We start from the raw sequence: 286962 nt of genomic DNA, 5'->3' as shown, positions 1-286962 counted from the left end.
GACCGGGGTGGAGTCTTGCTGGGGACTTCTGAGACAGAGCAGAGAACATGCATTCAGGATTGTCCCACCCCAGGGGCAAAATGTTGAGCTATTTCTCCTCCACATTCTTTTCATGGACCGAGGGCAGTCCTGGGGCATCAGCTCTCTGCACTTCTGCTTTCCTCCCACAGGGGCCCTCAGAGGAAGCCCTTGAGTGCAACACCGCAGGTGCCTGCTGGGGGGAGACAGCTTCATGCCCCGGAATTGTGAGTGCCAATGGGACATGGAGAGGGGGCCCCGACAGCCCCTGCCATTGCTTTCCTAGCAAAACATTTCACTTCTTCCTACCCTCTTAGAATAAGTCTCAACACTACGAGGCAATACTATTCGACCATATTTGGGAAATCAGTGACTCTATGGTGGGCAATAGAGCGGCAATAAAGAATTTGTAAACCAGCTCCCTGCTTCATTCAATGAGAAAGTCTGGCTATACAAAAAGTCAGTTGAGGAACACCTGGGTGGCTCAGTTGGTTAAGCATCTGCCTTCGGCTCAGGTCATGATCCCAGGGTCCTGGGATCAAGCCCTGCATTGTCAGGCTCTCTGCTCTGCCGGAAGCCTGCTTCTTCCTGCTCCCCTGTCCCTCCCTCCCCTTGTGAGCTCTCTCTCTCTCTCAAATAAATAAAATAAAATCTTTAAAAAAATCGAAAAGTCCGTTGATCAAGATGGTGTCCCTAATGAAGGTACAAGCTCCTTGCCTTCCTGCCGCCCCGCATTTTGAGAGGCATTGTGTTGGACCGTGCGATCCTTAAGGACAGACACCATGACATGTTCATCTATGTGTCCCCAGGGCCTGACGCAGTGTCCAGTCAGTAGGGGCACTTGGTGGATCAGAATTGTGCCATTGCGCAGATGCGGAAATGGGGATGTGGTGAGAGGGCCCCTCAGTTCTGCTGCTTCACCCCTGTAAACCTCAGTGCTCCCTCCTGGCACAACAGATCTATCTGGGATGAGCTCTCTCCTGGGAGAGTGACACCAGTTAGAATCAGGCCCAGTGTCATTTCCCTTGAAGGGATTGCAGATGGGGCTGTGACTATCCCTAGGGGGCTGCCACACAGCCAAAGCTCCCTGCCATCCTTGCCTCTGCCCTGCAACAGGCTGCTTTCTGTTCCGAGGGCCAGGAGTCTCTAGGCAGCCATCATGGAATGCCTTCTTGATGAGGCTGATGAGGATTGTGTGATTTCTTAACAAAATGAGAATGCTCAGGCACAGGGGTGGTACCTTTTCGTGGTTTTCTTTGAGCTCCATAGGGCTGACGGGGACTCAGAAACCCTTTGATTATGGTCACAGAGCCTCATCCCAGAGTGAGGGCTCCATGGCTAGGCCAGTGAGGTCACTGCAGCAGTGGCAAACCCCCACATTTCGTGGTTTAACACAATTAGAGTTTTTCACGCTGCATGTCCAAGGATGGGTCAGCAAAGGGTTCTGCTCACATGGCCACATGGGGACTCGGGCTGGTGGAAGCATGTTCTGGACATATGCACTGTAGCAGGGAAGAAAGTGAGCAGCTTGCTGGTCCTTAAAGCTTCCTCCCGGAAGGACACATGCCCTTTGGGTTTTACTGGTCAGAGCAACTCTTACGACTTTCCTAACTTCAGATGAAGTAGGGACATGAGATCCTGGAAATCAGGGCCAGCGCTAATGGGGAACGGCACCCATGGCACCCACAGGGATGGCCTCTGCCGCTGGCAGGAGTCCCACCTCTCGCTAGGACATTTATGTTAGCGGCCTGTGCCAAGGACATCGAAGTTTGCTGTCCACCGAGCGGGACAACTTGAAGCATTCCATGCTGGACTCTGTGAAACTCCCATTTAAAAACTCAACCTCTATCCTTAGGTGCCATCGGTAGGATTGTGGTCCTTGAAACTTGCCCAGTAGACCACCTGCCCTCCTGGACCTGGATTCTTCATTAATATTGTCCTGGGTCCTCTCTTTACCTGGACTATTGGTTGTCTGTTCCCTTCAGTACCATGGTCTTTACGGAATCTTTGCTACTGAGTCCTTTCCCTGGCTTAACCACCAAAGGCAGGTCTAGAATCCAGCCCCACACCTCCTAGTCCATTCATCCAATTAAACTAGACCATGAACATCTCTCTTGAGATGTCTGCATTTTAGATGACACTAAATCTACCTCCAGACACACCATACACCCACCCATTCCCCCCGCCCCCACTCTTCAACCTCAGGAAGTATAGCTAAACTTTATAGAACACCTGCCTCAGTTTCCCCCTTTGGCTAGAGCCAAGTTGCTAAATTTAAGGACATTTTCTGTTTTTACTGGTGGTGCCCAGCCTGGGCCTCACCCACAGCAGGTGAGGCGTGAGGTGGGCGTGAGGGACACTTCTGGAACAACGGGCTGTCAAGACCACGTTGAACTGGGAGGAGCATCTGCTAAAGATAGCCAAACCAGGCCGTGTTGAGTGTAAGTCAGAAAATTGTTGAGGGGAAGCCAAGGGCAAGGCCAGAAAGGCAGTGCCGAGTATAACAGGCAAAGAGGATAGGGACCCAGGTCCCAAACCATAGGGTCTTAGCCAGGAGGATCAAGAGTAAGACTAGTGGGGTGGGTGGACAGAGCGCAGGCCAAGGCTATAAACAGCCTGAGAGCTCTGAGAGCTCTTCTCCCTGCCCCCCACACCCTGCAGGCACTCCTAATCCAGTGTCAAAGCATTGGCTTAAGAGACCAAGAGACGAACAGAAGCTGAAAATCTGTGTGCCCGTGGCTGTGATTTAGCTATACCTCTCAGCAAGTGTGAACCGGAACCAAGAATGACTAATATGGAGCTTGCGGGCTGTGGGAGTTCTGCACGGGCCCCCGAGAGGGCAAGGACATGGGGCTGGAGCGGTTCTCAGTTGCCCCTTGTCCTGGGCCTGCCCGGCTGAGAATTCTTGGAGGAGCAGGCAGAGCAGGAAGGCATGGGCATGCTACTTGGATGCCCAGTGTGAGGTCAGCCCCCTGCTGGTAGATCTCAGAGGGCTCTGCTCAGGGAAGATGCCCGGGGCAGGCACAGCACCCGTGGGGCATCACCCCTGGCATCCCCATCCTCCCCCTTCTGGAATGTGCGAGCAAGAATGTCTTCACAGGCAGCAGGCCCCCAAGGGACCACGCACGAGTGTGCAGGAGCCACCTCTGGGGTGTCCTGAGCTGCTGGAGAGGGCCTCGTGCAGGCAGGTGATATAGTATGGTGGCGAGGAGCCTCGAAGGACACTGTGTTCTGATTGGCTGAGAAAATCTCAGGTGCCAGTGATGTCAAACCTGGAGTCTGCCACTTTCCCAAGGAAATGACACCCCCACAAGGCAAACCTCAGTCTCTCAAGGGTTCTTCTGCAAAACTGTGTGGTCTTTGGAGCTGGGGAGGCAGTGGGGGAGATTTCTATCTAAAGGATCAAAAGGGTTGCATTGCACCCAGCATAGGGGGCTGCATGCTGGGACTTCCTCCAGGCTCTGCTTTGTGCTCTCCGAGGTCTTGTTGGGGAACATCACCAGCACCGGGGCATCTCAGGCTCTCTGGACCACAAGAGCAACAGGCAGCATAACACCCCCCACCAGGTTTTAGGGGCAGGAGGGCTCCCCCATTTGCACTCCATGGGCCCTCATGTCTCCTCATGTCTCCTCCTCCCCAAAGTCTCTTCTTTCCTTTGTCTTCTTACCTCAAGCAAACAGGACCCAAAATCATGTGCCAACCTAAGCAGTGTCTTTCAGCGGTAGACTCAGTCAGTGAACACGCCAAGCTAGCCTTCTTCCCTCTGTTTCTCGCAACCACGGACAAGTGAGGAGGTAATATTTAGAGCATCCTGGCCCACCTACGGAAGGCGCCAGAAGCACCAGCACCCGCCATATTGACAGCTGTGCCGCACTGACCCACTGAATTTCCAACTCACTCCAGAGAGGCTTCCCAGGAGTCCCTGAACCTGTCATCTCAGTCCCCGCTGGCAGAATTTGCTGCCTTCAGGGCTTCAGCGAGGACGGATCCTGATCTCCTTCGGCAGAAGAGACGTGCTTGCTAAAACAAGGTTGTTCAGCATGTATAGATTTTGCTCTTTCTTTCTTTCTGTCTTTCTTACTGTCTTTCTTTCTTTTTCTGCTTATGTTTAGCTACATTTCCAGAACCCTGAGAAAAAGTTGCAAAAGAATCTCTGGTCAACTCCATAAACATGATGCCTGAGAGCTAACACAGAGAAACCCTCCGACCTCCGACACGGGCTTGTCAACATTCTGATGAAGCGAGTTCTGAGTTCTGAAGGTGAGGTCCTGCCAAGCTTGCGCTGCCCTGGAAGAGGTTGACTGGGAAGCCGATTTATCAGAGAACTGGAAGGGAGCCAGCCGGAGCGGTTGCCTAGGGCTCTGGGGCAGAAGTGCTGAATGTGTGAACCGTATCATTGTTTAAAAATGAGCCAACCCAGAAACTTTGGCTTCGAACAGCTCAGCCTCCAAAAGCAGTGGGAAGCAGTCAGGAGAGGCTCGCCTGTGATCATGCCACACAGAAGGGGATCGTGCGTCCCCTCTGTCAGTCCAGCCTGGGGACACAGCAGATGGTGGGCAGAGCTCCTGCTGGGGGTTTCTGGAAGCCGGGCACTCTGGGAGGGCCACACAGGGGGAATGCCTGCCAGGGGGCGTGGGCAGCAGGGAGCCAGAGGCAGGTGAGGAGTGACAAGCCAGGCCAGGGATGAGGGATGAAGACTGTGCTTGCAGGCCTAGACAGAGCCTGATGGGCTGTAACCCACGGTTAGGCATCTGAATGAATGCATCCTGCCTCATACTTGCCAGGGACCGGTCTAGGCCCCAGGAAGACATCCCTGAACAAACAAAGCCATCAGACACAGTGGGCAGCGCTGCGGTCCTAGCAGGATGGCCAGGACTGGGCTCCCTTCCCATGTTCTTGCTGAGAAAAGACTTGAGAGGCGTGAGGGATGAGACAGGAGCCATGGGGGCCGCAGGCAGAGGGGAGACGTGCTCCGACTTCCATTATGAACCAGCAGGCGGGTGTTGTCAAGAAACGGCAGGTGCTAAGCTCCATGCCCAGAATGGCGACTGGGAGCCGAAGGAAGAGCTTGAGTCCCGAAAGCCAGTGGAGAGGAAGATTCAGGAACTCGGTAGTAGTGGTCTGTTCATTCTGAGGGAAACAGGCCAGGCCCTGGGGATGGCACAGAGCAGCCAGTGCCTCTGCACCAGGGCAGCTGGGATCTGTTGGCACTGCCTTCATCCTCCTTGCCCTGAGAGAAGGGTCCAGGTCAGCGGTTTCCTCGAAGATTCCACCCTGAGTCTGGCAGGGATGGCCTGGGCCCTGTGGGACTGCCCCAGAGAGCATGCTTGTGGCCCCGAGTCATGTTTCTGGGACACCGTCAAGCCCCAGGGGCCAGTCTGCCCTACTTTTGGGTGGTGGGCTGATCTGTGTCCCCCTCCAGATATATGTCCTAGTCCTAAAGTCCTGTACATCAGAATGTGACCTTATTTGGAAATGGGGTTGTGGCAGTGATGAGAGGGAGCAAGGGTGAGCCTGTCATCCAGTATAAGTGCTGACCTTGAAGACATAAAGAGGAGAGGGTCACGTGACGGCAGAGGCTGAGATTGGAAAGACACAGCTGCGAGCCACGAACACCATGAGGCCCCGGCCACCACCAGAAGCTGGGAGGGAGTGGGAAGGATGTTATCCAGAGCCTCAGAGACAACATGGCTTCCAGACACCCCAATTCCCAATATTAGCTGGAGAGAGAACACATCTGGGTTGTTCCAGTCATCTGAGTGTGGCTGTTCCTGCAGCCCCAGTGAATGTGTCCCCCCTGCCCCCCAAGCTCAGGGGCCCGAGTAGGTGTTTTCAGGCTGCTCTGTGGTCCGCACTGAGCTGGCTTCCTGAAGGAGGTGCTTTTCGTGGGGAACCTGGCACTCCCTGGCTTGCTGGGCACAACTGCCACCGGCTGTCCAGCCAGGCGTCGGCTGAGTTAAAGGTGGAGCGCTCGTCTGAACTCCCACCAGGCCTGGGGTGGGGGGTTGCAGAGCAGGCCCAGCCCCCAGGAACGGCAGACAGTGGGCACTGAGTAAGCACCTCACGGGGTGCCTGGGGAGCATCGTCGCTGAAGTATCTGACTTGATTTTGGCTCAGGAGACACAGATGCACCGAAGAGAAGACCGCATGAACACGGAGGCAGAGATGGGAGGGGTGTGACCATGTGCCAGCGAGGCAGGGAACGCCAACAGCTGCCTGAAGCTGGAAGAGCTGGGAAACGGGCTTCTTTAGGGCCTTTGGAGGGAGTGCAACCCTGCTGACATCTTGGACTTCCAGCCTCCGGAAATGTGACGGAATAAATTCTTGTCCCATCAGGCCACTGGTTTTTTGGTCAGTTGCTACAGCCGTCCCAGGAAACGAACAGAGCTGGTGACCTTGACCAAAGGTAGAGCCAGCTCTGACGGTGACGGAGGCCACTAAGGAGTGAGGAAAGGTTCTGAGCCGCACTGAGTCACTGGCTGGACTCCATCCTAAGAAGCTCCAAAATCTACTGAGCCCAGAGAGAGAACTCAAGACAGAGAAAGTTGTTAGTTGGGTGTTAGTGTTCCTTGGGGTCTGGCTCTCATTTGTTTTTTTCCTGTTTTGTTCTTTGCCCAATACCAGTTCGTGTCCCTGGTGAAAACTTCCTCTCTGATAAAGAGGTCCCTGTTGAGAGACATGGCCTACTTACGGGCCCATCTCAGGAAGATGTTCTCTTGGCAAAACCAGTTCCTTTGCCCTCCTGAGTTCCCATTGGCAGCGGCACTGCCCCCCCAGCCACCAGTAGGATGGTTTACTTCAGTTTCCTGGACAGCTGGCTTGGCGTGGGTGGCCAAGAGCAGGTTCCTCACCTCTCCGCCCAGCGACTCTTCCTGGAGACAGCGGAGCGCAGCACCATCTGGCTTCTGAGATGGTTGGAACCAGACAGTTCAGACCAAGGCCAGGCCTCCTGCCTATGTGTTCCCTTCCAGCTGGCCTTGCCAGCCATCCTGCCTCCTCATGGCCCAAGTCAGAACACGAGCAGGGTGAGCTGCCCGCCTCTTTCTTCCTCATTCACAGCTGTTTGTTTGGACTGATGGTTCTTCTGACCAAATGAAAATACAAACAGCTACCAAGAAGAGCTGAAGAAATTAAGGATGTAGATTCAGCCAAGAAAGGAGGAGACATGCAGCTGGTGAGCACACCCCAGACGTGGAGAAGGAGCTCCATTGACTTACTGCACCTGGCCTGGGAGGCTCCTGACCCAGAAAGGGCACATTCACAAGACAGGTTCTTCTTTCATCTGTAGCACAGACCTGACTAACTCTCAGAATGAGGTGGTTGGACATGGAGGGCTTTCCCAGGCTTCTGCCCATTTCTGGGTTGACCACCCAGCCCATGCCTCTGCTGAAGGAACCGGTCACGGTTATTATTAAAAATATCATGGTCTTGGGGCAGCTGGGTGGCTCAGTGGGTTAAAGCCTCTGCCTCTGGCTCAGGTCATGATTCCAGGGTCCTGGGATCGAGCCCCGCATCAGGCTCTCTGCTCAGTAGGGGGCCTGCTTCCCCCACTCTCTCTGCCTGCCTCTCTGCCTACTTGTGATCTCTCTGAGTCAAATAAATAAATTCTTTTTTTTTTTTTTTAAAGATTTTATTTATTTATTTGACAGAGAGAAATCACAAGTAGGCAGAGAGGCAGGCAGAGAGAGAGAGAGAAGGAAGCAGGCTCCCTGCTGAGCAGAGAGCCCGATGCGGGACTTGATCCCAGGACCCTGAGATCATGACCCGAGCCGAAGGCAGCGGCTTAACCCACTGAGCCACCCAGGCGCCCCCAAATAAATAAATTCTTAAAGTAAAAAGTCATGGTCTTTAGAGGCTTCTTCCGAAGGTATCAACAGTTTCAAATTTATTAACAAGTAAATGCAACTTTGAAGACAATTTTGGGCCGTGTTATGAAAATCTAAAAATAATGAGTCCAAACTGGAGAAAATAAAATGAAACAAAGCATATCCATCAGAAGAATGGGATACACTATTGGATATAGCCACAAGACGGATTCAAGAACTTGACTGTGTACTCACAGTAATTATTCTTCTAATGTTTTTTAAATCTTCACATAATTAGTATAAATACTTATAAAATTTCACTCAAACATATGCAGGTACAAATATATGTTATTTTTATTTTGAGAAATTTTTTGTTTAAAAAAAATTTTTTTTTTTTTTTTGAGAAAGAGAGGCACATGAGTGGGGGTGGAGGGGGCAGAGGGAGAGGGTGAGAGAGAATCTCAAGCAGGATCCACGCCCAGCACAGAGCCTGATGGGGGGCTTGATCTCATGATCCTAAGATCTCCACTTGAACCAAAACCAAGAGTTGGACAGTCAACCAACTGTGCCAGCCAGGTGCCCTGAGAATTTTATTTCTAAGTATAATTTCGAATAGGACTAGTTTACAGTTCTATAGTTTTACAGGTCCACAAATGTAATAAAGCCCATTGTAGAGCAATAGCTAAATATTTCTATGTGATTTCAATTATTTTTGGTAGGCCCAACCTCATGGGAGAGAGACCAGTTGGGGAGTTTTCAATGCTGCTCGGAAGACCATTTGAAAAGGCCATGGGGCACCACAGTGACCATGTGCAGTGCTTGGAACACAGGAAAAACACAATGTATTGCCCACACCAAGGTGTCTGCAATTGCAGAACCTGGCCAGAAGCCTCTGAAGGGCCCAGAGAAAGGTTCGTTCAAGAAAGGTGTGCGATAGAATGAGACTCAGAGCTCGTTTTCCTCCCTTGCCAGTTAACTGGCAAATCTGCTCCCCGCACCCTTTCCCGGCTTTTCCTCCATGCTCTCCAACCTATCAGGGCCAGAAACCAGGAGCTGGAGTTAGCAAACTGAGAAAGAGGAGGGAGGAAGAGAAGAAAGACCATGGCCTGCCTTCTTCAAGGGAGGTGGTGGCATTGGAGCAGGAAGGACCACGGCAGGAGGTGGCACAGAAGTCTTTATCTTAAAAAGACATAACTGTTGAATGGCCCTGAGAGTTGAATTTCTGACTGAGACCAGGTTTGCAAAGAAATTTGCTGTAGGACTTTTTTGAAAATAAAAGGATGGGCAAAAATCGGGGGGCTGAGGAAAAGAACAAAGCTCGAGCATGTTTATCCTCAGTGAAAGAAGCCAGACACAAAGGTCACATTTTGTGAGATTCCATTTAAATGAAATATACAGAGCAAGTAAACCCATAGAGACAGAAAGTGGACTGGTGTTGCCAGGGCCTGGGATGCGGTACCAGCAGGGGGACGGGGAGTGACTGCTGATGGGTAGGGGGTTTTCTTTTGGGGTGCTGGAAATGTCTTGGAACTAGATAGAGCCAGTGGTTGCCCAACAGAGTGAAGGTACGAAATGCCCCTGAATGGTTCACTTTAAATGGTTATTGAGTAATTCTATGTTATGTGAATTTTATCTTAATTAAAAATGAAGGGACTGCCCAAATGTCCATCCGGGGACAGGAGAAGGACACCCCCTGCAGGGAAGGTTTAAAAGACAGTGCCAGAGAAAGAAAAATTCAGCCAGGATTGTACCCCATATACCTGCATGTAACTGAATGGGGCCACGAGCATCACATACCAGCTGATCTCTCCAGGAGACTTCAAGAATTTTTAAGGGCACATTTTGACTCTATTGGGATTTCACTTCATGCGCTGACTTCATTACTCCACACCCTCTGAGCAGCACTAAAGCATCAGGCAGGCGAAGGCAAGAGAGAGAGAAACAGCCTGAGTTGTCTGCCTGAAAGCAGAGTCTCATTAATCGGAAGGTTCTAGACCGGCTCGAAGTTCTGTAGACTTCTGCTGCTACAGGCCACGAGCCACTTCAGACCCAGGACGACCCAGCACTCCATGAAATTCCTGAGGTCTGGCTCTTTGCTGGGTCCTGAGTTCCTCTTTCTGTGAATTCAGACCCTGAGTCCCCCAGTTGCTGAAATGGATTCTGCACAGAGCAACCAAAGAAGTGGCCAGCATGGAGCCTAAGAAGCTTGCTGACTCAGAACGAAAAGGCTCTTGCCCCACCAGAGAAGTGACTGTAGCCAGCAGGCATCCTTGGTGTTTGTCCCAGGCATGGTGAGCAAAGTATTTTATTTTATTTTTTATTTTTTTTTTTAAAGATTTTATTTATTTGACAGACAGAGATCACAAGTAGGCAGAGAGGCAGGCAGATAGAGAGTGAGAGAAGGAAGCAGGCTCCCTGCCGAGCAGAGAGCCTGATGCGGGACTCGATCCCAGGAACCTGAGATCCTGACCCGAGCCGAAGGCAGTGGCTTAACCCACTGAGCCACCTAGGCGCCCGAGCAAAGTATTTTAAAAACTGGCTGGGCTCTACTGTTTTAAGCTTACAAAGGTGACTTAAAATCAGAAATGATGCAGTGGGAGAAGGAGGGAAGGAATTAGGATCCCAACCATGCTCTTAATTCAAGTGAGCAGATGACATGATCTCCTCATGCCTCCGTCTTCTCTGCAAAATGGGGATCCTTTTGATTTCACTAGGTGGTTGTGAGAATAAAGTGGTACAGATACAAATCATAATGCTTTGGAAAGTAGCATTATGGTGTAATACAAAATGCAAGGATTTTACCCAGGCTGATGAACAGAGGAGCTCGTTCAGAAACATACCTAGAGGGAGATCTAGGGCTTTCAATATTTAGGGATAAGGAGGACCGGTGGGTGAACCCACAGCCTGGCCTCCCTGTCTCATGTGGGGTTGGCAAGTCTGTTGGGGCTGCTAGAGATCCCCTGCTCTGAATCTGTCATTTGTGAGAGAGGAAATGAGCCAAAGGGGGTAAACAAAAATGAAGAAAGTGAATCATCAGCCACTCGTTATAATTGCCTTTGTATTTTAGGATTGATAATCCTAGGTCAAAAATAATACAGCGACTTTAGGGTTTAAAGTTTGGTATTAATTAGCACAAGGAATCAGCTTGGAGCACTTCTTCTTTGTGTACTTAGACAACACAAAGATTTGTGTGTCAAATGGCTTATTTGGAATTAATGTTTTGACCTATAGGCTCCATTCTCTACCACCCAAGATGACATTCAATTAAACTCAGTAGATAAGTACTGAGCTTCTGGTTTGCTCCCAAGCTAGGGATACTGTGGTGAACAAGACAGGTATCCTCACCCTGGGGTGGTACAGAGGCTTTTGGACATCAGCCCAGCCTTGGCCCTGGGATTTAAAGGAGATGGGGAGGGAGCGGTGAGGGCCATGGGCTCGACCCTGCAGACATCATGCCTGACCTTCTTCAGATGTATCCTGGCAGGGATTTCCATGGAATTACCAACAGCAGAGGGGGGCATCCAGGTTTGAAATCATTCCTTTGGATTGCTGCAAAGCCCTCTGGTCCTTTAAGGCTACCGTGAATCAAAAGTCTGGTATTTAAACTGACAGCCACGGCTCACATTTGAAGGGCAGACATCTGAAATTAGAATGTCCAAAGATCAGGAAAGCAAAAGATGATATTTGGTGTGTTTTCACAGGGCAGTGTGTTTGAAGCTACTATACTCATCTCCAAGGTGGCTAAAGGATTTTGTTTCTGGAGACAACCGCCAAAACCCCAAACCAATTTTCAGCCTGAGTACTTCCCATGATTTTGCTTCAAACACTGAACAGATGGGCTCCAAGTCGGGTTTTCCTGAATCTATGCACCAGCAGCCTTGCCCAGCTCAGAAATAAAATAGGCAGGACTCACCCAAAAGGACAAGAACCCTGATTTTTAAGAATTTTTAAAGAATTTTATCCATCCAAGGATCACAAAACACTTGCTCCAAGCTGCCTGTTTCTCCAGGGGCTTCCACTCACCCCCACGTCCCTCTAAGAAGAAAAAAGACTGGTTAAACCCAGAGTTTCTCATAGGTGTTTCTTCCCTATGCAGGTCTGGGGAGCACAGGCTGGAAAGAGGCTGAGGGTTTGATTTTGCCATTTGGTGAAGGAAAAGAGGAACCTCTTATAGTTTGTTATCACTAAGTTTGTTATCACTAAGAGGCAGAGAATTTCAGAGCTACATGACCCCCCTAGACTTAGACCCATGACCTCTCTTTATTTTCCATCTCCAGAGTGTTCTCATCTTTCCCAAACTGGAATTCTGTTCCCGTTAAACACCAAGTTCCCATTCTACCTTCCTCCCAGCCTCTAGCAACCACCGTTCTTCTGTCTCTATGAAGTTGCCTCCTCTAGGGACCGCATAGACGTGGAAGCATACAGTATTTCTTCGTTTGTGACTGGCTTATTTCACTTAGCATAACATCCTCAAGGTTTATCCAAGTTGTAGCGTATGACAGAATTCCTTCTGTTTTAAGGCTGCATAATATTCCATTGTCTGTGTATACCACATTCTGTTTACACATTCATCTGTCAATAAACATTTGGGTTGTTTCCACTTTTTTTGCAATGCTGTTATGCACATTCATGTACAAATATCTGAGTCCCTGCTTTCACTTCTTTTGGGTAGATACCCAGAAATGGGATTGCTGGTAATTCTATATTTAACTTTTTGGAAGAATTTCCAGGCTGTTGTCCACACTAGCTGTGCCATTTTGCATTTCTACCAACACTGCACAAGGGCTTCAACTTCTCCACATCCTTGTCAACACTTGTCATTTGCTGGGTTCTTCTTCTTCTTCTTCTTTTTTTTAAAGATCTACTTATTTATTTGAGACAGAGATAGCATGAGTGGTAGAGGGAGAGAGTCTTAAGCAGACTCCATTGTGAGTGTGGAGCCTGATACAGGGCTTGATCCCAGGACCCTGAGATCGTACCTGAGCTGAAACCAAGAGTCAGACGCTTAACCAACTAAGCCACCCAGGCGTCCAGCTGTTTTTTTGATAGTAGCCTAATGGGCATGATGTGGTATCTCCTTGTGGTTTTGATTTGCATTTCCCTAATGATTGGTGATATTGGGCATCTTTTCATGTACTTATTGGCCAGCTGTATATTTTTTTTTGTAGAAATATCTATTCAAGTCCTTTTCCCATTTTATTTTTTAAAAAAGGTTTATTTATTTGACAGAGATTAAAAGTAGACAGAGAGGCAGACAGAGAGAGAGAATTTTATCCCTCCAAGGGATGGGAGAGAGCTGAGCAGAGAGCCTGATTCAGGGCTTGATCCCAGGACCCTGGGATCATGACCTGAGCCAAAGGCAGAAACTTTAACCCACTGAACCACCCAGGCACCCCCTTTTCCCATTTTAAAATTGGGTCATGGGGGTTTTATGTTTGTTTTTGAGTTGACACCTCTTCTTATATGGAAAAAATGGGGTCAGAAGAAAGCCGTGCTTATCCAAGGACACTCAGTTGGACGGTAGCAGAGCCAGAATCAGTATCTAGGGGTCCTAGTACAACAGGGCCTTGTTCCACTTCATTTCTTACCAAGGAGGAAACTGAGGTCCAGAGGTGAGGACCCTCATCTCTAGCCTTTAGGGACCAACCCACCAATACCAGCTGTCCTCCATTGCCGCATCTTGTAGACTGATTGGGACCTAGCTTCTCAACCCTAGTGTTAGGGACTGAATTGTGTCTCCCTTCCCCAGACCCATATGATGAAGCCTTAATTCCTAATGTGACTATATTTGGAGATAGGGCCTTTATGGAGGTAATAAAGGTAAAAGAAGGTGACGTGGGTGGGCCCAAATTCAGTAGGACTGTTGTCCTTATAAGAGGAAGAGAACAAGAGCTGTCTCTTTTTCTCTCAATGCCCACACAGAGGAAGAGATGCACAGCAAGAGGCTGGCTGACAGGAAGCAAGACTTCACAGGAAACCAACCCCGCCAGCACCTTGACCTTGGACTTCCAGTCTCCAGAACTGTGACAAAATGGAGCTCTGCTGTTCAAGCCACCCAGTCTGCGGTATCCTGTTATGATGCCAGTCCGAGCTGACTAACACGCCCGGATTCAAAAAGGAAACAGATCAAGAAAAACCCAGAGAGAAGTGCCAGGCTGGGTACTGGTGGGTCCCACAATGGGTTGGGCCACATTAGAATTTTTCTGGAATCTTAGAGGCTTTAACCTGATGTCCAAGTAATCTCTTCTTGGCAGAACACAATTTCCTGATGTTGAAAATAAAGGGCTTAACGAAGACTACTAAAATAGAACCAAAGGCTTCCTGGATATCCAATGGCTGCCACCAAAAGGTATTCCGGTGATTTAAAAGTCCCAGGTATGTGCGGATTACATTTCCCCCAAAGCACATATGGTTTTTCTCCCAGTATTGAGCTTCTCTCATTCCATTCTCTTCTCTGTGATCTCTTGGGAGGTTTTTCTCAGCTATTTCGGAAATCTGTGTCAGCTTTCCCCCCCAACCCCCCATCTGCCAGATTAACTGCCAGATCCCTTCTCCAGCCTTCTTGTTTCTGTAAGATCTCGTTATACTTCAGATGGTCTTGGCCCTAAGGGAAATGGGATCTAGTGAACGACGGGAAGCAGGGGGAGCTAAGGGCAGCTGTGGATGGCCATGGGTGGGGTAGGGAGCAGACTGGCCATCAGCCTTACGGACGGGCCTCGGGCAGGGGGCTGGAGGGCCAAGTGGGAAACTGAGGCAGAACCCTTACCAAGGCAAAGGAATGGGCTCAGCCCCATAGAAGTTTCCCAGCCTGATGTATGTCCTGGTATGTGCAGACAGAATCGTCTTAGCCACTGACTTCCTCCTCTCTGCCCCTCACCCTTGCTCTGTTGTCTCAGACTCTAGCCCCCGACTCCTGTCCTCACCTTGCTCCACCCATGCAGTCTCTGCTTCAGGTGATGTAATCTTTCCTTGCTCTTCCTTGGATTTGTCTGTTCACAGAAAACTCTCAGGGTGATTTCACAGTCCCAGGACATCGCTCAGGGTAAAGGGGAGGGTCCCAACATGAATTAGAGGCTGGCTGCGACTCACCTGTGTCAGCTTCCCCGGAGGGAACTCTGGTACATATCCCGGAGGTTTTGAAGATTTTCCCTGTTGAGTTAGGAACAGAGAGGGCCGGGGAGTCCAAGAGAGTGGTGAAGTCGGAATTCACACTCAGGAATGAAGATTCTCCACCTAGCGCTCCCTCCACTACAACATTTCTCAGCCTCTAACCTCTGTCTGAATCTTTTCAACATGCGGGTGCTGATGTAAGAGGTCTGTGGTAGATTCTGATGTGTGGCCTTGAATTCTGCATTTTTAACAAGCTCCCAGGTGATATCGGGGGGGTTTCCAGTTTCTGCCCTTCGAGTGTCAAGGTCCCACAGCATCATGTTACGGGAGGGACACCTGTGCTGGAACTTCAGCTAGCATGGAAGGTCAGAATGGTTTTAAGTGCCATGGGCTTCTACCACCACCCCCTCCTCTCCTGCATCTCATCAGGTTTGGGTCTGCAGCACAGAGGTTTGCAAGCTTGCATGTGTATTAGAATCACCTGGAAAGCTCAGGCCGCTGCTAGCTGGGCTCCATTCCCAGATTGCCTGATTCACTAGATCTGGGGTGGGGCCCCAGAACTTGCATTTTGAATAAGTTTCCAGGTGCTGCTGCTGCTGCTGCAGGTCTGGGGACTAGACTTTGAACCCACAGTTGCAGAGTGACTGACAAGGGGGTAGCAGAAGGGCCAATCAGCGTTGGGTTTGAGTCTGGTTCTGCCCCTTACAGTGGCCCGTTGGGTAAGTCACTCCCCTTCCCTGGAATCCAGCCTTCCCAGGTAAAAAACAGTGATAATACACCTCACGGTGCCGTGTTGCTGAGCAGATGAAAGAGAATGTTTGCAAGTCCCTTCACATGTGTTTGTCCTTAAGAAAGAGTTCCCAGGGGCAACTGGGTCGCTCAGTCCATTAAGGGTCTGCCTTCAGCTCAGGTCATGATCCCAGGGTCCTAGGATCAAACCCTGCATCGAGTTCCCTTCTCAGCGGGGAGTCTGCTTCTCCCTCTTCCTCTCCGCTTCCTCTGCTTGTGCTCTCTCTGTCTCTGACAAATAAATTAAAAAAAAAAAAAAAGAAATTGGGGGAGCTTGTTTAAATGCAGATTTTTTATACAGGACACCTGGGATGGTTCTTGAGAATTTGCATTTCGAACAAGCTCCCCAGTGATGCTGATGTTGCTGGGCTCAGGACCACACTTTGAGTAATAAGAATTCTAGAACAATTTAACATGTATCTTCCTCGATCCTGGCCAGACTTAATGCCTACAGTTTCCTCAGGTGATCCTTTGGCAAACTGAAGTGTAACAGCTGCTGTCTCCATGATCACCTTAATCTTCTGTCTTTAAAATTTTAGCTATAGCCCAAACAGTGGAAAATGTCAACATCACACCCCCAACCCTGCCCCTTCTATTGGGGACCAAAAGAGAAGCAGACGTGTCTCCACTTCCATTTGTAGTGCATCCCAGCTGGGTGATGCTGGGAAAATCATTTCACATTCAGCTCTTTCTTTTGAAGTCATCTGCTCATCCGTAATACGGGAAAAATAATAGAGTCCTCACAACAGATCACTGTGAGTCTGGATGACCCACTGGGTCCAAAAGCGCTTTGGAAATGGTAGATCTGCAAATGCAAAGGACTCTCTGAAAAAAATGGAAAAGCTTGGAGCCAAACTTCCTGTATCAACTTCTAAAAAAGTGAATTGTATGTGGGTCTTGACCATATGCACACTGGGAGGAATGTGCAGAACAGTGAAAACAGTAGAATATTTTGGTGTTGGTCCTAATTTAATCTAACTATCGATTTATAAAACCTTTGCATCTTGGCCCCCTCCAAAGAGGTGTTCGTCTGGAGCCTGAAGAGGGTCCCTTGGACACTGGTAAGCTAAGTTTCACAGATTCTTGGTGACAGGAGAACCCCACTGTCTCCTCCTTCACGTGTTTGGGAAGCCAATTAGGGGATGCCCTGCACATGGGCTCACCAAGAAGTCAGCTACCCCTGTGCACTGGGGCTGCCTTGCCGGGCACCTTGACCACTGTCTCTCACTGAGTCCTTTCAAAGCTGAGCTATAATTTGGGGAAAGCTCTCTTTTCCTCTCAAATGTTACTCTCCAGTGGGAGGGATCCCGATTTAGCATTCATTAGGTCCCTATCTCTCAGAGTTTCCTTGCAGCCTCCTACTTTCCTGAGACTGGATCATGCCGCCACAAGGCAGAGCTGGAGGCAGAGCCGAGGTCCATCTCTTCCTCTCTCCTGGGGAAGTAAACACTGATTTCCAGCTGGGCCTCTTGCCACCTGAATTAAAGGACAAGATTTCTTGGCCTCCCTTAGAACTCAATATATCCATATGACAGTTCTGGCCAACAGGTTTTAAGCAGAAGTTCTGCGGTTAGGGAAGGTTGCTTAGAGAACTGATGCAGCTGGAAGCATGTCCCTTGTTAGCCTCTTTCCTCTTTCTTTCAGCCAACCAGTGTGAATTGCGATGGCTGGAGCTGCGGCAGCTGTCTTGGACCAGGAGGACAGGTGGAGGATGGAAGCTATGTCCCTGCATGGTGGAACAGAAAAACTGAAGTCTGGGTCCCTGATTACACCACAGAATCTCCATGCCAGTATTGAACCATTGGTTATGGATCCTTTTGTATGAAAGGAAAATAAACTTGAATCTTTTTTGAGCTATAATCATTTTAAGGTTTTTTTTTTTCTTGCTATATTCAGCCAAAACTAGTCCTAATGGGTGTTGCCACACACATGCTTGGTACCTTCCCTTTGTCTGTTGGAGTAAATTCTCTCCTAGGAGGTCTGTTAGTTCTCAGTGCAAAGAGACTTTTTAAAAAAATAATTTCTAATTTTTAAAATAAACATATAATGTATTATTAGCCCCAGGGTACAGGTCTGTGAATTGCCAGGTTTACACACTTCATAGCACTCACCATAGCACATACCCTCCCCAATGTCCATAACCCCACCACCTTCTCCTCCCCTCCACCACGGACAACCCTCAGTTTGTTTTGTGAGATTAAGATTCTTTTATAGTTTGTCTCCCTCCCAATCCCATCTTGTTTCATTTATTCTTTTCCTACCCCTCAAACCCCCCATGTAGCATCTCTCTACTTCCTCATATCAGGGAGATCATATGATAGTTGTCTTTCTCTGATTGACTTATTTTGCTAAGCATTATACCCTCTAGTTCCAACCACGTTGTTGCAAATGGCGAAAGTTCATTTCTTTTGATGGCTGCATAGTATTCCATTGTATATATATACACCACATCTTCTTTATCCATTTATCTGTTGATGGACATCTAGGTTCTTTCCATAGTTTGGCTATAGTGGACATTGCTGCTATAAACATTCGGGTGCACGTGCCCCTTTGGATTGCTTCATTTGTATCCTTACGGTAAATATCCAGTAGTGCAATTGCTGGGTCATAGGGTAGCTCTATTTTCAACTCTTTGAGGAAACTCCATGCTGTTTTCCAGAGTGACTGCAACATCTTGCATCCCCACCAACACTGTAGGAGGGTTCCTCTTTCTCCGCATCCTCGCTAGCATCTGTCATTTCCTGACTTGTTAATTTTAGCCATTTTGATTGGTGTGAGGTGATATCTCATTATGGTTTTGATTTGTATTTCTCTGATGCCAAGTGATGTGGAGCACTTTTTCATGCGTCTGTTGGCCTTCTGGATGACTTCTTTGCAGAAATGTCTGTTCATGTCCTCTGCCCATTTCTTGATTGGATTATTTATTCTTTGGGTGTTGAGTTTGGTATGCTTTTTATAAATTTTGGATACTAGCCCTTTATCTGATATGTTGAGTGCAAAGAGATTTCTGATGGGGTCTTCCCCACTGATATTCCTGACTTGTCCAGGCACATCTGAATCTGCTTTGAATCAAACTGGAAGTCTCCCCACAAGGAAAGGGCTTGGTACATGGACTGTATTCATCATGTTGGAGCTATTTTTGGTATGGCATGGTTCCAGGCAGGGTTCAATAAAAATCAGTCAGCGTTCTCTCCTTCCTTTACATGCACAGGCGGTCAACTCCTTCCACCTGTTAGGTCTGGACTGAAACACAAATTCTACATAAGTAGTTAAGAACAGATTTGCACATAGAGGTCAATTTCTGGAATGCTGATGAGAAGAAGGGACAAAAATTGCATTTCCCAGGTGAGTTAGTGCCTTTAAACCTGAGTGCATTGCTATATCCAATAAACCCCACGTTTCGTTTCTAAGAAAGAACAGAGAGGAGGCACTGGCCTCTGCTTTGTTAGGTTCTAGGTGGGCCATGAACTGAACAGGGCGCAGGGCTGATCAGAACATCTCAGGAACCCAGAGAACGTCTTGTTAGGGAGGTATTGTGGAATCACTCCCCTCTGCTTTAATTCCTGTGGATGTCCACGGAAGATTTGAATTCCCAGGAAAAAAAGAGCCTTTCTCAAAGGGAAAGACAACTAGCTCAGAAGCATTTTCCTTCGGAATGGTGGCTTGGGGAACTTCCCTGAGCCTCCTCTAGGCCTTACTGTCCATACATCGGCTTCCCTCTTCTGCTGTCTCAGGGCCTCTCCAGAGCAATGACCCTCCAGGGCCTTGACCTGAGATTCCAGGAAGGAAGGAGGGCTGTAGACTCTGGCCAACCCATCACTCACTGGTTTACCTGTCTGGGCCTGACCCCAAGATGCCTCAGGCCTCTTTGGTGGCTAATAAAATCCAGACTCCTCAGCCCAGCCTGAAGTGGGGAGGGAAGAGGGAGCGGGGAGCAGGGATGATGGCAACCCCCCAGTCCCTCAATCTCAAGCCAGAAGAAGCCCACTTCTCACATTTTGCAGAACTGTGGATGGAAGCCATCTCTTCACTTGGCCTGTTCATTTCATTTGTTTGGGAATGTTTTATATTCTCCTTTCCCTCCATTTAATTCATTTAGTGAGCTGAATTCCTACAATTGGCTGAGATCTGATTTCCTGCTTAAAAAAAAAACAAAAACCAAAACAACAAAAGTCATTCTGACTACCCATGAGTCTAATAATAATGAGAACCTTTGCATCAGCTGTTGCCCGGATTCAGGTCAGCATGGGATGGAGGTGGGGCGTAGGTAACCCAGGAGACCCGGGGACTATTTGGGACAAGTCAGACCTCAGAGAGCCATAATGGATTGTTGGAACAGAAGGTTCGAGCTGGCATGGTATCCCTGAGATTTCCCAGTCTCAACCCTGATCACGGGGCATATTTGGTCCCCATGGAGTAGAGGCATTTACTGCCTCATCTTCCTTTGGGGACCACCCCCAAGGCAAGGCAGGATAGATCGATGGCAGCTGATCCTCTGAGCTCGGGGTCATGCCCAGCAGGGTCCTAAGGAAGACCCAATTTCTTATTCGACCTTACTTTCTCTTCTCTTCTATTTTAGCTCTAAAGCCAATTTCCTTTGTGCTTGCTTCCATGTCACGGCTCACTCTTCGAGGCATGCGGCACTGTGGTTGTGAGGGGAAGCTGTGGAGCTAGATGGTCTCGGCTCTACCACCTGCTGGATGTATGACTTCAAGACAGTCACTTGCCCTCTCTGACTTCAGTTTCTGTATCTGTAAAGTTGGGCTTATTATGGTTCCTCCTCATAGGGCTGTTGTGAGGATTACATGGGATAGTCCATTTGAAACTCTTAAGAGAGGGTCTGGAACATAGTAGGTGTTCAGTAAATGTTAGCTGTGATGATCACTGGTGATGGGAGGGAGAGACAGTGACAAGACCTTTCTCGAGGGAGATCCTGGCCATTGGTAGGTGTACTGGGTGTCCACATCCCCTTGTCCAAATTCTTGTCCCAACTAAAGGACAAACGAACATGCTTTCAACCTTCAGGGTTGCTCATGAGTAGAGTGGACATGACTGGCCTCCCCTACTGACTTCCTTCTACTGTTGTTCAGGGAGAACCAAGAGCCTGGAACCCCCCTCCCTCCACACTTCTCTTGGGATTCAGATTCCTCATCAGGAACCAGGACTGACATGTGGGTGTGTGTTTGGGGGCTGTTAGCCCTTGAACAACCTGGCCCTGGACATGACCATGTTTTGAATGTGTAGGTTTGCATTTTTGGTCTTCAGCCTCTTTTTATTTTTTTTTCCCTAAGCACCCATCACTTCCTGTTGTTGCCAATGTGTTTGCTTCCAGCAGCTCCATGCCTTCCCCTTCTAACATCCTACTTCCATGAGCAGGGAAAACGGAGAGTAAAGTTCATTAGAATTTTCTGCAAGAGACAATTTTTTGAGCACAGGCCTGGGGGCTGTGCCCTGAGCAAAGCCGTGAGCTGATCCAAGTTGTGTGTTATGATAGAGACAGCAGTGGACAAGGAGTTGAAGTGGTCTACAAGCCACTGACTCTTTACAAAGTTTTATTTAAAAAAACAATCATAGGGCGCCTGGGTGGCTCAGTGGGTTAAGCCTCTGCCTTCGGCTCGGGTCATGATCTCAGGGTCCTGGGATGGAGCCCCGCATCAGGCTCTCTGCTCAGCAGGGAGCCTGCTTCCCCCTCTCTCTCTGCCTCTCTGCCAACTTGTGGTCTCTGTCTGTCAAATAAATAAATAAAATCTTAAAAGAAAAAAAGATCATACAGTAACATTTGGCTCTTTTTCCTTCCAGTGTACAGTGCTCTAAATGTCAACACCTGAATACATTTCTAGGTTTGCCACCATAATTGGGGGACAGAACAGATCCAGTGCCCCCAGAAAACCCCTCTTCATGGCCGTCCTTCTCCCCCACCCAGAGGCCTGGCAGATGTGGACCAGATCGCCATGCACTACAGTTTTGCCTATTTGAGAACATCAGGTTCATGAAATCGTACAGGCAATAAATTTTTCGAGACTGGCTTCCCCATTCAGCACACTGTTTTCGAGGTTCGTCATTAACAGTTCATTCTTTTTTTATGGCTAAGTAATATTCCACAGCCTTGAGCTCTACCCCATGAGGGCCATCTGAGTGTCTCTGGATTGGGGCTTTCACAAATAAAACTGCTATCTGTGTACAGGTTTTTGTGTGAGCCTAAGTTTTCACTTCTCTAGACATAAATATCCCTGAGTGAGATTGCTGGGTCCTATGGGAGGCACACATCTAGCTTTATAAGAAAGTGCTAAACCATTTTCCAAAGCGGCTGTACTATTTTCACATCCCCACTGAAAGTCTCTCAGTCCCCTGCATCCTTGAGCTCTCAGTATTTTCTGTCTTTCTTGTTGTAGCCGTTCTAGCCGGTGTGCGTTGGTATCTGTGGTTTTGATTTGTGTTTTCCTCATGGCTAATGATGTTGAACCATCTTTTCACGTATTTATTTGCCATTATTATGGCCTCTTTGATAAAGTGTTCATTCAAGTTCTCTGTCATTCTTATAAGTTGGTTGTTGCTTTTCATACCTTGAACTTTAAGAGTTCCTTTTGTATTTTTGGGTGCAAGTTAGATCGGAGGTCCACCAGTGCTGAAGCATATTACTTAAGCTCCGAAGCCTCATCCCTTATTAAATGGGGATAATACAGTTTTCTCTACCTGCTTCCCAGTGTTCCTCCGAGGCTCATATGATAAAGGCAAGCGAAACATTGGAAACTGTGCAGGGACCGCCATTGCTATTTTAATTGCCCAGGTTCTCTTATGAACGCTCTGTGGCTAGTGAGTGTTTATTTACATAATACTATACTCCTTCCACGCAGGTACTTCACAGATAAAAAGGTTCAAGACAAAGGGGACTTGAGTGGAGAGATGTTCTCCACTCTGCCGTCGTTGTGGGAACTTCTCTGTCCACAATCTGCCCGGATTTCAGAGAGCAGCCCCTGTGGGCCACCAGCAGAGCGCGGCACTTCTGCTGAGAGTCACACGTCACAACTGAGGATTAAAGAATGAAGCACTAGAGAGGTTGTACCTCATTCCCAGGTGGAACAAGGGTTGCCAGACCCCAGCCTCCAGTTCCCATTGCCTTTCGAGGTAGGTCTCTGGTGACCGAGCCCAAGCTTGAGGGCAGTTAAAATGAGACCGTGATAGCAGAATGTATAGTCTTCCCCTTCTAGCAGTGCTTGCCCATGTCCTAGTAGCGCTAACTCATAGGCTAGGGGTGTAGTAGGGGTGTAGTAGTAGGTGTAGTAGGCTAGCAGTACTCCACACTGTTGTAATAGCGGACATAGTGGTGGTGCCCCCCCCTGTCCATCCACCCTCCCCACAGAGCAGAGTAAAACTTCAATTTGAAAAATTAACTTCATCTCACAGGGTGATCCTGAGGCATCTGGGAATAATCCCATGTACCCTGCTATTTCCTGGGTCTGGAACGGACATGACCCGATTCTGCCAACGAGACACAAGACATGATTTGCTGAAGGTCTCTGGGACAAGGCTCTACCTTTTGTGGAAGGCTGAGAAGCCAGATCCATTCTCTCTGTCTCTCTGTGTGTCTATCTCTCTGTCACTCTTCTTCTCCCCCTTGAGTGCTAGTAGCCACGACCACAGGGGTACAGACTTAGAAGGAGTTTCAGGGCTTGGGATGGGCAAACAGAGATCTGGAGAGAACCTGAGTCCTTGACTCTATCGTTGAGCACAAAATGGAGCAACCCGAAGCCCACCCTGCCCCGCCGTCTTTGCGTGCCCTCGCCAATCTTCTCTCCGGTTTAATTCGCTTTGCCTCGGCTCCTCTGTTATTTGCGGCCCCAAACACAGTAACTGTTCAAAGCTGTCCCTCTCGCCGGGCTTCTTAGCAGCCGCCCTCAGTTGGTTAGTTAGACTTCGGAGGTGCGGGGAGGTTCTGGGGGTGGAGAACAAAGGAAGATAGGAAAGACAATGACCTCGTTTCTCCTTGATGCCCCGACGTCAAGAAGAGCTTGTGGACTGAGTCTCAGTGTGTATTCTGTTTTAGCACAGAAGCATGAAAACGCACCCAAACCTTATGAACTTGGGTTAAACGGGTGTGTGTGTGTGTGTGTGTGTGAAAAAGGAGGGTCTGGAATATGGCTTGCATTCCAAGGAATGCAGTTTTACTCTCTCCTGAAGCGCACAGTAACCAGACCCACACGGGGAGAGGTCCCGCTGGCCTGCTTTTAGGGAAGATGCAATTAGCATATTGTTGCTATGCCAACACTAATAATTTCTTCAGGGACTTTTCTTTACACATATAGGCATTGTGGCTGAGTCACTAGAGTAAGCGAGGTAACAGAGGCGGTAGGGGGGGCTTTAACCTATTTCAGGGAACAGATTGTTTTCAAGGACTTGAACCCTGGCCATGGGCAGAACAACGTGGTGCTAATTACGCATTCATTAAGCAGCCTCGGCCACACCAACCCTGGCGCTGCCCAAATGCTCACAGAGTTTCAGTCTGAGGAACCCTGACCGATGATGGTCCCAGACTCCTCCCCCCCACCCGCCCCCAGGCTTGGAGTCTGCGCACCCCTGGACTCAGCGTGCTCCCCAGGCGGTTCGGAGTAAGGCACACGAAATGCTTCGGAGGAAACTTGTTCATGCCCCCGGTATTACCAGAGGATTTCTCATTGTGGGGAATGTGGCTGCACTGGGGCTTTTTTTAGTAACTGTTGGTTACCAAGGCTGTGTGTGTATGTGTGTGTGTGTGCATGGAGCGATCCAAAGCCAGCTGGCAAGAACACTGCTTCTTTGTAGAGATTTCTCACAAGCCCTCAGACCCTTGAAAGGAGGCTGGGGAGTCCTTAGCCTTGACTCTAGTTTTCACTGACCTCTCAGATTGTCACCTGAAACCGTGAAGACTGGAGCAAATTCAGCTGTTTTCCACAGCAGATAAAGACTCACACATTTTCAGAGAAGCGTCCGTCCAATATGGGTGCATATTTAAGATGTGGGTTAGCAGGGGGATGCCCCATTTAATAAATAGGAAATGAGCATGGGGGATGGGTGATCCCTCAGCTTATGCCAAGTGTTAGAAGCATTTCCTTGAGCTACTCAAGAGCGGGGGTACTGTATTTCTTCCTTCATCAAGTCTGACTTGAGTACCTGCTACTTGCTAGGCACTGAGTGTGATGAATGATGAATGAAACACAGAATCTGTCCCTGAGGGGCTCACAGTGTAACGGGACACACACACACACACATGCACACGCACACACATGACCCTAATGTGTGTTGAGATGTACAAGGAGCACGGAGCAAGGAGGAAGAGCGTTCAAGCTGGAACTTGAAGGTCAAGGAGGTGTCCCAAGCAAAGGACAGCTAGCAGGCAGCAGGTGCCGAGGTGTGGCTGTGGGAGTGGAGGAGCTTTATTTGGGAACCGGGGACAACCCAGCCTAGTCCTGTAGTCGGTGGTGAAGAGTATAGCTCTGCGGGTTACGTCTAGCGGGACCACGGACGCTTACCCTCCCGAGTCGGTTTTCTTGTCTATAAAACAGGAATAATGATCATACTTGCCGAGGGTTGGGATGTCTGAGTGAGATCCTGCAGGGGGAGCGCTCAGAGCAGTGCCTGGCACTCCTAAGCATGTCCTTGGGTCATGATGTTTCAAGGCTTGGCTTCTGATTCAGTCTTTTCTGAAGCCAACACTCCCCTGCCACTTCCTCAAGGCACTTTGGTCCAACTGGACACATGAGAAATCTTGGTCATGGGGGCACCTGGGTGGCTCACTCGGTTAAGCATCTGCCTTTGGCTCAGGTCATGATCCCATGGTCCTGGTATCGAGCCCCGAGTCAGGTTCCCTGCTCAGTGGGGAGCCTGCTTCTCCTGGACTGTGCTTTCTCTCTCACTGTCTCTGTTTCTCTCTCAAATAAATAAATAAAATCTTTTAAAAATATATAAAATAATTTAAAAGAAGAAATCTTGGTCATGGACAACAATATGCTATTTTTAAAAGGTGAGGTTCCACAAGACATTGTGTTGAGTTGAACTATCAAGATAAACTCCTGATAGAAAGAAATGTTCCCAGGTTGGTCACTATCAAGGATCAACTCATTGTAGCCAGGTTTTGATCTTTGATGCTTGGTCTTTGTTCATGGAGTGGGGTTTTTTGGGAAGGTGGCTGATTCCATGGCCGGGGGTAGGAGTAAGGGGGGATTAGGATAGAAAGTTTTGGATCATCTTGCTGCCAGAAAGGAAGAATGCTTTCAAGGATGCCAAGGGCATCCTAGAAGTGCTCACATGGACAGGGTGACAATTTGACCATTTAATAAGGCAATTAATTGGAGCATTCATGAGAGGCCATGAATTCGTAATGATATGCAAATGAGAAAATTCGTCTAACATACAAAAGGGTAGTTGAGTGATTTGAGGAGGATCACCAGTAGGATACAGTTGCTTTTTCTTTTAGTCAATAAGGGAGTGTTAATGCACAGAATACTTTGTTTCTTCCGTAAGGTGGGTGGCCGGTTCCAATGACAGGAGACAGGCATGTGAGTCTTAGATTCACTCCTGACGCAGGGACCACCTCCTACAGGCTGCATTTCTGGGCTTCTGGCAGGGGCTGGCCAGTGGGAAGGAGGCTGAGAAAAAGAGGAAAGGAGCTGGGGGATCTCTCCCTACTCTTCTGTGTCTCCTGCAGTGACTGTCAGCTGTTATATCCCCCCTGCACTTTCTCTTTTTTTGTCCCACTGGGCCCCAAGAACTGCCAGCAGATCTTTCTCGCTGCTAATCTCAGTTACCTCACGCAACCTCTGTGGGCTTCTTAACTCTAGAACCAATTCCCTTTGATAAATTCCCTCCGTGGAAACTATTGAAATGACCTCTGCTTTCCTGGTTGGTATCCGACAGATTATGTCATTGTTTCTATCTGCATAAGCAGTGAAGAACAAACACCAGGAACTGCGAGTAAATCAAATAATCTGAGAATCAACAGACACAGTAGCAAGGGCAGGAAGGGTCGATGAGCACAGCCGTCACATAAAACCCAGGCAGAGGGGACCCAAAGCTGACTGGCATGGGCGGGCACATGCAAGAAGCAGGGAGAAAGAGAGCTCAACAGAATGTTCCCCAGCGACAACTCATCAGAAACTCTCAGGAGAGGAGCTCACTTTGCTGATTCAATCCCTCATCAAGCAGGAGATGAAAGTTTTAGGTGGCCTTATGTTAATTATAATAACATTTGAATAAAGAATACCGCATAAATTACAAATCATATTGTACCAGCTTGACACATCCTAGTAGGGTAATGGGTAAGACGTCTTAGCCCAGAAACATTTAAAGGTAGAAGCAGTTCTGGGAAAGAAGCCGAGCATGGCAGGTGCCATCTGTGTCCTGTCTGTCTCCCCCATGGGGGACGTGTCATCCCTCAGTCACCTGACTCGAAGCCCTGCAGCTCTTTACCCAGGAGCTGTCTGTGGCCAAGGGAGCCTGCTTGGCCCCACACAAGGCAGAAGTGTCCAGCTCCAGGACGGTGCTCTACCAATATCTGCATGGAATGCTGGTAGATATTCTGGCTCCCCTCCTTCCCACATGGAGTAACGCTGGGCTATGATCTACACCATCTCCTGTATTTCTGGGCAGGACTGTCCCGGTTGGCCCACACTGGTACCCTGCTTGCCAGCAGGCCTTCTCTAGATCGTTCCCTTTCCAGTCTCACGTCCTCACTTCCTGCCTGCCAGGCGGTTCCTAGAATCACCTCCTTAAGAAACTACTTCCGCTCATATCCTTATCTCTGAGTCTGCTTCTCGGGGAGCCCTGGCTAAGGCACTCATTTTAAAAATAAACTCATCTAGGATAAGTTTAGATTTTGAGAAAGGTCACAAAGATAATCTGTCAGATACTGAGGCTCTAAGATCCCACTAGTCACAGAGACTTCTCGTTCTCAGTTTTTCTAATGTTGACTTTTTTTTCAAGGCTTTAATTAAGGTATAATTGATACACAAAGTACAGTATGTATTTCGTGTGTACAGTTTGGTGGGTTTAGAAGTATGCCAACAGTTGTGACACCAGTACCACGGTCAAGATAACAGACATATCCAACATCTCCCAGAGTGTCTTTATATCCCCTGTGTTTTGTTTGTTTCGTAAAACATTTAACATGAGATCTACCCTCTTAACACATTCTGAAGAGCACAATACATATTGTTGACTCTGGGCACAATCTCCAGAACTTAGTGGACATCATCCACAATGGAAACTTCATGTCCAAACATACCTGATCACTTATCATATGTCAAAACTGAGAGATTGACATTGGTATATTACTAGAAAGTAGACTCCAGACTTTATTCAGGTTATATCAATTTTTCTACTAATATCTTTGTTGTGTTCTTGAACCCATCCTGGCGGCCACGTTCTAGGCAGACGTCCTGTCTCCTTAGCCTCCCCTGGTCTGCAGCAGCTTCTCTGACTTTCCCTGTTTTGGATCACCTGACCTCTTGAGGAGTGCCGATCAGGTATTTTGTGAAATGTCCCTGGGTTTGGATTTGTCAAATGTTTTTCTCGTGGTCAGATGGCAATGATGGGTTTGGGGAAAGACTGTCTCTCAGGGGAAGTATTCTCATTACGTCATCTCCGGGAAGTCACCACATTTGGAAACTTAAAAAAAAAAAAAAATCCATAAGAAGACATACACTTAAAATTCCCAAGTCATCACAAGTGAAAGTTTTGTTGTTGTTGTTGTTTATTTTTTATTGTTGTTGTTGTTTTCTTAATAAAAAGAGACCCAACCTGGGGGCCTGGGACTCATGTTGAATCACTTTAAATTGTGCATGCGGGTGCATGTCCCGACCAAGAACCAATGAGCCCAGTTCTGTGTCCTCAGCTTGTCTGAGAAAGTGTCCTCTGTTTTTTGGCAAGTCTTTGGTAAGATGAATGACTTCCCGGGAAGGGATAAAATATTACTAAAACCCTAGGATGATACAAAAATGCAACGAAGAATAAATAAATGTAGCAATAATCCTGACAAGGTAATATATCAAGTATAAAATAACGAGTTAGGGCTACGGTTTCTCTGTTTGAGATGAGTGTCAGGTATGAGTATCATAGTGAGTTGTACAACCATTGTGATTCTGAAAGTTTTGTCTGCTATGTGAGGGCTTCAAAGTACCCAAAAGATTCAGATGCACTGTCTGCCACTGCATTTTAACTTGTTTATAGACATTGAATTCATCTTATTTATAATGGAGAAAAATGGATTTTCTGCATTCTGTTGATTAGATGGAAGTGAACAAATCAAGCATTAAGGAAAGTCCACACCATTGTGGGGGTTTCTTCTGCGCCACAGAAAAGCCCCTTGGGTGTTGAATCTTCCATCAGTGGGTTACAGGGGAACCGACAACACTCCCCTTCCCTGCACACACACCTTTTAAAGTGTTAGCTTCTGGGCCACTGTAGTAGGAAGGCACTCTCGGAGGCTTTCGGCATTTTCACATCTTTCATCTTATTTTATCCTCCCAAGAACCTGGTGGTATTATCTTCATTTGACAAATGAGAACACTAACTGTGTAATTTAGAACACATTTGACTGCAGGAAAGAGAGTGCTGGACCAAAAGGGACTTCAACAACAATAGGTTCATTATGTCTTTGAAAGGTAGTCCTGCTAGCAGCAGGGCTGGTTAATCCACAGGCTCCCTAACACCAGGTCCCGGCTGCTCTGAGACCCTTGCCACTACTCCTCATGGTCACAAAGTGGCCACAGTAGCTCCTGGCATCCATACAGTCCTCTTGGAAGGCAGGCTCACCTTTGGGGCTGGACTATGAGGGAGGAATCCTCTCTCCGCAGCACCTTGGTGGCTCCCCATCATTGGCCAGGATTGAGACCAAGACTCAGGTAGCAGCCAATCACCAATGGGGGGTGGAGTTATGTGACTGACTAGACCAGTTAACCTTCACCCCTGGGGCTGGGAGGGGGAATGCCCAGCCAGAGCGGTAGAGAGGGTGGGCACAAGAAGCCTGACTGTGAGGCCGCACAGGGAAGGGCATGGTTTGCCTAAGCTGACTCTGCCAAGTCAGGGCTGGGATCCTAAGTCTGGCCTTACTCTCTTGGCATTTCCCACTAGACCCTTCTGAGTGCCTGGGGTGAGGTCATCCTTTAAATGGTCTACGACCTAGAAGGATCCTCTAGGGACTTCCCATCTCCCTCTGAATACCAGGCAAAGATGGGTTTAAATTATTCAGAGCAAAAAGTTGGGTTGCTTCTGCCTGAAGACTTTCATGGCTCCTGAGGCTCTGAGAGCCAACTAGTCCACACTTTTTATTGCACAGATGAGAACACTGAAGGTGGGAAGAACTGGGATCCCGGTCACAAAGTAAGGAGACTGGAATTAGGACCTCTAGCTCCTGGTTCTTGATATGCTATCCTGTTTCCTATATCCCGTCGTTTTGCACGTGGACACTAACAAAAGTGAGTGTATACAGAGGCACTTGATTTATTTTTTTTTAAAGATCTATTTATTTTAGCAAGTGAATGAGAGAGATCGATCCTGACAAGGGGCTTGATCTCATGACCTTGAGATCAGGACCTGACCCAGAACCAAGAGTCAGAAGCTTAACCTACTGGGCCACCCAGTCATCTCTAGGGAGGCACTTTACAAAAGCTTTTGGAAACATGGACTGTGGAGCTAGTTGCTGGGTTTGTATCTTGGCTCAGCTACCCACCGGGTAGGTGACCTTGGGTAAGTATCAGGACTGTTTCCTTGGGTTGTTGTAAGGAGTAAATGAGTGAGGATGAGTAAAGGCTTTAGAGCACTTAGCAAGCTTTTAAATGATAACTGTGCTCCTGTTACGTGCCCAGCACTATGCTATAGGTTTGCATCTATGTAGTCTTTAGGAGATCTCTGTTGTTACTGGACTTAGTTTACAGGTGAGGAAATTAAAGCATGGGAATATTCAGTGCCTTACATGGGGTCCTGCTGAGGCCATGCTGAGTGAGCATCACACCTGTATCTGGCTGGTTCCAGAAGACTGAATTCATAATCACCGTGCTGTTCTGTCCCATCAAACTGGCATTCTGCCTCTTGGTTCTTCTATTTCTTTCTTTCTTTTTTCAAAGATTTTATTTATTTATTTGGCAGACAGAGATCACAAGTAGGCAGAGAGGCAGGCAGAGAAAGAGAGGGGGAAGCAGGCTTCCTGCCAAGCAGAGAGTCTGATGCGGGGCTCAATCCCAGGACCCTGGGATCATGACCTGAGTTGAAGGCAGAGGCTTTAACCCACTGAGCCACCCAGGCACCCGCGGTTCCTTTATTTCTGATAAAAGAGGCCAGTAAGGTCAAGGCTCGAGGTCAGGGTCAGTTAGCTAGTCAATGAAACAGGAGCCAGGATGCAGGGACGCTCTCTCCACCCCACGCTTCCCCTGCAGGGCAGAGGCTCCCAGATTCCGACAGCAAGACTTGTCTCAGATACCCTATCAAGCCGTCCTTCCTGGGTCAGACCAGAATCTGTCCTGCTGTAATTCATGCCTGTCTTCTTTTGCTGACATCTCCTCTTTTTCTAGTCTACGTGAATCATTAGCTTATGAGTCAGTGAGCCCTCTGAGCTGCCACCCACCACTGCCCTGTTTGTCCCCATCTGTCTATTTCAGCCCTTCTCCTTGAGGATGTGGCCAGTGCCTACCCATGCCACCTTTGTGGACACACAGACCAGGGTTTCTAGGAAATGTCCATTCCTGCATGGTCTCTACTGAGCTTCAGCAGGACCTGGCTTCTCCCTGGGCCCGGCAATGAAGCATCTCCTTTCTGAAATCTTCTTTCCTTGTGCCTTTCAGACAACCCACCTGCTACCTGGCTGGGGAATCCTGTGACCATTTCCAATATGTGAACTGTGGAGTGGGGAGACTGTCCTCTGGACCTGCGCTGTCCATTGAGGCAGCCAATGGCCATGTGTGGCTATTTAAGTTGATTAAAAGTAAATAAAACTTAAAATCCAGTTCCTCAGCTACCAAGTTTCCCAGGCTTGGTACCCAGATGCGGCTAGTGCCTTTTATATCCAACAGTACAAATAGGGAACATTTTCAACATCGCACAAAGTTGTATTGGACAACACTATCTGCAGTTCTCATGCTCAGAATCGTCTGGGGGGCTTGTTAAAACACATAAAGCTGGCCTCCCTCCCCCAGTCTCTGCCTCATAGCTCTGGGGCGGCTTGGAGGGTTTTCATTTCTAACAATTTCCTAGGGGATGCCACAGTGACACCCACACTTTGGTCTGGGGCACAAACTTTGAGAACCGCTGTATTCACCCGTCACTGGGAGAGCCTGCTTCAAAGACTCCATGTGCTGCAAGAGTGATGGGTAGACAAAGCTTCCTCAGCCGAGCTTCCAGAAGGAGCCTGAGACCTGCTTTTTTAAAAAAGTCAATGTTAGAGGGGCAGTATGTGCATTGCTGTAATTGCCCCCAAACCCCCAGATGCAAGAGTGATCCTGAGCCCCCTTGATTGCCTGGGCTCCATTTCCACTTGTCTGTAACTTCTAAGAAGGAGCGAGCTCGATTCCAAACATGATCACCATCCTTCTCCAACGAGGAATACAAAGTGAGGAGCCAGTCCAACATGAGCGAAGATGCTGTTCCCTGGTTGCCCCTTTCCCTCCACCTTGAACCTTCCAAGACCTACCCGCACCCGGTGCCTTCTCTTTCAAAGAAACGATGTTGGGTACAGGAAAGAACACTGAATTTGGAGTTAAATGATTTGGATTAGAATCTTGCACCTGGATGGCTCAGTCGGTTAAGCGACTGACTCTTGATTTTGGCTCAGGTCGTGGGATCGATCCCCACATCAGACTCCATGCTGGGTGCGGAGTCTGGTTGAGACTCTCTCTCTCCCGCTGCCCCGACCTTGCTCGCATGCATATGCTCTCTCTCTCTCTCTTTCTGTCTAAAATAAATAAATAAAATTTTTTTTTCTAAAAAGATTTGGATTTGAGTCCCTGTGTGACCTTGGGTATTGCCCCGTCTGAGCGCAATTACAGGGAAATAATGGCCATGGTGGTTTATAAAGCAGCTTCATGCTCAAGTAATGTACTATATGGATTTTGTTTGTAAATCACAGGGTACTGTCCAAATCTCAGGTCCCACAGTTTGGTGTGTAACCATTAGAGCACGGGCTATATTCAATCAGTTATTGGTTTATATGTACATCTCATGACAGCCGGAGAGCACCTTGAGGCAGGGCTCCTGTTCATCTATTAATCTTAGGGCCCCCTAGTGCTTGACTTGAGGTCTAGCAAATAGTTACACTCATAGTGATTATTACACTCAAACACATGGCATTTATTATGTGTCAAGCACTATTCCGATGTATAATTCATTTAATTCTTACTGTGTTCCTGCAGGTATCACTGTTAGGAAATCACACACAATCGCTGCCTACTAAATATTTACCGAAGCATCTAAGGGCAGGACTTCTTCAACTTGAAGGCATCGAGGAATTCTCAGGGAACCTTGACCTTGTTAAAATGCTCTGATTCAACATGACTGGGTTGAGCCCTAGGAGTTCGCCTTCCCAACAGGCTCTCGGATGACGCTGCCAGTCAGCAGACCACACTGTGGGTATGAAAGATCTAGAACATTTAATAGTCTATCAAACAGAAAACATCCAGTCCCTAGCTGGAGTGGAGGCAGGGGCAGGAAACGCTCTAGAAAAAAAAAAATAACACGTCTAGCTCGGGTAGTGAGAGGATTATAGATCCTTGGGATAGATATTCTTTGAGAGGACGATGAAGTGAATCAACCAGAGTAGCTTTTAAAGTCTCGTTGGAACAGTCTGTTCTTGCAGTTTCCAGGAAAGGAGCAGGGCAAACACTTTCCAGCATGAACAGTGGAGTGTTCAGGGGCTGGGGCCACACGTCTGACTGGCCCCAGCAGCCACTGTCAGATCTCCTGGAGTCTGCCGTCCAGGGAGGGCCATGAGACCTGCCCAAGAGAGCCACAGGACAGCGTTCCCAGCGGGTGGAGGGATGTTCAAGGGCAGTGGAAGGAAGTGAGTGAATGAAACGTGGCCTCAGAGTCAAAACTGGGTTCAGACCCAGTGTCTTCACTCAAAGCCACTCAACCCCTCTTATCCTGTGGTTCTGTTTTCTCACTAGGGCACAGAGGTCATACTGGGTTTGGCTCGGGGAGCTGAGGTTCCTGGAGGATTTAAGAAACAGAGTGACTTTAGGGCAGCACATTTGTTACACAGGAGATGGGAGCACTGGGACGCCAAAGGGGTGTGGTGAGGCTGTGCAGAGATGAGCAGGAAGGCAACCAGGGGCTGGCAGTCCCCAGGGAGGGGTCAGTGTTACTGCTGCCCAGGGCCCGGGTCACTGGGCTGAGGCTGAAGCCACAGGAGAATCCAGCCAGCCCTTGCCAGGGTGCTACCCGAACAAGGAGAGAGGAGGAGAAATAACGCTTGCTTCTCCCTTCCGCCCCACCTTCCAGTCCTCCACCATTGTCTCTCTTGGCCCAACCTAGCCAGAAGCTCACTGGGAAATGCAGCCCAGAGGGGTCACCCCACAGGGCAATCTGGAACAGAGCAGGACAGGGGAGGTGTCAGGGCTCAGGACCCCAGGACACAGGTTCGAGGACTCAGTGAGAAAGCCTGCGTGGACACCCAGAACACAGTGCCATGGCATTAATAAAGCACAGGCCCTTCCCCTCCCTGGAAACAGCCAGCTTCCATGGGGCTAGCCACGTTTTCTGGGATGACATTTTGGCTATCAGTAACCTCTCTCTTCCCACCCCTATGTGCGTGGGATCTCCAGGCTCTGCAGTTTAAGCAAATTCTCTGCTGGCCTCCTGGGATCCTGAGACATGGAAGAAGGAGTTTCTTGGACCCGAGGACCACGTGGCGTGCGGGAAGTGGGCCGAAGCTGGATGCAGGGACATTAACAAGGCAGGGGCAGGGAGGAGGGCCTGGACAGGCCTGTCTCTGAGTGCTCTACTCACACGTTCACTCCCGCACAAGCAGGTTACTGAGCCCTGCTAGGTGCTAGAAATCCGGGGGGTGTCCTGGTCTGGTGGGTGAAACAGGCCTGCAAATTAAGGTTTCAGTCAGGGCCACCTCGGTTGTAAGAAACAGAAACCCATGTAAAAAAACTCAAGTGTAAAGGGGTTTTACTGTAAGGGGTGAGGGAACCCGATGGAGTGGAAGTTGGGGAAGTGTTGGCGGGACCTCAGGGGGTCTCTCCCCATCTATTGACTCTGCCTCTCCCCTCTGTTCTCCCTGAGCCCCCACAAACCAGACCCCACATTGCCCCCACTCTCCCATAACTTCTGCTTCTGGGTGACTTCTGGCTTCCCAGGATGTCAGTGGACCAGGCCTTGAGCCCTGGTGACAATACAAACCCAGCCCACTCTTACCGACAGACCGAGCTCACCAGTCTCTGGGTCACGTTACTGAGAGAGGCCCTGGCTCCCCGGGCCTGGGGGAGTTGGAGGATGGTAAGGGCCCTGCAGGCTGCCTTGGGAAGGGCAACTTCCCTGCACCAAAGTTGCTGGTGTTTCCTGCAAGAAATAATTACAGATCCGGCCTTACAGATGAGAAAACCAAGGTGTCGGAGGTTGGATCCATGGCTGAGGTCAGATAGGTTGGAGTTGGCAGCAGTGCCATCTCTGGGCCCTATGCCCATGGCCTGTGTTTCACTGTTTCCACCTAGACTAGGAGCCTTTTGCTAAGGTTCATGACCAACCCTCAACCTCTAGGAATGCTCTCTACAAACAAAACCTTCCTGTGTTAAAGGTTTTGGGGGCCTCTACCATTCATCTTTACAATGTTTTCATCTTCCCAAATAGAAATTTTGTGCCCGCGAAACAATTGCCTTCTCTTATTAAAAAAAAAAAAAAAATGAAATGAAATGAAAAAAGGCTTTATTTTCCAAGAGCAGTTTTAGGTTCACAGCAAAATTGAGGAGAAGGTCCTGAAGTTTTGACCCCCTTCCCCCACCCACACATAAGTCCCCCCATTATCAACGTCTTCTCCAGAGTACTACCTTTGTTACAATTAAATGGGCCAAAGACCTTAATAGGTACTTTACCAAAGAAGATATGCAGGGCGCCTGGGCGGCTCAGTGGGTTAAGCCTCTGCCTTCAGCTCAGGTCATGATCCCAGGGTCTGGGATCAAGGCCCGCATCAGGCTCTCTGCTCAGTGGGGAGCCTGTTTCCCCCTCTCTCTCTCCCTGCCTCTCTGCCTACCTGTGACCTCTCTCTCTCTCAAATAAATAAATAAAATCTTAAAAAAAAAAAAAAAAAAGAAGATATGCAGCTGGCAAATCAGCACACGAAAAGACGCTCCACACCATATGTCATCAGGGAACTGCAAATAAAAATGACATCACAACCAAAATCTGAACTTGCTGGTGAGGATGTGGGGCCACAGGGCCTCTCATTCATGACTGGTGGGAATGCAAAATGGCACAGCCACTTTGAAGGAGAGGGCGGTAGTTTCTTACAAAACAAAACATATTCTCATCATATAAGCTGGCAGTCATGTTCCTACCCAAAAGAGTTGAAAAATTGCGTCCACACCAAAACCTGCATACAGATGTTTATAGCAGCTTTATTCATAATTCCAAGACTTGGAAGCAAACAAGAACTCCTCCAGCAGGTGGACAGATAAAGAAACTGGTCCATCCAGACAAGAGAATATTATTCAGCACTAAAAAGAAATGAGCTATCAAGCCATGCAAAGACACAGAGGAAACTTAGATAGATACAACTAAGTGACCAAAGCCGGTCTGAAAAGGCTATATACGTATAGTCTGACTCCAACTACATGACGTTCTGGAAAAGACAAAACTATGGGGACAGAAACAAGATCAGTGGTTGTCGGGTGGAGGACAGGGGAGGAGAATAAGAAAAGGACAGAGGATTTTTAGGGCAGTGAGACTTCTCTGTACGACACTATAACAACTATGTTGTTGTCAGAGATTGGTCTGTAGTTTCATTGTAATGTTTTTTTCTGATTTGGGGTAACACTGGCCTCACCAAGTGAATTGGGAAGTATTCCCTCTGCTTCTGTCTTCTGGAAGAAGCTATAGAAATTTGGTATAATTTCTTCCCTAAATATTTGGTGGAATTCACCAGTGAACCCATCTGGGCCTGGTGCTTTCTGTTGTGGAAGGTCATTAATTATTGATTTGATATTGTTAATAGATATAGGCCAATTCAGATTGTCTATTTCTTCTTCTTCTTTTTTTTTTAAATTTATTTTCAGCATAACAGTATTCATTATTTTTTCACCACACCCAGTGCTCCTTGCAATCTGTGCCCTCTATAATACCCACCACCTGTTACCCCAACCTCCCACCCCCCCGCCACTTCAAACCCCTCAGATTTTTTTTATTTTTAAAATTTTTTCAGTGTTCCAAGAGTCATTGTTTATGCACCACACCTAGTGCTATTTCTTCTCTTGTGAGTTTTAGCAGATTCTGTCTTCCAAGGAACTGGTCTGTTTCATCTGGGTTTTATCAAATTTGTGGGCATAGAGTTGTTTTGTATTTACTTATTATCATTTTAATGTTCGTGGGACATGCAGTGGTGTCTTTTCAGTTCTGACATCAGTAATTTGTGACTTCTCTCTTTATTTCTTTGTTAACCTGGATATAATTTATTGATTTTATTGATCTTTTCAAAGAAGCAGCTTTCGGTTTTATTGATTTTTTTCTCTACTGACTTCCTATTTTCAATTTCATTTATTTCTGCTTTAGTATTTATTATTTCTCTTCTGCTTACTTTGAATTTAATTTGTTCTCTTTATCTTAGTTCTCTTTATCTAACCTCGAAGCTTAGCTAATTGATTTTAGATATTTCTTCTTTTTCTACTGTATTCATTCAATGCTATAAATTTCCATCAAAACCCCACTTTTGTTGTAATCCACAGATTTTTTAAGTTGTATTTCCACTTTATGTAGTTAAAATATTCAGTTCAAAATATTTTAAAATTTCTCTTTGATATTTTTTTCTTTGACACATGTGTTATTTAGAAGTATGTTGTTTGATCTCCAAAATACCTAGTTATCTTACCTGGAATTAATTTAATTCCATTGTGGTCTGACACTAGACATTGTATGACTTCTATTCTTTTAGATTTGTTAGTATGTGTTTTATGGCCCAAAATGTGGTTTACCTTGGTCAGTGTTCCATGTGTATTCTGCTGTTGTTGGATGAAGTAGTCCATAGATGTCCATTATATTCTGTTGATTGATGGTGTTACTGAGTTCAACAATGTCCTTACCGATTTTCTGCCTGCTGAATCTGTCCATTTCTGGCAGAGCAGTATTGAAGACTCCAACTATGATAGTTCATTCATTGATTTTCCCTTGTAGTTATATCAGTTTTCATCCTATGCATTTTGATACTCTGTTGTTCTGCACATATACATTAAAGATCAAAATGTCTTTTTCTAGAATTGACTCCTTTATCATCACATAATGTCCTTCTTCATCCCTGATAACTTTCTTTGATCTGAAGTTTTCTCTGAAATTAATATAGATATTTCTGCTTTCTTTTGATTCATGTTAACATTATGTATCTTTCACCACATTTACCCTTTTGTTTTGTTTTTATTGTTATTGTATTATATTAGCTTTACACTTTGTCATGCATTTACTTTTAATATATATGTGTCTTTATATTTAAAGTGAGTTTCTTATAGACAGCTCTAATTGGGTTTGCTTTTTAATCCAATCTGATAATGTCTGTCTTTTAATTGAAGTATTTAGACTGTAGATGTTCAAAGAGATTGTAAATATAGTTGTATTAATATCTACCATATTTGTTACTATTTTCTGTTTGTTGTTCTTATTCTTTGTTCATGTTTTTGTCTTCCACTCTTTTTCTGCCATTTGTGGTTTTAATTGAGCATTTCTTATGATTATTCCTATGATATTGTTTCCTCTCCTTTTTAAGCCTATCAGTTGTATTTTATTTTTACTTTTAATAGTGGGTTGCCCTATACATGTACAACTAATCTTTCTGCTCCTCAGTCTCCATATCACCCCATGATTCTCCCTGCCATACCCCAGTTATAGCAGGAGGGTCCTGAAGCAGATTCAAATTAAAAATTCTTAAAATGTATTCACAAAGACAAAACAAAAAGGTCTACCAACGCTAACTAAACTAAGTAAGAAAGCCCCATTAGTTTACCATTTGCTGACTTGACTTTTTTTGAAATTGGACAATGTTCACATTCCAAGTGCATTCAAAGTGATTATAGATATATTAATCCAGGTTCACATTCCTACTGCTTCATGGATGGAGCAAATATATTATAATAACAAAATGATCCTAAATTCTCCCTCTTGTCTTTTGTATCATTGCTGCCATTTGTGGTTTTAATTGAGCATTTCTTATGATTATTCCTATGATTTTGTTTCTTCTCCTTTTTAAGCCTATCAGTTGTATTTTTTTTTTTTTTACTTTTAATAGTGGGTTGCCCTATACATGTACAACTATGTCAACAACAAATGTCATTCATTTCACTTATATATAAACATGCATAAACATATAAATAGATTCACATGCATATATAATTGAATACATTGTTGCCATCTAATAACAATCACTAATAATATTTTGAATACCGTCATCTGTTAGATCAATTAGGAATATGAAAAATACAAGGTTTCATTTTACCTTTGATTATTCTTTCTGCAAGGACTTCCTTTCTTTAGGTAGATAGGAATTTCTGACTTTTACCATTTTCCTTCTTTCTAAATAACTTCTTTTGACATTTCTGGCAAGGCAAGTCTACTGGCAACAAATTCTCTCAAGTTTTGTTTGTCTGAGAAAGTATTTATTTCTCCTTCACTTTTGGAGGATAATTTCTCAGGATACAGAATTCTAGGTTGGTGGTTTTTTCTTAATACTAAATATTTCACTCCACTCTCTTCTTAGTCAGGTGTAACTCTCATCTCTTTTCTGCTATCTGGCTTCTTCCAGGACTTTTTATTTTTCTTTGATTTTCTGTAGGTTGATGATGATTTGCCTTGGTGTAGTTTTTTGGGTGTTTATTCTGCTCGGTGCCTTCTGAGCTGTGGCTTTGTGTGTTTGGGGGAAATTTTCATTAATTTGGGTAAATTTTCAGTCATTATTGTTTCAAATATTTCTTCTACTCCCTTCTTTGTTCTCCTTCTGGTCTTCCCATCACGTGTGTGTTACACCTTTTGTAATTGTCCCACAGTCCTTGAGTATTCTTTTCTGTTTTATTCTGTCTTTGTTCTCTTTGCTTTTTAGTTTGGGAGTTTGTATCACATTTTCAAGCTAAGCCATGTTCTTTCTTTCCTCAGCCATGTCCAGGCTACAAATTCTCCCATCCAGAACATTCTTCATTTCTGTTACAGTGTTTTTGACCTCTAGCACTTCTTTTTTGTTCTTTCTTAGAAATCCCTTCTCTTTGCTCACATGGCCAGCTGGCTAGATCTACTTAATCCTTTGGAGTCTTGGCATATTAATGATAGATGTTTTGTATTCCTCCTCTGGCAATTCCAGCATCCTTGCCATATCTGAATCTGGTTTTAGTGCTTGCTTGCTCTCTTCAAACTGTGCTTTTTGCCATTTAGCATGTCTTGTAATTTTTCTTGATAACTGCACATGATATATAGGGTAAAAGGAACAGCTGTAAATAGGCTGTTGGTAATGTGGTGATGAGGGGTGTGTGTGTGTGTGTGTGTGTGTGTGTGTGTGTGTAAGCATTCCATAGTCCTGTGGTTAGTAATCAGTCTTAGCAAGTCCCTATCTCTGAACTGTCAACTTCACACATGATTCTCAGGCTTTTCCCCCACTCCTTCAATGGGACAGAATGGCTAGAAGGAGCTGGAGTTGGGTGTTTCCCTTCTCCCACATAAAGTCTAGCACTACACAGGAGTGTAGGGGTGCCCCTGTGACTGGGTGGCCCTGGAGTTTTGAGCTCTCAGACTTGTCTGCACTGAGCCTCTAGTTAATTACAGTTCAGGTTTTCCTACCTCAGCATGGGCTCCCTCCCAGGTTGCTGCTTATGGGCTTCTATTTTGATTAAGTTATGGTTCTCTGTATTTATTTAACCGTTGGTCTGTCCAATTTGGGGGGCTGTGGTTTGCTCTATGACTTCACTTTTCTTTTGGATCTTAAGGAGAGTTGCTTTGTCATTTTGCTTAGCTTTTCTGCTTGTTAGAATAAAGTGGGTGATGTCCACACTTCCTACAGGCCAGGACAGAAACCTAAAGTCTCCCTTCTCTCATTTTACATGAGCCATTTTTATATATACCACTTTATCTCTGCTCTTAGCATATCAGTCACAACTCTTAATTTGTTTTAGTGGTTACCCTAGTGGTTACAAAATACATTTTAAAAATGTAAGTCTACTTTCCAATAATTCTATACCACTTCACATGTAGCATAAGTACTTTTACCCCTAATCACTCCTTCCATTCTTTACGACATTGTCCTCCTTCATTGCCCTTCACCCTTCTGCTGTAATCATGTATTACACTGTTACTGCTGTTGCTTTCAACAGTGATCTTTTATATCACTTAAGAACGAGAAAAAATAAAAAGATTTCACGTTACCTTCATTTATCCCTTCTCTGACACTCTCCCTTTCTTTATGTAAATTAAGTTTGACCTTTATCATATTCTTTCTGTGTGTAGAAACTTTTTTATCATCTTTTTTTTTTTTTCAGGGCAAGTCTGCTGGTGATGAATTCCCTCCATTTTTGTTTATTTGAGAAAAGCTTTCTTTTTCACCTGTGAAGAAAAATTTCACTGGATATAGAATTCAGGGTTGCTGAGTTTTTTCTTTGAACATTTAAAATATTTCACTGTGTTCTCTTCCTGCTTGTTTGCTATCTGTTGAGAATTCTGCTATAACTCTGAACTTTGTTCCTCTATAGGTAAGGTATGTTCCTACTCTGGCTTCTTTCAGTATTTTTCTTCTACTTGGGTTTTCTGTAGTCTGAATGTGATGAGCCCAGGTGTGAGGTTATTTTGTTATTTTGGTATTTATTCTGTGTGGTGTTCTCTGAGCTTCCTAAATCTGTGCTGTGGAAGCTTTTAGCTGTTGATACTTCAAATGTTCCTTCTCCGTTTTCTGTTTCTTGTCCTTTGGTGTTCCCGTGATGCATATGCTACACCTTTCCATGTGGTCCCATAGTGCTTGTTGGTTATGTTTTTGTCAGGCTTTTTCCCTCTGTGCATTTCAGCTGGGATATTTCTTTTGACCTATCTCCATGCTCACTGATTCTCTCCTTGGGCATGGTTAGTCTTCTGATAAGCTCATCAAAAACAGTCATTCTGTTGTAATGTTTCTGATTTCCCACTTTTCCTTTTTGTTTGTTTTTAGAGTTTTCATTTCTCTGCTCACATTATCCATATGTTCTTGTGTGTTATTTACTCTTTCCACTAGAGTCCTCAACCTATCAATCATATGAATTTTAATTCTCTGCCTGATTCCCAATATGGGTGTCGTATTGGAGTCTGGTTCTAATGACCACTTTGTCTCTTTGATTTTCTTTTGCCTTTTGTCGTGCTTTGTAATTTCCTGTTGAAAGTCAGATACGTGTTGAGTAAAAGGAACCCCTTAATGCAAATACTGAGCACCATGCCTGATCTAGACTAGAGTCTTGGTTGAATCAATGGGCCTATTTGGCTCTAAATCATTAACTGTTACTGGTTTAGTTGGGGGGTGACCCAGTCTGGCTTTGCTTCTCTCAACCATAGAGTTAGAATCACAGTTTAGCTCTCCTTACCCCAGCAGCTCAGCTGTATGAAAGTTGCAACAGGCAAATTTCTTAAAAATAAATGCAGGGTATCTTTCAGGTACCCAAGGTGTTTTAAGCAGCACCTAACGACATATTTAAGTATAGGGCCTGCCGGAACCACCACACTCTCTTGAGAAAATAACCTCCCTAATTGCACGTTGACCCAAGATACATTCTCCCAAGTAAATAATACTCTGTTCAGAAGCATCCTAATTAGGTATTTACCTCAGAGATTGCAATGGCTTCACACTTCTCTCCAGGGAAGTATTAAGCATATCAGAGCCGACAGGACTGAAAAACAAACCAGCATCAAGAAAATAAACCCTATCTATGATTTTCCATGAGACGGCAGAGAGCCGGGGCTCTGGGGAAGAGGAGCTGCTGGCCAACCGTGGAGTCAGGCATCCTTCCTGCCTGAATACAGGCAGCCCCCTTGGATACAGCTTGGATAGGGCTGAAAGGCAGCCTGTCCTCATCCTGCCTCCCCCGAGTCAGGAGTTGGGGATGTGCAGGGGAAGGTCTTTTGTCCACTCACAGATTGCTGAAACAACAGCTGGCATGTGAGCTTGGACTCAATCATTAGGAATCACGTGTTTGGTGAGATGTGACGGGGTCCTCTTCTCTGGGCCCTTTTCTTGCTTCTCATGTTCCTGAGTTACTGGCAGCCCCTGGAGAGGCCAGGGTTCCTAAGACAGTTTTGTCTGCCCACTCTCCTTCTCTCTTCTTCCTCCTCTTCCCTCTCTCCCTGTCTTTCACTTCTCCTGAACTCATCTCGTGCTCCCTGCTTCTTTCTCTTTCCCTTTACTTTCTTCCTTTCCATCTGAACAACTCTCTTCTCTGATTTCCTTTTCTCTTCCTTCTTCCCTCTTCCTCCCCCCTCTCTTCCACCTCCCTGAGCCTCCTCTGGAACTCTAAGAAGTCTGGACCTTCCTCACCAACCCCCCAGCAAATGTGCACTGGCTGGGGGCTGTAGTACTCCCTGGGCAGGTCCTCTGGTGCTGGGAACATCAACCTCAGCCTCCCACCAGGACCTGACAGGAGATACCCCTCCAACCTGTTCTCTTCTTGCAGACACCATTCACTGGGCCTTGGGGTCATAAAGCTTCATGGGATAAAGTGCTGACACTGTGAGGAGCACAGGGGCTGCCCTAGAGAGCTCTGGGGGGATTTCTTAGCACGTTGGATACACCCACAATCGGTGAAGAGGGCCCAGAGCACTCGGGCCCCTTTTCGTCCTGGATTCTTCTCAGTGGCCCAAAGATTATGGCCTTTTGTGTACATCAGAGCCCTTGTCTTCCAGCACAGAGGGGTTTCACCAGCCTGGGCAGATTCAGAGGTGCCTTAGAGATTGTCCATTCTGGAATTCTTAGCTTGGGGTCTGCGACCTGGAGGCTAGCATTAGTCAGCAGGGGCTGCCACAGCAAAACATTGAAGGTGAAGGGGCTCAGTCAACAGGCATTTATTTTCTCACAGTCCTGGAGGCTGGAAGTCCAAGTTGAGGTGTCACCAGGGTTGATTTCCTCTGAGGCCCCTCTCCTTGGCTTGTAGATGGGTGCCTTCTTTCTCCCTGTGTCTTTACACCACCTGCCCTCTGTATGTGTCTGTGTCCTCATCTCTTCTCACAGGGACAGCAGCCATATTGGATTAGGATCACCCCCTCCCCAATAACCTTATTTTAACGTCCTCTTTAAAGACCCTGCCTCCAAATACAATCACATTCTGAGGTACCAGGAGTTAGGACTTAAACATACGAATCTGGGGGGACACAATTCAGCCTGTAATAAAGTTTATGGATAAAATCAGGGGGAAATAGAAAGGGAAAACTGCATTTTAATTTTTGCTAACTTACTGAAAGGTAGCATTTCCTTCCTCCATCACAAATGTGTGCAATAAACCACACGTGCATTGGCAGCATCTTTGACGTCATTGCTGATAAAAATCACAAATATCTTCACATCAAATTGCGGTTATCACAGATATCCTGAAATACTGTCTGTGCTCATAATTACTTTGAAATTGCAGTTGTCATACCCACTGCTGGGACTTATTCTTTACTGCACCTATTAAGATGTACATATGTTACTACATAACAAAATTGGTTTTCTCAATATGTTGATAATTTTATGACAATATAATTGGTTTTCCTTGTAAATTTGATTCCGTTTTATACACTTCAAACATTATTCTTACAGAATGTCTATAAGCCTCATCAAACTGCCAAAGGGACCTATTTCAGATCTTCACTTTTATGTGAGAGGAAAATGGAGCTCAGAGAGGACAACTCACTTGTCTGTGATCACACAGCTAGTTAGCAAAAGGGCCAGGGCTAGAGCACAGCTCTCATGATTCCTAGTGCATTGCTTGGTCTGCTCTGCCCCATTGGCTAGTTGTTCTCCCCTGATGAAGACCGGTATAAAATCATTAGCCACGATAAGAATTTTCCAAACACCTGCAGATTATGTGTATATCCCATATATTCCTCAGCTGTGCGACCTTCAGGGGCACCCTTCCTTTTAATAGGCAATGAGCCTCGTCCCCTTTCTGAGGGATGGAAGGGAGGCCAGTTTTTTTTGTTTGTTTGTTTTTGTTTTTTAAAGACCCCATTTATTTATCAGAGAGAGAGAGGGAGAGAGCGAGCACAGGCAGACAGAATGGCAGACAGAGGCAGAGGGAGAAGCAGGCTCCCCGCTGAGCAAGGAGCCCGATGCTGGACCCGACCCCAGGACGCCGGGACCATGACCCGAGCCGAAGGCAGCCGCCCAACCAACTGAGCCACCCAGGCGTCCTGGGAGGCCAGTTTTAACTGCTTCCCCTACCAATGTATTAGGGAGGTCTCAGAGGGATGCTTATGGTGTTCACAAATGGGTACTTGTTTATTCTGATCGTCACACCTTCTGGGAGGGCACCCAAGTCACCCTGGTTTGTCTGGAACTTTCCCAGTGCTAGCACTGAAAGTCCCATGACCTGGGATGCCCCCCATTCCAGGCTAGCAGGGACATTTGCCGCCCCCCTCAAGCCAATTACTCCATCTCTTGGGGCATCTCTCTCCATCTCATTATTGGCCGGTCCAGGCTGCTCCCTCTTCGCCCTCCCTGTGGTTCTCTGAAATCCAGCAAAAACTGGGTTGTCTCCCACTCTTCTGTTTCTCTGAAAGACTTAGGAATTAGATTGTAGGAAAGAGAGCAACCTAATAATATCTGAGAATGGATCTCAGGACCCAGCCCACAGGCTCATTTTCTCTCTTTGACTCCCAACCTGCTGCTGCTTGATGTGGGTCAATGTAGGACCTGTGGTGCTGAAGGTTACCCCACTTTCCCGACCAGGAGCCCCTGACCGTGACCCTCTGCCCTCTGCTCTCGTGGGGACCAGACTGCTAACATCCTTCCCTCTTCCCAGACAATATCCCGATCTGTCTCAAGGGTGATTCTCTGCAGGGAGGACCAGCTCCAACCTTATCACATGGCACAGCTCCACTTCTAATTCTCATGCTCCCCAGCTTGGCTTCACCTCTGCACAGTGAGAAGATTCATTGATGTGGTTTTCTCAAAATGATCAGAGCTTCCTTCTCTCCATCCTGGAGCAAGGCAGCCTTAAAACAGCTGTTTATCCTGGTCCAGAGCCCTGGGTCAATAGAAGGTATATTTGCCTTATCACAGCAGGCAATCATTTATTCACTCAAGATGGATTTACTGAGACCTACAATGTGCCGGGCACCGAGCTACGATGTGTGGACAAAAGAAGAACAAGATCTCTACACTGGTTCTTTAATGGTTCTCTGCTCATAAGGGAGGTAGACCATTACTAGCCACCATCATAGGACATGGCCACGGTTATATGGTGCCATCTAGCAGGTGCTGGGTGAACCAAGTGAGGATAAGGCAGTTTATGTCCTGGTGACTGGGTGGAGGGTGGGGAAGAGAAGTTTTAGTGTCCTGACTCTCTAAAGGTGGATCTACCAGGTCCGCTGGCAGCATCACCTGGGAACTTGCTGGAAATGCAAACTGGCCACCCAACTCCCATCCCCTGAGTCAGAATCTCTGGGCCTGGGGCTCAGCAGCTTCCATGCTAAGTAGCCTTGCAGAGAAATTTAGAACCACTGAAGTTTACCAGCCAGTGGCACAGTGGATGCTGGGGTGCCCTCCTTCAATACCCTTTACAGGTCAGGGCAAGCCTCCCCTCACTGCTGCCCCCTTCTCTGGAGAACTGCCCTCTGCCAAGAAGCTGCCTCAGCTGGGAGGTGACCTCCATCCCCACCCCCACTGACTGCAGCCAAAGACCCATGGAGCCACAGAGAGCTGCTGTCTTTGCCTCAAGTCTGTGTGTGTGTGCGGCGAGCTCCGGGGTGTAGGGTGTGATCCACAGCTTGGCATATGTTCGGACTGAAACTTGTCCCTAGCTAAATTCACACTCTTGCTCAGCATGGACCCTCCCCCTGCTTTCCTCATGCCCTCCCCCATAAATCACTTGAACAAGAGACCCGGTCTCAGGGTCTGCATCTAGTCACCAAAGTCCAAGACTTCACTGAGGAAGAAAGCTTGAAGGAAGAATATCCACATAGAGGGAACAGAATGTGCAAAGGCATGGAGATGCAACCCAGCTCCACGGGGTTGTCTACTGGTTATTTCGTATGGCTGGAATGCGGGGTATCTGGAGATTGGAATCTCCAAGCCCTGCAAAGGAGAATCTGTATCCCGGGGTAGTGAGTTGCCACTGAGAGGTAAGGTCAGAAGGGGAGTGATTTGATTTGCATTTTGGACAGACCACTCTGGCAACAGTGGAGAGATGAGTTGGAGACCAGAAAGACCATCTAGGTGGAGATTCCTACAGCCTGACATCAGTGGTGAGGGCCACACCTAAGGAGCTGAGGGAGGAGGGTCAAGAGGAGATCCACTGGTGAGAGGTACAGAAGGTCGAGTCACTATCTGCTGGGTGTGTTCCTTTCAGTGGCATGGACAGAAAGGCACACGGGACACCAGTGGCTGCTAAGTGGGGGATGAGGTGAGGAAGGGTAGAAGGGAGTGTAGGTACAGCTCTGTGAAGCCTGGCTGAGATGGGGCCAAGACAGGAAGGCACAGGAACCACTGAGGAGCATGTCATGGTCATATAGGACAGCTGGTCACAGCTGGCTTTGGACTGTGAATCCAAGTGAAGCAGAAGCACCTGGAAGCAGGAGATTCTATAGGTGACCTTAACCTCAAGCACCTGGCTTTAGCTGTCTGAGTTCCCTGCTGGAGCAGAAGGTGAAGATGTAGAGAAGCATGTGCACCAATATGTGTATTATAACACATTCTCAGCCTCACACCTCAGCCAGGCATCAGCAGATCAGTTTGTATATACCTGGACAGAAGGGTGATAATTTAATACAGGTGACATTATTTGAACACGCATTTTTCACAGTGGAGATGCAAGCACGTTCTCCAAGGCAGTTTTTGGCAACGCTTTAAAGAGATGATCTAATCAATCACTTCTGATTCCCCTGCTGTTGGTTGGAGCCATCAATTGTGATGAATGTTCTCGGTGTTAAGGGACATCATCAGTGCTTCTATAGGGTTCTCCCTGTACCTCAGCTTTAAATAACAAGATTTTTATTTTGGACATGTTATTCAGGCTTGGATTTCCCCCTCACCCACCCTACCGCTTCATATCAGGAGACTCTCACCTTGAAAGCACTTCTCCCTCTGATTCACCCAAGGAAAGCCAATTTGCCTCCGATGTGGGGAATGGAACTAAGCAAAGATGCGTTTACGCAGATGAATTAGGGGTTAGACTTAATTGTAGGTGTTCTAAAGTCTTTGCAAAGGTTGCAACATGTCCCTCCTGACGTTAAATATTTATCTTCTTCCTAAGGCTGGATGTGGCTGTGTGCCTGGGCTTCCCTGGGGGTCTGGCAAGTTGCTGGGACTCCCAAAGAGCTTTCTGTGGCTATAGGGCTGGGGAGCCCAGCGATCTGTGAGATGGTCCTCCTTCAGTCATGAAGATGATGTAAAATAGTGACCAGCTGTTACCTCCCAGTGATTATTCCCTTTGACCAAGAAAATCTGTGAATTGGAAGAGGATGTCTCTCAAACCAGTCCCCTAAAGCAAGCGTTCCCTGAGGACCAGTAAGACTAACAGGCGCAAGAGAATGGCAAGGACCGAATGAGTGAATAAATGAGTGGAGGAGAGCACATGGGCCACAGGCTGGGGTGCAGGACGCACCCTCTCAGCCTGGGAGAGTCTAGTTTCAGCCTCCAGCGCCATAGTTTTGTCTAGCCAATCTTGACTCTGATCTTGGGTTCAAACTCTTCTCCCTAATGACCCTCCCTGTCAGCCCATCTCTGTTGCTAGCCTGGTCTCTGTTGTTTCTGTTTTTGGCTCATCCCCCACCCCCACTGCCCTGGGAGTATTGGGGTGCAGAATGCCTGTGAAGGAGGCAAGGGGATCAGATTCGGGGGCTCAAACGGACCCCCTGCGTCGTCTTTGGATCAAGAGACCGAAGAAGCCATAGGTGGACCAGAGGGCTCTGGGATGACAGGATTCGCTGAGTTCCCTCATTTGTGCCACCCCCCACCATCACAGCCACTATCAAGGCAAGAGTGTGGGCTGAGTGAGTGAGCGAGTGAGGGACTGAATGGACCTTCACTGCACCTTTATTCTTCTCCCTGTCATTGGACCATCATTCTCGGCTTGGGATGCCATCCACGAGCCTCCAGCTCCTCCCTCACCATCTTGGAGACTAGCTCCAGTGCCATGTGTACACGTTTCTCTTCTGATCTTTCTGAAAGACAAACATGATCCTGTCACCTCCGCATTTAGGACCTTTAAATGCCTCCTTGAATCCATTCAACAAATACTGAACTGTGCCAACATTGTAATGCACCTCCCAGTGCTTGGGATGTAGCCGGCTGTCAAGCAAGACTGCAGTTGAAGTCGGTCTCCTCATGGAATGTACATTCTTGTAGTGGAGGAGAGAGCCCCTGGACAAGGAAAAGTCAACCAGAAGGTTCCAGATGATAGTCCCTGGAGCAGGTAATCTTGGGATGGCGGATGGAAGGCCCATCACATTCAGGGTTCTTCATAGGCCACACTCATCCTCTTCACCTTTGCTGCCTTTTTCTGTCTTTGAATCTCTCTCTCTCTCTGACAGACACAGGTCCAGCTTTCTCAGGTCACAGGAAGCTAGAGCAAGCTTCTGGGTCATTGATTTATGACAACATGAAATAGAACTGCCATGGGGCATGCCAGAAAGGTTGGTTTAGGGGAGAGGAAAGGCCTTGATCAAGGAACCCAGGAAGGGAATATTTGTCCAGAGTCTGCTGAAGAAAGGCAACAGGGCTCAGGGCTTCCCTCCCCTCCCCTTCATCCTCTGTCTTTCCTTCCATTCCTTTCAGATCAGAGTCTGTGCAGAGGTGGCAGTTGGTGAGCCATGGGGAAACATTTTTTTTTCCAGTTCTATGAGCCAGGAGAGTTGGGCTCTAGACCTACCCCTGCCCAGGCAACCTCACAGAAACTTCTTTGTGGGCCTCAATTTCCTGAACCCTGAGATGACAGGGCCGCTCCTTCCAACTCCAAGTTCAAGCCGGCCTCTCAGTTCCTTTAAGCTCAGTCCCTGCTCCTCAGCATCTCCCTTATGGGAGTCTGTGCTGAAAAGTAGCTTGTGATTTGAAAAAACCTTGGCAGGAGGCATTTGTTTGGTTAAGACTTTCAGGCGATCTGTTCCATCCTGTGACACCTGCCTACTCCACCAACTTACTGTTCCTGGAAATCCAGAGGAGCAAAGAATTCCAAAATAAGAAAAGCAGAGAAACAGAACAAAACTGCAGGTCTCAGCATGGATGGTCATTAGGGCAAACACTCGGGATTTCCACCAGGATTGTATTTCCTGACCTCCAGGGGGTAGTTGGATGGGGCCACATTGCCACGTGATCAGTAAGTTGCCAAAGGAAGTGAAGCACCTCGCTTCCTGCCCAGAGCATTTACGTCAGAGTGGAAACCCCTCAGAGCTCTTGACAGTCAGAGAAGGGATCTGCTATGTCAGTCCGAGTCTCTGATGACCACATGAAACAGAGCCTCTACCTGACCCCAGATCAATGGGCCACATGAGAGAGAAACAGCCATCATTATCGTAGGTCACTGAGATTTGGGGTTGTTTGTTACTGCGGCATAACCTGCTATGTCCTGCCTATTACAAAACCAGATTCTGTCAAGATCAGTGGAGAACATGGTTGTTTTCCCCAGAGCAACGTTCATTTCCCTTCCCTACTCAACACTTTCTGAGTCAGCTGGACATGAAAGCAGCCAAGGAAGGAACAACAAGAGCTTGATCTCTCAGGGTTGAGTGTGAAGGCTTTTCCCAACTTGTTATTTTACCTGCCAGGAAAAAAAAAAAGAAAATACCCATTAAGAAATTATCCTTAAGAGCCCCATGTGAAGGCAGAGAACTCTCTTCAGTGTTTGTGGTAATATTTGTGGATGACATGCTTTACTATGAATAATATCAAGAGGGGTTATTACTGTGGTCCAACTCGCTGTTTGCCTCAGACTTTTATTACTGGGGAAAGCTAAGTACATGCATAGGAATTTTAATATCTAAGACCCCACAGCAGTTGATTAAAAAGCAAAAAACAAAAAAACAACCAATTGTATGGACTTAGGAAGAAATTTTTGCAGAAAATTTCCTAATAAGAAAACTCTACTACTAGAAAATTCTCATATACCAGTGTCATGGCTCATTCTCCCTAAAGCAGAATTTGGGGTGGCTTCAGTTATAGCACCCACTGGTACTTCACTTGGCAAGCGGTGTCAAGACAGTCATAATTGTCAATGATAGAATTTATATAGATCACCTGGACATGCCCCAGGGGCATCAGCGTCTTTGGCTGGCTCCCAGGTTTGGTGCTAGAAGGACTTGGATTCAAGACCCTCCTCAGCTCCTTACCAGCTCTGAAACCTTCAACAAGTCAGTTTACTTCTCTGAGACTTGATTTCCTCATCAACAAAATGGGCATAAATTTATCTACTTCTTAAGGCAGTCATAAGACTCTCCGGCTTCCAAGGCACAGTTGTAGTTATGTCCCACTTAAACATTTCCATTGGCTTCTTGTCACCTAGATGCATTGTTTAGTATGGCAGCCACTGGCCACATATGGCTATTTCAATTTCAATTTATATTAATTAAGATTAAATATAATGAAAAATTCAGTTGCTCAGTTGCACTAGCCACATTTCAAATGCATTGTGGCTACTGCTCAGATATAGAACATTTCCCTAGCAGCAGAAAATTCTACTGGACAGCACTAGATAGCACTAGTTTTCAAATTCCTTGCTAAAAGGAAATCTTCTGAGAAGATCCCCTATGCGAAACAGGTTCAGAGAGATGTTCTGAGTCACACCTGTCCTCCGTCTCTCCTGACAAGCTCTCAGGAAGCCCGCAGGGCAGTTTGAGAACCACTCGGTCTATATGTGTTCTCATTCACTCCCACATGGCCTCCCCCTCCCCCAACACAGTAGTTTCCTCTCCCTAACATGGCCTTCCCTCTGCTCTGCCTGTTAATCATGTTAACCATCCTCTAGGACCCAGTTGGTATGCCATGAAGCAGATCCCACTCACAATTGGGGTTAGTCACTCTCTGCATCCTTTACTGGGGCATCAGCTGCCTTGGATTGGACCTGTCTCCCCAGCTAGGAGGGCAGGGATCAGATCCTGTTATCATTGTGTGTGTGGCTCACAAGCAGTATTTGGGGAATATTGGTGGAGTGGGGCGGGACCTTGCAATGGGCCTGTCACCCCAAGTGGACTATGGGGCTGGGGTGTTATCCTGTTTTCTCAAGAGAGCAAACTCATACTGACCCACTGTGTAAGCACAATTGGATTTTGTTTCTGGGCAATGTGGCTGCCCACAGTTCTCAGATTTGGCTCCAGTGCTGGTGGGGAAGAACACTGTGACTGGGCAGAACCTGGAGCTCAGCAGGAGCTCAGCTCGTTCTTTCCTCCTACATACACTTATCAGGCCCCTACTGCATGCATGGGAGGGGCGAGAACTGGGGACAGAGCCCTGGCAAAGCCATAAAATCCCTTGTCCTCATAAAGTTCAAGCCCTCACTCTCAGCATGACTATATGTAGAAATGGGACCTTTAGGAAATAGTGAGGTCATAGAGGTGAGGTCCTCACTTGGTAAGACTGGTGGTCTTATAAGAAGAAGGAGAGAGAGACCGTACAGATGAGCACACAGCAAGAAGACGGCCATCTGCAAGCCAAGAAGGTTCTCACCAGAACCCAACCAGGCGGGCACCCTGAACTCAGACATCCAGCCTCTGGAGCTGTGAGAAATAAATGTCTGTTCTTTTTTATTTATTTATTTAGATTTTTATTTATTTATTTGATAGAGAGAGATCACAAGTAGGCAGAGAGGCAGGCAGAGAGAGAGGGGGAAGCAGGCTCCCCGCTGAGCAGAAAGCCCGATGTGGGGCGCGATCCCAGGACCCTGAGATCATGACCTGAGCTGAAGGCAGAGGCTTAAACCACTGAGCCACCCAGGCGCCCCCAATAAATGTCTGTTCTTTGAGCCCCCATCTGTGGCATTTATTATGGCGGCCTGAACAGACTGAGCCACTTCTGTAGGGACTTCGGCTTTTACTCTGAGATGGGGGCCATGGAAGTTTTCAGTTTGTGGCGTGGACTGACCTCTGCTCTAGAGGGATTTGTCTGGTTTCTGTGCTCAGAACAGAGGGGATGAGGGCACAGGTAGAAAGAGGCAGACCCGAGGGAAAGCTATTGCAAACATCAGGCAAAATCCATATGGCAGGATACCATTCAGCAGTAAAAAAGAAACAAACTGATACCTTCCGTGACATGGAAGGACATCAAAATCATTCTTCCCTCCCACAAATATTCATGAGCTCCTACTGCATGCATGGCCACAGTGAGTCCTCTGGATGGAGTCCCGGTAAGAGGAAGGAAGACCAGACACAAAGACCACTGTTGTATGATTCTGTTTATATGAAATGTCCAGAAAAGACATGATGAAAATGTCTCCAAACAAAATTATGGTTATGGTTGCATAACTATAAATTCACTGAAAATCATTGCCTTGGACCAGGGCAGTAGTTGGCGGGGGTGGGTGAGAAACAATCAGATGCTATTTTGTGCGTGCAGCAAATGGGATTTGCTGACGTATTGAACATGAGATGCAAGAGAAAGGGGAGCCCAAGACTGATCTCGGCGCTAACACTCAGAGCACTTACCCTGCTACAGACATGGGTCCAAATCTGTTGCAGATATTAACTCCTTCAATTCTCATAGAAATCCTATGAGTTAAAAACCATTTCCTCATATATTTTTTTTTTCCTTCAAGATTTTATTTATTTGGGAGAGAGAGAGCTAGAGAGAGCAGGAGCATGAGCAGGGGGGAGGGGCAGAGGGAGAGGGAGAAGCAGACTCTCCCGCTGAGCAGGGAGCCTGACTCGGGGCTCCATCCCAGGACTCCAACCTCATGACCTGAGCTGAAGGCAGATGCTTACCTGACTGAGCCACCCTGGAGTGCCCCTATAATCCCCACCTTACAAATGCAAAGACTGAGTCACGGGAACGGGAAACACTTTGTCCCCAGTCACATATCTGGGGTGACTGCAAGGATCAAGATGAATGGAGCTGACAGGTACTAAGATGAGACAAGGCTGTGAGAGCAGCTGATTTGTGGGACGAAAGATCGGAAGGGCGGCGGACACGTCAAGGCGGAGAGGCCCCCGGCTGTGTGCAGTGAGCCACAGCACGATTAGCTCCAGAGTTTACAGGAGGGGTCTGGTGCAGACATAAATTTAGAGTCCTCAGGACATCCATGGTATTTAAAACCCTGAGTCTCAGCCGAGGAGTGTGTGTAGAGAGAGAGGAGAAGGGGTCCTGGAGCCCCCTACCATTTAGAGGTTGTGAGATGAGGAACGAACAAGAGGTTGGGGGACCGAGCTTCTGGTGAAGTGGGAGGAAACCCAGCAGAGGGCGGAGCTTGGGCAGCAGCGGGTGAGTGTCTAGGGGGACCGGGAGGTGGTTGTGGTAAAGGCTGCTGACAGATCATACTCAGCTGCAGCACCAGGAGGCTGAGGGCCTGGCCGCTGGCACAGAGCTGTGCAGAGCCCCTCCTCCGGGGCTCCCAGTCATCTCATGAGCTTACACAGGGAGGCCAGGGGGCTTCAGGGACAGAGGGACCCGAGTACTCTGAACCCTTTAGGCATGGGCAAACGTGAAGTATGTTGGGGTGGCCCCTCTCCGAGGTCAGATTTAGGGGACACCACCTGTCCCAGGAGCACTCTTCCCTCCTCCAAAACCAACGCAGGAGATCAAGGACATCAGACTTGCCCGTGACCTTGGCACCAAGGTGACAGGGTCGGAGAGGAGGGTCAGTGAAGCAGCTGGTCAAGGAGCCAGATGGGAGCCATCTCATGAACTTCCGTGGGCTTTGGGAGAAAGTGTCTGTGGGTAGGTGTGGATGAAAGGGGCTGGAATATTGGGGCTCAGCTCACTCCGCCGCAGGACTCCCTTGCTTAAGCAAAAAACAAAAGGCATTTTCTCTTAGAAAGGCAATTCTGAGTCATTCCAGCCCAATGAGATCCCATGGGTTGGGTCAGAGCCCTACCCGGCGAGGAACAGAATGCCAGGGGTGGTTGGGGGTTCTATCTGGGGAGTCTGCCCATCACTGGGCATTGGGCTTTCTGCCCCACCCTTTGGACAAACAACGGATGAGGACAGAAACCCCAGTTTCCAGACGTGAGTCAGCACACCTGGTGACTGTAAGAACTCTAGGTGATGACTAAGTCTCCCGTTAGCCAGGCAGATGGAGCCTCAGCACAGAGATTGGGTTAATTAATGTAATTTGGGTAATTAATTGGCCTGATTTCGTCTCGTCTGGAGCCCACAGTTCTCCCTAACATTGGAGATACAATTAGAGGTTGTACCTGTTTCCCTATTGACCCGCTTGAGGGAGACTCCTTCTGAGTTTCCCTGGCAGAGTGTGAATGACTTCATCCGGCTGATAGAGTGAAAGGCAGTGTCTGTCCTTTCCACCCTGTGGTTGGTGTGTGGAGGAGAGCAGACAGGAGACGGGCTCCTGGCAATCCCAAGGCAATTTACATGGGGGCAGGCAGTCAGGCTAGACAGTCTTCAAGATGCCATCTGCATGAGTGGGCCAGAGCCGCCATGACAAAGAGCCACAGACTGGGTGGCTCACACAACAGAGATGTATTGTGTCACAGTCCTGGATGCCAGAAATCTGAGCTTAAGGCGTTGGCAGGGCGGGTTTCTTCTGGGGCCTCTCTTCTTGGCTTGTAGGTGGCCTCTTTCCCCCTGTGTCCTCACAAGGTCATCCGTCTGCATCTGTGCCCTCATCTCTTTTTAGGATTATATGACACCAGTCCTGTTAGATTAGAGCCTACCCTAATGATCTCATTTAACTTAATTCCCATCTGTGGGAACTTCTGACTCCCAGTGTCTCAGAAAGTTTGGCTGTGTTGGGAGAGAGGGAGTACCTGTCACTGGGAGTCAGAAGTTCCTCCAAGCCCAAGATTCAGAGATCCTGGGTCTTTGGCTAAATCTTCGTGAACCGAGGCATGACATTCCTCTCCGGGCCTGTTTTCGACTCCGCTCAGCTTCCCTCCATTGGGAGGCACAGATCAGTTCATGTACAAGAAGCTGCTTTGTCAAGTCCACAGCACTGGTCCTCGGGGGGACAGCTCCAAGCCCTAGAGAGCACTTTGGAAATCTGTGGCTCTATGCTTTGGGTTGTCACAATAGTTAGGGGACCTCATTGCATCTAATGGATAGGAGCCAGGGAGAAGTCCCACTTCATGAGGGATGGTCCCACACCATGAACTGTCTGTCCTCTGTTGCTCATGCCTATTTCATGTCCTCGGTGCCTTTATGTACATAAAAGCAACAACCCATCACCACCCGAGCATAACCCACATTCCATTGTACATATAAATACAAAGTATTGCCTTTTTTCCCCCCCAAAGTTTAAATGTATGGTGTTTAGGGGAATGCAATGCCAGGCAAAGTGAGGGAGGGTGGCACCTTATTTGGTTCAAACTTTATCAAAAATTATTCTCCGCTTCAGAAAACTCACATTTTCTACAGCACGCTGTTAGCCAACGGATCTCTAACGTGGCTCTATTTGTGCCGCTTGAGACATGGATACAATGTCCCGATGCCAGGTTTCGCATATGTGTCGCTGTCTCATCCGTTCTAGTTAGTGATGCAGGTGGCTACCTCATTATGTCTCCTAGGGTGGCCGTGAAATATACTATCCTAATTTACTGTTCTTCCAGCCTGTCTATCACGGACAGGATATTATATGGTTTCTGGAAATTATGAGTTGAGTGGTTATCTTATCTCTGAAATTCACTTAAAGGTCTTAAAGACAATGCAAAATATTCTTAAATGGGGCTATCACACTGGGGTTGAGAAATTCTGCTTTAAGGTACCACGTGAGTGCTAACTTTAGCTGGACTGGTCAGGAGTGGCTGCCTTGGGGTTTTTGCATTTCTTTTTTAAGATTTTATTAATTTCTTTGAGAGAGAGAGCGAGTGAACAAGCAAGCAAGAGAGAGCAGGAGCGGGGGTGGGGTGGTGCAGGGAGAGGCAGAGGGAGAGAGAGCAGGGACCCCGATGCTGGGCTAGATCCCAGGAACTGGAGAACATGACCTGAGCTGAAATTAAGAGTCAGATGCTTAACCCACTGAGCCCCCAGGTGCCCCCAGGGGGGAGGGGTTGCAATTCTTCAGCCTCCTGGCTTAACTGCACCTGATGTGGCCTGGAGTGATCTCATGTCAGGGGAGAGCCCTCAGAAGGAAGGAAACTTCTTTGCTTTTGTCATTTCTCCTGCCTCCAATGCCAGCAAGGCACTGGCACCTGCACTGGCCACCACTCCTTACTTTGGACAACAGGGCTATTCACCACCAAGGCCTCTGGACATCTGTCACCCTGCTGCCTGGCACGGGGAGCCTGTGAGAAGAGGGCCTGGCCGGAAGAGCAGCTCCTCTGATCTGGTTCCCTGTGCGGAGCAGCTGGCAGCAGTCTGAGAAGCCGGGTCACCTGGAGGCCTTGGGCTGGGGCTGAACCGTGGGACTGTGTCGTCACTGGCCACGTCACTGGGCAGAGTGGGGCATCAGCGTGGCTGGCACCCTGGGGCAGGCCCATGGCTGCCTTTGCCACTTGTTTGTGTTCCCCGCTTTGCTCCCAGCCTAGGGGCCAGCACCTCCCCAGGCTTGGGGCCTCTGGCTTCATTAGTGGCACAGTGCATAAATGAGGTCTGGCTCCCGTGGGACAGCCACCCTCCCCTGGGCACTGCCAAGGAGCAGGCAGGTTCTGCTCCAGCCTCTCCCCCTGGCCCTGTGCACTCTTCCTGGTCTTGCTGCTGCAGGTGGCATGACAAAGGCCACCAAAGAGAGGCCCCCTGGGTGCCACGCCACACCAACGGCGGTCCTGCTGGTCCCCCCTCCCCAACAACCCTCAGGAGGGCCCACTCTGAATTTCTTATACCTCTGTGACAATCCATTCTCCACTCCCTCCTCTTTCAGGTCATTTCCCGCCGGCTGCCAGCTGAGAATCACCCAGCAGAAGGCGTGCCCTTTCCTCGACATGCACCCCGGGCCTCTCAGCCGTGTCTCAGCTGTCACCTGTGTGTGCCACCTGTGTCGGCCCTCATCAAAATGCAGGTTTCTGGGCCACTTTGGACCTGGAAAAAGCACAATACTTGGAATCTGGATTTTAATATGAGCTCCCTAGAAGATTCTGTGTCCCTTAAATTTGGGAAACCCTGACTTATAGAATAAAGCCTATATGTGTTCGTGGCATGGGTGGCCTCTGGCCTGCCTATGTAACCTCATTTTCCACAGCTGGACTCACACTGAATGGTGAGTGTGCGATAAATATTTATTGGATGGTTACAAGGATGGACAGATAAATTGTTGGGTGGATAGGTGAATAGGTGAAATAAATAGGTAAGAATGAATGAATGACTCAGTAAGTGGAGGGAACCAACTTAGAATTATTTAGATCAATCAATCAATCAATATCTATGGAACCTCTTCCAAACCAGTGTTGTGCTGCATAGAGGAGAGAGGAGTGCTAGGGGAAAACTGAGCTGCTTATAGGGAAGTAGATACAATCTTTGTCTTAATGTTTCATACATGCTGGAGCTAAACCCATGAAAACAGATGCCTCCTTCTCCAGATCTGATATTTGCTGACACCTGTCACACCCCGCATTGTGGACTCTGTCCCCTCTCAGTTCCTCTACTTACACGTGCTTTCCTTCTGCCTGGAAGAGCTCTCCCTCCTTTTCCTCCTTGCAAACTCCTACGTATCTTTCAAGACAAGATAAACAGCACCTCTTCTGGAAGCCTTCCCTGATTTCCTCCTGGTGAGATATGTCCACAGCATGGGGTCAGACCACAATGACAACACCTCTCACCCTGTCCTGTCCTCTCCTCTTTAACCCCACCTGGTAACCCCACTTGCACCCCACATCACCAAACCCCAGGGAGGGCAGGAAGAGTGTCTTACTTATCTTTAAAACCCCAGCAACCAAAACTATTCCTGGTAACTTCGCACAGGAAATATTTATGTAACCTTAAGTGGTCTCTTGGACACTAATTTCCCATCTCTTCTTAATTGGGGTTCTGCCTTCGGCTGCTGGGCTTCATTTAAACCTTGGTCATTAAAAAGCAGTTCCTTTGTTTCCTATGCATGGTTAATATTTAGCCAAAGAGATTTATTTCTCCAATAAACCCCGCTCTCCAGACAGCTGCATTTGTTTGCTCCTCCTACTGAGCAATGAAAGGAAGTCACCTAGAACTCTGGCACTGCTGAAAGCAGAAAAAAGGACCAGAGAAACTTGATTAAACGTCACTGCCAGTTGTTGGTCAAGGTTGCTTCCCTGGCATTTGCCTCCTGTGTTTCTAGGGTTCAGTGAAATTCTTTGTGGGGGGAGGGGGGAACCTCAGAATTCTTTTCCTTGTTCTAGTAACTGCTTCAATTTTTTACTATGAAAAAAAAGGAATGTTCCTGTGTATGTTCCAAGAGGGTGGCTAACCCATCGGGGACCGTAGAGATGACAGGTATGGTTGTTAGCAAAGCCAATAGGCTCTGAACCCCAAGCTTCAGAATGCGGGTCAGGGATGTGTCCCAGTTCTTGGTGACCCAAGACCACTGGAGAATTTCTGCCCGACACTGTAAATTCAGGTACAAATTCCGTCTTACAAAGTGGGATTGTGACCTATCTGATTTTTCTGTTTTCCTGGTTAAGAATTTTCTATTTCTGAGGATTCCTGTTCTCAAACTTCTTTCAGTAGACCAACTGATCTGATAGAGAGGCTACTGTATTCTCTGCCAATTTAGCTCCAGTAGGATTAAAGGGTTTGGGGGGCAGTGGGGGAGGAAGCCAAATGCTAAGTGGGCTGTCCCGGCACTGAGTGGGACACAAACAATGTAGTTTTGCTCCTAGGATTCTGAAATTCAAGGTGAGAAGGAACTTTGGAGGTCACCTCGTCCGTCCAATCCCTCCTTTCCATGCTTGAATTCCCTTTGTGACATCCCCAGCAAATGATGATTCTCTGGCCTTCTTACAATCGCTTCCAGTGCAAGAGAACTCATTACGTCTCTGGCAGCCTGTTCCGTTTTCTGATAGCTGTGCTAGCCAGCTTGTTCATAGGTTAAGCAGACATTCGTGTCTCTGTAACTTCTCGGGGATGATGGCCTTGCTTGTGCCTGCTTGTAGAAAAAGTGTTCAAAGTTTCAAGGTTCTCCTTGTTCAAGCGAATCATCCCTGGTTCCCTTATACTACTTCTGTGGGGGCTGAGGACCTACATTATTTTAACCTGTTTCCCACCCAGTGGAGGTGTTCTGACAACTAGCTGTTTGGGAAGAGCTCCCCAGTGGCATAGTTCCCTTACTTCTCCCTGGAATGGGCACGGAACTTTGAGTGATGGCAGTCACTACCTTAGTACAGCTGGGCACATAGGAGTATGCAACAAACATTTATTGGATGGATACAAGGATGGATGGATAAATGGATGGATGAGTGAGTGCTTGAATAAGTAAATAGGTAAGTGGATGAATGAATGAATGACTCAGTTACATGGAGGGAGCCAACTTAGAAATATTTAGATCAATCAGTTTATATCTGTGGAACCACTTCTATGCCAGTATTGTGCTGGGTAGAGGAGAGGAATGCTAGGGGGAGAATGAGCCATTTACAGAGAAGTAGATACAGCCTGTGTCTTCATGCTTGAAACAAACTGGACTCAAAACCCATGAAAACAGCCTCCTCCTTCTCTAGATCTGATATTTATTGAACCTGTCATATAGCAGGTCACCAGCAGTGTAACTTGATTCTCAGAAATTCTATCCTATGATTTAGGATTGAGAAAGTTAAGAGGTAGAGGGGATACTGGTGACCAATTGGTTGATCCCTGTCTTTTATAAGGAACATGGTAATGGAAGGGTCTTACCCAAAGTCACTACAGGAGGTTAGTGCCGGAGCCAACTCTGGATCTCCCAGACGAGCACCTCTTTCCAGTATTTATTCTTTGTTCAGAGATTGACTTTTTCTACATTTCACATGCATTTGTTCCAAAATGTCTGCTTTGCATTGACCTTGCAGACCTGGCTGGTTTTGGGTTCCATAGACAACATCTGTTCACTCACTCATTCATTCATTTATTCATCATTCACTCTCCATCCAGCCATGCTTGTGGAATATTTATTATGTATCAAGCACTGTGCTAGGCTTTGAGGGTAGATGAATGATACAGGGTCCCTATCTTGGGAGACTCCAGCCAGGGAGAAAGACCCATAAATAAACAAAAGGCAATGTACTCAAGCTATAAATTGGGAGTGAATGCCAAGAAGAAGAAACAGCTATTTCCACTTGGGACCCAGAGACAGCACCCCCAGGCTTGATAACAACAAACGGGTCTTAAAAGATCAGGAGGAGTCCGCTGATGGATAGGTAGGGGTAAGCCTTTGAAGCAGAGAAAAGCCATTTGCTAAGGCAAGAAGCTTGGAAAGACCCAGCATCAGCTATAGCCCAGGGTAGGAGAAGCATTGTGGAAAACAACAAGGCAAGTAGACTAAAACCAGTATGGCAAAGGATCTCTCAGGGCCCAAGGAGTGCCATAGGATGACCTTAGCCAATCCATGATGATTTGTTCTTTTGTCCTGATGAAATGTGGATCAGCAAAAGCTTGAAAAATGAGTTCATTAGGGGGAGAATTCTTTCAAAAACTTCATTATAACTTTGCAGTAAGGGAGTGAACTACAAGTCTTCTAACTAGTTGTGGGAAGTGCAATGCTTTTGCAGAAATTATTTAGATTTTTTTGGCTTTCACTTTGACTACTAGTATTAAGGATCAACAATGCTTTGTGTGTATATTATAAATAACTTTGAAGTTAGTGTCCTTAGTTTTTATGCAAGGCTCACAGCAACCTCTGTTGGAAGCCTTTACAGAGTTGAAGAAAGATACATGTGATTTAAATTTAAAGATGAGCCAGATATGACCTATGATCAATTTTCAGTGGCTGTTGTGCACTTGGGTTGCAGAGACATTAAGGAAAGCTTGTCAACTACCTAACAGAGCACTTAAAAATCTAATAAATAAGAAATACAATGCCACTGTCAGAAGCCTTGATGGAGGTCAGAGGGAGCCCGGGAAGTAATTTGTGCAATAAATCCTGTGAATTCCCATTACCTTTTTTTTCCCTTCAGACAGGCTAAAAATAGAAGCCCCAAATAAATATATATCAGAGGTAGAAAAGAGAAAATGGTGATTCAGAATGGGCTGCTGGATAGCCCAAGCTGACAATACAGAAATTAGAATCAGAGATGACAAGCATGAGGGATACCACCATGTTTTCTAGGGAGCCATATTGGATTTGATGAAATTTCCAAAGAGTCAGTTGGGGGGAAAATGTCACTGTGTCCCCCAGTAACAAATCAAAGTGACCAAGGTAAAGACCCAGAGAAGTATAAATTTAGTCCCTTCTTGGCTGAAGTCTTCTGGACATTCCATGGTGTGACTTCTTTATGAGCATTCATGACCGTGACTGAAGGTGTCTCAGTTCAGCTGTCCCAAACCATTTGGCCTCTCCTCCCATCAGGCAACTATTCTTTTGATGACTCCCAATGACCTTTTTATTGATGAGGCCAATGGCTACTTGTTTTATTGTATCCCCTGCTATATGTGGCTCTGTTATTGACCCCTCCTTTCTGGAAATGTGCGCCCTTAGCTTTCAGGATCCTCATATCTTTTGCTTTCCTTCCTACTTCTCATTCCCACATTCTCAGCATCCTTTGCTAGTTCCTTTTTCCTACTTGTACTCGGACGTTGATATGCGCTGTCCCTCACTCTCTTCTCTTTCCACACCCTCTGTCTTTGCCCAACACATGTCTTAACTTCATGTTTTCAAAGTCTTTCTAGGTCTGTGCAATGCAAGAGAGTCGCTGCTAGACACATGTGAAAAGAAAAGAAAATTTAACATTTGTTTCTTCATTCCAATAAGCCACACTTTAAGGTCTTAGTAGTCGCATGTGGCTACTGAGTGGGGCGGCATGGCTACAGAACATTGCCATTACCGCAGAAAGTTCTATTGGACAGCACTGTGCTGCTAATCGTCACCTGAACTTTCCACAAACACCTCAAACTCATCATGCCTCAAACATGTTATCAGAAGACTATTGGTGTGTATGGAAAAGGGTATCAGAGAAATGCGGGAGGGGGAGAAAGATTCTTTCACTTTTAAGTATTATAAAATGCATCTCAAGAGGCTTACATAATAAAAGGAATTTATTGAGCCATGTAACTAAATGGTACAAAAGAAGGATAAGTTTTGTATGAGGCTTGATCCAGCCTAAGGACCATCTCTCTGCTCTACCACCCATAGCTCTGACTTCATCCAAAGTTAGCACCCCTAGTGGGCACAAGATGGCTGCCAGCAGCTCCCAAAGTCAAAACCTCCCTCTCTCCTGTCCAAAGGGGGATGGCAGATCTTCATCTTAGCATTTTCAGTATAAGTCTTAAGATCCACTCTGCTTGAACTAGCCTAGGCCATAGGTCCTGTCCGCATCTGAACCAGTCACTATGGCCAGGGCCACAGAAAGGATTAACTGGTCCATGCCATGGTCCATCCTTGGAGGCCGAATCATTTGGGATGATTGTCTCACAAGGGTCCTCAGACAGAGATGGGAAGCTGTAGGGAAGAGAGAAAGGGAACACGGATGCCGAGGAGACATTTACAGTCTGATAGAAGGGGGAAAGCATGATTTTAGAAGGAGATTGAAAAGTGGTGTTTACATTGAATTACCATTCTTTTCAAGTTTTACAACAGGGATGCAGGTATTTGGGGTTGACTGGGAGGAAGGAGGAGGACCGTGCTTCTTTCATGTGACTCGCTTTGACTCGGGGCTGGACAGCATTCCTTCTATCCTGTGTTTCTTTTCTTTCCTCCTCCTTCCTTCCCTTTCTTTCTTTTTTAAAAGATATTATTGATTCGAGGGAGAGAGCGAGCACAAGCAGGGAGGGGCAGAGGGTAGAGGGAGAAGCAGAGTCCCTGGTAAGCAGGGAGCCTGAAGCAGGGTTTGATCCCAGGACCCTGAGATTCTGACTTAAGCTGAAAGCAGATATTTAACCCACTGCACCGCCCAGGTGCCCCTTTCCTGTGTGTTTCTTAAGGAAAGGTTTTTTTTGTTTTGTTTTGTTTTTGTTTGTTTGGGGTTTTTTGCAGCTGCAGAAATGATAAAGTTCTCTGGGAGGGGTCAGAGGACTAGGAAATGGGGTTGTTCTTTCAATCCCCAGAGCACAGTGGGGAGAATGGAATATTGTCCATTTCCTGCGATATATATATATATTTTTTTTTCTCGAGAAGGGAGAAAAATACAAAGAATCAGGGGAGGGCCTGAAAGCAGACAGAGATAACGCAAGTGAATACAGTACCATACATCTCCTTGCAGACTGCAAAGATAAAACTGCTTCTCTAATGGCACAAGAAATTAATAGGTGTCCAAACTAGAGCAGACAGCTTTTCTAGAATTTTTACGTTGCATTATTTGTTTGCCAGTGACCCATATCACCCGGAAGGAAGGCAATATGTTCTTGAAAGTTCGGGCAGAAATCTACTTCATTTCATGAAACAGAAGTTAATAAAGCCATGCCTTTCCAGCAAGAGTGAAGTGTGAAGTGTGAAGCAAGCTCCAAACTGCTTTCTTTCATAACTATGTACAATGAACATCTTAAGTGCAGAGTAACAGCAGTCCCACAAACTCCATTAACACTTTATTCAGGGAGCCTTATAAACCCCATTTAACTTGAAGTATATTGTCCTTCCTGGAGGGTCTCTTACGAAAAGTTTCAGTTTTGTTTACGTAACATGGTACTGGGGAAAAAAATGCGACCAGAGCACGTTGAAATTCTCTTCTTGCACAAGTGCCGAAAAATACTTTTTTCCTGACTTCAGGCTTTTTTTTATCCCTTGCTTAAGGGCTTTTTTTTTTTTTTTTTTCCTTCAAAGCCAAAGCACTGGAAATGTGTCCATTGTGGGAAGCCCTCCTGATAATTATTTATGAAACTCAGAAGTGGTAAATGAGAGGGCAGCCAACTGCTGCGGGTTATATTAAGTCCCCCCGCCAAAGGATATGTTGAAGCTGAAATCCCCAGTACCTGCAAGTGAGACCTTATTTGTAAATAAGGTCTTTGCAGAGGGCAAGTGGAGATGAGGTCATACGAACTTGTGGTCAGCCGTAATCCAATGACGGGCGTCTTTATGAAGAAGAGATCATTTAGGCACAGAGACAAAGAAAGAGAGAAAAACATGATGGCAGAGGGAGAGATGGGGGTGGTGCAGGGCAAGCCAAGGAAGGCCAAGCACTGTCTGCAACTCCCTGAAAGCTACTAGAAGGCAAGGCAAGATTCTTTCCTACACCCTTCAGATGGCACACGGCCCTGCCAACGCTTAGACCTTAGACTTGTGGTCTCCAAACCACAAGCGAAAGAACACACTTCTGTTGTTTTCAGCTATCCACTTTGTGGTACTTCGTTGTGGCTGTCCACGCAAACTCATTCAGCCACCATGACCTCAGCGCAACATCCAGATCCTTTCCCTCCCTGGTTATTCAGAGAGACACAGGTCCTAAGTTGCCAGACTGACTTAAAGCAACTCACGAATTTCCCTGACTCCTGCCTGCTAAGACACCTGCCAGAGTCACCGTGACCCACTGTGACACTAAGACACCTGCCAGAGACACCATGACCCTTTTCTGATCCTCAAACTTGAAAACCCCCTAACCTTCCGAGTTATGTCTCCTCGACTCCACAGTACAACTTGGTTAGAAAAAGGAATTACTCTAAATGGAAGAGCAATACAGGGTCTGGTTTTCTGGGCATGAATTAGCTCCTGAGCCCAAGGAATTCTGCACGTTCCGGCCGAAGAGCCCCCAGACCTGCTTCTGAACTCTAATTACTAGTGCACTGGATGAGGCATGGAAGCCCGGTGAACCTCAGTCCCCTCATCTGTAAAATGGGTCTGTAACTCCCACCCTGCCCATTTCCTAGGGTTTTTTGGGACTGGGGTGAGAGAGAATGTGAGTGAACCAGTCTGATATGGAAATTGCAGGCATATCTAAGACACTGATATACCCGTGGCCGGTGGGGGCGGGGCACAAAACCCTCTCTTAGTGAGAGACGAAGTGGGTGTGGGACGCCCCTGAGATTTAATTCCAGGGGGGGTTCTAGAACGAAGCTCAAATCCAAGGGATCTGCTCAAGGACAAGCAGCAAAGCCAGAGGGCTGCAACCAGAATTCAGGTCTCTAAAACCAGTGCTCTGTCTTCTCACTGAAACACCTCTCCCCACCCCAACGGGTCCGGTGTATTGTCTTCTCTAAATTATTTTTATAATTTAGGAAATTTCTCTCTCACTTCTCCCCCTCTTCATTCTGGTCCCTCTCTCTGTCTTCCCCCCTTTTCTCTTCCTCTTTCTCTCCCTCTCAAAGCACATCTTTCTTTTGAAAAGTTTCAAGTAGAGTGAATACAGTGTTCTCAGCCATCTGGGCATAAAGAGCTCACTATGCACTTCAGCAGAAATTATCTCCTTTGAAGAATCCCTTCTTTAATCTCCTCCAAGACAGGTTTTTGTGGTGTTAGAACAAAATGACACAATACTCTTCAAACTAAAAGCCTTATTAAGTAGCATTCAGAAAATCTTGCAACTTCCTCATCTTACTTTCCTTATAATTGGAGACCTAATTAACTGGGTGAGCTTAAATGGTTTTTTGATAGCATTTGGTTATTAGGACTAATAAAATATTCCAGAATAACTGTCTCGGCATTGGGGAGGGGCAGTTATTATCTTTAACATTATGATGATGAAAAAAATACATCTTGGTTGAGTTAAAACATTGGTCTATGGAATGCAGGTCTCAGTGGAGTTGGAACCGATAGGCACCTGAGCCAAGAACCTTTCATGGGAGAGAAGGTCACAGCAGGTGACCCCAATCTGGGAGAGCATCTCTTTCCTCCGAGGCCTCTTGTAATGCAATGAAAAGCTTGATTGTTTTGGGGGGACCCGTTTTGAGACCTGATTACAGGCGTGGAGGGGAGACAACTGGATTCGATCACGTCGTGTCATCTCACCATGGAGATAATAACCACCATCCCGAACCAGAAACCCCTCCACCCCTCACTAACTGTGGGACTTTAGAAAAGTGTGGGGGTGTTCTCAGCTGGGGAAGTAAGCACAGGAATTCCTGCCTTCACCTGCATCAGCCCCATGAGAAAATGAGTGTGAACCTTGGAATCCTGTTGTGAAACTCCACACAAACGGGAAATGCTATTCTCAGTGCAGAAGATGCTCCCAGAGAGACCCAAATGGGGTGGGGGCAGGCAGGTACTATTGCTCTCTTTGAAGTGAACTTCAAATGAGGCCCCAGCTCAGCCCCTGCTTGGAGGTGGCCTTGACATTTCAACCCAACGGGACCCTTCAATCCTCTTGATATTTTCTCTCCCACTCTTCACACCACTTTTAAAGGCAGTGGACCCAAGTGGACCCTCAGTGAACCTAGTCCTTGAACCATCTCCCCGCTCTGACCTTGCTCACGAAGGTAGAGTCCTAGAGGACCAGGTAAGAGGATAGACTGCCCTTACCCCTGGCACTCCCAAGCACCTATGGCACCTGTTGGACTCTGCTACCCTTCCAGCTGTGAATGAACTCTCACCTGCTGTCCGGGCGACAGCTGCCTACTGTGCTGTGATTTCTTAGACCAGAAAGGTGAGAACAAAACAAAGCTGGGTCTCCCAAGCACACACCTTACTCCTGTCCAAATGCACTCCTTTTCCAAGGGCAGAGGAAACAGGGAGCCCTGTGCCTGGCTCTGGAAGATTCCAGGGCATTTGTCCCCTGCAACCGTGAGATTCCTGCTCGGGAATTCAACTTGACCTTCCCTGCAGGGGTGGGAGGAGCATTCCTCCAAGGTGCTCCTGCCCCCCTCCCTGCAGCCATCGCTCTCCTTCATGGGCACCCAGATCCGTGGAGCTGGTGGGGGCGGAAACAGCGGGGATGCAGTGACCCTGGGAAGACTTAGGGTGAGTATTCCGTAGGCAGCCTTCAGAAGGAGAATGAGGCGTCTTCTCCTCTGCCAACTCCTGCCTCCACCCGAACCCCTGAGGGCAAACTTCCAGCAAAAGGGAAAACCTTTTCCCTCTCTGGAAAGCTCTGGTCCAGCCTGGTGGGGCATATGACAATCACCTGTGTCCATCCCCTTCCGCAGGTGGTTCTAGACCGTAGGTTCCATTGTGAAATTCATACCATCAAGACAAGGCATATCTCCCAGTCACAGTGGAACCTGTTCAAGGGGCAAGAACTGAGCCTGGGTTTTGGCAACCAGAAGGTTTCCTGAGAGCTCCTAGAGCACGGAGCTGGCTTTTTCAGATGCTCAAGACAGGAGCCTGGAAGTCATCCCAACACCACTCACCTCTCCCTCTGCCCTGAGCCCCTCAATCAGTCAGCAGCTCCGCTCACCTCATCTCTGAAATTTCTTCCAAGTCCACGCCCCTGTGTCCAGCCCCCTTGTCAGGCCTTCGTCCATACCCGCCTCCTTGGTCAGACTTACCTTCCTGGAATCTGCTCCTCTTCAGTGCCTCTCTCCCCACAGGCCTCCCAGTGGTCCCTTTATTTCTTCCAGATTGTCAAATTTGCTGGCGTAGAGTTGTTCATAATATCTTCTCATAATTGTTTGTATTTCTTTGGTGTTGGTTGTGATCTCTCCTCTTTCATTCATGATTTTTATTTGGGTCCTTTCTTTTTTCTTCTTGATAAGTCTGGCCGGGGGTTTATCCATCTTATTAATTCTTTCAAAGAACCAGCTCCTACCAGTGGTCCCTTTAAAGGCCGGATCTGACCATGTCACCGGCCTTAGGCAGAGTCCCCCAGGCACCTGTTATTGTCTCCAGGACAATAGTCAGATATCAGTGGCCTAACTCCCAAAGCCTTGAGGCCCTGGCTGCCGCTGGCTTCTCCAGGAACAAGGTAGCCACTATCCCTCATCTTAACATTCTCTCTCTCTCTCCCTCCTCCTCTGCTCCTCCCTCCCCTCCTAGTGCACGTGCATGCTCAAAAAAAAAAAAAAAAAAAAAAAAGAGGTAGAACTCTCTAAAAGCCATTTTGCAGGAGGATGTTAAAGTCATTGCCTTTGGATGTACAGTAGTGCAAAGCAAGGGGAGGGGGCAGACTTTTTCTGTAAAGGGCCAGATGTAAATGTTTCAGGCCACGCAGGCCATTCTGTTGGTCACAGCCACGCAATTCTGCCAGTGCAGTGGTGTGGAGGCAACAATGGACAATCTGTAAATGAATGGTTGCGGCTCTATTCCAATAAAACTTTATTTATAAAAACCAGTGGCATTCCAATAACTTAAAAAGTGTTTTAATAGGGGTGCCTGGGTGGCTCAGTTGTTAAGCATCTGCCTTCAGCTCAGGTCATGATACTGGGGTCCTGAGATCAAGTCCCGCATTGGGCTCCCCGCTCAGCAGGGAGCCCTCTTCTCCCTCGCCCGCCCTCCCTGTTTGTGTTGCCTCTCTGTGTCTCTCTCTGCCAAATAAATAAACAAAATCTTTTTTTTTAAAGTGTTTTGATACTTTGTTTATAAAAGATACGGCCTCTGGGTTATAGATTGCTGGTCCCTGGGTATGGCAGAGTGATACCCAACATTTTTGTAACCGGGATTCTGGAGAAGCTAGAATCGTAGAGTTGTACGGTGGATATCACTTAAAGTTTTCAACTGAAGTTTTGAAGCCAAAAGGCCCAATCAGGAAAGAATGAGTGAGATGAGGGAACTAACAGGAGACGTTGAGCCCCCCCGCCCCCCACAGGGGGATACACAATACTTGGAAGCCATCACTACCCCAGCGCCTGAAGGGACAAGGGGAGAGAACAGTGTTCCTGGAACCCAGATGGGAGCTGTGGCCTTGGGGTGGGAACTGTCTGGCAGCATCGGTGGCCATGGGAGGTCAAGAAGGGTGTGTGTGTGGGGGGGATACCCTTACCTGTAGTTTGTTTTTTCCAGAGTTGATATTTACCCAATAGCCCATCCTGACCGCCATTTTGCTTTTGGTTGTTCTTCTGCCTCCAAGCACTTTTGTATCTCTAACTAATAAATATCTTTAAGCTACCCCTGAAAAGTTGTTCCAAAATCCTCCCTTAATAATCAAGTGTAATGTCCAGTCTCTTCTACCTAGCTAGCAGTACTCCCCAAACTAAACCTCACATTTAATTGGTATTTATATCCTCTTGCTTTAACATTCATGGATGCCAGACACACTTTTGGATACACAGTGGATCACTGGAAAGTAATTAAGACCCAAGGAACTCAAAGTCTAGACGAGATAGACCACTAACTAGCCAGAAGAGGGATTCAAACATGCTGTTTGTGCGGTCTGAGCCAAGGGCCCTGAGAATACAGAGGAAGGAAGGCTTAGTTTCATCTGATCCAAGGGAAGGCTTTACCTCAGGGGTCACATTTGAATTGGATCTTGAAGGATGGAGTAGGGGTTTTCTAGGAAGGGGAAACAGCTTGAGCAGAGGCACAGAACAGAAAGTGGTATGTTCTGGAAGACAGGGGACTGGGGCAGGGGGATGGAGCAGAGCTGATGGAGTGAGCTCAGTGCCTGGTGAGATTAACAGGGCAGGTGGTCCTGGGTCCTGAAGGGCCCCCACATACACTGCTGAGACAATTGAGTCTGAGACCTAAGGCACAGTGGACTGAATGCAGACAAGTGACAATTGGTCCCCAGACCTTGAATACTCAAATTTCACCCTAAAATTTAAAAAAAAAAAAGTTTTTTTCTCTAGAACACAGTTCTCCTTCCTTCTCTGCTGACATTTATCTCACCGTCCGCTTCAGCTACGTCTCAGAGACAAACCCTGCCCTCACCAGCCCCCGTTCTGTTCAGCTGCTTTTTTTTTTTTTTAACGAAAACTGTTCTTCCAAACAGTTAAATGTGAATTTTGGATCCCGTTTATCAATTTCCATTTATTACCAACTGTGGTTGAAAGATTTGCATGATGAGAAGTGGGAAGACGAAATTGTCTTCTCCTTGGAGAAATAATTTGTGCACCTGCCATTTAGAAATTATTCCAAGTTTATGCTTCACAAGAAAAGTTACAGATTGCTCCCTGGAATGGAGCTAATGTACCCATCCACAAGCGACCTCACTTGGGTCTGGGTGTGTTATTAGCTGGAATACCTTCTCAGTGTGGCCTCGGGGAAGCCAATGAAGAGTCATGGATCAGGGCCACTGTTAGGGCATTTATTCACTCACTTATTAAATACTTATTCTCAACTGATTAGGTATGCAGCCATGGGCAAGATGTGCTAGGAGGCACACTCACCTGCATCAGAAACTCCAGTCTTCCCATTGTGGGAGGTAGGTTCCCTGGAGAAGGAATTCGCTCACCTCATTCACTGGTCCATGGCCAACCCAAAGTGATGGGTCTTTACTGAGTGAACGAATAAAGGAACAGAAGCATTTCTGTTGTCGTGGAAAGAATATTAGACGCCTAGGTCTGAATCCTAGAACCTGATTATGAGCAAGCTGGTTTCTTTATCCATAAAAATGACTTGCTTGACCTCTGAAAAGTGACAGCGTTGATCTTAATGCTATTGAACACACATCACATCCCCATCTAGCTTTATCCTTCTGAATGGGAGAAACTGATCTAAGAAAATATTACAAACATCACTGTTTCTAAAAAGCCATCATCCATTCTACGGACCCCAGAAAATACTAACTGGGCCTGGAAACAGGGAAAACTGAGAATCCAGCAGAAGAGAGACAGTAATCTAGAGAATGAGTAACTGCTTTTTTTTTTTTTTTTCCTTTGTTGGTATGGTTTTCAAGAGCCAGTGGAAGAACGGAAGCCCTACCCCTTCCCGCTCTGTCACAGAGGTACGATGCCAGTGGATGGAACTTTCTCTAGCCCCCTCGTTTATACAATCAGCAAAGTGGGGTGATCAGCAGAGAGCTGGCCTCACTACCCCCATGCCCCTTTGCTTTTTGGCCAAGTGAACCCTGATGGTCAGCAAACCTGCTCTTCCCGGGCACATCTGACAGTTCAGATAATAGGCCCACAGACGTCAGCCCCACATTTATCCATTTACAATGGCCCAGTTCTGCACCACAGCATTATTCAGGGCCCACTTTGAAACAAATGTGCCTTGAAACACGGGCGACGGTTCCCCTCCACCCCCACGTCTGCTGGGAACTTCAAAGGACCCCTCAGCGAAACCAAGCTGGGCTGTAATGAGAAGGGGGTTTTCCTAAGCACGAGCTGGAGTCCGGCAGAATCTCAATCGCTGAACTTAAATGTTCAGATCCTCTTCCTGACCATCTTCCTTCATGCCTGAAGGGTCCCATTCTCAGGAGGCACTGGGTTCCTGCACCTTCAATCCAAGTAATAGAAATAGTACTTGTGCCGGGGCATCTGGGTGGCTCAGTGGGTTAAGTCTCTGCCTTCGGCTCAGGTCATGATCTCAGGGTCCTGGGATCAAGCCTTGCATTGGGCTCTTTGCTCAGAGGGAGCCTGCTTCCTCCTCTCTCTCTGCCTGCCTCTCTGCCTACTTGTGATCTCTGTCTATCAAATAAATAAATAAAATCTTAAACAAAAAAAAAGAAATAGTACTTGTGCCTGCCATCCTGTCACTGTCGCCGTCAGCTGTGCCTTTGACTAGCATGTGCAGTTCCAAGGGGCGCCTGGGTGTCTCCGTTAACTGAGCAGCTGACTTTGGATTTCATCTAGGGTTGTGAGATCAAGCCCGGCGTCAAGCTTGGTGCTTGAGGAATCTGCTTGGGATTCTCTCCTTCTGCCCCTTCCCCCCAGTCCAAAAATAAATAAATAAATTAATAAAATCTTAAAACACAAACAAGGGGCTTCCGCTTTTCGCTATTTGACCCTGGTGATACCCAAGAACTGAATTTCTAGGGCATGATTTCTCACGGGTATGGCTGCTCAGATCCACACCTGAAGAATGGAGGCAGCAAGTTGAACCCAGGTCTCTGATGACTTTGCGGAGCAGCCCTCTCCCATCAGCCTAGACCAGTCAGACGACGAAGGAAGAGAGAAATAAATCTCTTGTCTTACGGTTGCCAGATTTAGCAAATTAAAATATAGAATGCTCCATTAAAATTTGAATTTCAGAGAAGCAACAAATAATTTCAAATACGGCATGAGATCTATTTACATGAAAAAATTATTTATTGTTTATCTGAAATCCAATTTAACTGGGTGTCCTGTATTTCATCAGGCAACCTGACTCTTTGCTCTACATGCTAGCCCAGTGTAGTGTGGAGGTTTCTTTGACCCACAGAGAAGACTTCCCCTTCCCTCACACAGTACCACGGACAGGGGCTGAGGGCTGGCTTTCATGGGGGTCTCGAGCATCGCAGCTGTTCCGGGGTCCCCATAGGGCTTGTGCTTCTAGTCCTTGTCCATCCTGGGTCCCACTTCTTATCACTGGGTTTCCTCTCCGAACCCACATCTTGCTCCAGGAATTGCCTGGAAGTCCAATCTCTGATAGAACTGGGCCATGATCATCCCTTAGCACCATTGCTAGGGTGTTGAGAACCTGGCCCAAGTTCGATTCTTTTTTCCCTGTTATTGTTTAGACCGTGTCTCCCTTCTTAGGCAGTGAGCACCCTGAGGGCAAAAACTGTCTTTTTGGTCTCTGGCTCTGCAGGGCCAGCCAAGGCCTAGAATAGAATGAGTAGACAGTATTTGTTTAAGTCCAAAAGACTGGATTTCGTGCCTCCCACACACGCAAATTTGTACATTGAAAACTAATCCCCAAAGTGAGAGGCCTGGCAGGTGATCAGGTTATGAGGGAGGCGGCTTCGTGAATGGGATTAGTGCCCTTATAAAACGGACCCAAGAGAGCTCCGTTGCCCCATCCACTCTGTGAGGACACAGTGATTAAATGGACATCTTGCCGGACACCACATCTGCTGGCACCTTGACCTTGCACATTCTGGCCTCCAAATATGACAAATAAATTTCTCTTGTTTAGAAACTGCTCAGTGTATGGTCATTTTTATGTTTTATTTATTTGTTTTTTTAGTAATCTCGAAACCCAACATGGGGTTCAAAGCCACGACCCCGAGATCAAGAGTTCCTGGCTCTTCCATCTGAGCCACCAGGCACCCCAGTGTAGGGTGTTCTTGTTAGAGCAGCTCAAATGGACCAAGCCATTAAGTCAGCAGATGTTACCTGGGGCCAAATAGGTCTCCTGCGGGCACGCGGAGCTCCAGGGTTACAGACTCACATTCTGACTCATGTTGGGACTCCAGGAGCAGGTGGAATTACTCTGCCATGCCCCCTGACACCGCCATCTCATGCCGACCTGGGAGTTTGCCGGGGGTAGCAGGGCAAGGAACAGAGGCACCCCCTTCGAGGAAAAGGGCCCAAATCCTGAACCCTCTCCTTGGGGGGGTGACTCTGCTTGGGTGGTACTTTAGCCTCTGCCATCGAATTCTCCAGGAGGGTGGGTGAGGATGGTATCAACAGGTTGACCCTTGGTGAGGGCCAGAGGCCAAAGGTTAATAGAGGTTCAAGCCCAATGGGCCCATCGTCCCAGTCAGACTGTAGAAGGTTGGTGTCCCAGACAAGTGGCTGTCAAGGTGGCTTTGCAGGACCAGACTGCAGGGAGCTGAGGCCCAATTTGCAGTCACCCTGCAGGGAGAATGTCCCTACCTGACTCCCTGAGGAGCTACAGTAGGCTGAGTGGAACCTGTCACAGTGCGGCTTCTGGAAGCCCTCGGTGGCCCCAGCAGCGCCCTGGGCTCTGCCTGCCTTGAGGGGCTGCCTGGATGTACGGCCATCTGATGAGCACAGCTAGGGCTGGGACTCGGGCTTGGGCACAGAGAGTCACCTCTGAGGGAGTCCTGAGCCTAGCAGGGCAGGGGCGAGGACAAAAGCCTGGGCCTGCTGTCAAGTTGGCCTGTTGGCACGTCGTCCTGTGTTGGCATGGAGAAGTGTGAGCTGTGCTCTGGCCCTTGCTGTGTGGGGACACTTTCCTGCAGCCCAGAGCCTGTGAGGCGGGACCTGCCCCCAACCCACAATTTGGTTCTTTTCAGTTCTCTGAAACTGAGTTCTGCTCGTCTGATGGGACCTCCGGGAGTCTCCCCCTGGACATGGGGGTGCCGGCCACGCTGACCTTGGTGGGGGAGCTGCTGTTCCTTTTCTGTCCAGCAGAACGTCAGCTGTCAGTTCCTCTTCTGTCCCCCCCGGAGCATCTGTGGCTTGCCTGAGCACAAGTTCCCCATGCCGGCTTGCTGGGGCACCTGTCAAGACCAGCCAGGAAAGGGGTCTCTGTGGCACGCCCCTTCTGCCCCCCAGGCATTATGCTAATGTTCCCTGTCCTGCCTCCCCTTTCGATCCTGCTGTTTATTCTCTTCATATAGTTCTACGGATTTTTCTCAAAAAGATTTTAAGGTAAACGTGTTTTCCAGCCTTCACAAAAACCCTGGGCGGTAACGAGTATTATTTCTATTTTAAAGACGGTGAATGGCAGCTGAGAGAGGGGACCTCGCGGCTAGTGGGCACAGCTCATGGCAGGATAGGTGACAACACAGGTCATTTTGACTCCAAATCGAAACTTCTCCCATCCTCTTACAGACTGAATATCGAGGAAGCATTTGGTACATATAAAAGAACATATACAATGTATATGTAGGTTGTAAAGCATAACAATAGTGTCCCTCTGTCCCTCTGTGAAGGCTCCCTGGGGCTCTCTGTGGGTCACACTGCTTCTAGATGAACACGGTGGGATCCCCTAGGAGCCATGCTGAGCCCAGAGCTTTCCAGTCTTCTGTCCTGTGACCTCTGGCGGACGGGGTTGGGCCCTTCATCCTCAGGGTATAGACAGAGAAACTGAGGTGTTGGGGCTTTTCCAACCAGCCCCAGGCCCCTGCCAGGACAGATCCTAGGCTCTCACGTCTGGCTGCATTTTTGCAGCAAAAATGTCTAGCGACATTTTTGAAAACGTAGATCCCTGAGCTTTATCCCTGACCTTGTAGATCTGAATTTCCAGAGCTGTGGCCCCGGAAGGCATTTTTTTCCCCCAGTCTCCTGGCAACCCTGATGTAGCTGGCCCCACAGCCCGGGCTGGGGGACTCTCGTTCTGTGGTCGGGAGTGGGGGACAGAGCCATGGAGTGGCAAACACACCTGCTTGGCTTGGTCAGCTAGTGAGTCTCAGGACGTCTCGGGGGCCCTCCTGAAACAAACATGCAAACCCTTGCCCCAGGCAAAGGGCACTCCTTCTGGAAGCCTTTCCTTGTTACAGACCATCTAGGTGACCTAATAAACAAACACGGAGGATTCCTAATACTTAGTGTTCATAAGGTAAAAGGAGCCTATCACTAGCATTTACTGAGGAATCTAATTCTGCATTCTACTAAGGAGTCTGGCTGCCACCCAGCTCTTGGCAACAGAAATGGCTGGGATTCCTGCAACTTCGGGGAAGGATACCGGCTGCCGGCGTCCCGTCGGCGCTGCCTCGTGTTGGCTGTGCTTTCCGGCCTCACCAGTATCCATGGAGCTGGTGGCAGTCTGTGTGGTTAGCCCGGCAATGTGCAGCGATGCCCATTTGCAGGACCCGTTTGGGGAGTCTATAATTTTCCAATAACTGGATGCTAACATTTCAACTGTTATCATTCATTTACAAATCGTGTACATCCCCAGCACAAAGGCAGGTGGGTACAAGCCCCTCTGGCTCTCCCCCAGTTTGCTGGGATGGTGGTGGAGCAAGTTAGCCCACAGTTCCTTTCCCACTGGAAATCAGGACGGGTCGTGGCAGGCAGACCTCGGGATCTTTTATCCAACCAGGTCCCCAGTCGACAGTTTGAGAGCCACTGGCCTGGGGGCACCAGCTCTTTGAGCTGGGAGGAATCTTGGCCCCAAATCAGGGAGCCTCAGAATTTGCTACGGTTTCTTTAACAAGCTAGACCCATGAGGTAGTTTCTTCCAATTTTGGAGACCAAGGCTGGGCACACGGACAGTGGCTGCCCGCCCGCTAACATGATATTTAATTTACAGCAGCCCGAGAGCGTAGCTTGTGCGTGTTAATATTGGATTATTTCTCTTCATAGTTAGCTGCCTCCTCACTTCACCGTTTCCATGGCAACCCTTCTCAAACACCACTTCGTACTCTGAATACACAATGTAAACAATCTGCAGTTGAACATTTCCCAATTTAGGGGTTTGGAGCTAGAGCCAGCAGGCCTGCCATTAGGGATAAAGGTGAGCACCGACCCCAGGAAGGTGCCAGGAGCTGGCTGGGACTCTTCCCTCACTTAGAGTTGAGGGACTGGAGGCTCAGAGAAGAGAAGCGACTTTCTTCGTGCCACGCGGTTTGTGAGAGAACCTGAGCCAGAGCAAGGGCATGTCTGGGAACCGCAAATGCTCTCCCCCGCGTGCTCTTGGCAGACACTGTTGGTCCGTCCTGGTCTTCTTCCACCTCAAGCCTACTCTTGCTCTGCTCCATTGTAGCATGGCGCACTGGGAAGTCACTGCCAGCTGGTCGGAAATGGCGTGTCAGATGAAGTTCTGTTGCCTTTCCCACGGAACCAGTGCTAGATCCAGTCCTGCACAAGGAATGGCCTGAGCGTGGGTCACTGTAGGTTCCAAAAGCCAGAGGATCCAAGAACTAGGAAGACCGAGCAGGAGGAAGGCGACTCAGGGAGCATCGTCTGCGTGCCAGACACGACGGAGGTTAGTGCTTCCATATGCATGACCTCATCTCCCCCTTTGAAACTCACCAGATCCCCATTCAGGGGGAGTCAGGAGCGGACTCAGGTCCAGACAAAAAACCAGACCGAGGGGCAGAGCTGGGTGGAGAATGTTTGAGAGATACTAAGTGTGGACAGAGCCAGAAGCATCCGTCAGAAAAAGTCCTTAAGGTACTCCAGGGAGTGGGCGTGGTGGGGGGGGAGGCAAGGTCCACTGATGAACCTGAAGGATGGCAGAGGGCACCCAAGCCCTGTGTTGAGAGCTGAGCGCGGCGGGAGAGGGAGTGCAAGTTTGGGATCAGTCGGCGCACTCTGGGGCTACATCGTGAGCGCGGGTGGCAGTGTGCGTAGCTCATTCTCACAGGCTTTGGGGTGCGTCCGTAAGACGGAGGCTCCTACAGGATGTTCACAGCTCAGTGGATGGCGACAAAGCTTTAAGGAAAGACCCGCCCCATTGTTCACAGATAGGAGACTGAGGCATGAAAAGATGAATTGACACTTTCAGAAGCCACCCAACCTGTGAGGCCCACGTGTGACCGGGGCACCGGGCTGCAGATCCCAGACCCTGTTCATTGTCTTATGAATCACTGCCTCTTCCACTTCAAAGTCATAAAAAAACAAACAAACTAGGAGGGAGGGGACAGCATGGACAGTACCTGGGATATAGGGTCTGGGGAGAAGTACAGAGGGCAAGCAAAAGTGGGGAGGGGTGCGGTGGAGTGGAGGGACCCTGCGGAGGCCAGAGCCTGGCCAGGGAGCCCTCTTTTCTCCAGGGATTCATGCCAGGGCCATAGCGATTGTTCAGGGCTGCCTGATGTGGGACTTCTTCTGCAGTTGGCAGCGACAGTCTCTGTGTCTTTCATTTTGAGAATTGCCTCCTCTTGCCTTGCTGGTTGTAGGGCTGGTCACTGAGGCAGCCCAGACTGGTACATCTGCCTCAGTGAAAGGCACTGATCCATCCAGGAGGGCTGCCTGGAGAAAAGGGACACCTCCAGCGCCCCTACCCCCTGTGTGTCCTGCCAGCCCAGAGGGCCACCATCGACAGGTGCTTCTAGGGCCTCCATGGGTTCCATCAGACAAGTTGTCTCTACTCAAGAAAACTGGGGCGCAGCCTGCTGTCCAACAAATAGCACAGAACCCCAGGGAAGTTTTTGATCTTTTCTTTTTATCAAAGGAGGTATTTTTATTTCCAGTGTCTGCCCACACATATTAATGCACACATTTCCTACATAGGTATAAGCATGACAAGGAGGATTATTGGTTTGTTCTTGTTTTTTTTAATAGAAAAATCTCAGACCCTTTCCTGTCAACTTTGTAGCAACCCTTAGCATCTTTTGACATCAGAGCCAATGATCACATGATTGCTGTGTTTTTAGCAATGAACCAGAGGACACTCTTGGCATCAGGAGGACGAAGAGAGACTCAGAGGGCATGTTTGGGAAAATGTCACCTGTGGGTGCCCTATGGAGGGTAGGCTGCTGTTCTAAGGGTTAAGATTTTGGGAAGTGATAGGGGAGGGCTCTCTGTTTAGCTGCCAAGCAGGCTTTGGAGATTTTGGGGGTGGGGGGTGTTGGTAAGCAGTTCATCATTTGTAGGTTTTAAACAAGCAAACAGAAAGGGAGGCTCATTCCTAGCACAGTCGGTGTAGTGTTTCTGCCTTTCCATCCACATCCCAGGGGGCCCAAAGCACCTCCACTCAGCCCTCGGAGCCCTGGCTGCTCCTTTGATTTTGCTTTCACCGGTTACCAAGGTGTGCTGCGGAGGTGGGGCTTTGTCTGCTGTATGTACTCCTAGGGTGGCCCATCAGGTTCCCCTGGTGATGCCAACAGGGTCACCAGATCTGTAAGAGTGCCCTGAGAGCCAGGGCTGGCCTCCAGGTCCCGTTTTGCAGCCTGAGCTGGTCTGGCTTGGGGCCCTTGTGGGGAGCACTCTGGGCTCTCAGAGTATTGCCATGAAGCAAATCCACACACACTTTCGGGCTCTGGGCTATAAACCTGGGACCCGGACAATGACTTTCTCTCTGACCCCTGCCCCCTCTTCACCCTCAGCGACTTGGATATAGTTGTTCTGCCTTCTGGGGCAGTCTCCTCAGAGGAAAGGAACTGTACTGTGCCTCCAGTCCTCGGAAGAGACCTCTTGACTACAGCAGTTTGCCACACAGAGACAGCCACAAGCCAGGAGACCAAGGCCTGGCTCCACCACTGTCTCACTGTGACCCTGGGAAGGTCTTTCCCCTTTTCTGGGCCTCAGTCTCCCCATCCATAAAATGTAAGGATTAGTCTACATCAGTATTCCTCAAAACACCAGTTCTATGGGAACCTAACTGTGGATAGGAACAAAAAGGGCTCCAGGGCCAGATAAGTTTGGGAAATGCTGGATTCGGCAAAATGAAAGATGCCCCATCATTGCAGATCTTCTCAGAACCTTTAATAAACCTCATAGATTTCCAAATAGGGATGGTAGCATAAGGAATTTTAGAAATTTCGAACATCTCAGTCTTTTCAGCATGAACATTAGAATTCTCCTTCTGTCCTTGGAGAGGCAAGGAGAAATTGATCATCACTTCTTCGAGCATTTACAGATGTTTGGTCTTTCAGTTTTTTCCTAAACTACGAATATTCCTGGTAAGGTCTCGGGAGTAGGAAGAGGGGCACCTTAAGGGTTTTGACAGTCCTTAAAAGAAGGGTTTGGGGGAAGGGTTCCAGTCCTTCAGAATTTGCATTCAAATTCCCATGTGTATAGTTAGTATACTTTCTGGGCTGGCAGGGGGCATAGTGTCTAGAGCATTCTGTGAATTTTTGAAGGTATTTGTACCCCAAAGATGGTGACGCACTGCCTTTAGACTCTTACCTTGGTAGAAAGGAAGCTTGACTACGTAGGAGTCTGTATGTGAAACAAACCAGGAGGGACTTTGCTATCTTACTGGGAGTCAGGGCAGTGGGAACAGGAAACAGAAATGACAGGGAGGTGGGCAGAGGTTGGGGACAAGGAGAGACATAAGCAGCCCCTCCATCCTGAGCAGGTCTTGGCACCCCCCCCCCCCACATCTTCCCTGGTCCCTCTATGAGGGCTCCTGAAACTCATCTCCTGGTTCTTAGGTATGCAACATAGCTCCTGAATATTCATCTTTGTGGCAGGGGCTGTCTCAGAAAGGCTTCATCTCTCACAGGTCAACAGGGCTCCATTTATGAAATTGTTGCTTCAGGGCACCGATGTCCTGAAAGTATGGGTCTCTTCAAGGCCAGACACTTTCTCTCACTTCCTCAGAGACATCAGGGCTTCTGTCCTGGACTCTTTCCACACAAACCAGAGAAGGATGTTGGGAAGCTGAGAAATGGTTGCAAGAAACCACCTCCTCGTGACAGAAGCGTAGTCTGTACACTCGGCTGTGTCCGGAGGCCATGGGGGCATTCTTGAGGTGACCGAGAGAAGGTTCTGGTGGAACCAGGACCTGGAGGTGTGAAGAGGGAGCCTGTGGAGTTCACTCAGAAGCTGAATTCTAAAGTTCGCCATTCTGGCCGGCTGCTGTCCTTTGATCACTGGCCTTTGAAACAGAATACTAATCATAAGTCTATACATTATTATTTACTGGCCGTCTGAGGGATTAGAATTCTTTGGGCTGGTAGGGCCTCCTGACCGCTCACACGTATGACCCCGAGGAGGGCGGTTTCGGCGGTTGTCAGAGGGGAGAGCAGAACTGGGTGCTGGTCACAAAAGCTCTTTTCTTTCCTTTCTCGGATAGCTTCTGAAGTATATGCGTGTCTCCACCCTGCAGGTAAGAATTTGCCGGGGAGTTTGCTTTCAGAACCTGGTTAAAAGGGGGAGAGAGAAAGGAGAGGCCCCAAAGCCAGCTAACAACATTCATCAGGAATCCTTTAAATTAATTTAAAACGCTGAGTCATACAGGCCCATCAACATTGCATAACAGCCATTAAAGTATTAGTATTACTTTGGGGGGCACTTTATTATGCAACGCTGGGGTAAATCTCCTCTGGGCCTTTTTTTTTTTTTTTTTTTTTTTAATTCCCCAAAAGGCTTGCCGTTTGCAAATTTATTTTCAAATGGGTTGAGTCTGTTGTTCCGGCCTCCTATTCAGCCTTTCCCCTCATGAAAGTTAGTATCTAACATTAAAACCCTGCTTGATATTTTAAAAACACTTTGAATCATGTCCGAAAACAGAACCACCAATCCATTCATTTAACAAGGGTTTACTGAGAGTAAGCTCTGTATTGTCTTTTCTGGGTAAAAAAGTGGGGGGTGGATATAAATTTTCCTCGTGTGTAAAATAGGAAGGCTTATCCTTTTTTTTTTTTTTTTTTCTTGAGATTTTATTTATTTGACAGAGAGATCCCAAGTAGGCAGAGAGGCAGGCAGACTGAGCAGAGAGCCTGACGCCGGGCTTGATCCAAGACCCTGAGATCATGACCTGAGCTCACCCACTGAGCCACCCAAGTGCCCCAGGAAGGCTCATTCTTGAGGCAGGTGCAGGGAATCCTGGACCCAGACTGCCTGGTTCTGAGTCCCAGCTTGGTCACTTAGTAGCTGTGTGACTTCTGGCAAGTCACTAACCACTCAGAACCCTTGGGCTCCTTCACCTGAAAACGGAAGAGGATAATGGTATTTACCTCCCAGAGCTGTTGGCAGGATTAAATGACTCAGTAGATACAATGTACTTGGAAGACTGCCTGGCCCTGACCAAGGGTAGGTGAAGACGATACATGGTTAGGGTTGTGTTTGTTGATGACTGCTTGCTTGTGCATGGCCCAGACTATTTACCGCCACTTTCCAGCCTCCCTTGTGGCCCTGGCCACCTGGCTGAGTTCTAACCCATTAGGATATGGGGCAGTTGGAGTTGCCAGTTCCAAGTCTGACCTAGGAAAACCTTCCACTTGGAACTCTCCACCTCTCCCCACTGGCCCCGGGCTATCTCAGTGCAGATCAGCTTGCCCCACTGCGCCACCCCCCCCGGAAGCCACATGTGAAGAGTGCATGGCCACGAGGTGGAGGGGACCATGATGCCCGGCCAACCACATGGAGAAGGGCTGCCTGCCCCCACACCCAATTTAGACGTTGTCTGAGCAAAAAATAAACTTCAGAAGTGCTAAGCAGTGCCTTCTGAGGGCAGCTGAGTTCCTAGTGCAAGGCCCTGGGCTAGGTTTGGAATGTGGTGAAGACCTAGATGTCTCTCCTGAGGGACTGAGCCTTGTTGTGAGTATTTAGTTGTTTGACTCTGAGTTTCTGATGTTATCGGGGTAACCGAACCAAAGGACGTCCAGTTCTCTGGCTGGGGACAAGAGCTTGCATGTCCAGCAGGGGTTGGCCCGGTATCTGGCAAGTTCCCTGCAGACAGCTGCCCTGGCTGGCCGCCTGGGCTCACTACTCTTGCTTTCTAGACCATGCGTTTCTGCCCAGACACCGCAGGGATCTCTTCCCATTCGCCAGGATGTACACCATTTCGGTCCTTAGATCTTGGTGTCTTCTCCCGTCTTTCCAAGCCATGGGAATTAGCAGGAATGTTTGTACAGGAGACTCCAAAGTGTGCAAAGTGAAACTTTTCCCTCATTAAAACCCCTAAGCACAGGCTAGAAGGATGCTTATCATGTGGAATTGACTTCTGGTCTGGGGCGGGGGGTACTTTCGGGAACACGCCTGGGTGGGAGATGCACCTGTCCCTGCAGGTGGTCCCAGCAGCATTTAGTTGTTCCCCTTGAGGCAAAGCCACACTGCCTTTGACGACAATCTCTGGCACTCTATCTGTCCTTCTCTCTCTCGGCACTTGTCATCTTACTTCTGGCATAATTGTCATTTCTTCCCATGTATTCAAGCCCTTCAAGAGATGCAGAGAGGCTGGGGCTTCTGAGGCTTGAGCCATTAGAGAGAAATAAAAAATATGAAAATAGGGCACATTCCCAGGAAAACAAAAACCCACGCTGCTCTCGCCTTTGGCTGTGCAGTCCGCTGATTGTAAAGGAAAATCTGGCTTTTGTGCAATGTCATGGCTCCTACTGAGCACAGAGAGGGCCAATCCAACAGCAGACAATTAGCAAGGGTCTAAACCAGAGGCACTTTTGAGCCATGTCGCTTGCCAAATAGCCCTTCCTCCTGTCCCTGGTGGCAAGCTCTCTCTGCCTTACCTCTGCTCTCAGACCGACAAGAGCTGAGTGACCAGAGGGGTGACGAGTAGAGGGTACTCGGTAATCCGTGCCCTGGAGAGGAGGCGTGGATCTGTGAGTTACTACGGGGGGCATCTTGGACAACTCTCTTATTTTCCCCATTGGTGGTGGGGGCCTGCAGCTGTCCACTGAAACCTCCTCCTCTGCTCCCACCATCGCAGAATTGTCCCGGGGGTCTGCTGCCCACCTGAGCATTTTCTAGTCTTCCTGGGTTAGATATGGTCCTGCGACGAAGCCTCCACCCACAGAATCTGAGAAGTGAGTGATACAGCCTGGGGCTTACGACACCAGGCGCTCCTCCTCCTTCTTGTTGGCTGTATCCAGGAGCGATGGTCAATAGCTTCAACTGTGTAGCAGAGGATCATGCCCTAGGGGATGGCAGAGCCACAAAGTGGCAAGAGGCTGGGTCCCTGCGTGGTGATGAGGTGCCAAGCCACCTTACCAACCTGGACAGCTCTATGCGGACTCTTGTATAAAAGAAACTGCTCGTCCTTTAAGTCATGCTAGTGATGGACTTCCTGGACACAGTAGCTTCCTCTGCACTCTCACTGATGTATGCTTCAGACGCTTGTGGCGTGGGAAAACATTGAAGCTTAAAGCGATATGCAGATAGGTGCTCAGTAAACGTTTTCTGAGTGGTGAACAAAGCAATTTGGTTATTTTCATATTTCAATCCAAGGACACTGAGAATCAGGCTTGCAAAGCATGGAGCAGCTGTATGGGTTGCATTAGGAGACCCCAGGTCTGGTCTAGGTAAGTATCTCTCCTCCTCTGACCAGCCTGCACTGGGAGTCCCCACCATTAGCCAGTCACCAGGAGATGGCCCAGGCAGGACATAGCGCCATGACGTGTAGTCTTCTGTCTCCAGTTAAAACTAATTTATTCAACAAGCTAGTTGGCACGCCCTTCAGGGTGAGTCTCTGTGAAATGCTGTCATGGGAGAATGGTCTGGCTAATGGGCAGAAGACCCGGTTTAGATTCCAGCTGTTTCTCTAACTCCTTGTGCGAGCTTGAGCAGGCCACTCCAGTATGAGGGACCTTGTAAAGGGGGGACTCTAGTTCTTGTTCTGTCTCCTCCTCGAGGCTATTATGGGAATCAAAAGATGCAGCGAGGGTGAAAACCCCGTATATGACGGATGCTGGTAGGAGCAACATGATGGGTCGAGTCACATGTGCTGAGTGAGGGCTGGGTATGCTTTCCCTTCCTTCCATGAGCATTTATTGAACACCCACTATATTCAGGTCATGAACATGGTATATGTGGTTCCTGTCTCCACAGAGCTTAGAGTCTGGGAAAACTATACATAAAGAAAGAGGTCATTACAATATGGTCTGATGAACTACTGGATAGAAATACAAGACACCATAAAAGCACAGAAGGTGGAGGGTCTTAACTCAGACTTCAGTGGTCCTGCAAGGTTTCTCGGAGGTCATGATACCCTCCTCAAGATTGGAAGCAGAAGAGTTAGCCAGGTGTCTTAGTTCAGGTTGTTCTAACAATAATACCATAGAACAAGTGGCTTATCAACAGACATTTATTTCTCACAGTTCTAGAACCTGGAATGTCCAGGATCCTGGGGCCAGCAGATTTTGTGTCTGAAGAGGTCCATTTCCCAGTTCCTAGACAGCCATCTTTTTGCTGTGTCCCCATGTGGCAAAAGGGGAGAGGGACCTCTCTGAGCCCCTTTTATAAGGGCACTGATCCTATTAATAAGGCCCCGCCTCCAAATGCCATCACATATGCATTTAGGGGGGAACACAAACATTCAATCCATAGTGCCAGGTGAAGGGGGCTTTGGAGGTAGGAAGGCATGTTCCAGAAAGATAGGACAAGGGTTACCCCTGAAGAACAAGAAAGGGATAATGAATAGCTAGAGCCTGGAGTGAAAGGAAAGGAGTAATGAAGGATGGGGTTCAAGGGGCCATGAGAGTCTGGAGCAGGGTTCACCACCCTGGTTGTGGCCCAGCACCCGCTCCCCAGGGCCAAAAAGCTTCCCAGGTGAATTGAATGTGCAGCCAATGTGGAAAACCCCAATTAGATCATGCAGGATCCTATACCAGGCTAAAGAGCTGGAAGTCTATGCTGAGAGCAACGGGGAGTCTCTGAGGGTTTCATGGAAGAAAGGGACATAATCGGATTTTCCTTCTTTGGCAAGAATACTTTAGTTGCTGAGTGGAGACAAGAATGGATGATGGATAGGCTAGCCTTTGAGATACTGGTTAAGATCAGGAGAGACACAGAGCCCATGGCGTCCACGGCGATGGCAAGAAGTGGACCCATTTGAGGTCCTAGTGGGGAGAGCCTGAGGCAGGAGAGAAAGAGCTGGGAGGATCAGGATGAAGCCCAGGTTTTTGATGTGGGCAATCCCCTGAACACGCAGGTCTACATTCCTGGGAAGGCTCCAGCTCTGGACTTCTGAATCAGCAGCAGAGAGCAAATCTTGCCATCCAGGGAACTGACGAGCTCTCCCGGGCAAGAGAGAAAAGAGTGAGGAAGACAAGCCCAGGACAGAAGCCCAGAGGGCTGAGGAAAGAGCTAGTCAGAGAAGGAAGAGAAAACCCAGAAGCACGCACCGTCCAGAAAGTTATGGATGTGACTATCAATAGAAAGGTGCATTCAAGCATGTCAAATTCTACTGAGATATGGTCACAGGTCACTGGTGACCTTGGCAGTGAAGATAAATGGAAACTTAGGGTGGCATGAAAGGGATCTTGAGAGCAGGCGCCACCCAACAGAGGCAACAACTATACTTTATCTTCTTCACATTGTAGCCAAAATGTGTTTATTCATTCCCTAAATATTTATTAAGCACCTAATGTGCTGGGCAGTGTGTTCAGAGCTGTGGATAAGACAAGTCCTTGAGGTTCTTGCTCGCCAGCAGGAGACAGATATTCTCACTCATATCATAGGCTATGTCATGGCAATATACAGCAGCAGCTTTGCAACACGCAGGACCAGGGAACGGGGAAGGGCAGGCAGGAAAGGTCCTAACAAACAGGGGAGAGGGATGTGAGGTCTGTACGGTGGTTCTCACTGGGGCTATCCACTGCAGAAGCTCAGATCTCAGCCAGCAGAGGAAAAATGGAGCTATAGGACATCCTGGGGGTTTGGTGGGACCCTGGGACTGGCTTTGGCCAATGAGTGATGGGTAACGGTGAGCATGTGGGTAGTGGTGGCCAGCATGCATATTCCCTTGCCAGTGCAAGATCCTCCAGAAGGCTCCCTCTGGTTTGGCGAACTGCCAGGTTTCAGACTGTGGTTGCTCCCAGGTACCTGTGTAGCTGCCCCATGACAGCATACAGGTAAGAAAAACTGTTTAACCTTTATGCATCTTAGGTTCCTTGGCCGGAGTTTTATAAATTAGGTCAACGAAAGACAGCTTAACAAGAGGAAAAGAAGCAGAAGTTTATGAACACATGCGTCGTGAGTATACACAGGAGCCCTCGGTCATGGGTAACTCAAAGGGGTGATGAGAACTCGGGCTATCGCATCTGAACAAAAGAACAATACTTTTTTTTAGCGAAGTGACAAGACAAAGGAGAAAAGACGGGGCTTCTAGGGGTGGCAAATTGTGAAAAGGCAGATACATAGTGGTAGATAAGGGCTAGTTTTAGCCAGATTTGTTAGAGAGATCCCTCTGCGCCTGTCTCTGGGCTGATAAGGATCTAGAGTTGTCATCATGATTAACCAGGAAGGCCTGGTAGGGGGTCGGGTGAGGGGGCACCTTTGCAAATTTATGTCCTGCTTTTACATAAATAGGGGAAGGGCAGAGGGTTTTTCATGTATCTGCTTCTTCTCATTTGCCTTCAGCTCAAAATAATCTTTACGCCAAAGTGGCATATTTGGAGCTTGCATATTTTGCCACCCAGAAGCAAACTTTTGTTGTTTGCTACAGTCACCATTGCATAACCTAGTCCAGTGGTTCTCAAAGTGGGTTCCCTGGACCTGAGTTTCTCCTGGCAACTTGTTAGAAATACAAATTATGGGGCACCACCTTGAACTTATTGAACCTGACTCCCTGGGATGAGGCTCAGCCAGGTGAGTTTTAATATGCCTTCCAGGAGATTCTGAGGCACGGTCAGGATTGAGAACCGCTGCCTTGGCTGGTGCTGACTGCCTCCAGCCATCTGAAAGGCAGAGCAACAGGAATTAGAATCTATAGAGAAGGTCATTCTAGTAAACTTGGACAAAACAAAACAAAACTAAGTAAGAAGAATTAAATGGTGAAGTTCTCCCCACCACAGGAAAGAATTTTTAAGAAAGAAAATATTGTATCTACCCCCAAAGACTGAGCCTTCCTATCAAAAGCCACAACCATTTGGCATTATGAAGAGTCTCCCAACTAGGTCCCATCAGAGGAAAGCAGCGTCGCAGAGGGGATACTCTGAATCTGGCGGCATTGAAGGCAGACCAAGGGCCTGAGATAAACCCAGAGGTGCATTTCCCATTCGTTCCCGTGGCCCTGCTGACTTAGAAAATGCTCCTGAATGCTTTGAATCTGAAAGGTACATAAAACCCAATTCTCTTTTCTGAGGGGTGAGTCATTAGGGCTGGAGTGGAGGCTATTTGGTAATGGGGACTATTTAAATGAAGCAAAAAGTACAATTCAAATGAATTGCTTTTTAAACTGTCAAAGAAGAAGAATCCATTTGTGCATGTGGAATTATTCCAAGTATTCTAACTATTAACTGAAAGCAGGTGGAAGCTGTCAAAGAAAACAAATGTTCTAGAAAAGAGCCCACTAAACGTTTAAAGGCAGACACCTGATGACTCCTTAGGCCAGTTTCAGATCCAGACACTTGTTTTAAACCGCCCTAGGTGGGCTCCACAGAGGGAAGTTTTAGGAAAACATTAAATCCTAGTAAGCAGATGCCATTTTGTTTCTTGGAGTTGTTTTTAATCAATGTGACCCTGTCTTATGGATAGAACAATAGCATATTAACATTTTAACTTTTTCCTTCAGCTTCCATGTGATCGAAGGCTCTTGGCTAGCTTTCTAAAGGATGCATTTCACACATTCTAGGGTTTTCTATTTGCTATTGAAATGCATCTGTGTACAGTCAAATCAATGAAAGGAAAATTCTTTTTATCCCTGGCAGGCAAGTTTAGTAACAGTCACCCATATGGAGCAGAGGCCTTAATGGCAGGTAAAACATCTCTATGGACCACATGGAGGGAGCCCTGTGCTGTTCAATAGGAGACCAACACAGGCCTTTTCCATTTCATTTCCTCAAGGGGTTTCCACTGCAATTAGTCTTATGTTCATGCCTTCACTATCTTTGTAGGCACTGAAATGGGCTGCTGAAAAAATAATTAGTGCAATTTCTCCCTTTCCTGGCCCTCTAGGTACCTCTTACTTGTGTGCTACTACACTAGACTAACACGCACACAGTTATCCCTGCTTAGACCAAGATGAATCATGCCGATGGTGGCCAGCTCGAGGCACCGAGGTACTGGGACAGGCTCAAAAGGGCCACACTTCTCACACTGGAACGTGCACACAAATCTGCAGGAGGTCTTGTGAAAAAATGCACATTCTGACTCAGTAGGTCTGGGCTGGAACCTCAGAGCCTGCGTTTCTTGCAAATTCCCAGGCACCACTCATGCCCTGATGGGCCACATATTGAGTAGTGAGGGAATAACTCACATTCTGCAGAACAGTGACTTTTAGAACTGATCTATTAAATAGAGGTTTAGTGGAGGGCCTGGCTCTCCTTTGATTTAAGGTTCCTTGAAAGCAAGGACTGGATCTTACCTTTTTTTTTTTTTTTTTTTTTTTTGCTTGTTTTGTTTTGTTCTCTGGATGGCACTTGGCACGAGTCCCTGCTCACGGTGGGTGTGTATTTATTTAATTAAACAGATCTGGCCTTATTCCAAAAAGGATTTTCGGTGGACTTAACCCCTAGCAGATCCTAACTAGGTGCGTGCTGAATTGGCCTGGGAGGGGAAGGCAGTCCTAGGGTGCAGTCACAGATAGTCTGGGCTGAGGCCCCTCCTTGCACCTGGATTCCTCTCCAGCTGCTCCTCTTCTGTAATTCTCCCTCCTGCCCCATTTTAAAAGCAGTTTACATCAGAGAGTCGATCAGAGAGACAAGGAGGAAAAACCAAACAAAGCCAAAACAAATCAGAGTGCCCTGCGAAGCAGTAAGGCTTCAGAACACCGAAAGCTCAACTCTGGGCGACGGGGCCGCGGAACTCTGGGGTTTCTCCCTCTGCCAGATCTGGAGCGTTTCGCATTTCGGCGTTGCGCCCCAACCGCCGGCTCCCCCGCCCCACCCGCCCCGAGAGCCCTGCAGGAGCGGGTCCCGGCGGGCGCGGGCGCCTGTTGGCTTGGTACAAGCCTGTTTGTTAGCTCTGCTCGAGCAATTAATCTTCTAGTGCATCGCCCGCCCCGGGTGGAGGGGAGGCGGGGCGGGGGGTGCTCGGGTCGCCTCGGGGGTCGTGGGGAGCCCGTACAGGAGCGGCCGCGCGACAGAGACCCTTGTTCCGAGAGTCCCTGCGTTGCCAGAACCCGTTCCTCGCTGCAGCGGCCTCGGAGGGAAGAGAAGGAATTGTTTGGCTCCATAGGGGAGGGAGGAGGGCGATTATATTGGTCAGTAGTTGAGCCTCACGGGGGGAAGGGAGGAGCGCACGGGCGAGTGCGCCCTCGGGGAGGAGTACACGTGCTGAGGAGGGGGGTGAGAGGCGGGCGAGAGGGGAGGAAAAGGGAGGCGAGAGCAGCGGGCGGGAGGCGCCACGGCCTCGCAGACGCAGGCGCCGGCAGCCGGAGAGAAAGTTCCCGGGGAGAGCTCGCCCCCGGGAGGGCTGACGTCGAGGCCCTTGGAGCCGCGAGGGTCGCAGGTCCCGTGGGGGCCAGCCTGCCTTCTCCCCGCGCGCGCCGGGCCGCCCGGGCTTGGGTCGCCGGGAAGCAGGGGAGCGGTGCTGTTGGGCGGCCGCCGCCAAACTTGGAGGGGGAGAATGCAGCGAGTGGGAGCGGTGGCTCGGGGCGTGGGGGCGCACTGAGTGCTCCCCGCGGGCGCCCCCGGAAACTGCTGCCAGGGCTGCGGACGGACGAGCGCGCAGAGGCTGAGCGGGCAGGTAGCGGCTCCGGCGCCGGGACTGCGCCAGCCCTCCGAGCCAGGGCCGCCAGCGCCGCCAGCGCCACCGTGCCGGCGTTGCCTCCTCACCCCGGAGCCATGGTGCGCGGAGCGCGCGCATCGCGCGCGGGACTCTGAGCTCCGGCTGTGCCGTACGCCCCCACGTCCCTTCCCCGGGCCTTTCCCTGCCGACCTTGCCCGCGGGCCATGAAGCTTTGGCCGGGAGCCTCTCGCCTCTGAGCGTCGCGTCGCCCGCTCCAGTCCCAGCGCCCCTCCGCCGCAGCTAGCACTCCGGCCGCCGAAGCTCCCCATCCTCTCCCAGGGACAGCGCCCAGGCGCTCCAGGATGGCCCTCCGCGGGGCGCTCCGGCCGCGCAAAGTTCGCAGGAGGCGAGAGATGCTGCCGCAGCAAGTTGGCTTCGTGTGCGCGGTGCTGGCCCTGGTGTGCTGTGCGTCCGGCCTCCTTGGCAGCTTGGGTAGGTGTCAGTGAGGGCCCGCCCCGGGAGTTGAGGGGCTTGGGCTGGGAAGCCGCCGGGTAGCTCCGAGATGTCTCCCCTTCCTTCCCCGTCAGACTGGTCCCAAGGGTTCATCCAGCCAGGTCCCCTCCCCAGCGGGCAGGTAGAGCGCACCCGGGAGGGACGACATCGACGCTTTGAGCTGTGGCGCTCGTTTCCCTGAGCTGCGCGCGGCCCCTGGGGGCTCAGGACGCGGCTGCAGGTCTGTGTTACCAAGATGAAAGCCTGAACATCGGGCCCCTCCATGCCAGAGTTCTGTCCCCAGAGTGTGTGGGGGAACGGGCGGCGCAGAGGCGGGGTGCAGGTGTGAATTCTCGTAGCCTGGGTCGGATCGAACTGAGTGGTCCGCTTTCCAATTTTGCGGAGTCGAGACTTGGTGCGCCGCGTTTCTAGAAAACCCAGATACCGAGGCTGGGAACTGGTCTCAGTCTTCCCCTCGCCCCTGCTAAAGCAGTGTCCTGGGTGTCCGGATGCATCCTCTCCAAACCCTAAAAACGCCCGGGGGGCAGACCCCTCGGGAGGTTGCTGCCAGGTTTCAGCATCGCTGAACTGCTCTTAATCTCCAATGTAGGAGAGCTCTGGTGTCTGGAACCACAATTCACACTCCTTCATCCAAGACCCAGGGATTTGGGAGTCCCTTAGGATATGCAGATTTGAGATGGAGAAAGAAAGAAACTTAGGGGAAAAATCTGTTTGGGGGTGGAGTGGGGGATGTGAGCCCATGTAGAATGTGCAGAAAACCTTCACTTGGCTAACACTCCCATTTTTAGCTGGACACTGTGGACCTTTTACTTCTTCACATTTAAAAAAATGAAAGAAATCCAGGCGACTTAGCAATCTGGACATGGAGATAAAGCAGGGGGTGACTTTCTGAGCATTTAGGGACAATCTGAAGATTTTTTTTGTGTGTGTTGTTAAAATCAGGTGGAACTTGATTCAACTCTTAAAAATAAAACTAACTGCATTTTAAGACCCCAACTTGTGATTTGAGGCTAGAAGGTCAAAGCATGGCTCTTTACAACAGAAACCCAGAAAGGTTATTTGAACATCTTAACCTGGAGCTTTGCAACTGGGCAAGCCAGGGTATTTTTTCCCCTCAGTTACACACCAGAAATAACAAAATACTTAGAGGCTCTTCAGTGTCAGCATTACAGAAGAGGTATTATTACCCAGCAGAAGCTGTGTGCACATCAAGAGGGGTAAATGAATACTGTGAAGCTCTTAAAGGGAGACTCGTTCGTATTGGCTGGATCAGGAGTTATTAGGAGTTGAACTGTGTGCGGTCATTGGCATCCACATCTCTGCTCTCCCTCGTTCCTCTGTGGCCCTTGGACCAGTAGAATTAGCATTGTCTGGGAGCATGTGAGGACGGAATCCCAGGCCCCAGCCCAGACCTACTGAAACAGAATCTGCGTTTTGACAAGGTCCCCAGGTGATTTCTGTGCACATTCAAGGGTGAGAAGCTCTATCCGCTTTCTCCAACTATTCGCTGAGCTGATAGCCTTCTATATGCAGTGCCCCTGGGGGCAGGGGCATCAGAGCATGTTTACTGGTCAAGAACTTCATGGTGACTTATCTAAACCCTTGTTGCACCTGTGAGGGGCTGAGCGCACTTGGCCAAGGTCATGGGCTGATGCATCTGGGACTAGAAACAATGGACCAGATCGAGGAAATCAATCACTGTGTGTGAAGCAGGTGACACTGTGCTTCCAATCGTTGCATCGCTCCCAACAGGTGGCTCTGAATCGTCACACAGGGCTGTTGCTGGGGTAGCCAGATACAGAAGTGTAAGGTCATTAGGAGAATGCAGGCACTGTATGGCCCTAATGGTATTTGTGACTTATTTCCCAATACAGGGCATAAAACAGCTTCTGCTAGCCAACGGGTTCTACCAGACACATGGAGAAGTAGAAAGCTGATGGCACCTGTGAATGGGACTCAGACAGCAAAGAATTGCACAGATCCTGGTAAGAAATCGATCCCCCCTACTCCTTGCCTCAAGGCATTTGGCCTAGAGATGCTGTGTCTGTGGACATTACAGCCAGAGCTGAGAAAGGTGGTTTGATGAACCTGACTGGGGAAGGATAGCTGTAAGGCGTAGACCGGTAACTCACAGGCATTAATCAGTTGTGCTGCTAAGCAACTCAAGTACTTTCTTTACCCAGCAACGGAAAAGGTCACATTGGTGAGTTTTAAAATTTCATCTTTTTGTTCTCACAATGCTCCTTAAGGCTCCATCTTTCCTCCTGCTGTCTTGATTTTGCTCGCCTGGGTGTCTGTTTTCTTTCCCTGTTGGTCACGGTCTCCATCTGATGGAACTTGAGGGACAGTAAGCCCAGCTGCTCCCACAGATGGCCCTTTGGGATGACCCACCTACCAGGGTCACAACAGGTCAGGGTACCTGCAGGAGTAGGATGCTGGGGAGTTCGAGGGTCCTCTCTCTGCCATGGGAGTTCCCAGGATGGATTCTGCTTGCCATGGGAGGCGACCTTGCTCTTCCCCTTCAGAATTCGCTAAAGGATTGGAGGCTGTAGGGACCCAGAGATGACCTCTTATCTGTAGAAGATTCTCAGGAGTGTGTCAGGGAGCGGCGAGGCAAATGGAAGCTGCCCAGGCCTTAGGGCAGTCCTAGGCTGGAGCTCTGATCCCAGCACCTGGAGGTCTTTGTGGGAAGGATCCAGTGGGAGGAAGCATTCAGAAGCCCCCTGAGAACTTTGAGGTTTTACTGTAGATGGGTACCACTTGGCTCTTCTAATGCATTGCCTAGCAAGTCACAGCATCTTTCTGGGTCTGTTTTCCCACCTGTGGAATGGGCAGAATAGTACTTCCTCTTCTGGGGTTTTTGGGGGATGTCTGCTAAGGCCCTGTATGGGGCTGGGTGTGAATGGGTTTGGAAACCCCAGTTTCGATGGCCTTCTTCACTTGTGTTCATAGGCGGGTCTTCTCAGCATTCTGTAGGTCAGAAGACCTCCAGGGGAAGACATGAGCTGCTCAAAGTCATTGTCTTGTAAGTGGTGAAGCACTGGAACCAGAGCCTGTGTGATTAAATGGTTGGTTCTGCAGGCGTAAGGAGGACAGGGCTCTCTCTCAAAGCTTGTCTACCACACCATCAATTCCCCCTGCCCTCAGGATGCCTTCTGAGAAGGCCTTGTGGGACATGGAGGGTAGGTGAGTCCAGGCTGGCAAAGAAGCTGCCGGATTCCCTTTGAACTTGAACCATCTGTTCCCGAGAGACTCCTGGTGAGTGACCCGATAGGCAGTGTGCTCACCCGGTCCTTTAACCTCCCTCGGACACCTTTTGTTACTGGAAGTGGTGGAGGCATGGCTGGACTGATAGGGGACCTGTGCAAGGCCAGAGGCTGACATTGGGTTCCATGTCCTCCAGGGACCCCAGATGTGAGGATCAGCACCATCTGGGGTGGGGGTTCTGGGGACGCTTTGCTACCCTGGGTCAAGAATCTGGGGGTAGTGTAGCTTTGGTTTCTGGCTCACTGGTGCCCTCACCTTGGGCAGGCCCTGCCCTCCTCCTGTAACTTCTCTCACCTGTAGTCTGGCCGCATTGGCTTAGGGCCCTGTTTCTTGGGATAAATTCTTGTGTGCTCCCTTGTTGCCCCATATTGTCAGTGCATTTTCTCATCAAAAATTATCCCACTGACCATGGAGCAGTCAGTCCTATTGGGCAGAAAGACCTGGCCTTGTCCCCTTTCAGAGAGGGAAACAGAGGGAGATTTGCACTATCTTTAGCAATAGTGAACACTTAAATTATGCTTTTTTTTTTTTTTGAAGATTATTCATTAGAGAGCATGCGTGAGAGAGCATGCTCAGGGGGGAGGGGAGTGGGAGAGGGAGAAGCAGACTCCCCACTGAGCAGGGAACCAGATGAAAGGGCTCCATCCCAGGTCCTTGAGGTCATGACCTGAGCCGAAGGCAGGCCCATCACGGACTGAGCCACCTGGGTGCCCCTGGGTTAGGGTTTCTGTCAACTGTTTCGGGATAGGGCCCTGCCTATAGAAGGAACTCCCTAAAGTTGGGTCGAGTGATGGAATGAAAGTGCATTTTGAATATGAAGCACTTTTATCCTTTCAGTGTTTTTGCAAAGATGAGGCATGTGGGGCTCAGAAGTTCAGTGACTCCCCAGGACCTCTGGGCAGGCAGGTTCATCCCTGGTTCACCCGGGTCCAGCTCCCACAGCCTCCCCACTTTGTTGCACCTGCCCTAGCCTTCCTTCCCGCCCAGGCGGGGCTAAGACCCGACTCCCTTCCAACCACCTGGTCCCCGGGCCCTCTTTCCAGTTTACAAGCATGTACACAGTGCACACTTGCTGTTGTGCCTCCTGCCCTGTGGTGGGCACCTGGTGGCAGCAGCGGGTAAGGTGGGGGAGATATAAACAAGCATGAGAGACAGTCCTTGTCCTCAAGTAGCTTACAGTTCTGGAGAAGCCTAGCTCCTGATGCAGGGAAACCTCGATGAGGAAGGAGATGGCAGAGGTCCCGTAGTCAACAGCCCCCTGGGGGGCCACCTCAGGGGCTCAGAGGAGGGTGACTGGGTCTGATGCGCTCTGTGGGGTCTTGGGGTTTAGGAGAGGCAGGCCTCAATGGCAAAGATGGAAAACTTCCCCAGAGTGGGTTTAGTGAAAAGGGGAAATTTATGGGGTCAGTCACCAAACGCGTGAGACCAAAGTTAAGTGTCACGACTCAGTTTCCCTCTGTCTCTGGACTCCGAAGTCCCCCAGTGTTGGAAGGTTACCACGCTCTCCACAGCTCCAGCTTTCTGGCCTCCCAGACCTCAGAATGTGTGCCAATGGCTGAGAAGCTTCTGGAGGAATTCCAAAGTCCTGTTGGCTTGGGGCCCATGCCCGCCGCCTCTCAGCCACTTGCTGGTGCTGGGGGAGGGCTGGGTGTGGGCCGGCTGAGACCTGAGTCTCAGGTTTTACCTCTGGATGGTGCTGGCACTTGGTTCTTTCTCACTGTTCACCTAGAGAGTCCCGTCCTAGGGCTGCTGCTTCAGTAAATGTGGACCAGAGCTTCCTCCCACTTAGAGTTTCGGGCTGGGACCGAGGGTGACCCCCACTGGCTGTCCTTTTCTCTAAGGGGTCAAGGAGTTGCCCATGAAGAACTGTAGGGGGTTTCTTATGTCCTTTCAGGGTTCTGCTCTGTATCCGTCCCACCTGAGGGTCCCCGGTCCTGGTCTAGTATATGAGGTCTTCAAGGGACGTAAGAAGATGGAGCTTTAAGAATTTCCTGGGGTGGGGGGCACCTGGGTGGCTCAGTGGGTTAAGCCGCTGCCTTCGGCTCAGGTCATGATCTCGGGGTCCTGGGATCGAGTCCTGCATCGGGCTCTCTGCTTAGCAGGGAGCCTGCTTCCCTCTCTCTCTCTCTCTCTCTGCCTGCCTCTCTGCCTACTTGTGATCTCTGTCTGTCAAATAAATAAATAAAATCTTTAAAAAAAAAAAAAAAGAATTTCCTGGGGTGGGGGTGCCTGGGTGGCTCAGTGGGTTAAAGCTTCCACCTTCGGCTCAGGTCATAATCCCAGGGTCCTGGGATTGAGCCCCCCCCATTGGGCTCTCTGCTCAGCAGGGAGCCTGCCTCCTCCTCTCTCTCTGCCTGCTTCTCTGCCTACTTGTGATCTCTGTCTGTCAAATAAATAAATAAAATCTTTAAAAAAAAAAAAAAAAAGAATTTCCTGGGGTGTCAGAGCACTGCGGCCTGAAGTGCCCCCATCCCCTGCCGCAGTCAGCATTCAAGTCCATTCATGTTTCTATAAGAACATCTGGGGTGGAGACTGTGTCTTATTTTCTGTAGCCTCTGACTGTTCCTCCTCTCCTGTGAGAGGAATGGTTTCTCCTGTGGAAACCTGCAGGACACCTTGTGCTCCTCATCCCGGAAGGCTCAGTGTGGAAAATGGGCTCTCTGCTCCGTCTGGGGTCCCATCCCCAGGTCTTGCTGGTTGGTGTTCCCATCCTGTGCTCTGTGTTGTAGCTTAAGGGCCTCCCCCATCAGTTGTCCTCTGTGTTTATGGCCTGTATCGCCATCTAAAGTCACTCGCTTGTCATCTGTTCCCCTTGAAGGCTCCCTCGCTCACTGCCTAGAAGAGTGATTCCCTAACCCTGCCCACAGCTTTCAGTCAGGGAGGAGCTTCCAAAATGCCCAGACCCCAGCCCTAGAGTGGCTGATGTCATTGGTCTGGGCTGGGGCCCAGGAATCTGTATTTCTTAAGAGCTCCCAGGTGAGTCCAGATGAAGCCAGGGGTGATGCTCGCTGGGCAAGAGTCCTGCTGTCCGGGGTGGCTGGCGTCACCTGGCAGCTTGCTAGGAATGCAGAGTGTCAGGCCCACCCCAGGCCTTCTGCCTCAGAATCACCTTAAAGAGATCCCAGGGCGATGCACATGCAACCACACGCAGAGAAGCTCTGGGCTGCCAGGCTGCCTGACCCTTCGAAGGACCCCGGTAGGGATCTGGGTGTCGAACAAAGGCTAAGACTTTGTGTGACACAGAGATTTTCTTGAAAACCAGTTTGGGGGCATTTTTGAATGTAGAGAAACTTTAAAAAAAATCTCCGTTTTTGACTAGTGGGGTCTGTGGGAAAGTCATTAATTTATTGTCCCATCCCAGAGATCTAGGTCTCTAGGATTTCGATTTTTATTTCCTGGTCTGTGAGGAGCAAGCATTACAGGGCAGAAGTGGGTCTCTCCACATGAAATGCATGAAACGGTGAGAGGCTGCACCCTTGAGTCTTCAGGATATGTCTCTGCTGAGGCCACCGTAACAAAATACTGGAGACGGGGGGTCTTAAATGACAGACCTGTATTTCTCACAGTTCTGGAGACTGGGGGGCCTGGGGGGTGGTTCCGGGTTGGCAGATGTCTCCCTGCCTCATTGTGTGCTCACCGGGTAGAGAGAGCAAGAGACTCTGAGCTCTGGTTTCTCTTCCCCTTCTCACGAGGGCACGATTCCCATCATGGGGACACCCCACCCTCATGACCCCCTTCCAAACCTAATTACCTCTCCAAGGCCGCACCTCCAGGTCCCACCACCTTAGGAGAGGAAGGCTTCCACACAGGAATTTGGGGGAGACACAAACCTTCAGGAACCAAAGAGTTTCTGTGCACCTCTGGTGTTGGCCCCTAGGATGTAGGGAGGCCACCGGGGGAGGAACAGGGGAATCTGCAGGTGACAAATCACTGGAGGCTCTGAAAAATGCAGATGCTGGGGCCCAGCTCTGAGCTGTGAGATCAGAGCTGGTGGTGAGCACGTTGTGGGGCCAACTTTGGGGGCTTCTGGGAACCAAGCTGTTTCCCTGTGCCTACCCACCCCCCCAAGTTCTTCCAAGATGCTTGTCATTGGCACATCCCACAGGGCCTTCTCTGATCACCCAATGCACAGTAGCCTTCCGGTCACTGGTTCTCTCCTTCTAGCTCTTGGCAGGCACAGTTGTGCATGGTTCTAGTGTTGGTTTGCATCTCAACTAGAAGGTAAAAGGTGAGCGGTGTTTGCTTCTTAAACCAGAGTCTGCTTCACTTTCTCCTTCTAGGGCAGTGAAGGGGGCAGTGATTGCCTGAACCTCAGAGGGTTGTTAGAAATAAATGAGTCAATACCCGTGAAGCCCTTACACATGTGCTCAGACGTGAGCTCTGTTTTCACTTTTTTTTTTTCTTATCTGCTTACCCCAGACATGATACAAGGCCTCTGAATTGTAGGTGCTGGAAAACTATTTGTTACTTGAATTTTATGAGGACAAGGTAAGAAGTAAGCATCTTGCCAAACGTGGGTTTTTTTTTTTTCTCTCTTCTGGAAACAAATTTTTTGTTTTTTAATATTTTGAGGATTTGGATGTTGGAGGATGGCCCACCTTGCAGAACATGCCGCTACATGGAAAAACTGTTAGTTGTTTTGGTTTGTATTTTTCCCTCTTGACAATGAGGCATTACTTTACAGGTTGGCTGTGAAGCTGGGTGGCTATGCTTCCCCCTTCTCATGCTGCCTTTCCCCCCCACTGAATCGGTGATCTGTCCTCCACGAAGCCACATCTCTTCATTTGGGTTCTCAAGCTCCTGTGCTCCTATTTGGAAAAAGAGAGGGGAGCTTGGCCCCCTCCCCCCACCCCCCATCGATGTTGGAGGGATTTGCTTTGTCACGTTTTGTTTTCTACTTTTCACATATGCCTTTGGAAATGCCTGCTGGCCATGTGTCTGCCTTTGCCCAGACGGCTTAAACAGCAGAAATGTCGCCGCTCACGGTTCCGGAGGCTGGTAGTCTAAGGTCATGGTCCCTGCATGATCAGGTTCTGATGGGAACTCTTACTGGCCTGGGGACTCTGCCCTCATTTTGCTGTGTCCTCCTGTGGCCAGAAGGGAGGGCTCGTGAGAGTCAGCTTTCAGGGGTCCCTTCCTGTAAGGCCTCTGATCCCATTAGACCACAGCCCCATCTTCATGCCCTGGTCTAGCCCAGATGCCCTCCCAAAGACTTCATCTTCAAATAGCATTTCGGTGGGGCTTAGGACTTCAGCGTAGGCATTCAGGGAGTCCACAGAAGGAAGGCTGTGAAGAGAAGGCTTCAGGAAGAGCGGGCGCTTCAGAGTGATCTGCGGATGGAGGTGGTTCCTAGTCTTTCAGGAGAGCAGAGGAGTGGATGTGGGCGCTAGATGGAGCCTCTTCTGTGGTCAGCCTGGGTCTGATCTCCCGTCACCTTTTGTTCTGCACCAAGGCTGATGCGTGGCCACAGTGGGAGGAGAGGGGGGAGGTGGAGGCGGCGGGACGGGCCGCCGCACAGGAGTTGGCGGGGAGGCTGGGTCCAGAGGAGATGAGGTTACTGAGCAGGTGGGTGCCTCAGTGGGTCTCTGTAGGTGCCCCTGTGTGGGGAGCAGAGGTGCAGAAAGCCTGAGAAAGCAGGGGTAGGAGGAGCGGACCTAGAGCTGCGAAAAGTACATCAGGAGGTGGGTGTGGAGGGGCGGTGCTCCCAGGGACACGATGCAGTGTCTCCGAACGGGTGTCTGTTTGCTGCTTCAGCAGGCTCAGGCTCCGGAGATAAATGGCACATCGGAAGTTTTCAAGTCGTTATGTAAAAGCAAACCACAACTGGGAGAAGCGAGAATTGAACTTGCTACTGTGGGCAGCGAGCTCACTGTCTAGTTACGGTCCAGGAGTGTGTGTGTGTTGGGGGGTGGGGCAGTGCGTGGGGAGAGGAGTTTCAGCCCTAGGAGGGTGTTTTCTGGATGGGGCAACCTCCAGAATGCCAGGTGGCTTCTTGGGGAAAGTGCCACCAACCACCTTGGGATAGTGAGAGATAGGCCTGCATGAGCCCCAAGCTGGATCCCAGAGGGAGGCCAAGGAAGATGGCAGCCTGTCATCTGTGGGATCGCTCTTCGCTTTTGGGTGGCTTTGCGGGGGTGAGGGGCAGGGGTGTTCTACAGGGGAGTGCATAGCTTAGTGACCAAAGGTCTGGGTTCTAGTATTGGCTCTACCTGTAGCAGCCAGCAAGGGCTCCTCTCCCAGCAAGCACCAGCACTTTCTTGGAGAAGAGAATTCGACGTGGTGAAGGCAGGTGCGTGGGTGTGAGTCCCAACTCACCCTGCCGGCTGGCTGTGTGACCTTGGGCCTGTTATATAAGCTCTCTAAGCTGCAGGTTTTCTCTTTTGTAAATTGAGGATAGCAACAGTCCTTACCTGCCTCACCAGGCTGCTGCAGGACTGAAACCACATGATGCGTGGAGGTATTGAGTACCCAAGGTATACCTAGTACAGGAGCCCTGGCGTCGTTGCCATGGCAATCCCAAGCATACCCCATGCTGGGTGCTGGGCTAAGTGCTTTATAACAGCCCTTTAGGTGTGTGCTCTTAGTATCCTCATTTGGCAGATGAGGACAGAGACCCAGAGAGATTAAGTAATAGCCCAAGGTCACATGGGCAACAAGAAGAAATGCCAGGGGTGTGTGTGTGTGGGTGTGTGTGTGTACGTACCTTTCATTAACAGACTACATTTTGGAGCAGTGTTAGGTTTACAGAAAAATTGAGTGGAAAATACAGTTCCTACATGAATCCCTCCCGCCCCAGCTTCCCCTATCTTACATTAATATGGTACAATTATTGCAATTGATGAGCCAGTATTGATATTGTTATTAATTAACATCCATAATTTACATCAGAATTCGCTTTGTGTTGTACTCTGAATGAGTTTTGATAAATGTACAATGACCTGTGTCTACCATTACAGTATGGTTTCACTGCCCTAACTGTTCCCTGGGGAGCCTTTGAACTTGAATGGCCCGAATTATGAGCCTATGGTTATCAGTGGATGGGTGGAAAGAGACAACTTGGAGATGAGGCCTCCCATTGTAACTTCGAGTCTCTGTCTGGGTACTCTACCATCTGGGTACCCCTCTGAGAAATGGGAACTCCTGTTCATTGCAATAGCAAGCATCAGGGTGGGCCCTACTTCTTGGTCTGATTCTAATACTGATTTGTTTGCAATCAAAGCTCCCCCCGGCCTTTTATTGAGAAATAATTGATGTATATCACTGTAAAAGTTTAAGGCTTCCGCTGATCTGCATACGTTGTGAAATGACAACCGTAGTACGTTCAGCTCACACCCATCTTCTACAGATAAATGAAAAGAAAATTTTTTTGTCTTGGGATGAGCACACGTAGGATTGACTCTCTTTCCCAGCCTTCTTGTAGGTCATGCAGCAGCATTTGCTATATAGTCCTCTTGTTGTACACTCCATCTCTAGGACTCAATTCTCTAATAACTGGAAGTTTGTACCTTTTGACCACCTGTCTCTGCTAGCTGCAGCCCCCACCACCCTCCACTTCTGGTAACCACAAGTCTGGTCTCTTTTTCTGTGAGTTGGGCTGTCTCCTCCCCCCCTCCTCTAAGTGGGATCCTGTGCTATTTGAATATTTGACTTATTTCATTTAGCACTGTGCCTTCAAGGTCCATCCACGTTATCTCAAGTGGTAGGATCGCCTCCCTTTTTTGTGGCCGAATTATTTTCTGCCGGATATATTCCACATATATACCTATATGTGCGACTCTTTATCCGTCCCGCTGTGGACAGATGCCTAGGTTGTTTCCATGTCTAGGCTATCGTGAATGGGCTGCTGTGAACATGGGGGCACAGATACCTTTTCGAGTTAATGTTTTCATTTCCTGTGGATCTATTCCCAGAGTGGGATTGCTGGATCATATGGGAGTACCATGTTGAATTTTCCGAAGATTCTCTGTACTGTTTTCCACGGTGGCTGCACCAGTTGCCTGGGTCCCCTTTCTCCACACCCTTGCAGACACCTGTTACCTCTTGTCTTTTGGCTACTAGCCATTCTAACAGGTGTGAAATGGTCTCTCACTGTGGTTTTAATTTGCGTTTCCCCAGTGACTAGTGATGTTGAGCGTCTTGTCATATACTTGCTGGGCTTTCAGTTACTTTCCTTGTAGAAATGTCATGTCTATTCAGGTCCTTTGTCCATTTTTCTCATTGGATTATTTTTTTTTTACTGTTGAGTTGTATGAGTTCTTTAGGTATTTTTTTTCTTTATATATTTTTAAAATGTATTTTGGGTAGTAAACCCTTATGAGCGGTATAGTTTGCAAATATATATATATTTTTTCCATTCTGTAGATTGTCTTTTGACTTTGTTCCTGGTTTCTTTGGCTGTGCTGAAGCTGTTTAGTTTGCTGTAGTCCCTCTCCTTTGTTTGCTTTTGTTGCTTGTGCTTTAGGTGTCCTATCCAAAAATGTCATTGCCAAGACCCATGTCTAGGAGCTTTACTCCTGTGTTTCCTTGGAACTTCATGGTTTCGGGTCATACCTTTAAAGTTTTTAATCCATTTTGATTTAATTTTTTGTGAGTGGTGTAAGATTCAGGTCCAGTTTTATCTGTTTACATATGAATATCCAATTATTCCCACACTTACTGAAGTGCTTTTTTTTTAAAAGACACTCTTCCCCATCGAGTATTTTTTTGTCACAACAGTATTTTATTTATATATTAGAGCTCTGAGAGAGAGTGTGTGAGAGAGAGAATAGGGGGAGATGGAGAAGCAGATTCCTTGCTGAGCAGGAAACCTGACCATGTGGGACCCGATCCCAGGACCCTGAGATCATGCCCTGAGCCAAAGGCAGATGTTTAACCAACTGAGCTGCCCAGGCATCCCCACCCCCCGCCATTGGGTGTTCTTGGCTCCCTTGTCAAGGACTAGTCGACTGTCTAGTGTGATTTACTTCTGCACTCTTGATTCTCCTCTATTGGTCTATCTGTCTGTTTCTACGCCCAGACCATACTGTTTTGATGACTACGGCTTTACAGTTTAGCTTGAAATCGGAAAGAATGTTGCCTCCTGCTTCATCCTTCTTTCTCAGGGATTCTTTGGCTATTAAAAGTCTTTTTCCCCCCTTTATCCAAACTATTGGGGCCATCTGCTAGCAATCTCTCCTCCCTACTGAGCCATCTGCTACCCCTGACTTCCAGATTCTCCGCTCTTGACGCCACGCGGGCCTCCCGCAATCCAGAGCGCGCCCACTCGGCTTCCTCTTGAACTCTGAGAAACGTTCCTCTCTGAGCTAAAAATGGAAATCATTAAGCATTGCCATGTGTTGCCTTGGGTGGAAGAGAGACAGTCCTTCCACTCAACAGAAAAGGTTTAAAAACTTTTTTTTTTTTTAATTAAACATTGTCCACAGTTGAAGAGGACATTGGAGCATAGCATTTTACTGAAAAAAAAAAAAAAAAAAAGAGAGAGAGAGAGAGAATGTGCTGGAAGAATTTACCAAAGTTTCTGTTGAAAGGACAATGGATGTACCCCTTGGGAGAGGAACAGGAGTCCCTATGTGGCTGAGAAGCCAAGGTGCTCCCTGCTCAGTGGGTCGTCCCCACCTGCACGGGGCACACAGCCACTCTGTCTGTGGGCCTGCCGTGTCCTTTGCAGGCGCAGCAGCACAATGCAGGGCTCCAGCCCTGGGTCTCCTGGTAATCGCCTGAGGAATCCAGGCAACATGCCTTTCTGAGTATCTACACTCTCTGTACCCCGCTGGGCTCTGGAGCTGGGAAGGCCCCAGGGCCCTGTTGTCAGGGAGTGTGCAGCAGAATGGGGGAGGGGGGTCAGGCTGGGGGACTCAGATAACACAGAGCCACCTGCAGCAGTTAGGGAGGTAGGGAAGCTGGGAAAGAGTGCCCTGGTTCAGGGGCACGGAGTCCTCCCGGGAGATGACCTCTGATCCCAGCCTTGAAGGGGAGGAGGCGGCAGTGGAAGGACATTCTAAGCAGAAGGCAGGGTGTATTTGAAAAATGCTGCCTCGGAGATGGCCGCATCCTGTCTGTACCTGGAGCCGTGCTTGCTAGCAACGGCGGTGTCTTGCTCACTGGCTATCCGAGGGGAGAGCGAGAAGGAACATCTCCTAAGATCACCATGCAGAATAGTAAGTAATTAGGCTTTGGGGATTTAGCAGGAATCAGTGCTCAGGCAGGGCTAGGGCTGAATCAGATTACTTTTTTTTTTTTTTTAAAGTGGAAGGAGGGGGGCTGGGAAATATACTGGGGCCCCTGGTGAAGTTGGCAGACTGGTTCACAGTGGCCCCGCTGAGCTGCAGATAGGACAGTCACCCAGTTCCCAGGCGCCGGGCTCTGTGATGACTCAGGACAGATGGCAGTCCTACTAATGGAGATATCTGCTGGTCTTTTCCCACTAGCCTGTGAGCTGCTGGAGGGCAGGGCTGTGTCCCTGGCATTGTTGGCTCTTGGGATGAGACCGGAGTTTGGTGTCCATTCAGCTTGCAGGAAACGGTGTCTAGAGGGACAGACCCTCTCCATCTACCTGTCAAGGAGCTGTGCCCCCAAAATGTGGCTTCTGTCTCCCTGGCTGTCCCTTCTAGCCCAATGTCTTGGGACAGATCAGAACATGCAGCCAAGAGGGTTTAAGGGTTAAGAACGCGGACTCTGGAGCCAAACTGCCTGGTTTCCAGTCCTGTATGTGTCCTTCCTAGTTAGGTGACCTTGAACTAGTGACTTTGCCTTCGTGTTCTAACTTTAGGGAAGCAGCAGGCTTTGTTTTGTCCACGGATGTAGCCTACGCTCTAGAACAGTCCTGTGTGTGTGTGTGCTTGTGTGTGTGTGTGCGCGCGTGTGAGACCATACAGTGCCCTAAATGTGTTGTTAGTTTACGTAAACTGCCCAATAGATTGCCTGGCACAGAGCAAGTGCTATACTAAGTTTTGTTATTGAACTTATCTCTGAAAAATAACTTGCACTGAACTATAGCTTTACAGGATAAATTTTTAGAACTGACCTCTGACGATGGAATGAGGGTGAATTTTAAATGCAGTACTTGTATTATTTCTTTTTTTATTATTATTAAAGATTTTATTGTCAGAGAAAGAGAGAGCACAAACAGGGGGAGTGGCTGGCAGAGCAAGAAGCAGGATCCCCACCGAGCAGGGAGCCCAGTGTGGGACTTGATCCTGGGACCCTGGGATCATGACCTGAGCCGAAGGCAGATGCTTCATGAACTGAGCCACCCAGGCGCCCCAGCATTTTATTTCACGTTCAAGTTAAAAATGGGCATCTGGGCTTATGTTTGCTTGTTGTTAATTCTTTGAAGTCAAGAAGTTACTGACTTTTTTGCAGCTGATGCTGAGAGACTGCCCAGCCATGCATGGCCACGACGGGCCTCCCCGAGTGTATTCTAAATCTGGTCCACACCGTTGGTGATGGGGGATGTGATGGATGAGGCATTTGGAGACCAGCTCCAACCTGTGCGTGTTTTGCATAAGCCACTTTGCTGTGGGAGCCTTTGTGTCCTGCCTGTGAGATGGGCAGAAGGGTGATGCTCTTGCTCTTGGTTACTTGAGCTTTTTAGGATTCACGGCAAAGTGCTGTGCAAGTATCATTACCACCGTTGGCACAACTGTGGGTGCGTGACCGTTTGAAGAATGTTCCTTCCTTGTGGAATGGAGAAAATCACTTATTCAGGGTTTTTCAGTGTGGATCTGTAAAACCACACATAGGATTCGGCGAAAGCGTTGGTTGGTCTTGGGTATGGTGAAGGGCCTGTTGGGGGAGGTTCTGGCTGGAATGGGAAGGTAGAGGTTGTTTTGTTCCTTCCAATACGTGGCAGCTTGCAGGACTCCACTGTCGCTTTCTCTCATTTTACACTAGAAATGTCTCACTGGATCCTATTACACACGCCAACTTCAGGGGCCACCTTCTTAGCTGGGTCGACCTCAGCCAGAGCTTTTGCTAAGGCATGTTAAAATAATCACACGTATGGAAAAATGGAGTAGGCCTCCTGAGGGCGCTTGCTTGGAGCTCAGGTAGGAAGCCATCCTTGGCTTTGATACCTGGTGGCTGAGTGAGTGCTCACTGAGTATCCCTGTGCACTGGACCCGTGGGGATAAAACCCAACCTAGATGTGGAGTCTGCCTTCAGGGAGCTTCCGTTCTCATTGAGAGGATCAAAATTGGGAATGCTAACCCAGAATAAGAGGAAGAAGGTTAAGTGCTTGTATCCCTAAGATCAGAGGAGGGATAGTAAGTCCCGAGTGCCAGGATCAAGAACCACCACATCAAGGGGTCACTGAAGATGGGCAAGTTGGCTTTTGAAGGATGATCATGGCCTTGACACATGAGTGGCACTGGTTTCCGTGCCTTCTGCGCAACCCCCTTGCCCTTGTAACAGGCCTGGGAGGGTAGGTACCCGTTTTACAAAAGATGTGAATAGCAGGGATTTGAACTTGGGCAGCCTGGTCCCAGAGCCTGTGCTCTTTGGGGGAAGAAGATGAAGGGTCAGGTAGGTGCTAGGTAAGCTTGTGCACAAGGCATGTGGACAGCTATGGGAGGCAAGTCTTCCTGTAGTGAGCACATATGGGGCCACGAGCCTTAACCACTGGAAGGCCCTTCCTTGTGCTTCTGGAAGCAGTGGGGGCTGGTGTTTCTGAGCAGCTCTGTGTTCTAGGAAGATGACTCTGATGGCAACATGGGGGGCACATAGCTTCAACGAGCTATGTGTGAACGTTGTTGGCTTATGCTTGATAAGATTTTGGGGCCCCCCCGAAAGTGAAAGCCGAGAGAACCATTGGAGGTATTGCTTCAATATTTAGGCAAGATGTAGGCAAAACTACTAGTCTTCTTGGGGAGGTTGAGGACTAGGCTAGGAGGCACAGTCTACAGATCTCAGTAGCTGTTGGCTTTGCAAGCTGGAAAGTGGGAGTCAACGCTGGTCCCAGGTGCAGATGGACAGACCCCAGTACAGGGGGGAAGATGGGGGGATGGGAAGCACTCCTTCCTTCTTTAGATTCGGACCCCTCTCTGGGGACCCTCATCCAGGAAGAGCCTTTTACCAAGCACAATGACTGGTTTGTGTCCTGTATTTCATTATTCCCAAGTACACCTCGGACGCTCCTGGGACATGTGTGCGTGGAGCACTGCTTGGATGTTGGCACTGGGGAGAGCGCTCCTGTCCTTGGGGAGCCCCCAGGTTGGGAGGAGAAGGTGGACTTGTAATCGGCACCTGTGACCTGGAGTGACCCCCTGGAGTGCCCTGTGTGGCTGGAAGGCCTCCCAAAGCCTGCAGCGTTTGAGCCGGGCTTTGAAGCAAGTTGGTATTTGCTAGAAAGATGGGAGCGTGCGATGCTCCTGGTGATGGATATGGTGACTGCAGAAATAGGGTGGTAGGACAGAGCCCGGCCAGAGCATGGACGGGGCAGACATTTTTCAGCTGGCCTTAGGTTTGGGTCCTCAAGGGGACATGGTGGGTCCTGGGGCAGCATCGTGCCAAGGCTGAGGGGCACGGCTCCGGTGTCTGGACCCCCTCTGGCTCACATAGGGTTTGAGAAGTAGCAAGGCTGTACTCTTCCCTCTCTAGTAGCTGCTCATTCTTCTTCCATCCAGGCTTGAGGACACGGGGCACCTGCTGGGCTGGGTCCTGAAGGGATGCAAAGCTGTGGGTAATCCTCAGGGGGCAGGGCTGAGAGGAACACAGGCTGCTCAAGCCCTCACACTCCTTCTACACATCATCTCGAGGGTTGGGACACCCAGTATATGACCCTCTGTGTCAGTCTGGCTTCATCCCAGTAGGACTTCGTGGTGGGCTTTTGCTATAAGCAAACAAAACCGCAGGCAAGAGTTTCTCAAATGCAGAGCGTGGTCCCTACCTATGAAAGGGAAGGCTCTGGGGTCCTCTCTCTTGGGGACAACTGCCCACTCAGGGCCTCGTCTTGGTTTCCATTCCTGTCTCTTTCCACCCCCTCTGATGAGCAGGATGGGGGTGCTGCGGGCTCCAGCTGAAAGAGGATTCCTGTCACCAGGTGGGCCCTTGGCCGAGTGGAGGCAGCCCAGCCTCCCGGTGCGTCCTGGTGGCCTTTGTGTGTCACCTTATTTGGAGGTGAAGCCCGGGGCCCGGGGACCATTAAGGTGCATGTGGTGTGCCCCCTGGTTCGGAGGGAGCCTCCCTGTGGTGGCTGATGAGGGTGTGGACAGGACACTGGGACCTGCAGGGCAGGAAGGATGGGAAGAGACAGAGTTCGGCCCCGCCAGGGGGTGATCTGCAGAAACCTGGTACCCGAAAGAGGGGGAAGTGCCTCCAGAGGCGTGCAGGAGTGTTGATCAAGGCGGTTAATGGAGTAGATAGAACGATTTACAAGTGAAGATTAGGGAAGCTAAGTGGCTCTGGCCAATTAGCTAAGCCTCAGCCAAAGAGCGCTGTGGGAAGGGGCCCCGCCATGGTTTTGCCGTGATTCACCGGGTGGTGGGGGCTGCACCTAGGGAATCTGCAGACCAGGGAGGGGAGGACGGGGGCAGCTCGCCTTCCCTAAGTGCCTCTTAAAGGAAAATTAGCTCCTCCGACAGCCTCCCCAAGAAGATGGTGGGGGGGACTCCCATTGGGCAGGAGGCTGGAGAGAGAGACACCCTCTGCAGGGGGCAGGGGGCCCCGGCTGTGCCTTTGCGTCTTTCCTCTTTCATTTCTGGATAATTCTGTGGGCTGTGGAGAGGGCAAGCCCTTGAAAGAAGTGCTTTGAAATCATTTAAACCAGGCTTGTTTTTCCTGAGCTGGCAAAAATCCCACTGTAGTGTGGTGTGACTAAGTGACTTGTGGGCTTTGGGTGACCCAAATGCATGAGCAGGAAGAATGGAAAGGGGGAAGGGGCGCAGACCACGTGCCCTGGGAGGGTGTTGCCTCTGCTTCCCCAGCACCCCCCCCCCCACCCCAGGCTCCAAGCTCACAATGAATGCTTAGAATCACACAATCCAATCGAAAGGGACTCTAGAGGAAGGGGAAGGCAGCAGGTTTTGAGCTCCGGCTGCTGCTCCTGCGTCTCCCTTGTGCCGGGGAGCACCTGGGGGCCTAGTTAACATGCTGGTGGAGTCCGGAGGCTGTGCATTTCTGACAAGCTTGGGGAGGGGGATGTCCATGCTGCTTCTCCAGAGACCACACTTGGAGCAGTGAAAGCCTGGAGTCTGCCTCACCTGGCTTTGGGTTCCAGCCCTGCCAATGAGCTGTGTGGTCTCGGGCAGGTTGCTTGGCCTTTCTGAGCCTCTGCTTTCCCCATCAGTGAAATGGGGGTCCAAGTCCTTACTGGGCAGGAGTCTTGGCAGAAATAAGAGACTGTGCCTGTCAGCCGCTTTGCTTGGTGCCACGACAGCCAGAGCCTGGTGACGCAAGGCTCGTGCTCAGAGCTTGACCCGGCATTCCCGATGCCTCTTCGAGGGGCCCTGGTCGGCAGCTGGTCTGCCCCCTCTCTCCATCTCCTGCTCAAGAAAACTTCCATGATCAAAGAAGTCTGGGGAAGACTAGTAAAGTCAGCCTCTGGTGAGGATGGACTGGGCTGTGGTAGCACACAGCTACCACAGCTACTTGAATCGGTAACCGATTCAAGATTCTGGAATATTCTGTAGTAAAGAACGACTTATGCTTACGAGCATTCTATTGCAGTAAAATGTACAGAATGTAAGTTACAATTTTAACCTTTTAAAAGTTAAATGTCCCTGGAGTTGGGTGGAACTAAAGACATCCACACTGTGGGGCAACCATTACCACCATCCATCTCTAGACTTTTCTATTCCCAAACTGAAGCTCTATACCCATTAGACAATGACTCCCCGTTTTCTTCTCTCCCTAGCCCTTGCCAACCACCCTCCTCCTTTGGGTCTCTGATTCCCACAACCCCAGTTGCCCCATTGTAAGCGCAATCGGGGGGCATCTGCTCTGTTGTGACTGGCTTGTTACACTCAGTGTAGCGTCCTCCTGGTTCAGCTCTGTTGTAGCACACGTCAGAATCTCACTCCTCTTTAAGGTCGAGTAATACTGCATTTGGTGTATATACCGTATCGTGTTTATCCATTCATCAGTGGACATTGGGTCCTTTCCCCCTTTTTACTATAGTAAATAATGTTGCTTCGGACATGGGTGTGCAAGTTTCTGGGCTTTAAAGTCTTTAACCCCAGCATTTCCCAAATACTGGGGGTGTGTGGGCGTGGATGGAGAAATGCTCAACAATCCCGCCCAGTATCCCCACCCATGTGTGTTACAGTGTAAGGGGAGCTCTCAGGTCTGTAGCCTAGGGGTTCAATCCTGGCTGTGCTTTGGACTCACCTAGGGAGACTAAAAAAAATTTTTTGTTTCTCTTTACTCATGCCTGGCCTCCACCCTGGACTAATTAAATCAGAATCCATAAGGCTGGGACTTGGGCTGAGGTATTCTCGAAGCTTCAAGGTGATGTTAAGGAGCAGCGGGAATAGGGAGCCATGAAGAACTTCCGTCCCAGCTGCACTGTGTCCCCAGGACGAGAACCGAGCCCTGGCAAGCCCCACGACCTCACTGCTGCAGTTTGCCAGCACCCTTCCTCACCCAGATCAGGCATCTCCACTGGAGATCCTGCCACTGGGCCTGCAGGGCACAGGGTGGTGAGGGCAGTAGGTCCAGGAGCAAGGGCATGACCTTGTGGTTAGCAGCCCTTCGGCCTCAGGCTCCTGTAAATCCCGCCTATGGTGACAAGCGTCCATTGTCCACCTCTGCTTGGGGGTGACGAAGGTCCCATCCTCCAGGAGCCGACCTGATCAAAGGCAGGCAGGCTCACAGGGGCATGAAATCACCCACGAGGCCCCCAAGTGCCCAGCCGTGGACTTGCCTGAGCACAGTATGCAGAGCTGAAGACAGGTCAGATGGGGCATTTCTGATTTTGAGGTTTTGTTTACAGAGGGCGTGAAGAGCACCAGATCCAAATATTTCTGATCTAGGGAGATCACACAGTTGATTCTCCTTGTCACCTGGAGGTGGAGAGAGGGAGTTTCTGGCCTTGAGGTTATCAGTCAGATGGCCTGGCTTGTAAATGCTGCCCCTCCCTGAGACCGGGATTTGTCTCTGCAGGACTTGACCTCAGGAGCTACTGCTCGGTGACCTGCTGTCCCTGTTTAATTTCCAGGGCTTGGCAGTCTCGATTGCCCGATCTCACTTGGGTCTGATGTGCAGTCAGTCATGTGAAGGAAAGACATAAAGACACTGACATCATTATTTTCGAAGTCTATTATGGGCCTGGCCAAACAAGCCGCAAGTTCATTTTTACTCCAGGTTCAGTCTTCTGTCTGGCTCGCTCCTCTCCTTCCAGGAACGTACGATGCGGGGCTTTGCTTGATAGGGTTTGTCGCGGCTCATCTGTTCACTCGCCTCTTTTTCTGTTCTAGAATCGTATCTTAGGAGTAGTCTTTGGATGCGGTCCCATGTCTTAAATTGTAGTACCCGGCTGTCTTTTTCCGGGGGTAGTTGGCAGACAAGGTAGAAAGCAGTTTACAGACGTATCAGAAATTCACAGTCAGTCCATTTCACGGAGTGCACGTTATCCGGAGTTAAGCTGATTCTAATCTCCACTTCCATCTCCGTCAGCTCTGGGCTTGGTGTCCGCTCAGGCCCTCTGCCCGCGCACCTACTTATCCATTTGTTCATCTATCCAAGATTTTCAAGAACCTCTGATGTGGGAAGCGCTTTGGCAAGTGTAGACAACTCAAACAGGGGTCACCCTAAAGGGAGGGAGGAGGCGACGCGAGTCCAAACATCAGCAGGTTGTTGTGAGGAGAGGAACTTTTTCTGCCAGAAAAGCCCCCAAACACAAAACAAAACCCCCAAACACAAACCTCTAAAACCAAATGGGAATCTGGCTCCATAAACTCACTCACTGAGGACATCTGTCTTAAATGTCTCCTCTGTGCGGGACAGCCCAGTTCAAAAGATGGACATCACTACCAAGGATCCTAAAGTGTTTTCCAACCGGGAAGGTTGAATTGTGAACGGCCAGTAACGGAAAGGCTCTCTGGGGCTTGAGGGATATTCACATCTCCATGCGCTCAGGGGCTCAGGGCTCAGAGAAGCAACGGGTGTTAACTTCTGGGTCTTCACAGAGGGTTGTCCTTGAGGATATTCGTAGCCTTTGACCCCGTGGTTGGAGGGACCACATGGACCAAGGTCTCCAGGCGGGGCTTTCCCTAATGGCTTGTGTGACTGCATTGACCCACCACTAGACTTTCCTGAAGAGGTGGGAGTGTGACTCGCATGATAGGGCGTTCAGTCCGTTGACATTGGACACAGACATGAGACGCACTTTAGTTAAGGGTGGGCAGACATGGCTCAGACCAAGTCTAAGCTGAAGCATTAAGTTCATGTGTGGTTCTTCCATTGCTTGTTCTTCTTCCCCATTTTCCCCTGAGGATGGAGTGTCCTGGATGGGACTCCGCCTCTGCTTGGATTCTAGACTGGGAAGACACGAGAAGCTAAGCTGTAGCCGCCAAACGCGACGTGAGTAAGAGCTGGGTGTGGGTTGTGGGTTGTGGGTGCTGCTTGTGGTGGTTGCCATAACCCACAGTTCTCTGGTGAAGGCTGACGGATACGGTCTGAGAAGGAGAATAGTGTGGTTTGCTCATGAGTCGTGTTCAGTGAAGGGGGTGATTGGGGGAAGAGAGATCAGCTCAGAATCAGATGACAGCAAGCTTCTACTGTCCAGCCAAGAAGGTTGGGTTTCTCACAAGGTAGTGGGAGTTGGAGAAGAAATCTAAGCCAGAGATTGATCCAGTGAGACACGTGCTTTGGGAAGGTGACTCTAGTCTCGGGGTGGAGCTGGTTCCGGGCTGATGCTTGACTCTGTGGAGGGTGCACGCCCAGGGAGAAGAGGGCAGTGTCTGTGGAGAGATGGTCCAGTTTCAGAGAGTGGCTCATGGTCCCATGGAGATTTTTATGGCAGTTGCCTGAAGGTGAATGAGGGAGGCAGAGGGGCTGGGTTCTTGCCAGGGAGGGAGAGCTCTGTCTTGTTAGGCCCCCCACAAGTGAGGAGAACTGGGCTGACTTAACATGGGTCTAACATCTGACCACTGCCCTGGGTGGTCTGCTTCCAAAATGCTGTGCTTGGCTGTGTCACCATGAGCTGTCTGGTGGGACATGCCAGGCGTTGGGTGGACTTTGAGTTCTCTCTCCTGGCTTGAGTTGTCCTAAAATCTGCACCTGCCCAAACTGTGGTGTAGACGTATGTAAAGGTCTGATGGCCTCCGACTGAGGACACTGAGTGCTGGGGGCTGAGGTCTGATCAGGGTACACTGGACCCCGGGGCAAGCTTCTGGGCTGCCCCATGAATGGCCTGCTTCATTCGTTGACTCTGGAGCTGGACTGCCCAGGTTTGCATCCTAAGTCTGCCACTTCCTGGCAGTGACCTTGGGCAAGTGACTTATTAATACTCCATGCCTCCATTTCCCCATCTGTAGAGTGGTGCTGACAACCCTGAGGTGAGTAGTCTTCATGAGCAGCATGCTAGCAGAAATAGAGCAACAAGAACAGGATTTGATACATGACAGGGCTGTCGCGGTGGTGGGCACCGAGCTCCTGATACGTGCATGCCCCTCAGTGTGCGTGCGGCAGGGAAAGAAAAGTCCCTCCCCTCACAGAGTTTCCTTCAGTGCAGGAGGCAGAAAGTAATTTTGTGAGGACATAGACATAGAGTGTGAGGTGACAAAAACCATGAGGAAAAAGAAATGAGGATAAGAAAGGTAGTGATCTGGAGGATCTAAAATGGAGCCCAGGGAAGGCCTCTTAGGGGATGAGTCCTGCAGGTGGTGAGGGGAGGGCCCGGGGAGCTCTCTGGCAGAGTACAGGAAGTACTGGGAATTGTGTTTCTGGCCAAGGGAACAGGAGGTGCAAAGGGCCCGAGGAGGCTGTTTCTGGGATAGCAAGGGGGCTGTATGACTGGAACAGAGGGCACTGGTTGAATATTTCTCCTTCTTTTGAAGGCAAATTGAAGTTTTCTCCTTCTCTTACTAGCTAAGATTTTAGAGCAAATGGGATGCCGTTCTCTAACCTTACACTTTTTGGAGCCTCACTTTTTCCATCTATAAAATGGGGCTTGTCTTTCCTGCCTCTGTGGACAGTCATGGGGAGCACCTGAGGCCATGTGTCCCCATCTCTGCGGACAGGGGGTGCTCAGTAAACACAAATTACGGGAGAGCATGATCTGAGGGCAAGGATGAAAGGCTTTTTGGAATATAACACGTTGGGCTGACATTTGCGGTCATGAGGGAGCAATGGATCATTGTCGTGACCGTCCAGTTAAAAAAATTAAAAGGGTCTTATGTCCAGGCTCTTACTCATATTGTCCTAATGGCTGCTTGCAGGGGTAATTTTCCTCATGAAAGAGGAAAATGAGCATGACATCGTGGATTGGCATTGAGCTAGGGCTGTGGTTTTCAACTTCGGTTGCTCATTAGAATCATCTGGGGGAGATTTAAAAATGCTGATGCTGAGGCCAGAGCCCAGACAAGTCAAGTCCGAATCTCTGGGTGTGGACCTAGTCTACTAGTAAAACCTAGTGGTTTTCAAGGCTTCCCCCAGTGATTCGAATGTGTAGCCACCGTTAAAAATGATAGCTGGGTCAGATGTGACCTCCTTGGCTCTGGAAGATTCTGCAGGGAGACTCGGGGGCCCCTGTCATTTGGGACTGGGGTAGAGGGGTTGCAGGTTGGTGTTGGAATAAGAACTTCAAGAGTCAGGGTCCTACCAAGCTGCTACTTTTGTAACCCCCACTGCTACTTTTGTAACCCCCACTGCCAGTATGGTTCATTTATGTGGTTGGACATCACTCTATGTTTAACTTTCTAAACATTCCATAAAAAATGAGAATGCTTTACATTTGACACTGTCAGTCTATTTCTTCCTCTTTGGGAGCCAGTGTAGTGATAGCAGATGATGGGGTGCATTCCTGGTCCCACTTGGTGTCCCATACTGGTCTCTTTGGGCCTTGTTCATGCTGGAATGCTTCAGGTCTTTTGAGTAGCCAAAGGTGAACCGGGGCCCCGGTCTATCACTTTGTGATATAAGATATCACTGATGGCAGAAGGCAGAATTGGGGACACCAAATCTTCAACTAAACTGGCAGCCAGGAAGGAATGAGTTGTCTCATTAGGTAGTGACATCCTCATTGTTTATCTTGTTTCCTTTATTGCTTTGGCTGCCAGGAAACTTAAAATTATTTTATGCTCACTTGTCTTGGATTCCCTTAACATTTTTTTTTTTTTTTGGTCATGATCTATTCTGTCTTTATCATTACTTCTGTAATGCCTGTTTGTTTTTTGTCAGTGGTGGTGGGTTTTTTCTTTTTTTTTGAAGAAAATGATAATACAAAACACAAATCTTATCTTGTGATACAGAATATATACACTAGATAAAATGCAAAGAACTAGACTAAAATATCCAAAGTGTCACAACTGTGAAAATTCTTATAAAGGTGAGGAAACCTCTCTCATCCAACTTAATTTTCTCCAAAGTAACATGGTTTTCTAATGAAAAATGGCCTTTGGGTTCTTGTAGATGGCTTTTCTTTCATTATACTCATTCCCTTTTCTTGTTTAATTGAAGCAGAGTTGACATACAGTGTTCCATTGGTTTTAGGTGTACAGAAAGGACTTGTAAAGAAACTGATGTAAGTGTTGACCAGTTGGGGCATAGCCCTGGTTGTTGATTCCTGACTGGGAAAGAGTTGTTCTCATATAAGTTTAAAGGAGTAGTTGGGGTGTTTGAGCTGCTTTTGTGACCCTGCCATCCTTCTAGATGAGGCCTTAGTCCAGAAGGGGAGGGCTAGCTCAGGAGGTGATGTGATAGCTGGAGGCAGGCACTCAGTTATAAGATGCACTAGAATTTCAGTTGTGGCTTCTCCACTTTCAAGTTAACTTTATTAACCCTACTTGCTGGCCCTGTGCTTGCTGACCCCTACTCTGGGTCACAAATCCAGCGGGTGGTTTTCTGATTCCCAGCCCCAGGAGCCCAGAACTGGCCACCTGAGAAATGTATTCAGTATTTAGTTTTCTGTTGTCTGTGGCTTAGTGTCCGGGGTGAACTTTTCCCCAAGATTCGTACTAAGGCAGAATTTCATCTAGAGAACTCCAAAATGGGCTCAGCGAGCCTGTGTATTTCCTCTGGGTGCTTTCTCTGATGTGTGTGAGGAGAATCCTTCAGAAGATCAGTGTTCGAAGGGCCCCCTTTGGTGAAGGCTTTTGGTGCCTGGGACCACCAAAGTGTGGAGCCAGGCCCCTGTGAACATGGGAGCAGTGATTACCGAGAATGTCACACAGAAGTGACAACCTCAACTGGGAAGGAGCTTCAGCTTTGCAGAAAGTTTAGCCGCTGACCATGGCTTCTGATCTGGGGCTCCCAGCTGTGGGGGTGGGGGGTAGCAAATCCTGCTGCAGGCTCCAGGAGGCTTATACAATGAACCATCACAAAGCAAAAGGGAAAGAATAAGGACACTGCCCCCCCCCCCCCCAATTCTAAGTAAGAAGACTGGTGGAGTGTTTGCTGTGAATCTCCTACTTGATGATTTTCAATGTCCTGAATAATGAAAGTGACTGGAAGACTTTTTTTTTTTTTTTTTTTTTTTGAGCATAGAAGTCATATTCTTTTTCAGTTTTTTTAAAGTTAGCTTTTTGAGAACTGTAGAATCCCATGACATTGTAAGAAACAGTACAGGGTGCTTCCTTGTACCCTTTACCTTGTTTTCCCTAATGGAAATATTTTGAGAAACTGTATCACGGCAAGGAAATTGACATGGATACAGTCAAGATACAGAGTGTTTCTGTCCCCACGAGAATCCCTTGTGTTGCTGCGGGGTGTTTTAAAATCTAAGCTTTTGTTGAATTTGGAGGCATTCAGATTGGATGGCATACCAGTCATTGTTTTAATGACTTGTTTTTTCAAATATGCTCTGTGGCAGAGAGGCTTATTTCCAAAGGCAGAATGTTTCCTTTCTGAATGGCGGATAAAGGAGTGGTGTCATCGATTGTCTTCCTAAGAGGCGGTTCTCAAGGGTTGGAGGATGTGTGACTGCACTGGTCCCACAGGTCAGCTGCTTGCCGCTTCGCCCAGCAGACATTCAACCAAAAGGGATCATTTAGGGCTCATTGTTGAGGCAAGAAGTGTCCAGGCTCAGAATAATGCATTTACGAATGCTGGCTGCATTGGACCCTATTAAAGTCTCTGTGTCTCGGGGCACCTGGGTGGTTCAGCCTGTTAAGCAGCTGCCTTTGGGCCCGGTCATGATCCCAGGGTTCTGGGTTCGAGTCCCACATCAGGCTCTGTGCTCAGTGGAGAGTCTGCTTCTCCCTCTGCCTGCTGCTCCCTCTGCTTGTGCTCTCTCTGTGTCAAATAAATAAAATATTTATTAAAATCTCTCTGTATCTAGAAAGACAACATAGAGTAGTAGCTGACCCCACCAGTTTCATTACATGCATTCCTTTGTCAGAGCCATCAGTGGTGGATGGGAGCCAGTCGCTTCTTAGCACTCTTGCAACCATGTTATAAAAAAAGTGACATTAATACATTCTGCCACATGTCTAACCTTCAGTAAGTGGAATGAAGTGACAGCATGCTGTTTTTGGGTATTCTGAGCACAATTTGCTCAGGAAGGATTGGCTCAAGGTAGAATCTGTATCATTCAGCTAATCTTATGGTCAGGATCAGACAGCCAGACACCACACAAGCCAGTGGCCAGACTCGGGACCATTTGGGGATCAGGTGTTGGCACCATCCCTAAGGGCTTCTTTCCCTAGTCACCCGGATGGGGGATGGGGAGGTTGGAATGACCTCTGGGATCCCTCCTCTTTTCCGCTCATCTCAAAGGCCATGGAATTCATCAGTGAGCATCCATATCCGACATCCAGCGTGCTAATTACAAGGTCATTAAGTTACCAGTGAACCTGACTTAATTTGCAGGTTAGCAGAGTCCCTGATGTTGATGGGAACAGAGGCAGCTGATGGATTTTGGAATCTTGCCAATCATCATGTTAACTTAGGGCCTCTGTGATAGGAATTTGGGTTTCAGTAACTGACCTCCCCTCGGGCTTAGCTGAAGCCCCACACGCCCACACCCCCATCACACTGTCCACGTGAAAAACTCAGGATGAATTATAACCATCCTAGAAATGGTTATCATGTCACACTGGCTTCCAGAATGCCAGTCTCTAACACTTAACACATTGTGTGGCTCTGGGATTTTTTTTTTTAACTCTTTTTTTTTCCCCATCCATGGAATGGGATAGTAAGACCTACCTCAGAGGGTCAGAGGGTTGCCGTTTGAGTTCAATAAATGTTAGCTGCTCTTGTTAAGTGGGGGGGGGGGGGGGGAATGCCTCTCTGCTTTCTTCTGCCTCCGCTGGAATGAGTAAAACAGAAGTCCTTTGGAGTCCTTCTTGGATGTTCTTTCCCTTCCTGGAAAATTACCCTCTTCATTTAGTTGAAGTGGGCAGGGGGCAGAAAGGAGGAAGGCAGTTCTTCTGTGAGCCTCTGCTATTTGGTCAGCACTGTGGCAGGTGTCAAGAAGCAGCAGCCCTGAACCCCTAGGGAAGCAGAGGGTTTATGGGGGAAGATAGACCTTGAATGAGCCAACATTCAGATGAGCTACGAACAAGGCAGGAGACCATCAGAGCCTAGATAGGGTTTTGACCTAACAAGAGAAAGCTACTCCAAGGTAGGGATGTTCAACTTGAGACACGCTCGACAAGTAGGAGTTACCCTGGTGGAGAGTGTTAGAAAGGGGAGAATGGCAGGTGCAGAGTCCCTAGGCCATGGAAGAATGTGGTATGTTACAACAACCCAGCTGCGTTTGATGTGTTTGGAGTGGAGTGATGCGGGAAGGAGCGGGGAGGTGAGGCTGTAAGTTTGCAGGGACCATGGTGACCAGGACCTTATGGGCCAGGGGACTGAATTTGGACTTTGGCGGAAAACTCTCCCCTTCTAGGGCTTTTCATTGTCTTTAGCCCAGATCCTGACTTCAGAAGACGGTGTCAGATGTGTGGCAGCTTCTGTTGGCTGATGAGTCGAGGCCCAGGAGGTTAAGCACTTTGGAAGCCGGAGAGCTGTCCCAAGACCCATTCATTTCCCTGGGTCTTGTGTCTCCATCTGCCTAAGAGGAGGTTGTAGCTGACGTCTGAGGTGCATTCCAGCTCAGTGAGAGTGAGCTGGACTTGCAAGGGGACTTCCACGGGGTGAGGGTGAAGTGATGATGGTAAGACCAAGGCACCTGTTGGAAATTGAGGCTGCCTGCCAAGGAAAAATGAAATCTACACTGAGGAAATGCTATCAGCAATCTGTGGAAGTAAGTCCCTATCTCAGCCTTTTCAGGCTGCTCTAACAGAATACCATAGTCTGGGTGCTTATGAGCAATGGAAGTTTCTTCCTCACAGTTGCAGATGTTGGGGTTCCAAGCTCGGGGGCCAGCATGGTTGCATTGCAAGGAGGGTCCTCTTCTAGGCTGCAGACCACTGACTTTTCATTGTGGCCTCCCTCATATGGCAGCAAGAGGGCAAGAGAGTGCTCTGCAGATCCTTGTGTAAGGCCAAGAATCTCCTTTGTGAGCTCCCCCCCTCCACACACACAACATGATCTAATCACCTCCCAAAGGTCCCACCTCCTAATACCATTGCCCTGGGCTAGGATTTCAGTACTCAGCGTAGGGTCTAAACATTTACTCCACAATCGTCCCACTGTCTGAGAATGTGATTCTGGAAAGGTAAGGAAGTTGTGAATTAGAATCCCTCAGAATTCTGATAAGGATAACCCGATAGTGCTTTTTTTTTTTTTTTTTTAAAGATTTTATTCATTTATCTGACAGAAATCACAAGTAGGCAGAGAGAGAGGAAGGGAAGCAGGCTCCCCGCTGAGCAGAGAGCCCAATGTGGAGCTCGATCCCAGGACTCTGGGATCATGACCTGAGCCAAAGGCAGAGGCTTTAACCCACTGAGCCACCCAGGTGCCCCCCGATAGTGCTTTTTAAAAACATTTGTTTATTTATTTGACAAACAGAGATCACAAGGCAGCAGAGAGGCAGGCAGAGAGAGAGAGTGGGGAAACAGGCTCCCTGCTGAGCAGAGAGTCCCATGCAGGGCTTGATCCCAGGACCCTGAGATCATGACCCAAGCCGGAGGCAGAGCCTTAACCCACTGAGCCATCCAGGCGCCTCCTGATAGTGCTTTTAAGATGACCAGGAGAGTAACTTCAGTCCGGGATAGGGAATTTTTTAAAAAACTTACTCGTATAGTAAATAAGTAATCCTACAATCATTTGAATTATAGGATTCAAATTCAAAAAGGACACAAGAGCATAGGGTAAGAATTCTCCCTGTCAGCTCTGTCCCACAGTAACCCAGATCCCTTCCCAAAGGTGCCCCATTGCCAGCATACATACTGCTCTGCACATTTCCTTGCTGTGGAGGTCAACCCAGATCATGCGTCAGTATACCTTTCTTCCTATAGTGTCGTATCCTATAGTATCCCATTGTAGGATGGGCTGTGATCTCGCTAACTCACTCCCTACCACGTGCCCACGTAGACGGTCAAAGCGGAAGAAGGCAGAACTAGTGTTGAGATGAGTAGCTGAAACGGGGAGCTCCCGGGCCGGAGGGTATGTGAATTTATGGTTTTGAGAAATGGTGTCACGTGACCCTCTACTGAGCTTCCTACCAGGTGACAACCTCTGTCCTGCAAACCAGGGATGAGACACCCCACAGTGTTGTCAGACCTGTGCTTGCCAGTGTGGAGGGAGAGTCCTAGTATCTCGATGGCATTTGGAATTCTGTTCTACTCCCAAGTGAGGTGGAGCCCCTTTTCTTCTTTGACACATTTGTGTCCCCTCCCTGCTTGCTGTTGCTCATGTCCTTTATGTGTCGACGCTAGACCTTGTGGAGTTCTCCCAAAGGGGATTCTTGCCCTTAGACAGGGGGCCCCCTGGGAGCTCTCTTGCACATTCCTTGGGTTGTGCTGTCGGAAGGGGAATTGTCACCCTCAGATTTCCTGCAAGTAAGCTTAGAGAAGCTCAGGGTGGCAGAGCCTGGTCCCGCACAGCTGGAGGGAGGTCTCGAGCACTGTTTTCTGAGGGTGCTGTGACCCTACAGTGCCCTCAGAAAAGATCAGCGCTCTGATACCACCTGTCCTACCGGTGTCTATGACAGCCTTCATGCGAGCCTTCTGCATAGCTGGCCCAGAGACAGGGGGTCACTCCAATGGGCCTGTGCAGCACTGGAGTTGAGCCAAGTCACCTCCTGGTTTTCCCTGGCTCTGCCAGGGGGCTTGATCCTGGGGGTTTGGCTGTCTGAAACCCAAGATTGGGTCTCCCGCCTCCATGAGCTCACCCTTCCCCAGCAAACCCCACCACAAGTCCTACTTTGCATTATCCTGACCTTCACTGCCCTTGGATTATTCATTTCTTCGTTGTCTAGTAGCACATCAGCAACGTGGCCACTACCTTTGTAGTTTGGGGAAGCAGTAGAGATTAGAAGGGACCGCCCTCGCAGAGCTTCGTAATCTGGTGGGGAGGAAAGAGGCACAATAAAGAAACAAAGCACATGAAGCAGAGCTAGGACAGAATTTCTCACACCTGAGCATGCACACACATCCCGTGGGGCGCCTTGTGGAAATGCAGACTCTGATCCAGTTGGTCTGGGCTAGGGCCTGGGATTCTGCATTTCTCCCAGGCTCTCGGAAGCTGCTGTTATTATGGGTCCCCAGGTGACACTTTGAGTAGCAAGGCCCTAGAAGGTGCTAGTGGCAACTGGGGGGGACAAAGAGCAGGTCAAGGGGACTTCCACTAGATGTTTTGGGGGTGGGGCAGTTGGCATATGCTACAGACAGCCAAAGTCACGGCCACATGGAGAACATGATATGTGAGGCATCTGTGGGAAGGAGGCAGGGGACAGGCTTGCAGACACGGAGGGGCCATCGGCATGTAGGCTGCAGGGGAGGGCATGGTTGGTCTGGGGAGCAACAAGGAGGTGGGCATGGCTGGAGTATGGTAGCAGGGAGTCAGAGAGGTGTAGATACGGGGGGAGAGAGCAGATGGGACACAGGGTCTGGTGAGCCATGGGCACTCAAGGGACATTTCATCTGGCTGCTGATGACAGTCCGCTGAGGGCACTCAGTCTCAGGTGCAAGCTGGGGCTGGAGAGATTTGACCACTTGCTAGCCCTACATTGGGGTCCTCGGACTCCTGGTTTTGTACAAGGAGATACAGACCTGCAGGGTGGGGAACTTCAGTTCCTGCAGAAATGGGTCTAGTATCTTAATATACTTCTTTGCCCAAATTCTAGCAGCCAGGACCGGGCTGGGAAAGGAGTAAGAGACAGAGGGGAAGCTCAGGTTTGCTGGGCTTAGGAGCCTTGCTACCTCAGGTTCAGGGGCATCTGGCCATGCCCAGTTCCCATGCTTTGGAGGACCTATCTCTATGCTGGAGCCAGAGGTCGCCCAAAGCAGTTATGAGTGGCACTGGCCAGGCGAGCAGGTCAGGTGAGGTGTTCTGAGTGTGGGGGAAGCCTTTCCACTTCTGAGTTCGTGTGGAGCTCAGCTTCTCCCATCCTCCGACTATCGGGCGTCACGTGTGCTTGAAGGTGTGCACATGCTATAGGAAGAGGAGGGAATGACCCACACTGGGTCCTTGCCTTGCCCACGCTTAGCCCAAACAGGAAACATGGGGCTCGGATGTGACCTTCTCCATGCTTTTCTGTCTTCAACGCCAGAATGCACATATCTGTATGCCTCTAACAGTCTCTGCAAATGGTTACAAGGTGGTAAAGCTTTGTAAGAACACAGGCTTTGAAGCCGGAACAGCTGAATGTGTAGCCCAGATCCTTTACTTCCTTGCTGTGTTACCTTGACTGAGCCGTTTGACCTCTCTGTGTCTCTTCGTTCCTCCAATGGTGATGTGGAGATGGCAGTGCCTGGGTTGTGACAATTATAGGAATTAGTACAATAGAATTAATAGAATGTTCATCACATGGCACAGTGCCAGGAACATAGGACATGCTTAGGAAATTGTCACAGCACGGGCTGTGTCCTCCTCCTCGAGGAAGCTTCAGCATGTCCCAGGGATATGGGATGAAGTCCAGACTTTGCAGCAGGTCACATTTTGGTTCCCTCTGGGATTGGGCTCTTCTCCCTTTATGTCCATTGCCTCCCTGATAACCCCAGTGTGCTTGTCACTGTCACACGTTATGGCTATTTGTCCTTGATGATTGAACACGAAGCAAAAAACAAACAAAAAAAAACAACGCGCCTCTCGAATCACACAGTACAGAGAATGCACTCTCAGTGCTGAATGAACCTTCCAGAGGCCATCTGGGGCAGATCAGTTGCCTCCGGTAACTGGAGGTGGGGCATTTCTTTGTGTTGCGGCAGAGTGGCATTTTTTCTTTTGTAGTTTACTCTGTCTTGTTTCTAGCTCTGCTGAGTGTTTGTTGGATAATTACATTGTCCCTTCAGTATTGAAAGTACACTTCTCTGAGACTCATTAGGGCTCTCCTCAACAAAGGTCAATTGAATGTTACAGTCTTGGAAGGGTAAGAAGAAGATCATCTCTGAGAGGACTCGGGACCATTGAACCCCAGAGAGTTCTTCTAAACTCAGTAAAGACCCATCTGGAAAACTTGGTTGTAAGAAGGAATAGGAAATCCTGGTATAAAGCTGGAAATGGGTCAGCTCGATTAAATTTCACTTAGGAAACGAGGAAGAATCCATGTTGCATTTCAGGTCTCTAAGAGACATCCCTGTTCTGAGGGATGTTATTTACCACAACCAAAAGGTGAAAGCAGCCCGCGTCCTTCAGTGGATGAATGGGTTCAAAGTGGTACATCCATTCAAGGGAATATTATTTAGCCTCAAAGAGAAAGGTCATTCTGACAAACACATCAACATGGATGAACCTTGAGGACATTTGGTTAATGGAAAGAAGCCTGTCACAAAAACATGGTTACTGTGTGATTTCATTTGTGTCCGTTATGTAGAACAGTCAAATTCACAAGGATAGGAGCAGAATGGGGGGGTGTCAGGGGCTGGAGGGAGAGGGGGATGGGATGTTGTTGTGCATAGCGGGGGGTGGAGTCTGAGTCTTCCAAAATGGAAAGCGATCTGGAAATGGATGGTGTCGAAGTCCACGCGACTATACTTCATCCACTGACCCGAACACTTGAAGCTGGTGAACATGGATGAGCTCATGTCCTGTGTATTTTACGACAACAAGAAACATTTTTGTGACCAACAAGTGTTGCATGTGGAACTGGTGATGGGGGAAGGCAGTTTGTTTCAATCCATCTTAGACTGCTTTTGGGGGAATGAAATAAACAGAGAAGTCACCTATGTAGAGCTCCTTCAAGCCCAAAGTGAAGTTTGAGGAGTGTGTGCTTTCAGTGCGATACCTGCGGAGATTCTGGAAGGTCTGCTGTTTGAGGCTGCTTGGGCAAAAAAGTGCGGAGCAGGTAGAGAAATTAAAGTGGGTTCTTTTCTACTCAAAATTCTCCTCTTCCTAAACTTGCTTGTTCCTGTTCTGTGTGGAGGGGACATAAGGAGGAAATACTATGTAAGAACTGGGGGGGTGGGGTGGGGCGGGAAATAGTGTTCAGAGAAGTCCGTGAAATGCGTTCAACTGGGATATCCCAGTCCCAGCCACCATCCTCTCTCACAGAGTGCAGCGATGATCTACATGTTCTGGTGTAGGAAGCTAAAAGCTTAGAGCACTCGTTCTGTCTTGTCTAGGGATCTAGACTGTTCTAGCCTTAGCCTAGCCTTGGAAGTGTCTGACCTCCTCTAACCTCACCTGTTGGGCTCCTGTAGAACAGAGGAAGGACACCGCACTTAGCACTCTGCTTTCCCTGATAGTCCACTTGAAACGCAACCAGGATGCTTTGTTAAGACCCCCTCAAAACCATCTGATATTAACACTCACAGAAATGTGCATAAAACAAAAATGTAAGTGTAACGAAGAAAGTGGCCATCCTTGTAAAGATCACTCAGGTCCAGCAATAGAACATCACCAGGACCCCCGGAAACTCCCAGCATGCTTCCTGCCAGCCACACTCTTCTCCAGTAACTAGCATCTTGACCTACATGTAATCACTGTCTTGTGTTTCCGAAGTAGGTAAAACCAATAAATTTTGTCTTAAAAAGCACACAACAAAAAGCTTTATATTAAGGAAGTTACACTAAAATGCTCGCCGAGTCTGTCTGCTTCTACCCAGTTACTAGTTTTTCCCCTGGGTTCCTTGTAGCTGTAGTTCATTGCGGTCACTGTGACTATCTTACACAATGGAATACTAAACAGTTTATCCATTTGTACTTGTTAGATCTTTGGTTTGTTTCTGTATGGGGCAGATACACATAATGTTCTTAATACAACTTTGTTCAGGTCACCTGGTATATATGGTTACCCTTATTTCTAGGGCAGTTTCTAGAAATACCTAGAAATAGGATTACTGACTGTACATCCAAGTGGTTTGCCAAGGTATTCGTATCCATTTATTGTCCCTGGTATTTTCCTGGTGGTACCTGTGAGTTCTGGTTACTCCATACTCTGGTCAACGCTTACTCTTGGTGGCCTTTATTAGTTACAGCCTTCTTAGGTGTGTGTGTGTGTGTGTGTGTGTGTGGTGTATCCTTGGGGTTATACTCTATTGATCTGAGACTGATTTTCATCAGTCTAATGGCTACTTGGTATTCTCTGGGTGAAATGCCCGTTTATCTTCAGGTGCTCTGCCTTACTGATTTGTAGAAGCTATCTGTATTTTGGATCTGAGTTCTTTGTTTTTTGCTACAAATATCCCCAGCCTGTGTCTTGCGATCTTTCTGTTAAGGGTGTCTTTTGATAAAGAGAGGTCAAATTGTAATAGAGCCAAATATGTCAGTCTATATAGTTAATATTCCTTGTGTTTTGTTAAAGGTTGATTTTTCCCCACCTCAAGGTCACAGAGATATCCTTCTACTTTATCTTCTCAAAGCTTTATATTTTCTCATTTCACATTCAAATGTGTAAGTTGTCTGGTATAGATTTCTGTGACTATTGTAAGGGAGGAATCCAGTGTCACCTTTTCTGTAGATAAACCCAATTATCTTATTAATGTGGGGTGATCTTTTACAAATGTAAACATTCCACTTTCACCAACCATATTAAACCTTCAAGTGGCTTCCAAACTCCTTACCTCTTGGTCTCCCCCATCTTGGCTTTAGTACTGTTTTTCAAATGGACCAAACTGATTCCTGCCTCAGGGCCTTTGCACTTGCTGGCTGCGTTCTTTTCCCCAGAGGTTTTGTTTTTGTTTTTAGATTTTATTTATTTATTAGAGAGAGAGAGACAGTGAGAGAGGGAACACAAGCAGGGGGAGTGGAGAGGGAGAAGCAGTCTCCCCACTGAACAGGGAACTCAGTGTGGGCCTCGATCCCAGAACCCGCCTGAGCCGAAGCAGATATTTAATGACTGAGCCACCCAGGTGTCCCTTTTCACCAGAGTTTTACCTGTTGTTTCTTTTTTTTTTTTTTTTTAAAGATTTTATTTATTTATTTGACAGAGATCACAAGTAGGCAGAGAAGCAGGCAGAGAAAGAGAGGAGGAAAGCAGGCTCCCTGCTGAGCAGAGAGCCCAATGCGGGACGCGATCCCAGGACCCTGGGATCATGACCTGAGCCAAAGGCAGAGGCTTTAACCCACTGAGCCACCCAGGCGCCCCACCTGTTGTTTCCTTCGTATATTTAATATCACTATCACTCCCTCAGAATGCCTTCTCTGTTTACCCTACAGATTCCCTCCACCCATTACTCTCTCTTATATTAAAAGTATCAGTCACTATCTTAATTTTTTTCTTTAATTTCTTTACTCCCCTCCCCATTAGAATATTCTTTGAATGGCACGATCATGTGCCTTGTCCTTTGTTGCATTCCTGGTCTCAAAACAAAGCCCAGCTAACAGTAGATACTCATTCACTGTTGAATGATTGGATAAATAAATCAGAATTTTGTGAAATGAGAAATTCTGTGAAAAATGACTGTCAAAGGCCATAAAGGACTTTAGCAAGTTGAAAAGGTTCTTGATGTGTGTTGTGAGGATTTTCTTTATTTAACACATATGTCATGCTTACATTTAGTAGGCACTACTCTGAATTTCTTACAAAATATGAACTTATTTAAATCTTTTAAAATGTAATTTCATTATAACCACATGGATATTGAATATAAAAACAATCCTCTCTTCCTCTTTATTGGCTAAGTCATACTGTTATTATCTTACTCAGAAAGTGGGATCCCACCCTTTGAAATAGGTATTCTTATTGTCCCCAAAGAGGAAAATTGTTGCTAAAGAGGAAAACAAAGAAAAGTGTTGTGTTTTTTAAGATTTTATTTACTTGGGGCGCCTGGGTGGCTCAGTGGGTTAAGCCTCTGCCTTTGGCTCAGGTCATGGTCTCAGGGTCCTGGGATCGAGCCCTGCATCAGGCTCTCTGCTCAGTGGGGAGCCTGCTTCCTCCTCTCTCTCTCTGCCTGCCTCTCTGCCTATTTGTGATCTCTGTCAAATAATTAAATAAAATCTTAAAAAGACTTTGTTTACTTATTTATTTGACAAAGATTGCAAGTAGGCAGAGAAGCAGGCGGGGGGTCAGGGAAGCAGGCTCCCCACTGAGCAGAGAAACTGATGCGGGGCTCGATCCCAGGACCCTGAGATCATGACCCAAGCTGAAGGCAGAGGCTTAACCCACCACCCAGGCACCTGGAAGAGATTTTAAATACCCAAGATCCTCTGAGTAAGATGTTGAGGGACTGGGATTCAAACCCAGGCAGGATCCCTGTGAAATGAGAGATAACATTGAAAATGCAACCAAGGAAGAGTGTGAAGGGAGTAAGTACCAGATCTCTCCAGAGATTTGCAGGTGTCCCTGATAATCAGCATAGTTGTCTGTAGCATCTTTCAAGATGTTCCCTCGGAACCCTGAAGATAAGCCCTGAAGATGATCTGGTGTTAAAGGACATTGGAAAATATGTATTTGGTTTTTTTTTTTTTTTTTGAAGATTTATTTACTTGAGAGAAAGAGCTAGAATGAGTGCATGTGGAGAGAGGGAGAGAGAAACTTGAGCAGGTTCTATGCTGTGCTTGGAGCCTGAGATGGGGCTCGATCTCAGGAAACTTGAGATCATGACCAATCAGTGCCCAAACCAGGAGTTGGATGCTTAACCAACTGTGCCACCCAGGTGTCCCAGGAAAGGTGTATCTTTTGTCCTTTGAGGAGTCATAGCTCATCTTCACAAGGTAGAAAGAAATCCAGCAAGAACTGTCCTGTTGAACTTACCATCTCTAAGCACAACCCCTCTCTCCCACCAGTATAACTATGAACAGATCCGTGTTGTCACAAATGGTAGGATTTCATTCTTTTTTATGGCTGAGTAATATTCCATTATATATATACTACATTTTCTTATCCATCAATGGAGATGTTGTCTCCATGTCTTGGCTATTGTAGATAATACTGCAGTGGGCATAGGGGTGCTGATATCTTTTAAATTTGTGGTTTTATTTTCTTTACATAAATACCCAGAAGCAGAATTGCTGAATTATATGGTAGTTCTATTTTTAATTATTTAAGGACCTCCATATTGTTATTGAGAGTGGTTGTGCCAATTTATCATGCACAAGGGTTCTCTTTTCTCTCTGTCCTTACCAGCACTTATTTCTTGTCTTTTTGATACTAACCGTTCTCACGGATGGGAGGTGGTATCTCACTGTGGTTTTGATTTGCATTTCCCTGATGATGAGTGATGTTGAGCATCATTTCATGTGTCCGTTGGCCATCTGTTGTCTTCTTTGGAAAATTGTCTATTCAGGTCCTCTGCCCATTTTTTAATCAGGTTTGGTTTTTTTTTTTTTTTTTGTTTGTTTGTTTTTGCTATTGAGCTGTACGAATTCTTTATATATTTTGAATATTAACCCCTAATCATATAGGTGATTTGCAAATTCTTTCTCCATTTGCTAGACTACCTTTTCATTTTGTTGCTGGTTTCCTTTGCTGTGTAAAAGCTTGGTAGGCTGATATAGTCCCACTTGTTTTTGCTTTTGTTCCCTTTGCTTTGGGTGTCAGACACAAAAAAATCATCCCCAAGACCAATGCCACAGAGCTCACCATTTATGTTTTCTTGTTGGGCTTTCATGGTTTCCAGTATTAAATTCAGGTCTTTCATTTTGAATTAATTTTTGTGCACGATGTAAGACAGTGGTCTAGCTTCATTCTTTTGCAACTGGCTGTCCAGTTACCCCCGACACCAGTCATTGAAGAGAATGTCCTTTCCCCATTGGCTCATTTGTCATAAATTAATTGGCCCTATGCGTGGGTTTATTTCTGGGCTCTCTGTTCTACTCAGTTGATCTGTGTGTCTGTTTTTATGCCAAGATTGCTTTGTATAATTGCATTATGTCCTGAAAAGTGACTACACCATTAAGTAAACTAAACTATTGACTTCAGTTGTTAGATTTCTAGGTGGTTTCTAACATTTGCTGCCCTAAATAAAGTGTGGACGTAAATGTCTTCTGCGAAAATGCTTTTAAGAAAATATTTACAATTGTCCCTTAAGATAATTTCCTGAAAACAGAATTACTTGGGCTGAGTACACACATTTTTAAGACTTTGATCTCTCAAACTGTTTTCCACAAGATGCTCATTTGCCATCTGCAGGATATAAAATTCTTTGTTTTTAAACAAACCTTGGTGACCCTTTGTTAATTAGAAAATTCTATTACAAGGTGACTAATTGGTACGATGAATGTTTTATATCCTTAGCATTAAACTCGTTTCCCAGGTGTCCACGTTTCCCATGTGTAAAACTACTGTTTAAAAACCATTCTCGGGGCCTCTGGGTGGTTCCGTTGGTTAACTGTCCAACTCTTGATTTTGGCTCAGGTCATGGTCTCAGAGTCGTGAGCACAAGCTCTGCATCCTGCGGGATGGCTTTCCCTCCCCATTCTCCTCTGCTCTCTGCCCACCCATCCCTGCTCCCCCTGTGTACTCTCCCTCTCCCTCAAATAAAGAAATCTAAAAAAAAAAAAAAAAATTATTTCTCATTTCAAGTTTTGTAACTTCTCTTTTAACTGATCTACTTGTTCTTTATCTGTCTGGAGATATTGTGCTTCTCCAACAAATATGTATTGTGTACTTAAACAGATTACAGATTACAGAAAGGCCTCACCAGATGCTGAGATTGAGCATGGCTGCTGGGGAAGGGGGGCTGGCTCAGGGTGGGAGCACGTGAGAGCTGGACCGTTGGTATGGGGGTGCACCCCTCCCGGGCCAAGCTCCAATCCAGCATCTGAGGTCCCCCACGAGGGTCTGTACATAGCTGCTTTTCCTGCTCACAGTTGAGCTGATAAGAATATGAGTTTATTTGCTCCAAGGCCTCTATTTTTTAACAGTGTCTTGAGGACCCCTTCCCCAAACCCTATTTGACACAGTCACTCTCATCATTTTATCCTCACGGAAGCCCTGTGAGGGAGAATATTCTCTCTGTCTCCATTCACAGATAAAGTGATGCCTCATAGGACAGGTGGGAAATGGCGTGTGGAGAAGTGGAGTGCTCACGTTCTGGACTCGTTCACCGTCATTAGATCGGTGACCTTTCAACAACGCCCGTCCTTTGATCTGTATGACCCCGGCACACTGCCCATCGGTGGGGTTCATGTCGTTGGCCATGGTGACCAGCTTGTGAGTGGCGAGCTTGGCCTCTGGCTCTGCCATCCCTCCCTTGGCACCTGCCATACTCCCAGGTCCCCATGGCCCTCTTTGTTTCTGTGGCCCAAAGGTCGCCAGTGCCTGACACAGCCACACGGTATCTTCTTGCATTTCAGGGAACCAGCTGTTCTGCCTGTGAAAGTAATTAGAATCCAGTAGTCCAGACTTTTCAGTACATAGCTGAAGTGAATGGGAACATTTTCCTCTTGTAAAAAGACGTGTTTTGGTGCCTGGGTGGCTCAGTCAGTTATGCATCTGCCTTCGGCTCAGGTCATGATCCCAGGATCCTGGGATCGAGTTCCGCATCGGGCTCCCTGCTCAGTGGGGAGTCTGCTTCTCCTTCTACTCTTCATGCTTGTGTTCTCTATCTCTCTCTGTTTCTCTTTGTCAAATAAATACATGAAATCTTAAAAAATAATAATAATAAAATAGAATAAACAAAAATAAATGTGAAGTTGCCATGCTCCCAGGAAGTGCCGGCCCCAGCTTTCAGGTAGGATGTGTCAGGATGGAAAAAGCCACAAGTGTTCGTGGCTAGAATCTGCCCATGGCTGTTGAGTGGCTCAGGTTTTCCTACAGTTGGCATCCTTCCCCACACGTTTCTCTTGGGGATGTTGACGGATTATGTAATAGAACATTTTTTGCTGAAGATTGCATTTGAAACTGCAAAAATGTTGCCTATGCTAGCTAAAAAGTATTAAAAAACAACAACAACAACAACAAACCAACACAACCTTCGGCTTTGGGCATTCTCCTTGGAAAATGTCACAGGGGTAGAGGAGCAGAGCTGGGGAGGGAGGCGGCTTGGGAAGGGAGAAGGGGGCACAGCTTAATTTTCTTAAAACCTTGAGATCTCAGCTGTAGGAATTTCTGGCTGTGAGGTCACTTTGTAAAAATAAAGCAAGTAGAGACTGAATTAGAAAAGAATGGGGAGAGGGACCTTCCAGAGGCAAGGGTATTCAATCAACAAGTTTGGTCTTTGCTAGGTGCTGGGGACAGTGATATGCTCAAACAAAGCCCTTATTCTATACTCTAGAATGCAGGGGGAGAGAAATCCTCAACAAACATGGTGTTTGGTAGGAAAGTGAAGCAGGGTTATAACTGGGGGGTATTCACAATGAACCCTGGTGTGGGGGTGGGCTTCACTCAATATTAACTTGAGGTTTCCATGGGTCCTCCAAGTAGGAACAGGTGCCCAGCTGGTTTATTAGACATGGAGCCTAGAGAAATGGGGGCTGAGAGGAGGATCTTTGGGAGGTGTGGCGGTGGGGGGAGTGGAGAGTGTGTCTTGGGACAGGCAAAGACTGTAGCTTGGGAAGCTTGTTATTCCAGGGGAATGAGAACCCCGTGTAATTGCTGGCTCACAGGTGCTCAGGAAACTTTTGTTGAAGTAATGAGTGCTGGTAATGGCCTAGAATATGGGGATGTTAGAGCAGGTGCAGTTCCCTGAGTACAATTTGGGCACGAGGCCTAGGACTTTCCCATCCTTCTGTGGTTGGGCTAAAATAGAAACCCCAGGGCCTCAGCTTCCGTGTCCAATACCAGCCTGATTTAGGTGGCCCTGGTGTCTGACCTCAGGGACCTCTGGGTTCACTAGACCATCCTTCGGGTTCGGCAGGTGCAATGGCCTCCCTTGACATGTAGTTATCAAGTCAATGAGCCAATATATGCATGCAGCCCCTACATGAGGGGCACCCGTAAAAAGGCCTTGGGGACTTCTGGTAGAGATGGCTTCTAGCTTCCAGGTAGATGGAAGTTCTATCTTAGAAATCAGGAAGCCGTTTTCTAAAGTTGTCAATATGGTCCCCGTGGCAAGCCTCATGCAGTATGGGCGTCTGTGCTAGGGTCAGCACGTTCTACTCAGAAGCTTGTGTGGAACACATGTGCAAAGAAAGGCAGCAGCTCCAGGCTGAACCCCACAATGCTGTTTGGTCAGCAACCATTGGATACCTCCTGTATACCTGATGCGGTCCTCGGGGTTCATTGCTCTGCAAGGAGCGCACAAGAAGAAGCCATCAGCCTAGCTGAATTTGTCTTGGCAAAGCTAATTAAACTCCGAAGGAGTTGGTTTTAAAAACGAATAACAAAGAGGAATGGAGGAGGATAAATCAGGAAGGGGAAAGTTAGATTTGTTTGTTTGGTTTTTTTGTCCCCCAACGTTCTCCCTCTGGGGCAGGTGCCGCAGGAGCGTGAACCAGCTCAGCTCTAGATGAGCCTGTCTCCGTCTGAGTGGTGGTGGTGGCAGGGACAGGGCGTGAAGATAGAGCAGGCCAGCTTGAGGTTGAATGTGGAGTTGGGGCATCAATAGCTCACTGCGTGGGGTCATGGCCACCTGAAGCCCGATGGCGTCACCCTCAAATGCTTCCATGTCACCCTGTCCTCTCGCCTCTCTTGCGAAGGGTCCTTCCTGGCATCCTCTGGCAACCTCATTTGTCAACCTCCAGTTTATTTATTTTTTTTTTAAAGATTTTTATTTATTTGACAGAGATCACATGTAGGCAGAGAGGCAGGCAGAGAGGAAGGGAAGCAGGATCCCCGCTAAGCAAAGAGCCCGATGCGGGGCTTGATCCCAGGACCCCGGGTTCATGACCTGAGCCGAAGGCAGAGACTTTAACCCACTGAGCCACCCAGGCGCCCCAAGTCAACCTCCAGTTTAAACTGCGCTTCCCCCACCCCCACAACACTCCCGATGCCCCTGGGCAGAGTTACTTACTCTTTCTGTTTTTTCACTGTTTTCATGACATAATTGTCATTATTAACGTGTCACATAGAGGTTAGCCTAATAGCTGCCCTTCTGGACACGTTGTGAGCTCCACTCCCCTCCGCCCAGCCCCCAGCCAGTGGTTGGCGTGTGGCGGTCCCATACTTTCACAGAAAGGACTGGATCTGTGACCACCACGGGTACCTCCTTAGGTGACCCCACCCCCGCTCCAGGCAGAGCCCTATGCTAGGTTCTTGGGGCCAGAGAAGGGTGGGAAGGACAAGGGCAAGTGGCAGAGGAAGAGCTACAAAGTAAGGAGGGTCAGATCACTGCCCTTGGGGAGGAAAAAGGGAGAGGCAGGGAAAGCGCCAATAGTTACCTGTAAACACATGGCAGGAAACAGGTGTATACGGAACACCTGCGAGGGTTTAGGGAGGAGACAGGCTGACAATGGCAGTGCGCAGGAGGAGGTGACATTGGAGCCACAGCCCAAGGTAGAATGGCCTTCTCCTCACTCCCAGAGGCCCCCTCCCGCCATCACTGGAGGCTGGAACTGGAGAAGGAGGGAAGGACTCGAATGTGTGTGTTCCGTTCCCTTCACCAGGCATGATTTCTCCTGGGCTTTATATAGCTCCTCCCCCTTAAGTCTCCTGTCCCCGGGGCGCCTGGGTGGCTCAGTGGGTTAAGGCCTCTGCCTTCGGCTCAGGTCATGGTCCCGGAGTCCTGGGATCGAGCCCCGCATCGGGCTCTCTGCTCAGCGGGGAGCCTGGTTCCCTTCCTCTCTCTCTGCCTGCCTCTCTGCTTACTTGTGATCTCTGTCTGTCAAATAAATAAATAAAATCTTTAAAAAAAAAAAAAGTCTCCTGTCCCTAATCTCCTAGAAGAACTCAGAGCCTCTCCATCTGCCCTCACTGCGTAACAAATTGGTGACCAAGATGGTCCTCTTGACCAGCCATTTAGCAGAATCTCTATGTTATCAGGTGAGTGCCCAGTAAATATAAGATGAAGTTCATCTCCTGCCCTCCTCCTCCAGTGGGGCCAGGCAGCCCACTCACGTGCCCTACGGGTCCCTCTTTTCCTGCCTTGCTCTTGCCCTCCCCTGTGCCTGATCCTTCCAGCTTTGTCTCTGGGGCCCATAGGAAGCCTGGCCTGAACTGGGGGCTGCCTTCCTTGGCAAGGCCTGGCCGCTGAGCATGGACCAAGTCATGGTCTTCCCATGGTCTATCACCACGCCTGTGTTGGAGACCCCAAGGGCAAGGACCCCTGCCGGCGCTTACTGGGAAGAGGTTTGTATCAAGCTCCGTTCACATCACCGGGCTGTCGGAGCATTGATGAGAGGGGTTCTGTAATTCAGGTCGACCCTCAAGCATCTGCCAAGAACCAAGACTTGCTTCCATCCTTATGGTCGCCATTTGGAGCAAGCTTCTGCACTGGCTTGTAGCTCACACTCAAAGCCTTCATGTCTAGGTGGGCCAGCTGAAGAGGACTTGGGTTGGTGCTCCCCACTCCCCCGAGCACTGGCATTTCTGAGGTTGAACTGGGGCCTCTGGGTATGGGTTTGTGCTTCTCCTCCACTCCTCGACTCTTCCTCTGTGCTCCCCCATCTAGCGTATCTTACTGTGAGATGCGCTGGTGACCGCCTCCTTCCCACTGCGGGGCTGTAGCTGCCCAGCCCTCTGCTCCTAGGGCCTGAAGCTCAGAGGGAGCACTCTGTAAAGAGTGGAGCCAACCTCCCTTCCTTGGGTCTCACAGTCCCTGGGCTGGGAGGTGGTGCGATGTGAGGTCCCCAGGAGGTTGGAGAGGCTTATGCTACAGCTCATGTTCATTGGTCCCTTGCTGTGTATTAGCTACTGTTCTGAGAGTTTCCTATCTCTTCATTATTTTTGCTTTTTAGCTTTATTATATTGTAAAATCACCCATTTTGAGTGCACAGTCTGAGAACGTTGGTAACTATGTGTGGTGATTGTGGAACCACACTGTGCTCGAGAGGGAGCCGTTTCCTTGACCCCCGAAATTTCCTCCTGCTGTCCCTGTGTTCAGGCTCCCCCTGACCCCTCCCTTGTCCCAGGCAATCACTGATCTGCTTTCTGTCCTTACAATTTGGCCTTGTCTAGAATTTCAGGTAATGGAACCCTGTAGGATGTAGCCTTCCTCTCTGGTTTCCTTTATTCAGCGTGAAGTTTTAAAGATCCGCCACTGATGATGTGTGCCTGCTTTCTTGTTTTTTTTCTTTTCGGATTTTAAGATTGATTTTAGAGAGTGAGAACAAGCAGAGGGAGGGAGAATTCGCAAGCAGACTCCCCATGGAGCACAGAGCCTGACCCGGGGCTCGAACCCGGGACCCTAAGATCATGCCCTGAGCAGAAACCAAGAGCCAGACGCTGAACCGACTGAGCCCCCCGACCCCAGGTGCCCCTGTGCCTTCCTTTCCATCACTGATCAGCATTCCAGGGTGTGGCTGTACCACGTTCGTTGATCTCCACACTGGTCCGTGGCGATCTGGGCTGTTTCCAGTGGGAACTAGCCTAATACCGGGACCCAGAGGAAGCTGGAGCCGAGAGAGGAAACTTGCCCCAAGTCACACAGGGTGCGAGGCAGAGGTGGGGCTGGAACCAGGAAGTCTGGGGTCAGATCCCGTGTTCCAACCAACAGGCCATGCAGCTATTCACGGAGTGTCTACAGTGGCCCAGGGACCCACAGTCCTAACTTTGCTCTAGAACTTCCTGCGTGCCAACCAGCATTGTAAAGCCTTTATGCACATACACTGGGTTGCCTGGCCCAGGCTTTTGTGGGATGGGCACCCTGATATTCCCCTGTAGCAGGTGAGGGGTGGAGGCCCTGAGAAGCTTAGGTACTTAAAGTCAAGACTGACTAAAGTGGGGCTGGCCACCTTGGCCTTCACTTGGGGGTCATTCGATCGTGGGGCCAGGCTTCCAGGAAGGGGGCAGCAGAGTGTACAGGGGACTCCATCCTGCTGGCGCACACACACCTCTCTAGTGGCCAGGTGGTCACAGGATGACTGGTTTGCCAACAGATGCTCAAGATAAGCCGTTCTGGTCGTGGCCAGAGGGATGAGGTCACGGGAGCCTCGTTCAGGTGGGAGCAGCTGCAGGTACAGAAAGAGGAATAACTTTGTGCCTATAGCAGAAGATATACTGACTAATGTGAGGTTTATGGGGCCACCCCGTGACTTCAGCACTCAGGGTGGGATCTCCTTGGCCTGAACAGTGCCCTCCCCTTTGAATGTTGCCAGCAGGGGTTCAGAGCTTAGAACGGAAACAACGGGCCAGCGCAATCTCCGGCCAAAGGCAGGGGCTTGCTGGGATGGCCGAGTTCATTTGGTGAACTTTGTGGAGCTGGAGGGCACTTCCTGGGAGCCTGTCTCTACATCCCTCATCACCTCCAGTCCCTGTCTCACAGCCTCTGCTCAAGTATAGGGATGTCACCTCCACAGAACACCTGTGTTTGCCAGTTGCGGTCACTCCTGTGAAAAATAAAACAAACTGGAAGGCGGCCACAGCACTGTTTTCTTTCAAACTTCTCTGATTTAAGGACACCTGAGTGGCTCAGCCAGTGAAGTGCCCAACTCCTGGTTTCAGCTCAGGTCATGATCTCAGGGTCAGGAGATTGAGCCCCACTTTGGGCTTAGCACCAGGCATGGAGTCTGCTTAAGATTCTTTCTCCCACTTCCTCTGCCCCCCACCCTGCTGTTCTCTCTCTTGAAAAAAAAAAAAAAAAAAAAAAAAAAAAAAAACAAGCCCCAAACCTTGTCTGATTTCAGACTTGGGTTTAGGTGACAGTGGGTGAGTCATAGGTGAAGGTCCTCAAAGCCAAAGCTGGTATTTTTATCCCTTTTATTTCTTCAGTATCTAAATATTAAAAACTCTTTAAAACAGTTAAGTAGGGGCATCTAGGTGGCTCAGTCGATTAAGTGTCTGCCTTCAGCTCAGGTCATGATCCCGGGGTCCTGGGATCGAGCCCCACATTGGGCTCATTGCTCAACAGGGAGCCTGCTGCTCCCCCTCCCTCTGTGTGTGTGCTCGCTCGTGCTCGCTCACTCTCCCACTCTTGCTCTCTCAGGCAAATAAACAAAATATTAAAACAAAACAAAGCCATTAGGCGTAACAAGTATAACCCCTCTGTTGGCTGGGTTAGGAGGATCTTGGTGATACTAAGTCTCACTTTATATTTTCCCGTGAGCTTGCAGAAGCATCATCTTTTTAGGTGTTGAGAACAACCTTGGAATCGCTTCTCGGCCTTTTGGCTAAGATCAAGTATAAACAACCTTGGAGCAGATAAGGAAGGGGTGATGAATTCCACTTCTTTTTCAAACCAAGGCTCAGAAAGCCTGAGTAGCTGACCCAGGGTCACACAGCTGGTGAGCAGCACACTGGGATTAGACTCAGACCTCTTGTTCTGGATTCAGGGTCATCTTGCCCACTCTGCAAAAACCCCCTGCTTGACTTTGGTTGAGGAATGAACTTTTTAATAGGCTCTGAGGTGACACATTCCCAGCAGTGGGGCGAGGGAGCTGGTGGATAGGATCCCATCCAGGAAATGTGGGAGGAGTCCTCAAGTGTCCCCTCCACGCCTTCTGATGTGACCGGAAGTAAGGACAAGACACACCCAGGTCTTGCTGAGTCAGAAGCTGGGAGGTCTGTCCTTTGACGCTGATCATGAGAAATCCAGGGTACAACCAAGTGTTTCTGCCTGCGCTCTGCTGTTTGTGGCTTGAGATGGGGATTTATACATCCAGGAGCTACCAAGTGCTTGCTGGGCACTGGGAGAGCTGCCGTTGTATTTTTGAAAAATTTAAACATCTAATTCTCAAAGAGACAGCAAGCATGTGTTGAAGACTTATTTATCGCATTAATGAGGGAACCCGCAGCATGATAAAGCTCACCGCAGGAAAGATCCAGGAGAGCTGTCTTATTAGGGAAAGGATGCTGGAATCAGATTCCTGGGTGAGATACGGAACATGCAAACGTTCCACAGGGCGAGGAAGCCACCACCTTTGGGATTGTCTCTTACCCCGAGACAGAAACGAGTGGCAGTCGACAAGTTAACCGCTAACTTGACAGAGTCTGAGACCCAATGGGGAGGGAATTATTAACGTGATATTCCCCGGAGAGACACACTACGCCTTTGCTGGGCAGGTTCATTGATGCTCCCGGGTGACCTGGAGAGGACAGCTGACAGCCACCTGCCTTTCTTTGGAGTTCTGGATGGTGGTTTTTCCTGTCTTTGGAGACCTCTGGGGAGAAGTTCCTCTGAATCCCCTATGGTAGAGGTTTTGGGGACTCTACCTCTTACTTAAATATTGAAGGAGGCAGACTCACCATTAAAGGTGGGGGATTGAAAATGCACATGGCCTTGGCTCCTTGCCATTATGAGTTCACCAAAAAGGTTTTTTTTAAAAGCTAAAATCTAAAGAGACAAGAAAGAGAAAATGAACATTTTGGAAGCTGGAAAACAGAAGTGTGAGCAGTAAGTTGTCTTGCAAGCTGGTGAGACATGCCACCCAAAACAGGAGGGTTGGGGCAGTTTGGTGACCTCCCCCCATCCCCTATCCATTTTAGCAGAGCCAACCTACCCTGTCCCGACTGTGGCAAAAAATGAGAATTTCCTCTTTGGAAAGCGTGACACCGGGTCCTTGGAGAAGAGGGATTAAGAGGAGATTCGTGTGCTGGATGGAGACCCACAGCTGTCCTCCCCAACTCAGCTTCCCAAAAGCTAGTGGCTGATTCTGTACCCACTCAAAGGAGACTGGAAGGTTCTTCCCTGGAGACTCTGATCGGCCTAAAAGGAAGCGTTAAAGACTCTGACCTCTATTTTTTCCACATCTTTGCCAGCACTTGTTTCTTGTGCTTTTGATTTTAGCCATTCTGACAGGTGTGAGGTGATATGTCATCGTGGTTTTAATTTGCATTTCCCTGATGATGAGCGATGTTGAGCATATTTTCATGGGTCTGCTGGCCATCTGGATGTCTGCTTTGGAAAAATGCCTATTCGGGTTCTTGGCCTATTTTTTAATGGAATGATTTTTTTTTTTTTTTTTTTTTTGGTGTTTAGATGTTGTCTCCATATTTTGGATATTAACCTGTTCTTGGAGATATGATTTGCAAATAAGTATCTTCTCCCATTCAGTAGGTGGCCTTTTCGGTTTGTTAATGGTTTCCTTTGTTGTGCAAAACCTTTTTAATCTTGGTATAGTCCCAAAGAAGATGAAAACACTAATTTGAAGAGATGTATGCACCCATTTACAATGGAGCATTGTTTACAATAGCTAAGAATCGGACCCCACCTAAGTATTGCATATACAATACAATATTACTCAGAGTAGCCACAGAAAAGAGTGACATCTTGCCATTTGCAACAACATGGATGGAGCTAGAGAGTATACTGTTAAGTGAAATAAGTTAGTCAGAGAAGGACATATACCAGATAATTTCAGTTGTATGTGAAATTTAAGAACCAAAGCAAATGGACAAAGAGACAAAAAAACCAGACTTTTAAATACAGAGAACGAACGGGTGGCTGCCAGAGGGGAGGGGGTTAGGGATGGATAAAATTGATAAAGGGGATTAAGAGTACTTTTTACCTTGAGGAGCACTGAGAAAAAGAATTGCACATATTGTACACCTGAAACTAATAAAACATTGTATGTTAATTTCACTTGACTTAAAACAAGAATCTCCAAAAAAAAAAAAAGACCCTGGCCTCCAGAGGTCAACAGCCCAATAGCCCTAGAACTGAAGCCCTCAATCAGGCAATGCTTCATGCTTCTCACGTGAGCCCAGGCAGCCAGGAGTCCCCCAACAGCTCAGGAGAGCCTTGAGTTTGCAAACCAAACAGAAGGAAAGCCATTTGGAGGGAACCACCTATGCAGGGAAGGAGTTGGCCTATGTCCCCTGAATGAAAGTAGACTCTGCATTACCTATGTGGTTTTCTTCCCAAAATGTTGAGTGTGGGTGTAAGCATGAGGAAACCAATGCATCATATGGAGAGTGGCATATAAGAAACTGATGTGGAGACTTCAAAGATGTGAATGAGAAGAAAAAAAATTTAACCCCCCCCCCTGGATCCAAGGAGATGTTGATCACGAAATGCAGTGGTAGGAGCTGTAGAAATCTGGATGTAAGCCATGTGTGAGATAACGTTCTATCAAAAGTTGACATTCCTTGATAGTCATGTTGTGGGTAGGAGCAGGGTTTCTCAACTTTGGTCCCGTTGATGTTTTAGGCCAGATAATGATTTGTGGTAGAGGTTGACCTGTGCATTGTAGGATGTTATGCATCTTCGCTGGTCTCTGCCCCTCAGACACCAGTAGCTCCCCCTTAAGCCTTGACCACCAAAAATGTCTCCAGACATTGTCAAATAATGTATTTGGTGGGGAGGGGCTGACATCGACTATCCTTGTTCTAGGGGAAAAGGCCCTGAAGTATTTGGGGCAGAATTTTATGATCTCAGCGATTTACTTTTAAATGGGTTTAGCAACACAAATGTGTGATTTAGAGAAAGTGAATATGGCAAATATAAACTGGTTAGTAGGTGTAAAGAGTACATGGGGATTCCTTATATGTTTTGTCTTATTGAAGTGTAGTTGACAAGGTTATTAGTTTCGACATATAGCATAAGGACTCCATAATTCTGTACATTGTGCTGTGCTCATGATGGTAAATGTAGTTACCATCTGCTACCATATAAAGCTATTACATTACTCTCGACTATATTCCCTGTGCTGTATTTTGCATCCCCATGACTTACTTATTTTATAACTGGACATTTGTACCTCTTAATCCCCTTCACCTCTTTTAGTCATTCTCCTCACACACCCAGCAACCATGAGCTCTTTGAATTTATGAGACTGTTATTTGTTTGATCATTTGTTTTTTTAGATTCCACATATAAGCAAAACCGTGTAAGTCCTTTTCTGGTTTATTTAACATTTACCTACTAGGTCCATGCACATTGTCCTGAATGGCAGGATTTTGCTTTTTTTTATGGCTGAGTAATATTCCATAGCTTGTATATACCATATCTTTTTTATCCATTCATCTATTGGTGGGCACTTAGGTTGCTTTCATATTTGGCTATTGTAAATAATGCTGCAGTAAACATAGGGTTGTTTATATATTTCCAAACTAGTGTTCTTGTTTTCTTTGAGTAAATACCCAGCAGTAGAATTCCTAGATCATATGGTATTTCTATTTTTAATTTTTTGAAGAACCTCCATAGTAGCTACACCAACTTACATTCCCACCAACAGTGCACGAGGGTTCTTTTTTCTCTATATCCTTGCTCACCCTTATTATTTTCTTTCTTTTTGGTATTAGCTATTCTGACTGGTATAAGGTGATATCTCATTGTTGTTTTGATTTGAATTTGAGTGATATTAAGCATCTTTCCATGTATCTATTGGCTATCTATAAGTCTTCATTGGAAAAATGTCTATTCATGTTCTCTGCAGTTCTATAATTGGATAATTTTGCATTATTTGGTGTCAGGTTTGTGAGTTCTCTATGTATTTTGGATGTTAGCCCCCTTATCAGTTATATTATTTGCAAATGCCTTCTCCCATTCAGTAGGTTGCCTTTACATTTTGTTGATTGTTTCTTTTTTTTTTTAATATAATTTTTTATTTTTTATAAACATGTATTTTTATCCCCAGTGGTACAGGTCTGTGAATCACCAGGTTTACACACTTCACAGCACTCACCAAAGCACATACCCTCCCCAATGTCCATAATACCACCCCCTTCTCCCAAACCCCCTCCCCCCAGCAACCCTCAGTTTGTTTTGTGAGATTAAGAGTCACTTATGGTTTGTCTCCCTCCCAATCCCATCTTCTTTCATTTATTCTTCTCGTACCCACTTGAGCCCCCATGTTGCAACACCACTTCCTCATATCAGGGAGATCATATGATAGTTGTCTTTCTCCGCCTGACTTATTTCGCTAAGCATGATACGCTCTAGTTCCATCCATGTTGTCGCAAATGGCAAGATTTCATTTCTTTTGATGGCTGCATAGTATTCCATTGTGTATATATACCACATCTTCTTGATCCATTCATCTGTTGATGGACATCTAGGTTCTTTCCATAGTTTGGCTATTGTGGACATTGCTGCTATAAACATTCGAGTACACGTGCCCCTTTGGATCACTACGTTTGTATCTTTAGGGTAAATACCCAATAGTGCAATTGCTGGGTCATAGGGCAGTTCTATTTTCAACATTTTGAGGAACCTCCATGCTGTTTTCCAGAGAGGTTGCACCAGCTTGCATTCCCACCAACAGTGTAGGAGGGTGCCCCTTTCTCCGCATCCTCGCCAGCATCTGTCATTTCCTGACTTGTTGATTTTAGCCATTCTGACTGGTGTGAGGTGATATCGCATTGTGGTTTTGATTTGTATTTCCCTATACCGAGTGATATGGAGCACTTTTTCATGTGTCTGTTGGCCATCTGGATGTCTTCTTTGCAGAAATGTCTGTTCATGTCCTCTGCCCATTTCTTGATTGGATTATTTGTTCTTTGGGTGTTGAGTTTGCTAAACTCTTTATAGATTCTGGACACTAGTCCTTTATCTGATATGTCGTTTGCAAATATCTTCTCCCATTCTGTCAGTTGTCTTTTGATTTTGTGAACTGTTTCCTTTGCTGTGCAAAAGCTTTTGATCTTGATGAAATCCCAATAGTTCATTTTTGCCCTTGCTTCCCTTGCCTTTTGCGTTGTTCCTAGGAAGATGTTGCTGCGGCTGAGGTCGAAGAGGTTGCTGCCTGTGTTCTCCTCAAGGATTTTGATGGATTCCTTTCGCACATTGAGGTCCTTCATCCATTTTGAGTCTATTTTCGTGTGTGGTGTAAGGAAATGGTCCAATTTCATTTTTCTGCATGTGGCTGTCCAATTTTCCCAGCACCATTTATTGAAGAGGCTGTCTTTTTTCCATTGGACATTCTTTCCTGCTTTGTCGAAGATTAGTTGACCATAGAGTTGAGAGTCTATTTCTGGGCTCTCTATTCTGTTCCATTGATCTATGGGTCTGTTTTTGTGCCAGTACCATGCTGTCTTGATGATGACAGCTTTGTAATAGAGCTTGAAGTCCGGGATTGTGATGCCACCAACGTTGGCTTTCTTTTTCAATATCCCTTTAGCTATTCGAGGTCTTTTCTGGTTCCATATAAATTTTAGAATTATTTGTTCCATTTCTTTGAAAAAGATGGATGGTACTTTGATAGGAATTGCATTAAATGTGTAGATTGCTTTAGGTAGCATAGACATTTTCACAATATTTATTCTTCCAATCCAGGAGCATGGAACATTTTTCCATTTCTTTGTGTCTTCCTCAATTTCTTTCATGAGTACTTTATAGTTTTCTGAGTATAGATTCTGTGTCTCTTTGGTTAGGTTTATTCCTAGGTATCTTATGGTTTTGGGTGCAATTGTAAATGGGATTGACTCCTTAATTTCCCTTTCTTCTGTCTTGCTGTTGGTGTAGAGAAATGCAACTGATTTCTGTGCATTGATTTTATATCCTGACACTTTACTGAATTCCTGTATAAGTTCTAGCAGTTTTGGAGTGGAGTCTTTTGGGTTTTCCACATATAGTATCATATCATCTGCGAAGAGTGATAATTTGACTTCTTCTTTGCCTATTTGGATGCCTTTAATTTCCTTTTGTTGTCTGATTGCTGAGGCTAGGACCTCTAGTACTATGTTGAATAGCAGTGGTGATAATGGACATCCCTGCCGTGTTCCTGACCTTAGCGGAAAAGCTTTCAGTTTTTCTCCATTGAGAATGATATTTGCGGTGGGTTTTTCATAGATGGCTTTGATGATATTGAGGTATGTGCCCTCTATCCCTACACTTTGAAGAGTTTTGATCAGGAAGGGATGCTGTACTTTGTCAAATGCTTTTTCAGCATCTATTGAGAGTATCATATGGTTCTTGTTCTTACTTTTATTGATGTGTTGTATCACATTGACTGATTTGCGGATGTTGAACCAACCTTGCAGCCCCGGAATAAATCCCACTTGGTCGTGGTGAATAATCTTTTTAATGTCAAGATGGCGGAGAAGTAGCTGGCTTAGACTACTTCAGCTAGCCGGAGATCAGCTAGATAGCTTATCTAAAGATTGCAAACACCTGAAAATCCATCGGAGATCGAAGAGAAGAAGAACAGCAATTCTGGAAACAGAAAAACAACCACTTTCTGAAAGGTAGGACCGGCGGAGAAGTGAATCCAAAGCGATGGGAAGATAGACCCCGGGGGGAGGGGCCGGCTCCCGGCAAGCGGCGGAGCAACCGCGCACAAAATCAGGACTTTTAAAAGTCTGTTCCGCTGAGGGACATCGCTCCAGAGGCTACCCGGGGCGAAGCCCACATGGGGTCAGCGTGGCCTCAGATCCCGCAGGGTCACAGAAGGATCGGGGGAGTCTGAGTGTCGCAGAGCTTGTGGGTATTGGAACGGGAAAGCCGGCTACAGAGACAGAGCCGACAGTAAACTCGCAGCTCGGGGTGACCTTGAACCGGTCGCAGGCTCGGTGAGCTCGGAGCGCGGCCGGAGGTCAGGCAGACAGGAGTAACTGGGCGCGGTTCTCTGAGCGCGCACTGAGGAGTGCGGCCCTGGGCTCTCGGCTCCTCCAGGGCCGGAGACTAGGAGGCCGCCATTTGTATTCCTGTCCTCCGGAACTCTACGGAAAGCGGAAAGCGCTCAGGGAACAAAAGCTCCTGAAAGCAAACCCAAGCAGATTACTCACCCCGGCCCCGGGTAAGGGCGGTGCAATTCCGCCTGGGGCAAAGACACTTGAGAATCACTACAACAAGCCCCTCCCCCAGAAGATCAACAAGAAATCCACCTGAGACCAAGTTCACCTACCAAAGAGTGCGGTTTCAATACCAAGGAGAGCAGCAGAATTCTAGAGGAGGAGAAAGCAAAGCACGGAACTCATGGCTTTTTCCCTGTGATTTTTTTTTAGTCTTGCAGTTAATTTAATTTTTTTCTTTTTGATTTTTTGGTTTTTTTTCTCGCCTTCGGGTAAATTTTTTTTTAACTGTTACCTTTTTCTTTTTTAACGATTTTTTACTAGTTTATCTAATATATATATTTTTTCTTTTTTTATATTTTTCTTAGGTGTTTTCTTTTCTTTTAAATTCTTTTCTTTTTTTTTTCTTTCTTCCTTTTTGAACCTCTTTTTATCCCCTTTCTCTCCCCTCACGATTTGGGATCTCTTCTAATTTGGTTAAAGCATATTTTCCTGGGGTTGTTGCCACCCTTTTAGTATTTTACTTGCCCCTTCATATACTCTTCTCAGGACAAAATGACAAGACAGAAAAATTCAACTCAAAAAAAAGAACAAGAGGCAGTACCGAAGGCTAGGGACCTAATCAATACAGACATTGGTGATATGTCAGATCTAGAGTTCAGAATGACAATTCTCAAGGTTCTAGCTGGGCTCGAAAAAGGCATGGAAGATATTAGAGAAACGCTCTTGAGAGATATAAAAGCCCTTTCTGGAGAAATAAAAGAACTAAAATCTAACCAAGTTGAAATCAAAAAAGCTATTAATGAGGTGCAATCAAAAATGGAGGCTCTCACTGCTAGGATAAATGAGGCAGAAGAAAGAATTAGTGATATAGAAGACCAAATGACAGAGAATAAAGAAGCTGAGCAAAAGAGGGACAAACAGCTACTGGACCATGAGGGGAGAATTCGATAGATAAGTGACACCATAAGACGAAACAACATTAGAATAATTGGGATTCCAGAAGAAGAAGAAAGAGAGAGGGGAGCAGAAGGTATACTGGAGAGAATTATTGGGGAGAATTTCCCCAATATGGCAAAGGGAACGAGCATCAAAATTCAGGAGGTTCAGAGAACGCCCCTCAAAATCAATAAGAATAGGCCCACACCCCGTCACCTAATAGTAAAATTTACAAGTCTCAGTGACAAAGAGAAAATCCTGAAAGCAGCCCGGGAAAAGAAGTCTGTAACATACAATGGTAAAAATATTAGATTGGCAGCTGACTTATCCACAGAGACCTGGCAGGCCAGAAAGAGCTGGCATGATATTTTCAGAGCACTAAACGAGAAAAACATGCAGCCAAGAATACTATATCCAGCTAGGCTATCATTGAAAATAGAAGGAGAGATTAAAAGCTTCCAGGACAAACAACAACTGAAAGAATTTGCAAACACCAAACCAGCTCTACAGGAAATCTTGAAAGGGGTCCTCTAAGCAAAGAGAGAGCCTACAAGTGGTAGATCAGAAAGGAACAGAGACCATATACAGTAACAGTCACCTTACAGGCAAAACAATGGCACTAAATTCATATCTCTCAATAGTTACCTTGAATGTTAATGGGCTAAATTCCCCTGTCAAAAGACACAGGGTATCAGAATGGATAAAAAAACAAAATCCATCTATATGTTGCCTCCAAGAAACTCATTTTAAGCCCGAAGACACCTCCAGATTTAAAGTGAGGGGGTGGAAAAGAATTTACCATGCTAATGGACATCAGAAGAAAGCAGGAGTGGCAATCCTTATATCAGATCAATTAGATTTTAAGCCAAAGACTATAATAAGAGATGAGGAAGGACACTATATCATACTCAAAGGGTCTGTCCAACAAGAAGATTTAACAATTTTAAATATCTATGCCCCCAACATGGGAGCAGCCAACTATATAAACCAATTAATAACAAAATCAAAGAAACACATCAACAATCATACAATAATAGTAGGGGACTTTAACACTCCCCTCACTGAAATGGACAGATCATCCAAGCAAAAGATCTGCAAGGAAATAAAGGCCTTAAACGACACACTGGACCAGATGGACATCACAGATATATTCAGAACATTTCATCCCAAAGCAACAGAATACACATTCTTCTCTAGTGCACATGGAACATTCTCCAGAATAGATCACATCCTCGGTCCTAAATCAGGACTCAACCGGTATCAAAAGATTGGGATCATTCCCTGCATATTTTCAGACCACAATGCTCTAAAGCTAGAACTCAACCACAAAAAGAAGCTTGAAAAGAACCAAAATACATGGAGACTAAACAGCATCCTTCTAAAGAATGAATGGGTCAACCGGGAAATTAAAGAAGAATTGAAAAAAATCATGGAAACAAATGATAATGAAAATACAACGGTTCAAAATCTGTGGGACACAACAAAGGCAGTCCTGAGAGGAAAATATATAGCGGTACAAGCCTTTCTCAAGAAACAAGAAAGGTCTCAGGTACACAATCTAACCCTACACCTAAAGGAGCTGGAGAAAGAACAAGGAAAAAACCCTAAGCCTAGCAGGAGAAGAGAAATCATAAAGATCAGAGCAGAAATCAATGAAATAGAAACCAAAAAAACAATAGAACAAATCAACGAAAGTAGGAGCTGGTTCTTTGAAAGAATTAATAAAATTGATAAACCCCTGGCCCGACTTATCAAAAAGAAAAGAGAAAGGGCCCAAATAAATAAAATCATGAATGAAAGAGGAGAGATCACAACTAACACCAAAGAAATACAAAGTATTATAAGAACATACTATGAGCAACTCTACGGCAATAAATTTGACAATCTGGAAGAAATGGATGCATTCCTAGAAACATATAAACTACCACAACTGAACCAGGAAGAAATAGAAAGCCTGAACAGACCCATAACCAGTAAGGAGATTGAAACAGTCATTAAAAATCTCCAAACAAACAAAAGCCCAGGGCCAGACGGCTTCCCGGGGGAATTCTACCAAACATTTAAAGAAGAACTAATTCCTATTCTCCTGAAACTGTTCCAAAAAATAGAAATGGAAGGAAAACTTCCAAACTCATTTTATGAGGCCAGCATCACCTTGATCCCAAAACCAGACAAGGATCCCACCAAAAAAGAGAGCTATAGACCAATATCCTTGATGAACACAGATGCGAAAATACTCAACAAAATACTAGCCAATAGGATTCAACAGTACATTAAAAAGATTGTTAATTGTTTCTTTCACGATGCAAAAGCTTTTCAGTTTGATGTAGTCCCAATAGTTTGTTTTAGCATTTGTTTTCCTTGTCTGAGGAGACAGATCCAGAAAAAAGTTGCTAAGGTTTAAGTCTGAGAGATTACTATCTATGTTTGCTTCTAGGAGTTTTATGGTTTCTGGCCTTACATCTAAGTCTTGAATTAATTTAGAGTTATATTTCTGTATGGTGTAAGAAAGTGCTTATCCTGATTGCATATTCTTGCCTCCTTTGCCATAGATTAATTGACCATGTAAGTGTGGATTTATTTCTGAGCTATTTATTCTGTTCTATTGATCTGTGTATGAATTTTTTGCCATATCATACTGTTTTACTATAGCTTTGTAGCATTGCTTGAAATCTCGGATTGTGATAACTGTAGCTTTGTTCTCTTCAAGATTGACTTGGCTATTTGGGGTATTTTGTGGTTCTGTACAAATTCTAGGACTGTTCCATTTCTGTGAAAAATGCTATTGCAAATTTGATAGGAATTGCATTGAGCATGCAGATTACTTTGGGTAGTGCAGACATTTTGACAACATTTTTCCAGTCTGTGAGTGTGATATATCTTTCCATTTATTTGTATTTCCATTTATTTATTTATTTCCATTTATTTGTATTTCAGTTTTTTTCATTAGTGTCTTAGAGTTTTAAGAGTTACATTTATTCCTTGATTGAATTTATTCTTAGGTATTAGATTCTTTTTATTCTTGATGCAATTGGGATTTTTGACTGTTTTCTTTTTGTCCATTATTAGCATATGGAAATATAATAGATTTTTTATATCCTGCAACTTTACTGAATTCATGTATTCTAAGAGATTTTTCTCAGAGTTTTCTATATATAGTATCATGTCATCTGCAAACAGTGACAGATTTCTTTCTTTCTTGCCAATTGAGATGCCTTTTCTTTCTTGTGTGATTGCTGTGGCTAGGACTTCCAGTACTATGTTGAATAAAAGTGGCAAGAGTGGACATTCTTGTCTTGTTCCTGATCTTAGAGGAAAGCTTTTAGTTTAGCAATGAGTATGATGTTAACTGTGGGTTTATCCTATATAACCTTCATTTATATTGAGGTATGTTCCCTCTAAACCCACATAGAGTTTTTTTTTTTTTTTTATCATGAATGGATGTTAAATTTTGTCAAATGCTTTTTCTGCATCAATTGAGATGATCATGTAGTTTTTATCTGTCATTTTGTTAATGTGATTGATTGATTGGTGAGTATTAAACCATCCTTGCATCCCTGGAATAAATCCCACTTGATCATGGTAAATGGTTCTTTTAATGTGTTGTTGAAAATGATTTGCCAAAATTTTTTTGAGGATTTTACAACTATGTTCATTAGAGATATTGGCCTGTACTTGTTTTTGTTTTTGTGGTGTCTTTTTCTGGTTTTGGTATCAGGATAATGCTGACCTTGTAGAATGAGTTTGGAAGTTTTCCTTTCTCTTGCATGTTTTGAATAGTTTGAGAAGGATAGGTATTAAATGTTTGGTAAGATTCACCTGTGAATCCATCTGGTCCTGGACACCTGTTTGTTGGGAATTTTTCAGTTACCAATTCGACTTCATTACTAGTAATTGGTCTGTTCAGAGTTTCTACTTTTTCCGGATTTAGTCTTTGAAGATTGTATGTTTCTAGCAATGTACCCATTTCTTCTAGCTTATCCAATTTGTTGGCATGTAATTTTTTCATGGTAGTCTCTTGTCACCCTTTGTAGTTTGTGCTATCGATTGTTACTTCTCTTTCATTTCTCATTTTATTTGAGACCTTCTTTCTTGATGAGTCTGTTACTCTATGTAGAGTCTATAACTCTTGATGAGTTTATTAATGTTTGTCTTTTCCGAGAACCAATTCTTGTTTTCATTGATCTTTTCTATTGTATTTTTAGTGTTTTTCATTTGTTTCTACTCCAATATTTATTATTTCTTCCATGACTTTGGACTTTTATTTTCCTTGTTCCTTTATGTGTATGTTTAGATTGTAGATTTGAGATTTTTCTTTGTTTCTTGAGGTGGGCCTATGTTCCTATAAACTTTTCTCTTGGAACTGCTTTTGCTGGCATCCCAAAGATTTTGAACTATTATTTCTCTTTCCTCTTTGATTGTTTTGTTGTTGTTGCTGACCCCTTGATTTCTTAGTAGCATGTTATTTAGCCTCCCCATGTTTGTGCTTTTCCCAGTATTTTCCTTGTAGTTTCATACCCTTGTGGTCAGAAGAGATGCCTGACACCCAGTTAAATCTCCTTAAATTTATTGAAACTTGTTTTGTGGCATGTGATCTGTCCTGGAGAATGTCCCATCATTGTATTCTTTAAACTTCTTTTTAGATTTGAAAAGTCTCTAAGTAAGTTAAAAAGGAGAACCCATAGATTTACATACAAGAGAGTGAAGAACTCAGAAAATTGTTAACAGAGAAAATTGAGAAAATCTCCCAGGTATAGAACAAAAAGAAATTTTAGACAGAAGATGCCTGAATCAGCCACATGACTTAGCTGTGTGACTTTGGAAAAGTCTTTTGACCTCTGTGGATTTCAGTCTCTTTGTTGGGAGGATGGAGCTCCTAATTTCTGTCCTGACTACCACACAGGCAGGAAGGCAATTCCTATCCTTGCAGTGGTATGAATTTCTCTGACTCTCTAAGAGACACCTGTTTTTCTGTGAATGATGTTCATGCACTAATTGCTCTGATTATGTTCATTCACTTATTTGTTTGAGAAACATTGTTTGAAAATACTTCTCTGAATAAAATGTGATTTTTCTTATAAACAGAAAACAGAAAAAAAAGTAATAAAATTAGAGAATGAGATCAGAAGGTCAAACATCAGAGTAACATTCTAGAAAGAGAGGATTAATTCAAGAGCACTTCTTGGAACTGAATTTCCAGATGAAAAGTACATTCAGGTCTTCAGCAGAATGGATGAAAAGGGCCTCACTAAGGCTTGTCATTGTGAACTTGTCCCTGGTGTTGGGAAAAGTGTCTAAAAGTTTCCTAAATGAGGAAGAAAGAGGTCACTTACAAAAGACCGAGACCCAGAGAGGCTTCTGACTTTTTGCCAACAGCCCTGGACGCTGGAAGGCCACAGAGGAATGTCCTGGAAATCCTGAAAGTTATTCTGGCTGGAATTCTCTGTCCTACAGAGTGGTCTAATCAAACTTGAAGTTAGAATAAAAACATTTTCAGACCTACAAGGTCTCTTCTGCATCCCTGTCTCAGTGGATTTGCAGGCACACACCCTGAACCCACACTGTGTCTCATAAAGTGTACATTTCAGGGGTCCTGGTCACTCCACCCCACCCCCCCGAGCATCACAGTCCAGGGCTGTGTGAATCCATAACAGAAAGAGCAGTTCCAGAATCCAAGGATCTGGGGTATAAGGATGACATGGAGGGACACACAGGCAATGGGGTTTCTATAAATAAAAAGATAATAATAAAGGTTCCAGCTTGTGGCAGCCAGAGCAGGCTCTCAGGGTTCTGAGCAGTATCTTGATGTGGGGGCAAGATTTGGGGTATATGCAGAGGTGTGCTGTCATGAATCAGTAGTGGGGGGCAGGAGGGAGTCATCACACGGAGAGGGGTCCTCCTCTGTATGTGTAGGTTTCCTGTCTCAGAGTGTGTGTATCTCACCAGACAGACCCACCTCCCACCGCTGAATAAATGAGAACAGCAGAGTTCAGGGAGCCCATGATCTGGCTGGCACTGACCTTGAGCAGCCAACTACCCACAGGTATTGTGACCAACAATCTGAGGCTGACACAGGAGAATGAGGAGTGCACGGGGTCCATGGTGCTCAGTCCTGGGTGTACCTGAGAGGGAAAGAGAGAGAGAGGGTAGGAGAGGCAGCCAATGAGCAGGGACGTCTTTTACAAATTGAAAGACCCATGCACAGGAGGGCTGCAGGCATGCACACCTGGCTCTTTTGGAGACTTCCTCTTGCTGAGCTGGGATGCAACAGTATCCTGAGATCAAGTGTCCTGGAGTTTGTATGTTGCAGCGAAGTGTGCCCAGGCTTCCAGAATCGGAGGATCTGGCTCAGTCTTTTAGACCTTCATCAAGCTCTTGGCCGTTCTGAACTTGCTTTTCCCATCTGTAGAGTAGGGATGATGTTAACTATCAGGTTTCAGAGATGTGGGGACACATCACCCATCACATCACATTTGTACCTGGTCAAGTCCTAGGGAAGAGGGGGTCATGGTAGTTTTTAAGAAAAATAGATAGTTGGCAGGGAATGAGGCCCTGAATGGAGAAATGCCTTGTCTGGGTCCATACAGTGAGTGGGGAGGAGTGCCAGAGGTACTCTGACCTCCATCCAGGGGCCTGTGACACCCCCCCACCCCACCTTGCCTCATTTGCTCCCCAGGTAAGCTCTGCAGTCACTTACCAAATCCCAAAAGCAAGTGTTCTTAGGCTCTGCGATAGCTATTCTTTCTCTTGTTCTACCATAGATCAGAGAAATGCACCCCTGAGAACAAGGTGGGGGAGACATCTGTCTCCATATCCAGTGGACTTTTAGGCTGGGGACAGTGAACTCTGAAAAACACCCTTCACTTAGCTCTGGGTTTGTATGTGTTTAACCGTGCTTAGTCTTTTCTTATTTTCTTTTTAAAGATTTAATTTATTTGAGAGAGAGAGGGACAGAGATAGCGAGAGAGAGCACGAGCAGGGGGAGAGGCAGAGGGAGAAGCAGGCTCCCCACTGAGCAGGGAGCCTGATGGGGGGCTCAATCTCAGAACCCTGAGATCATGACCTGAGCCGAAGGCAGAGGCTTAACAACTGAGCCACCCAGGTGCCCCAACAATTTCTTTCTTTCTTTTTTTTTAATTTATGGAGAATTTCAAAAATATGTAAAAATCAGAGCTAATAGTATAAATCTCAACATATCCATCACTCAGATTCATGGCCAGTCCCGGAGTATCATCAATACCCCTTCCTTTCATCTCTTCCTACAGCATTATCTTGAGGCAAATTCTTTATATGAGATAGCATTCATAAATAATTCAGCGTGTGTCTCTGAGAGATTTTTTTTTTTAAAGATTTTATTTATTTTATTTGACAGAGAGAGAGATCACAAGTAGGCAGAGAGGCAGGCAGAGACAGAGGGCGAAGCAGGCTCCCTGCTGAGCAGAGGGCCCGATGCGGGGCTCGATCCCAGGACACTGAGATCATGACCTGAGCCGAAGGCAGCGGCTTTAATCCACTGAGCCACCCAGGCGCCCCGGTGAGAGATTTTTTTTTTTAAATGACATAACCACCATTATTGCACCTGAGAGATAATCTGATTTTATTCTTTGTTCATATTGGACCTGGGTCTCCGGAGTCTCTACTGTGAAAAGAAGGCCCCAGACAAAATGCAGAGAGAAGCCCAGAAAGTTCTTTGCTTTTGTTCTTCCCTGAGTGCAGGTCCTGAAGATGGAAGAGTGGTTTCAGGGAGGGTCAGGAAGATTTTTGACCATGCGTGACTTTGACCTCATCTTCCCCAAGCCAGGCAAGGCTGCTGCGCCTGGTCAGCGCTGGGCTTACACCCAGAAGGCCAGGAGGGAGTGCTGGTGCCAGTTGGGTCCCTTCTGAGGGGAGGAGCACCACGTGCCATTCCCTTCTCACAGAGCCGGTGGTGTGGTTCCTGCTGAACAGAGAAGACGGAGGTTCAGAGGCTCATCAAGCAGTGAATGAGTGTCCGGGAGCAAACCCATAACCATCTTAAAGAACCTGACTCTGCCATGGGTTTCTTGGAAGGTGGCATCAAATCACAAGCTAATCTCCATCAATAGAAGCTTTTTTGGGCAGGTGTCTTCCCAACCGCAAGGCTACCCTCACAGGTGGGTGCCCGTTGGGTTGGCACCAAGGACCTTGTTCTCAGGTTGTGGAGGGCGCAGACATTCTGGACAGAGGTGTCTCCTGCAACAAACCCCCAGCTCCGCCTTCTCTTCCAGGACTCTCTGCAACGCTGGCTCTGGCCACATTTTCTCATTATGCTCAACATTTGAAGGTTGAGTCTGAATTTTAAAATTTGTGCTCTCAATATATCGAGCCTTAAAAAATAGGACATCTCAAGATCCCATTACCCAGAGTTAGGGGACCTTTAAACATTGGATGCAATGTTTTGCAATTTGCTGGCTTGCCCTATTTTTGTTAATAGATCTTTAATTCTCTTTAAACATTTGCTCCTATCTTTTGGTTTTATTAAATTTTGAAATGCACATGTGTTTTGGAGTCCTCTGGGTAACAAAATGTCAACAGATTATAGAATACTTTTTTTTGTTGCCTGCCAGCCCGTAGATTCCTAACAACCCAAATCTGATTAGAAATGAGATTACAACCCCCCCTCCCCTCTCCCAGATCTTCTGAGAATAAGGCCACGGAAATGAGAGAAATGAAACCAATGATTACATTCTCCTCAACGAGTTACAACTTTTTACCAAAGTCTTTCCTAGGGATTGGATTTGGTAGGATGAAATGTCCTTCAGCCCCAGACTGCCATCAGTCTGTCGAGCACTAGAATACGGTGTGTTCATGCTTGATCAAAAGAAAGTGTGGGTGACACCACTTTGAAACCCCTGGGCTGGCTGGGACTTTAAAAAAAAATGTGTTGGTGAACCTGCAGAGAAATGGGACCCTTGTACACTGCTGATGGGAATCCAAAATGGCACAGCTGCTGTGGAGAACCATTTGGAGGATCCTAAGGTGAACCTAGAATTATCATGTAACCCAGTAGCTGCCCAATGTCATGGATCGCAAGTGCTAAAACAGAAACTCATCCACAAATATTCAAAATGATACTCTTCATAGAAGCCGGAAGATGGACACCACCAGCATGCTCGTGCCCTGATGAAGGGGTGAGCGAACTGTAGTACGTCCATACAGTGAAGTGTTGCTCAACCGTGAAGAGGAACAGAGGGCATGCTATGCCATAGAGGAACCTGGAAAATGTGATGCCAAGTGAGAAAAGGCTCGTATTGTATGATTCCGTCGTACAGAATTTCCATGATAGGCAAACCCATAGAGGGGGGTTGACAATGTGGCAAATATGCCAAGTGGCAGCAAATTGTGTGCTTTAAAATGGCTAATTTTATGTCTCTGTGTTTTGCTCCATTTGAAGAGAGTGAGGCAGTTTAGGTTCTTGTAAAGTACTTACTATTCTACTTGGCATGAGAGCAAGTGAGTTAGGGAGGCTCTGTAGGTGGAGTGGTGCAGAAGATAGTCTGGAGCAGTGGGGAAGAGAACAGGCTCTGGAGGCAGGGGGGTGCAGGTTCAAACCCTGACTTCTCCAAGCTGTGTGATGTCAGGTAAGTCAGTTAACCTCTCTGAGCCCTATTTCCCTTCTTTGTAAAACAGAGCTGCAGGAGTGCCTCCTTCACAGGGTCCCCGAGGAGACTGAGCTCTGAAGGTCAGTCATGAACGGGTTCAGGCTGCCAGCTGGAGTGTGTCCCTTCCCCAAACTCTAAGACGTCTTGTCTTGTGGGTGATGAGATCACAGGCAGGAGTATGCTTGAGCAACTCCCTATCTCTGTCCACGTTCTCAGACCACACAGATCCTTGGGGGCACTTAGAAGGCACCTGGATTTCCTTTCCTCTGGGATCTGTTGATGTGCAGAGCATCAGGAGGCTGGGCTGGAGCCGACCAAGACCCTGAGAGCCCTTTGCCAGGTATGGGGTGGGCCCATACCTGTCCAGCTCCTGCTGATTGGTGCCAGGCATACCCCACCCACACTGGGCATGGGAGTTTCCCAGGCGATGCACCAGGATCAGCTGGGTAAACCTGCTTTGACTCAGGTGCCAGGAGAGTCTGGGGGTTCCTGGGATCAAAATCTATGTCTGTGGTCCCCAACTGCCTCCCAGGGGATTGGTAGCAAGCTCAGAGACCTTCCTGGCATCTGGGGAGCAATGGCAGCCTGCTATGCCCAGGAAGCCCTGGAGAACAAGAACAAGGTGGCCCAGGACGTCAGTCACGCAGAGAAGATCCCTCCGCTAATTGACCTGTCAGAAGGATGAGTTGATAATGCCCTGAGAAATTCCCCACCAGGGGACCATCCCTGCCTGCCAGGGACACCTCATGAATTATCACAACAGCTGGGGAGGCATTTCCCCTCTTCATGCGTGAAACAAGTGAGATCCATGAGGGTCTTGTCTGGGGCCCACAACTGCCGAAGATGTGAACTTGGGACTCAATCCACAATCTGTTTCCTTAACTGCCTGTCAGTCAACCAGGATAGCAATATGTGTCTAGGATTCCTGATGAAGGCCAAAGGGGACCAAGTACGTTTTATTTAGATGGACCAACATTACCCAGGGCATCTTCTTGTCTGGGAGCCTTGTGCCATGGTCCTTGCTCACCAGGCACCTAGAATGTAGTGGGCAAGGGGGCAGACCTCAAAACAGGGAAATTATATCCACTTTTCTAAGGACTAAGTGTTGGAGGAAGGTGCTGCCTGAGATGGAGTGCAGAGATAAGAAAGTGGCAGTCAGCAGGTGAAAGACAGACTGGAAGGGTGTTCCTAGTCGATGGAACAGCATGAACGCAGGGGAGGGGGAGACTGTCAAGCGGTATAGAGCTGTTGCAGGGGGCGGGGCTGGACACTTAGCTGACTTGGGGGGCCCACGGTGACAGGAGAGCAGTATGGCAATGGGCCAGTTGTCACATTGCTTTAAGCCATGAGGTGGGGCTGGATGGTGAGGCTTGGGGGTGGTGGGAGATGGATTAGAGGCAGGAGGTAAATTCGTAGCTGGTCTGCCTTCTGGAAGAGGAGAAGGGAGGGGGGATCTGTGGTTATCCCAGGTCTCTAGCTTGGGGGAAGGGGAATATTAGTATCCTACTTAAAAGGGGGGAGAGTTGGAGCGGAAGGTTTGAGTCTGGACCAGCAGGGGATCCATCCAACACACAATCGAGTGTGATCTCAGGGGTGTGGGGACCCACACCTGGCAGACTTCCCATACCACTGTGTGAGATTCCTCCATGTCATTGTGGGGAGCAATAGTTGATTTTTCTTTCCATTGCTTTGTCAGATTCCATGGAATGAGCAGATAGGTGATGCCTTGGTTCACCCATTCAACCATCGATGAACATTTAGGTTGTTAGGAACTATTCGGAATAATGCTGCAGCGAGTTTCTCATAGTTGCTTTTGGGGGGAACTGGACTTTTGTTTTTGTTCATATGAAGGGATAGAATTGCTGGGTCCTGGGAATGTGCTTGGATGTCTTTTCTATCTATGGCTGGATAGTTTTCCAGTCTACCACTTCATGTGGCTTCCAGAAAGTATAGGGCTTCTCGGTACTTCATGTCTCGACCAACATTTCAATTCTAGTATCTTGTGAATTTCACCTGCATCCCTGGAGATGAATGGTTCTGAGCACTTTCTTATATTAAACACATAATGGCTGTTTGGATATCCTTTCCCTCCCCCGCCCTGTGATGTGTCTTTGTCTAGTTTTCTATGAGATTCTTTTCTGATTTGTTTCCAAAAAAAAAGTCCTTTTGTCAGATATGGACTGTATTCCATTTTCCCTCTTACTGGTGTCTTTTGAATGGGAGATTTTAATTTTAATGAATTGTAGTAATGAAAGCAATGAAATAAATGACTTTATTAAAAACGGAGCAAAGTGGTATCCTGGAGAGAGGACGCCTAGTACTGCGGCTAGCGTGATTTCTAAGGGAATTAAAAGTCTTCTGGTTTCATGAGTGGAGAAGGGAAACAGCCAGAAGTGGATCTTGAATCTGAGAACTTCTCTTGGGCAGATCCCCAGTTCGTGGTCTGTAAAGGGGGGCGGCTGTCAGCCTGGCCTAGTGGGGGGTCCACAGGGCCCATTGAGTTCACTTGGGCGAGAAGGTTCCAAAGAGGAATGTTGGTACTATTCCCAGAGGGTCTGTTCAGAGACTGAAGGTAAAGGGGAGGCCCCAAACCCTTCCCCTCCCTGGTTGTGGGGACAGGCCTGGAGGACAGGGGCATGGTAGGGGCTGCTGGAATCATCTAGGAGGAAGTGGATCAATCTGAGTCTGGGTCAGGTTGGGGAAACTGGGACACCCCTACTCTCTTCTCTTTCCTAGGGTCTCCCCCTTCTCATCTCTTCCCCTGCAAGACCTGTGAGCCTTTGCCTGATGGCAAAGGAGCTCTGGAGGGAGGCTGACTTGCCTGCCACCTGTGCCGTCTTGGTAGCTGCCTAGTTGGACAGGGCTTGGGGCTCATTCCCCCAGGCTAGCAGTCATGCTTGAAACCCACATTCCTACTGCACAACCCCATTTCCCACCACATCCCCATCACACACTATGCTTCAACCACAGTGACCTTTCTGTTCTGGGAACACTTTGCAGCTTTCTGCCTGTGCTCAAACCAGCCCGTCAGCTGAAGATTCCTCCCCCAGTCTGCATAACCGCAAGCCTTCGGCACTGTCTGCTCTGTCTGGTGGGCTTCCCCCCTCCCCCTGCCCACCTTTGCCCTGCTGTGTATTCCCTGAAGCTCTCCCCGGAAGCTGGGTCACATGGCACTACTGGGGTCCAGCTCCTCCTTGGTCCCACCAGCAAATGCTGGAGGGAGAGGCCCTTACCCCCTTTTGCCGAATTCCCGTGGCTTGAAATTGTGCCCTTGTGGGATGGGAGCTCACAGACCCTGGAGGCAGGGGGACGCAAACCCTTGCCAAAACCTGGGTCCTCTGCTACTGAAGGCGGAACAGGTCAGCAGCGACTGGGAGCTCGGGGCGAATTCCACAGTCCGAGGTCAGGGCACCTTAAATTCCACTGTGGCCCTCTGTCTCCCTTTGCAAGAGGTCTCGAAGGGGAATTTTAAGCTCTAAGGGCCAGGCTGAGTTTCCTAGGAAGTGGCCAACCATGCTGGCTTATCCTTCCTAATTCCTGGGCCTTGGTCAGTTACAGAGGAGGGGGGCCAGCCCTTGGTCCCATTTCCTGGCCCCAGGCAGTACTCTGCGCACAGAAGGCCGCTTTCTGCCTCCACACCTCCTTGGAGCCACATGTGGCTTCGAGAAAGGCAAGATGGTCCTCTGCTAGGGGCAGGCTGGGTATCGTGGCAGAGTGACATTTGGGAATCCAGGCAGATGTCAGCAGCCTGGATCCCAGGAACCTGTGGTTTTTGTTTTCACGCCCTGCCCTGCACCGATGGGGCCTCTCTGGACAAGTCAGCAGGAGGCACTGCTTTGCTAAAAGCCTGGCCACCTTGGGGACCACTGTGGATCACTGCTTGGGGTGGGGGATGGGAGGGGGAACTCTGCTTTTGAGGCAAGTGCATCTCCTCATCCGCGGAAGGAACTTGGGGCTCCCACCCAGGGACACAGGTCACCTGGAAGGCAGCTTGTAGGCTGGGCTGTTCCCATGTGACACCAGGCTGGGCCTGGAGACCTGGTGGCAGGGGTGGCAGGGACCCAGGGCTCCATCCATGTGCTGCCACTGGTTAGCCGGTGACTGGCGGGGGGGGGGGGGGCAAGAGAGGTGGCCTTTCTCAGCCTCAGTGTCTCCTGTGGAGAAGGGGGTGGTTCCTTTCTCTGGGGCCTGTTGTGAGGGTTCAGTCAAAAACAGCAGCTGTGGAATGGGGGAGGGAGAAGGTGGGTGGCCCCACAATGGAGGAGATGCCCACTGGATCCCCAAAACACGCCCTGATGGGCACATGAAGAATTTTCAGTTGGGGTATCTGGGGCATTGAAGTTCTTCAGTTATTTCGTAACATGATTTTGCTCTGTTTTTAACCTTTTAGGCCAGTGACTCTCAACAAGGCCTGCATATTGGAGTCACCTGGGGAGCTTTCAAAAATTAAGAATTTCCCAGGTGCCCCCCCAAATTCTGAAGTACTCATTGGGCATGTGGCCTGGGCATCCAGATTTTTAAACCTCCCCAGTGGATTCTAAGGCCGAGAGCCCCTGGGTTAGGCAGGCACGTGTATTCTGTGGTTCCACACCGCTCAGAAGGCCATACAGAACCCAGCATAGGCTATTGGAAAATGCACAGAAGTTCTTAAAATGTTTTGCCTTACTACCTCAATTTAGAGCTACCATCTTGTCTAGTATTTGAAGTGTGTCAGTCACTCCCTAGCTGAAACTCTCCACTGGTTTCGAGCCCTCTTAACCTCTTCCTGCTTCAACCTTCCTACTTACTATTCCTTCTTCTGGAACACTCCACCTGGGCCTTGATAGGGCGGGACTCTATTCAGGACTCAGCTAAAATGTCACCTCCTCCGAGAAGCCTTCTCAGACTTTTCCGGTCTCAAATCACCCTCTCTCCAGCTAATCCCTATCCTACCAACCTTCCCAGCTGGAGCAGCTATAATTACTCTGTTTCCTTAGTGCTGGCCGCTCTGCTCTTAACTGTAGGCCCTGAGAGTCTCATTATCCTGTTTGCTGCTGGATCCCCAGGCCTGGCAGGTGGGAAGCACCCGCCAAGGCTTCCTGAACGTAAATGGTGTCGAATGCGCATCTTTGGCATTTGTAAGCCCCCTGAGCACAGGACCGAGGACTGTGTGTCCCTCTGAGGCCTCTTGCAAGGTCTGACACAGGAGGACAGGCAGAGATGGCGCTGGTACAGAAATCTACCTATCAACGTATTACAGGGGTAAGCCTCTCAACAGGCCAGTCTGTTTTCAGATTTGCTCTAGGGTTATTCCACAAGGAAAGAGAAGTGAGGTAAGTTACTAAATAGATATGTACAATTTTAATTTGGGGTCCAATACGTCTACTATAACAGTGTGTAAAGAGCTAGGCCAAAAGTTGAGTGGTAATCTCTGGGTTGAAGGATAGCCAGGAGGTTCATTTTCTTCTTTATGGTGGTTTTATAGTTTGAAAATTTCTATAGTGAACACATCCTCTCCTGTAACCAGAAATACTAAATTTTAAAGGGGAGACTTTTTTTTTCAATGTTTCTAGTACAGTGGTTTAAATATTCTGACTTGTGATAGATAGGCAGGCAGGTAGATAGGTAAGTAGATGGATGGAAGAAAGGGAGGAAAAGGAAGGAAGAAAGGAAGGAAGGAAGGAAGGAAGGAAGAAAGAAAGAAACCTTCTGGTTCCAAACCCAGACCAACTTGGCTCTACAACTTGCTAGCTCTAACTTACCAAATTAGCCTCTCTGAGCCTCTGTTTCCCCATTTGTTCCTACTACAAAGGCCCCAGGTGAGGCTCTCTTAGATCACTATCTCCCACAACCCTTTCATCCCCCAAACAACCAATGTAGCAGGTAGACAGAAACAGAAATGAGAGAAGCAAAGCACAACTTGCCATCGATTGTTGTCATAGCAGGTATGGGACGCAGGTTCGAGCTACCTCCTCAGGAAGTCATGCACGGACCCTAGTTGGAAACAGGAATCGGTCAGTCCTATAAAATCAGTCCTGGAGCAATTCTTAGAGAACCCTGTGCCCTCCAGGTGGCCCTGGGGTTTCTGGATGCTGTTGACGCTGAGGATCCTGCCTTGCGCGCTCTGCCCTCCAGTGGCAGACGCAGGAAGTGCGTCTCTTCCAGGACACTGAGCCTGGTTGTGGGAGTGCGGGGGAGGGGGAGGGGTACAAAGGGCACGGAGCTCAATCAGAAAGTCTCTTCATTCGCTAGCAGCGAGAGGCCAACAATTCATGTCTCTCAGCTCAGGTTTCCTGACACCTCTGACTTAGACCTCCCCCGCAGCCTGCCACCCTGCACCTGGTCCGGACTGTTGCAGTATTCTGCCTGCCTCCCTCCCACAAGCCATCACAGTTATCTGGATAACCAACAGATAGGTCTTGTCACTCTCACCCGCAAAGACCCTGCAGGTCCTCATGGCAGGGTGAGAGACTTCACATTTACTGAAGGTCTGGCCCAAGCTGAAAGCTTGCCATGTGAGACCCTCTGTCTGCGCCCCACCCTGCTTGCTAGCCTAATTCTGTATCTCCTCTCCCACAACCCTGCTTGCATCAACCCTGGGGGGCACCAAGACAAATGGGACTTGGTTGTGGAAGGGATACCGGGGCCAGGACGTGAGACAGAATGTCCAGAGTGTGGGAGCCTTTGCACACTCTGTTCCGCTCCTGGAATGCCCTTCTCCAGACACCCACCCACCCACCACATAGCCTCTGAGGCCCTACACTATCTCCCCTCTTTGGCAGCACTGCCTATCAGCACTCCAGGCGACAGAACAGCCTTCTCCTCTCCCATGACTGCTCTGCTGAAATCCCGGAGGGCTGCGTGGCTCCTGCCCAGGACTGTGTGTTTCCTGCCTGACCCCCCACCGACAGACCTGGGGAGCCGCCCCAGGACAGAGGCCCTATCAGCGGTGAGAGGCACTCCTCTACCCCAGCAAGGCACCCCACACACAACAGTGTTTGTGAATGAATAAAGGGGATACAGAAGATGAGGACCACTTCCCCGGGCACCCAGATGCCCGGTGCTTGTGCCCCAGGGGTCTACAGCTGCACCCTCTTCATCCACGCCCATGCGAACATTTTCGGAGGTGGGGGGTGGGGGGCAGAGCTGTGCCTGGCTAGCCCCTTCTCACAACTGCAGCGGGGGGCAGGCGGGGAGCAGCTCTGAAATGTAAGCCAGAATTCGTCAGGAGCAAACCACTCAAATACTCCAGCCTGACTCCTGTTGAGATATGAACCGAGGCAACACCAAGCAAAATGAATTTTTGATTTCCACTTGGGCATTGTGAATATTTCTGTCTGACTCGCCTGGTGTTGTTGGTTTTTTGTTTTTTGTGGTTTTTTTTGCCCCCAACTCAAGCATGAAACACACCCTGCAGTTCCTCAGAAGCGCCTGGTGGCTGGGGCAGGGCCGCTGGGGGAAAGGAACACTGGAAATTATCAGCATAAGAAAGGAAAATGACAGGCCTCGGCAGGCAGAGGTTTTAGCCTTGCTCCTGTAATTAAATTTTACTTCGCATTTCAGGGCGGCGTTAATCAAGACTGGAGAGAGGGTTGTACACTATAGCAGGATCACGTTTTAAGCTGCTGTGTTTTTCAGGGAAACAGAATGGAGAGGGGGTTTTCGGGTCAATGCTGATTTTTTAAAATGTCATCAGCCTGTGTGTTGAGGGCCTGTTCTGTGCCTGTGCGTCAGGGGGAGGCTGTATGGGAAGGTGATGTAAGGTTAAACTGGGTGCGAAGCCTGCCTTCAAGCAGACAGCTGTAAATCAGGTAGACGGGCAAGTCGGATGGTCTCAGGGCTCTAGAAAAGGGTAGCAAGATCAGCGCCCCTGCAGGTCAATCCTGGGTGGCTTCGTGGAGGAAGTGGTGTTCGAGACAGGCTTTAAATGCGAGTTTCCTGGGGTCAAGAAGAGCAGCCCAGGAGGAGGGATTGTGGTGAACAAAGGCTCGATAGCAGAGAGACTGGGCCAGAGTGAGGCCAAGGAAGGAGGAGAGTTCAAGCCGTTTGGGGCTCAAGTGGTAGAGGGCTGGCAGCCACTCTCCTAGCAATGGCTGCCCTTGGGGTGGAAGAGCTATCATCACTGGGGCATTTTTCCATTGTTAGGGCCATGGGGACACCAGTGGACTTGAACCTGACAGCTGGGGCGTGGCAGGTGACCGTTCCTCCTCCTTGAGCTCAGGAGGCAGTTTATGAGGGTTGATTACTAAGTGTCCCATTGGCAGGATGCAAAAAAAAAAAAAAAAAAAAAAAAGGCATCTGGCTCTGTTTATCTCCATCCCCCAAGTCCTGTGTGATGTTTAAAGACTGACTCCAACTGAGCTGTGTAGAAGAGGATCATTTAAGGGACCACGGGTGAAGGGGCTAGCCTGTGGCAGCCGGATTCCAGCTCTTGCTGGCGATGGCTGTGTGATTTCATGATTTAGCCTCTCTGAGCCTCTGTCCCCCCATATGCGATGCAAGGGGCCAGTGCAGCTGGGGTAGCTTCTACGTGCTAAGGTGTCCTGAGCCAGGCAGCATCCAGCCACACTGAGAACCGTGCCTGACAACCAGCAGATGCTTAATAAGTGCAGGCTGCCACCTCTCTGCTCCAGTTACTCCCTGATTGCTCCTGCTTGCTGGGATGAGCGTGCCTCCACTCTTAGCATCTCTGTTAAGACACTGCGCCTTCCAGCTCCCAGGCACTGTGTCTTATAACATCCGCAGAGGGGTCTGCCGGGGAGCTCCTTTCGCCAAACAGGGGAAAGGAGCTCAGCAGGTTGTGGTCGCACAGCCCCCTTTAGAGGCACATGAGGCTTCTAACCATGGCTGGGCTCTCAAGGCTGCTCAGCGACAGGGATGGGCCCTTGTCCCAGATTCTCAGTGAGCTTACACCACACACTCTGGGTGTGGATCCGACTCCTGCTTAGCCTGAGTTAGGATGTGTCCAGGATGGTGCCTGCCGATCCCATGTCCCTTTCTCCCAGCCCTCTGTGCTCTTGGTGAACTTGATGTCCCACCTCCCTGGATGCCTGGGGAGAGAAGAGGGGCTGGGTATCTGCCTCTGCTTTAGGAAAAGGAGAAGCTTCCAGATGGCTGGGCTCTGGGTGCTGGGATCCCAGGTGCTCCATGGCTTTAAGGCAGCTACCCATCTAGTGAGGGTGCTGGGCCCTGCCTAGATGTGGGGACATGGGCATCTAAAAGAGCTATGGGATCCCTCAGGAGGGGAATTTTCAGACTCTAACTCTCCATTCTTAGAAGCATAAAAGTAGGTATGTCGTCTTTCCCGTCCAGTAGCTGTTTCTAGTCCAGCAGGAAGGAATGCTCCTGGAGGCAAGGTGACTCCCACCAGGTCATGATCTGGGTAGACTATTGTGGCAATGTCAGTGAGGGACGTTGGGAAGAGGTAGCCCTGGACCCAATTCCTACCACACTGGCAAGTCACTTAAGCTCTCTGTGCCTTCGTTTTCCTCTGTAAAATGGGATCATAACAGACACACGTCCCCAGGGCATTGTACAGATGAACTGAATGCACATAAAGCACTTAACACTCTCCCTTCTGCAATTTCCCTGAGTGCCTAAAACCAGCAGGACACTTGGGGTCCAACTGTAAGCAAGAAAGACTCTGCCCCCAGAGTCGACTTTCTTGGGGGGACAGAGTAGCTTTTAGCGCAGAGTTCTCAAATGCTACGTGGTACCTGCTGTTAACCAGAGTTAGTGTTATTTACAGCCAACCTCATTCCCCGCTCACCCTCCCCGCCTCCCCTCCCCCCACTGGACACCCCACACTGAGAAAGGCAGTTTAACTAGCAAAACAGAAGAACGTAGTCTTCAGCATCATGCCCATCCTACGGAAGAGTTTGTTAGATATTTCCATTAATCCCTGTTTACCATATAAAGAGATTATCTGAGCAGAATCAGGATTTGGATGCAGAATGATTTGCTTGTTCCCAGCCTGGGCTGCTGGACTGTGACATCGCCACTGAGGTTCTGTCTGTTGTGTTGAAATTCTGGGTGGTCCTTGGAAGAGAACTGGAGGCAGGAGGAGGGGGCTTCTAGGACTGCAAAATTGTGTCTTCAAAGATGTCTGTGAGCACAAACATGCTTTCGTCTTGACATTCAAGAGGCTCCCGCAGTAAACTTTGCTCTCACGTCCAGCCCCTGTCTGGAAACCCTGCCTCCGCCAGCCTCCCACTGTCCTCCAGGGTTGAAGGGAGGAAACAGGACAGCAGGAGCTGAGGGGCTCTGAGGCAACGGGCAGGCACAGGAGGTTGGTAGGCCTCGGGAGCACTTTTATTACTGATGCCCTATTGATACTGAGCACTTTTCTCAGTTGCTGGCCGAGGGGTGCCTAGGTGGCTCAGTCTGTTAAGCATTTGCCTTCAGCTCAGGTGATGACTCCAGAGTCCTGAGATTTTTGAAAACTCTTATGTTTTATTTATTTTTAATTTTTTAAATTACATTCAATTAGCCAATGTACAGGACATCATTAGTTTTTGATGTAGTGTTCAGGGTCCTGGGATTGAGTCCTGGGTCGGGCTCCATGCTTGGCGGGGAGTCTGCTTCTCCCCCTTCCTCTGCCCCTCCCCCTGCCTGTGCACACATGCTCTCTCACTCTTTCTCTTTCTCATACAAATAAAATCCTTAAAAAAAAAAAAAAAACCCTGCTGACCAGTGTGAACCATGAATAGTCCAACTTCTGTGATTTTTTTTTTTTTATCTTGGGAAATACATCTAACCTAAAACTTACCATTTTGACCATTTTTCAGTGTAAGTTCAGCCGTGTTAAGTACGATGACATTGCTGGGCACCCACTGCCCCCTCCCATCTCGGGAACCTGCTCCTCTTCCCAGACTGAAATTCCGTTCCCTGTAAACACCAGCTCCCTGTCCCCCGGACGCCAGCCCCTGGCAACTACCGCTCTCCTCCCGGTCTGAGCTTGATGACTCCAGATACCTCAAGGCCGTGGAATCATAGTATGTGTCTTTTGGGGACCGGCTTTATTTCCCTGAGTGCGGCGTCCTCAAGGTCAGGGTTCGTCTGTGTCATAGCAGGGATCAGTCCTGGCATTCTGCTGTGTGCCTTCGCCGCATGGGGTTTACCCATTCGTAGGTGGACAGGGCGGGGGCGGGGGCTTCTGTCTTGGCGGTTGTGAATCGTGCTGCCTTGGACAGGGGTGTGCGATATCGGCTCGAGTCCCTGCTTTCTCTTCTGCCCAGAAGTGAAATTGCAGGAGCCAATGGCTAATACCATATTTAATTCTTTCGAAGAGTTGCCATCACTATTTTTAGACTGTATGGACTGTGCACCCCTTTATTGCCCTCACCTGAGGTTGATATGCCCAGCCCCGCCTCCCCTCCTTTGGTGCCCCATTCCTATACCGTTTTCCTGTTGCTTGATAAACACTTAGGCCTCAGAAGGACTTGTGTGTGTGTGTGACATTTAGGTCTGGAGGTTGTCCCCGTCATGGAACCTGGGTGTCCCCCCAAGACTCACTGGTGAGGTCTGTGGCTTGGCGGCTGCCGTCCCCTAGGCAGTGTTCCCCGCTATGTCCTCCTGGGTTCTTTGAAGCTTCTGATGGCCTGTTTCTGACTTTGCTCTCATCTGGAGAAGGCCTCGCCTGGGACACCTACCCTCAGGGCTGGGCGTGGGCTGGTAAGTCCAGGCAGCCCCACCATCTTGAGGTGGTCGTCAGGGATGGGGTGCCTCCCCTTCTCCTTCCAGTACCAAGGCAAAGGGAACATCAGAGGGATCCTTGCCCACCTGCTCATGGGGAGTGGCTGGTCCCTGTTCCAGGCCAGCAATACGGGCAGGTATCTGGGGCAAGAGTTTTAGACCCTAAAACTGGGGTCCAGGAGCCTCCCTGCCTGCCTCTGGCCAGCCTGTACCTGGAGCAGGAAATGTCTCCTGGCTCTTGGGGACTCTATCCAGATTTTCTGTTGAGTTTCCTTTTAAAAAGCAACTTATTTTAGATCTATGCACTGGAACATTTATGGTAGAAGTATGATACTAACTGGAATCATCTTCTTCACAATAAACTGGGTGGGGAATTGGGGAGGCGGCAGGGTTGTGGGGGAGGGGCTCAGGAGATGAGACTATATCGTCCTGAGTGTGGGTAGCGGTTAAGTTGGGGGGTTGGCTGCGTGACCGCGCACCGTACTATTATTCTCTCTATTCCTATGTCCCTGTGATCTTTCCCATCTTATAAGTTAAGGAAAATCCAGCCTTTTTCTCTACCCCACTCCTGGAAGAAAACTTTTCTGGAGCACGCCTTATACTTGGACATTTCCCCTGTGTTCTCTCTCTCTCTCTTTTTAAAGATTTTATTTATTTGACACAGAGATCACAAGTATGCAGAGAGGCAGGCTCCCTGCTGAGCAGAGAGCCGATGCGGGGCTCCATCCAAGGACTCTGAGACCATGACCTGAGCTGAAGGCAGAGACTTAATCCACTGAGCCACCCAGGCGCCCTTCCCCTGTGTCCTCTTATGAAACATTCAACTCAAGCACAGGGGCTACTGTGAGGCCCATTTTAGAGGCGAACCGAGGTACTTTGGCTATCACCTGATAAGTGGTTTAACTGGGATCTAACCAGGTCTGGTTCCCAATGTTGCTCTGCCCCTGGACTTGCTGCCGCAAAAGGGAGATCCTGGTGCTGCCTCACCAGCGGGGGCTCAGCTCCTGGAACCCCAGCGCTTAGGATGGGGGAGGGAGACCCCTGAGCACCCCCCTATGGCTTGGCTGTCTTCTTCCTCTCCTATCCCCAGAAAGTCCTGCCTGCAAGGACCTGGAAACTGGCATTCAGAAGGGCAGGAGGGGTGATGACCTAGCCCAGGTCGGTCTGCTGCTGCTCGTGGGAGGCACCACGCCCCTGTGCTGAGCCCCAGATGCCTGCCTGCCCCAGGGGTGCCCTGCCTCATCACACTTTCATTTCCTGTGTCTTCCCTGGGCTCCCGCACCTTGCTGCTCCAACTCCCCTTGCCCCCAGGCTCCTGCTTCCCGGCTGTCCCAGGCGTCCTTGCAGCTTGTTTATTTGGTTTCTTAGCTCGCTCTTCTGCTCTGTTGGTCGGAGGCCAGTGGGTCCCTCTGCAGACGGTATTTTAGTGTTCTGTCCCTCCCGTGCCCTCTGCAGAATCACGCATCACCTCTGCTTCCCTTGGGCCCCCGTCTCCCCAGCCAGGTGTCCCCACTGCTGTCCCCGCTGGTCTCCAAGCCCAGGATGGCAGTGTCCACCCCTCCACCCCAGCCTCCCCTTCCACCGAAGGGACCACATTTCTCTCCGTCCGCCGAGGCGTGCCCACGCCATCTCGCCCGCGGCAGCCTTCCCCCGAGCGGAGAGGGCACAGTGCTGTGGAACGGGACCCGTTTCCCCGCCTCCCACTCGGTCTCATCAGCTTGTCAGCCTTCATTACGTTGAAGATATTTTTAAACACTCTGAACACTTTTTGCCTTAATTTTAACCCCTCCCCTGGTTAAAAACATGGTTCTTCTTCGAGTTCATTTTCCCCTTCAGACCCCATAGTGTATCTTCTGGAAATGTTTTCTGAACCTTTATCTCTTTGCCACAGTAAACTTGAGAACAGTCACAAGAATCGTAAAACCTCCTCCATGGCTATATCCTGTACCCTGTTCCTGACGGGGCCGGGGGCTCCCCTGCGAGCCCCAGGAACCTTCTGGAACCTGTGTGTTACTGCACTAACTTGGCTGAACGGCCTGCCAGCCCTTTTTCCAGAAGTGGTTTGGGTACTGGTCTGCCAGGGAAAACGACTGTTCCTGTTTCAGGAAGCTTGAGTTGACTGTGGCTGGGGGTAGGGGGAGGTATCAGGATGCCAGCTAGCGAGCGTACCAGATGCTCCTAACTCAGCTTCTTAGCATAGTGAAGATTTACTTCTCACTATGTAATGCACTGGGCTATGGTCCTGGCTGGTGAGCATCTTTTGTGTGGTCTCTGGACCCATCTCACCAGGGCACAGGGTCTTACACATTCATCCAGTGGATGGGGAAAGAGAGGGGTGTCATAAACACATCTGATGCTTGACGACCATGGTCTTGGAGGGCACGCATTACTTCCATCAGAGAGGGCTGGTTTCGTGCCCCACCTAATGCGGGGGAGCCTGGGAGGGGTCCTTGGCTGGACAGTGACTTCTCAGCAACTGCCCTGCCCTGGAAGAGAGAGCTCCAGTCTTTGGAGGACAGCTAGCCGTGTCTGCCATGCATGGGAGTGGAATGGGAAGCGGGAAGGGAGACTGAAGGAATTAGAAGAGACCCAGGTTGTTTCCCATTTTTAGTTTCACCAAAAAAGTGTCAAGTCTTTCACTCAATTTGGCCTTCAGGTTTTGCATCTCCACCCAACCCTTTGGCCCTGTGATCAGGAGCCAGGGTCTCGGTGGGAAGCGTTACCCTCTGCAATGCTGGTTTCCCCAAAGTCTGGCTTGGGATGCCTCACCGTGCTGCTCCTGGGAGTTAGCTCCTCTAGACCATCTGTCTGAAATACCCAAGTGCCTGGACCGGTACGTGGTACTTGGTGGGTGTAACTGATTGTTGTGGCCATCTTTGGAAAGCCATATCTCCTGTCCCATGGGCTCTCCTGCCGTGTGACCTTGTTGCTTATCAATCACGTCCCGTCTTCTTGAATCTGGGCTGGCTTTAATGGCTTTCTTGACCATCTGAGCGTGGCAGAGGAGAGTCTAGACTTTTGAGACCTGATCACAAGAGGCCTTGCAGCTTTTGTCTGCGTCTCCTGGGACTCTCTGGTTTGGGCTCCTGCGTGAACATCCGCCGTGTTCTGAGAAGTCCAAGTGACACTAGGGGGGTTCCCCATCCCATCCCCAGCTGGGTTCCCTGCAAGCTGCCCATGTCGACCCCGAGCCATGTGTGTGAGGGTGCCCCTGTGGACACCCAGCCCCGCTGAGCCCTTAGAGGATGGCAGCTTCAGCTGACCTCTGTCTGCAACTGCGTGAGAGATGGCAAGTGCGAACACCTCTTCCCTGCCTGACCCCAGCTCTGCATTCCGTCCTTTGCCTGCCCTTCCCATGGAGCCCCCAGTCTAGACTTGAACCATGGCTGCCAGCTCTGGGTGCATATGGGACACTCAGGAAGGCCCCTTTCTCGAGCAGCTCTTACCCCCCTCCCAGCACTCTCTCAGTTTAATCGACCCCTTCCCCTTTCAACGTGATCAGAAACTCTGTGATTTTCTAGAGGCAAGGGAGGATTTCTGGATTTAGGGATGAGCATATAGAAAGTGAACACATCTGGATCTGAAAAATACATGGGGGGGGGGGTATCTTACAGCTTTAGAGCACTAGAAGAAGAGACATTAGCAGATGTGTTTCCTTTTCTCCCATGTCCCCGGATTTTGTCTTGCTTGATTTCATGCCGATGTGCTCTCTGCCTGCCACTTCCCTTCTGGACCGCTGGGCCACTTTTCCATCCTCACAAACAACACCTTGGTTTGTGCATCGGGGCACCAGCTTTCCTCTCTGGGCCGTGGCCGGAAGTGGCCTTGTTTCCAACGAACGTTCCGCAATGAGACAGTCAGGGTTTGGTGGTTGCTTTGTGTGACCTCCTGGTAAGCAGGGGCTCCCTTTGAGGACCACCCACCAAATGGCACCTGGGAAGGGGAACGAGAGGCGGGCACCCAGATGCCTCAGCGACAAAGTTGCAAAACTCTGAGTTCAGGGCAAAGAGTAATAGGGAGAAACAATCAGGGTTGATTTTCCTTTTCTATCACTCACAGGATCTACACTAGCAGGGTGCAGCTCCCCCTCTGGAAGTTTCTAAGGAACAGTTGATGTTTGGAGGTTCAATTATCTCCAGCAGCACTGAGGGTACAGGGGGGTTGCCCCACCCCATGGATGCCCCTGTGGACGTCTGTCCCCTCCCCCTGTGGACATCTGTTCCCCTGCCCCCATGGATGACCACCATCTGAAATAGAGGCTGGGTCCGACTCCAGTGAGGACAGTCATTGCTTCCAGTTCCACTCGAGACAGGCTCTTAAAAGGCTCTTAAAGGAACAATGCCATCATCTCTCATTTTCTCTCATCATTCCCACATTTTGATGTTTTTCATTTCTAGATGTTTTTCTTGGTTTGGGAGAATCCATTTGCAATGACTTGTAAGTGCAGAAATGCAGATTTCTATAAGCAATTAAAAGTGGCCATCCAGATAGAAAATTACTACCATTATAATATTACTGTTTTTTATCAGAATATAAATTTTGTTCAAAACAGTCATAAAGGAGATGGGAATTGGGTGATGTTACTTCAGGGGGAATTCAGATTGTTCCTCCCATAACTTTTAAAAACTACTCTGAACCCTAAGTAGCTACTTAACACATACATCAGGCAGGATGTCAACAGTTCCACTTACATGATCTCTGTGGATGGTGCTCTACTTTAAATGATGGGTAGAATGGGAAAGAAAGTAAATCTCCATCAGTCCAGGTCTTTCTGCTTCAGGACAAGCTTCCTGACTCCCCTCTCCCACCCAAGAAAGTAAGGTACCAATTAAGAGATGCTGTGGGACTTGAACCTGGATGCAGGTATGTGGGGAAGGGTCTGAGTGGTCTCCAGGATGGATAATAGTTATGAACTTGACCCCACACAGGCCTATGGATTTTTATCCTTTTCTCTTTATTTTTATTTATTTCATCTATTTATTTTATTTATTTATTTTTAGAGAGAGTGAGACCATGAGCAGGGGGAAGAGGCAGAGGGAGAAGGAGAAAAAGAGAATCTCAAGCAGGCTGCACGTGTGTAGCCTGGTGTGTGGAGCTCAATCTCATGGCCCTGAGGTCATGACCTGAGCCAAGATCAAGAGTTGCATGCCTAACCAGCTGAGCCACCCAGGCATCCCAGTATCCTGTTCTCTTTAAAAGAACTGTCATTTCTGCCTGACTTTTACAGTCCACTGTTTTTGCCTCCCTAGAAGGCAGGGGCATCTGGTGTCTTGGATGAAGGGTTGACCTTGGCTGCCCTCCAAGTGCATGAGAGGAAGCCAAGCCACGCTGCCCGTGATAGTTCAGTGATGCAAAAGGTCTTTTTAGATTAGCAGTTCTCCGAGCAGGATCTGCTACTTGACCAGATGAGTTAGGGGCCCTCCTGCAAGGCCAGGATAGCAAAAAAAACCAAAAACCCCTGGTTCTTCTGGGCAATGATGTCTCTATGACTAGCTCCAAAACCTTCCACATGCAGAAATTGCAAAGGGTTGCTTATCTGAGCTCACTTTTGAGGATTTTTGTAATGAGACTGTATTTATAAACTAAAATTAGTGAGTTTCTAGAGTTTGAGTGCCCTAATTCAGGATTCTGCAAGAAGCTTGGATTCCACACAGCAATGGCCAACAGTGCCCAGTTCTTACAGACATGAGTATGCGTGGGGAGTTGGAATTCCTTTGACTTAAAGGAAGGGTGCTGTAGGAGATGGCTTTCTGTTGGTTGTCTTGAGATAGTCCCCCTTTTTGATCACTGATGTTCTTTTCATCTCTAAGTCAATCACTGTTGGTTTCGTCACCGATTTAATTGGTGTGAGTTGCTTACAACACAGGGGAAGGTCAACCCTATTTGCATATTTTGGCTTGTCATTTGCCAGTATTTAGACTGAGATGTGTATACTCTTTAAGCATTTTTAAAATTTTTAGTTGAAGGATAGTGGACCTCTGACATGCGTTTCAAGTGGACCACATTGTGGTTTGACATTTCCGTACATTACAGTATCTTCCCCCTCTGTAAATATAGTCACCATCTGTCACCACACAGTTATTACAATAATACTGACTTTATTCCTGCTGCTGGACTTTTCATCCCTGTGACTGATTTAAGAGACACGTGGTGTGTTTTTCATCTGAATAAATCATCCTCCTGCCTCCCCAGCCCTCCCTTTGCTGTTGAGTGATGCTTCGCTCTCATCACAGTCCTTTGTCCCCTGGGACGTGGGGATCGATGAGGTTGGGGGAGCCTCGAGCACTCCTTTCCATCTTCATGGGTCATGGTGCAGAAGGATACAAAGTGAGTAGTGGGGGAGCCTGTGCTCTCGATCAGACTGGGGAGCAGCGATTGGCACAGATAGGAATGGGGACCGAACCAGGAATGGGAGCTCTGCATCATTCAACACCTCTGGGTTGTATTTGAAGAAAATCCCCCAGTTTCCTCATTGTGTTTACTTCTGGGTCACCCGTAGCTCTTTGTCTGTGATGGGGTGGCTTTCCTACACAGCGAGCATGCTTTGGCGTTCCACTTCATTATTTTCTCTGTTGTGTTCTGTGTCTCTTTGGTGCTCAGAATTCTAACGTGGTGGTGCCGTGGTCCATTGAGTCAGGATGCCATACTGGCTGATGGCTTGGGGCATTTGAACGGCTTACTCTGTTATCTGTCATCATCCCCACTGCTTGTGAAACCTACCCCCCCCAACACACACCCACTTGATACCGGTGTGGCCATGAGACTTGGGGACATGCCATAATAATGGGCTTATAGGGAACAGTTAAAGTGCCAACACTGTGTTCCCCCAGGGACTCTGACAGGGACAAGCCTCTGGTTCTTGGCACTAATAACATTTTCTCTTTGTCTGGTAGGAAACTGGAGGTGGAAATCCTACATATTCTTAATGATCTCTAAGTTTTGGTGGATTCTGCATAGAGTTTTCTATAGAGAAGCGTCATGGGGACAAGGGTCATGCTATGGCCCTTTTCCTATTGGCATTTCATACCAGTGGTTGCTCTGAGGCTGGAGGATGGTGTGAAATCTATCACAGTGGATAATCCCAAATTTGCATTTGGAATGCAACGGTATCTTTTCTCTGAGTCCCGCAGAGAACTAGCCTCTCTGCTTGCCCAGCTCCTTCTGCTCCTGCCTGATTATCCCAGCTGGGTGACATTGGGAGGAGTCCCTGAGTCCATGTGGAGCAGCCATCTGTGACTGAGTGATCACGGTCTGGAGCTATTTGGGTGTCTGGCTTTCGCTTGAAAGAGAGTCTGTGATGAGCCCAGTGCCACTTCCTCCACTCAGCGCAGTGCTCCTTCCCTTGTTTCAGAAGGAGTAAAGAGCTTTTTACATGAGGATAGTTGCCCCCACCTGGTGGTGGAGGGAGTGCTCTGTCTGCCTGCTTAGTGTGCAGGGAGGGGTGCATGAGCAGAAGGACAGAGGTCTGAATGGCCAGAGATTGCATGGGGGGCAGCATCCAGGCTAGAGTCGGGGGTGCGGGGGAGATGGTCCTCCCAAGGAGAATGTCTGGCTAGTTTCAAATTGTTGCTTAGAGCCAAGTTCTGTAAGGAACAAAGGATGCTTCTGGAAGTTCTGTTTGTGATTATCTAATGTGACAAGTTGGGATTTAATAGAAATAAGAGCCTGCCTGGTAGAGAAGATTTTCCTACTTATATTCTCTTCCTCACCTTAAAAATAGAAACAAGTGATAGATTTAGGATCCATAGGAGAAGCTGGATTTGACTTCAAAGTGGTCCTGAATCAGAAAACTTGACTCAGGTCAGCAAGACCCAAGGCTGACCCCTCGCTCAAAGAGTGTCCTTTTTGAGAACAAGCCATACAATCCAAATAGGGACCACAGGGCCAAACCCTGAATAAGGGGCTGTATTTGTGCCTCCTCTGTCCCAGCCCCCACCCTCACTGGTGCCAGGCCCTGGCTTGGGGCTAGACCCCAAGGAGGATGGCCTTGTCCCTGGGACAGTGGGGACCACTGAGTGTCTCTGAAGAATGGCCTGGCACAGCCTCAGTGGGGCCAGGAAGGGGTAAGAGTAGCAGCAGGCATCCACACAGAGTGTCGTGGGAGTGGGCAGAGCATGCATGAACCGTTTTGGAGGAAGGGCTGGTAAAGCTGATTGAGCGGGGCAGGAGGCAGGAGAAAGAATGTGAAGTGAGCTCACCTCCAGGACCAGATTTTATGCACACCTCCTCCTCCTTCCCGAACTTTCCCAGTCCTCAGAAACAAAGCCTGTTAGCCTCAGCCCCTGGCTTCTCAGGAACCCCAACCAGACTGGGCTGCTAGGATAGGTTCCTCACACCCATCTCCCCACCATGGGTTCAAACATAACCCTCCCCACACAAGCCAGAGTGAGAGGAGGAATTAGCACACCAGGTCACGCATGGCGCCCAGAATCACCCCTGAGCGAAGGCTGCCCTAGGTGGAGGAGCCTCATAAGGGATACTTGCCTCCGTCCCTGCTGCCCCAGCTTCCTTACGCAGTTCCACCTCTTTCCCAAGGTGAGATTCTCTTGGTCAAGGATTGTATTCAATGTGAATTTGACGATACCACTCAGTGCCTGTGCAGTGTTTGAGGATCGTCAAGTGGCCTATTTCTGGGGGATTCCAGCAAGATTTAGGACCTTAATTAATCTTAACAACCTAATCCTGCTCAGCTCTGTTGATGACATTTAAATTCTGGCTTTCTTATGAAATACCTAGGGAGAGCCCTGCTAAATTATTCAGACCTTAATTGATCTTAAAATGCATTTTCAGTAGGATACAGAGTTGCATAGACCCTGGTTCTCAGAAAATAGCACGCTGTTGATTTCATGCACCCCGAGTTAAGAATGTCCCTCCATGGGGTCCAAATTGCCCTAAACTTACTTATGCAGCTGGGGCTCACCTTGACTTTGACACCTGCTAGATAGGGGTCAAGGTCTCCCATTTGACATGATGAATACAAACAGGTCAGATTAACAGCTTCCAGAGCTGATGCTTCTTTTCTCCAAGAAAGGGTAAAACACATATGTCTCAAAGAAAGTTGGAAAAGGCCGTTGGATTTCCACAAACTTTGGATGGAAAATAACTTGATGTCCCTGTTGCTTTTTGCAAGCAAGGTACTACCTAAGAATGAAACCAATGTTTATTTCATGGTGTTGGCTTTTAAATGCTGCCTTGTGTTTCCAATGAAACCATTTTATTGCCTTCTGAGAGCAGCTGTGAAATCTGGAAGCATCCTCAGTTACTTCTGTTCCCCTATCCTTTCAGTGAGCCACTGGGCTAGAACTCAGCTGCCTACCGGGGCTTTGCAGTGTGACGGAGCTAATCATTTCCTCCTCTGATACCCTCCAGCACATTCTCCCAGTGAGAGTTTTTATCACATTAGTTAATGAAGACAATTACAGTAAAATTTATGAATTGCAAAGGTAGTTAGAGAAGAGAGATGGCCTACAAAAGCTTTGCAGAGAAGAACTTGCCTCCTCATCTGAGCCTTGGAGGATGGGGGGCAGGGGTGGTGGAAGGTGGGTAGGGTGCAATTTTAAATAAAACCCATTTGGAACTGGTGGTGCTTTGTTAATGATCTGTAGTTATGATACCTAGATAAACTGGGCAAACCCTGAAAATGTTGGCTTAGAGCTGGGAGAAGCATCCACCATCAAAGGGTGGGCAGCCCAGGGGAGGGAAGATTCCATGGAGCTTGACAAGGAAGCTCTGGCCAATGTGGCTTCCACTGGGCCATCCAGAACTGCAGGTTCTTCTACTCTCAGCTTGGAATCCTGGTTCATAAAGGGCACCCCCCCACTACCACCTTCCTTCCTGGGCAAGTATTGACCAGTATAAACTGAGCATACAATTAGAGTCCACTGTGAGGCCGTGAAGCTAACTCCATTCACTGCCTCTGATAGGCCTAAAAGCAACCTGAGGACATGGGGTCCCCGGCTGTCTGTCCTTTCCCACTTCTTCCTCTGAGCACTGGTGTTTGGCGGGAGATAGGTACTTTGCAAATACCTTTTGCTTTTCTCAGTACTCTTAATTCTTGACATAAACAAATATGTTTGAAAGGTTATTGATGAAAGGATGGAGCGAATCTCAGATCTCAGTGGTACGTTGGCCAGTCCCCACCTGGGAGGTGAAACTGAGAGATGGGAGTGGGAACCTAGGAGGGAGTGATTATTTTGAAAGTATCTCCATCTCATAGAGTGGGAGGAGCTCCTACAAAGCACCCAGACACTAACAGACCTTGCTTCTCCACCAGTGGTGTAGAGGGAGGGGAAATAATGAAGAGAAAATTCTGTGGCCTCAATCCTTCGTCTCATAAGGAAGAGTCAGAAATTACCTGCCTCTCGGAGTTGAGTTAGCCAGCAACACTTGCAAGTTAAGTCAGCAAAAATCTATTTGACCTTTTTGCGTGCCTGGTGCTATACTCGGAACTGGCAGCACCAAATGGAAGAACACATCTTCAAGGAACTGAGGCCCAAGGTCTGGTGGTGGATCACTCTTTCCAGCTGTACAGGTTGTGCACTGCACAACCCTAAGGGTACCATTCAAATCCTAAATATCGTTGACTTGTCTCTTTATTGTAACAGTTTTCGAGTAGACGGAAGCAAAGTGTCTTCAGGAAGGGACACCTTATCCTGTGAGCTAATACGGCCTGATGTGGGCACAGAGAAACAATTACAATACAGTGCAACAGTGGCCAGAGTGGACATGTGTGCAAAAGACAGAAGAACCTAATGAAAGGAGTCCTCTGTGTGTCTGAGGAAATCCTGGAAGGGTTTGCAAAGGGCAGTCCTCTGGAAGATCATCCCCCTGAGCAGAGAGGCTGTGTTATATAGCAGCAGAGAGACTGTGTTCAACCTCCAGACTGCCTGGGTTCACATCCCAAATGTGCCCCTTACAGTGTGACTGCGGGCAAGTTACCTATCTTCTCTGTTCCTTACCTGAGTTGCCACAAATTCTGCAATATCCGAGGATTTGTATCCAGCCAGCCCGGGAGGTGGTTCAGCAGGAATGAAGCTTGGGGCCAAGGAGGCGTCTCAGCCCTGCCCACGTGGACCAATGCCTGCATACTTCAACCCCCACCCCCAAATGCTCTAGGCTTTTCCTGGGGTTCAGACCACACCAAGGCCAAATATATCTGCTAATAACAAGATGTATTGTATTTTCCTCTAAACAGCAATGCCCCTAAAATTAAGAGAGAAATATGGACAGATAAATTGAAATCCATCTCGGCCCTTTGCTTGATTTCTTTCATGATGGGCTCATAAAAGCAATGGGATATATGGTTCCATAACATTTAAGCACTTTATAGTTTGCTGATTGTGGTCCTCAGATAACATTTATCAACTTATACTCTTGTTTCAAGGGACAAGGGCAAAGCTGAACAAGATTAATGTTTGCTGGAATAAGTAAACCATATGTCAAAAGCAAGATATAACATTGGTTACCCAGGCTTCTAAAAATACCTCCACGAGGCAGGCAGAATTACTGCATGCTAAATGTAATCATAGTTTAGTGTGGCCACTCGCTCCCTCATTGTGATGGTCCTGAAATAAACTGAGTTTTATAGCCACTGTCTTAACTTTTTCCTTATCTGGGGGTATTGCCTCAGTGACAGCCCCAAAGAGCACCCCCACTCCTTCATGTCTCTTAGCAGGGTCCCCATCCTGTGATCCAAACCACCCCCCCACCAGACAATGTAGACGGATGCTTGAAAAATCAGAAAATGTGAATCTTTTGGAGGCTAGTTGGGATAACAGTCACAAAAGTAGCAGAAAAACTCCCCAAATCTCAGTAGCTTCCCCTGGTACAAGTTCTCTTTTGACTCCCACCACAAGCCAGCATGTATGTTCAGCCTGGAAACTGCCTGAGTGGTGACCCAGGGGACCCAGGCTCCTTCCTGCTCTGCTGCTATCAGCAGGAGGCCCCTGGGGTGCCCGTGGGAGGTGACAAAGGGTCAGGAAGACATGCCTATTTCTGAAGCTCTTTGGGGAACACATAGTGTGTGGCCTGGGTGATGAAGTCCTCTGGTGGGCAGCCGTTTCTCTACAGTGGGAGCTGCTCTGTCCTGGAAGGGAAGCACGAATCTTTTGGAAGCCCTCTGCCCCCACCCCACCACCATCCCGCTGTCTTGGTCAGCAGGCAAGTGTGAGAAGTTAGCCCTTCTTTTCCCCCAACATTCCCCCCAATGCCTGCCCTCACTGAGTTGGTTCCAAACAGCAGACTATCGGAAGCTCAAAGAGTACTGGCCAGGGTTCAAAGTTCTGGAAATGGGACCTTACATGTCAGGGAGATTTGCCCCCCAGCTGTTCTGGATGCAACGAGGGCCAGCCTTTAGCCAAATTCTGAAGGAGGCATCTTCTCTCATCTCTTCCTCCTTTTTTCTACATCCTTCTAATGCTTTCCTCTGCAGACTCCGCTAAAAATTTCCATTTGGGTGCCGCACCCCCTCCCCCTCCACATATGCTCTGTTCCTACAGTATGTGCCTAGCTTCTCTTTCATCCAAACTACTCATTCCTTCAGTGTTGCCTGATGCTCAGTATTGAGACGTAAAGCTGCTGGGGCTAATTTATACTACCATGTAGTTGACTGACAGTTCTTTTTCTCTGGCAAATAACTGCATTAAAAAAAAAAAAAAAAAAGATGTAGATGTTTGAATTAAGTTTTGATCTAGGTTTGCCAGAACCTCAGTTCAGTGATTGTAGTAGAAAGAGCAAGTCATGTAAATTTAAACAGAAATAAACAAAAACCCAGTACTGTTTCCTATGCTGTGTGCCCTGGGCATATCCTTCCTGAGCAGAGACTAATATAGCATAGCAATGAAGTACTAACTATCTGGTTGCAAACCCCTACTTTATCACTTGCTGTGTGACTGTGGGCAAGTTGCATAACCTCTCTGTGCCCTGAAATCCTTTGTTGCAGACGTTTCTGCGATACAGGATTTAGGAGTGGGGCTTAGGGACTGTGTTTATAGCAGAGAGGTAAGTCTGAACATTCATTTGGAAGCTTTTCCATCAGCTCCTGAGTAGTCGAGGTTGGAGAGTCAGGAGTTCTTTTTAGCATGGAACCCACACCAGTGGTGTCCAGCGCTGAGGATGGCTTCTAGCAATAGAACCAGCCAGCAGGCAATCCGATCCCGCCGACGTACAGGGACTGTGTGTACGTGTATGTTGGGGTGGCCGGCCTGTTTCTAGCATGGATTCAGCTAGAAATGATTTCGTATGAACCAAAGTGCTGAATTGTCATGGGACGCTCCTGTGGTGTGTGTGTGTGTGTGTGTGTCGTCTTTCACATCCGCCAGGGGGGATGAGTCAGGATGGAATTTTTAAAAAAGGGGTGACTAAATCGACCTGGGATTCGAATCTATTATTGTATCTGTTGTGGTTCCATTGAGTCTTCTGGGTTTATTTGTTTAAGGAAGTAGCTTGCTTCATTATTGGCTTGATTATCCCAGAATAGCAAGCAGTCAGTGCCCGCATGTTGGAAACAGGTTGTGGTTGTGCGCAGGCCAGTGGGGAAGGTCAGGGGAGCTGGGGCCCTGAACGGGGCTAAAGCTCTCTGGCTCTCTGGGAGGGTGTGAGCTTGTGTTACCTTGGAAGCCTTTGTTTCAAGATGGTGACCATGAGAAGTGAGCCAAGGTGGAAAAACCCTAGGCTTTGGAGCCAGGCCCATCTGGCTCAGGATGAGCTCGCACTCTCCTGCTTATGGGCTGGATGGCTTCAGACCAGTCCCTTAGCCTTCCTGGGCCTCAGTCTTCTCATAGGCCAGATGGGGATAATGAGACCTCCCCTTCAGGTGGTAATTAGGAATTAAGTGAGATCATGACTAACAAAGTTGGTTCCTCTTTTTCTCTGCTGGTGTTAATCATGATTTGTTTTTCTCTTCCCTAGTCCTGAAGCTGGGCCTCTCACACCCATGTCTGTATATCCCCTCACTCTGTCCTCTGACGGGTCTGAGAGGCAAATAGGAAACCGAGACGTTGCAAGGTTAATAACCTTGTTTGCCAAGGCCAGGCCACCAGTAAGAGGTGGGGCAAGAATTGGAAAGCAGTGAAGGTCCTTGCCAGGCGCGTCTGCGGGGAGGTGGGGACACATGTCATCTGGACGTAGTGGACTATCTACTGAGAAAACAAGGTCAAGTTTAGTACTTCAATTTGGAAAATAGAAGTCATCCAACAGCAAGTACGCACACACTTGTGCATGTGGAAGGCATGTTCGTTTCCCATTCACTTGTGGGGTTATGAACACCTCTTAGATAGGCTCAGAGTTCTCCTCTCTGCTGGGGAATCACTTCTCTGGCCCAGCTCTCTCTTGTGCAGCTGAGGGATGGAACTGATGCCGTAGGTCATGGTTTCAAGCAGCATCAGGGCTGGGACTCCGTGTAGACTCACTGTACAGTGCTCTCTTATTTCTGCCCTGCCATCCCCCATTAATCAGCTTCTCCTTACACAAATTTCATGAACAGACACTGTTGAACAGAATATTCTGGAGCCTCTGGGGGCGGGGAGGGCCGGGGAGGGGTAGGGCCAGAACTGGCTTCCCCAGCTGAGCCCCCATGCCCCCTCCTCCAGCTGTAGAATTGGGGTTGAGACGCTTCACAGAGCTCCAGCACCCCTGTTCCCTCCTTGCCCGGTGAGCTGCTACTCACAGCCAACTGTTCTGTGCCCAGTGGGAGGCTGCCCCTTTCTTGAGATTGGGTAATTCCCTTCTGCCTTTAGGCTATTACCCCGCATGCATTTAGAGCTGGCGCCCCCCCCCGCCCCCCACCGAGCCTCTTCTCTCCCAGCTGGGCCTGTCTTGGTTGGTTGTCTGAGGCAGAACCAGGTCCCGGAAGCTTATGCGTTCTCTGAACCCTCAGCCAGTGGAGAAGGAAAAGAAATCCACCCTGCCCGCTGACGTTTCTTTTCAGAGTTTCCACTGACTCATTGTGTTTGGTGCCTTGGGATTGTATGCCTTCATTCTTACACCAGCAACTATTGAGCACCTACTGTGTATAAAGGCACTGTCTAGAGATAAACACGACAGATGCAAATGCTTTAGTTAAGGTCATGTGTCAATCCTCTCCGGTGCTTTGTCACATGATTCCAAGATCAAGGCCTTTACCCACTGGGGTTTCATTCTAACAGCAGCGAGATGTTTAAGGATTTTGGTTGCAAGTGACCAAACCCATCCTGGACTGGCATGATTGGCTCCTGAACTGGGAGTTCTGGTCTAGCTTTAGGTGTGGCTGGATCTAGGGGTCAGTGAGTGACAAACAGGATGGCGTCCTTCCGTCGTGGCTTCCTTCACAGCAAATCTCTCTGCATAGAGGCCCTAGGAAGTCCTGGCCTGCATTTTTACCACTTTCAGGTTCAGCAGAAAGAAAGCCTTTCCTTCTCCCAGGTTCCTGAGAGTGACTGTCCTGAGACCATTCTCTTACCCTGAACCAATCCTGCGGTGGAACCAGCCCCACTCAAATCTTAGGGACAAAAATAAGCGTGGGGATGGTCCCCGGGAGAACGAGGGTTAGAGGATGCTGGGCAGATAAACCACAAGCATCAAGTCGATCCACTGCCTGGCACCCTGCATATTCTACTCTGATGTGACCGGGCTGTCTCTGAGACCCGCTGATCTGCATTTAGGCCAGACGTGTGGCCACAGCCACAAGCCTTTCTGACCCACGTCATCCCCACGTTGTCACTCACCTAAATTGATGACATCACTGTGCCCTCCCATCACTCTAGCTGGACACCATGGGTGCGTCCCCCCCACCCTGGTGCCACTCAGCCGTCCACGCTGCACCCCCGGCCGTCCCTCTCTTGCCGTCCCCATGTTACCCCAGCAGCTTCTGCTTGAGGTCCCCGTTCCTCCCCACCCCCCGTCCTGAGGGATGTTTCTAAAACAGCCATCCGCAAACCACAGCCCACGAGCCGAGTCCAGCCCATCGCCTGTTTGTAGGTGGCCCATAGGCTTAAAATGGCGTCTCCATTTTTAATGGTTGGAGAAAAAGTAAAAATAATAATAGTCTAGGGTATATGAAAATTACGTGATATTCCAATTTCAGTGACCATAAATAAAGTTTTATTGGAATACAGCCATGCTCATTTGTTTATGCATCCTGTATGACAGAGTTGAGTGGTTGCGACATGGACCATATGGCCCACAAAGCCCAAAATACATACTATCTGGCCCTTTACAGAAACCGGTTTGCCAGTTCGGGGTTTAAAATACTCTAATCCTTCATTCCTGAGCTTGTGAAATCTAGCATTCCCTGGTGTCGTTGAGACGCAGCTATGTTCCTATCCTGTGATCAGGTCCAACGCCGTGTCCCAGTATCTCTTCCATCAGTCACGTCCCTTACCTCCCAGAACACCCCGAGTCCCAATGGCACAGAATTCCCAGCCTCCTGAGCTCCCTTCCCATTCCCGCTTCGGGGTCCAGTTCATTCTTTGGCCTGGAAAGCCCCTCCTCTTCTTCCTGGGGGTGTCCCTGGAAATCTCCAGAGCGCAGCTCTTCCATCTCGGGCTCTTCTCTGAGTCACCTTTTCTTAGTTAGAGTTCACTGTGCCTTCTTCTGTGTCCCCCTGAAGCTCTGTTTAAGCTTCTCCCCATGGCAATTGTCTTGTTCCAATCACCATCGACTCCCCATCTGCTTCGCCCTCTGTGGTCGATTGCAAGCCCCGCCTGCCTTATCCTTACTCCCTTGTAGCCACTGGTGCAGATCCTCCTGCGGGGGCGGGGGTGGGGGGTGGGGGGCGCTGCACACACACTCTGCGCTGGTCCAAAGGAGCAAAAAGGCAAAAATCAGGGCCGGGAGCAGCTTCTGTTCCAGGGACAGACCCGCTCCAGCACAGGAGCCCACATGTAGGAGCAGCACAGCTGGGAGAATAAAAATACTCCGTGGTAGGAGAATGAGCAGCGAAGTTCATTCTGTACCGTCTGTGGGTAGAAATAGGCAAGAGATGTGCCACTATTGAAAAGTGCAGATTTGAGTCGACTTAATGAGAGAGAAGGTGGCGCGAGGGGGAGGGGGAGACTCAGAGCTTTCAGGCATGTTCTTGCCACCCGGTTTGGATGGAGAGTTTGGGGAGCAGGGGGGACCTGTGCTTAGGAGCATGGGGGCTGGTGGAGAAACGCCACGTGGGAGAGGCAGAGCGTGGGCAGCTCTTAGTGAAAAGGAGGCAGAGTGAAGCAGGCATCCGTGTTCAGTGGACAAAGGCAGCCGATACCACTTTTTTTTTTTTTTTTTTTTTAAACTGGAGTTGAGTTGACGCGTGATATTATGTGAGTTTCAGGGATACGACATAGTGATTCAGCGACTCTGTGTGTAACTCTCTGCATTTGCCTGTGTTCACAGGGGAGCGCCCATCTGCCGCCCTACAGGGCTGTGACCGTTCCTCTGTGCACGTTCCCTGGGCTGTGGCTTTCATCCCTGTGACCTACTCATTTCCATGACTGGAAGCCTGTAACCCCTACCCACCCCATTCCCCTTCACCCACCCACCTGCCACCTTCCCCTCTGGCAACCATCGGTTCTCTGAATTTATCTGCTTTTTGTTTGTTTCTTCCTTTGTCTTGTTTTTAGGGTCTGCTGACAAGTGAAATCATATTTTGTTTTTCTGGGTCTGACTCATTTCACTTAGTAAAATCATCATACCTTCTGGAATGTGATCTGGGAACTTCTGTTACCCATCCGTGACAGGAGCAGAAAGAGTGAGAATAAGTATTTGAACACTTATAAGCGATTTGACATTGTGACTGCCAAGTACGTGGTCATTTATCTAGGGACTCCTTTTTACAGTATTTATTAGAGGGTCAGTCAAATAAAGAAACAAGCTTTTTACCACAGAAAGTGTGAGAAGTGGTCACCTGGGGAACTGGTTGCCAATGGGAGGTGATGCTATCTTCCCAGGCACCCTGCCTAGGTGACCCCTGGAGACATTTTTGGTTGGCAAAACTGGGGGCCTGGGTGCCCCTAGCATCTAATGGGTAGAGGCCAAGGATGCTGAACCCCCTACAATGTGTCAGACTGTCCCCCAAATAAAGAATCACAGATGCTGGGCATACCACCCCAAATGCCAATAGTGTTCAGGTTGAAAAATACTAACCTAGGGGAGAAAATCAGTTAAAATGGGGGGCTGCTGGCATTTTTCTAGATATGTCTCCTGAGATAAGGGAAACAAAAGCAAAAATAAATTATTAGAACTATATCAAAATAAAAAGTTTTTGCACAGCGAAGGAAACTACCAATAAAATGAAAACACAGCTAACAGAATGGGAGAAAATACTTGCAAATGATATATCCAATAAAGGGTTAATACACAGCACTTATAAAGAATTTACATAATTCAACACCAAAAAACCCCCCAAATTGACCAATTAAAAATAAAAATGGGGGGGGAGGAGTCAAGATGGCGGAGAAGTAGCAAGCTGAGACTGCTTCAGCTAGCCGGAGATCAGCTAGATAGCTTATCTAAAGATTGCAAACACCTGAAAATCCATCGGCAGATCGAAGAGAAGAAGAACAGCAATTCTGGAAACAGAAAAACAACCACTTTCTGAAAGGTAGGACCGGCAGAGAAGTGAATCCAAAGCGACGGGAAGATAGACCCCGGGGGGAGGGGCCGGCTCCCGGCAAGCAGCGGAGCAACCGTGCACAAAATCAGGACTTTTAAAAGTCTGTTCCGCTGAGAGACATCGCTCCAGAGGCTAAACCGGGGCGAAACCCACGCGGGGTCAGCGTGGCCTCAGGTCCCGCAGGGTCACAGAAGGATCGGGGGTGTCTGAGTGTCGCAGAGCTTGCGGGTATTGGAACGGGAAAGCCGGCTACAGAGACAGAGCCGACAGTAAGCTCGCAGCTCGGTGTTACCTTGAACCGGTCGCAGGCTCGGTGAGCTCGGAGCGCGGCCGGAGGTCAGGCAGACGGGAGTAACTGGGCGCTGTTCTCTGAGGGCGCACTGAGGAGTGGGGCCCTGGGCTCTCGGCTCCTCCGGGCCGGAGACCAGGAGGCCGCCATTTGTATTCCCGTCCTCCGGAACTCTACGGAAAGCGCTCAGGTAACAAAAGCTCCTGAAAGCAAACCCGAGCGGATTACTCACCCCGGCCCCGGGTAAGGGCGGTGTAATTCCGCCTGGGGCAAAGACACTTGAGAATCACTACACCAGGCCCCTCCCCCAGAAGATCAACAAGAAATCCAGCCGAGACCAAGTTCACCTACCAAGGAGTGCGGTTTCAATACCAAGGAGAGCAGCAGAATTCCAGAGGAGGAGAAAGCCAAACACGGAACTCATGGCTTTTTTCCTGGGATTTTTTTTAGTCTTGCAGTTAATTTGATTTTTTCTTTTTCATTTTTTTTTTTTTTCTCGCCTTCGGGTAAAATTTTTTTTTTTTTAACTGTTACCTTTTTCTTTTTTAACGATTTTTTACTAGTTTATCTAATATATATATTTTTTCTTTTTTACATTTTTTTAAGGTGTTTTCTTTTTTTAAAAATTCTTTTCTTTTCTTTTCTTTTTTTTTTCTTTTCTTTTCTTTTTTTTTTTTTTTTCTTTCTTCCTTTTTGAACCTCTTTTTATCCCCTTTCTCCCCACTCACGATTTTGGATCTCTTCTAATTTGGTTAAAGCATATTTTCCTGGGGTTGTTGCCACCCTTTTAGTATTTTACTTGCCCCTTCATTTACTCTTATCTGGACAAAATGACAAGACATAAAAATTCAACACAAAAAAAAGAACAAGAGGCAGTACCGAAGGCTAGGGACCTAATCAATACAGACATCGGTAATATGTCAGATCTAGAGTTCAGAATGACAATTCTCAGGGTTCTAGCCGGGCTCGAAAAAGGCATGGAAGATATTAGAGAAACCCTCTCAAGAGATATAAAAGCCCTTTCTGGAGAAATAAAAGAACTAAAATCTAACCAAGGTGAAATCAAAAAAGCTATTAATGAGGTGCAATCAAAAATGGAGGCTCTAACTGCTAGGATAAATGAGGCAGAAGAAAGAATTAGTGATATAGAAGACCAAATGACAGAGAATAAAGAAGGTGAGCAAAAGAGGGACAAACAGCTACTGGACCACGAGGGAAGAATTTGAGAGATAAGTGACACCATAAGACGAAACAACATTAGAATAATTGGGATTCCAGAAGAAGAAGAAAGTGAGAGGGGAGCAGAAGGTATACTGGAGAGAATTATTGGGGAGAATTTCCCCAATATGGCAAAGGGAACGAGCATCAAAATTCAGGAGGTTCAGAGAACGCCCCTCAAAATCAATAAGAATAGGCCCACACCCCGTCACCTAATAGTAAAATTTACAAGTCTCAATGACAAAGAGAAAATCCTGAAAGCAGCCCGGGAAAAGAAGTCTGTAACATACAATGGTAAAAATATTAGATTGGCAGCTGACTTATCCACAGAGACCTGGCAGGCCAGAAAGAGCTGGCATGATATTTTCAGAGCACTAAACGAGAAAAACATGCAGCCAAGAATACTATATCCAGCTAGGCTATCATTGAAAATAGAAGGAGAGATTAAAAGCTTCCAGGACAAACAACAACTGAAAGAATTTGCAAATACCAAACCAGCTCTACAGGAAATATTGAAAGGGGTCCTCTAAGCAAAGAGAGAGCCTACAAGTGGTAGATCAGAAAGGAACAGAGACCATATACAGTAACAGTCACCTTACAGGCAATACAATGGCACTAAATTCATATCTCTCAATAGTTACCCTGAATGTGAATGGGCTAAATTCCCCTGTCAAAAGACACAGGGTATCAGAATGGATAAAAAAACAAAGCCCATCTATATGTTGCCTCCAAGAAACACATTTTAAGCCCGAAGACACCTCCAGATTTAAAGTGAGGGGGTGGAAAAGAATTTACCATGCTAATGGACATCAGAAGAAAGCAGGAGTGGCAATCCTTATATCAGATCAATTAGATTTTAAGCCAAAGACTATAATAAGAGATGAGGAAGGATACTATATCATACTCAAAGGGTCTGTCCAACAAGAAGATTTAACAATTTTAAATATCTATGCCCCCAATGTGGGAGCAGCCAACTATATAAACCAATTAATAACAAAATCAAAGAAACACATCAACAATAATACAATAATAGTAGGGGACTTTAACACTCCCCTCACTGAAATGGACAGGTCATCCAAGCAAAAGATCAGCAAGGAAATAAAGGCCTTAAACGACACACTGGACCAGATGGACATCACAGATATATTCAGAACATTTCATCCCAAAGCAACAGAATACACATTCTTCTCTAGTGCACATGGAACATTCTCCAGAATAGATCACATCCTCGGTCCTAAATCAGGACTCAACCGGTATCAAAAGATTGGGATCATTCCCTGCATATTTTCAGACCACAATGCTCTAAAGCTAGAACTCAACCACAAAAGGAAGTTTGGAAAGAACCCAAATACATGGAGACTAAACAGTATCCTTCTAAAGAATGAATGGGTCAACCGGGAAATTAAAGAAGAATTGAAAAAAATCATGGAAACAAATGATAATGAAAATACAACGGTTCAAAATCTGTGGGACACAACAAAGGCAGTCCTGAGAGGAAAATATATAGCGGTACAAGCCTTTCTCAAGAAACAAGAAAGGTCTCAGGTACACAACCTAACCCTACACCTAAAGGAGCTGGAGAAAGAACAAGAAAGAAACCCTAAGCCCAGCAGGAGAAGAGAAATCATAAAGATCAGAGCAGAAATCAATGAAATAGAAACCAAAAAAACAATAGAACAAATCAACGAAACTAGGAGCTGGTTCTTTGAAAGAATTAATAAAATTGATAAACCCCTGGCCCGACTTATCAAAAAGAAAAGAGAAAGGACCCAAATAAATAAAATCATGAATGAAAGAGGAGAGATCACAACTAACACCAAAGAAATACAAACTATTATAAGAACATACTATGAGCAACTCTACGGCAATAAATTTGACAATCTGGAAGAAATGGATGCATTCCTAGAAACATATAAACTACCACAACTGAGCCAGGAAGAAATAGAAAGCCTGAACAGACCCATAACCAGTAAGGAGATTGAAACAGTCATTAAAAATCTCCAAACAAACAAAAGCCCAGGGCCAGACGGCTTCCCGGGGGAATTCTACCAAACATTTAAAGAAGAACTAATTCCTATTCTCCTGAAACTGTTCCAAAAAATAGAAATGGAAGGAAAACTTCCAAACTCATTTTATGAGGCCAGCATCACCTTGATCCCAAAACCAGACAAGGATCCCACCAAAAAAGAGAGCTATAGACCGATATCCTTGATGAACACAGATGCGAAAATACTCAACAAAATACTAGCCAATAGGATTCAACAGTACATTAAAAGGATTATTCACCACGACCAAGTGGGATTTATTCCAGGGCTGCAAGGTTGGTTCAACATCCGCAAATCAGTCAATGTGATACAACACATCAATAAAAGAAAGAACAAGAACCATATGATACTCTCAATAGATGCTGAAAAAGCATTTGACAAAGTACAACATCCCTTCCTGATCAAAACTCTTCAAAGTGTAGGGATAGAGGGCGCATACCTCAATATCATCAAAGCCATCTATGAAAAACCCACCGCAAATATCATTCTCAATGGAGAAAAACTGAAAGCTTTTCCGCTAAGGTCAGGAACACGGCAGGGATGTCCATTATCACCACTGCTATTCAACATCGTACTAGAGGTCCTAGCCTCAGCAATCAGACAACAAAAGGAAATTAAAGGCATCCAAATCGGCAAAGAAGAAGTCAAATTATCACTCTTCGCAGATGATATGATACTATATGTGGAAAACCCAAAAGACTCCACTCCAAAACTGCTAGAACTTATACAGGAATTCAGTAAAGTGTCAGGATATAAAATCAATGCACAGAAATCAGTTGCATTTCTCTACACCAACAGCAAGACAGAAGAAAGAGATATTAAGGAGTCAATCCCATTTACAATTGCATCCAAAACCATAAGATACCTAGGAATAAACCTAACCAAAGAGACACAGAATCTATACTCAGAAAACTATAAAGTACTCATGAAAGAAATTGAGGAAGACACAAAGAAATGGAAAAATGTGCCATGCTCCTGGATTGGAAGAATAAATATTGTGAAAATGTCTATGCTACCTAAAGCAATTTACACATTTAATGCAATTCCTATCAAAGTACCATCCATCTTTTTCAAAGAAATGGAACAAATAATGCTAAAATTTATATGGAACCAGAAAAGACCTCGAATAGCCAAAGGGATATTGAAAAAGAAAGCCAACGTTGGTGGCATCACAATTCCGGACTTCAGGCTCTATTACAAAGCTGTCATCATCAAGACAGCATGGTACTGGCACAAAAACAGACACATAGATCAATGGAACAGAATAGAGAGCCCAGAAATAGACCCTCAAATCTATGGTCAACTAATCTTCGACAAAGCAGGAAAGAATGTCCAATGGAAAAAAGACAGCCTTTTCAATAAATGGTGCTGGGAAAATTGGACAGCCACATGCAGAAAAATGAAATTGGACCATTTCCTTACACCACACACAAAAATAGACTCAAAATGGATGAAGGACCTCAATGTACGAAAGGAATCCATCAAAATCCTTGAGGAGAACACGGGCAGCAACCTCTTCGACCTCTGCCGCAGCAACGTCTTCCTAGGAACAACGCAAAAGGCAAGGGAAGCAAGGGAAAAAATGAACTATTGGGATTTCATCAAGATCAAAAGCTTTTGCACAGCAAAGGAAACAGTTAACAAAATCAAAAGACAACTGACAGAATGGGAGAAGATATTTGCAAACGACATATCAGATAAAGGACTAGTGTCCAAAATCTATAAAGAACTTAGCAAACTCAACACCCAAAGAACAAATAATCCAATCAAGAAATGGGCAGAGGACATGAACAGACATTTCTGCAAAGAAGACATCCAGATGGCGAACAGACACATGAAAAAGTGCTCCATATCACTCGGCATCAGGGAAATACAAATCAAAACCACAATGAGATATCACCTCACACCAGTCAGAATGGCTAAAATCAACAAGTCAGGAAATGACAGATGCTGGCGAGGATGCGGAGAAAGGGGAACCCTCCTACACTGTTGGTGGGAATGCAAGCTGGTGCAGCCACTCTGGAAAACAGCATGGAGGTTCCTCAAAATGTTGAAAATAGAACTGCCCTATGACCCAGCAATTGCACTATTGGGTATTTACCCTAAAGATACAAATGTAGTGATCCAAAGGGGCACATGCACCCGAATGTTTATAGCAGCAATGTCCACAATAGCCAAACTATGGAAAGAACCTAGATGCCCATCAACAGATGAATGGATCAAGAAGATGTGGTATATATACACAATGGAATACTATGCAGCCATCAAAAGAAATGAAATCTTGCCATTTGCAACAACATGGATGGAACTAGAGCGTATCATGCTTAGCGAAATAAGTCAAGCAGAGAAAGACAACTATCATATGATCTCCCTGATATGAGGAAGTGGTGATGCAACATGGAGGCTTAAGTGGGTAGAAGAAGAATAAATGAAACAAGATGGGATTGGGAGGGAGACAAACCATAAGTGACTCTTAATCTCACAAAACAAACTGAGGGTTGCCGAGGGGAGGGGGTTTGGGAGAAGGGGTTGGGATTATGGACATTGGGGAGGGCATGTGATTTGGTGAGTGCTGTGAAGTGTGTAAACCTGGTGATTCACAGACCTGTACCCCTGGGGATAAAAATATATGTTTATAAAAAATAAAAAAAATTATAAAAAAAAATCAGTGAATCATAAGCAATGTGAATTAGATCTCAATAAAGCTGTTATATTGCAAACAAAAAAAAAATAAAAAAAATAAAAATGGGCAGGCAACCTGAAAAGACATTTTTACAAAGACATACAAAGACATATAGATGGCTAACAGGCCCACAGAAAGATGCTTGACATCACTCCTCATCAGGGAAATGCAAATCAAACCCACAATGAGATTTCACCTCACACCTGTCAGAATGGCTAGAATCAAAACGATAGGAAGATCCGTGCTGGCGAGGATGAGGAAAGAAAGGAGCCCTTGTGCGCCATTGGTGGGAACACAAACTCGTGCAGCCGCTTTGGAAGACAGTATGGAGGTTCCTCAAAAAGTTAAAAACAGGGGCACCTGGGTGGCTCAGTGGGTTAAAACCTCTGTCTTTGACTCAGATCATGATCCCAGGGTTCTGGGATGGAGCTCTCTGCTCAGCGGGGAGCCTGCTTCCTCTCTCTCTCTGCCTGCCTCTCTGCCTACTTGTGATCTCTGTCTGTCAAATAAATAAAATCCTAAAAAAAAAAAAAAGTTAAAAACAGAATTACCATATGATCCAGTCATTCCACTATGGGTATCTACTCCCCAAAACTGAAAACACTAATGTGTCCGAAAACATTCTCTGCTCGTATAGAATTCACCATGTGCTGGGACTTTGTCACTCATAGGCCCTTGGTAGGACGTTTATTCACCATCTTGTGCAGTGACTGACCCTCTGAAAAGCCCACGGGAGGATGCTGGCTGGACTCCCCTTGAAAGGTGATGCTCACCTTGTGTGGAAACAAGCTCATTGGCTGTTTCCTGGACAACGCAGCTCTGTGGGGACGGCATTGCTCAGAATTCTCCTGAGGAATGGCTGGAGTCCTGCTTTTCCCCTTGCTGTCTTATAAGTCGTTCCCCTCCCTGACTATCTTCCAAAGCCCGTGCTGACACGCTCCTCCGTCCAGCTTTCCCTGCAAACAGGCCGCTTACATTCCCAGTTCTGGCCCACAGTCTGGGCAGCTTCTTCCCATGTTAGGTGGTCAGCGTGGAAGTTCAAGGCCCCTGTCTTTCATCCTGTGGCCCAGCTTAGGCTTGTAAATGGGGAATTTGCGGTTGAGGGCTGTGTGGGTTTTAAATGGGATGCCTTGAAGTCTGTGGAGATGTAGAGAAATCCTGCCATCCTTTCTGGGTAATAGAAGTATTCAGTATTTGTGTGTGTCTGTTTGTGGCACAACATGGCACGTGACAAGTGAGGAAGGTCAGTGACTTGTGTAGAGTCAACATTTCTAACTTTTTATCCTAAACACAAGATGTGATAAAAGTCTGAAGTGTTGGGCAGTGAAGTGGAGAGAGAGAGGGGCTGGGGGGTAGTGGGCCATTGCTCTCCTGGATTAAGAAATTGCTTCCCTCCTGCCTCGTGCGGGGCCCTCTCTAGCAAGGGCACTCAACACCAATGACCCTGAACTGAGAAATGATCATGGTCCATGGCTCCGATGACCTCAGCTCTCCTCTTACTGAAGATGAAACTGAGGTCAGGTCTGTCAAAGTTAGTGTCTGCATTAACTGAGGCCAGCATCGAACTTTCTAGACTCCCCGTACGGAGTACGTGGTCTCATTCTTGACTGCCTCCTGTGTTGATGTTTTGAAGAGGGAGGTATGGGCCTGGGAAAACATCTAAGGAGAGATTTTCTTCTGTGATTTGGATGAATCTCCCATTTATAACAAGCTAAGAGCTTCCTCAAATCTCATGGTGTTTTGTGGAAACTAAGGAGCTAAGTAATTTTCCACCAGCTCACAAAGGAAAGCCAAGAATAAAATTCAGACCCTAGTGACTCTTTATTGGAAATGTTTTGACAGAAGCCAAGGATGAGAATGAGCACAGAGCCTAGAAGGAATTAGGCAGAGTGTTTTGTTCTGAGATCTTAGGAAAGTGGGGGCTCTGTGGCCAAAGCTTACCTATTAGTCATTCAACCACCATTTAGTTAAGCACTAGATGGTCTCTTTAGAAGGGTAACAAATAATTCAGGTAAGAAATGGGCAGAAGATGTGAATGGATACTTTTCCAAAGAAGACAGCAGATGGCTAACAGACACATGAAAAGATGCTCCACATCACTCGTTACCAGGGAAATGTAAACCAAAACCACAGTGAGATACCACCTCACACCAGTCAGAATGGCTAAAATCAACAACCCAGGAAATGACAGATGTTGGCGAGGATGCGGAGAAAGGGGAACCCTTTTGTGCTGCTGGTGAGAATGCAAGCTGGTGCAGCCACTCTGGAAACCAGCATGGAGGTTCCTCAAAAAGCTAAAAATAGAGCTACCCTATGACCCAGCAATTGCACTACTGGGTATTGTATCCTAAGGGTACAAAAATCGTAATTCAAAGGGGCACTTGCACCCCAATTTTATAGGGGCAATGTCCACAATAGCCAAAATACGGAAAGAGCCCAAATGTCCAAGATGTCACACACACACGCACATGTGTGCGCATGTGCTTGCACATCCTGGGATGTTACTCAGCCATCAAAAAGAAGGAAATCTTGCCATTTGCAATGACATGCACAGAACTAGAGGGCATTATGCTGAGCAAAATAAGGCAGTCAGAGAAAGACAATTACCATATGATTCCACTCATATGTGGAATTTAGGAAACAAAACAGATGAACACAGGGGAAGGGAATGAGAAGTAAGAAAAACTGAGAGGGAAGCAAATCATAAAAGACTCTTAAATATAGAGAATACCCTGAGGGTTGCTGGGAGGGGAGATGGGTCGGGGATGGCTAAATGGGGGACAGGCATTAAGGCGGGTTCTTGTTGGCATGAATACTGGGTGTTGTAGGTAAGTGATAAATCATGAAATTCTACCCCTGAAACCAATACTTCACTCTATGTTAACTAACTTGAATTTAAGAAAGAAAAAGAAGTGTGAATATTTCCAAGGACCACATATTTCCTCAGCCAGTGCTCAGTGAGGGACCACCTTCCATGCCTTTATCAGGAAAGGAGAAGCCATTCTGTTCCTCCTGGGAGGGTCTCATTGTGCCTTCCCATATAGGACTGATAAACTTTGTCCCTGTCTGCTAAATCCCCACCCCACACTTCTTGCCTTGAGGCCACTTGGGAGGGAGACAGAATGGTGCCAAAGAGAAAGATGGCTAAACAGGGGACCTCAGGGGTTGAGGTGGGGAGGCAGCGTAAGAGTGCTGAAGGGTTGACCCTGACCCACAGTGGTGGGTTATGAAATAGAGCAGCCTGGCACGTCCCTCTGTGAACTCTATGAGCTTGTCCCTCCATCACCTGGGCTCTTGCTTCTCCCTCATCTAGGGCACAGGAATGGCTTCTCATTCTCTATTTCCCAGGCCTAGTTGGCCAAGGTCCAGTGTTTCAGTCAGAATTCTTGAGAGAAAAAGAACCAATAGGAGGCATATGTACACACACACCCATAAAGGGATTTATGTCACAGACTTGGCTCATGTGATTACAGGGACTGGCAAGTCTGAAATCTATAAAATAGCCAGGCAGGTTGGAAACTCTCCAGGCAAGAGCTGATGCTTCAGTCTTGAGGCAGAATTCTTCTCTAAAGGTCTTCAACTGATTAGATGAGCCCCACCAATGTACTCAAGCACAGTCTCCTTTACTTAAAGTCATATTGAAGGTAGATGTTAAGCACATTCACAAAATATCCACATGCTAGTACCTAGAATTTGTGCTTGATTAAATGGCTGAGCACTATAGCCTAGTCAAGTTGCCTCACAAAATTAACCATTCCATCCAGCATACAGCTCAGCCGTGACCACAGGACCAAATAGAGGTGAAGGGGGGGCATTCCAACCTTCCTCTAGGTCCATTGCTAGTTAGTGGGGACACTGGACCACTCACTGTTGGCAGGTCATCCAACCTCGCCTAGATCTGAGTGTCCTTGGTGAGAGGTGTTCCAGCAACTACCTTTCCCCAAGAACTACTTACCTCATTGAACTTGAGGCTGACAAGGAGAAGAATGTACTGAGTGTCCATATTGGAACTGATAGAGGTCCTTCCTGTTCAGATTAATTTGAACTCTCTTGGCTAATTGATATTAATTTTTACTTCAGGTCAGTGAACTCCTAATGAGCAGAGTGGCCATGAAATTTATCATCCAGACTAGGACACTTTTGAGAGTGGAGGGGCACTGTTAATCATTCTGGACAGCAGATGTGAATCCAGACGGTCCTGGGGAAAGCAGAGCATATAGAAGACTTCATCATGGACATTCTTCATCTTTTTTTTTATTATTATTTTTTAAAAATTTATTTATTCCAGAGAGAAAAAGAAAATGAGAGAGAGAGCAAGCATGAGATGGGGGGGCGTGTCAGAGGAAGAAACAGACTCCCTGCAGAGCAGGGAGCCCTATGTGGGACTCGATCCCTGGACTCCAGAATCATGATCTAAACCAAAGGCAGTCGCCCAACTAACTGAGCCACCCAGGTGCTCCCACTTCTTTGTCTTCTTAAGAGCTCTTTTACGGGGAATTATTTTCTATGTCTGTGTTCCACGAGAGTTAATCAAGTCAACAATATGAGTGTTGTTGTGGTTGAATTGTGTCCCCCCCCCCCCATCAAAAGAGAGGTTGCGATCCTAATCCTTGGTTATGTCTGAATGTGACCTTTTTGGAAATAGGGTCTTTGCATAGTCAGAAGGAGGTCACACTGGGGTGGGGTGGGGAGGGGACCAGACATGAGAAAGCCACTTAGGATTCCTCCACCTGCTGCAACCCCCTGGATTGGCTTTGGTGTATTTCTTTTCGGTTCTTTTCTTTGGCTTATTTGTTCGTAGCTGCAATTTTGTGTGTTTTTTTCATTAATGATTAGATTTATCTGTTTAGGCCCCCTCGTCTATTGTTGTGGCAACCCTAGCGAGCTCACATACCTCATTTCTTTCTTTCTTTTTTTTTTTTTAATTTAAAGTCAATTTAATGAACATATGGTGTATTATTAGTTTCAGAGGTAGAGTTCGGGGATTCATCAGTTGCATAGAACACCCCGTGCTCCTCACACCACGTGCCCTCCTTCATGCCCGTCAGTCAGTTACCCCAGCCCCCCACCCCTCTCCCCTCCAACGACCCTCAGTTTGTTCCCTATGGTTAAGAGCCTCTTATGGTTTGTCTCCCTCTCTGGTTTTGTCTTTTGTTTTTCCTTCCCTTCCCCAATGTTCATCTGCTTTGTTTCTTAAATTCTACCTATGAGCAAGATCATACGGAATTTTTCTTGCTCTGACTGACTTGTCTCACTTAGCCTAAGACGCTCTAGTTCCATCCACGTTGTTGCAAATGCCCAGATTTCGTTGTTTTCGATGGCTGTGTAATACTCCAGTGTGTGTGTGTGTGTGTGTGTGTATCTCTTCATCTTTATCTGTTTATCTAATTTCTAAATAAGTTTCCTGGTGGACATGAGTTTTATTCAGCCCATTCTAGGGGACATATTTAGCTTTCACTGGTGTTCTTGGGTTGGAAGTGGGGACGAGCAGCAGGGAAGCCGGCCCTCGCTGGCCAAGCTCTGATCATCTGGGCCTGTCATGGTTGGGCTTCCTGGGCTTCCAGACACATGAGTCGGAGTCCTGCTATCCTGTATGCTGTGGCCATGTCCATGTGTCCATCTGGGCTCTTAATCCCATTGCTAAGTAGCTGTGATGTTGAGTAAAGCCCTTGATGTCCCTGGACTTCAGTGTCCTTTTCTTCCCTTTAAAATGGGGGCTTAGGTGCTTCTCGTGATCAGGACAAGGATGCTCAGCGTCAGGCCAGGGAGGGAGGGAGGGAGGGATGGCAGTGTTGGATTCGATGTTGCCCCTGTGATTTTGGTAAGCCTGTGCCCTGTCCTCGGTGCAGGACCCCGGGGCCAGGTAGCATCTGGATCCTCTTCCAGCCCTAAAATCCCACGGGGGTTGCTCCCAGAGAGAGCAGTCCTCCTGCTGGATCTTCCAGTCATATCTTTATTTCTTTGCGGTGCTTCATCTCTTTCGAAATGTGCTGGGGGAAAAAAAAAAAAAAAAAGAGAGGATTTTTAAACTCCTTTTAATGCTGGTTAGGCCAGTGATTTCATTATTTTTGCTCCTGGTGGAGACACGAGGGTGATGGTATAAAACCTAGACATCTCAGCTATTGCCCATGAAAGGTATAAAATTCTTTGCGAAGTTATTTTAAATCATAGAATTGGGGGGGGAAATCACGATTTTTTTCTTTTTCTTTTCTTTTCTTTCTTCTTTTTTTTTTTTTTTTTTTTTTGCTTTTGGTTTCTGGCACTCGGGTGGTTTCTAAAACACATAAATTGAAATGATGGAAGTTTGAAACTATTTAAATTCCTTCCGCGTCCTCACAGTCTAGCTTACATCGTTTCAGAATAAACGTCAGGGCTCCGAACGTGGGGTTATTTTTAACCAAGGTAGAAAGCAGAGAGGGAGTGAGAAAGAGAATGGCGTGTTTGGAGGCGATATTTTTTTTTCTGTTTTGAAAAATTCACTTCACAGTTTATATTCCGCAAAGAGAGTCAGCTGATTGAAAGGTTGAAGAAAGATCCGCCTTTTTAAAAAAAAAATTTTTTTATTAACGTATAATGTATTATTTGCCCCAGGGGTACAGGTCTGTGAATCGTCAGGCTTATACACTTCACAGCACTCACCCTAGCACATACCCTCCCCAATGTCCATCACACAACCACCCTCTCCACACTTCCCCTCCCCCCAGCCACCCTGTTTTGTCAGATTTAGAGTCTCTTAAAGATCTGCCTTTTATGGAGGCACATTTCTGTCAAACCCTTTGCTCCTAGGGAAGGTCACAGCTTAGCATCCAGGCAGCACCTTGGAAGGCCAGAGCCGAGGAAGCAGGGCCGGCCAGCCCCCCTCTGGGGCATCCCTTAGGCAGAGCTCGTTCTAGCAGGTTTGTGTCCAAAGGCTCATTCACCCCATGGATGTTTCCCGAACACCCAGCTGGTGCCAGCACCTGGCGGCTCACAGGCTCGCGTGGAGCCAGCGTGGGAGGGCAGGTGGCAGGTGGCAGGTGGTGGCGAGAGGAGGTGAGAGATGGTGGGGCCGCCCTGTGCCACCAGTGTGGGCATTTATCCTCAGAGCAGCTGGGAACCGTTGAAGGGCTTCGAGCTCCCCATGCCTGGGAAGGAGCTGGTCTGGCTGCGGGCGGAGCACAGAAGGGGGCAGGTCGAGAGAAGACACGCACTGGAGAGGCTGATGGAGCTGGAGAGGTGGGTGGACCCAAGCCACATGGGAGGTGAGGTTGCCAGGACCCTGTGCGTGGGGCATGGCTGAAGGCGGGCAGAGGGCTGAAAGCAGTCAGCGCTCCGTACAGGAAATAGAAGCCCTTCTCCACATTTTACACAGAAAGGAATTTCAGGGAACAATGTGCTTATGAAATTGTAAGAAGAGCTAAAGGAACAAGATCTGCAAAGGGGAAGATCAAGTTCAAAGACAACCTTGGCAGGAATAAGGAAATGTGTCCTGTTGCCAGGAAAGCCTCTCTACTTTTATACCTCTGTAGCCAAGGTTGTCAGAGGAGGAACTCCTCTGCCTCTTGTCCTTCCTCCTAGTCTCCTAGGTTGGCAGAACCTACTTCTCATGCAGAGCCCCAGCTTCAAGGTTGTCCAGACTCCACAGAACAGGGAACAGAGCTGGTATGTGTGACCGTGCAATGCATAGCCTCGTGCACTGTACTGGCGTCCCTGATGGGAAGACTCATGGAAGCGGGGTGCCAGTTAGCCCTGTCCACCCATCACAGAGCATGGGGGAGGAGGAGGAACAGACACCAGGATTTCTTTCATGCAAACCAACATGGATGGTGGACCACTCACTGGGGACAGGTTTCAGGTATTTCGAGGATGGTGAAGGTGTGACATTTAGTTGGTAGCTGGGTGGGTTAGGTCTTGAACTTGGGAAATATTGGGATTTGGAAGAAGTCTGCAGAGATTAGGAAGTCAAAACCAAGATCATGTGGGGAAGGTGCATAGATGGAGAGAAGAGAGCTTGGGGAAGAGCTCTGTGAGTCACAGTATTTGGGGTTCCATGAGGGAGGGGCCTCTAAAGGCCACTGGGCAAGTGAGGAGAGTGGGGGAGTCCAAGAAACTAAGAACATCGTGTGGAGGTGGGATGACACAGCAACATGGGTGAATATTGATGTGTTTTGTCCAGTGAAAAAGGCCAGAAGAGACCAGAAGGCAAGGCAGCATCTTGTATGATTCCATTGATATGACATCTTGGGAAAGGCAAGCTGTAGGGAAAGAAAACACACCAGTGGTGGCTAGGAGTTGGGGTGCAGAGGGGCATTGATTGCAAAAAGCACAAGGGAATTTTGGGGGTGATGGAATGTTCTGTCTTGGGATGTGATGGGTGGCTTTCAAGACCCATGGGAGTGTATGTCCCAAAGAATGAATTCTATATGTAACTTGGGTCAGTGGGTGGGTGGATATATTGCTCATTCATTCATATGTTCATACATCCATAAACAGGAAGTGATCAGTTTTATTAAATGTTTCAGGTAGGTTGAGGAGAGGAGTGACAGGTTTTCCCAAATCCACGGAGTAATGGACAAGACCTCTGCCAGGCTGGGCCACGGACTGTCAGCAGAATTGGCCTATGGCCTGCATGTACAGCCCTCTTTTCAAAAGCACAACGTCTTGCCCTGGCCCTTAGAGCTTCAGGAGGACAGAGCCTGTCCTTGGATAAAGAAGGCATTTGTCCCAATGTGTCTCTGTTTCAGATAACATGCTCTGAGATAAAGAGCCTGGCGTTGGCTGGGCAAATCCAGCTTCTAAGGTCCTCCATTTCCTCTTCAAGAGAATGGCGATGTGGGACCGATGTGGCAGACGGAAGGGGCTTTGAAAGATTTGTAATGCCTTCTTCAAGACTTGATGTGGGTGCCCCACTCTCCATGGGTTTCCTGCTCACGCCCCCTCGGGTCAGTAACCTGCCTGGCTGGCTTCTCTCACCACCATCCCTGCAAGCTTCTCACTGTCTCTCAATCATTTGCTTACTTGTCCTACTGCCTCCAGCCCCTTGTGGCCCATCTGCGACACTCGTAGTAAATGCTTGTGCCTGGCGCACGGTGATGCTCGAGAAGTATGTATTGATCTATATGCTTTCAGGGTCAGGGTATTTGCCATCTCAACATCCTGCTGTTCTCTGGATGACTTTGGCTTTCTCTGAAAGTCAAGTCACCCTCCGAGAGGAAGAGCGCCAAGCCCACAGGTGCCTCGGGCTCCCGTCTGCCCTTTCCCAGAAGGCCCGACACCTATTAGCAAATACTTGTTGAACAAATTAATACATTTTGAAAATGAGCAGCGATGTTGGCAGAAGTGCAGAGCCTTGAAAGGGCAAGACTGACTCAGGGATTCTGAAATACAATGGCATCATCCGTGTAAGTTTGTCAACAGAAAAGGTCAAGTGTGCCCCAGGGGTCTCGTTTATAGGGTGTTAGCCAGGTAGCTGGTGGTGGAGAGGGGGGTTGCAGGTGCTTCTGTTCCCATGGGCCTTACAGTTTGCCCTCTGATATCCAGGAAGGCACCTGGTGGGAAAGATACCCCCCCACACACACATATATACATGCACACACAGCTCCCACCTGCCCACACACAGTAGAGTTGGATGAATGGGAGGGAGGCCGACATCTGAGGTATAAGCAGAAGGATGTGTTCAGAACCACAAGTAATGGAGAAGCTGGTTCTGGGCACCAAAGTCCAAAGGAGAGAATCTTAAAAGGGAGGTGGGCAGAGGCTGCTGTGTCTTTGGCAACTGTCCTTCCCCTCCTCTTCCCTGGGCTCCGCCCACCCCCATCCCCCAGTGTCAGGGTGCTGGGATCATCCCTAGTTTCCACCTGCAGATGCATCTCTTCCCTTTCCCCACACCCACCCCTGCCAGATTTCTGCAGCTTAAAGGCTCAGGCATGATCTCAAAAGCCGTGCGTGCCTGCCCCCTTGATTCCTCTGGTGAGGATTTGAGCAGACCGAGTGGCTCGGCCCCTTGCAGCCGTGCAAGCATCGTGCCCTTGAACATGGCCCAGGGGTTCCTGATCCCAGCAAGCCCAGGAGGAGAGTTTTTCTCAGGAAGCTGGGATTAAGCGGACCCAGCATCCAGATCCTGGTCTGATCTCATGTGCTGTCTCCTGCTCTTCCCCCACTAAGCTGGTTTTGTCTCCCCTTTTGCTTTCACAAACCCAAGGCTCAGCCCCGGAGCCACGGCAACAGCTTTGCATCAAGGGTAGGGTCTGTAGGACAGCTGCCTAACGGGCTGAGTGCTGAGCGTCCTTTAACCCTTACGGCAGCCGGTTGGCGGGGTGGAGGGGTGGGGGGGGAGGCTCTGCAGTGATCCCCACTTAGAGACAAGAGGACAGCCTCAGAGGTGTTAAGAGGCTTGCTAAGGTCCTGCAAGTAACACACGAGGGGCAGAGGCCCTTCCTGGACCCTGCCACCTGCTTCTAGAACCCGTGTACTGAGCAGCTCCATACACTGTGTGTGGTTTTGAAGTTGTGGCTGTTGGTGACAGAGGATGGACAGCATTCCTGCTGGGTGTGCTCCATGGCCTGTACCCCAGATGTCAGTTTCTAGAAGATTTGATTCCTGAACCAGGAAGCAGACTGGTCTCTGCTACCAGCTGCCAACTGGGAAGGGCAGTATGGCCATTATGACCTGTAGCAACCACACAGACACAGTGACCATTCTACCAGCTCACGTGGCAGCAGAGTGCCACTGAAGAAATGGAGGGACAGACTCAGCAGGGTCCCAAAAGCTTGTGAGTCGTTGTGCCAAGACTCCAGTTCAGGTCTTCTTTCCCACTTTGCCATGGGATGTCCCTCTGTGTGAGAGACAGCCCCTAATACCAAACAAGGAACATGGGGTCCCACGGTGAGTCCAGGCTTCTATAGCTGGGGTCCCTGAGCTGGTTGCTTTCCCCTCTGAGTCTCACAGCGTTGGACATTTATGGCTGCAGGACCTGCCTCATGGGTTCGGGATATTTCCAGAAGACTCAGGTGGCTACAGAGGTCAATGGGTCATGGGCAGCTGATAGCTTTGCTGGTAACTCTGTCTTGGCTGGCAAAATTAATTCCTGGATGGCTTGCCCTCCCCTCTGCCACCATCCAGTTTCTATGCAGGGTTGCAAAGCAAGCTTGGTACAGTGGCTGAACCAGTAGAGGCCTGCTCCTACCAAGGACAAAGCCATTTATCATCCATATCTCTCCCCTGCTGGAGCCCAGATGATACTTCCTCACAGCAGAAATGCACATTACTTTCTTCTAATTTTCAAAAGAATTCCCAGGATTGAATAAATCAGCATCTCTCAGCCCACTGTCTTGGAGAATCAGGAACCATCTCTAATTTTCAGGGCAGAAGCATCTATTGATCTGCCTTGAAATACCCCACACTGTTGGATTTCTCCTGGAAAAATATCCAGCCCCAGGAATGCCAAGCATCCCCCCCCCCCCGCCCCTTATAATGAGCATCTCTGAGCCTGCAGACCTGGGAGCAGGTCCCCGCTCTTGAAATGACAGCAGTGGTTCTATTAAAGAATTTTGATTACAGGAAAAAAATAAGTGAAAGAATCCATATTTCATTAAAGTTGCTTGTTTTAAAGTGGGAACGTTTTCTGGGTGTCTGGGGAAGCTGATGTTTTCTAGGCCTTGCGGGAGAATCTAGTCTTAGAAAACAAGATTTTCCACGTAAGGGAGAAAATCATCACTCTCAGAGCTGAAGGCCAAATTGTATTTACAGAGAAAGGATTTTTTTTTTTTTTTTTTTTGTCCTGGAAGTTTCTTTGCGAGCCTTTATGGAGCACCCACCATGAAGCTGTTGTCCTTTTTAGGTGTTTAAGCGGTTTGTGAGGGTAATAAGAGCATCCTAATAGGATGAGAGGATATAGACGGGCATTTTTATTCGTATTTTAACATTTTTTAGTTCAATCAACTGTTAAAGTGTTTTGGGAACCCACTGCAGTGTCGGGCCTGGCTAAGGCACAGAGGATGTAATAATACAGGGCAGTGTGGATCCCTGCCTTCCAGAAGCTTCCATTCTAGCTGATGGGATGAAGACGTGGGGCTCTGGGAGTGTCCAACTGAGGACTTGCATAAATGACTTCAGTCATCTCATCCATCGGTCATCTCGAAGGGGGGAGTGAGGTGAGAAGGAATTATTCCTTCATTCCCTGTGAACTTCCTGAGGCCAAGAAGCAAATAAGTTGCTCAGATCCCTCGGGAGTGTTAGGGGTGATACCATAGAATCTGAGTGTGTGATTCCTAATGCAGAAGGCTCTGCATGTCACAGAGCCACCCACTGTCTAGGATGATGAAAGCCCATAACAGGTACCCACCCCAACAGGAGCATTCTTGGGGCCAAAGGAGGGACTGTGACGTGGAACTCGATGACCCAAGATGGCGGTGTGCCAGTGGTAGCCTCTCTCCCTTTGATCATGTTCCCTGTGTGTGTGGTTCTGCCGAGAGTATATCCAACTAGGGGGACGGCAGTTTTTCCTCCTTGTGCCAGCACTGCCATCCCCAACCCAGCCGATGTCACTTGACCACTTTGGGGATCTTGAGTTGGATCTTCTTCCATCATGGGTGGAAGGAGAGGTTGAGAGGCGGAGTCAGTGGGCCTGGGCGGAGCTAGAAGTGCTTTGCCGGAGAACACCTGTCTCTGAGCTCTGGGAGGGTAGACGGGACCAGAAATGACTCTGGTGTGAGAGGATTCTGACTTGGCAGTGGCCAGAGAATCATATTGCAGAATCCTGGGAGGGCACATCTGAAATTCGCCACAGGCTGGAAATGTTTGAAAAAGTGAGGCATATTATTAAGGTCCATCTTACCATTTTACTGATGGTGAAACTGAGGTACACGGAGGTTAAGGAACTGTCCGTGTAGACACGGCTGTGAACATTCGAGGCAAGATCTGAACCTCATGGCAGTGTGAGTACAGAGAACCTGCCCTCCCAAGCGGGACTGACCGTCTCCAGCCTCTGCCTGACTGCCAACAGGACTGTGTTTGTAGCAGATCCAAGTGGGGGTTGAAGCCACTGGGGACCCAGCTGTCTGCTGGGAATGTCATCACAATCCTCGGACAAAGCGAGGAACCATCCCCTGATTTCTCTTTTTGGTGTATTTTGACATTTTTCTACTTTGTTTTCCTCTAACATCTTTATTGAGATAGAACTCCCATACCATACAATTTATCTATTTAAGGTATATAATTGGGTGACTTTTAGGGTGTTGGTAGTTGGGCAAACATCATCACAATTTTAGGACAATTTCATAAACCCCGGAAGAAACCCTGCACCCTTTAACAGTTATCCCCCAAACCATTCTGCTTTCCAGCCCTAGGCGACCACTAATCTACCTCAGTTTCTCTAGATTTGCCTCTTCTGGAATTTTATATTAATGGAATCTTACAATATGTGGTCCCGTGGGATGGAGTCCTCTCAGCATCACGTTTTCGTCTGTGAGGTTCCATGCATCCGTGCTTTGTCTTTGTATGGCTGAATATTCCCTTGTATGGGAATATTCCACATTTGGAATAGACCACATTTTATTTACCCGTTTATTCACTGATGGGTGTTTGGGTTGATTCCATATTTTGGTGCTTATGAATAATACTGCCATGAACATCCCCGTGCAAATTTTGTGTGGACATGTTCTCACTTCTCTTGGGCAGATACTGGGGACTAGACTCGCTGTGTTGTGTTGTAACTCGATGTTCAACCTTTTGAGAACTGCCAGACTGTCCTGCCACAGTGGCTGTACCCCCTGACCAGTTATGAGGGTTCCAACCACTCTGTGTCCTTGCTAATATTTGTTATTATCTCTCTTGGCCATCCTAGTGGGTAGGAAGTGTTTCATATGTTTTTAAAAAATTGCAAGGGATATGTTAAATTAGGTCAATTCCAAGTTTCTAGAGCATCTGTGGATAATTCGGTACTCAGCAATGTTTTCCGAAGAGCGCGGGCATGCTGTGGACGTGGGAGCTGTAGCTGGCTGGCCCCCTCCTGGGGTAGCTGAAAGCCTAGCAGGTTCTCCAGATCCACAGGGGACTCTCACACTGCCAGTGAGGCCATCACGGGACCCACTGATAACTAACCCCCTGCTGTGTCCTCTTGTCTTCCAGCAATTCACGAGTTCCCCACAGACCTATTCTCCAACAAGGAGCGACAACACGGAGCCGTCCTGCTGCATATCCTCGGTGTAAGTGGCCTGGGTGGGATAGGCTATTCCTACACCTCAGGCAGCCAGAGTGTGTCTGCAGAGCACGGACAAGCCATAGCATGTCAAAGATGTCCCTTCCTTGTAAGATGACATCTGGGAGAACAGGTGCTGGACCCATTTTAACCACAAAAAACCAGAGTCTTAAAGATGTCGGGTGACTGGCTCTTTGTTGCCCAGCAAGTGACCCCAGAGCCAAGACAAGACTCCCAAGTCTTCCTGGGCCCCATTTTCTGCTTTCCTGAAAAGGGAGCAACAGCATCCTTCCTAGCCATGCGAAAACATTCCCAGCCATGCGTGAGTGTGAGTAAAGTGCACTAGACATTGCACAACAGATAAGAAGTGCTCTGTGCACGCTTGCTGCCACAATTCCCATGATCCTCCACTCCCACTCCACATCTCACCACCTTGACGTAACCATAGTTTAAAACTTCGGCGCACCCTTTCTCAAATTTCCCTCTGTCTTCAGATGAGACTTGATGACAATGGTGGAATCCTCAGACACCAATTTAAAAAGGACTAGCGGGTCCAAACCTCAAGTACAGGCAAATGTTGCTCTTCTCTGACAAGAGTAAGCAAACTGCAGCCTGAAGCCTGGCTGTTGTTTGTAAATAAAGTTTTATTTGAATATGGCCCTTCCCATCGTTTCTGTATTCTCTGTGGCTGCTTTTGTGCTTCAGTCCCAAAGTAGGTATAATACAGTGACGTGGTCCACAAAGCCAAAAATATTTACTGTCTGTCCCGTTGCAGAAAAGGTTCGCCAGTCCTTTTGTATGGCGTGGAGAAACGAAAGTGCTGGCGATTTGCTTTTCTGCTTGGGACACGGCAGATTTTTCTTTAATTAGGTTCCCTGACCACCCAGCACTATTTGCTTCTATAAGCCCCACCAAGTATTAGCCTTTGCAAGAGAGAATTCAGAAAGCGAAAGCTGGGATTCTTGCGGAGAGAGTAGCCCCCCTGAGAATGATGAATGAGTGAAGTTTTAATTAACAGGATAAACCGTTAATGACAGTGAAAGTTGTAGGCAAATATTGGATGACAGGCCTGTGTATTTCCGTAAGAGAGTTATTATCTTTCTAGTTCCCCTGGCTTTCCCACGCCCTCCTCTTTCACTGAGAGGCTGTGGGTTTGGCAAATTAATCCCATAGCTCTAGGGCTCTGCCTCAGGAAAGTCTTGGCATTGCTAAGACAAAACCTTCTCTCCCGAACCTGAAAACACCTCAGGGTTTTTGCAGGAGCCTTTAGAGCAGACATGAGCCAAACGATGGTTAGAGGACCAAATCTAGCCCACCTCCTGATTTTTATAAATAAAGTTTTATTGGAATCCAGCCACACACACACACCATGTTCTATTCTACAGCCACAGAATCATTGTGACAGAGACTGTGTGACCTGTCAAGACCGAAATATTTACTGTCTGACTGTTTCAGAAAAACCTTGCTGACACCTTCTTTAAGAGAAAGACAAGGCGCAAGCTTTGGAGCCAGTTTTTTGTTGTTGTTGTTTTTTGTTTTTTGTTTTTTTAAAGATTTTATTTATTTATTTGACAGCGGGAGAGAGATCACAAGTAGACAGAGAGGCAGGCAGAGAGAGAGGGGGGAAGCAGGCTCCCTGCTGAGCAGAGAGCCCGATGCGGGGCTCGATCCTAGGACCCTGAGATCATGACCTGAGCCGAAGGCAGCGGCTTAACCCACTGAGCCACCCAGGTGCCCCTGGAGCCAGTTTTTGTCTGCAGCGCTAGGAACGTTCTCAAAGCTGCCCAGCCAGAGTGGTGGGGACCGACTCGGCCTCCTTTTCTCTTACGTGTTTCCAAGGCCATCAGGAGAGCTATGCAGCTTCCCCTTCTCCTGGTAGAGGATGTTGTGGAAATTCCTGGGGGTATGAACTCAAGTCTGTATCCTGAGATTTTCACAGCAGGATCTCTCTCCCTTCACCTATAACCCCCATTATTTGTTTCTTTTTGCTTCCCCTCCCCCCACACCAAAAGGTAATGAGTCAGATCCAAGGACAGCCATGCTTGGACTGCAGAAGACACCTGCCTCAGAGGCCTTGGCCACAGCTGATAGATCTTCCAGTCTATTTAATCACAATTCATTGGTGTGCTACTCCAACAACGTCACAGTTGTTTTTGCTGAAGCAGCCCAGCCTTTCCCAGTTTTGTGAACAGAGCATCTGTATCACTTTGTCTTGGAAGAAAGAAATGGTTCCCTCAGCCTTCAGCACAAAGTCCCATCTGTCCATGGGCCCTGGGCATGGCCTGTCCTTCCAACCTCACATCCTCTGTCTTCCACATCACTATCACTCTGGTCTACCTGCATAAGTGACCTTGCTGTTCCTCATAGACATCAAGCTCACTCCTACCTCAGGGCCTTTGCACTGGCCTTTCCCCCAACAGTTACATATTATTTGTTTATTTGCCCCACTAAGGTCAGTTACAGGAGGCAGAGGCATTTCCTGGCAGGTTAGCCATGGATCCCTGATGCCTCGAATAGAGCCTGGCCCATAGGTTGAGTTGAGTGGAAAGATGAACAGGACAGGGATATATAAAACCATGTATATAAAACCACTTGGAAATTACTGATCTGTTCTCACTCTGTCATCAAACAGATGAAGGTACTGAGCCCTGGAAATGTGACTTATCCAAAGGCACAAGGCAAATCAGTCCCAGAATAAGCATTAGCATCTGGATGCTTTGTTCCATGAAACTCTATGTGTGAATGGCTTGTGTATTTTAACTTCTGCCACCATTAGGTAGCAAGCCAGGAACTGTTGGCTCGCTTGCTCACTGCCATTCATTCCAGCAGTGAGTGGCCGGGTGGTAAGAGGGAAATGGTGCCTTCACTAAAACGAAGGGGGAAGATTGGGATTGTTCTTACTTTAAACTCTTAAACTGGTGATTCTAAATGCTTTCCTTCTTAGCCCTAAGGCTTAGAGCTTGCCTTTTGAGAGCAGCCTGAAATGGTACAGGGGAGAGAGCTGGTGCTTTGCAAAGAGGAGAAGGAGCCCAAGATCACGTGGCCTGAGCTCTCATCCCCTTTGTTGCCAGCACATTATTTCCCCTCCCTGAGACTCAGTTTCCCCATCTGCTCGTGAGGGAGCAGATCTCTGTGGTGTTGGAATTTTCCTGTGTCTCTCTCTGTGCACCCGGCCTCTGCCTTGGCAGTGTGCGACAGCTGCCTGGTTCGGGACGTGACATCGGGCCAGCCACGCCTCCTCGGCAGCAGGTGCATTTGCTGACCATCTCCCCCATTTCCTCCTCAGGCTCTGTACATGTTCTATGCCTTGGCCATAGTCTGTGATGACTTTTTTGTTCCGTCTCTGGAGAAGATCTGCGAGGTAAGTAGGGGGGATAGGAGGGACTTGGGATCTCACAGAAAAGCCAGGCTGGGGCTGGGGGGCCTGGGGCAACCAAGGACATGGGACTCCTCAGGGCCAGATGGAGAAGGACCAAGCAGGGAGCACTCTGGTGGTGACGACTGGCCACGCACTTACTGTGGCCACGGCAAAGCCTGGCTTTGACACCCCCAGAGCGGAGTCGGCAGGGGCCATTCTCTCCCTGATTTGGTCTCCCACGTGCCATCGGCGCCCAGGGCCTCTGGTTTCCCGGCAAGCTGTCACTGGTGAAGCTAAACCTGCCCCTTAAGGAGCATTTCCCACAAGCTGCAGGTGGCGGGGACCAGGTGGGGATCCGTGTCTCGGGGGAGGATCCAGAGGCTGAGCAAAGAATGCCCTTTGGTCCAGTGTTTGCAGGCTGACGTTTTCTCCTCCTCATTGTTTTGTGAGCTTTTGACTTTCTTATCTTCTCTCTTCTCACATGTAAGACTCCAGTGCTGGGGCGCCTGGCTGGCTCAGTCAGTAGAGAGTCTAACTCTTGACCTCAGGGTTGTGAGTTCAAGCCCCTCATGGAGTGTAGAGATTAAAAATAAAATGTTTTTTTTTAAATTTTTTAAAGGCTCCAGGGTGCCTCTCTATTCTGCCTTACCCTTGGCCGCTAACCAAGAAAGGATAACTACTTCCGCTTCCAGCACCTACCATGTGCAGACCGCTCTGGACTTTGGTACACTTTGTCCCCCATGAAATCTCCTACCTGTTTGAAGACATGTCGTTGTTGTGACATCTGCAGCTGGAGGCAGAGCTTGTTAGGGCAGGGGCTTCCTTGCTGCTGAGCACAGAATAGGGCCTCCTGAGGAGCGAAGAATGTGGCAGCAAGGTACAAAGGCCTTCCCCACCCCCAGTCTCCCCTCGCTCACCTCTCCATCTTCCCCCGACTCAGACTGAACCATGGGTCAATGAGCGAGTTGAGCCAGAGAAAGAGTGTATGGAGAGAATCAGGAGATGGCCTCTGGGGATGGGTGACCAATGCACAGGACAGTGCCCAGTGGAAAGGCCCCTCCAGGTTACCTGTCTCTGTAAGGACACAGACGTGAGCAAAGGGGGATGGTCCTGGCCCTATGGGCAAGTCCCCTGGAAGGGGCTCAGTAAGAGTCATCAAAGGACTGAAGAGCCAAAAGGAGGAATACAATGTGTCTGTTGGGGAGAAGCCTAGGAGGGCTTTATGGAAGAAATGGTATCTGATCTAAACTTCTGAAGTGGTCAGGATTTCTCCAAGCAGAGAGGGCAAGGAAGGGCATTCTAGGAGGAAGGAATAGCTCAGGTGAAGACAGAGCCTTCACCTGAGTTTGTAATGGTTTGTAATGTGCTAGAAGATACCGGAAATGCTCTGAGGGCAGATCATTTTCTGTGGAACCCTCTCCTGATCAATGAGGTCAGGGTAGCCGGGCTTCTGCCCTGGGGGGTCAGTGCTTGACAGAAACCCAGAGCTCCGACCCCTCTGAGGGACTGCTTCCTATAGCAAGGTCAGCAGGGAGATTGTGCTGACCCCAGACTGCCCAGGGTACTTGGGAGGGTGGGTGCAGGAGGAGACTGAGCTCTGCCCAGATGCCTTCTGGGCACCATAGAGTAAGTGTCTTCAAGTTCAGGTTCAGGGAGACCCAGAATCTTCGTGGCTTCTCCCAGCATCCAAAGCCCCCAACAGCATATTCTCCATCAGAGGATGGGCCTCTGTGGCTGGAGCATGGCCTTGCTAAGGAGAGTGTGCCTTATCAGAGATCCAGCCTCATCCCCGGAACTAGGTTGTCTGGGTCTTTGAGTCCGTGAGCAGCCAGGCATCAGGGCTGCCACGGAGAAGATCTTCTGGAATGCAAGGGCCAGACTGTGCCTCTGGGATCTCTAGGTCCCACAGCCCTGAATTGGGCAAGTCTGTGTGGTACCCAAGTTCTGCATGGGCCCTGGAGACGGCTGCTGGCTGAGCGCCACTGTGTCCCAGACTCTGAGTTAGGCACTGGCAATCCAGAGGTGAAAAAGACCAACCTTCACTGTCCAGAGGGAAGGCACAAGCATAGTCCTCAGACCCTCGCTGGGTGGTTTGTGTTTCATTGATTGGAGGACCAGACTCTTCCACCGGTCCAAGGGGAACAGCTGACTCTGGGGGTACAGTTCGAGAGGTGACCTCATTTAGGGGCTTGGCGATTGAGCAGAAAGTGACAGGAAAAGGGGACAGGGGACTTTGGGTGGGGTGGCCCACAGAGTACAGGAGGCATGTGCTGAGGGTGCTGGGAGACGACACGGCCAGCCCAGGTACCCAACTCTGGCCACAGCAGTCCCCCACGCTTGCCATGATCGTGGGCGTGTCTGGTGACAGTGTCTGCAGTCCTCACCTCACCGCCTGAGTGTCTGTGGTCACTTCTGTTTCAGAAGCTCCATCTGAGTGAAGATGTGGCGGGAGCCACTTTCATGGCCGCAGGAAGCTCGACGCCTGAGCTGTTTGCCTCTGTTATTGGTAAGAAAGGCCCCCAGCAGGGGACACAGGACCCAGACCCCCACCCCTGACCAGTGAGGGCATTTGTCAGCTCTGAGCCTCTGTTTTCTCAACTGTAGAGCGGGAGAGCTGGGGAGACAGAAAGTAAAGTCGGGTTCCCTGGGGCGTGTGGGAGCGCAAAGGGCGGGTGGGTAGAGGGCTCCTTTTGTGGGGGCAGGATAAAAATGTTCTAGAATGAGATTGTGGTGATGGTTGCACAATTCTGTGACTATACCAAAAAACGGGATTATCATATACTTTGAATGGGTGAGTTTTATGGCATATGAATTAGATCTTGATCAAGCTGTGTTTAAAAAATTTGTAGGGGGAGGAATGGAGTTAGCTGGTCGCCCAGGACACTTTCTTGTCTCCGGTTCTGCCGTCCCCCTCAGCCCCACAGGCATGTGATGAGGAGAACGACTCCCTCTGTCCATGGGGTTGGGGACACAGCCCTCCCAGCAGCCCGGGGCGGGCGGGGGCAGGACTGGCACAGGAAGGTCTCTGCCTTTCCTGTTATAGGCGTGTTCATCACCCATGGAGACGTTGGCGTTGGGACCATCGTGGGCTCTGCGGTGTTCAACATCCTGTGTATAATCGGCGTTTGTGGATTATTCGCGGGGCAGGTCAGTGGTTCGTCTCCCTTTGTAGAGTGACCTAGGGACAGCAGCAGGGGAACCTGGGACCTCACCTTGGGTGTGCCCTTGACTGACTGAGGCTGAGCAAGTCGGCTTCCCCCTCCAGGCTTGGGTTCTCCCAGGTACAAGTGGCATCTGACGTTCTGTCCACGTCCAGCACCATCGGATCCGAGGGCAGGACAGGGTTGGCTCTCTTGTCCGGGCCAAGGGTGAGCGTTCACTGAGCAGCAGTAGATGTTTGAGAGGTCCCTCCTGTAACCTTGACCCTGAGCTAGATTCTGGAAATATCTGAGGCCTGCCTTTGGCCTCCTTAGCAAGGAGGTTGAAGCTGGCCTGTTGCTGATACCCCATGACCATCTTCCTGGTCCTCAGGGCTGTTGGGGGCATTACACTCGCCCACCAAGAAGCAGGCTCATGAGTCGGCCCTACCTGGCCAAGCGAGGTAGTTTACCACCAGAAGCTTCCAGCATCTGGCTCTGCCTTGACCCTGGGCTTCTGCTGTGAGACAGGTTGTTACCTCAGAGGAGAGGGAACAGCTAGGCCCTCACTTACAAACACTGTGTACTTTTGTCCTGTTGCCGAAATACAATGGAGAGCACTGGGTGGCCTCGAGCAGCCGGGAGAGGCTTGTTTCCGGTGGCACAGTTAGCAGGAGCTCTGTGGGTGCATCCCTGCCCCTACGGGGCTCAGGGCTGGTGAGAAAGCTAGTCCCCGCACCACCCCCCATCTCCCCAGCCAGCAGCAGCTGACAGCCCTTTGCTTGGCAGGTGGTCCGTCTGACGTGGTGGGCTGTGTGCCGAGACTCCGTGTACTACACTCTCTCTGTCATCGTGCTCATTGCTGTGAGTTACCCCCTGCCCGTTTCTGTCCCCATCCCCTCTCCACTCTGCCTCCCTCGCCTGAAAACCTCGTGCCTGACACCCTGGTTATGGAGCAAATCCAACAAGCACCTTGAATTCAAAAAGGCCTTGGAAACGTCAGAGCACATGTCCCATGGTCCGTGAAGTTAAGTTCAAGCCCTTTGCTCCTCAGGGGCCCTCAGAGCCTCCGTTAGAGCCCGATGCCTGAGAATCGGAGTTTCTGCGTTCCCTGCTTCCCGGAGAGCAGGAGAGAGACCGAGGCTGGCTGGAGGCAGGCAGAACGGGCGGCTGGGGGAACACGGAGAAAGGCAGAAGAGCTGGAACAGGGTTTCTGGAGTCTGTTAGTGTGGGGGAGAGTGACAAGAGATTATCCCCACGGTCCCCCGAGGGCTAGTGTGGCATCATGCCTATGACACTGAAGCACAAGGCACAGGCTACTGCCGAGATGCGTGCCACCCCCAGAGGAGACGTTTCAGTCCAGGCGGTGGCATGAGGGCAGAGGACTGTGGTGTGCCCAGATTTTCTGGAATGTGCCCCAGAGAGTTCCCGACCTCACAAGATCTAGAGCCAACTGTACAGGACAGTCCCATCCCTTGTACGAATTATCTGCGGGTAACAAATTTCCCCCAAACTCTGTAGCTTCAACTAGCAAGTAGTTCTTGCTCTTGTTGTCTGTGAATCAGAGTTCAGGGTTTTGCACAGATGGTGGCCAGGGTACACAACTCCCCCAATGAGAATCTGCTTTGCTGGGGGAGGAGTCCCCTCGCAGGGCTGCAGACAGGCCTCCTCTGAGGCTTCCTGGCCGCCTGGCTCACCATGCTGTGCTCACCACGCTGACTGGCTGCCCTTAGAGCAGAGGTGAGAAGGTGCCACCGTGGAAGGGAGCCTGTGACCTGATCATGGGGGCTGTAACCCATCGCTTTCGCCTCATTCTGTTTGTCAGGAGCTGCCCAGGCCATAGAGACAGGCCCGGCAGCATGAGTGTCAGGCAGGGCATGAGTAGGACCATTTGAGACCACTGCGACCCCTGTCTACACAATCCCGAAAAGGAAAGTCATAGATAAAACAATATACCTATATGCAGTTCAAAAAAATTAAAAAAAAAAGAATCAAATGATGCCCAAACTATCAAAGACAGAAGTCCTTGATAATAAGAGAGATTACAACTCTCCGTGGTAAGTGCTTTGGCGAGAAGATGCTAGAACCCCAGGTGATATGATCATTACCCCCGAATGGAAGAATCTCTGAGCCTGAAATTGACCTGTGCAGACGGAGGCCGGGTGCTGGGTGGGTCCCTTGGGCCCCGTGGGGGGTGCCGACATTGAAGACCCGATTTTCCAAAATTATAAATGACTCCTGATAAAAATCCTAGGCTGAGCCAAGTCCACCTGTTTCTCCATTTGCTACCTCACTAGGAAATTACATATTTATTACAACTGTGTAAAAGTATTTTGGTTTTTATGACACAGTTAAGTTCTGGGTTCAGGTCTTTCTCCACCCCCCACAACCTCCCGCTGCCACCACATGTCTGAATTTTAGCCAGACATTTAAATAAGAGGTCTTTACGTGTGGGAAAACCTTCTGACAGACTATGTCACATGTTCTAGGCTGGTCATCACCTGCCTGTCCCTATCTCTAAACAGCCCTCCACGGGGCTGTAAAAACTAAAAATATCCCCCACACATGTCCTCACGTTCCCCAGGGGGGGCACTGGGCACTGCTCTGTTCAGTACCACTTCCTCAGAGCCTGGAGCTTGGGGAGCCTCACAGGGATGCTCGGTCAGGATGACACCCCCCCCCCCGGAAGTGGCCTCCCCATGGCAGCTCTGGTGCACTGCTCCCGTGACAGCCAGGACAGTGGAGCACCATGGGTCCCTGGCTTCTCCCCACATCCTGTGCAGGCCCTCTTTGTCTCCAAGGCCAGTGGGTGGGTGCAGCCCTTCCAAATTCCCATCCACACTGGGCCTGGCTGGGGTGGTCCCAGGACTCCTCCCCTGGACCTTGGGGCATCGTTCATCTGTGCCTGTGTCCGAGATGCTGGGTAGGGTTGTGGGGCAATGTCTGTGCCCTCTGCAGAAACCGTGGCACCCTCACCATCAGCTTGGGGCTCCCTTCAAATGGTACAAGTGGGTCCTTTGCCCTTAGAATCGCCAAAGAGGTTTCTCTCTTTTTAAGAAAATAATATCCCTTGGAGCATCTGGTGGCTCAGTCGGTTAAGCATCTGCCTTCAGCTCAGGTCATGATCCCAGGGTCCTGGAATAGAGTCCCATGTCGTGCTCCCTGCTCTGCGAGGAGTCTTCTTCTCCCTCGCTCTCTGCACCCCCCCCCCCCCGGCTCGTGCTTTCACTCTCTCTCTCTCTCTCTCTCTCAAATAAATACTTTTAAAAAAAAAAGGAAAATAATATCCCTTCCCTTCCACATACATGAGTATCATAGACAGGTAGGAACTATAGGGAGACAGACAGGTAGGGGTCTTTTCAGTTTTTCAGCAAGTCTGTCTTGATTTCAGCAAGTCTGTCCCCTTATTGATGGCAGACCCCCGCCAGGCTGGTGTCACCTGTGACTTGCAGTGTAATGAAATGCAGGCCATTTCTCTCAGGAGGCCACGCTAACACATGCCAACATCTGCTGGGAGGGGTTTCATCCAAGGAAAGGTCACCTGCAGCTGAGAAACCCAGAGATGGAGAGAGGAGCCCAGCTTTGTGTCAAAATAACAAGGCAGTGTGGGTGAGCTCCGAGTGTTTAAGGGTCTGTGTGTGCTCTTTTCGAATAAATAATGCCCCCATCCTTTGTTTCTTTTGCTTTCCAGTTCATATACGATGAAGAAATTGTGTGGTAAGTTTTAAATGTTTGCTTATTATTCATTTTTTTGTTCCTATCCTTCCTTGTTGGGTGTGTTGAATCTTTCTTGAGATTACTACTACAGAAATGAGCTAATGCCCTTGGGAAAGTAAAAAGGCATCATTCTAAACAATCACGTCTTTATACTTTCAGAGCGACAACGATTGTTTCCCTCAGTGTTCCTGCTCTGCCAAATGAAACATATTATAAAGCTAAAATAATGAAAACGGTACGGCATTTTGGCACGGGCCAAAATGGACTGTGGAACCAAGAACCCAGTCATGGGCCCATTTCTTGGCTGGGGGATATGACAGGTGTCACAACAGGCAGTGAGTTAGGGAGAGAGTCTCAGATCCTGCTGGGGAAACTAGGGAGCTGTGCAGAACAAAATAACATCAGATCCCTTCTTCACACCTTATGCAAGAGGAGAATCCAGGTGAATTAAAGATCTCACTGTAGGGGCACCTTGTAGCTCAGTTGGTTAAGCATCGGCCTCCAGCTCAGGTCATGATCTCAGGGTCCAGGGATGAAGCCCCAGGTTGGGCTACCTACTGAGCAGGGAGTCTGCTTCTCCCTCTCCCTCTGCCCCCCTCTCATGCTCGTTCTCTCTCTCTTTCTCAAATAAATAAAATATTTTTTAAAAGCAATATAGATCTTACTGTAAAAAGCAAAGGTAAACAGAATAAAATGTAGGAACTCACCTTAGTGACCTCCAGGTAGGAAATGATGCCTTAATTAAGATACATAAAGCAGAAACTTGAAAGGCTGGTGTTTTCACTGTGTCAGTGTTATATGTCCATAAGCCATAGAGACGTTCTCTTCATGACGGTGATTCAAAGTGGCATCCCATCAGTGTCTTTCTGTGGGACTGTGCTCAGTCCGCTGAGGACATGAGCAGCCGAGGGCTCTGGGCCCAGAGAAACCTGCTCTCGGTCCGCACCTGGCCCTTAACCCACCCGGTGAGCCAGGCAGCCACTCCACATCCAGGGTCTCCTCCTAGATGGACTGGGGGTGGCGGCAGTGGGGTCTTCGCCATCTCACCGCAGCTCTGCTGGGCTGCAGACTCTGCCAGCAGAGGGAGAGTTCCCGAAAACAACCGTAGCTCATGCTTGGCGCATAGTAGGCCTTCAAGACGCATTTGTCAGATAACCAGACAGATTAAGCTGGGTGGCTCTTCAGAGGCTTGTGGTGCCCGTGCGCAGGTAGGTTTGGGCGCTGCACCTGCTGGGCAGTGGGATAAGCATCCCAGGAAGGCCCCGCCCCTGCGCCCCTCTGGAACCCCGCCCTGCGGGCTCCTGTGCCCGCCCCTTTCTCTCTGCAGTTGTCCAGGCCCCTCCCCACCTGTACCCACAGCCTTTCTGGTCCCCAGCCAGAATCTACGGTGAGCGCACAGGTCTCTTAGGACCAAGTGGGTATGACTCCAGGCTGCTCCCTTCTGTGGGTCCTGGGATGGGGCAGTCCTGGTCCCTCCATTTTCTGGATACCCGTGGAAATGCTACCTGATCCCCGTGGACCCCCATCGCTGAGAAGAACCCACCCTCACCTTCTCTGTCCCCAAGAGGGCTTCAGATGGCAGCTGGCCACATCCTAGGGTGGCGCCCCTGTTTGCCAGGGCCAGGGCTGGGGAGGGTCAAAGGACATTCTGCCCTGCTCCGCCAGGGCCTCGCTGTCAGCCCCAGACCCCACGGCCACAGGCACCCTGTCCTAACCACAATCTCTCTTCTCTCTTTGAGGTGGGAAGGCCTGGTTCTCATCATCTTGTACGCGTTTTACATTCTGATCATGAAGTAAGTAGCTTTTCTCTTCTCCCTGCTGGGCAGTCTGACGCCTTGTTCCGCTTCCTGCTCTAGCCTTTCGTTAGAGCCCAGACAAAACTGAGGACAGACCTTCCAGCCACTTCCAGCCAGCTCCGGTTCTCTGGGGGTACCCACTGGGGTGCTCAGACACTGGGGGCTCCTGTCCACACCTGGACCAGGGGACCTGGGCTGGTGGGTAGAGGATGGGGCTGTTCAAAGACAGGTGGCCAGCAAGACCTCTTTCCCGGGGGGCTCCTTGCTACCCTGGGGCACCACCCTTTCTCACTGTCACTGTAAATGCCCTCTTCTCAAAGAGCCAGGCTGTCCGGCTTTCACACCAGGCTTTGTACAGTGCCACCTGTCAGGGGCTCAGCCTGTTGCAACTTCAGGGCACGCCACTCAGGAAAGAAGGTGCAGACCCTGGGTCAGGGTTGGGCTCGCTTGCCGCCTCCGGAAACCGCCTGGCTCAGCGTGATCTCAAAAGTACTAGCGAGGAATATCATTCAGCCCTAACAAGGCAGGGACATCAGACTGGGATGAGCCTTGTAAACATGCTAAGGGAAAGCAGCCAGTCACAAAAGGACAAAGACCGTTGATTCCACTTGGGTAAGGGACTCTGGAGAGCCCAATACATAGAGCTAGTAGGTTAGAGATTACCAGGGGTGTGGGGGTGGTTACTGGTTAACTGATGAACGGACACAGACTCGTTTGGGATGCTGCAACCCGACAGTAAATTATGCTGACAGTCACCCGACACGTCCTGGGACTGTGATTAGTGCCAACAAGTTAGACACTTAAAAACGAAAAAGAGTTAAAATAGCAGATTTTTCCACATTTTAAAAAACAACCTCTCTGTGAGCTGAGTTCCCTTCAGGTTTTGTCGTCTTGTCCACATCCCCAGAAAGAGTTAAAAGCAACACTGTGGGAGACTCTGAGTCCCCACATTTATATCAGATGTTTATGGTATTTTGTGCAAATGGGTGATCACCTGTCCGAGTGCGGGAGGCTTGTCGTCACATGAACCACTCACTCTCTGAGCACCTTCCAGTGAGGTGGGCGGCCTGGGGTCCAAGCCGGAGATGACATCTTCTCTGGGGGGTTTGCCTGGCTGTGAGAGGTGCAAGCTGGACTGCCGGGCAGCCCATGGGAGCAAGACTCATGGCTGTGGGAGGGAAGACCTACCTGGTGACACTTCCTTCGAGCCTGCCTTTGATACTGGCCTGGGACAGGCTTGGGACAGGCATGAGTAGACATGGGTCATGCTCTTGGACCAGAGGTTCCTTATGCCCCCCTCCTCACCCCCTGCCCAGGGACGCCACTAATAGTCCAGTGGGGCGGGCCTCTGACAGCACGATGTTCTCGGGGTCCTGCCAGGGGACTGTCAGCTCCGCTAAGTGCCCTCCACTCCCCCTCGCCGCCTCCACAGGCCACTCCCAGGGCCTTCTGACTGTGTGTGCATGTGGTGGGGGTGGGGTGCCAGGCATTTCCCTGGGGCTCTGACCTCCTGCCTTAACTTCCAGGTACAATGTGAAGATGCAGGCCTTTTTCACCATCAAACAAAAGACCATTGCCAATGGCAATACTGTCAACAGCGAGCTGGAGGATGGTAATGATTATTGCGATAGTAGCTCTGACGATCCCTCCATGCCGTTGCTGGGGCGAGGTAAGGCTGAGCAGACAGGAGCGGCCCATGCCGTGTCACTGAAACCATCGCCCGTTCTCTCTCTTGCACACACACACACCCCCCACCTAAATTGTCACTCTCTTACTTTTGGTACTAAGGCCCTAAACAAGGAGATACGGCTCAGACTTGTGTTTGCGTAAAAGGGAGAAGGATGAAGAGAGCCAACAGTCGTGCCCAGGGGACTTTCCCCCAAGCCTCCTGAGGAAGGTTCCAGGCCTGCTGGGCTTCTGCGAAATGCAGCAAATTACCCGTCTGACCCTCGGAAAAGGCCAGTGGCAGGAGTCGGAGGACTTGGGGTGGCAAAGCAGGCTCAGGTCTCCCTGTGATTTCTCACATCCCAGGCCCAGTTCAGGTGGAGAACTCTGTTCTGGAGAGATCTCTGTCTCGTCAACCAGAGGAACGGCAAGGCCTGGGAGGGCAGCCTCAGAGCTGAGCAGGAACAGCCAGACCGGCCCCAGAGAGCCCTGCCTGGGAGCCCTAACCCCAGGGGCGGCCCCCTTGTCTGGGGTTCTGGGCCCCCAGGGAGTGGTAAGGCCTGAACAGGTTTCTGTAATGAGGATCATGGAAAAACAGATGAGCCTGGCATCTCCAGTCCCACCACGGGGTTGGTAAAGGCCTTCTTCACCAGCATGACAGGTGGACAGGCCACGTAAGGGTCTTTATTCCACGTTCCCCGTGGCCCCAGGCGAGCCATGTCCTCTTTCGGGCCACTTTCACTCCTTCACGGGGTCTGTGACAGCCCCGGTGGTCTCGGGGGCTGGTTTGCTCATGTCTGGGATGTGTGGGGGCTGGAATCTGTCCTGCTTGGCCCCTCACTAGTCTTCACTAGTGGGGCAGATCTGAGTAGGGGCTCCAAGCCCTGGATGTCCGGCAAGTTTGTTCTGTCCCGTCTCAGGCAACCGCCCGATGGAGGCACCTGTCACAGGTGCTTGACGGAGGAATGAATGTTTCCATATGGAAAGAAAGAAGCCCTTCCAAAAGGACGAAGCCCACTGGGTTGGGGGAGGATCACTGTAGTCATGGTTACGGCCCGGCTGCCAGACGCCACTGGTCCCTGATGGTCAGAGAGGGGAGGCCTGGAGAGCTTGAAGCTGTAGCCATGTGTCCTGTCGCCAAAATGCCCGGCAGCCTCCCCCAGGAGAGAGCCGGTTTCCAGGACAACCTCCGCAGAGGGGAGGGACGGATGTGGCTGCTGGTTTGCATTTTAGCTCCACAGACAGAGCGGGCCTGAGGTCCCAACTGCAGATCCCTGAGCACAGCGTCTCAGGACAGAGGCTGATTCCTGCCCAGTCTTGTACACCGAGATTAGTGCTCCAGGGCCCACAGGACCTTCATGGCAAAGAAGAAAGATTCCAAGTGGTGGTGGTGGCGGTCATTCATTCCTCAGGTGCCAGCCCTGAGAGCTCCCTACCACCTGCGTGGCCCGTGCAGGAGGCCCCTCCCTAGTGTCCCATGGGAAGCATCTCTTACTTGCAGAATAGCCACAGCCCATGTGGGGCCTCTCCTAAGGCTCTGTCCTGCCACTGTCTCCATTCCTTTGACACCCAGGACAGTAGGACCTCCCCTACAAGTCTCTTATTTTCCCCCAAATATCTAAGTCTGGGAAAATGTCTAGAAAATTGGAAGATTAGACACAGGGCTGCCCCTCCCCCCAAACATAGGAAAAGAAGGCAGATGGGCCTCCCTCCAAGTTTCATCAAGGAGGAGGCATTTGGATAAAGGCCAAGGAGACAGAGGGGTCTGGACAGGGGTCAGGGGAGGCAGGGGGAGGCTGCAGGGCTGAAAACTGAGACAGGGAAGTCCCAGAGATGGAGCCTTCAGGATTTCGTAGCCCAGGCTGGTGGAGGACCCTGTGTGTAAGTCACCGCAGGGCACCGTCCCCCAAGAAACAGACTGAGGCAGGAGGAAGGTGTTTGCAGGACCCCTACAGGGACTGAGAAGGGGGCTTCAGGGGATTGCCTTTCTTTTTTTTTTTTTTTTTTTTTTTAATTTTATTTACTTATTTGACAGAGAGTCACAAGTAGGCAGAGAGGCAGGCAGAGAGAGCAGGGGAAGCAGGCTCCCTGCTGAGCAGAGAGTCCGATGCGGGGCTCGATCCCAGGACCCCGGGATCGTGACCTGAGCCAAAGGCAGAGGCTTTAACCCACTGAGCCACCCAGGCGCCCACGAGTTTGCCTTTCTTAATGGTGTAGTTGTCACCAGTCTTTCTCAGGCAGAGCTCCCCCCCTCCCCCGCTCCTTGGCCTACGGGCAGGTCCCCATCTACCCACCCACCCGAGAAAGCCCAGGACTGCTGCCTGGTGGATTCTGTCAAGAGCTCACAGGCACACACAGCTCTGGTTTTTCCTGTTACCAGTTTTGGTGTTTCCCTGTGCCAAGTCCAGCTGTTCAACCCGACCCCTTCCCAGGTGTTTGGACTTGTTACTACCACTCTTGTAAAATGCCTTTATGTACTTAAATGTTCTTTAAAGGTCATGAGGTTCTTTTTACCAAATCCTCTGGGGCGTTTTTTTTTTTCTTATTTTGAGGGGTGGCAGAACACAATATCTTCCTGCTCTGTTCTTCGTTCAGATGTCCAGGTTTTTCTAAAACTCTTAGAAATTTTTCACATGACGCTTCAGTTCTGCTCAAGAAAGCAGAGAAAGGTCCAAGAAAAGGTCCCCAGGGCAGAGGAGGAGGGTACCCCCCGTCCCCGTTTCCAGCTGCTGAAGGAGTCCCCCTTCTCTGCTGGTTGCCACAGCCTCACAGCCAGGGCTCCTGGGGCTAACCGCTAGGCTCACGGTGGAACTTTCTAGGCTGCCCTGGCCCTGGATCCGACTTGGGCTTCCAGCAGTGAGAAAGGAGGCAGACACCTGGCCTGGGGCTGAAGAACTGCCAGAAAGACATTCTCTAATGGAGTGATTTTCTGGGCAGCCCCCCTTGGCTCGGCCGTATCACCTCCTGCTGTCATTTGGTGACAACACCACGACAAGAGTCCTCCCTATCCCCCACCCCCCCCCACACTGGGGAAGCCAGTTATCACAGCTTTTGCTTCAATGAACTGATGCTCCAGAGGCTCCCTCCTTCTGATCCCGGGGGGTCCCCCAGGGGATGCCCATGTCAGGGCTGATTCTACAGGTAGGACAGAGCCTGGAGCCTTCGAGTGGTTCGGCAGGTCTCCTCCCTAGGAGGGAGTGGTTCAGGCTCTTAGCAGTGAGGGGTCCTTTTCCTCCAAGTGGGCCAGAGCCATAGAAATCGGCCAGGAGAGGGGCCCTTCCCAAAGCCCTGAGCACTGAAGCCCCCTGTAGCAGGAACCCCTCTACTAACTCCTCCTTCAAATAACCCCCTGGCATCTTGGCCACCATCAAGAATGCTGCCCCAGGCTCTCTGCGCCCACAGCACGCTAATCACCTCTGGCAATCTCTGTTGGCCTTTGTCTCCGTAACTCTTCTCTTCTGAACTGTAAGTAATCTGCTTTCACCCACGCGGTAACACAGGCTTTACAAAACAAACCCGGACCTCCCGCGCACACCTCCTTAGAGGTTAGCATCTGTCCCAACACATGCGGGGTCCTCCTGGCTTCATTTCTAACCTCCGTGCCTCCTGTCTGCTGAGCCTTGCTGCTTGTTCGGTGAGGGTGTGCATGTCGGGTGTGCATTTGCTCGTGTCGGTGCCATTAACGCTCGAGGGTGTGCTCTTGGCTACTCCTACGGGGAAAGGCCGCTCTCCAGGAGCCGGTGACCAGTGTAGAGGGACAGGCCTACCCGCTTCGACAGTCTCCCCAGAGGGAAAAACCACCTGCTTCTGTGTGCTGTGTTCCTGAGCAGTTCCATTCCTGGCCTCCCCAGGGCTCCGGAGTTACATGTCAGATCCCCCCGGGAGGCCAGCCCTGAGCGAGCCTGTGAAGGTGGCAAGGAAGGGGCCTGAGGCCTGGAGACACTTACTCTTCCGCCTCTTGGGGTGATGGGGTCGAGGGGGAGGTGGGAAGCAAAGGGTCAGAGACTGTGGCCTCCCTGCTAGAGGGTGTGTGTTTTCTCGGAGACGTGGGACGTGGCCAGCAGCCCTTAGCGAGCAGGCTTCCCTCTGGGGTCTCTCTTGCCTCGTCCAGCCCCTGTGGTCCTCATACTTGCCCTCACCGCCAGGCCTCTATCCTTCTCCACCAGGTGGAGATGGTTGTTCAAACGGAGCAGGTGGCCTGACAGGAAGCTGTCTGGTGCTTTCTAGCATTTTCCATCCTGGAGGGCCCTTGTCAATTTCCAGAGTTTTATCTGAGCCTCTGTCAACAGAGGGGAAGAAAGGTCCCCTTGCCGTCATGGGCTAGGGACCCTGTCTGAATTATAGTCGGGCCCCCCAGTGAGGTGCAGACAAGGAACTGAGAGGCCTTAGTCAAGACGAACCCCAAAGAGAGGGGCATCACCCGGCGGAGGGGCTAGACGTGAAGCGTTTGCTCTTGAGGCATCCTGTAGCATGGGACCCCGGGGCCTCGGCTAACACTCCCAGTTGGCAGGCAGTCCCTGGCAGCTGCTCAGACCACAGCCCCAGGTGGTCTGCTGTGTGAGGGGAGGTCAGCCAGCCCAGCGCTGGGGTGTGATTCCCAAGGGAGATCTCAGCACTAATCATGCTGTTGTGCTCAATATAGTGAAGGAGGAGCCTCAGTACAGCAAAAACCCAGTGGTGATGGTGGACGAGGTCATGAGCTCCAGTCCTCCCAAGTTCAGCTTCCCGGAGGCAGGCTTACGCATCATGATCACCAACAAGTTTGGGCCCAGGACCCGACTGCGGATGGCCAGCAGGATCATAATTAATGAGGTCAGTCTGTGTCAAGGGCACTGAGAGCGTGTGGCCTCGGGTGTGTTGCTGGGCTTTGAAGCCACGGGCTGGTGCTGAGCCACCAGGATATCCTCAGCCAGGCTGGCCTTTATTGCTGTCCCTGCTGTGGAAGGAGGCCCAAACGTTACCAGCGGGCAGCACACGATCCTCTCCAGAAGTGTGGCACAAGGCAGGCAGCAATCAAGTACAATATCTAAGATGTGCCACTAAGACTTTTGTCAGGCACTAAAGGAAAGCTAAGTGGAGAAAGGCCAGCTGGAAGTATGGCTTGTTTCTTTAAAGTGTTCTTTAGTACAAAAAAAAGGTTGAGCACACACTTGTTCTCTACAGACAGACAACTCTAGGAGAAAACCAAGAACACTGGCAGAGGTCACTTACCCCTGAGCACTTCCCTTTCACTCTGCATCCTCCTGTTCTGCTTGAAGTTTGTGCCCTCTTTCTCACTTGGGGGGAAAAAAATCAGTTTTAGTGCTATTTCCTGTCCAGAAACTATAGCAAAGATGCCCCCACTCTAATGGCTTTCCAACTTTCTTCCAGGCTTTGCCACATATGTGCATATGTGTTTGAAGTCCTTACCCTCACACCCAGGTAGTTCTCAGAGAGCTTGGAAATTTGAGAACTAATAATCCGTGGTTAGCACGTCAGAGGTATGCAGAAATGATATCGCCCAGGGCTGAAAAGTTCTATATTTTGAACATTTCTGCTTTTTTGTATAATACGTCTTCCCTGTGGAAGATATGGAAAGAAAGAGAAACACTGAAAATGTTGCATCATTCTGAATCTTTTTGACCCAGGTCACTTAAATAGGAATTGGTGAAATTTTACTGAATCCTGGTTATCTTTCATGAGCATAATTGTACCCACTGAAGGGGGTGAGGATAACTCTGAAGGATGTGGGTTCATAGTAGCTTTCTCATGGTAGACCCACCAGGGAAATCATTGGGTTTTGAGGAGCTAGTAAAATATTGATGGTCACCCACCCCAGATATTTTAGGCTGCTGGGAAGACCTTGTGTCCTCCCCCTCCCCTCCACCACCAGGCTGGGATTGAGTGCCCTGGCAGGGAGCATAGGGATACAGAGAGGCCAGGCTTGGGAGAGGAGATGGGCTTTTAATCTCACATTAGCCACTAACTGGTTTGATCTTCCTGGGCCTCAGTTTCTCTTAATGAGAATGTTTGGGAAGATGCTAACAGCACTAAAAAATTCAGTGGCACACAACCGATAAACTGTGTGTGGGAGCAAAGCTGTGTCTTGGGGTAATTTCATCAGAGAATGGGAGTGGGGGGAGGAAAAAAAAAAAAAACCCAAATACCCAGTTGTTTCAAAGTCGTTTCTTAAGACCCTGGGTCTCATTAGAATGTTCAGTCATTTTAATTCCAAAATGTTAGAGGTGTTTGCAAAGCCGCAATTAAGCTGTGTTAGAGTCTAGTGCTTGTGGTACGGATGTCCATGTTTGTTCACCAGAGAGGACAGAGCAGCTGAGAGGGGTGGCGGGGGGTCGGGGGGGGGGAGCACAGGTGTATGGGAGAGGGCGTGTGAGGGGTTTTCCTTCACTCCAAGGCTGCACTTGGCTGTCCTCACCCAGAGCCCCTGCAGTGAGTTGCCGAGGTGCTCCGAATCTCCCCCACCTTCAGTTTCCATGCATCTCACACCTGGGTGCTGGTCCTTCTGAGCTGGTCCATTCGACTGCTGAGGCTTAGCCAGGTGCAGGATATCTTACCTCTTAATGACCTTCTGCAACAGATGATGAGATTTCCAGTTTCTCAGAGAGGCAAAGTAATTTGCCCAAAGCCACACAGCTAGTATGAGCGCAGAACAGGAATTCCCACCCAAATTTGCATCTAGACTGCAAAACTAGGACTGCGTAGATTATCAGGGGTCAGTGAGTCCACCTTCTCAGACCCTTCTTTCTATATCTTTTTTTTTTTTTTTTTAAGATTTTATTTATTTGCCAGAGAGAGAGAGAGAGCAAGTGAGTACACACAAGCAGGCAGAGAGGCAGGTAGAGACAGCGAGAGAAGCAGGTTCCCTGCCCGAACAAGGAGCCCGATGCGGGACTGGATCCCATACCCCGGGATCATGACCTGAGCCGAAGGCAGCGGCTTAACCCACTGAGCCACCCAGGCGCCCCCCCTTCTTTCTATATCTTTATTCCCTCTATAATGTTCAGCCCCTGCTTGAGTTGCTTATAATTGCCTCTTCCAAGTGGTAACTCTTTGAACATCGCTACCCCCTGATTTTCTCCTCGAACTGAAATATCCTTAAAACCTCCCACCCTCCCTGATGCAACGGGGTTCCTGTCATTACCATCTTCCAGCTTGTCTCTCTCAGCATGTGGATCCATCACCTCCTTTGTGTTATAATCTATGCCTCTTTTAATACAACCTCAGGTAACTTTAGATATTTTTCTAGGTACAATGCTCTGTTGTTTCCTATTAAGCTAGAATCATGACCCCTTTCCATTGCTACCATACATGTTGCCATTAAGTCATGCCTCCCTCCTTACAATTCTGTCCTTGTATAACCAGGTTCTTTGTTTAAATATAAGAATCACCTGTCATTTAATAGTACTTAGGTTTGCTGCTTGGGTAGCAAACTATTATGACTCCACCTCTGAGCTTTTGTCTCAGACACAGATCTCTTTGCTCTGTTGGTAGGCTAAGTGTTGTGAACACACTTGTAAAAAAAGAATTTTAAAATTTTCATCCCACCCTAGGCTTCATGATTTAGGAGTCCCTACCTAAAACCAACATGAAGGCAGTTAAACGGCCAGTTCCTTTGTTTTTGTTGTTTTTAAAGAGAAATAACATGTATTTTAATAATGATGTTTTAACTTCCAGGTAACCATGAGGATAGGCATTGGACACACAGGTAGAAAGAATAGTGCCTTGGGGACACATTCACACATTCTTAGTCTCCTGGCAAAGAATTGGGAGGGGTCTCTATTTGTCCATTGTGTGACAGTCCTTAGCCCCAAGGCCTAACTCAGGCTGACACACGGGTATTTAAAATCAGAACCAAATGAATGCGAGCTGGGCAAAAAGGCAAAGGAAAATGGAAACCTGTTGATTTCTAGAAACGTGGCTTCTGCCTTTCCCTGGTTTCTAGAAGCCCATGGAATTGGTGAGGAAGATTAGCTTCCGCGTGTGGAAGGGAGGCAGCCTTTGTCAGTCACTACAAGATGGGGCCGGGAAGGGGACACTTTGGTTCAGGACTTACCCATTAGACATGGCAAAGCACCGCGACAGCAGAGACCATCCCAGTGGCCAGCGACCCAGTAAGGTGCTCAGCACAGTTGGTCAGTGGGGAAATGCCGAGCCATGGCTGGATACCATCATACACCCACCAGAATGGTTCACATGGAAAGGGCTGCCAAGGTCAAGTGCTGACCAGAACAGGATACAAAGGAAATTATAATACATTGCTGATACGAGTATGACGTGATTCAGCATGCAGGAACTGTGTGACCCAGAAACCGCACTCCCAAATACACGAAAGAAACAAGTCCATTTTGTCCAGAAAAAGACTGGTGCACAAATGTTCATAGCCATGTTCTTCATAAGAACCTAAGAACAAAAGAAGGGAAACTACGCAATGCATCATGGGTTATTCATACAGTGGAATAGTCGACAGCCATGAAAAATAGCTACTCAGTCATGCAACACCACGAATGAATTTTACAGATATTGAGTGAAAGAAGCCACACATAGAATAATACGAATTATTTGAATCCATTTATATGAAGTTCAAGTTCAGGAGAAGCAAACTGATGTTTATAAAAGTCAGAATAGCAGTTACCTTGGTTACCTCTGGAGAGAAGGGGCATATAAACCAGGGAGGTGCCTGAGGGACTCTTCTGTGGGGCTGGAAATGGTCCACACCTTGAAGGAGAACATCATTGAGCTATATGCTTCATTTGAGTATCTTTTTGCACAACAGACCTGAAAAAAATTAAACATTAAAAAAAAAATGATGTGGGACGTTTCCTGTGGCTATCTTCAGGCAGCTTATAAATGTCCAGTGAAGGATCTGGAATGGTCATTGTCTTCCAGAGTCAGGGGCTAGGTGGTCTAGTTGGCATTAAGAAGGGGAGGCCCATGTTCTGCCCAGGCCCCAAAGGCTTTCCCAGCATCAGTCCATCCGCAAACGAGCAAACTGAGATGGAGCCTGAGGTTCTTGGACCATTTCTCAGGGAGCACAGGGATGGCATTCCAGAAGCCGTTCAGGGCTATGCGTCTATAAGGAACAAACCACCATGGAACACTTCATCCCATGTCTTGGCATCTGACTTGCCTCCTGTCCACACAGCGGCAGAGACTGATCAACTCAGCAAACGGTGCCAATAGCAAGCCACTTCAGAATGGGAGACACGAAAACATTGAAAATGGGAATGTTCCCGTGGAAAACCCCAGCGACCCGCCGCGGGAACAGGAGCCGCAGCCCCCACCGCCACCGCCTCCTCCAGAGCCGGAGCCAATTGAGTCTGCCTTCCTGTCCCCCTTCTCCATGCCCGGTGAGTTCCAGGGGCACGGGGCCCTCGGGCTAAGCTGAGGTCTTCAGGTCAGAGACCTGGACCCACAAGGGCTGGGGAAGGCTGTGCGATGGGTTGACATTAGGTCACTGGCATGTGCCAGACAGCAGGTCAGCTAGAGACATAGGGAACCCCAGTAACCCCTAGTGACTGCATTTAAATGCCCAGGGCAACTGGTCTTTCTTTTGTAGTAAGAAAAAGCAACCACCACTGTTATTTTCACAGACCTGGTTTGATTCTCCCACCCAACATTCACTGACAGGATATTCTAAGGCCAGAAATTACCCACAGACAGTTACACCTTCTCCATTTGACAATATCTCCTACCTGTGCATAAGCCCTCAGCTTCCTCCATCTCACTGGAGTATGACCTCTGAAGCTTAGTGACCTCTGACTGCCAGCTCCTTGCTGATCTCAACTTCTGCTCTTCTCCTTCATGCACCCTCTCCTCCAGCCACACTGGCCCCCTTCCTTTCCTTAGAACACACTTGTATGCCCTGTCTCAGGACCTTTGCACTTGCCTGTTGCTGGAATGCACTTTCCCCCATGGGCCATAGGGCTTGCTCTCTCCCCTGCTTCAGATCCCTGCTTAAATGTCACCTTCTTGGGGTGGCCTTCCCTGACAATGCTGTTTGAAATTTATTTTTAAAGATTTTATTTATTTATGTGACAGAGATCACAAGTAGGCAGAGAGGCAGGTGGCGGGGGGAGGGGAACAGACTCCCTGCTGAGCAGGGAGCCCGATGCAGGCCAGGACCCTGAGATCATGACCTGCACCGAAGGCAGAGGCTTAATGCACTGAGCCACCCAGGTGCCCCCCCCTTTTTTTTTTCTAAGATTTTCTTTATTTATTTGATGGAGAGTGAGAGAGATCACAAGTAGGCAGAGAGGCAGGCAGAGTGAAATATTTATATATATATATATATATATATATATATTTTTTTTTTTTTCCCTTGTGTGTCTCCCCCAGCTAAAATGTCACCTCCACAAAGGGCAGGGATCTTTGTCTGTTTCGCTCCTACCTGACACATGAGAGGGGGATTAGCAGGTATCTGTGCAGTGAGTTCAGATGCAAGAGGAACCCCAGACACACACAGTGTACCTTCCTCTTTAACCAGCTTTCTGTGTGGGCCTTTGAGTCCTCGGTGGGAGCTGAAGGCCCTGGTCTCAGAGCTTTTGCCTCGGTGTCCTACCATCCCGAGAGGAAGCAGAATTCCAGAATCTTCAAGTCTGGAACCTGATGTTTTTCTGAAAAGAATTCTTTTGTGTTTAGCATCGGGATCAGAGAACATATAATTTAAGAGCTGGCTCTGTGGGGAGAGAGGATGTCCAGGCCCTTATCCCCCTGTTACGGGAAGACTCCTGCCCCCAAGTAGATGGCGGGGGACCTAGCCAGGCTAGGATACTCTGCCATTATGGTTCATCCTGAATATAGAGACTCCATCTGGGAACACAGGGCTACCTCGAGGTTCCTCGATCAGAATCTCCAGGGGCACGCTGCTTCCAGCTACCTGGCACTTCCGAAAATTCAGGGTCTGGTTCTGAAACATGGACATTTCAAAGACTGGCACAGGACATAGGAATCAGCGTTTTCTAACCTTCTCTGGGTGATTCCTGGGAACTGGCTAGGTTAGGAGGTGCTGATCCCTGTGAGTACCTCCCAGGTTTCTTTCACATGAAGGGCAGACCGGAAAAGTGACATTTTTCTCCTCACTGACGTCACAGAGGGACCCAGCCCTGTGGTCCAGCAACCCCCCGCCCCAGGACCTCCCTGCCGACCAGAGGGGCGAGGGGAGCTGTGTCGGACACATCCCTGACACGTCAGCACCCCTGTTGGAAGACTTTGGGGAGTAGAGGTCATGCTCATGTAGCTTGTCTTGTAGGCTAAAGGTCACACTCTATTTAGGTGGGAGCTTGGTCCCTGGGCCAGGTCTGGGCCACTGAAAGAACGGGTGTCCTTCTCCTGTGCAGCCAGATCCCGGGACGGCAGTGTGTCCCCCCAGAGCAGAACCTGCTGCAAGTCTGAAAAGCGGGGACAGGGCCCTGCCCTGCCTAGCATTTTTCACTTCTGTGTTCATGAGTAGTCCAGACACAGACCTGGAGTCCGGAACACCGAATCCCCCCCTAGCCATTCATTGTAACACCAGCAGCCCACTTCCTCTCCCGCATCCACACAGGGTGAGCATGGGGACTCGGGGCAGCGGGCTCCCCGGGGTTTCAGTTCCTCAGGGGCCAAAGCCCAGATGCAGCGGGGGCTAGGATGTGGAGGGAGAGGCGGCCATGGCCCCGCCAAACTTTCTGGGGAGGAGTTCCCGAGCTGTGAGCTGTCTTCTCCAGTCCCAGGAGGTATGTGGCAGAGTCCCCACTTGGTGGGTGTGGGGCCTGATGGGGCCCCAGCCACCACCCTGCCCCGGCCACTTTGTGTGAACCCTTGAACGGGTGCAGCCCACTGTCCAGGGCTTGGCGGGAAACCAAAGAAGGGACATGCCATTCTGGGCAGCCACGGGTCAGGACCACTCACCCCTGCGTTTCTTCGCACCCTTGAGTTTAGCAGGACTGGGTTGGGTGGACCCCAAGGCCTGCTGTCCCTCCATTGGTTTTGTCCTGAGGACCTGGCGCTTCTCAGACAAGTGGCCGTGGGAAATGGGGTCGAGCTCCCTGCAGGACTCTGTCTGGGGGGCTCAGCCCCTGGGGCTGGGGTGGGTTGGGGGACTTCAAAGGCTGCTTATCTTGCCAGGGCTGGGCCTGGGAGCTCCCAGGCTCTGTGGACCTGTGAGTCCTCCGGCCCGGAGCACGACCCTGCCTGGCAGCCCCCCGCTTCCTGCAACAGCTGGTCCACCGTCCTCCTCCAGCCAGAGGCTCCAGAACGTTCCCCAGGGCTCAGCTCAGAGCAGAGCCAAATGCTGGGAGCTTCCGCCCCGAGCTTGCTGCCTCTTGCTCTCAGGAATAGGCCGGGCTTCCTGCGCCCCTATGGAAAGCTCCCCCTCCCTTTGTGTCCCTGCGGATGCAGATGCATGTCCAGGTGTTGCCCTTGGAAACCACGAGTTATTTCTTGCTCCTCCTCCTCTTCCCTCTGCTCACCTTCTTTAAGGACTGGGGCGTGAAGAGGGGGCCCTGTGGCTGTAGGCTTTTGATTTGCCTCTTTCTGACTTGCCGTTTAGACCCGCATGGCGGCCACGGAAAAGTGAGAACGGTGTGGATAGAGATTTAAGGGAACTTAGATGGTGGGATGCAGCACCTGTGAGAAAGTCTGTGAGTCTGGCACCAGGCCCTGGACCACCTCTCTGGGGGGGGCCTCGCGTTGATCGGAGGCTGGCCAATGGCCCCGGAGGCACTTATGGGCCAGAGGGATCTAGCCATCCCCTAAACTGGGCCCCAGAAGGAGTCACAGGGGTGAGCAAAGTGGTAGCAGTGGTGGGGATGGGAGGAGGGAGGGAGCCATTCCTCTGGTCAGCTTGGAGCCAGTCTTTCTGCTGCGGCGGGATGAATTGGGGCCTGCCAGTTCTGTGCACAGTCCTTCTGTGGAGTCGGGGGCAGCCTGGGAGGCAGGCTCTGGAGTCCAGAAGTCCTGAGTTCAAGTTTTGGTTCTACTCCTCCCCGGCAGGAAGCACTGGAAAAATGCTTTGCGTCCCTGAACCTGTGCCTCAGCCCCACAATTGGGGCAACAGTGCTTATACCCCAGGGTTGCTCTAAGTAGTGTGTAAGGTACTTAACCACCATCTCTGGGCACTAATGGATGCATAGTAGGTGTGCGGGAAATGCTTGTTTGTATTATGGGCTTGAATCACGTGGTTTCTGTTATATCTGGCTTTTCACACCTTTCCCCTTGTTTGGACCACAAGCTATGTTCTAGAAGGGTCACAGAGGTCAGGATTCCTGGAGGCCTGGAGCCATGGTCATCCTGAAGGTCCAGGAGCATCTGCTGTGTGCCAGGTACCCACCTCTGGGCACTTTGCCAATAAGATCCCTCTTTGCAGGAACTACTTGGGTACGAGACCACTGTGGGCTTTGGGAATATGGGTGGGAACAGGACAGCCATGGTCCCCATCCTTGGCCAGCTTGCAGATGTGCTGGATAAATGCAGGCAGGTCACTACAGGATGCACGTCACGATTCGTCTTCCTTTCCAAAACAGCGGACAGGTGGAAGAGGTGGCCCCAGCCTGTGGCCCCCGGGCTCTGACACCTGCACGCAGGATCACGGGGATGTGGACTGTAACCCAGGGACATTCAGCAGCAGCCCGGCCCTGGCACTCACCTGGCCTGCTGGACACCGAGGGCCGCCTGCTCTTCCCACTCTGGGCCGCAGAGGCTGGTAATTAGGCTTCCCCAGGCCAGCCATTGCCTAGGGAAGAAGCAAGCAGGGAGAAGCTTCTTCTCCCACGGAAACTGCGGTCTGCAACCCCAGGGAACAGCTCTGAGGTTGCCAGCTGGAGACCCCGAGTCCCAGCCTGGCCAGGGAAAATCCATAGTGCAGGTTGTTTTGTGGCTGATTTGTGGGTTGACTAGCTCAGGGGGTCAACGGGACTCCTCTCTTCTGCCTGCCGACGTGTAAGGGAATCCCATCCTGTGCGGGGATGCTGGCCTTCACGTCTGCCACTGTTGTGATGGCTCTGGGCACTTGCTGTAGGTCAGACCTGGAATCCTTATAGGGCTCTCTGGGGACTTTTGGGTGCTGTGCCCTGTCCTAAGAGCTTTATGTGCTTTTGCTTTCATTGAATCTTCCCATGAGGTGGGGATGATGTTCTCCATTCTGCAGAGAAGGAAGGAGGGGGCAGAGACGCTGAGCCACTCACGCCGTCACCCAGCTCCTACGAGGAGGGGAGGGGTCCGGGTGTGCAGCCCTGCTGTGTGGTTCCACCTGTGTGCGCTGAGCATTTTATTTTTCCTCACAGCACCCTTTAGACGAGGCATCATCTTTAGCTCCATTTTGCAGAGGGAAACTGAGGCCCTGAGAGGCTGAGTGACTTCCTAAGTCACACGGCCATTGAGTGGGGGGATCCCCTCTTCCACCCTGTGCTCCCCGAGCTGTGAACACCATCACAGGCTGGCCCACTGGGGAGCAGAGTCCCAGACCGTGAGCCCCCGGGCTGTCCGGCAGCTGGCAGGTGACCTCAGGTATATGCATCTGGGATCTGTGAGGCTGTGCAGCTCCTGTCAGTGGAGAGACTGTCATGAATGTGCATTTCTCCAAAGTCTACACCCTTGGAGGGGCTTGAACAGGAGGTAAAACTTACCGATCACCTACTATGGGCCAGGCAGGGGGCTTTTCACATAGCCACCCACCATAGTCTACAGGACACCCTAGAAGGCGGGTGCCATGCCCCCAATTTCCCATGTGAAGGAACGGAGGCACAGACAGGTGTCATTGCCAAGGGCATCCGGGCAGAAGGGGCAGACCACCATCTGCACACTGGCATTCTCACGGCAGACGTGCTCAGGGGCCAGCACTGTAGTCCAGCCAGGGGACTGCCAAACGATGTGTGTGGGGGGCGTAAAGTGTTGGGGACCTCACACGTGCCCGCCTCGGGCCTTGGATGGCATGGCTCTACCTTCTCTTCCTTTATCAGAATAACATTCAGCACAGGCAATCTGGAAACCTGGGGATGTTTTTAGGGCTTATTCTCCCATGCCAGGCCATCTTCCCTGCTTCTATGTAGCACCAGAGCAGGCTGTCCCAGGTGAGATGAGAGTGGTCTGTTTGGCCTCTTTAAACTCGGAGGGGGCGGAGGTGGGGGGTGCTGCCAAAATAGAGCTCTAGAAAGTCTAGAAAGCCCTAGAAAGTGGGCACGTTCTCACCTCGGAGCCCCTCAGCCCATCTGTGAATGCGGCAGAGAAACCAGGTGCCGTGGGCTCGTGTACATGTGACGGTCCAGACACAATGCCCGTCTGTCCCAGGCCCCCAGAGGCTGCGGCTCTACAGGGCGGAAAGCTTCGCCTTCTTGCCTCATCTCTGGAGCCACCAGAGAAGAGGTCTCATAGGTCAAAGTCAGGATTTCAAGGGAGTGTCCTTGCCCTTGCTGAGCTGTCAGTTCACAGCCCGATCAGAACGAACACTGGCAGAGCATTTTGTTTGTTTGTTTTTTTCATGTAACAACTTTTTTTTTTTTACATTTTAACTCCAGTGTAATTAATATGAGGTGTTCGTTTCTGGTGTGTCATACGATGATTCAGCAATTCCGCATGTTGCTCGTTGTGCTAGGCACGCGATTCCTACCCTATAACAGCATTGTTGATCTAGAATTCACTTGCCCTAGTGCTTGCGCCTTTAAAGTATACAATGGGTGGGTTTTAGGAGATGCCCAGAGCTGTGTAACCATCACATCAACTCTAGCCGCTCTTTAGCACCCCTCCCCCCCCCAGCAACCAACCCCATCCCTCCCCCACATCCCCCCATCTCCTGGCAACCGCTGCTCTGTCCCTTCGGATTTATCTGCCTGGACATTTCGTAGGAATGGAATCGTGTCGTAGGTGGCCTTTTGTGACTGGCTGCTTTTCCTCAGGATCTTTTCAAGGTTTATCTGTGTGGTAGCCTGTGTTGGTACGTCGTTCTTCTGTGTGGCTGACTAATCCCTTGTATGGATACCCATCTGTTGCTAGACATTTGGATCATTTTCACTTTCTGGCTATGTGGTTTAGAAAAAACATAATAGAACATAGTGGAGAAAGAAGCTGAATTTTTTTTTTTTTTTTAATCTAAGTGGAAACCATTTTTCTCCAGGTCCCTGTGGTTCGTGACAAACGGTGTCTGAACACTAGGATCGGAAGCGAGGGTGGGAATTAAAGACCTGCCACCTCCTTCTATAGAGTGGGAAGCCGAGTCCCAGAGAGGGGGCACGGGCTTTCCCAAGGGGCAGCCTAGACCAGAAAGAACCAGGCATCCAGGCCATCTACCCCAGATGCTGCTCTATGGGGTCCCTGCCGCCAAGCCAGCATGGTGCATGCTGGGAGTGTGGGGGTGAAGGAACCCAGACCTGTCCTGTTCTGGGGTCCCAGAGCCTCTTCACGTGCTGGCAACACAAAGACCACACAAGTTCCCACAAGATACAGGGGGACCTTTTTTGGACAGTAAGGCTATAGGGATGTGTCATGGATCCCAGGGCACAGAAACAGCTAGAGGCCTCCAGGGGAAGCATGTGGGGTTTCTGGGGGGGGTGTCAGGACTCTTCCTGGTCCTGGTCTTCATTTCTCCACAGATGCCTGTCAGACTGGCTTTCGCAGATTCGGTCAGAACACATGGCAGACTGTGGCCTCGTGTGGACCCCGGAGTGGCCTATGACTGTCCCAAACCCCCTACCTTAGCTTATTGGTGCCGCATCTGAATTCCAGGGTCTGGAGAGCAAGAGAGAATGCCATGTGCCCAGAAGCCAGGTGGCTGGCCCCATTCCATTCACTGTGCTAGCCAACGAGGCATTGTGGCCCCTAAGAAGGTAGCTCTGAGGGAGGACCATCTGCGCACATGCGCGCCCGCATCCCTTGTGGGACCCATGACTGCTGCCTCTCGCGTTATCAGGAGATGCAGGGTGTAGCCCATCTGAGACAGAGGAAAACAAAAATACAGAGATGTAGGTGCCTTATGTGATCATGGGAAGGACACTTTATTTAGTCTGGGCACCAGGAGACCCCAGAGCCTCCCCACCACACCTGCTTCTACGGCTGCCACATCAGAATCAGGGCAGTGTGAACCAGGACACCGCGGAACCATGAGTTCCAGGTCTCCCTGTCAGAGCTGCGATCCAGGGGCCAGGAGGCTGTTGCCACAGCTAGGTCTCAGCCCCCACAGCAGCACAAACAGGGCACAGGGTTGGTGGCCAGACCTTTGGATATCCACACAGGTAGTGCCTGGGCTCAGACTACCCCCCCCGCCCCGTGGCAAATCCCAGTATCCAGGGACCCTGCTAGATAGGAGTCATCTAGAACAGCTGAAAGGCAACCTCACCCCACCTCCATTCTTCTCAGATTTGAGGGGGACTTTTTTTTTTTCTTTTAAGTTTTATTTATTTATTAGACAGACAGAGATCACAAGTAGGCAGAGAGGCAGGCAGAGAGAGAGGAGGAAGCAGGCTCCCTGCTGAGCAGAGAGCCCGATGCAGGACTCGATCCCAGGACCCTGAGATCATGACCTGAGCCAAAGGCAGCGGCTTAACCCACTGAGCCACCCAGGCGCCCCTGAGGGGGACTTTTTTGAGTCCAGACCTGGAGCTGCAAGGGGACCTGGGAGACGCGTCTGCAGACACCAGAAGAGGGAGGTTGGCATGGGAGCTGAGGGCCGGCTCAGCATGACCTACGGGGTGGCTGGTGTTGGTCCCCGTTTCCCAAATGAACAAACTAAGACTCAGGTGGGTAGGTGCCATGGCTGGGGCTGGCTCCAAGTCTGCCCAGTTCCGAAGTGCTGTCCTTTGGTGCCACCATTGACTTTGGCCGAGAGGGCCCTCCACTAAGCTAGCATGTAGGCTCTAGGATGCCAGGGGTGGCAGGAAGGAAGGGGAGGGAGGTGGCCAGTGGCTGGGTCTGCATGGTTTTCCGACAGCAGGAACCCAACCACCCCACCCTGTCATTGCAGGCTTTGTGGAATGTTTAAGGCTAGAGGGCATGTCGGCGGGCGTGAGAGCCAGTGAGTGTTATTTTTCAGTATTTCTGGGATTAGCGGTCTCTAATTTCACGCTCCCCAGGGCCTCCAAATTCAGCAAGGCCCTCAGAGGCTGGGCAATAAGCTCTGTACTTTCTGCTTTCCTTTGGTCTTCCTTTGGTCTCCCCACAGTTCCTGGAGGTGGGTGAGGGGGTGTGGCTCCCCACCATCCCACAGAAGAGGCTCAGAGAGGCTGACCATCCACCCACTGACACACAGTGACAAGTGGCGGGGAGAACAGCTCTTTCTGCTGGATGCCCTGAGATCCCCGAAGTGAGGCCCAGAGCTGGCTGTAACTTGGGGTCTTCAGAATGAGGGCATTGACGCACCAACCCCAGATGACCTTCCAGCTTTGGGACCCATTACATCCGGTCTGAGCTGGACATGGAGCCTCCACAGAGCTCGGTGGGGGACATAGGACCATCACCCAGGGACCTGCACCAGCCCAGATTGCTCAGCCCCACTTCTCTATGGCCTGGGAGCTCTTGATCTGCAGATCAGATCTGCCCTCTTCCCCATAAAAGCAGCTGCTTCTGTGGGGGTGGGGCCAGGAATAGGGTCCTAGTGGCCAAACTGTGGTCCCTGACTGAAGGCCTCTCCCTTGGAGAAGGCCTTTCACAGACCCCATGAGCCCTGCAGACCTCTACCCTAGACTGCCAGATACATTTCCCTAGACCTTGAGTCCCTGTGTGCCCAGCCCTGCCTGCATTTCCATGTCAGCCTTGAGTGGGGCCTGCCTCTGACTTGGCTGAAGCTTAGTTTGTGCTTTCTCATCCTCCATTCCATTCTTCCCCTCCCTCCCAAGCCTCAGCCTGGCGTCTCAGCATGACTGTAGTCCTGACCTCATCTGCTGCCCATGGGGCCTCTGCTCACCCCTCTAGTGCCCTCTGGATCAAAACCCACCCCCCAGAATTCAGGAGTGGGTCCTTACAAGGCTTTGGTGTTGGACTTCTAGGTCTGCCAGTTCCTCGCTGTGTGACTTTGCGCACATGGCCTTAACCTCTCTGAGACTGTTCCTATAAAACCCCCAAGCCAGTGCTTGACAAGAGTCCCTGTGAAGTGAAAGTTAATGTGGTCGTTAACATCAACAATAGTTAACATTTAGTGTTTACTGTGCACCAGGTGTTATCATAAACACATCAAGTGTGTTGGCTCATTTTCAGTTTTATTTCAGTTCCTGCAAGGCAGAAACCATTGTTCTCACCCATTTTACAGATGAGAAAACAGATACAGAGAGGCTCAGTACTTTCCCAAGTTCACACAGGTAGCATAAGCCACAGCTGGGGTTTGAACCTGGCAATCTAGCTACAGCTAACCATGGAACTGCTGTGCCCTTCAGGAAGCAATCCATTTAATGATAAGTCTAAATTTCAGGATAAAACAAAAATGTACTAAAAACTAAAAATTATTTGGAAGTTCGTTTGCCCCAAGGAAAAAGAAAACTTCAGTGGTTCCCTTTCTCAAGAGGACTTTTCTGTTTCCATCAGAGCCACGAGCTAAGGGCGGGAGGCCCTAGTTGGATGGTTGACACCTTCGCCAGGAGGCAGGTAGCAAAAGGACTTCCACGGGCCTTGAAATCATGGGACTCAGGGGCAGGCAAGCAATACAGCACCATGGACTGAGGATTTTTAACTTTAAAGACCCGCCTTCAAGTCTTGGCACCATCTCTCACTTTCTGAGATGTTTAAGTCCCTGAATTCCATCAAACCTCAGTTTTCCTACCTATAAAATAAGGACAGTGTCCCCTAAAAGTTGACATGAAGAACAGAGAGCGTGAAAATCACCTCCAAGATGTGAGGTACGACAGGCATGTTGGGTAATGGTGAGGTAGTCAGTCATCAATCCCTCCTTGACAATGCTCCACCTTCCCCTGCATTCTTCACACCTTCCCTGCCCCCCAGCCTCTCCACAAAGGTCAGCCTGGAGCCTCCTCTCCACCCCACCCCCCAATTGGGGAAGCAGAGTTTGTTTGGGGCTCTGCCTCTGATTTTCTGTGAGATTTGGCACAGTTCATTAACTTTCATGGGACTTTGTTTTCCTCTTTATGAAATGTAGTTAACCAAGTGAAACTTAAGCTGGGAATGCAGGGTTGGTTCAATGTATGAAAAACAATACCACATTGTTAATAAAACCACATGATCATCTCAGTAGAAAAGAAGCACCTAACAAAATCCAACACTGTTTCTGGATGAAAAACCCCACAACAAACTTGGGAATAGAAGCAAACTTCCTTAATGTGATAAAGGGCATCAAGATCTACTACCCTACATTGCGGTAAAAGACTGAAAGCTTTCCCCTTCAGACCAGGAACAGGACAAAGATGTCGCTCTCACCACTTCTTTTCAACATTGTGCTGGAGGCTCTAGGCAGGGTCAACAGGTGAGAAAAAATAAAAGCCTCCAGATTGGAAAGGAAATATAAAATTATGCATAAATAACATCTTGCATATAGAAAATTCTAAGGAATCCACAAAAAACTGTAAGACTAACCTTACAGGATACAAGAGCAATGTACAAATTTCAGTTGTATTTTGGTACATGAGCAATTAACCTGAAAACGAAATCAAAATAATTTCATTTATAATAGCATCAAACAGAATAAAATACCGAGGAATAAATTTAACAAAGGGAGTACAAGATGTGCACACTGACTGCTACAAAATATTGTTGAAAGATAGTAAAGATCTAAATGGAAAGTCATCCCATGTATATGGATAGGAAGACATAAAAACCTTTTAAATGACACAAGTCCCCAAATTGATCTTCAGATTCTCAGCAATCAAAATCATCACTAACTTTTTTTTTTTTTTTGAAAAAATTGTTGGGCTAATCCTAATACATATGGAAATGTGGGAGGCCCTGAATAGCCAAAACAATCTTGAGAAAGAACAAAGATGAAGGACTCACACTTCCTGAGTTTTAAACCTACTACAAAGATGTAATCAAGACTGGTACTGGAAATAAGGGTAGAAGTTATGGATCAATGGAATAGACTTTGAGACTTTTGATGTATACCCATACACATAAGGTCAAATAATTTTTGACAAGGATACCAAGACCATTTGATGGGGAAAGAACAGACTTTTCAACAAATGGTGCTAGGAAAATGATTGCCACATTAAAAAAAAAAAAAAAATCTGGATCCCAAACACACTGTATACAAAAGATAATTCAATACAAAATAGAGACCTAAAGGTATTAGCTAAAAATGTGAAACTCTTAGAGGAAAACATTCATGAGTTTGGATTAGACCATGGAGTCTTAAATATAACAAAATCATAAGTAGCCGGAAGGAAAGCGTAAATTGCACTTCATTAAAACTTTTGTGATTTATAGGACATCGAACGTGAAAAGACAACTCATAGAATGAAATGAACCATTTGTAAATTGTGTTTCTGATAAGGATTTAGTCTCCTGAATACATACAGAACTCTTGGAACTCAACACTGAAAAGACTAATTTCAAAAATGGGTAGAAGATTTGAATAGACCATTATCTAAAGAAGATACACAAGTAGGAAGTCCATGTTAGAAGATCCTTAACATTATTAGTCATCAGGAAAATGCAAATCAAAACCACAGTGAGCTACCACTTCACTAGAATGGCTCGATTTGAAAAAGACAGCAATGTATTGGCGAGGATTTGGACCTCTTGGAAACTTCAAATGTTGCTGTTGGAAATGTAAAATGGTATGCTTCTTGGGAAACAATCTGTCGGTTCCTCAAAGAGTTAAATGTAGAATCACTCTATGAGGCAGCAATTCCACCCCTAGCTATATGCCCAGGAGAAATGAAAACCTATGTCCACACGAAAACTCACACATGAATGTTCATAGCATCAATTGTAGCCAAGAAATAGGCATAATCCAAAATCCCATTGAATGATGAACGGGGAAGCAAACTGGTGGGTGTGTCTATATAATGCAACATTATTCGTCCATACAAAGGAAAGAAATACTGCCCTTTGCTGCCACATGTATGAACTTTGAAAACATACATAAGTGAAAGGCAGATGCAGAAGCATATGTACTATAATTCCATTTATATGGAATGTTTAAAATAGGTAAATCTGCTACATACAGGTTAGTGGTTGCCAGAGTTTGAGAGAGGAGGGGAATGGGGAAGACTTGCCCATGAGAACAGATTTTCTTTTGGAGGTGATGAAAAGCACGTAGGAATCACATAGCGGTGATGGGCTACACAGCTTTGTAATATATGAAGACCCACTAATTATCCATTTAAGTGGGTGAATTTTTAATGTTAACTGTATCTCACTTGCTTTTACATATAGAACTGACCAGAAGGGGTGCTGCCCAAAGTGTGGTCCAAGCACAAGCAGCAGTACGTAGAATCTTGTTAGAAATGGAAATTCTTGGGCTCCCATTCCAGACCAGCCAAACCATTAGCTCTGGAGGTGGGGGAGGGTGGCACCTGATGAGCTCCTCAGGGAATTCAGATTTAAACTCACGTTTGAGGACCATTGGTCTAGAGCTATAGTCCCTAGATCTTGAAGACACTCCTCGTTCCAGGGTTCATGTATATATCTTGATCACACAGTGACACAGCCCCACATCCCACGAATTAACCACTCCCTTAGGTAGAGTGCCTAGTACACTGTTCCAATTCATTTGTTTGTAGTTATCCATCGACAACCTCATCCATTCTTAATTTTTGCCTCCAGTATGATTAGCCATCTGTTTTGTTACCATTGGTTTTAAAGGTTTTTTCCCCACATCATTATATTGTAATTTTCTACCAAATTCAAAAGGAAAACCTGAGAGCTGAGTGACACAAATGACACAGCCCTTCTCTTGCTTTTGTTTGTAAATCGATTGGAGTCCATGGGGAGCATCTCTCAGATGTCCCTGACATTACACTTGAAGGAAAGGCAGTGGGGGCCAGCAGGGACTCCTGGTGGTGGGGGAGATGTCTTGGGTGTAGACACTGTCCTGAGCCTTGTTGCTACCCACCCATCCCCAAACTCCTTTCACCCATGAGTTAGTCCAGACTTTTTTTTTTAAAGAGGGCACATGCATGCTGTGGCGGGGGGGGGGGGGGGGGGAGGGGAAGACAGAGAGAGAGGAAAAGAGAATCTTAATCAGGCTCCACACCCTGCGTGGAGCCTGATGCGGGGCTCAATCCCATGACCCTGAGATTGTGACCTGAGCCAAAATCAGGAGTCGGATGCTCAACTGACTGAGCCACCCAGGTGGCCCAGTCCACACTCTTTTAATGTTAGAGAAACCCAATTCAGGCTGGTTTAAGCCAAAAAAGCCCACTGTGGCAAGTTCCCTAGGAGAATCTACCTTTAGGCAGAGCTGAACCTGGGGCTCCGGTGGTTTCAAGATACTGTCCGTCTCTCCCCTGTGCTTTCCCTGGGCTGGCTTTATCCTTGCACGGCTTGCAAAGATGGCCACCAGCCATCCAGACTTCCATCCCATTGGGTTAATTCAAAAGCACAGGTGGTGCCTCTGAGTTAAGGATTGAATTAAGCTGCATGGGACTGAAAATTCAGTGACAGGACATTTGCTTTGAGGAATTTTTTGTTACCTCATAAGGTGTCCTGAAATTAAGGAGTCTTGCAGCTCTATCCTTCACCCAGTATCCATTTCTGTTCCTCCATCCTTAGTGGGTGGCTTTTGTCTTCAAGGTTGCCAGTTGGGCCTGCCCCTCTGGTGTGCCTGTGTTCCAGCCGGGAGCAGAGAGAAGGGGCAAAGGGCGAGAGACACATGTCACTAAAGCTTGCCTCTTTTTAAAGATTTCATTTATTTGAGAGAGCTGCTGAAATGATTCACACTAGCCAATCTGAGCAGGGAGCCCAACACAGGGCTCAGTTCCAGGACCCAAGGGTCATGACCTGAGCTACCCAGTGTCTCCTAAAGCTTGTCTCTTATCACAAAAATATTCACCTTCCTGGAAGCTCCACCATATAGACTTCCAAGTACATCTCTTTGTAAGAGCTGTGACCACTCCTACCTGCAAGGAAGCCTAGGAAATTAAGATGTTTAGCTGAAAAAGGACTATTACAAGCAAAATAAGGTTCCTCTAATAAGAAAGGGACAATGGATATTAGAGGAAGATATTACCAGTAAAATCCCCAGGGTTGACACTCTAGTCATGCACCCAGCCCCAAACCTATGTAAACCTCCTAGTGGCAAGCATTGTTCACTGTTGAAGTCCCAGTACCTAGAATAGTGCCTAGCCCAGAGTAGGCACACACCAAGTATTTACGGGATACATGATTAGTCATGCTCAACCCACACCCCGAGAGCTAGGGGGTGGAGTCAGCCCTCAAGCCATGTAGACTGATGCGGGATGGAGGGTTGGCTCCTGAAAGGAACGTTAGCTTGCTGTTACCGGTAGAGGAGTGAATGCTGGCCAGAATGAGCAGCGCATGCCCAGTACAACCCAGACATGCTCAGACTTGCCAACTTTTAGAGATCACCAACTACTCATCCAGGAGCACAACCCAATCAAAGCAGACTAACCAGTCCAGATGCCAGTACTCTGAGCCACCTCCTCTGTCTGCCTCTCCCGCTGCAGGAGGCAGTTTTCCTCTGCCCCCCATCACCCCAGGGTCAAGTACCAGGTAACTAGAGATGGCCTCTACACCCCAGAGCCTGCTGAAATGATTCACACTAGCCAATCTGAAGCCTTCCTGCTGTGCCTTATCTTTACCCATGGAAATCACAATAAATGTTCCTGCCCATGCTTTCCTCCTGCTCCTCCTGCTTCCTGACCAACCCTCGTGCTTCTCCCTGTGACTCAGCATGACATACCTTGCCCCTTGTTTCTAGGGATCTGTGACTATGAAACTTCTTTTCATGCTTATTGCTTTTGTGTATCTTACTATACCTAATTAAAATCAACGTTAGATGCTTTTTACAACACACTAAGCGTTGGTTTGGTAAGATAATATGTATTAGAACTTGGAGACATTAAAGAATCTTGGTAGGACTCGGGAATCCGTTAGCAACTCCACCCACCCCTGCCCGCACCCCAGGTGATGTGGATAGTCAGGGAGAATCAGAACCAATGATCTAGTCTCATTCTCTCACTTGTCAGTTGAGAAGGCTGGGGCCCAGCCTGGTGGACATGTCAGGAGACCACATCCTGGGGCAGGAGGTTGTGTGGTGAGCACAGAATTAAAACAGGGAGCAAGATGCTTCCGGCCTGAAGAGAAGCCCCTCCCACGGCGGGGTGGTTCCTGTCTTCGTAACTCTATTGCTTAAGACTCTTCGGTTGCAAGTAATAAGTGAGCTAGGGCTCAGTTGAGCAGGAAAGGAGATTTTATGAGAAAGGTACACAGGTGATTCCTGGAGTTGGTGCAGGCGGGTCTCAGGACAAAGCAGAGCCAGGAAACACAGGGTCAGCCTGACCCCCTCTCTCCCTGTCCTCTTCCTCATCCCTATGTAAACCTTTGCCCCTCAGACCCGCTTCCTCTGCCTGTCCTGTCCTCGCTTCACAATTCCGCCATGTTCATTGCCGTCAGTCCCAAGTTCAGTGTCTTGAGAAACAGACTGTGGTAACTCAGTGTGATTGGAACCACCCCTGGGTCAGTCATAGGCAGGGCACACACATGGCTGGCAGAAAATAGCCCCGTGATTGGGATCACTGCCACAGTTGTCTCAGAAATCTCACCGAATCCGAACTCCCATGCCCAGCCACCCAGCAAGACCTAGGGAGGTGGTTCCAGGACATTGGCACCTCCTTTCCTCAGGCAGGTGCGACTGGGTTCTCTGTTTCTACTCCAGTAACACATCCTCATGATGTGTTCTGTTCTCTTGGAGAAGTTCAGGAAATTTCTCATTTCCTGAGCGTGATCGAGAGAAATCCTCTCCTGGGAATAGGCTTTCAAGTGGGAATTCTCACTCCTGCTATGTGAGGTATTTCTAAATTCGTTTTTATTTCTGATGGCCTTTTCCTATTCTTGTCCTGGTCCTTGGCCTCCCATTCATTTCACATGTACTGGGGCTCTGCTGAGGGCAGAAGCATGTAAGGATCTAGCAGGTCCCTGCCTATGAGCAGCTCAAATTCTGGCTTCAACACTCATCCACGAGCCTGTACCACCCAAGCCAACACTGAAAGCCATGGTCTGATAGCTCCCTAAAGTATCTGGAACTGGCTCCATATTAGTCGCCCAAATAGGAATGATGAGGTGTACACTGAGAGCGTCTGGTCCCCAAGCCCCCAATTTGCTATCATCACCCCCATTCTAAGGTAAGAAAAAGAGGTTTGGGGGACTGCTTGCCCTGTGACCCATAGCTCATGAGTTACCCAGCAGGATCGGACCCCCATGTCGGATGCCAGAGCTTTGCCCGCTGCCTGTCTGGTCTCTGGCCTTTAATCACTGCATTTCAGCCTACCCAGCTGTCAGGGAACAAAACAGTAAATAAAGTGCTGAATTACACAGTGCAGGCCGTTAGCAAATAGGACAGCGTGTCACCTCCTGCTAATCATATGCTCCAGACGAGTGCAGAAGTCACCCGAAGCTGTCACCAGCTGCGTTGGCACCTTGTCCCAAAAAGTGTAGGTGGGGGACTTGGGCAGTGAAGCCATAGGTCAGCTTCTCTGGTTTCAATAGTTCATAAATACTCTTACAATTCAAAGCAGTTACAGAAGAAAGAGATCACCATGGACTGAGTTAATGAGGAAAAGTTTTCTAGAAGAGTCAGAACAATAGGGAGGCTGCAGATACAGGGGTGGGGGGCATAGCATGAGCCCTATTTTGACCATGATCTGCGGCAATAGCTAATTTACACACAGATATCTGTCAAATATAACAGGAGTCTCGTAAGATGATATTTCATTCTTACTGTATATCGTAACTCTGCTATTTACTTCTTTTAAAGAAATGCTGGTTGCCATCCGCTTAATTGCTCTCACAGTCCATTAATGGATGGCATCCAGTGGTTGAACAACACAGCAGCAACACAGGTCTGATAGAGCACTGTTTTATGGAGAACAACGGTGGGCCCTGAGGCTTGCCAGCTGGGTGGGGCCAGATCCTGGGGAGATGTCCAAACCAGATGTGAAACCTGTACCAGACAAAAACAACACAAGTTTGTGTCTGAAAATAAGAAAACAATCTTCCCACTGTGGCGTTTGTATAGATCTCCAAAGATGCTCCCGAGAATTTAAGTGTTCAGGGTTGCAATTCCCCGAAGTGGATTCTTCCCACATATATGGAGTTTTAGGTCAATTGTGGAGAGCCCTCACTGCCTGGATGGGGTAGGGTGTGTGCTGATAAGGGAAGAGCCAGGAATTTGGGGCAATCAAGCAGGAAACCCTTCTGCTCTTTATGCAAGGGTTACAAGGCACAGAAAGGTACGTAGAGAAAGATCTGGGAAGACAGATGTCTTTCTGATGAAGTTTCTAGGATGAATACATGAATGGATTTGCTGATTTTTGAGCTAACCATAGTCTGTTGGTTCATTATTACAAGCAGGCTGGGTTTTTTTTTTTTTCTTAGTAAATACACTTTTAATGATTTAGGAAGATTCAAACCCAGATGTACAGAGCTAAAACAGCTCCTGCCAGCCTACTTTGCAGTTTTTTTATTGAGATATAATTCATAGATCATGAAATTCACCCTTATGAAGTGTCTAGTTCAATGGTTTTTAGCATATTTACAAAGTTGTTCAACCATCACCACTATGTATTTCCAGAAAGTTATTTGTTTTGTTTTTTTTTTAAGATTTATTTTTTAGAGAGAGAGCATGTGTGCATGCACGAGCAGGAGAGGGAGAGGGAGAGATAATTCCAAACAGACTCTGTGCTGAGCTCAGAGCCCGACTCCCGGCTCAATCTCACGACCCTGAGATCACGACCTGAGCTGAGACCTAGAGTCAGACTCTTAACCGACTTCACCACCCAGGCTTCCGATTCCAGAAAATTTTCATTTCTTCACCCCAGAAACCCCACACCCATGAACAATCCCTGCCATCCCCCTCCACAACCATTGGTCTTTCTGTCTCTGTTGGATTTGCTTATTCTAGACATTTCATATAAGTGAAATCACATAACATGTGGCCTTTAGTGTCTGACCTCATGCATTTTGCAGGTTTTCTAGGTTCATCTGTGCTGTAGCATGGGTTAGTATTTCATTCCTTTTTACGGACGGATAACACTGCATTGTGTTTATATGCTGCATTTTGTTCATTCACTACTTGATGGGTATATGGGTGGTTTCTACTTTTTGGCTATTATAAGTAACGCTGCTGGGAGCATTTGAGTACAGATTTTTGTATGGGCATATCGAGGAACTGCCAAACTCTTTTCCAAGAGGCTGTGTGTGCATCTTTGCATTCCCACCAGGAGTGTATGAGGGTCCGCATTGTGCCCACATCTTTGCCCATATTATCATCTTTATCATCTGTCTTTTTTGGTATAGTCATACTGGTGGGTACAGAGTAGTTTTATTTGTCATTTCCTAATGATTAAAGATGTTGAGCAACTTTTAATATACTTATTGTCTATTTTTTTCTTATTCGCTATTTTTATATTTTCTTTGGAGAGTTGGCTATTCAAATCCTATGTCTATTTTTCAACTTGGGATTTTTTATTGTCAAGTGATGCGTCCCTTATATATTCTGTAAACTAGACCTTTATATGATTTCTGAATGTGTTCTCCTATCAGGTGGATTGTCTTTCACTTCATTGATAGTGTCCTTTGAAGCTCAAAACTTTTAAATTTTGGTAAAATCCAGTATATCTATTTTTTTCTTCTGTTTGTGTTTTTTGGTGTCTTTTAAGAAACCATTGTCTGATCCAGTATCAGGAAGAGTTATGTCCTCACTTTCATCTAAACTTTATGGTCTCACCTCATATTTAGATCCTAGTCCGTTTTGAGTTAATTTTTGTATGTGGTATGAGGGAGGTGTCTAATTTCATTCTTCTGCATGTGGATAGGTTGTCCCAGCACCATTTGTTAAAAAAGACTGTCCTTTTCCTATTAAATAGTCTTAACACCCTTTTAATTTTTTTATTTACTTTTTAAAGATCTTATTTATTTGACAGATCACAAGTAGGCAGAGAGGCAGGCAGAAAGAGAGGGGGAAGCAGGCTCCCCGCCCAACAGAGAGCCTGATGTGGGGCTCCATCCCAGGATCCTGAGATCAAGACCTGAGTTGAAGGCAGAGGCTTAACCCATTGAGCCACCCAGGTGCCCCTGGACACCCTTTTTAAATATCAATTCATTTTAAATGGATGAGTTTATTTCTGGACGCAAAATTCTCTTCCATTGATTTATAAATCCGTATGCCAGTAACATACTCTCTTGATGGCTTGTAGCTCTCTAGTAAATTTTAAAATCAGGGCATGTAAGCCCTCCAACTTTGTTCTTCCAAGATTAGTTTGGCTATTCTAGGTCTCTTACATTTCCATGTAAATATTAGAAACAGCTGGTCAATTTCTATTAAAGAAAAAAAAAGGTCAGCAGGATTTAATAGGGATCTTCCCATTTATTTAGGCTTTTTAAATTCCCTTCAATATTGTTTGGTAGTTTTCAGCATATAAATCTTATACTTTCGTTACATTTATTCCTAAGTTTTTTGTTTTCTTTGCTGCTGTCGTAAATGGAACTGGTTTTCTTACTTTCGTTTGAAATTAAGAAATTAATTTCATAATGGATCGTTCATTGTTAGCATATAGAAATACAACCTTTTTTGTATATTGATCTTATATCTTACAACTTTGCTAAATTCATTTACTATAATAGTTTTTTTTTTGGTGTGTGTGGATTTTTAGAATGTTCTCTTTATGAGATCATGCCATGTACAAATAGGAATAGTTTTACTTTCTCTTTCCAAGCCTAATGACTTCTTTTTCATGCCTAGTGCTCCTAGCTAACACCTACAGTACAATGTTGGATGGAAATGATCAGAGCAGATATCTTCATTGTGTTGAAAGCTTTCAGTCTTCCACCATTAACTATATGTTAGCTGAGGCTTTTAAAGATGCCCTTTAACGAGATGAAGAAATTCTCTTCTCTTCCTAGTTTGTTGAGTGTTTTGAAAAGGTGTTGGAGTTTGTTAAATGTCTGCCTTTTCTTTTTGCCTGAGTGGACGTGATTGTGCAGGGTTGGCTTTTTTGTTTTTGTTTTTGTTTTTTCCTTTATTCTATTGACATGGTATACTGGATTGATTAAATTTCATATTCAAACCAAACCTGCATTCCTGGGATAAATCCCACTTGCTCATGGTACATAATCCTTTTTACATGTTTGCTTGATTCAGTTTGCCAGAATTTTGTTGAAGATTTCTGTATCTCTATTCATAAGGGATATTAGTCCGTGTTTCCATTCTCTTGATGTCTGGCTTTGCTATCAGGATAATACTGGCTTCATGAAGTGAATGGGAAGATGTTCCGCTAATACTTTTTGGAAGAGCTGTGACAGATTCATGCTAATTCTTTTATAAACATTTGGTAGAAATATGATCCTGGCCTTACTTTAAGAGAAATTTTTGTTTGTTTGTTTATTTTGTTTGGCTTTCTGTCTACTATGTCAATCTCTTGTTATAAGTCTTATTGGATTATTTTTCTTTCTTTCTTAGCCAGGTTTGGTGTTTCTGTCTTTGTAAGATTTTTGTCTGTTGCACCTAGGTTATGTAATTTGTTGGCATACTGTTGTTCTTAGTATTTCTTTAATAATTCTTTTAATTTCTGTGAGGCATATAACCATCACCTCTTTGATGCCTGATTTTAATAATTTGAGTCTGCTCTCTTTTTTGTCATAGTCTAGCTAACAGTTTGTCAATTTCATTGAACTTTTTTCTCTTTTTAAAGATTTTATTGAGAGAGAATGAGGGAGGGAGGGATGGAGAGAGAGGGTGAAACAGACTCCCCAAGGAACAGGGAGCCCATCCTGGGGCTTGACTTCAGGACCTGGAGATCAAGACCTGAGCCAAAGGCAGACACTTAATGAACTGAGCCACCCAGGTGTCCCTCATTGATCTTTTTAAAGAACCAAGTTTTAGTTTCATTGATTCTCTTTTTTAAAAATTTTCCATTTTATTCCACTTTAATCTTGGTTATTTCTTTTCCTCTGCTTTCCTTGGGCTTAATTTGCTCTTTTTTTGTTTCTTAAGGAGGAAGATTAGGTCATTGGTTTAAGACCTTTCCTCTTCTTTAATATGGTCATTTATAGCTATAAATGTCTAAGCACTGCTTTTCCTACATCCCATAAGTTCTTGTATGTTTTCATTTTCATTCATTTTGAAGTATTTTCTAATTTCCCTTGTGATTTCTTTTTTGACCTACTGGTTATTAGTGGCATGTTCCTTAATTTCCACATATTTTGAACTTCCAGTTTTTCTTTTGTTACTGATTTTTTAAAAATATTTTATTTATTTATTTGACAGACAGAGATCACAAGTAGGCAGAGAGGCAGGCAGAGAGACAGGGGGAAGCAGGCTCCCCGCTGAGCAGAGAGCCCGATGTGGGGCTCCATCCCAGGACCCTGAGATCATGACCTGAGCGGAAGGCGGAGGCTTAACCCACTGAGCCACCCAGGTGCCCCCTGTTACTGCTTTTTAAGTTCTTTCCATTACAGAGTGGTTGTAAGACATCCTTCATGTGATGTAAATTCTTCCAAATATACTGATGCTTGTTTTATGACCTACCATGTTGTTCATCCTGGAGAACATTTTATGTGAGCTTGAGAAGAATGTGCATCCTTCTTGAATGTACATGTTAATGTTTTTCATCAGATTTGGGAACTTTTTGAATGTGAGTTCTTTAAGTACTCTTCCTGCCTTTTTTCCCTTTTTCTTTCTGTTTCTGAGACTAGATCATCTCAGCTGGTCTATCTTCAAGGTCATTGGTTGATTTCTTCTTCCTGCTCAAATCTGCTGTTGAGCCCCAAAGGTGAATTTCTCAGTTATTTTACTTTTCAACTCCAGAATCTCTCTTGGTTCTTTTTTATGGTTTTTAGTTCTTTATTGGTAGTCTCTGGTGAGAACTCATTCTCCTCTTTCTTTTTAGTTTTTTTAGACATTTTGACAACTCCTTTGTGAGTATGTTTAAAACAGCTGATATAAAGTCTTTGTATAGGGACACCTGGCTGGCTTGGTCAGAAGAGCATGCTACTCTTGATCTCAGGGTCATGAGTTTGAGCCCCACGTTGGATGTAGAGATTACTAAAATGAGTGAATAAATAAGTAAATAAATAAACAAACTTTAATAAAAAACTAAAGTCTTTGTCTAGTTAACACAATGTCTGGAATTCCTCAGTGGTAGTTTAGACTGATTGTTTTTTTCCTGTGTATGGAACATACTTTCTTATTTCTTTGCATGTCTCGTAATTTTTTGTTGTTGGAAACTGGGCATTTAAAATAATAAGATTTGACAATGCTGCAAATCAGATTCTTCTCCCTTTACTGGGCTTCTTATTGCTATTTATTATTATTGCTTGTTTAGTCAATTTTCTTAGCTAATTCTGTAAAATCTGTCTTCATTGTGTGTGGCCCCTGAAATATCTGCTAGATTCTCTTAAGGTCATCTAATGATTGCATAGAGAATTCCTTTGATATCCAGGACCAAATAAGTATTTCAGTCTTTGCAATAAGTTCTGTATGTGTTTGGGGGCACACCTTCAACACTTAGGCAGACAATTAACAAATGTATCTTAGTTTTTATTTTCTTGCTTGTTCAGAGCCTCAACATCAGGCAAAGGTGGAAGCTTAGGACATCCTCAACTCTTTACTGAGTATGCAAATATCTGTGGGCACAGTCTGATGCATACTCATGGTCTTTTAGATTCCCAAATATGTGGGAGCTTTGCAAAGCCCTCTGTGGATAGCCCTTTCTCCAGTTTTTCCTTTCAAGCTGTTTGGCTAGTGCATTGTTTGTTTCAATGGTTACCTACCACCTTGGACAGTGGGATGTTCAACAGTTGCCTCTGATTGTTTTCAACAAAAGCCCCCAAGGAAAAGGCTATTCACACTGGCTGAGCTCTGATTCAGGAAAACTAGATAGCCTTGACAATGGGATCTTCCAGGAAACCACCAGACAGGCCAAATAATGCCAATTCTCCAAAAATGGACTTGAAAGGAGCTCCAGCCCTCCCCCACTATGGTGGATATCAGGATGCTGGTTCTCAAGGTGACTCCAGAGCTGGTGGAAGGACCTGGAAAATAGAGCAAGTTAAAACTCCACAAAGCTCACTGTTCTCACTGAGATCCAGCCAGTTTTCTAAAGTAAACTCTGCTGGAATTACTATACGCCTTTGGTTAATTTCCAGAGTTCTGAAAAAGGCTGCTTCTGACCATTCTTGCCAATGTTCCCATTGCTTTTGTGGAGGAGAGAATCCTTAGAAGTCCATCTGCCACTATTTTATTGGTGTGGCCAACAAGCTAATTTTGACCCTGCATGTGTACACCATACTTAGTGGCTAATTAAGGACACCATGCTTGCACTCAGTGGCTTAGTTGATAGGTCCCCCAATGATAGGTCCATGATCAAAGGAGCAAGACTGATACAAAGCGAAGGTCAAGCAAAGCTTTATTTCGCTCCAAGCATCGAGAATCAAACCAACTGTTCGCTGCCGCCTCTTACAGAGAGGGTGACCCCTCCCAGCCTCACAGACTACTTTTATAGAGCAAAGGCCTTGTGGTTGAGCCTGGCCACACGTAGATGACCAATGAGATTGTAACACACAGAGAAAGCTGGGCAGTCATGCTAGGTCACACATGGGTGGCCAGTTGAATTACAATTCACCCCATTGTAGCTATTTGAACTAGCCTATCACCTTGGTCGGAATTGGTGCCCAAAAGGTGGGGCCCACACTCCTTGGTAGCTAGCGAGACAGTATATGCGCGCCCCACTGATTGGATGTCTCCACCAGACCCGACTCATTCCTGCATTCGGGCTCTGTTATCTCCACCTTACCTGACACGCCCTTTTATTTGGGCTCTGTTATCAGGGACTGGTTGAGCATATTTTACTGGTTTCCCAGACTTGCTTTTAAGTAAGTTCCCCGGGGTGGGGGGGGGGGGGCAGGGTCAGTTTAAGTTTTACTGCATAAACAACAAAATCACTGTTTAACCAGATGGAATCACTCTGGCTAAATAGGCCCTTACATAGTGAGGCCACTTTTCCTTCGTTGAATTGTTTGTGGATTCTGCTGCTAGGGGCCAGTGAGATCGCACCTGCTGGGCCAGCCCTCCTACATTTTAGTCTTGTATTTACAACAAGCTGAGTATATGACCTTGGAACAGAGGAGCTGAGAATTCCAGAGTACCAACTATGTGCTGCAGCGTGTGCTGCGTGTTTTATGTATATTATATCTTGTCATTCTTGCACCAACCAAGAAAGAAAATGTTCCCATTTAATGGATGAAGAAACTTCTAAAATGCGGTGATAGGTAGATTGGCAAATGTGTAACCTGGTATGTGTTTCTCTCCTTCCCCTTTGGGCTCCACCCCCTCCCACTGCAGAGGCAAGAGGGGACAAGGCCAAGTGGGTATTTACCTGGCCACTCATCTTCCTCCTGTGCGTCACCATCCCCAACTGCAGCAAGCCCCGCTGGGAGAAGTACTTCATGGTCACCTTCATCACGGCCACATTGTGGATCGCTGTCTTCTCCTACCTGATGGTGTGGTTGGTGAGTGGTTATGGAAGTAGAGGTGGGCCACACAGACAGCCCCTGCCCAGCCCCTGCCGGAGATGGGAGAGCTGGTTCAAGAGCGACCTCAGACATGGTGGTGCCACCTTCGGCAAGCCACCTCCCTTTGCAGACGTTGGCTTATTTCTCCATAGAAAGGGTTTCATCACAGGCGCCTGGGACTATGCTGGGCACTGCAGATTCCTGGATGGATACAGCATGGCGCCAGCCTTCAAGGCAAGAGTGGGGGCGGGAGATGAGATTCTGAGACCCGCTGCTGCTGCAATGGGAAGAGGAATACAGCAGGGTAGTGGGGATGCTCTGGGAAGATCTCTGGAGGGCTAGGCCTATTCCCCCTTCCTTTCTGGGACCCCTGGGGGAATGTGAGGGAGACTGGAGTCAGTGGGAGATGAACACAAGGCAGCCTTCATTGTAACCCCTGCCAGTAAACTCTTTCAGCCTTCATAACAACAGTGGGATAGGTGTTTTTACTTTGTCCGCTTCACAGGTGAGGCAACTGAGGCATCCAGATTGAGTAATTAGCCCGGCTGCACAATTATCAACTATTATGGGATTAGTTCCTCAATCAGTGAGTTCTAAAGTTGGGCTCCTGAGTTCATGATCTCAATGACTATCCTCAGCTGTTTCTCAGTTTCTTACTGGAGTTTTCAGAGGCCATTTGCACCCAAGTTTTGCAGGCAAAGAGGCTTTGGCATAGCTCCTTATAAGCTCCACTGGCCACATGTGACAGCTTCCTATATAAACCTTTCATTGGCCAGAGCATAGGGGTGGGGCAGCAGTAAGCAGGAGGCCCTTTCCCCTTGCTCTGGGTACAACCCTGTGGGGAGGGAAGGGCCGTGGGGTCACATAGAAATGCATTTGAATCCTAGACCTCCCACATGCCAGCCATGAAGTGCCGGCAGGTGGCTCAGCCTTCATGAGCCACGGTCACCCCTTCTCCAGAAGAGGGATGGCCATCCCTGTCTCACAAGGTCACTGGGAGGAGAGAAGTCTCTGCTCAGACATTGTGGCCCTAGCTGGCAGGATGACAGATGGATAATAACTGTCAATAGCAACTGTTTTCACCATGAGCTGCAGCCAGTTCTACATCCATGCTTTGTTCAGATCAAGGTTAAAATTCTTACACATGCCTGTGTGTGTGTGTCTGTGTGTTGGGGGGGGGGCATGTGCACATGTGTATGCCTACTGGGGTGTGGGAAGAATTGAAAATAGCTACTCTCCAACCTCCCAAGTGAAGGACAATCAAGGATCACAAAAACGATGCCTTACATGAATCGCACTTGTAAATTGACATCTTTCTGAGTAAGGTTAACACCAACCCATCTTTATATGTGATAAAAGGATCCAGGGAATTCTCTTACTGAAGTGCATGCCCCAAACAACACTGCAAGGAGGAAAAAAAGTATTTGCCTGACATCAAAGGAGTAGGTATGGGAATTAGGAAAGATCAAATTAATGAATGGGGTGAAACGTTTCCTCCAGTTACTGAAAACAGCAGTATTAGGAAATCAGCTCTGCTCATTCTCTGTGAGGACGTTTAGCAACACTCACATCCCCCCACACCTTGACTCAGCCCTCTTGTGCTGCTTAAAGCAGAGAGAGTCATGGGGGCAGCTTAGTGGGGGTCACGGGATCTGCTTGGCCAGGGCATCCTTACCTTTGGCTTTGAACTTCAGCCCGCCTCAGTTTGGGGGAAATGAAATGACCCTGATAGTAGAAATTGATCGAGACAGTAGCACCCCGTGTTAGCCCTCATTTGGGGCCACGAGCTTGCTTTCCTTGTGCCCCAGGAGAGGCCACCAGGCAGCAGTGATGTCTCACCTGCCCACCCCTTACTCCTGTCACCTTTTGGATCTCTCACCCCTAAGCCTTCAGAGAAACTAATTCTTGAATGTCCTTGTGAAAAGGGAGGGACCTTGGAAAGGGATGGTCCTGTCCAGCACCTTTGCACAGTTGGGGAGACCGAGGACCAAGAAGAGGGCCACGGCTTCCACAAGGTCACACAGATAGCCCCAGAGCTGGGACTCAGGTCTGCTCCCCTATCTGGTGCTTAAGTATCAGCTGGACTCAGAGGGCCCAGGGCTGGAGTCCAGGGCAACGCAGCACCCAGGCAGCATCTCTAGTCTGAAGCACCCTGGATAGTGCGTGCGTTTGTACACACACATGCACGCACACACACCCATAGACCTTCCTTTTGTTCTTCCATCTTTCAGCTTCTTAGCCAGGTAGTTCAGTGATTTAATGGGGGGAAATGGAGGCATCCCCCACAATACCAAAACAACCCAGGCTCCTGTACAAAGTCTGGCATCCCCCGTGGAAAGCATGTCAGCCACGGCCTGGTTGGACTTGTGAAGATCTTGTTCGTGGACTGAACACTATGGATGAGTGGCTCATTTTTGCCCTCCTCGGTGTCTGAAAGAGAAAAGAAACCTACATCTGTGACCATCTTGCTCAGGCCAGGCACTGTCACCTCACATTTTCTCAATTAATCTTTATTAGCAGACCCATTTTAAAGGTGAGGAAACTGAGGCTCAGAAAAGGACACCAGCTTGTCCTAAATCACACAACCATTCACTGGGATTGGAGCCACCCATCGAGATGTGAACAACCCCAAGAGGTGCCACGGTTCCCATTTTAGAAGTGGGGAGGCAAGCCAGAACTAATGAGGTTATCCAAATGCTTCTAGGGCTTTCCATCTGGGTGCTGCTCAGGGCTCCAGCCATCTCTGGAGCATCAGGCATTTCTCAGTAGAGCGTGTGACTGCGGATCAAGATCCTTCCACCTGACCATTCTATTTCTTGGAGCTTATGCTAAGAAGTCAGTAAGATAAGGACCCCAAGTCATACACACAAGGTGCATGACACTGAGGTAGGAACATGGCCTTTAGAGTCAGCAAGACCTGGTCCAGAATCCCTGCTCCACTGCTCACCACCTTCTGGCCCATGGGCCATGCCACATCACCTTTCTGGGCCTCAGTTTCCCTGGGCATAAAATGAGTGTAACCACAGTGCCCCCTCACCAGTGGGTGGTGATAAAGGAGCACCTGAGATTGTGTACACAACATACCTGGTAGAGTGCCTGTATACAGTAAGTGCTCAGTACATGTTACTTACATACACTGAGGTCGTGAGAGCAAAGAAAGAGACCATGTGGCTATGGGAGGGTGAGAGATGGGCCATACATCCATGCCCCTGAAACCTATGCATCGGTTTAAAATCATGTCAGAGATGACAATGGGAGGTGGAAAGGTATCCACAGCATCTTAGTGCAGGAAACGGGAACTTGCTAACTGTATACTGACAACATAATCTGACTCTGGTTTTTTCCAACAAATGCACTGAAAGGAAGGTCAAGGATATATTCTAAAGCAACAGTTTTCAAGTGTGGTTCCCAGACCAGTAGCCAGAGGGTCCCAGCCACCTGGGAACTGGGTAGGAACATAAACTCCCGGGCTTTACCCCAGGCCTCCTGAATCAGAAACTCAGGGGCATGGGGGGGCAGGGGGTGGGGGAACAGCCTCCCAGGGGCTGTTCCACGGGCTTAGAGTTTGAGAACCACGGGCTGACAGTGGTAATAGTGGTCATGTGTGGGTCTTGTTTCATTTCCCTTCAGTTTCTAAATGTTTTAAAACAGCAACTGGAACAGCAGTCCTACGTTCCAGTTGAAAGCCCTCAGAGTCAGCGAAGGTCCTTGGTGTTCTTCCCAGAGTTCACGACCCCTCCCCCACTCTTCTGCAGGTGACTATTATTGGATACACACTTGGGATCCCGGATGTCATCATGGGCATTACTTTCCTGGCAGCGGGCACGAGTGTTCCAGACTGCATGGCCAGCTTAATTGTGGCAAGACAAGGTAAAGGCCATGCACTGCCCCCCCAGCTGCGAGCACCACCAGGCAGGCCCCCCCACTCCTACTGGGGTTAGAGTTCATGGCCCTTCAGACTGGTAGTTCTTACGTCATGCTATGGAGCCAGCGGATGAGGGGAAAGCATCATGCATCAGAGCCCATCTACGGAGAGAACATGACCAAGATGAATACCTCCGGATCTCTAGAAGCATTTGCTTGTGCAGACTAGGATCAAAGGAACTTGTTCTGGAATCACTAGTGTGACATTAAACAGTGCTGAAACCCCAACTTCTTCCAGCAAATACAATAGTAATGAGAAGTCTTCTGGTCCCAGGAAGGCAATGGGGGAGGGGCATCTTGTACCTCCAACTGTTTTCCTATTCTTAAGATTCTAGAACATGGATACAGGTTTGGTTACCTGGTTGGTTGGCTGGTTAGTGGTTTTTCTTTGGGGCTCACCACCTGACATGGGTTAATAAGCAAGGGAAGGAGTTCCTGTGTGCTCTTTAATGCAGAACAAAAGCCCCGTAAAGGGCTGACCTTTGTTGATTGTGGTGTTTCTGCTGATGAGGTCGCAACCCAGCATGGACCTCCACACATCTTCCTCCACAGATGTGAGTGTGAAGTATGGGGGGGGCAGGCATTGGGGGCCAATAATAGTGACACCTCAAAGGAGACGAGAGGAAAGAAGTGCCCAAGGAGAAAGTGGGCTCCGGAACATGGAAAGTGACATTTTATTCCTCCCAGGTTAGGAGAAAGTGTTGACCAGGCTGGGGGCAGATGTCAGTCAATCCTGAGAAGACCTGCGATGCGGGGAGAGAAGTGTAGGAATGTGGTTGTCATAGGTTGGAGGATTGGAGAGAGTGGGGACGGTGGGGACAGCAGCTGAGGGGAATGGGATTTAGTGGAGTGACCTCTGAGGTGAGTGTATTCACTTCCTAGGGCTGTCATAACCACACCACAATGGGGTGGCTTAAAACAAGAGACTGTTGCACAGTTCTGGATGTTAAAAGTCCAAAATCGAGGCGGCAGCCAGGCCACACTCCCTCCAAAGGCTATAGGGAAGGGTCTGTTCCAGGCCTGTCCCCCAGCTTCCAGGGGTGGCCGGACAGCTTAGAGCTGCGTCACCATCGTCTCTGCCTCCGTAAGCACATGGTGTTCATCCCTCGGCCTGTGTCTGTATCTGAACTTTCATCTCTGTGCAGTGAGGAATGGGAGCGTTGCTGGGCACCAAGGGCCTGGCTGTTGTTCAGTGATGTCAGCTTGGCTAGGCAGGACTCCGTCCCACCAGCTCCAGGGACACATGTACGAGGGATGACATGTTCTCCCAGAGCTGGGGTTGCTGGGTGGATGCAGGGAAGGTCAAGAGGGGGCAAGAGAATGGGCTGTTGAAACAACCGGCCCTGGAGTCCTGGCTGGCTGGGGGCTGGGGTCATGATGCTAGAAGGTGAAGGGCTGGGGGTGGGGGATGAGGTCAAGAAAGGGAACCTGGGCTAAGTGGGGTTCTGAGGGAGGAATCCTATCAGAGTGACTCCTGTGGAACGTGGAGCCACAGATAGTAAGCGAGGGCAAGATGCAGGTGGAGTGCCTCTTCATGAAGGTGACACTGGGGTCCCTGGCTGAGGACCCAGCAGACAGGGTTAAAGCATGGACAGTATCTTCCTGGCAAAAGGCCCAGAAACCTCTGCACAGAATCCGCTGCCCCAGCAGACCACGCCATGTGCTCTAATGCGGAGATCCCGCATCCTAGGCTCCCCGACGCCTCCCAGCTCCAAGTGTGGTCCAGGCTGGTGGCCACAGCATCTCAACCAGGGAGCTTGTAAGAAATGCAGAATCTCAGGCCACCTGCGTGGCTCAGTCGGTTAAGCATCCGACTCGGTTTTGGGCGCAGGTCATGATCGCAGGATTGTGAGATCGAGTCCAGAGTTGGGCTCCGCAGTGAGTTGAACATGGAACCTGCTTAGGAGTCTCTCTCTCTCTCCCTCTGCCCCGCACCACCCCCCACTCCCGCTAAAATTAACTAATTAATTGATCGATAAATTAATTTGAAAAAGGAAACGCAGCATCTCAGGCCTGCCCCAGACCCACTCAGTTGGAACCTGCATTTCAGCCAGGCCCCCAGGTGAGTCTCATGTTCTTGAGAAAGGTTGCCCTGAGGTTCCTCCATACGCAGCACCTGTGCGCCTGTGCACCTGTGCACCTGTGCAGGGCGGGAAGCCTGGGGAATCTGAGGAGGCCTCCGCCTTTCCTCTCAAGCATGGGTCACCTGCATCCCTCCTGACCTGCTGAGCCAGGGCTGCGTCCTCCCCAGAGGCGAGTAACTGCCCCAAAATAGCTGTTGCATGTCCCTATGTTGTTCCAGAGACTGAGACCCTGGGAGGGTGATGCCCCAGGGTCAGTACCAAGATGTTAAAGGCACTCAGCACGGCGCTGAGACAGAGGGGGGAAGAACATGAGGTCCTTGAGGGAGGCACTGTGTCCTGGAGGACTGCAGGTGACAGCAACAGGACAGGAGGAGGGGGTGGTCCAGCTCCCCACCCCCACCCCTGCTGGGCCGGTGCTCAGGTGGCCTCGAACCAGCTGTCCAGGTGCCAGGCTGAGCGGCTGCAAGCTTCTCAGGGACCCAGCAGTCTTAGGGCTGCAAGCTGTTACCAGCTCGTTCATTGCACACACGCTTGTATTCGTCCCGGGTTCTGATGGTCATGTCAGCGTAAAGCTGGGTGGCCAGGTTCAAGCAGATGGCACCCAGCAGGAGTCTTATCTTCACAAGTTTGTTTTCTAACTTTAATACCCCTTGAGCTGTTAAGTCCCTTGACTGTGTGGCTAGCATGATCCCGGCCAACTGGACAGAATGCAGAGGAGGATGGTGAGGCCTCTAGGCTCGAAGATGCTTCTAGTCTAGTTGGGAGAAAAGAGTTTATTTACCCTGCAGAAGGCTCTAGGGCATGAGACCTGATGCCTCATCCTCTGAGCCCAGGTGGTGAGGCCATCACCTGAGCCCCAAGGACACATCCTGGCTCTGTTTGAAGGATGCTGGGCCCCTCCCAAACTGTGTGACCTTGGGCACGCCCCAAGCCTTGGTTCCATCATCTGGCATGAGGACAACACCTCGGAGAATTCAATGAGGTGAAGCACATAGTGGGTCCTCGGAGAAGATCAGCGGACAGGCTGGGCAGGAGAAATGATGAAGGGCCCAGTGTTCCTTTCCCAAGGCTGCCATAACAAAGTAGCACAAACAACAGAGATGTGTGGGCTCATGGTTCTGGAGGCTAAAAGCCCAAGGTCAAGGTGTTGGCAGAGTTGGTTCTTCCTGAACACTGTGAGGGAGAATCTGTTCCAGGCCTCTCTCCTTGGCTTAAAAATGGCCATCTTCATGTTCCCTCTGTGCCGTGTCCAGGTGTCCCCTTCTGAGAACAGCAGTCATATTGGACTAGGGTCTACCCCGATGGCTCCTTCTAAGCTGATGATCCCTGCAAAGACCCTATCTCCAAATAATGCCACATTCTGAGCTATTGGAGGTTAGGACTCTAACATATGAATCTTAAGGGTCATCTTTCACACCCCAGGAGGCCCCCCTTATATGGAGTGGACTTATACCTCATAGGAAGCTTCTGAAATGTGGGGTCCATGAAGAAGGAACTCCTTTCTGAAGAATAGCACTACTAGGACCCCAATAGGGGTCTCCGGCCACCTAATCTCCGTGAATGACATGCATCAATTGTCTACTTTAGGCCTTGGTGACATGGCAGTCTCAAACACCATAGGAAGCAACGTGTTTGACATCCTAGTGGGACTCGGCATACCGTGGGGCCTGCAGACCATGGTCATTAACTATGGGTCCACGGTAAGCTCCCCCCCCACACACACCTTATAAGCCACAGGAACACCAGACACAAGCCCTTGATGGGAATGGACTGTGTCATTGGCCCTGTCCCAGCAGAGAGCCCCCATGGAACGCACTGCCCCCCTCTCCTTGGCACCCTGGCACCCATTTTCCAGGGTTCCTCTGGAACGGCCTGAGGGGCACCTATTCGGGGAAGCCCCACGTGCAGCCTCCCCACACCTGTGCTCACGGGCATGCGCATCCACTCCTCATCTGTTCCCTCACACGGAGTGGAGACTTAAATCCACGGTTAGCCAACCGACCCCCACCATGTACGCCCCATGAACACCCACCAATGCTTTCCAGAAGGAATACACTGGGGTGCCCTAGGCTCTCAGGACAGGGCCCTGAGCAGCCCCGATATTCAGGGCACATGTGTTTGTTTTTTTCAGGTGAAGATCAACAGCCGGGGTCTGGTCTATTCCGTGGTGCTGTTGCTGGGCTCTGTGGCTCTCACAGTGAGTCTTTGTGGTTCTGGAATTGCCCTTTGTTCCTTCTGATCCTGCCTCTTCACTTCCAAAGTCTCTGAAACCCCCCTCACTTCCCTTGGGCCGTGAGGGCTGACAATGAGAAAACACAAACTCACAGATCCCTCCGGACACAATGTGTGCCAAGAATATTGGCATCCGCCACTATATTTTTCCCTCAGTGACTAAGTCCCCAGAGCAAGTAAACAACATCGCTGGGTCCCCACTGCCCCTTCCGTCTTTCCTCACTCATGCCAGGAGGAGAGAAATTTCCCCCGCCTACCTGAGCTGACAGAAGGCGGTGGAAGAGGGGGTATGACTCTTGGGCCTCAGGGCTGGCACAAGAGTACTACTGAGGCCACCGTCTTCCACGCGCCTGGGCCTGAGTTATACATTCTGTAACTCTGCCTCTGCTTATTTTATTCAGTCCTCATGGCCACCTGATGAGACCATCCCCATTTTGCAGAAGAAATCGAAGCCGAGAGGTTAATTACCTCGCCCAAGGTCATGGGGGTAGGAAACGGCAAAGCTGGGATTTGAACCCAGATTGTTCTGTCTCCACAGAGTCCATGGCTGTGCTCTGATGGGGTAAATGTGACCCAGTCCTTAGGAATCTGGATTAGGAGACAAGAAAGAAAGGCATGAAGTGTGGGAGAGTCTAGAAGGAATGTAGAATGAGGATGTGCTCCAAGCCCGTCTACACATACACACACACACACACACACACACGGCTAACACACCAAGCTCAAGTTAACCAGGCTGTGAGCCAACAGATGCACTGGAACTTTTGCCTAAGAGGAGGCAAGTTCAGCAGCAAAGGGAGGACTCCGAGAATGTCCCTTGTTGTCCCAAGAGAAGGTCTGGACAGGAAGGCTCTAGCTGGCAGAAGGGGCCTTGAGGACACTTGGGTCCCAAGGAAGCAGTGTGCCTGCTCAGAGCCCACGGGCCTGGAGAACCGGCTGGCCCTTCCATCAGACAGGTCTTCAAGCCCATGGGGCTCTGTCTGACGAGACCACGGGTGTGCCTTGCAGCACCGCTCTACCCTTGTGCACATTTTGGAGACAGTTCTGGGGTCTGTAGTATGTATCTAGTTTTCCAGGGAAAATGCCTGGGAAACTGCATTCCATCCTCTGTCCCTCCAGGTCCTCGGCATCCACCTCAACAAGTGGAGACTGGACCGGAAGCTGGGCATCTGCGTGCTGGCCCTCTATGCCGTCTTCTTGTGCTTCTCCATAATGATAGAATTCAACGTCTTCACCTTTGTCAACTTGCCCATGTGCCGAGAAGATGATTAAAGGCACTGCCCCTCCAATCCCCTGCCCCGGGAGCTGTTCTGGACTCTGGCACCGGTGTCCCTGCTCTCTCCCTGTCCCCTACCGCGAACCTCTCCTGCCTCGGTGGTCGCTGTCTGTTCTGCCACATGCTGGAAGGAAGAGCCGTCGTGGTCTTTGTCCAGGCACGAGCAAGGCCACTGGGTGTCCTTCTCCTCCTCCTCGGAGTTCTGCCCTCTGCAAATGAGGCAAGATCCAGGGGGCACCGTCCGGGCCACCTGACAGACCCCTGAGCGGGCAGCCACAGGGATGTGGCGTGTGCCTCGCCTCTCTCAGACACTTTAGTGAGGACTTCTGTGTGCAATGTGTCTTCCTGTCGCCAGGTGGCCTCGGAAGTGAGGCGGCCGGGAGAACGTGAGGTCCCTGGGGGCCAGTGCAAAACAGAAATGTCACTCTCCAGTGTCACCTCTGGGCCAGAGGGAGTGAGTCCCTCCGGCCTCATATGCTCCTCAGGCCCTCTGACCTCAGCTGGAAACACTCACAGTTTGGAGGGGTCAGGGCCTTACCCTGCTGAGGGTTTTGGGGGGCCCCCTAAGGACAAACATTCTGCCCCTTTCTCTGGAAAACTCGGAAGCATGGAAAGAGCGTCTCACAGCCAGAAGGAGGAAACACGCGTGAATTTTTCTTATCACTTGTATTGAGGCGTTCAGAGACTGAGCAACGAAATATTAAAAATAAAATGTCCTATAGATCATCATACTTGAAAAAAAAATCGCATTCCATACAAAAAGGTCATGCTTGGGACCAAAAAGGTAACCATTCATGGAAAAAACGAACCCTATGTATATCGTGTTGCACTGACACTGAGACGTTTGGTTTGGAATGTAGAAAAGCGTGAAAGACTAACATCGATCTGGGTGCTAATTCAGAGACACAGCAGAGATGCTTGCCTGGACCCATACATTCCAGACCTTCCGTGTGATGCGGCGCGACGTCCGTGTGGGGTTTTCGTTCCTTTGTTAAATGCTCTCCTCTCATAAGCTACCCTGTTGCAAGAGTCGATTGTCTCTGTGCCCAGCAAATTTCATAGCCTGCTGAGCTGGAACGAGCATGCCACACGTAATAGGTAAGAGCAAGAAGAGAGATTGCCTAAAAAACAAAGAATCGCCCTCAGTTCCCGGAGGCAAGTATGAAAACCATAACTTGGCATTTTTTAGGGCTGGGTTTCTTGAGTTGGCTGCCTGTGAAGGGCCAAGGATGGGAGGCGGAGTCACGAAGAGATAGAAAAAATATTAAACAGTTCTCACCTGCTTCGTAGCTCTCAGATCTATATTAAAAAGATTTATGAACACAAACCATTCGTGGTTTCTGAAAAGAAAGCACAATTCATTTTATATAGAGGGTTTTTTTCTTATTTTTTTAATATTTCTATTGCAAAAGTCTATCGGAGTTGATGCACTTTTAATAAGGGGGTATTTTGCACAATGTTTGGGAACTGCCCCGGACAGGGTGAGGAAAGAAGGTTTTTAGCGATTCACCAAGGATCAGTCGTGAGTGATGAGCTGAAGATGCAATAGGTAATTCCTTCCCGAAACCCAAAGGTTGTGACCTGAGGTGGAATTTGTTGCTGTGCCTGCTAAGGCCTCCTGAATTTCAGAAGGAGGAAGTGCTCACGTCTGTGTCCTTTCAGTGAGCACAGCCTAAGACGGGAGGGAACTCGGTCACCAGGCTTCTGTTCTGGATTCTATCAGTGTTAGTAGCTACACCGTACTAAAGCTCCTCTATTGTGTCTCTACCTAGATCGGGCTCAGTGGTCTTCAAGTTGAGGCTGAAGGTGATTTTCCTAAGAAATTAGCTCAGTGGGAGGCCAGGGAGTCAGTGGGATCATTGGTATAAACTTGACATGGCCAGAACTGCCCTTTGATGTAAGGAGGGATGATTCTCCCCGCTTGGGAGAGGTCACATGACTCTAGGTCAATTCTCAGTAAGTAGCAGACCAGGAGCCAAGCTCCCAGGCATCACCCCTCCCTGGGCAGCCAGTGGGTTGGCCATCCTTGGTGGGGGGCAGGTAGAGACATAGCCTTGCCCTTGTGCTCAGTTCTCATTGTTTAAGTTAAAACTTCAGCAAATATTTAATTGACTCCTGGTGGCCCAGCATAGATCCTAATAGCTGTCCCTCTCCAGTGTCCCTGTTTTTTTTCCTGATAAAGACGAAAAGATATTTTTAACTACAAGGCACAGGCCACGTGGACCCTGATGATGTCTGTGCTGGTGTTCACGTCTCTGAATCCTTGTGTGGCTTTCAGAAAAGCATCCTAATTACCTGCCTCTTCCTTCAGTAGGGTCCCTTTGAGATGACACAGTATCCTACAGTTGCAGTTTGAGAGTTCAAAAAAAATAGTGTTTCTAGGACCTAGAGCACTCCTGCTGGCGAAATTCTCTTTTGACTCTAATGTGCCAATGTAACTTCCTTAAAGGATCTATGTATTTATTGTATCTAGGAAACTATATGTAGACTGTAGGTGAATAATTCCCTTTTTTAACTAAATATTTTTCCATCACAAGTTTAAAGAATTGCTTAATTAATTAGGCCTTCATTTTCAAATAATATTTTTATCACTATGCAGGATTACATCCTTTATTTTATTCCCGAAGCTAATTAGCATGAGGTAATGACTCTGCTTCAAAAAAAAAAAAAGGCAATAAAAAAAAAAATAAATTTAGCTCTTCTCCTTGGGAGCAGAAAAAAAAAAAATGAACCATGGTACTGAGATGGAAAATGCATGTAGAATCAATAGCAGGTGGTTCCTGCCCTTTTCTAGTCTGAAATTTGCCCTTACCAGCTCAAGCAGGGACAGGATTGTTAGGTGTGCAGTGTCTAAAAGCCTGGCCCTGGAGGAAGGTTCTGGGTTAGCTGGTGGGAAGACTCATGGTGAAGGGCACGACAAGCAGGACAGGGCAGAGTCATTATCCTTCCCAGAACCTGCTAGTCTCTGAATCTCACCCATGTGCACAGACCTCGCTGCTCATTGCCTGCGCCCCCCCACACACCTGTTAGGGCTACGTCTTTGTTCTTCCTGTCAATCCCCTGCTCTTACAGACCCAAGCAGTTGAGAAGGCAGAACCCCCCTAGAGCCGGGTTAAACCAGGTGGCTGGCATGCACGTCACTCTAGGGCAGTCCTGCGGACCCCAACCAAAGACCCCCTCCTGGGCTGCCCAGCAGTCTAGGTCCCCAAGAAAGAAACTGACCCTTCTCTTCCCTTTTGATGAGGATTGCAAGCCTGACCACATCAGCTGGAGCCCAGCCCTCAGGGAATGCCGGACTCCATACACGGGCTGGGAATCTGGGAAGAGTGAGGGTGGCTGCTTGCCTGCTGCCCTTCCGTCCTCCTAGCATTTCTCCTGCCGGAGTCCTAGGGCCCCACCCTCTCCTTAAGGTGGGGGTGGACAGAGGTGAGATGGGTGAGATGGCCTGGGGGAGGGTCAGTTCTGCACCACCACCACCCCCCGTTACAGATCTCTGGGTGTCTTTCTCCCCTTGGGACAGTTAGCAGATGTGTCCAGGGCACCTGAGAGGGATCACATCTTGGCAGATTTGTGGCCACGTTGTGCTCATAGAAACTTCCAGAAATTTCTGAAAATGCTCTTTGGGCATCTCTTGGGTGGCAGAAAATCCATCATTCCCCACCACCACCACCACCACATGCACCCAAAATGCTGCCTCCCTGACCCCACCCTCTCTATGTGGGTTCATCCAGAGTGGCTGGGCCCTCACCCCCACCAGGTGTGGACAAGTGCTGCCCAGCTCTTCTGGTGGCTGCAGCTGATCACCTGGCAAGGCTCCCTTCAGACCTTCTGAAAGCACAGAGAAGGGGCCCCTCCAGCACTGGTGAGCCTTTCCCACTGCACCAGTCATGTGGGCAGAACAAGACGGTCTTTCCGTGGACCCATCCCTACAAGGCAGAACGCTCTAGAAAACGTTCCCCAAAGGGCACAGACCACAGGGGCATGGAGTTTTCAAAGACATTTAGATTGCTGTATTTGCTTCTTAATGAGGAATCTCAGGCTGGGAGACTAGCTTTGTGTCAGGCCATCCCTCAAGCCTGGGAGCCGTCGGGAGAACATCCAGCCTGTTACAATGCTGCCTAACACTGAGGAAGCAGGTGTCGGCATAAAATCAGGAGAACAGGGGCTTTTCTCCCATTCGGCCACCTGGGTGGAGCAGCTTTTTCCATCAGACAAGGAAGCCAGCTTGCTGGTATTAGAGCTTTGATACTGTATGGAGATTTTTTTCTTAATTCTAATTTTTCAATGACAATGTCAGCCTGGTCCCACTTTCTCTGCTAAACCCTCACACGCGCGCCAGGGGCTGGTGGCCCTGCTTTGTTTCATCTTTTATCTTCATGTTTCCAGGGTTGTCCCTCGCTTCGTACAGGAGTGTGCGTATCCAGGGCTCAAGGGCATGTGTCTTCCACGCACTTTGCAGCAGGGGCTAAAAACATGCCCTCTTCCGAGTCTGAGGAAATGTCTGTGGCCTGAGTACCCTGAGACAGACTGGGGGTCATGGAGGGCAGCTCTGAGAGTGGAAAATGCCCACTGTCCCCACCACCCTGTGAAGGTCAAACCACCGTTAGATTTGTGGGTCTGGGATTGGTTGCTCCTTGGTTAAAAGCCTGATGACAAATTTGGGCATAATCCACACGTATTCCTGCCCTTGCCAGAATTTAAACAGTTGCTTTTTATGCAACATGTTGGTTGGGACTTTTCCATGGTCAAGGCCAATTAAAAAAAAAGCCTTAATCCTGGAGAAGGTATGTACCCTCCCTATCCCACTGCTGGAAAACAATTTTTTTAAGCTATCGAGAGAAAGTATGGGCGGTTTGGGGTTTCTGGTTGCGTGGTCTGGTGTGATCAGAAAAGGAGGGTCCCAGACAACAGCACTCTTCTTGCTCCCACCCCCAGAATTCCCAAGATAAGAATTCCCAATTATCCAGATGGACAGTCTCCTTTGACAGAAGGAGCAAGGCCTTTCCTCACACTGAAAATGACTGTGTTGTGAGCCAGGCAGCTCCCATTTTTCCAAATCAAATGTTCTAGTGGTGGTTATTGTTTTTCCTGGCCACGGGTCATCCCTGTCCTCACCTACAGAAGTACCCTTCTGAGAGTTGTAGAATGCTTCTGGGCGCTTCCTGCACATGGCCTAGACCATGGATTTCTGGAGACCCAGCAGACAGAGCTGTGGCTGAGCCTCTGGGGGCCAGCTCTTGGGGACTTCCTCAGGGGGCTGCTAGTCCAGCAGGCTGGATGTCCCGTTCAGAGCAAGGGACCTTCTGCCTGTGTCTCCTGGCCAGCAGCTGCCAGCCAGGAGTGGTTGCTGGGGAACACAAAGAGAGCCTTGATGACCTGGAGCGGAGAGAAGGCTGCCAGATGGCGGGGGGCCTGTGGGCAGAGGCAGGAGGTGCTAAGAAAAGGGATAAGCGAGGAGAGAGGCTGGGCACATCCCAGATGCCCAAGAGGCAAGCTGGGCACAGTTTCTGCAGGACCATGGGACTTTCCTGGGGTCCGGCCATGTCCTACCAAACAGCAGGTAGATAGAATCAGGGGGCTCTCGTGTCCAGAAAGAACCCCCTTAAAAATGACCTAAACTGAGAACTTCTGGGGCTCTCATATGTCACTTGAGCCCCCCGCCCCCAGACATTTCTGGCATGCTGGGCTGAACACCACCATCCTTGTTCGTTCTAACAGGCAAAGCAGGAGCAATGAGTTGAAAAGTTGTAAATACTAAATATATTTATCTTACTATTTATTTTTTCAATAACTGTGACCTCCCGCACTGTGAATGCTCTGTGATATGAGATTCTTAGTTTAATAAAACTGTCATTAAATTTGAATGAATTAATATTATTGGTTACTCACTGGCATGAGTTTATTTTTATTGTGAAGAAAAAATCTAGAGTAAATATGAACTAAATCTTTATAAGAAATCTAGCAGTCAGTATTGTAATGCAATATTATCCAAATCTGTATGCCGTCAATAAAATAAATGAGTACAAGTTGGCTTTCCCTATATAGAGCTTCCATTCATGTTTTAATAGACACATACAAAATTGCATTTTTTGGAAGGATTCTTTCCATTGGAATACCAGCCACTTAAAACCATTTCTATTGGCATATCGAGAAAAAAAATAAACTTCAAAAAGGATGAGGGTTGGAGCTCTTTAATTATAATGTTTGGGCATGAATACAAACAAGACAGAAATGTTGTGACTTATCTTGGCTAGTCCAGAATGACCTCAACCATTCCCTATCTCATCAACAAGGCCAGCTTGATGGGCAGGGGACCCACGCAGTCACAAAGGGCTCACACTCAGAAGGGCGCCAGGCTTGGTTGTCACCATTTCGGATTACTTAATGATTTTTTTAAAAAGGGGCCCCACATTCTCATTTTTGCACTGAGCCCTGCAATTTTTTTTAAATTTTTTATTTAAATTCAATTAGCCAAGATATAGTATATCATTAGTTTCCAATGTAGTGTTCAATAATTTATTGTGTAGCCGGTCCTGCTCATCTGAACTAGGTTAGGCCAGCAGCTCCTGTGTTATGAGAAATTGAGATTAGGAGGGGAGGTCCTGGTTAATTCCTTCATTCTGCAAGTTTCCCGAGACCTTCATTCTGCAAGTTTCCCGAGACCCAGCTGCCTCGGGGGCTGCCACAAACTTGAACATGCACATGAACCACCTGGGAGTCTTGTTAAAAGGCAGATTCTGGTTCAGGGGGCAGGGGATGGAGCCAAAGATGGTACGTTTCTAGAAAGTTCCCAGATGATGCCAAGGCTACTGGTCTACTTTGAGAAGTGAGGAGAGAGACCAGCCCTACTCAGAGTGTGACCGGGGCACCTGTGCCGGCTTGGCTTACCGACTGGTACTGATCTACAAGACAAAAACAGGAACAGAATACACATATTCTGGGTGCCTGGGTGGCTCAGTGGGTTAAGCTGCTGCCTTTGGCTCAGGTCATGATCTCAGGGTCCTGGGATCGAGTCCCACATCGGGCTCTCTGCTCAGCAGGAAGCCTGCTTCCTCCTCTTTCTCTCTCTGCCTGCCTCTCTGCCTACTTGTGATCTCTCTCTGTCAAATAAATAAATAAAATCTTTAAAAAAAAAATAAAAAATAAAAAAAAAAATAAAAAAAAAATAAAAAAAAAGAATACACATATTCATGGCAATACAATGGATAATGTTATGCCGCAATCTGCTTTCTCATTGCATTTTTCTATTCACTTTATAAAGTGTGCACCAACCATGAATTGCAATTTTAAAATATGCTTTAAAAATCTTTCCCACCGGTAGAAATTCTACTTATAAAAGAGAGACGGAAAACCCTTTTGTTTGAACTCTTTCCTGTTGAAAGTTGATCCATGAGTGTCTTAGTAATTCCAGTCCAATAGTCTCTGTGGGTCCAGCAGGCATGTGCCCTTGTTTTTGAGCACTTCGGCATCCCTTAGCCCATTTGGTGCTTCATGACTTAGGAAGCCAGTGAAACACGGGCAGGTGTTGCCTCCGTGCCACAGGTGAGGAAACGAGGTACAGAGAGTGTGTTGGCTGTGCACGGGGACTCAGCTACTCACTGGGAGAGCCGGCTGAGAAGCCAAGTCTCCTTCCACTCCTCGTGGCTATCCACAGCAGACCAGGTAGCAGGTGTTTGGCTGAGTCTGTCCCCTCCTGGGGGCCCGCCTCCTAGTTGATTTCACAACTCAGGCTCTATATCAACTTGCTTTTGATGTTTTTAGAAGTTGCCCCAGGCAGTTCCAAGTTCACTGTGGCCTGGTGGTCCACTGATATGGCCTTTGCTAGCTGGGGTCCACCAGCCAGTGCAGAGGGAAGGAATAGATTCTGATCTCTCTCCATCCCCCCAAAAGCACACTCTTCTGAGACTGTGCTTCCCCTCACTACCTTTGAGGTCTCACATCCCACCCTCTGCCCTGGATGTGTCATCAGACCACAATACCCTTGGGTTGTCATTGTCCTCAATCTTTCTGCAGATTTGAATACTGTGAATTTTGTCCCCATGTCTTTATTTCTGCATCTTGTCTCCTGGCTTCTCCTCTACCTGTTCCTTAAATGAAGGTGTTTGCCTGCATTCCATTCTGGAGCCTCCCTTTCTTCGGTCTGGTGGTTCTCAATCCTGGCTGCCCATTGGAGCCATCTTTAGAACTTTAAAACACACAGCTGCCCAGGGCCGTGCCTCAGAATGATCAAGCTGGCAGGGTTTTAAAACCTGCAGGTGATTCTAACGGACAACCTAGGTCAGGCACCACTGACCTAGCTCAGCCTTCCCAGATGCACCGAGGATAAGCACCCTCACAACTATCCCCCAAAGCACCAGCCCCAAGATGCTCAGTCCCTCCAGAGCCCCTCACCTGCACATCTAGCCTCCTGTTGGACTCTTCAGCCTCCCCAGGGCTATAAAGTCAGCGTGATCAAAAATAATCCCGTATTTATAAGTGGGCAAGTGTTCACAGCAGCTTTATTCAAAATAGCCAAGAGCTTAAAACAGCTCAAATGTCCATCAACATGTCGATGGGATAGAGAAGAATAACGAATAAAGGAAGAAAGGAAGAGATTATCAAAAGCAGAGAAAAAAGAACCTTAAGCAAACATTGAACTCCAGCAAATTATACACAGCAGGCTAAAGAGTTTGGGGATGAAGGGTCCCGATGGCTGCACCTTACTTCGAAACGCACTGAAAACACGAGATGGATGCACGTATGGCTGATGTGTGTTAAAGCACATTTGGTCAAATGGTAGGGGGTGGATGGGTCGATATGTGCGTGTTCACCGAACACGTTTTTGGTCTTTTCTGTATATTTGGAATTTTTTGGTAATAAAATGTTAGGAGAAAAAAGCCAAGTTCCTCTTGCCACCCCATCTCAGAGTACTATCTCACAGGTCATGGGCTGCCAAAGGTCAGCTCCTCCCAACACCCCCAGGGCTGGACACGGTCATCTCCATGCCTCCCTTGCAATCAGTCTTCTTTGCAACCTCTCAATCCCGGGTTGTAGCCATGGTGGGCCCCTAGCCACACCTTCCAGTTGGTTCTGGAGCCTCCACTCTCCCTCTCTACCCGACCCAGCCTTCATGCAGCAGCTAGAGGGATCTTCTAAAACGAGAATAAGATCTGTCCCTCTCCTGCTTGGAAACGTTCAGTGACTCCCAGTTGCCTCAGTGAGCCACTTCAGACCCTCCACGACCATCGGTATCTCCCCCTTTATCTGCCTGTCTTCGTGCTGTTTCCTCTGCCTCTAAGAGTTCCCCCAGCCCTTGTCCTGGAGCAGAAGAAGCTTCACTTCTGCCTTCAAGGCCTCCCTAGACAATTACGCATTTGGGGTTTTCTAGAGTAGTCTCAAGTTGAGATATACTCACCCACGGCCCGCACCAACTATAGAAGCGCACCAAGTTGGGGCTTTCTAAACTGTATGTCTCAGATAGGCCCTGGAAGTGAAAAAGAGCACATTTTGTCATTCACAGATTTATTCAACAGACACATGTTGAAGGCCTGCTCTGTGCCAAGCATCAAGACAACTGCAGGTGGCAGAGATGGAAGGCTCACCCCCCAACCAGTGCAAGGAGCCCCCAAGTTCTGGGAGGGAGAAAGCTCAGGAGATGGGAGGTCAGAGGAGGGCAGCCCATCATGCTGGAAGGCAGGAAAGACAGAACTCACAGTGTAGCTCAGTGGACGGAGGGAGTCAGGGGTGGCAACGGGAGATAGTAGATGCACAAGGCATGAGCCATGCATAAGGAAACACATTTAACACCAGATAGTTCCGATTTGAAAAGAGGCGATGAAGAAGGAAAAAATACGACTTGGAGATAATTCAGATATGCTCAAATAACTCAAGCTGGAAAAATCATGGAGCCTGTGGGAGGCAGAGCAAAAACCCCCAAAGAAGTCCACGTCCCAGTGCCGGGAACCCATGCCTCTGGCCCCTTACGTGGCACAGGGGACTTTGCAGAGTGATGAAGTTGGGGAGTCCTGAGACGGGAGACTCTCCTGGACTGTCCATGTGGCCCCAATATATTCACAAGGGTCCTCATCAGAGGGAAGCAGGGATGTGAGGATAGAAGCAGAGGTCAGAGGGGTTTGGGGCCGTGAGCCAGGGAATTCCAGCAGCCTCCAGAAGCTGAAAAAGACAGGACATATTTTCCCCCTCGGGCCTCCAGAAGGAAAATTAAGCTTGGTTTTAGCCCATCATTTTGGATTTCTGACCTCCAGGACTACAAGCTAATACACCCGAGGCGTTCAAAGCCACTAGCTGTGCGGTCATTCATTCCAGCAGCCATAGGAAACCCGTGCCAAGCCTGAATGACATTAAGGAGGAGGAGGCTGAGGGAGGCCAAGTCTGCTGGGGCTGCTGCAGGTCAGGCACTGGGGCACCACCGGAGCCTGCCTGACAGGACAGAGGCTGCCTTGCTTTCCAATCTCAGAACCCTCTCTCTGCAGATGGAGAAGTGCTGGCCTGGGGCGGGGTGGGGAGGCTAGAGTAGGAGCCATTGGCCAGGAGTCTGGAACCCGGAGAAGTGAGGATCCAGGGCACGGGGGCGGAGGGGGGGCAGGGGTGGGGGCGGCTAAGCGCACGTGCTCGATGCTTACTGAGTGATCTGTTGGCTCAAGTCACCTGCAGGCCCTGGGAACCAATTGTCAGAGAAAGGAGAAAGTCAAGAGAGGAAGGCAGGAAGCCCCGGGAGCAGGAGCAGGTGGGAGTCCGGGACTTTGGCTAAGGGACTTAGCCTCTCCGAAGATGGCCCCTTCTTCGGCCACACTGGGACAGTGAAGCCTATCACACAGGGCTACTGAGCCCACTGAGAGATGGTGGGTCCCAGCCCACACCCAGCGCCTCCAATCTAGCCCCAACCCAGGAAAGGCAGCTGGGAGTACGGGAGGAACAGACAACTTGCTTCGCTTGGGGAACCCTCCATCCTGACTGGCTGCCCCCGCCGCCCTGGCTCTCTCTCCAGGAGGCCGCATCCTTGATCTCCTGAAGGTGGAACAACGGGGTTGGGACTGCTGAGGGTTTGAGGGACTTCAGTTAGGACATTAAGAACCAAGCCTACAGTTAGGAATGATGGTTTCTCCCATAGTGGGGAGATGGCCTGTTGTTTTGAGGCTCAGCCCTGGGACCAGGGAAAGGCAGGAAGAGAAGGACAGGGAGAGGGAGGTGGGGCAGGACGGCATCAAGCTGCCTCCTTGGGGACCTCTGTCCCGGGAGAGAGAGCACCTGAGATAAAAGCTGTGGGGAACCAAGACGGCCAAAGGCTTTTGTGACAGCCTCTTCCTGGCCAAGCTTTGGTCAGGCTCCTCTGAATTGTCTTCTCCGCCAGGCCCTGAACTTTGGGGCTCCAGGTTTCTCTCCACCTCATCCAGCTTCAGGAGGAATCCTAACGAGTCAGTCTAGCCAGAACCCCGGATCCTCCACACTGGTCACCCTCCACCTATGAGCAGGCTCCTTGCCCCCCACCAAGCCCAGGTGATATTGACTACCCTGGCCCAGCTTTAGCAAGAGCCCTGTTAGGTCAGTCTAGCCAGAACCCCTGTCCCCCTAATGTGTCCTCTCAGTAATTTTCCACCCACTGACCCCACCCTGCTCCTTGGATATAAATCCCCACGTTTCCTTGCTGTTTTCAGATTCAAGCCCAATGGCTCTCTCCCACTGCAGTGATCCCTGCACCCATGGCAATGACGCTCCCTGAATAAAGTCTTCCTTGTTCTTTAGTAAGTGTCATGAATGATTTTTTTCTTTAAAGCATGCCAAAAAAAAAAAAAAAAAATGCTTGCTACACCCTCCACCCTTGAGGCCCCTGGGAGGAGGAGGCCCTGTGCACTGCTGTCTGAAGGTCCAGTTCACAGGGTCAAGGGCGGGCAGCACAGCGAGGCACGCAGGGAGGCTGCTCCCCAGGCAGGGGACCCAGAGTGCCTCTCGCAGGGCTCCTGACCCATAGGAGCCCTGCACGTGGGGCTGACCCGGACATCGAGGCCAGGAAGTTGGACACCGCGGAGGCTAAGGGGTCCGAGAGCCATGGAGGCTCCTTGAGGAGCTGAGCCAGCCAGAGTGCTGGGACCAAGTTGGGACCATCCAGAGCAGCACCAAAAGCCCCAAGTCCCGGGAAACCCATCAGGCTGTGGCAAACTAGGATGCTGGTCACCCTCCGTCACCCGTGCAGTCACAGAGCCCATGCTTAGAGGGTCCCACACATAGAAGGGTCTCGTGCTGCTATTGCTGCCTTGAAATCAGCAATACCTTTTGAGCAAGGAATCTCACGTTTTCATTTTGCAGAAATCACGTAGCCTGCCATGCCCTGGGCCAAGGTCCCTGTGAGGACCACAGCCAGCAGGGTCAGCCTCTGGGGCTTCCGTGGAGAGACCCCTGGGGAGCACAGATGCTACTCCTTCCTTTCCGGTCCCAACATCACTTTGGCTAAGGCAGCAAGAATTACTGGCAGCAAAATTGAACCCAAAGTTTCCCAAACACACCGCTTGGCACCCCTGGCAGGGGCAGGGCCCAAGGTGGAAGGTTCTGCAGAGCCCGCTGCAGAGCCCATGGAGCTGGGCATCTTTTCTGCTTTTATATAAAGCCAATAAAGGAAAAATTAAAAAAAAAATACACCAGTGGAGGGAAACTGACATTTGTCACAAGCTTACTAAACAGACACTGTTAGCCAACTTCCTTCATCTCCGAAAGCAGAGGTGAGATAAGTGTGCCTCCACCCATCTTTCAGAAGAGGGATGTTTGGCCCAGAGAGGCTAAGAAACTTATCCAAGGTCACACAGCAGGCAAGCGTGGAGCTGACGACCCACGAATCAGGCTGTTTGGTTTGAAGCAGCCAGCAGGTCCCAGGTCCCACCCCTGCCTCCAGGCACCTTCACAGCCACTCTTCAAGGAAGTGAGTCCATGTTTGGAGATGTTCTTACTTGAAGTCCCAAGAGACTCCTGGTAAGTGCCACAGGTCATGGACTCTCTCCTGGGTTGGCAGCAGAGGCCCAGGCTGAGACTGGAAGACCAGTGTTGGGTCAGGTTTCTTTTCAAATGGACCAGCTTGTTGCCACCCATGAGTTTAAATGAACCACCCTGGTTTTACTCACAAGGAAAAAGGCTTGAGGACACCACGCTTGAGTTTCAGAGGAAGTGAGTATCCCCTAAAGGGAGAAGTGAGATAGAAATAAATCACGGCCTTACCGCCAAGTAGTTAAGGAACATCTTTTTCTGCCAAACACACCATACAAAGAAGTGTAAGATACAGTCCTGGTCTGCAAGGCCAGACATAAACAAGAAGGATTAGTAATTACCCACATTACAGCACCTCTCAAAGATGGGCATGTAAGCTCGCTGAGGCAGTAACTCATTTTTTCCTCAACACTGTCTTGAGCGGTAAATAGGGTCCTCCCTCCAGGCCTTTATTCACACAGGAAGAGATGCCCTTCCTTTATTTCTACTTGTTGAGATCCTACTCCAGAAGAATCCCGTGGCTTGCACAGGGTAGGACTTTATTCTCTTTCACGAGAAGACAGAGGTGTTCAGTCCAGACTGGTGTAGCACTCCACGGTCGGGGTAAACCCAGCCTCCTCTATTTTTGCCCTGTCTTCCTCAGCATATGGCCTCAGAGTACAAAATGGCTGCCTACCTTCATCTCAACTGCAGCCTCATGAGAGATCCCAAGTCAGACCCAACCAGTTAAGCTGCTCCAGGATTCCTGAGTTATGGAAACTGTAAGATTATTAAAAACAAACAAACAAAAGTGCTTATTGTGTTTAAGGTTGTTAAATTTGGGGTAATTTTTTATACATCAATGGATAGGTAGGTAATATACTCTGCACACAGGTTTTGTCTCATTTATTCAACTGTCCTGAACCCTTAACCTGGGCACACATGGATGAATCAGACATGGCCTACCAGAACATGACGAGTTCCCAGGGGAGGGGGCAGAAATCATGTTGTAGGTGTCCTCGCTCCTGGAGCACTCTCTCCACCTTGACATACAGGGTCACAGGACAGGGCGTACTCCATTGCCCAAAGAACAGCCTCGGCCTCCTGTCTTGCCTTCTGCTAGATGAGCCATCTCAGATCTGATGAGCTGCTAGTGTTCTATCATCTGGCCTCTTGTCAAAAATGTGGATTTGTTTCCCAGAAGTCACTGTTTTAAAGGCTTTCCATTCGCGCACTCCAGGTGCTGCCAAGAGAGACATGATAACAAGGAAGTGAGTCTCTCTGGAGCAGCCGCCCATCCCCCCCGCCTGCAGACGTGTGAAGGCTGAGTCCTTCCAGACCCACCAAGGGCCACCTCCTCCTTGAGGCCTCCCTGGTCATCCATCACTGGCGGGGGGAGGAAGGGATAAAATATAGAATACTCTACCATAAATTCCACATGGCCAATGGATTCTCACGGAATGTTTTCACCAATTTCTGCCAGACTCTTGGGTCTCTAACCCACCTATAGTTGCATCTGGTCAAACGACAAAAATGCGGTAAATTACCCCATTTATGTTTACACTAACAGGTACAACCAAAGTGAAACAATAAAGACATAGGCCAGAACTTTACTCATTTGTCAGTGACATGAATAACTTCTCTGCAGAATCAAACAATAGCTTTGGAAAACTGGAAGACCGTTTGCTTGATTTTCTGTGCTTTTCACAACATAATGACTAAAGGTCTAACATGTTTTTTTAAAACAGCTTTTTTAAAGTATAATTGATGTACAATAATGGAGCATCTTTAAAGTATATAATCTGGGGACGCCTGGGTGGCTCAGTTGTTAAGCGTCTGCCTTTGGCTCAGGTCACAATCCCAGAGTCCTGGGATCGAGCACCGCATCAGTCTCCCTGCTCAGTGGGAAGCCTGCTTCTCCCTCTCCCTCTCCCTCTCCCCCTGCTTGTGTTCCCTCTCTCACTGTGTCTCTCTGTGTCAAATAAATAAATAAATAAAACCTTTTAAAAAATAAAGTTGATAATCTGATGTTTCTATATATGTAAATATCCACAAAACATCCACCACAATCAATATAATGAATATACCAATCAACCCCAAGTGTTTCTTCACACATGGTCTTGTTTGTCTGGTCATTTCTATACAGATGTTGTGGGCCCTGTTGGTTATCTACCCAAAATCCATTCTCTCCTTCCTTCCCCACAGAACCTTAACTTTGATCAGTTTTCAACCCCTTTCCACCATGATGTGGGGAAAGTCACCTCTAAACCTAGGACCAACCATGAATCCCAATTAAGCCAATCAGCACAAGACATTCTTTAGGTGACTGGGGTAGGCATAGGATGCCCAATCACACCACATGGACTTCTCTGTTCTAGGCTTAGGAGAGAAGCTCTTCCCCCTTTTCTGCAGGTTGGACCTAGAGAGTGGGTTCCCAAATGTCACTGAAAGCAGTCTTGGAATCATAGGAGAACCAGCCTAAGGATGAAGTCAAGGCCGAGGAGGTCAAAGCAGAGAAAGAGACCTGAGTGACTGACGGCAACACTGAGTCCCTGATTGTTTTGCACATGGAGCTGCCTATAGTCCATAGCTTCTAAAATGGCCCCGGTGATCCCTGCCTTCTGTTGAATACCCCTCCCCTCAAGTATAGGCAGGACCTGTGCCTTTCTTCCTAATAGAATGGATCCCAAATGCTGGAATGCCATTTCCATGACTACATTATGTAAGACTGTGATTCCTTACATCTGGCCAGCGCATTTGCTCTACTGTCTTCTCGGCTTCACACTTTAATGAAGCAGAGATCACATTCAGTCCACAGGGCACTGAAGATGGCTTCCAGTTAACAGCCGTCAAGAAACTGAGGCCCCTTGAGGAACTGAACCCCAACAGCCATCTGAGTTTGGAATCAGACTCCCCCTTAGTCGAGCCTTCAGATGAGACCCCAGCCCAAGCCAACAACTTGAGTGCAGTCTTGTGAGACCTTGAGGCAGAGTCAACCATCAAAATTATGTGGAGTCTCCCAACCCATAGAGTCCATGAGATGATATTCACGTGTTGTTTAAGCTGCTCTACTTGGGGGTCATGTGTTACACAGCAAGCTAGCTCATGCACATCCCTCTCTCCACACTTCAATTCATATGAGACAATCCATTCCTGGGTACTCTGGCCACTCAGATTCAGAGCTTTTCTGTCATTTGAACCCAAGAGCATCCCCTTATGGCTTGCCTCATCCCACTAGTGTGAGAAGTCCTCAAGCACAGGGCTCCCACAACCTCCCAGTACCTCACTGGTGTCATCACCGTGGAGACTGTCTGAATTAAGGACATTCTTGGCCCCAGTTTTAGCTCCTCTTCTGACAGCATGGAACAGAAATCCTCACAATGGCACAGAACTGAGAAATGGAGAACCCTTTCTCCCTGGTAGCAAGTTGCTTTCATTTAGTCCATAAGGGTCTTAAGGGCCAACTGTTTGCAGGCTCCTCCCCTGAATATTGGTAGGGTGGGGGGTGTAGAACAGAATTTTAAAACGAAGTGTCCTCCCCACTCCCAAGGAGCTTGTACTCGCACTAAGGATAATTGAAGCGTGAGCATATCTGTGTCTAGAAACACATAACAAGTGCAGGTGAAGAGGGCACTTCAGCTGGGAGCAGACAGGCTCAGGGCAGATCTTGGAGTCAAATGAACAAAGGTAGCTGGTTGTCTGGGCGAAGGAGGGATTCCCTGAGGAAGATCTTCGAAGCCCCTAGTTTCTGCCTCAGTGATGATGGAACTGGCTGACTGGAAGTGGGATAGGGGACAAGAAGGACCCCAATAATCCATGTTGAGGGGTGCCTGGGTGGCACAGTGGGTTAAAGCCTCTGCCTTCAGCTCGGGTCATGATCCCAGGGTCCTGGGATCGAGTCCAGAATCAGGCTCCCTGCTCAGCGGGGAGCCTGCCTCCCCCACTCTCTCTCTGCCTACTTCTGATCTCTGCCTGTCAAATAAATAAATAAAATCTTTTTTAAAAATAATAATCCATGTTGAGGTCTGCTTTAAAAGCTTTGTGGGGGAGGGTCTCATGAGCACCCTCTCTCTGCAGAGACCAGTGCTGAAGGTAGCCTCCGTGGTCTCAGGTGAGACGCCCAGGACATGTCTGTCAGGGCTCCAACCTTTCTAGAGCCTAGGGAATCCTGGAGTGCCCCTGAGTTTCTGAAGCACATCTCCACCCTTGGGGACTGCCCCTTTCTGACACATGGCATTTCAGGGAAGACAGGCAGAAGATCCCAAACCAGCCCTATGAGGTGACACAGCCCTAAGAAGTGTTTCTTTAGCCAGTGCGAGGTTCTAGAAGTCTGAGATGGTCCTAGAGAATTCCAGATTTCCAGTATTTATTTATTTATTTATTTTACTGTAAGGTATTGTGTTCCTGGGCCCTCCTTCTCACTCAGCAGCTATGGTGAGAACTGAGCAGAGGCTGCTGCTCTCCCCAGAGCCTTGCTCCCGGGTCACCCCAGCCCCATGGCCCAGATGGCTATCCTGCTACCCCAAGTTCAGACAGTTTTTTCCTAGCTGACCCCTGAGGACACAGATTGATTTTGCAAGAATAAAGTGTTTTCTCCTCCTCTTTAAAAATAATTTTCTCCAAAGTAATGGGGTATGAGATGAGGGGTTTTTTTGGAGGCTCAGAGGTTGGAAAAGAACACAGAAAGGGCTTTTTTTTGCAAAACAAAATATCCCAAACAGCAACTATTTCATTGTATGTCACCATTTTACCAGTCCAGAGTTTGGGCAGGGCCTGCCTGGTGATCATTCCTGTTCCACGAGACATTGACCGAGGTCGCTGCATGGCATTCAGCCAGCAGACGGGCTGGTCTGGAGAACCCAAACTGGCTTTGTTCACGTGTCTGGTGCCTTGGCTGATTTGCCAGGGTCCCCAGCCAGAGGCCGAGTAGGATTTGACCCAGTTTGTCTGATTCCTCAGCTTTGCTCTCCTGCCCTTGCCCCTGTTCCAAGCCCTTCTCCACACTCCAGAAGCCTGATTCCCATGGGGCTCCTCGGGGCTGAGTCTGTTTGCCCTCACCTGTGGGGAGGCAGAGGTGAGAGCTGCCCCTTGAGGACCCCAGAGAGGCAAATCAGCCTCTTCTTTTTTGGGGTAATAAGTTGAAAAGTTTACCTGTTCATTCCTACAGCCCTGCCACAAGCAAACATCCTCCAGGCCCAGTGAGGAGTGAAGATGGAGAAGCTGCAGTCACGGAGGCCTGAAATGTTTGGGTGATGACCAGCAGAAGCCTGACTCCAGTTGTGTTTGAGTTTTTCAGAAAGGAAAGGAAAGGGCGTCTGGGGGGCTCAGTCAGCTGGGTGTCTGCCTTCTGCTCAGGTCATGATCCCAGGGTCCTGGGATCAAGTTCCAGGTCGGGAATCCCTGCTCAGCAGGGAGTCTGCTTCTCCCTCTTCCTCAGCCCCTCCCTCCTGCTCATGTGCGTGTGCACTCTCTCTGTCTTGCTCTCTCTCAAATATATAAATAAAATCTTTTCTTTAAAAAAAGGAAAGGAAAATAAAAAGGACTGTATTCCTTCTTGCAACAGTGATATTTAATGGTGCAGCTGGCTTTAAGTGCATCAGAATCTAGACCTCAAGGGATGTTACTAGGTCATGGTCTCTCCCTGCATTTCTTTTCTCCATCTTGGCTTTCTTCCCGAGTACCACTTTGCCACACCATGGCCCAGATGGCTATTCTGCTACCCCAAGTTCATACTTTCCTAACTCAGGCAGCTTGGGGTGGGGGTTGGAGGAAAATGCTGGTTTTTCCTGACAGTGCCAACAAAAACTCCCAGGGTGGGATCCTATTGGTCCAACTTGGGTCATGTGTTCATCCATGAACCAACCACTGTGCCCGTTGAGTGTAAGGCTCTAATTGGCCAGCCTAGAATGTGTTCCCTCTGAAACGGGGATGGAAAGTTGTCAGCTCAACCTGAACCCAACCTCGAGGAGTAGCTCCTTAAAGGGAACCAAAGTGCTGGGGTATTAACAAACACAGGTTAGGGTAGGGGGAAGGAGCACACGAGCACAAGAGCAGCAGATGTGCCCTCCCCAGCAGGAGTCCTGACATCCGTGTCTAAGTGGGGGGGCTGTGATGTGAGGACTTGAGTGAGTCAGAGGGGGACCCAGGAAGGACACTCAGGACACATTTGGCAGAGGCCACAGCTAACAGGAGCTGCTCAGATTTCTGGAATCTTGGCAACTTCCTTTTCAGTCAGTTACTAGCCACAGGGGCAAGGTAGGACCTCTTCTTGTGCCTACCTGAGGAATTCTGTCTTCACAGAGCAGGTGAGCAACCGGCCTTGTGGAGACCTCTTTGGGGATGTGGTGAGAACCTTGGGGCTGGTCCCATGGAACCAGGCCTTGAGGGGCTCATCCTGTTTCTCAGCAGTGGCGCAGGAAGCTGACAGAAGCCTTTATTGGGGGGCGGGGTATGGGAGAGTGGAGTTACTGGCAGTCCGATCAGCATGGTAGGGTCTGAAGGTGTGTGTGATAGTTGGATAGACCTCTCCCCTGGGGCCCAGGGAGGCCTGAGAGTAGCCCACAAGCTTGTTTTAGCAACAGCAAATGACTCATACTGGCACCTGGGGTGGGTGTCCATTTGCACTCGTCACTTTCACAGATGACCAAGCTGAGGCACTAGGATGTGGTTTGCCAGGACCTATCCAGCTGGGAGGTCCTGGGGTTGGACTTGAACAGGCATCTGCCCTCAAAACTCAGGTTTTCAACCAGGAGCTGTAGTCCTATCCGGGGAGATGTGGAAAGGATTCTCATCCAGGAAGGAGACTGTCGAGCCTCCGGAGGAGAGGAAAGCTCAGCAGGAGCATGGTTATGACCTAACAAGGGAGGCCTGCAGGGATCTGGGCAGAGGAGGAAGTAATATGGCTGGAGCAGTCAGTGTAGCCTCCTGGAGGCTGTATTTTTAAAATAAAATAACTTTAATTAAGATAGAATTCACAAAGCGTATAATTCACCCACTTCAAGTATGTAATTCACTAGTTTTTAGTTTGACCACAAAATTGTGCAACTATCACCAGAATCAATGTTAGAACATTGTCTTCACTGCCTCAGCCCCAAAGAAGCCCCTATAGCCACTAGCAGTCATTCCTACTTGCCTCTCCCCCCAGCCTCTAGCAACCACCAGTTTACTTTCTCTCTTACAGATTTGCCTATTCTGGACATTTTATATAAATGGAATCCTACACCATGTGGCCCTGTAAGGAGCTGCCGCGTTTTTGTCTCACAGAGTCAAAGAATGGATCTCATGGACACAAAAGGGTAAAGTGAAGTGAAAGTTTATTAGGGGAAGGTGAGAACAGAAAGAAAAGGAAAAAAGCTCTCTAGAGTGAGGGGGTCCAGGAATGGGTTGCCCTTGGGGGCTTTTCCTGCAATCTTCAGGTGAGGCCTGACCAGGAAGCTTGAGATTCTGGCGCCATCTTGGGTTGAGCAAAGACTATTGATGACATCCTTAAAGGCTCACTTCTCTGAGGTCTGTTTTGTTCCCTTTATCTCTGGTTTTGTCCACCTCAGCATTTCTCCACATTTGGGGTTTCTGTGAGGCTGGTCCCATAGCCACCTCCTGTGAGCCCAGTCAGAGGAGTCAGGGGCCTACACCCTAACCCTTTCCTTACCCAGTCCTCTGGAACTGGCTTCTTCCAGAAGCGGGGTTGGGGGGGCATCCACAATGAAACCTGTATCAGCACTGAATTCCTTTTTATGGCCTAATATTATGCCATGGCCTGGATACACCGTGTTTTGTTCACCCATTCATCAGCTGCTAGACAGTTGGGACTGTTTTCCGCTTTTTCACTGACATGAGCAATACTGCCATGAACATTCACGCATGAGCTTCTGTGACAACATGTTTGTTTCCGTGGAACCGCTGTGTCATATGGTAACTGCACGTTTCACCTTTTGAGGAACTGAGGAAGGATTTTCCAAAGTGGCTGCCCCACCGCCCGTTCCCACCAGAAGGCTGCACTTCCGTCCATGCGCAGAGAATCTTGCCTCTCTGGTTTCTGCCAGGCTGATTTGGTGGAAATGTCCGGAAAGGTGGGGAGGAGGGCGTGAGGGGAGCAGAAGGGCGGAGGCATGGAGTGCAAAGAGTCTTTGTGTGGCTTGTACCCAGAGCCCTGGACTTCAGTCCCGGGTGCTCCCAGCTTGCTGTGTGGCCTTGGGCGAGTCTCCTCCACTCTTCAGGGCTCAGTTTCCTTATCCGTAAAATGAAGGTGTTAGTGGGTCTTAACTGGGGGCATCTGGCAAAGGCTGGTGACACTTTTGGTTGTTACGATGGACCAGGGATGCTCCCCGTATCTAGTGCTTGGTGGTCAGGGACACTGCCAAATACCCTGCTGTGCACGGGGCAGTCCCCATAACAAAGACCGACCTGGCCCCAAATGTCAACATCACCAAGGCTGGGAAACCCTGTGTTAGACTGAGGTGGCCCTGTAAGGTCCAGTCTGTCTAGTCACTGTGAAATGCTCTGAGCGCAGTTTGGGCTAAGGAGGCATTTTTGAGTGCCCAGGCACTTAAAAGAGAGGCCTCCTGGTCCCTCCGCAGTTGCTGTGGCTCTTGTATCTATGCGAGCTCACTGGCTTTCCCACTCTGATCCCACCTAGTGTGGTAGCCAAGATAGGTGAATTGTATGCCTGGCTTGGTAGATGAACAGACTACCTGGTGAAGTAGTGAGTTCATCGTTCGTGGAGGCATCCAAGATGAAGCTCCCAGTCACCAGTCGGGGAGGTGGAGGAGGCGACCTGCCTCCGGTCTGGGGCTGCTCCTGGGTGAGTCTCCAGCTCCTGCGAGCGGGAGGCACGGCAGTGGCTCCCTGCCCAGCGACAGAGTGCTCCTTGCCCAAAGCTTTTGGCTTCCCCACCTGCCGGGCCGCGGCCGCGCGGGCGGGAGCCGTGAGCGCCTTCCTTCCCACGCGACTCTTCGCCCCGTGGGAGACTCGTCACTAAGTTTTCCTCCCGGCCCCAGCCGGAGGAG

General features: G+C 48.5%; 1 protein-coding gene and 1 long non-coding RNA gene across 3 annotated transcripts; both read left to right on the top strand.

Moving 5' to 3' along the window:
- Positions 1-13870: 13870 nt before the first annotated feature.
- On the top strand, positions 13871-17503 carry LOC131835375 (uncharacterized). Its single transcript, XR_009355162.1, has 3 exons — positions 13871-13988; positions 14078-14198; positions 17367-17503. It is a non-coding gene; the product is annotated as an uncharacterized LOC131835375 (long non-coding RNA).
- Positions 17504-90665: 73162 nt separating this feature from the next.
- Positions 90666-271150, top strand: SLC24A4 (solute carrier family 24 member 4). 2 transcript variants are annotated; one of them, XM_059182464.1, is made up of 17 exons: positions 90666-91491; positions 93387-93497; positions 207155-207231; positions 210511-210585; positions 213004-213088; positions 213626-213729; positions 214509-214583; positions 217411-217436; positions 219176-219229; positions 220759-220844; positions 225540-225709; positions 230040-230244; positions 255324-255490; positions 259249-259363; positions 263089-263201; positions 263633-263698; positions 264850-271150. In XM_059182464.1, the coding sequence occupies exons 1-17, from the start codon at positions 91362-91364 to the stop codon at positions 265000-265002; spliced, it is 1812 nt and encodes a 603-aa protein (XP_059038447.1). In that variant the 5' UTR covers positions 90666-91361; the 3' UTR covers positions 265003-271150. The 2 variants fall into 2 exon arrangements, with proteins under 2 accessions (XP_059038447.1, XP_059038446.1); XM_059182463.1 differs by having other exon boundaries at positions 220759-220901.
- Positions 271151-286962: the final 15812 nt, after the last annotated feature.

Source organism: Mustela lutreola, chromosome 7 (genome assembly GCF_030435805.1).
Source record: "Mustela lutreola isolate mMusLut2 chromosome 7, mMusLut2.pri, whole genome shotgun sequence".
NCBI lineage: Eukaryota > Metazoa > Chordata > Mammalia > Carnivora > Mustelidae > Mustela > Mustela lutreola.
This window is presented reverse-complemented; position numbering and strand designations above follow the sequence as displayed.

Excerpts from the sequence above, each read along its gene's own strand:
- SLC24A4 (XM_059182463.1), top strand. The coding sequence starts at position 91,362 with ATGGCCCTCCGCGGGGCGCTCCGGCCGCGCAAAGTTCGCAGGAGGCGA. Across the intron at positions 93,498-207,154 it reads AAAGAATTGCACAGATCCTG|CAATTCACGAGTTCCCCACA; the intron begins GTAAGAAATCGA and ends CTTGTCTTCCAG. Across the intron at positions 225,710-230,039 it reads GCAGGATCATAATTAATGAG|CGGCAGAGACTGATCAACTC; the intron begins GTCAGTCTGTGT and ends CTGTCCACACAG.